Consider the following 243,793-nt stretch of genomic DNA (forward strand, 5'->3'; position numbering starts at 1 on the left):
CTACTAAAAGCACAAAACCAACATCCCACAGCCTGGCTGAATATCTCTTAATGGCTGGAAAGTAGTTGTACTCATCACACCAGGACTGCAGTGGGGTTGCTCTCTGTGGATTAGGATTAAAACTGCTCAGTGGGAGTGTGGCCTTTAAAATTTCAGTGATATTTTCAGCTTGCATGCAGCAGAAATGGAAGTTAAGTGTATCCACACGGAAAGTATAACTCCTCATCCAATTACCCAACTGTAAGCGAGTGTGGCCGTCCCTCTGCGTCTGCCTCTGAGGGAGGCCATGCCGCCTCGCAGTCTGGTCTGCTGGAGTACTCTCGAACAAAAGAAAAGGGGGGAATTAGCAGTAGTTGTCAGGCGACACCTTCAAACAAGGCGGGGCCGCAAACAGAACTCTGGCCTGCAGTCACGTAGAGCTGTAGCACCAAGCACAATCCACATGCGTCTGACGAAGTGGGTATTCACCCACGAAAGCTTATGCTCCAATACATCTGTTAGTCTATAAGGTGACACAGGACTCCTTGTTGCTAAGCACAATCTATGGGGCTCCAGCCAGGGTGAGCACCAAGCACAGTTTATGGGGCTCTAGCCAGGGTGAGCACAAAGCACAGTCCGTCATCCTGGCTCTGGTGGGTGAAAGACAAACGCAGGCCTCTTGGCATAAGGAGGAGGAGTACTGCCACTCCAGGGGTGGTGTGTCAGGGGTAGGGGAACATGGGCCCGCCTAACTCCACTGTGGTCTGCCACTGGGTCAGCAGGGAATCCAGCCACAACACGTTGACCATGTTTCCAGCGGCACCACACCAGACGGTAGTCTAGTTCCCCTGGGCTCCTTCCTAATCTCAGCCTCAGGTGTACCTGGATCTAGGGGTGGTCCTCAGTCTCCCCGGGATACACTGCCAAGGGTAGCGGTAGCAGTTCCTCAGCGTCGGAAGTGGCAGGGCTCTCTGGAAGCTCAGGCAGGTCCTTGGGGAGCCGTGGTTCTCCTCAGCATCCCACTACAGCAGCAGGGAAGAAGCATCTGTCTCCCTCAGTTGTTCCCTTCCAACTGAGCTGCTGGGCCGGCCTTTTATACTTCCTATTCTTGTTAGGCCCCTCTGCTTCCGGTCTGCGGGGCATGGCCCTCCTGATTGTGCACACCAGGAGGCTTGTGGTGTTCCCTCTGCATCCACCTCTGAGGGCAGCCACGCCTCCTCGCTACACCAACCTTATTCTTATTACAATTTCAATCATCAGTAAGGTGCCCAAATGATCTGTTTTGTATTCTGATAACAGGCTGTTCAAAGGAAGCTACTGAAGAAATTATGATGACAGGTCAGGGCAGATACAGTTTCAATGGCATCAAACTACCAATTAAAATGAGATGTTATGAGCAGTAAAATGGTCTTGTCATGTCCAGTAGGTTGTGTGCAGTTAGTGCAGCTATAGTAAGGGAATGAATGGGCATGAAGACATTTATACAGAAAATTTGTTTGTGTCATTGGAAGAAATCATGCACAGTCTGCAGATCTTAAAACATTATCATCAATCTGGTAAGATTATCTGTTCCTGCTTGTAAGGATCTGTGGGACTAAAACCCAGGTCTGTAGAGCCTAGGATAGGTGATATTTGTGTATCACCACCAGAACGTCATACAGAGGTGCAGCCGAGAAACATTGTGGAGATTTGGCACTGCAGGAAGTACCACCTAAAGGGTCTAGAGTGATAGCACCTTGATGCCCTCTGATTGGGCATGCTCACTATTTAACCCTGGAGAGTGGCCCAGGCAGTCGTCTGAGCAACAACAAAGACTCTGGGCCTGCTGCAGCTTCAGACCTCACCTTGCTTTCTGATCACCAGTCTCTGACCCCAGCTGGACTCTAATCCTGATCTTCTGATTCCTGCCTGGTAACGATCTCTGCTCTCCAACCCCAGCCTGACTCTGACCTTGACTCTTGCTTATTGATCCCAGCTCTAGCACCTACACTGATCCCTGCTTGCTGACCACTGCCTTCTGGCTGTCCTTGACCCGTAGACACTATATCTATCTCATAGAGCTGGAAGGGACCCCTGCCTTCACTAGCAAGACCAAGTACTGATTTTGCCCCAGATCCCTAAGTGGCCCCCTCAAGGATTGAACTCACAACCCTGGGTTTAGCAGGCCAATGCTCAAACCACTGAGCTATCCCTTCCCAGTCACTAGCCTAACTGTGACTTCTAGGCCAGGCTGCCTACACCCTGGTCCCTTACACTACTGTATTTATGAATGATACAAGATGATGTAAAAGCGTTATAATATTGCTTGCTCTCTTTTCCACACAACAAATTAGTCACATAATTTGAAATTGCCCTCTTTAAAGAGTTTGGAGTGGGGGAATGGGTAAATGCAGCTTTACATCATCTTTGCCTTCCATTTAATGGAAACGATTCAGCCTCAAGAATAAATTGGAGCCGCCTCAGAGCTGCTCTAACTTGGTGGCCTATCCCCCAGCAGGCCATTCCAACAGCCTGAGGACAGCAGGGCACCAGCTACTCTCTCTTTCATTGGCTATACATCAACACTAGGGGCTGCAAAGGAGGGGTGGTGTAGAACCGATACACTAATTCTGGGCCACCTGGGGTTTCCCGCTCCATGGAGCGATAGGTAGGGATTCCCAACTAGCCAGTTAAGTCAGCAAAGTGTTGTAAACACACAATATTGCAGCTGAGGATGGGTCTTAAAATAGCCACAAGAATAGACAGTGATCATCTTAAGAACTTGAAGAAATCAGCTGGGGATTTAGGAGGTAGGTTTTTAATCTTTCTCCATTAACTACAGATTGGGACCTCTAGATAAGATGTAAACTGTTCCTTGCAGATTGCCCCAAAATAAAATAAAAAATAACAACCGAAAGAAGCTAACAAAAAACAAGGCATCTTGTAAAGTGTGTCAGTCCATGGTTTTCTTTGCTATTATTGCAAGCAGAAGATAATATTGGTATATTGTTCCAACTACACAACAGTAAGGGAGTTAACGTGGAAAAATGTTATTGCTGTACTGCATGATAGTATAATTTTCCAGGGGCAAGAGAGGAAATTCAGGACTTTCTGCCAAAAGCATTGTCAGTGTGATGCAGTCTTCATTCATTGTCAAACTCATCTGTTTTGAATTTGCCCTGTGACCAGCAAAATATGTAGACAAGCAGAAAGATGGTTTTCAGTGGTAGGCAATTTCTATATGCTATTCTCAAAGTATTTGATTCATTTCCCTCCATTACTGGTAACTGTAGTTTCTATAGTTACGATACAAACAGTCCATCTGAAGTCTGTCTACTGAGAAATTCAGTGCAGCTCATTGAGGTATGCCATAAGTTATTTCATTTGATTATAATTAGGGCTGTCAATTAATCGCAGTTAACTCACGCGATTAACTCAAAAAAATTAACTGCAATTAAAAAAATTAATCACAATTAATTGCACTGTTAAAGAATAGAATAACAATTGAAATTTATTAAATATATTGGATGTTTTTCTACATTTTCAATTATATTGATTTCTATTACAACACAGAATACAAAGTGTACAGTGCTCATTTTATATTATTATTTTTGATTACAAATATTTGCACTGTAAAAATGATAAACAAAAGAAATAGTATTTTTCAATTCACCTCATATAAATACTGTAGTGCAATCTCTTTATCATGAAAGTGTAACTTACAAATGTAGAATTTTTTTGTTACATAACTGCACTCAAAACCAAAACAATGTAAAACTTTAGTGCCTACAAGTCCACTCAGTCCTACTTCTTGTTTAGCCAATTGCTAAGACAAACTAGTTTGTTTACATTTATGGGAGAGACTGCTGACTGCTTCTTATTTACAATGTCACCTGAAAGTGAGAACAGGAGTTCGCATGGCACTTTTGTAGCCAGCATTTCAAGGTATTTACGTGCCAGATATGCTAAAAATTCATATGCCCCTTCATGCTTCGGTCACCATTCCAGAGGACATGCTTCCATGCTGATGATGCTCGTTAAAAAAATAATTACATTTGTGACTGAACTCCTTGGGGGAGAATTGTATGTCTCCTGTTCGGTTTTACCCACATTCTGCCATATATTTCATGTTATAGCAGTCTCAGATGATGACCCAGCACATGTTCGTTTTAAGAATACTTTCACGGCAGATGCAAAGAATGTACCAATGTGAGATTTCTAAGGATAGATACAACACTTGACCCAAGGTTTAAGAATCTGAAGTGCCTTCCAAAATCTGAGAGGGATGAGGTGTGGAGCATGCTTTCAGATATCTTAAAAGAGCAACACTCCAGTGCAGAAACTACAGAACCCGAATCACCAAAAAAGCAAATTAACCTTCTGCTGGTGGCATCTGACTCAGATGATGGAAATGAACACGTGTCAGTTTGCTCTGCTTTGGCTCGTTATCGTCATCATCAGCATGGATGCATATATATATTCTGTGTTGTAACTGAAATCAATATATTTGAAAATGTAGAAAACATTCAAAAATATTTAAATAAATGGTATTCTATTATTGTTTAATAGTGCAATTAATCACGATTAATTTTTTTAATTGCTTGACAGCCCTAATTATAATTATAGCTCTTTGGAAAATAGAATTTTTGTCCTGTAGGAAAGTTCAACATTTCAAAAATTAGTTACCATTCAGAATCAGAATGGAAAGTTGAAATATAAAAAAAAAAGTCTCAATGAAAATTCTGAAGAGTTTTGAATCAAAAATGTCAAAATGAAAACTGTCAACAGTTTTAAATTGAAACTAAATTATTATTTTTTTGTGTATAGACGGTTACATAAAACGGGTCAATTTTTTATACTGAAAAACAGAGTGATATTTATGACAAATGTTTTGAAATCTCAATTAAATGAAAAACTTCATTTCAACACTTCTTGCCAGAAAACTGAAATTTTGTTGAACTGACATGATCCTGTGAAAAAATTCTACTTTGAGAAAACTATATTTTTCAATGGGAAAGAGTTCTGTATGAAAATTGTGGCCAGCTCTAGTTGTGGTGATTCAGATCTATCTGATGTTCAAATGACAAAGTAAAATAATTAATTATATTATATTATATATATAAAATTACTAGAGCTGGTCGAAAATTTTCCAATTTCCATTTTCCAATGAAAGAACACCCAATTTGTCAAAATCTAAAATTTTTGCTTGAACATATTAATTTTGATGAAATTTTGTTTTAAAAAAATTGAAAAATATTTTGATAAGATCAAAACATTCCATCTTGACCATATTGGAACAAGAACATTTGATTTTTCATATCAAAATAGCTTTTTGTTTCAAAATATAATTATAATAAGAAAAGTCAAATAGGAACAATGTTTCTGTTTGATTGAAATAGAATATTTCAATTTACCTCAAATGATTTTTTTCTCAAATTTCATTTTGAAGGGACATTCAATTTTTATTTTTGTTTTTCATTATGCTTCAGAATGAAACCAAATTTTCAATCTCAGAATTTTCTGTGAAATGGAAATGAGTTTTGAACAACAGACCCATCAAGAAGGCCCATCAATATGAGTACCAGCCAGGAGACTGAGTGTTACTCCTGCTGCTGACATTTGAATCAAAGTTATTGGCCCAATAGCAGGGCCCTTTCAAGGTGGTGAGATGAGTGGGGGAAGTTGACTATGAGGTCTGACATACCCGAGTCAGCTTCTTCCTCCCAGGTTATCATGTCAGCCTGTTGAAGGCATGGAAGGATCAGATGGGTCTCCTCAACACCCTGTTCCCTCCCTAACCCCAAACTGGGGCCCATAGGCTTCTATGACCCAAGATCCTACTCCTGTACTGGTAGGGTGACATCTGCAGCCTGACTAGGAGCAACAAGTTTGTCAGCTGGTTGCCTCATTTCTAAAGGTATTCTTTGTGTTTCCAAGTCAAATGCCTCTGGTGTCCCACAATATTGACACCAAACCCATATGAAATGTGCGCGAGAGTCTGCCACCCCTTCCAAAGATGAGTGGGAGACGGTATGCCAGGCGCTCTGGGTCATGTTAGATCTAGGCATTGAGGAAGAGTTCAGAGTTAGTGGAGAAGCCCCATTGTGCTTGTGCCCAAACATGACAGGTCAATGTGCTACTGTATCAATTTCCAAAAGAGTAATGCAATTTCGGAATTCAACGCATACTCCATGCCAAGGGTCACAGACTACTAGAAGGACTGAGGGTGGCCAAGTATATATTCACTCTTGACCAAATGAAGCGGTATTGACAGATCTCTTTGACACCCAAGTCTAAAGAGAAGACTGCCTTATCCACCCCATTTGGATTGTATCAATTCAAGACCATGCCTTTTGAGCTCCACAGGGCCATTGCCACCTTTCAGCAGCTGATAGGTAGAATACTATGACCATATGGGGCATATGCAGCTGCCTAATCAATGACATCATCATATATGGTCAGCCCACCCTTCACTGTATAAGTCACCTTACTGCGATACTACATACTCTTAAGGAAGCAGGGCTGATGATGGACAACCCGACCGAGTGCCACCTGACCGCCCAAAAAGTGACTTATCTGGGGTATGCAGTGGGAGGGGGACAGCTACAACCTCTGCTGGGCAAAGTCTACGCCATAAATGACTGCCCTGTCCCCTCCACCAAGAAGCAGGTTTGCCATTTCTTCGGATTGGTGGGGTAGTATCAGTGATTCATCCTGAACTTCACTACCATTGCTGCCCCTTTGACGGACCTGGTAAAGGATTTGGTGCCCAAAAAAATCTGTTGGGTGAAAAGCACTCAAAGCAGTGAAAGACAGTTTGAGCCAGAAACTAGTGCTGTCCCAGACTTCACAAAGCCAATGATTGTACAAATCAACACACCCAACATCGGACTCAGAGCAGTGCTGTCTCAAGAATTTGGAGGAGGAGAAGAGCATTCCATCCTCTCTCTCAGCAGAAAGTTTTTCCCCTTGAAGATAGCATACTTGGTCATTGTGAAAGAGACCTTGGCAGTAAAATGGGCTGTTGATGCTCTTTGATATTACTTACTAGGCAGAAGGGCTGCCCCCATAACTGACCGTGCACCACTCTGATGGCTGAACTCCATGAAAAACCATAACCTATGCATCCTGCAGTAGTACCTCTCACTGCAGTGGGAGAGCTTTCAGGTGTCCCATCACACAGGCATGGCAAATATGATGGAGGAGACCCGGATCAGCCCTGTGACTCAGCAACTCAGGGGCTGAGGGGGAGGGTGTATGGTGTGATATACAAACCCTACACTGGACCCTAAGGGGTTAAAAGGCAATAATGGGCCCACGTAGCCATGTGCCTCCAGACCTGCCGACCATGCTCTGACTGGCGGAGCGGATTAAAAGGGGCTCAGAAGCCCAGGCAAAGGGTGGTGGACAGGCTGGAACAAAGAGGAATCCTTCTTCAGGAAGCCAGATAGAAGAGTGAGCCTGAGAAGGGACCACAGAACAAGTAAGACCCATAGACAGAGCCTTCTCTAGCCACCACCACATTTGAGAACCAGTAGGTCCTGCAGGGCCCTGCTTCCTTTGTCTCTTTTGTTGTAAGATGATTGACTGTTTGGACTAAGGGGCTATGCCCCAAACTGAAGGGATCTATGGGTAGGAAGTAGCCCAGGGAAGCAATTAAGACTCACTTCAGGGAGGACCCTGCTGGTGTTGCTTCCCACAGGGCCCTGGGCTGGGACCTGATGGAGAAGAAGGGCCCGGGTCCCTCGTTCACACTCCTTAAGGGCCTAGGCCCAGATGTGGGGGGGAAAGCCGAAAATCCCCAGCTTAAGGTTGGGAACAGATACCTCTATTGCCCTGACAGAGGGGCAAAGGGCTGGAAGTCAGGTGCATGGCTCTCCAAGCCCCCTATAACAGTCTCTGCCATGCTGCATGACCTTAGGTAAGTCTCTCTCTGTTTTCCCATCTCTAATACATGGCTAATACTGACCTACTTCACAGGGTTTCTGTGAGGCCTAATTCATGGTTTTAACAATTAGGACAAAACTGTAGCTTTACACTCTTCCGTGAGCGAGGGGCACACGTAGCTACAGTGCCCCAGGAATAGGCCAGAGAACAAACAGTCATGTTTCCTCCTGTGCTCTGCAGAGGAAGTAAGTTACTTCATTTTTTTTTCATGGGGCAACTTTCTCCCTGCTGTGTACCCAGCCAGCTACCCTGACCAGCTAGTAAGGAGGACAGAGCCACGGCTCCGCCTCACCTCCACTACCCACTTGCTCACAGAAAGGTGTATGCTTTCAACTATGGCCAGAGACACTCTGAGCAGGACCACGTGAGAGAGTATGGTAGGCCTTACTCCTTCTTGTTCCCCTGTGTGACTAAGAGCTTCGACAATCCAACCCCAAGAGCGCCTTGGATGAAAGGCACAATCAAAGTGACAGTTATGATCATTATTCTGAATTACAAAGAGATGTGAGTCAGCTCTAAGGGCTGAATTGTCCCCTAAGAGGTAACTTTAGCATCTGCAGGGTTGGATGGATGTGGTGTTTGGTCAAGTACATGTACTCATCTATTTGAAACAGCAGCTCTAACAGGACAAAATAATAGCTGTGAAATGAATGTCATTATGGACAGCCAGCTGAAACGAGAGCTGAAATGAGATATTGAATTCAAATAGACCTTTTCCCCCACAGTAGATTACAAAGCATAGATTGCACAAACATGCTATTTCTATTTTTTCCACTCACACATTTTTCTCTGTTTTTTTCTTTCACATCCATCAAGAACTAAGACACACTTTAAATCCAGGAAAATATATTGAACATTAAAACATGTCTAAGTGAATCCAAAAGGAAATAAATGTTAAACTGCAAACATTAAGCCTTACACATGCTGTACATGTGGTCCAAGACTGTGGCTGTCCCTGTGCAGGTGTGCGGGGAGCAGGAGAAATGCAGGAGACAGGCACAATGAGATTTCCCTGTGCCCACCTCCATCAACACTGTACAGTGTCCAGCCACACTATGGCTTGGGAGTGGAGCCACTGCTCTCTGGTGGAGCTAACTTCCTGATGCAGGGTTGAATAAGAGTAGAGCCTTTTGCTTATATGCCAGTCACCACAAGGGATTGAGCCAGACGTCTCCAGAGCTGAAAGCATCAACTGCTACAGCTTGAGCTAAAGAGCCAGCCTCTATAGTTGGGGGCTGTAATGGACTTTACCATCCTCTGTGTACTGAGCACAGAGGAGAAGCTGCAACACACAGACGAGTTTGCTAGACATGCATCCACCGCCTGCATTTGTCCTGCATAGCAGTACAAAGTATTCAAATAGTGACATAGCTGCCACTTCAACTTGCTGTCCCCCAGGAAGAATTTTGGCTGAGTCAGCCAGAATTTCTCCTGGGCCTCCACATGCAGCATGGCTTTTGTTCTCCCCAATGCTTTTATGTCACACTGTAACCATAAATATACACATTCCTCTTGAGATGGGTTAATAGATTGCTTTAAGGCTGTGTTTTAAGCTCACTAACCAAATATACATTGATTTTTTTAAGATTTACTCTACCCACAGTTTAAAAGATTTATAAACAGCTTGCCTGATAGACAAAAGAATCATCAAGCTGAGCATTTTGCTTCAAGTTTTCAGTAGGTGGAATGACTGGTTGCAAAACAATTATCTCACACTTTAACTCAGTAATGCCAAACGTGTTGTGCCTGCTTTCTGCTTCCAGCTAAAACGATAGTGTATGATGCAGCCCATAAACTGACCCCCCCCAAAAAAAGTTTTAGGGATTCGATGTTTAAATCCGATAGATACTGTCTAAAAATCATCAAGTATTAAAATGTCATGCTAGTCCAGGATTTCTTACATTTTTAGCTCTTTGGCATAGGGACCGTGTCTTTCCATTGCTTTGTATAATGCCCAGTACAATGGGACCCTGATACCAATTAGGGCCCCTAGGCACCCCGGTAATATAAATATGACTAATAATGAAGATAATGGTGCCTTCAGCTTTTGCAGTTTCCACTCCATTTTTTACAAAATAGTAGAGAACAATATTTCATTGAATGCTGCACATGTGAATGATTAGCCTTCAGAATCTTGGTCTGTCTTACAGAGAAATATAATAGAAAGTCTCTTTATTTTCCAGCATGGCTGGGAGTGATGATTTGTAGTTGTGTCAATGAGCCACTCTACTTACTGGGGTTAACGTCTACATTTGAGTGGACATGCATTTGCTTTAACTGGTGGTCATAACCTCACTAGCTCACATGACCTGACTACAGTCATGTTAGGAAAGAAAAAGTCTTTGCTATCTAAACAAAAAATTAGGTAAACAGGATTTGCTCCCTTGTATATCTCAGACAAGTAGTCCATTAAACTACTCACAAGAGAAAGATGAACAGGATTTCCCCTGGAATTTATCCAAGAACAAAATTAATAAAAATAATCTAACACAGATGTAAGAGAGCAGAACAACCTAAGCTTTTAAACACATTCTTACTTTTAAACACAAAGGATTTTATGCTATGTAACCCACACCAGCTTGGTGTGACACTGTCCCCTCTAGTGGTGGGTAGGCCACCACATAGTGATCGCTAGTAGACAGCCATGGCTAACAGGCCCGAGTCTTTTAGTTCAAGCATTAGAGTTAGTCACCACTAAAGAGGAATGGCCCTTAAAGTCAATGAATGGGCTCTCAACATGGACACAAGGGCCTGCAAAGATCCAGTTGCAAGATGGAGATAGGGTGACCAGACAGCAAGTGTGATGGGGGTGGGGGGTAATAGGCGCCTATATAAGACAAAGCCCCAAATATCAGGACTGTCCCTATAAAATCAGGACATCTGGTCACCCTAGATGGAGACCTAGGTTTGTAAAGTGCTTAGCACAATGAGGCTCTGATTCTGTGCACTAGCACAATATTAAATGTTACAATAAACAAGAATAATACTCCTGATGAGGCTTGCCTACCTTTTGGTGTGTATATATATAGTTGCATTTTTCCCTGATGTATATATCTCCATTACTACTAGTGAATGTAAACCACAGTATAGTTACATAGCACAAGCTACTGCCTGTTGGTCTTAAAAGAGGAAAATGACAGTTTCTATACAACTGATAAAATATACTTCAGAGGTTTTTTTCAAGCATGTTGACTTTGCAGTTGAAACTGGGAAGTGGAAGTTGGAGATTAGACCTATTAATTTAAATTTAGAAATATGAAGAGCTGCATGATTCCCACCCCATAAAATTAAATTACAACCGTGAATTTCTGAGAAATGCTTGTATTGGCGCATATGATGAATTCTTCCACCAACCCAGCATCTACATGGGAAATTTTACACAAGTCTCATATCCAAGGTTCACCTATTGATTTAATAGGCTAGTAAAGTTTAAGAGATAAAACCACTTAAAAATTAACAAGAGACAGATTTCAGCTGATATTTTCCCATGTATGAAGTCACTACAAGGTAAATCTAAACAGCTTAAAGATAACCATTTATTTCAGCAAATGTATTAAAGCTTACAATCTGCAGCCTGCAGCCTAATTTAAAAAAGCCACTGCTTTTTTTAAAGTGTGCTAATTTTTTAGTTTTCACAGTCACTGAATTCCCAGAGTGAGGAGCAAAAGTCATAGGTCATATGAGTCACCAGGAAGGTTGTGCTCTTTGGGGGGGTCATTTATAAATACTGCAGTATTAAGCTAAAAGAATAAGAATTCAGTTTTCCTTAAATCAGATTTTTAAAATAAACAAATAGTGCAATAATAGTACACAGAGGCTAGACTTAAGATAAATAGTTGCCACACCAATGAAGTGGCATTGAAATCTTGTGGAAAAAGGTGCAGACTATTTAAAGAAAGTGTATATACAGCTTGATAAATTAGCATGTAACAGATCTGAAGATTCAAAATTCTTTCGTGCTTTGAAAAGAAGGGTGAAAAGCATCTCATGCAAAGCACTATTATTTATTTATACAACACCACAGCTATGTGTAGTACTTCATAGAACAATAAAAGATTACAAGCTCCTTGAGGCAGCAATACTGGGCAAGATTCTAATCTCATCTAATCTTTGTCAATGCCATTAAAGTAAATGGCATTTCTCTAGAATTACACTGGTGTAATAGAGATCAGAATCTGGCCCCAGCGTCTCTCTCTCCCTCAAGGAGCAATCTTTGGCCCTGATCCTAAAAAGACGTCTATTTTAGATGGGGTTTTATACTGCCCTCATCACCATAGTTTCTGAACACTTTCCAGTTGCACGTTAATATTCATTGACTAACATCTGTCACATGTGGTTCATTCTCTCTTATCCTCTTCCCAGGGCGAGAATTGTGTGTGCATTGCAGTGTTTTGCTTTAGTAGGCTGGTGGTTGTATTTTTTGTTTGAATGTGTAAATATTGGTATGTGTTTGTTAGAGTAGACAAGAATGGGGAATTATGCCTTGCGGTCAGAACGGAAGATGGTGAGGTTTGTGATGCTCTTCAGTTCCCAGGGCAGTTCATTCCACAGATCATGCTTTTAACTTTAGGCAAATGAGTGGTCTCATTGAAGAAAATGGGACTACTCATGTACCTGAAGCGAAGCATGTGTTTGCACGATCAGGGGCTAGATATGTATTATTTACAAAGGAGCAGTTATATGTATGAGAAATCCAAATGATCATGATTACTTATTTTCTCTCTGTTGTTAAAAATCCTGCATGTATTTTTACCTTGTTGGTAAAACCAGATTTGTAACATATACTGGACATGTAGATGATGAAACAGGCTGGATTTGTTCTTCCATGGACAGTCTCAGGTCAGGAGCAGGTTTCTAGTGTGTGTTTGTCAAGCCCCAGACTCTATAAATTATGAATTAGCTAATATTCTTAGTAAGTAGGAGAGTTTATTAATTCACTCTGCTTGCAGAAATCAGAATTATACACACAATTAAATATATGCTTGCATTGTCCATCATTCCAGCTGCTTGGTATTTTATAGATAAGTATGAAAAACTTGGCTTATAAATTGTCCCTCAGCTTCCCACATGTCAATTTTGGAAGGGAGGCGTGGCACTAGCATAGCAGAATTACTTAACTGGTGCCTGAAACTAAAGACAATTTATATACAGAGCTCCCAAATGGAATTAGCACCATCTAATTAGGTTTCAGAAAGAGAAACTCCAGCACTTTGTCCATTTGCCAAGTCTATTACGGACACCTGGGCTTCAGTGATTGTGGCCTGGATTTTTAAAGATACGTAGGTGTTGCTTCACTCAGTGATTTGGGAGCCTAAGGGCTAGTCTACACTGGCAACGTTAAAGCGCTGCCGCGGCAGCCCTTTAACGTGGCTTGTGTAGTCACAGCAGAGTGCTGGGAGAGAGCTCTAAAATAACTCTTTAAAAAGCTCTAAAAAACCCACCTCCACGAAGGGCGTAGCTCCCAGCGCTGGTGCACTGTCTACACTGGCACTTTACAGCGCTGAAACTTGCTGCACTCAGGGGGGTGTTTTTTCACCCGAGCGAGAAAGTTGCAGCGCTGTAAAGTGCCAGTGTAGACAAGCCCTAAATCTCATTTTCAAAAGGAATTTAGGTTCTTAGGAGCCTAAAGCCTTTTTGAAAATCAGATGTAGGCTACTCAATAAATTAGGCATTGCAGCACTGAGTGCAGTGTCAAAATACCTTTAAAAATCTGGGCCTATGACGAGCGTTTCTGCATTTACCCCATTTTACAATTTTCAGTGAAAGTCTATTTTAGTGCTTGAGAAGGGTTCAGCATGACAGCCCTGGAGTCAGACTTCTACTAATCGATATAGATGCTGCCTGATCCTGCCATGCAAATGCTGCCCAAATGACCACATGAATACTTCTCAACTCTATTCCAGAGGGGCCGGTTGTTCTTGAGAACATGTCCCTCTCTGCTGAAATGTGCACCAATTGCTTCCTACTGCACTTTAAACATTGCCAGAGAAGAAGGGACATTTTTTCAAGATTCTCATAGGTTTTAGCATTTTTATTAATCTTTCTCCAATAGCATTTTGGTTTGGTCTAATCTGGAATGTTTGTTTTGTCTGTGACTGGGCTAGATATCTTGTTATAAGTATGTGATGATGTATTTGTCCCTAATCACAAACTGACAGGGTTATCAGTCATGAAGTAGCCTGTATTTGAACTGGGTTAAAGTGAAATGCACACATCACTGAGCAACACCTCTCATCTGCTCCCCTTTACTGGTTTTATCATTCTTAAGATTAATTGACCAGTTATTGAAGTGAATGTAATAAATGAAAATATCTCCAGTTTCCCTTTTTGTATTCATACCATTCGCTGCTCTTTAATTGAACTTGGTAATTGGTGACTCATATGTTTATTTTTTCCCCCTCGCTAATTGAATATTATGGATCTGAGGAATGTCCCAGTTATCACATCCGTTCCCCAGGGAAGTTCCAGAGGTTGTCAGAATCGCTTTTAATCTCTAGCTTTTGCTTATAAGTCTTTGACTTGTATGTCTACAAGTATGTCTACACTGGCAAGTTTCAGCACAAGAAGTTATACCACTTTTATTAAAGTGCTGGAATTAAACCGCTGTTGCGTGTCTACACTGTGCCCCTTGTGACGCTGGAGCGCATCCACATTAGTAGAGCTTGCAATGGCAAAGAGAGCAGTTCACTGTGGTAGCTATCCCACTGTGCAACTGGCAGCGTGCTATGGGAAGGGTTTGCAATGCCTCATGGGACAGGCACAGCGTCACATGATGCATCCTACTACATTGCCAGCAGCTTTTCAACTGAAGTGGAGGGGGGGAGGCAGAGTGTGTGACAGGGAGTGTGTGTGTGGGTGGAGGGGGAGAGGAGAGACCGTGTGTTTTGGGGGACAGAGAGTGTGTCAGCATGCTGTCTTGTAAGTTCAGACAGCGTCAGGAAGCAATCAGTCCTGAGGCAGGGGGAAACCCCAACATCAGCCCCCAGCTTCCTCCCCAGCTCTCTGCACAGCAATCTCTCTCTCACACACATACACACACACACCTCTGTGTTCAACAGCACGAGCATTTCACATTAATGCTTTGCTTTGTGTCCCGGAGCAGATCAGCACAGCACGCAACGGCTGTCAGAAACGGAGCTTTGAAAGGGGAGGGGCGCATGTCTCCAGGGCAGCCAAGTTCAAAACAATGAGCAGAGTGGCCACTTGAGGGATTATGGGACACTTCCGGAGGCCAATTGATTGCTTTCTGCACTGTAATGAGTTTACGCTACAATATAGTGCTGGACCCACTGCGCTGTAAGGCTTACGACTCTTTTGCAATGCTACAACTGAGGCGTTTCTGTGCACTAAGGGCATGGCTACACTTGCAGATGTAGAGTGCTGTGAGTTAAACCAGCCCTCAGAGACTGCAGTGGGGAAAGCGCTGCAGTGTGTTCACACTGTCAGCTGTAAGCGCACTGGCGTGGCCACATTTGCGGCATTTGTAGCGGTGCATTATGGGCAGCTATCCCACAGAGCACCTCTTCCCATTCTGGTGCTTTGGCTTGTGGGAAGAGGGTGAGGGGGGGCATTCTGGGTCCTGTCCCAATGCCTTGTGATGCATCGCTTCGCATCCCAGCAATCCCTGTGCTTCCGTCCACATTTGGCGCCATCTTTCAACGTTTTTTGTACTGCACGCTCTGTTTTCCCTTTCGGTCTGTGGGAATGGATCCTGAACTGCTGAGGAATATGCTGATGGGTCTCGCCAGCACGTCACGAATTGCAGTCGAGTTACTCCTTAAGCTACAAACTTACAGTGAGCAGTCCGACTATGATGTCAACTCGCATAATGCATACGACACGAGATTGCTTGTGGCATTCACAGACATGCTCACGACAGTGGAACGCAGCTTTTGGGCTCGGGAAACAAGCACTGAATGGTGGGATCACATAGTCATGCAAGTCTGGGATGACGAGCAGTGGCTGCAGAACTTTTGGATGAGAAAAGCCACTTTCATGGGACTGTGTGCTGAGCTTGCCCCCACCCTGCGGCGCAAGGACACGAGATTGAGAGCTGCCCTGCCAGTGGAGAAGCGGGTGATTATTGCAATCTGGAAGCTGGCCACTCCAGACAGCTACCGATCGGTTGCTAACCAGTTTGGAGTGGGAAAGTCGACCGTTGGAATCGTGTTGATGCAAGTATGCAGGGCCATTAATTGCATCCTGCTCAGAAGAACCGTGACTTTGGGTAACATGCATGACATTGTGGCTGGCTTTGCACAAATGGGTTTCCCTACCTGCAGAGGGGAGATAGATGGGACGCATATTCCAATTCTGGCACCAGCCCATCTAGCCTCCGAGTACATAAATCGGAAGGGGTATTTCTCTATGGTTCTCCAGGCACTTGTGGATCACCATGGGAGTTTCATTGACATTAACGCAGGCTGGTCCGAAAAGGTGCATGACGCACGCATCTTTCGGAACATAGGCCTATTCAGGAAGCTGCAAGTCGGGACTTTCTTCCCAGACCAGAAGATCACCGTAAGGGAAGTCGAAATGCCCATTGTGATCCTTGGAGACCCCGCTTTCCCTTTAATGCCATGGCTCATGAAACCCTACACAGGGAGCCTTGACAGCAGCCAGGAGCGGTTCAACAACAGGCAGAATGACTGCGAAGTGTGCTTTTGGCCATTTAACGGACCGCTGGCACTGTCTGTATGGGAAGCTGGACCTGGCCGATGACAACATCCCCACGGTTATATCTGCGTGCTATACCCTCCATAACATTTGTGAAGGGAAGGGTGAAAGATTCACTCAGGCATGGACCTCGGAGGTTCAACACCTGGCTGAATTTGAACAGCCAGAGAGCAGGGCTATTAGAGGTTCCCAGCGCGGGGTTGCAAGGATTAGGGATGCCTTGAGGGAGCAATTTGATGCTGAAAGCCACCAGTAATGTTTGGTGTCCTGAACGGGAGTGAAGTGCAGTGGTTCCAATGTTAGTAGGAATCTGTGTTTGCTACATATGATGCACTGACTTGCAGTGCCTGTTGCTTTCCTGGGCTACGGTATCTTTTACTTAATGCAATAATAAAGAATGTTTTCAAAGCCAAAAAATTCATATATTGAAAAGAAACACAACTGCTTGGGAAACGGAAAAGGGATGACACATTTGTGCCGTGTGGGATGAGGGAAGGGGGTAGGGTGGGGAACGGGACAATCACATATTTGCATATGTCCTGTTATCATACTCAGCCTTCCTGTCTGGAGTGCCATGCAATGAGTGCTGCACTTCAGGATGGCTATACTGCATGGTGATGGGGGTTGAGTGCAGTGGGTAAGGGTCGTAATTTGCAGGGCTGCGTGGTGAAGCTACAGGTGTTGGAGGCAGCTGGTGGCGATAAGAACCCAGATGTTGTGGAAAGTGGGTTGGTGGTGACATGGGGGCACAAGGGAAAGAGTTTTGGGACAAGGGCTGCAGGGGGGGAATGGGCGCGGATGTGCTCCACCTGCATTGCTACGAGCACCTGTATCGAGTCCACTTGGTGCTCCATGATGCTTAGCAGCCGCTCCATGCTTTGGTGCCAGTGATCCGCATTCTGCTGGCGGACCCTCCTTTCACTCTCCCGCCACTCCTGCACCTTTTGATTTTCATTACGGGACTGCTTCATTGCTTCATGCAGCATGTCCTCTTTGCTTCTATGCGGCCGCTTCCTGATTCTTTGGAGTCTTTCGGCTGTTGATAACAAGGACGGCTGGGATCTCAAGGTTGCATCTGTAAAGCCAAAATGCAACACTTAACAGAGGCAGCATTGTTCACACCAGACAGAGCAATGATTCAACTGTACTTAAAGACGAGCACAGTGTATACAATAGCAGAAATTGCCCATCCCAAAGCGAGCACACATAACCCACAGGAGCCCCAAAATGGTGAGTAAGCACAGGGGCAAGGGGGGACTAATTGTTTCACGGCCGTAATGTCCTCTGGGGTTCTGTGCCTTGGGGAGAGCCAACAGCTGCAGGGGGCCCCTATACTGAACACTGTCCCCACATTTTCCACAGGATGAGTTCATCCTGGAAGATATCTCGCTGCTGAGGGTGACCTGGGAAGCAAGGGAGGGTCTTCTACTACAATGCAGCTTCCGCCCTGGCCCATATGCAGTTTGCCTGTTTGCAGCAATGCTCCCCCCGCCCGTCACAGCACAGTGGCGTGGACATGTTAGCTTTACTGGGACAAGGAGCACAGTAGCTCTGCCAAGGAACCTGTGCAAGTGGATTGCCCAGCTTCTGCATGAGACCTCTGAAGAGATCACTGAGGCCGATTACCACGATGTGAGAGAGCACATCAATGCCCTATTCCGCATCTAGGCATGCTTGCAGCTCTAACCCTCCTCACCACAAGAGCCCGCACCGAACAACTTCCTTCCCAAAATAAAAGCCGCTTACCGGGCACCTCCTCTGGTGTCTGTTCTTTCCCAAGCACCATCCTCTGTGACTGGCTACCTTCCTCCTGGCTTGAAAACAGCTCCTGGCTGCATGCATCTAGGGATGCCATGCTGTCTCCCTCCTCCTCAGCACCCTCACTCCCGCTTTCCTCCTCCTGCTGCCTTGTTGAACTGGGCTCTGAAGTGTCCATGGTGGTCTTTGGAGCGGAGGTGGGGTCGCCCCCAAGTATTGCGTCCAGCTCTTTGTAGAAATGGCAGGTCGCGGCGGTTTGTGGTATGCATTCCGCAGCTTCTTCACTTTAACCCTGTACTGCAGTGCATCCCGGTCATGGCCCCATTCCATCATGTCCCTTGATATCTGCCCGAAGGTATCATAATTCCTATGGCTGTAGTGCAGCTGGGACTGGACAGCTTCCTCCCCCCAAACACTGATGAGGTCCAGCACCTCACCATTGCTCCATACTGGGGATTGCCTGGCGCATGGAGGCATGGCCACCTGGAAAGATTCACTGAGAGCACTCCATGCCTTAGTGAGCAAACAGGAAGGGGAGTTTCAAAATTCCCAGAGAATTTAAAGGGCGGGTCTGATGGTTGGTCACCTGAGGGCAGGGCAGTAGAGTTCAAAGTGATGACCAGAGTGGCCAGAACAGGCATTGTGGGACACTTCTAGAGGCCGATCAGAGCGCATTAATAGACAAGGGCACTGGATCCAGCCGGGACGCAGCAAGCGTTTTGCTCCTCGTGGAGGTGGATTACCAGGAGCATTCCAGCCACAGAGTCCAGGCACCCTTGCCAGTGTGGACGCATCATGAGTTAGAGCGCATGGGGCTGCTTTAATGCGCTCTAACTCGCAAGTGTAGCCATGCCCTTAGTGGCTTGGCAGTGTGTACACCTCGGGAGTTACACCGCAGAAAGCTGCTTTACTGTGCAGTAACTTGCCAGTGTAGACAAGGCCTCAGAATGGAATAGCCATGCAGCCTCATGTGACAATGACAAAGAATCACAGAAAAGGGAACTTTTTCACTGAACAAGGGACTGCATTAGAATAAGGAAAACAGTATTACCCCTAAAGCTACTCTGTCCAGCATCTCCTTAGAAACATCCCTAGCCCCCTCCAGACTGGATTCCTGTTAAAGAGTTAAAGAAACAGTGCACATATCCTCACATTGTGGTCTTTTGGGTTTCTTTTTTAATATATACTCAGGTTCTAGGCACAGTTTGAAACCATTATACTATATTCTAAACTACAATACTAGCACTATACCCTAAATGTCAAACTATAATAGTTAGTCTGAAAGTCCTTAAAAATTATTAAGATTAGCAGAAACTTAGTAGCTCTACAGATAAGTTCTGATAGCAATTGAGAAGCCCAGCAGTAAGGATTCTGAAAAGACCTCTTTTTCCTCAGAATGCAGACACCAGCATCTCCGCATAGTTCACTTTGAAGGAAGATCTCAGTGATGCAATTGAACACTGAAATCCAGAGCTCTATTTGTTCTCGGGCTCAATCATACACACTCCAGCCTCTTAGCTAAGATGGGTACGCTAAGGCATACAAAACATTAAATACATTTCCCTGACACCGAAAGCAAAAATAAATACAGCTGAAAAGATTTTCTTGTGTTTTCTTGCTATTTTGAGCAAATGCAAGCGATATTTTCCTTTTAATTTAGGGTTTCATTTATCTTTTTTGGAGTTTGAGAGCCAAGCTCATCTTATCCAGTAATGCAGGACTGTGGAAAACAAAGGATTTCTGCCAGGGATGAAGTTAGTCCAATTAGTCATTCCAAAATTAAGGCTGAAGCTAGGCTTCTACACAATATAGTTAAAAAACACAAACTTGCAAGGTCTATAGACTCTTAAATAAAGCTAAAACACCATGTAATGTACATGTTTCATAACATCATACAGATAAATCATTCCAATTCTGTTCATAAAAATATTCTTCTATAACCCTTCTGTGATGTGGTTAACAGCAGCAAATAAGGGCTGTGTTCAATATATCGAGGGTCCCTCTTGACAAATAGCTAAATTGGCTTGACCCACCACCCAGAATCCTGGCAAAACTAAATGTGCCCTCTCTGGGTTTCCCCACGCTCAAGCACTCCAAGACAAACAAGGAAATCTTTATTAGGGAAAGGAAACAGAGTAATAAATTTGGGAAAACCCAGTAACAAAATATATGTTAAAAAAAAAGAGTAAAATACCATGCCCCTTCCAGTAACATGGCAGTAATCTAACTCCCTTCCCACTCACTGGTGAGAATGTCATAGCCCCTTGACCTCACCCACCCACCAACCTGAACTCACTGTTTGGATCAGCAAGTAGCAGAAGTGCAAGTGTCTCTTTACAGCTCTGTCTCCAATCCCAAAGGAGCGGCTTGCTCGGTCTGCCTGGAAGCACCACCTCCTAACCCAGCTAGTGATTAAGCTTTATTTAAGGTGCTGGGGAAACAGGACCTCACCAGAGTCCACTCAGCTCTGATACTCTCCTCCGCATCATCTCTCACTCTCACAGCTCTTTCCTCACTACCCCCAAAATCCAAGTTTATGTACAGTTATGGTGATTCCTCACTAAAGGAATTGTGGGTAGGTAGCCTATGCATATAATATGTTCAATGGCAGCATTTTTCTCTTTTCACCAGTAGAGGGAGTAAAAAGTGCTTTCCCCTCTGGAGTTTCTGGCCATAGGGTTTACACTTCTATTCCATGAACACAATTAGAAAACATACAGAACTCTGACACACCTAAAGGTTATCATAGGACTTCATTACTTTTAAAATCCTTACTATACATTTAGTAAAATATGGCCTATATCCTCCAGTCCAGCCAAGCTCCATGTGGCATAAGACTGGAAAAATCTCTCTGCTCTGAGGACTCCTGGTTATGAGGTCATCCAGGCAGCACCCCCATCTCAAAATCAGGAAATGGAGATGAGGGCTGAAAATGGAGAATTAACAATATAGTCACTTTCAGTGTATTTCTTAAAACAATATAAAGTTTAACAATACATGATGGTTAGATTTTGAAAAAGTAGACTTGGTAGTAGGAACAACAGCTGAAAGAGGTCTGCATTCCATATACTTGAAGGAGTGTCTAGCTAACAAGCTCACTGCAGCTCCAGCTTGCCCATCCTTCCAACCTCAATTTCAATCTACTTTGACATTTGATGCTTATCAATTGCATTCATATAAGACCACATTTCTGGTCTGACATGTTCACTTAAAAACAATGTGGGAGAGCTTACGTCTGTAGAAAAATATGAGTTTTCAGATTTCAGTTCACCCTTTTATAAGTTGTTATTCTCACTTACCATTTTTTGGCAACAGTTTATCATGAGCTATAGGATAAGTGAGGGGAAAGCAGGGTCGGCAAGAATACTGGGTCTAAGTTCAGACCTAAAAAACTATGCAAAACTTCCATAGGAAAGCCTTTGACAAGTTCCCTCACCAAAGGCCTTAAGCCAACTAAGCAGTCATGGGATAAGAATGAAGGTCCTCTCATGTATTAGTAACTGTTAAAAGATAGGAAACAAAGGGTAGGAATAAATGGTCAGTTTTCACGGTGGAGAGAGATAAATAGCAGGGTCCCCTAAGGATCTATACGTGTGCTATTCATCATATTCATAAATGATCTGGAAAAAGGGGTGAATTGTGAGGTAGCAAAATTTGCAGACAATAAAAAATTACTCAAGATAGTCAAGTCCAAAGCTGACTGTGAAGAGTTACAAAGTCTCTCACAAAACTGGGTGACTGGGCAACAAAATGGCTGATGAAATTCAATGTTGATAAGTGCAAAGTAATGAACTTTGGAAAAAATAATCCGAACTATACAATACAAAATGATGGGATCTAAAGTAGGTACTACCACTCAAGAAAGAGATCTTGAAGTCATCATGGATAATTCCCTGAAAACATCTACTCAGTGTGCAATAGCAGTCAAAAAAGCTAATAGAATGTTAGGAACCATTAGGAAAGGGACAGATAATAAGACAGAAAATATCATAATGCCACTATATAAGTCCATGGTACTCCCACTCCTTGAACACTTCATGCAGGTCTGATCACCCCATCTCAAAAATGATATATTAACACCGGAAAAGGTGCAGAGAAGGGCAACAAAATGACTAGGGATATGGAACAGCTTCCATTTGGGGAGAAATTAAAAAGACTGGGACTGTTCAGCTTAGAAAAGAGATGACTAAGAGGGGATATCATCAAGGTCTATAAAATCATGAATCGTGTGGAGAGAGTGAATAATGAAGTGTTATTTACCCCTTCACATAACACAAGAACCAGCAGTCACCTAATGAAATTAATAGGCAGCAGGTTTAAAACAAACAAAACAGCCAATCTGTGTAACTCATTGCCAGGAGATGTTGTGAAGCCCAAAAGTATAACTGGATTCAAAAAGATTTTAGATAAATTCATGGAGGATAGGTGTCTCAATGCTGTTAGCCCAGATGGTCAGGGATGCAACCCCATGCTCTGGGTGTGCCTAAACATCCAAAAGCTGGGACTGGACAACAGGGGATGATCCGCACTCCTACTTTAGCATCTGGGCCTGTACCTGATGTTTCACTTAGGACGGAAGAATCCCATGCACTGCTACAGACTAGGGATCGAATGGCTAGGCAGAAGTTCTGCAGAAAAGGACCTAGGGGTTACAGTGGACGAGAAGCTGGATATGAGTCGACAGTGTGCCCTTGTTGCCAAGGCTAACGGCATTTGGGGCTGTATAAGTAGGGGCACTGCGAGCAGATTGAGGGACGTGATCATTCCCCTCTATTTGACATTGGTGAGGCCTCATCTGGAGTACTGTGTCCAGTTTTGGGCCCCACACTACAAGAAGGGTGTGGAAAAATTGGAAAGAGTCCAGCGGAGGGCAACAAAAATGATTAGGGGGCTGGAGCACATGACTTATGAGAAGAGGCTGAGGGAACTGGGATTATTTAGTCTGCAGAAGAGAAGAATGAGGGGGATTTGATAGCTGTTTTTAACTACCTGAAAGGGGGGTTCCAAAGAGGATGGATCTAGACTGTTCTCAGTGGTAGCAGATGACAGAACAAGGAGTAATGGTCTCAAGTTGCAGTGGGGGAGGTTTAGGTTGGATATTAGGAAAAACTTCTTCACTAGAAGGGTGGTGAAGCACTGGAATGGGTTACCTAGGGAGGTGGTGGAATCTCCTTCCTTAGAGGTTTTTAAGGTCAGGCTTGACAAAGCGCTGGCTGGGATGATTTAGTTGGGATTAGGTCCTACTTTGAGCAGGGGGTTGGACTAGATGACCTCCTGAGATCCCTTCCAACCCTGATATTCTATGATTCTATGTTGTAAGGGGTCTGCTAAGCAGGGGACTAAAACTGCCATCAGCCCTATCCCTACTGCACAACCCCTTCCTCCTGGCTAGGTAATGGTAAAGGCCCTGAACCAAGAAATGGCTGGGCTCTGTTTGGAAGTGTCAGCCATCTGGCAAGCCAGGAGTTGCTGCATGGCAAGCAGAGAGAGCTGGAGAGAAGCTGAAATCAGAGGTAAATCCTCAGGAACCATATGCAGAGCCAAGCATGGAACAGATGGAGACTGCCAGACATTACAGTTGGTGCAGGTCTATGTGGGATTTGACGGGGAGCAGCAGTCATTGGGCAGGAAGCTAGTGTAAAGGGGCTCCAGTCAGAGATACTAACTGCATCTGCCTGTAAACCTGCCAGATCCCAGGACCCAAACATTTACCACTATTGCTCACTTTGAACTGTAACTGTTTTATGCCTCTGAACCGAAGGTATTTTCAACCTTTCCCTTTTCCGCTAGCCTTAGTAAAATATCCTTTCACTTAGCCGTGTGTCTGAGTGATTACTGGGACCCAGCAGGGCTAGCACCTACAAGGTCCAACTGTTGAAGGCCCAACAGTGCTTGCCTCAGAGCCATGGAATACCTGGCAAACAACTGGAATCTTAGGAGTTTGGTGTACAGAGCAACCCCCATAATTCCAATTTTTGACTCATGATTTTTGAGCACCTGGTGTTGGCAATACTGGCTACTCATCCATAGCATAGGATCAAGGCCACTGCTTTGTTTCCAGAGTGTCTCATGAATCCACATGATGTAGACAAATATTAAACGTTGCATGTAATTTATGGACAAAATGTGCCTTTTTTTCTTGATAGTATGACACCAAATAATGGAGAATGAGGGGAGATTTGCTAATTCCAGACACATGTTCACACCACATCCATTTGAGAAATTCTGATAACTCACAAATGGAGAACAAGCAGATCTTTTTGGGGGGGCAGGAACATATCAGAAGATCTTTAATTGCATGCAGACACTGCCGGTTTTACCCTTTAAACATATAAATAAACCAAATTCCTAAGATCTGCACTGCTCCTTTAACATCTGACCCTGCACCTGAGAAAATTACTGTCTGTAGGCGAGGACTGGCCTGTCTCCCAAGGTATAACAATTATACACAGTCTCATTGAAGAGAATGGTGATTGCTGAAATGTATAATCCCAAAAGAAGGCTGCACCAGCTGATGGTGTACTAAATCTGCAGATAAAGCATTGTTTTTATACCTGTACTAAAATCTTTTAAATAGATGTGCACCTTGTGAGATCAGAAATGAGCATTTTGAACACTGGAGTGACAAATAGAAGCCTCTTTGTTAAAGCATGGGTCAAAGGGAGAGTTCCCCACAATCGTCATCCCAATTACTATCCTACGCTGCAGTTCTCCCAGCCTGATAGACACACAGACCAAGCTGTGAAGCGTGAACAATCATTTTCTCGAATGAGGCATGTCAGAAATGGGTTGATAGAAAAATAAATTCCTCTCCGTTATATTACCTTTTTTCTTATTCTGTGCGGTACACCAAAACTGAGCTATCACACAATAGAGTCTGGAAAACATGGCTATTATTGAAAAGTACAAAGATAGACAGCTCAAACTTCCCTTGAAATTAACTTTTGTCATTTTGGGAAAGAGCTGTGTCAAATGAGATTCTGTTGTAACATGAATTTTAAAGTAAACTATATCATATTTTGTAGGAAGTAAGGCACTCAGACAAGTTCTAAATAAAATCTTGCTTTAAAATAAAATGATAGTACACCTTATTTTACCTTTACAGACTTTACCTAATAATCTCCAATAGTTTAGTATGCACAGATCAGCTAACAAATCTATAGACCGGTGTTTCTCAACCAGTAGATCGTGACCCCCAGGCGACCACTAAATGGTGTTGAAAATTTTATTACTTTTTAGAGCAAAGAAAATCTCACTTTTCCATTCCCCTCAGACCTTTATTCTTCAAGGTTCAATACTCTGTCATCCTCTTGAAATACTCACACACAAATAAATTAGATAGGCCTGTCATTGACACATGTGTTTTCTTACATTTACAGTAAATGTAAGAGGGTCATGAACATTTGACTTTGAATGAGGGATTGCCAACCTGAAAAGGTTGAGAGATACTGCAATAGACCATGATCATTTCTATTGTGCCTGTATTGCAGCAGCTTCCAAATGCCTGCATTTTTTCTTAGCCACTGAAACTAAGAGGTTGAAACACGCTAGTACTTACCAGTATGAATTTCATCTCTGTATGGAACGCAGGAACCTCTTCAAATGTGACATGCTGTTGCAGCAATATTAAATAGAAATTCTTTTAAAATAAAAAATGCCATTACTATTACATTTTCATTCTGAAACCTTATGGGTTTGACATGTTATCTAGATTTCATCAGACTTTTCAAATAGACCAAGGAAACTCAGAGTTTCTGCAGCCTTTCACAGAATGTACTATTAGGGCAGCTGAAGAGACTTTCCTTTTTCCCTGCATGTGAATGAAAGGAATTGAAATATTGGTATAAAATATTAAGATTATAATTAATTAATTATATTACATTATCTTCAACATTGTCATCGACTGGGTAATGCGGCGTACAACAGAAGACATGCCAAGAGGCTAAATGGACACTCTTCTCATCCCTTGAAGACCTGGACTCCCAGTCCCTATTCAAGCCCAACTTGATGGTGTTAATTTTGCAAATGAATTGAAATATGAATAGAAATGAATGAACTGAAATTAATAGGGACTGAGAATGGCTGGCTCACTACAAAAGCAATTTTCCCTCTCTTGGTATTGACACCTCCTCATCAATTATTGGGAGTGGACCACATCCACCCTGAGTGAATTGGCCTTCAACATTGGTTCTCCACTTGTAAGGTAACTCCCTTCTTTTCATGTGCCAATATATATTTATGCTTGTATCTGTAATTTTCACTCCATGCATCTGAAGAAGTGGGTTTTTAGCCATGAAAGCTTATGCCCAAATAAATCTGTCAGGCTTTAAGGTGCCACCGGACTCCTCGTTGTTTCAGAAATGTAACTGTTTGATCAATAAGGCACAGACACAACTCAGCCATACATAGAAAAGGTCCCACCATTGTTAAAACAAGGAGAACAGAAATGGAATATTTATACAGCTGTTCCAACCTGATGGAGAACAACAGTTCTTGAAGTGACTTTGCGTTGTATAATGGACTGTTAAAACAAGTTCAAAGAATGTGGAGGAACTTTGTATAAACTATATGAACTTTAAACTGGACATTTCAGCAGCTAGCAGAGTGTTGTTGGAGAAACTGCAACTTGACCAAGAATTTCATGCAAAGTTGGCTATTTGATGCACTGCAGAGGGGCCCATGAAAAGCACTTACAGAGATAAGTTGCTGACCAAAGCAAACCAGCCAGTGTTCAATGTATGTCCTAAGGTGGTTATACCAACAGCTATGGCCTAATGTGTCTGACACAAGAGGGGTGACAAGATGTTTTGGAAAAGACTCTGGAAAATTCTAGCCCCAGTTGCAAGAACTCAAAGGTGATGCCTTGTTCCCTGATTGGATGGTGAGAGGACAATTAGGGCCCATAATGTAGGCTGCCTGACCTACTTGGTTAGAGCCAGGAGTGGAATCAGGGACAGAAATCACACCAAGGATCAAAGCCAGAGTCAGGATCCAAAGTCACACCCAGGGTTAATACCAGAGTCAACAATTAAGGTCAGGGCAAGGATGCAGGAATCAGGCATAGTGACAGGGACAAGGCATGGTAGCAGGAACCAGGGACTCAGTCTCAGAGGTCTGGACAGGAACAGGTCACACAACTAATTGCTCAGACAAGGGATGGGATAGGAAGAGGAAGTGGAGGCCAATCATCAGTCTGCTGTTAGTCATCTGACCCTGCTAAGTCAGTGGTTGTAGCTTCTCCTGATGGTGTATTAGCAGCAGTACCCTTAACTAGTCCTTGGAGCTTCATGGCGCAGAGGATCAGGCACCTGCTTGGCAGCTCTAGGGGCCTGAGCTTGAGACTTGCAGTGCCTGACACAGACAACCTTTCAAGTTCTTTGTGTCTAGATGTGTTAATAAGATCTTGGGCTAATGTAACTTGTTGGGAAGTAGGTTAAAAGGGTTGACTTCTGTGGACCCATTGGGATGGAGACTTTAGTGAACTGGTATGTAAGCAATTGTCTTATGCTTTAACTTTGGATTGTTTTTCCTCTGTTGTGTTACCAACAGCAAAGCTCATAACAAATTAAATTGACACAAGTGAGGTCCTATTTTGAGGGATGTTTAGTCAAAAGTCTAAACAAAATCCCTTCCCAGAATAGTGGTTAAGTAGCAGTTATTGTCTATTGTGGTTGTGTTATTTGATTCTGAAAACCCGGATGGTTATCATATCGACCAATTTTTTTTATATTAGCAAAATTGTAGTCCAATACTATTTTTACCTCCTTATTTCCTATACTTTTGGATGCTTTTGCTAAGGATAGTTACACTATTGAAACTAAAAACCCAAAGAAAGGTGGCCTGGGTATTCAGCTAAGCAGTTTGCTTAACCAAGATTTGCTTTATACCCTATCTTTCTTACAAGGTTCATAGTGTAATTAAACAGATTATTGTAGGCAAGTGGCCAGATCCTGAAGGATTTTCAAGCTTGCAAATTTGTCTGATAAATTCCAAGAATCCTCTCAGATCCCTAAATCTATGGGTGAAGCGCATGCTTTGTTGACTTTGAAACCTGCCAAAGACAACATTTATTTTGCCTCTTATAGACAAATTTCCTGACATTTGCCAAGGTGCTCTATGGTCTGCGCTGGCTGCTTATTAGTTTCTAGATGGAGTGTAAAGTGTAGATTTTGACCCTTAAATCCCTAAATGGCTTCAGGTCTTCTTGAGGGAATGCCTCTTTCCCTGTGCCATATTACCACAAATAAGTGGAAGCTCTCAAGTTCGATCATCCTTAGTTTAAAAGATGGGGAGCGGATTGCAAAATGTTCTCTATGTAGGACTGTCAGCTATGGACCAGCTCCCTCCTTGGTCTGAGCCCAGACCTGCTCACTGCAGAGCACGCAGCAAAAGCTATTTATCAAGGGAGTGCTTGTGCTGTACAAGCACAGGCCAAAGTAAAGGCTGGCATGGAAGCTGCAATGCCCCACGAGAATCAATGAAGGCAGGTGATTCAAAGAAACTAACAATAAATACCAGCTAGACACCCATCAATCAATGACTACAAAGCTCCCAACCTTCACTCAAGCCTTGACCTCCATCAAGCCCCTCCCTTTCCAAAAGCCTTGAGGCTTGACTGTCCCCTTGCAGGGAAGCAGAGAGGAATAAAGCTGACCTTGGTTGAGCTATGTAATGGCTCCCCAGAATCACAGCCCTGTGATCAGGAGCAAAAACAGGTTGCACCTTAACCGCTCCATGGAACAACTGTGCAGAGAGGGGCAGCCGTGGAGTACATAAGTGTCTTTTTGATATATTTTATACATATATGTATAAGCTTGAATATTACTTTGTCCATTTTCACAGAGTTTAAGGTCTGAAGGGGCCACTAGATCACCTAGTTTAACCTCAGTGAAGGCACAGAGAAGGGAAGTGACTTGCCCAGGGTCACGCAGCAAATCCGCAGGAGAGCCAGTAATAGAAGCCAGGTCTGCTGCCTTCCAGTCCAGTGCCTTATGTGCAGCACCACACATTGCCAGTTCAGTAAATGAAATTAATATATGCTACCCAGCAGATCTTCTGACACAGGGATGCTCAGCATTGGCCTTGAGTCCTGTGACAGCAGAAGCTGTGGACCTCCCTTTGTTATTTTTTTAAAAAAAAAGTAAGTGAAGACAGCCCTAAATAATAATAATAAATAAATATACACTGACATGAATTGATCCCTATGACTGAAAGGGGAAAGTAACTGGGCTCCATTTTTGCAGCAGAAAGCTGGGAAGACACATATTTGTAACAAAAATGAGTTATTACTAAGTTTGATATGTATTCCAACGCATCATCTCTCCCACCCTCCTTAAAATCCTTAGGCCAGCCCTGTGTATAGCAGTAGGACTCTGGTGAAAAGGAATCAGTTACCATTAGTTTTTGTGCAAGGATGGGCAGCAAACACTTCTTTCAAAGGTGAATCCAAGGTCAGTTCTGGGTGGAAGACAAGAATCCACAGGCTGGAATCTTCTGCTGCTTCTCTGAGCAAGGGAGATGAGCATATCCAACCATCTGCCAGTGAATTCCTGCACCTGAAGCCAGTTTTGGCAAGGCACAGCCTGGGGACACGGTGCATCCTCCAGCATTTTAACCAAGCACAATTCCTATGAACTATGGAGGGAGCCGCCGGGCTGTGTGGTGCAGTGGGAAGGGCTCCCTTTTCCCGTTTGCCCAGCCTTGCACACTAGTGCACCACAGGGTAGGCGTTCGCCCTCAGTATGTGAAGACTTTCAGGATACTTTAGGCTGACAGTACAATGTAAAATGGACGCTTATTTAGGATGTATTTGTATTATTTATTTAAAACACCTCATACTCAACTGGTATACACTGACATATAGCTCCACTGAAGACAATGGAGCTGCACTGATTTTCAGCAGCTGAGCATCTGGACCGCTGTGTTTTCATTCTGGGGGGAAATCAATAGTTCAAACAAAGCTGTTTTGCAACCAAAACAGCAGATTTCTGTTTTGTCTGTCTTTTACTTCTACACACTATAGTGTTATTTAGCAATATAACGTAAAACTTCCTACTGCAAGTCAATATCACAACTATCAATACTTTAATAAGCCAGAGAGTCATAATTCCAAATTCCATTTTGGAAATCACTTGAAGTTGTTTCGATAAATTATTTCCCCTAGAAACCAAATTTTCCTGACCTGCTGGCAATTATTGCACTAAGGTAGAAAGGGTTAGGCTGGACCAGAGGGATTTGCTATCTTGCACTTCGATCTTGGCAAAGATCTATACTATAAGCAGTTTCTCAGAAATTTCTCAAGAGATGTCAGCTAAGCATGCCAGAGGCTAACCTCTTCTTTTGTGATTTGTGACTTGTATTTGCCTGATTTCACACTTAATCCATAGTGTAGACTGTCAAATGGATGTTATAACTCAGAATTAGCAATCTAATGTGTGAAGATTGATTGGAAAAGCCTAGAGATCAATTTAAGGTAACACACACATGAAAGTTGAAGCTTAATTTTCAGAATGAGTCCAGATATAGCTCAGCAAAGTATAGTTTTAGTCCTATTTTTTCATTAACAAGAAGTATCTTGTCATATTCATAGCTAGCTCTTTGGCCTACTTATGCCCATATATTTACCACTTGCAAAAGGAACATGTATTTTCGGTATCTTACAATTGTTGGGCTTTCATAAGCAATACTATATTTTAAATCCCTCATGGCTTCAAAGACTAATAAGGCTATCTACAGTCTAAATGATGACGAAGCAAAATTCCTTCCCTTCCTAAACTAAATTTCCCCCTTTGATTCCAGTCCTGTAAGAGGATGAGCACCTCCACAAAGCCACTGGGAGCTGAGCATTCAGATGATTGGGTCCCTTCTTCTCCAAATGCACTCACTGCTCAACAATAGATACAGCAACTGTAAAATAAATAAATAAATCAACCTGTATCTACAGTTGTTCTCATTCAAAGTGTTTTATGTTACTTATTATAGTCCAGAAATTATTAGCAACTGCCACAGAGGATATTCCAAAAGGTGTGTGTGTGTGTGTGTGTGTGTGTGTGTGTGTGTGTGTGTGTGTGTGTGTGTGTGTGTGTGTGTGTGTGTGTGTGTGTGTGAGAGAGAGAGAGAGAGAGAGAGAGAGAGAGACTTTTTTCTTATTTCCACAAGAATCTATGACTTTCTTTTGCAGCTCAAAGGTGTGTGGGGCTTGCAACAACAGAGTTTATATGTAAAGGTCAGCTAACGTGTTTCACATTTTCCACCTAATCCTTACGGTCTTATCTGCCGCTATCTTCAATATTTGCTAAACTGGGAGTTTAAAAAATAGTGAAGAAGGTTAAAATGATTGATAATCTGCATTCTCATGAGTTTCACTATAGCATCCACGCACTTCAGTTCAAATATAAGGTGAAACATGACAACTACTATGTAGAAATTGATTTTTTAAATACTAGTTGGAAATGTCATTTATCAAATAAAGCAGTGTCTCATAACTCAATGTCCACTTATGCGCCTTGAGTGACAATAGCTTATTAACATCACAGCTCAGAAAGAACGAGCGTTCTCCTGTAGCTTGCTTGGTAGAAGCTTAATGTTTATTATGAGTTTAAAGAATATTTTTTAACATTTGGAAATTCTGCAATATTTTTATATCAAAAGATGCTCCTCCCTTCCCATTGTTATCTTTGTTATAATCAGTTTGTCTTTAAACTACATGTATTAAAAAAAAGGATCCAAGTTCTATAGTAGCTATAATCAGGGCCGGTGCTACCATTAAGGCAAAGTAGGCGGTTGCCTATGGCACTAAGATTTGGGGGCGCCAAAAAGTGGTGCCCCCAATTTTTTTTTTACAGCGTTCCTGGGCTGGGCTGCTGGCGGCGTGCTGACATGTGCGGCTCAGACTCCCTCTCCCAGCGCAGCGGCCGCTCCATGCAATTATTGCCATTGCCAGCGGGGGCGCCGGCAGCTGGGCAGAGCTCTGCAGCTCCGCTTAGCGCTCACGTGGCACGAGCCCGGCGACGGGCGCGACAGCAGGGCTTCGCACAAGGAAACGGGTGGCTGCCTCCTGCCTCAGCCTCCACAGTCAGCCCCAGCAGGGGGCACGGAGAACAAAAGAGCTTCAGGCGGCAGTCTGGTGGAGGAAGAAAGAGGACCCCAACACCCGTGCGTTGGGCAAGGTAAGCGCTTCCCCACAGCTCGACCTCGGGCGCCTGTGCTCCTGCTCCCCTTGGTCCGTGGCTGGTCCGTGCTCCTGCTCTCCTTGTGCGTGGGCGGCTGGAGAGGATGGCAGCCTGCAGAGCTGAGCTGCCCCAGTGCCCCCCTCTCCCTGCCCCAGCCTCTCTCATGCCCGGTATCTGGGTTTTAAGCCCTGCTGCTGTGTTATGCCTGCAACAGGCAGGCCTAAGCCTGTGAGTGACCCCCATAGCAGCTGCCCGAAGAAGTGCTTGGGGGAATCACGCAGAAGGAGCGTGATATTTGTTTGAGTTCTCTCCTCATGGAGGCTGCGCTCCACTTGGCGCAGGACTGCAGTCTCAGCAGGACTCTAGGCCCAGCACCTCGCCTCGGTTTGTAGACTTGTAGTGCACCCCTGTCACCAGGCTCAGTCTGGCACCGCTACCCCTCACCAGTGCCCAAGAAGCAGTCAAAAAAGTTGGATGGACTGGTTAGGTTAGGTTAGGTTAGTTGTCATGCTGTTGCTTGGCCAGTGTAGAGACCACAGAATGCATAATATTCCTCTATGATGTTCTGTCCTGAACAAAATTGGCATGTTATGAGGTAGTGCCTGTGAGGGACAGGTGTCTGTTTATGTCATCCAGCCATCATGTCTTAGGTCTTCTGGGGCGTGGGGGCTTTTCCATCCTGTTTTCATTGGATCAAAGTCAAAGATTATTCTCACAGGGAAGTTAGTAGGCATTTAGAGCAGATGTGCATACCGCCACAGAGAGCACTTGGCAACCATTTGAGAGTGTGTGACCTATTTAGTTAGAAAATGGAACTTTTCATTCAAATTGAGTTTGTACCATTTGATGTTTTTAATCATTTGGAGGTGCATGGCTGGTTGGACAGAATGGATTCTGCAGCACTCCCAGTCAGATTTTGATATGAAGGAAGGAAGTATACGTGACTAAAAAGGGTGTATTTCTGATTACAATCAACATTGCTTAATTTTAAGGGAAAGTCATCTTGATCTCTTAATTAATATTTACGTCAAACAGTTGATGAAATTCAAATAGTGACTTATAGTAAGTGACATGTATTCTCTATCCTTTACTTTTAATAGTGAACAAGAAAAAGAACTGATAGGAATAAAATTTCATTTTTTTTCGTTTTCAGTTGATGCAGCCTCATGGCAGATAAAAAAAAATTGTCTGGGGCACAATTTCGTAAGCAGAAGGCTGATAAGCAAAAAGAAGAAAGAAAGAAAGAAGGTTCATTTCTGAAATATCTCCATCCACTGGCCAGAGATGAAGGTAGTTCAATGCCAAAGGATCAAGCAGAGATGGAGGTGGGGATGAGAGTTTCACAAGTTGAAGAAGAGTTTGAAGAACATAATCTGAATATTGAAGACGAATCAAATGAGACACGCGAGGATCAAAACTTGGAAGACCGTGAAAGCTAAAATGTCACTCGTTTGAATTTGAGCTTTAGTGATCCTGCTACTTGGGCCAAATGCGATGATCAAGTCCGACAAATTCTGGTGGAACATAGTCCGGAACAAGTTCAGCAGTTCGATTTTCCCAAAGATAGTAAGCAAAGAAAATTCTCGACAATTCATTACAAACGTAGACTTGTTAATGGAGAAGAAATGCACCGTCAGTGGCTGCAGTATTCCACAACAAGTGATTCTGCCTTTTGCTTCTGCTACAAGTTGTTTGGCAGTAGTACTATTGGCACATCATCTCTTTCTGAAAAAGGCTCAAGGGATTGGAAAAACATGTCTGCAATTATTTCACGGCACGAGAAAAGCAGTGAACATTTGGACGAATGTTCAAACATGGAAGGAACTTGAACTGCGATTGAAATACAAGAGAACAATTGATGAAGAACATTTGCGCTTGATTAAGCAAGAAGAAAAGTATTGGCAGCAAATACTAAAACGTCTGATTGCTTTGGTCAGAATTCTTGGTATGCAAAACCTGGCCTTTCGGGGAACACATGAAAAAATGGGAACTTCCTCAAATTTGTCAAATATCTAGCTTTGTTTGACCCGCTTATGGATGAGCATCTTTGCAGGATTAAGGACCAGGAGATGCATGTACATTACTTAGGGAAAGACATACAGAATGAGCTTATTCAGCTTCTATCCAATGCCATCAAACAAAAAATCCTAGCATCTGCTCGTGCTGCAAAATACTTTTCGATCATTCTAGATTGTACACCAGATGCAGGTCACGTTGAACAAATGACCATGATCATTGAGTTTGTGGATAGGCCTACTTCAGAGACCGAGAATGAGACTGAATCAGTGTGCATAAAGGAACACTTCTTGGGATTTGTGTCGCTTACGGAGACAACTGGAGCTGGTATGACAGAAACTATTCTATACTAATGTCACTGCCTATAGAAAACTTGTGTGGTCAAGGCTATGACAATGGGAGCAATATGAAAGGGAAAGAAAATGGTGTCCAGCAAAGAATTTTGGATATTAATCCAGGAGCCTTTTTCATTCCTTGCAGTGCAAGTTCATTGAATTTGGTTGTTAATGATGCTGCAAAGTGTTGCTTGGAGGCAACCGCCTTCTTTGATTTAGTTCAATGTGTGTGTGTGTATTTCTCAGCTTCTACACATCGCTGGGAAGTTCTAACACGCCACATATTTAATCTCACAGTTAAACCATTGAGTGAAACAAGATGGGAAAGTCAAATCGATGCCTTGAAACCTCTTCGCTATCAGCTTGGTGACATGTATGATGCTCTGATAGACATCTATGAAGACACTACTCTAACAGGATCATCTGGCAATACGTCACGAGTTGATGCAAAGGCTCTTACAAAAGCCATTTCTAGTTTCAAGTTTCTTGTTTCTCTTGTTTTGTGGTATGACATATTGTTTGAGATCAACATGACTAGCAAACAACTTCAGGCAAAAGAATTCGACATATGTGATGCCATTAATCAACTTGGAGAAACCAAGAAGTTTCTTGTGGGCCGCAGAAGTGACACAGCCTTTGAGAAAACATTGGTAGATGCAGGTGAACTTGCGGAGGAGTTGGATGTACCAGCACTTTTTGAACCAGATCCAATCCATATTAGAAAGAAGAGGAAGCAGTTCACATATGAAGCAGATGACGAACCTATTTATAATCCGAAAGAAAAATTCAAAGTGAACTTTTACTTTGCAGTCATTGACACAGCAATACATTCGTTTGAAGAAAGATTCACATTGATGCAGCAAATTAGTTCAGTATTTGGCTTCATATATGATGTTCACAGTTTGCAAAATAAAACACCAAAGCAAATTATGGAACATTGCTTGAATCTGGAGCAAGCTTTGCAACATGGTGAATCCAAAGATATTGATGCCTTTGAATTGTGCAGCAAATTGCACGCTATTGCAAGACGAGTCCAAAGGAGTTGATCACCGCAAGATGTATTGAACTTCATATGGAAAAATAAGCTGACAGATAGTGTCCCTAACACAGTTATTGCTCTTCACATCCTCTTGACTCTCCCAGTTTCTGTGGCCAGTGGTGAGCGAAGCTTCTCGAAACTCAAGTTGATAAAAACATATATGCGAACATCTATGTTGCAATAAAGACTTGTTGGGCTATCTATCTTGTCAATAGAACATGACATTGCTCACAGCATTGACTTGGAGGAACTTGTTTCTAAATTTGCTAAACTTAAAGTGCGGAAACATAAATTCTAAATTATAACATGTTACTCTGTGACAGTGTATTGTGTATAATGTATGTGATTTATTTTGGGGGGGGGGGGGGGGCAAGGTGGAAGTTTCGCCTAGGGTGCAAAATATCCTTGCACTGGCCCTGGCTATAATGGCAAGGAACAGAAGTAATTCATATGAATCAGGAAAGAAAAGAAAGTCTATCTTTGTTGTGATCTACTGATTATTTAACAGGACTGGGAATCAGGACTCAAAGGTCTCAGCCCTAGACAAAAGACTTTGCTAAACTGGGATTAACACTAAACTTGTATCAATAACATAAGAAAAATAATCCAAACCTTTCAGATCAATAGATGAGCCAGAGCTGCGAAATTCAGATCCAGAGTTTGAAAACTCCCAAATGGCAGGAGTGTTTGGTTCCAGAGTTTTGGTTTAGCCAGTCGTAGAGAATGGAACCATCCATTATAGTTTGAATCTGTGATCTAGCACCCCTCCCCTACAAAAGTTCAGTGATGCTCAGATCAAATGGCCTGGCTTGGACCTATCTCTAATTAGAGTTATAACTTCTTTAAAAATAAAACATTTGAAATCCAAAAACACTCTAAGTTAAGATCGCCCTAAAACGAGTAAAGGCCTGAACATTGGAAATGCAGAGTTATGGGGCCAGATCCTCAGCTGGTGTAAATTGGCCTAGTTGCATTGACTTATTTGGTGCTGCACCAATTTACACCAGCTGAGCCTCTGGCCCATCGTTTCTCAAAAAGGAGTAATTCTATCTCTTCACCCCTTCACTCTGCACACCACTGGTCCTAGTCTGTCTTTTATGTTTTGTCAAATGACATACCCTTGGCTCTGAATCTAGGATTAGCATCCAATATCTGAAAAATGAACAGTGTTAAGATAGATATTGGGTTGTCTTTCTCAGGCTTCTGTTGGAATGCTGGACCCAGCTGGATTCCTTTCAGCTAAGAACAAGTTATCTCCAACTCTCATGCACTTTCTCCTTGACATCATTCCAGAGGAATTCAACTGCCTTGATGTTTCACAGAGATGCACAGTAGCATTGTCAGGGAGAGGACCATGCAGCCATTGCTGTACTCTGAAACAAGGCATGGCATGTACTGCCTTCCTTTCTGCCATGCTAGCTTCTGACAATGGCCTCTGCAGAAGAGTTTGGGGATCCTGAACCCCACTCCAACATCTCTTGACAAATCTAGCAGTGCCAGCAGTGGCACTAAGGTTAAACCTGTTTTTCAAGGAATGTTTGACACTTTATGAACTCTGGGAAAGTGACTGTGCTAGCCCTAATCGTATCTTTTTACACTCATTTTAAATGTTAAGTAAATCTGGTTTTCATGAGGTTTTTATTTATAGCTAATGTGTTCTGTTTCTAACGTGGCTGGGGTACATGTGTAAAATGTTTAAATCACATTAAACATACCCAAAATATAATATCCTCCATGCTGGTATCTTGGCCTTATTCAACCATATCAAACACTAGCTACCAGTATCAAGTGAGATTGCTCTTTTAAAAAAAAAAAAGATCTCACATCTGGGTCAAATAAACTCTGCATAATTAGTAAATATCTTGTTCATCTCTCTGTTACCTGCAACTTGAGAGCTCTTCTCATCTTTGATAGCATTAAGACCAACATCTCATTGTTTACATTACTTCAGTCAATATGTCAATAGCGTACCCAGTTTCTCTCTCCCTCCCGATAAACAGATCCTTACCAAAAAACTGCAGGTTCAGCTTTTCCATGCAAGAGCTTGTGTTAAACATATACTTGGCATCCAGAAGCTACACAACAATGCTTTCCTGTTCAGTGCTCTGTAGTTATGTCATTTGTACCTTTCTTTTTCCTAAGTTAATTTGTTCTTGCAATTTGTGTTTTTTTAATTTGCTGAGGCACGAGGTGATCTTGTGATTTAAAGAAATTTATCTAGACCATGAGATATTACCCTCTATTCCATTTTCTTAAGCCATCTGAGTTTATGAAGGTTAAACCTGGTAAAAGCTACAGAAATACAAATTTCACAAGTTAGAACGGGAACTGTCCTATACTTCATGCCAAAGATGCAAGGTCTGACAGCTACTTAAGGAGGCTATGCAGTTCAGAGTTGCACTAGCTTGTCGTTTCAGAGCTATTTTTATTATGCTATAATGGGAAACAAACTTAATTAGACCAGTATCTGTACTTTATGCTGCATTGTGTATCCCAAAGTTAGTACTGTTTTTCTACATTCAAATTACATTTCAGCTTATTAGAAAAGAAAATTGCTTACCCGTAATAACTCTTCTGTAAAGACAGCATCAAATGACTCCGACTCTTGGCCCCTTATGTTGGAAGCACAATGTCCAAGAATTCTCCTAGATTTTAGGACCTCTGTAGTACTGGTAGTTGAGCCCCCACCCAAATCCCTCCATTCGAATTGTCAGGGTCCCCCTTACAACCATCCAGTAAGTTCCTGACAACACAGCAAGCAAAAATTCCCATAAACACACTGTTGAAACAAACACACAAGAGCTATCTGACAGGATGAACAAAAATCAATGTAATGAGCACAGTTTGGTTTGGCATGTGGGTGAGTGGAAGGCTAGATTTTGCATTACACTCCAGTCCTTTTCCATCACCTGAGCTGCACAAAGGAACCAGATTCTAACCATAATTCACTAGCAAAGAATTTCCATAAAAGAGGTGAACTCTTCACTGGAGGAATGCTGGCAGAAACATTTCCTGCCCCAGCTGTCCTGATTGCAGTGTAGAGGGTGCTGAGGGAGGGAGGATGTTGAGGTGGAATTCTGTTCCACTATGGTGAGCCTCCACTAGTGTAAAGTCCCTTAGGGCTAGCACTTTCCCCTTAGCCTCTCTATAGTAGAAGAGTTTGTGGAATACAGTGAACAAATTGGGCCTTGATTTCCTTTAACTCTATACACTGACCTCAGCCTTTTCACCAAAATGATTCTCCACAGAATGGGGGGTGGATTAGCTTCTGTTCTCCTCATGAATGATACATGTATGCAGCCATGGATATCTAATTCAAAGCAATAGCTCTTACCACCATAATTCCTGCATCAAAGGTTGCCAAACCAAACCAATACCCTACTACAAAGACCTCTTTTTCATTTCCTGTCTTACTTCTTGGGAAGAGAATTAATTAGTGCAAGCACTACTCTACTATTATGTATTATGCGTATTATCGTAATGCCAAGGAGCCCCAGTCATGGACCACAACCCCATTGTGCTAGCAATTGTACAGACACAGAAAAGAAAGACAGTCCAAAGAGCTTACAATATATGGATACAAACAGACTGACAGGGAACAAGACGACAATATTGGTCAGCATGATGGGCAGTAGTCTCAGCACACCAGCAGCCTAGCCATCGTAGGGTTTTTACTCTGGAGTTTAAACTGCCCTTTGGACATAAAAAACTGGCAGTTCACAGCCCTCAGTATTGCACTGATACTCTCTCCTTCCATTAGAATCCCAGTGTGATGGCCAGGTGCTCGCTGGAAGCCCTGGCTAGTAGCTAGGGGGGTCGGGCCTTTAGTCGCCACATTCCTAGTCTTCCCCCTGGATCACATTCACATCTGGTGTCAGTCTGTCTTTGTCTTTGTTTGGGATGGAGTCAACCCTCTGGTCGGGTTATCCACTCAATCCTCTCTCTTCCCAGTGTGGCAGAGTACCTGGGAAGATACGGGCTTGGTTATTGACTCCCCCACAAGAATACAACCCCAGCTATGGGTTTCAAAAGACATTTATCCTTCCCCTCCTCCCCACCAGGGTAGAGTCTAGAATGTAAGGGGCTTTGGGCCCTTTTTAATGAATCTTGGGGAGAGGGTTGGTAGGGGAGCCTGGACCCTCGCACTCAATCAGGCTCCAGCCCAGGGTCCTGTAAAGGTTATTAAATGTCCAGTACCCAGGAGCACCTTAAGGCTGTCCCCAGGCCACTTCCTACCACCCACGCTGTTGTTCAAGTCTTGCATTTTGTCCCAAAACAGGAACAGAACAAGGTGCTGATTGAACCTTCAGTCCATCTGGGCTCAGCAGGTAGGATCCTCTTCTCCAGGAGATGGTTTCTGCAGCACCCTTGCCCAGGAGTTCTCGGGGCAGCTCCTTCTCCCTTCCTTGTCAGCCTCTTTCTGAGCTGTTTGGCTCCACCTCCAGCTGGAGCATGCTCTGCAGGTGTGGCTGGATGGGGTCGTCTGGGCCTGGAGTTCCTCTTTAACCCCTTCAATTCTACTGCAGGGTTTGTACATCCCATCACACTCAGAAACAAATCTGAGATTCAAGGATGCCATAAATTTGGTTTTTCCTTCTGGGTGTGAATACATAATACATGCTCTCTCACTCTATTCTCCAAACACTAAGCATATAGGCCCTGATTCAGGAAAGCATGGTTCAGGACAGCACATGAGCATTTGCTGAAGTACTGTCCTGAATCAGGGCCTTAGTCACAGACAGCTCAAGGAGTAATATTGCCTAAGTTGTTCCAAATCTTTCATCTCCTGCATGTTAGTTCTCAATCAGAATTGTGCTGGCCCTACATCAAACATTTGTATTTCATGGAAGAACAGTTACGAATTCATGTATACTACATTGTGCAAAGATATGGCTAAAAACTGGTGCTTATCATTAGGGGAAATGTGGGTAGGAAAGGATTTATTTTATATGCAGGAAACAACAGATATTTCATTTTGTTTGCACAGAAGTCTGTCTCTTGCTGATATGAATTCTAGGCTGTAAGCACATTTCTGATCAAGTTTAGTAATTAAATTTAGCAGCAAATATGTTTTCTTATCAGGTTTGAGAATTTTTTGCTACCTCAGTGATTTATGTCATGTTGACCTCAGATCAAGACTGGTATTTTTAATTTAACTAAGGTGAAATTCCTTCATTTTCCAAAAGCATATAGCTGATTGAGGATTCTTTACATTTCCTTGTTATGTTGGGACTGACTTGAAATAGATTGGATTATTTCTAAAATGCTATTCTGTTTTTTATAAAGGTCATCAAACCACAGCAAAGGATCCGCATGTCATTCTGCTTGAGTATGTGACTGTTATTACTTTATTCTACCTAATTTAATCATCAAACGTATTCATCTCATGAGACAGTAATTTTCTTGCAAGTGCAATTATATTTCGCAGTATGCCTGCTGATTAGGCACAAATAGAGAAATAACTCATCAGAAAATTACAAAAAGAATTAATCATCAACAACATGTATAGTAAAGATTACAGAACTTGGCAGTCACTAATTAAACTCCTTCATTCTCAAATGTACTAGCCAAGGCTTAATAGGAAGCATGTATACATACCCAATGAATGAGTAAAGATCACATAACCACTCACTAAAGGTTTACACTTCTAATTGTGCAAGAAAGATGGAGGAATTTATTGTTTGTTTCTTTATGAGGAACTGTCTTAACTGATGGTGTGGAAGATAGTCCCCTGTAGTAAACATGATATTTCATGAGTTGCAAACTACATCCTGGCCTGCAACATTAAAATCCTGAAACAGAGAAATGAAAAGATAATGTCAAAACATAGATGACTGTTGTTGTTTGTTGTTATTACTGAAGTCCCCCAAAATATCATACATGTTGTATAGACACATAGGATGACACAATCCCTACAAACAACAATTTACAATCTAAGGCCTCAATCTTGCTAGCGTGCTTAACTTTATGCATTGTGAACAGTCCCATTGACTTCAGTTGGACTATTCACAGTGCATAAAATTAAACAGGCACAAAAGTCTTTGCAGGATTGGGGCCTAAGACTCTGGTCCTATAGGTGACAGTAGACAAGCAGATGGCTACATGCACACAGAGCCCCACTGAAGTCAGTGGGGCTCTGCAACAGTGCATCACACTATAAATTGCAGGTTAGGAGCCTAACAAAATGTATATGAAAGTGTGCAAACAAAAACTATCACTGTAAAGCACTGAAGAGTTCGCCACTTTACCTACTAAAATCCCAATCTAAAACCTACTAAAATCCCAATCTAAAACAGTTGGACATTTAAAGCTCAATCCTGATCTGAGATAGAGTTCATTGACAGATAAATAAAACTCATTGGCACCTATATAAGCTCCTTCATTCAAGGATCAAAAAATAATATACAAAAGTAGGTATCATTATTACCGTCTTTTTACACACAAGTGAGGCACACGTACCCAGGTTCGTATAACAAGTCCGTGGCTGAATCAGTAGTAGAACCCTACGTCTCTAGACTCCCAGTCCAATACTGTTATCACTAGACAACACTGTCTCCCTCACTGGCCATATGGATTTGCAAGCACTGTAGCGAGCTTTACTAGTTATATAGAGATGCACTATTATGATCACTCAATCAGGACTAACTACTTAATGTTTAAATCAGGTTTGCTTATCTCCATTCCCTTCTCCCCTTCCCCCCACATCTGCTTACGAGTTTCACTTTTAAGAATTATTTATTAATGTATTTGCATTTATACACACACTAAAAAGGTGGCTTTATGCTGCCTGTGGTTTTCCCCATGGAATTTAAGCTAATGGTTTAGGATGTACCTACCTGAAAAACCCACCCCACACTATCATAGTGGATGTCAGCAGAGGCACTTGAGCTGTCATATACTCTAGGAGTCCTTCCCATAAATTAGAGACCCACCTCTAAAATAACACTTCAGTATCCTTAAATAGCAGCAATCCTATTCAGTATATCCCATAACCAGCAAGCTAGACAACTTAAAACTTCAAATCACCATCCCTCTCCAATAATTCACCACTCACACAATTCTCCTCCGGCTTTTTTCAAAAAAGGTCGAAGACTAGCTTTGCAGCATACCCTAAATCTGTGCTATTATAGACCAAGGGAGGTTCCTAAGCCCTGAGGCCTCTTGCATCAGCTCAAGCACCTTTACTGATTTACAACACAAATGCATGGCATGCTGGGATGGTGGTTTCTTTGGTCAGTATGCGCTAAGCCATTTAGGGCTCTATAGATCAAAACCTGTACCTTAAACTCCTCCTGAAAACCCACAGACAGCATAAAGCCACCCTCAGGCCCCCACTCAGGTTCTGTGTCCAGGAGAACTTGGCCAGCCCTGAGGATCAGGCCAGTGTCCAGCAGCTACTGTGAGATGATTGTAGCACAGTTATGGCTGTTTCACCTTCCCATCCTCAGGAACAGCATTGCAAACAGGATACTAGACACGCTGAATCAATGGATGCTACCAGATCTGATGGTATCCTCAAGAAAAGGGTAGGGGAAATCCATGCCCTGAAGCAGTAATTTCAGCAATAATAATATGGATCGAACACCATGATTTTATATCACATAGTTATTACATTTATGGTACAAAGTAAAGTATTATATTTATTAGGCAAAATATATTTCCTTCATTTAGTCAAAAAAGTTCAAACTGGAAAGAAGACATTTTTAACAGGGAGGATAATTAAGTAGTGAAACATCTTACTAAGGAATTCAGTAACCTTTCCCCCACTTGGAAGCTTTACATCGAGACTGGATGGCTTTCTAAAAGGTATGTACTTGTTCAGCCACAAGTTATGGGTGGGGTGAAATTCTATGATGTTATGCAGGTGGTCAGACTAGACTATCATGGTCTCTTTTGGCCTCAAAATCTATAAATTTACTGTGAAATTAAAAAACTGCATTCAAAAAATTTGGGTCCCAAATCAATTTAGGAATAAAGGAACATTTTCATTTGATCCTTGGACAAATGCCAGAGTCTTAGGGCAGGTCTACACTTAAAACGCTGCAGCAGTGCAGCTGTGCCGCTGTAGTGCTTCAGTGAAGATGCTACTATGCTGATGGGACAGCTTCTCCCATAGGCATAGTTAATCCACCTCCGTGAGAGTGGGGTAAGGTCAGTATAACTGCGTCACTCGGGGGTGTGGATTTTTCACACCCTTCAGCGACTTAGTTATCCCAGTGTACGTTTATAGTGCAGGCATGGGCCTTATATTCCAGCACATTCATGAGACATTTTCAATATCAGGGATGTTTAATCTTCAGTTTCTATTGTTTTTTAAAAAATCTTAAAGTCAATCATTTCAATCCAGCTCATTTTGCAAATCAGAAAGGAAGAATATAAGGGGAAAATTAAGTATTAACATCTTTCGTACCTCTATAGCACAACATGACATGACATTTGAAATCATCTCTTTATGTTCCTTTTTTTTCATTAAGTTGTTCTGGTAGGGGTTCCTCCGCAGGCTGGTTTTGTTCGGATTCTCCCTTTTTGTCTAAAAAATAAATGTTATAAAACATTTTATAATCAGATTCTTTGTTTTCCTTTAAAATAATACAGATTTTGACTGCAATAAGCTATAGTCTTCCTAAACTATGTAAAACACTATATAAATACTAATTTGTGGTTTCATTAAAGTAACTAGTGCCCTTTCAAGAAATAACATTTGTAGCTCCAGGAAGAGAACGTGAAAACAACTTCCATGTTAAATAACCATGTGTCAATGTTCACTAGACATGATGGACTCAATTCTGTACCCAGATATGTACATAGAGCTCCTATTGATTTCAATGAGACATCCACATGTCCAGTTGAGTGCAGAAGGTGATTGGATTATCTTATTTCTTCCTCTCACTCTTCATTGGCAGCCCCTCCCCTGGCCTATGTTTTTTCTGTCTTCCTGCTTTGTAGTTAAAAAGAAAAAGAAAAAGAAAAAGAGCAGTTGGGGCTTCTTCTCTTCCCCTCCAGAGGGGTCAGTGTAGGGGCTCTGGGCTACAAGGGTCTTTTTGTCTATGAAATTAAGGGGGGAGGGGGAGGCTACTCACGTCTCCACTGCATTCCAAGAGCGGGGAAGCCTAAGTACAGCTACTTCCAGTAGAACAGTCATAGATGCCAAAAATAGGATTTACAATTTAATAAACAAACAGATAAATCCCCTAAAAGCTATGAATAACCACTGCTATCTAGTCATCTAATTCACTGTTGTCTATCTAGTCCATACTCTTATCATCACTTTAAGGACAGTTGTTTTTATGGTCAGCTTCAGTAACAACTCTTGTCCTTTCATGGTGCATAGGCCCAGGCAAGATGTATTCTTTCACAGCATGCAGGGCCGGCTCTAGGCACCAGCAAAGCAAGCAGTTGCTTGGGGCAGCAGATTTGCAAGGGGCGCAAGAATCCAGCATGGGAGCTGAGAACCAACAGGGGGCCCTGGGAGCTGTAGTTCCTTGGTTAGCTCTCTGCCTATAGAGCCAGCCCTGGAGCAGGGAAAGAACTACATTTCCCAGCATTCCCTTGGCCACTAGCAACAGGAAAGGGTGGGGGAAGGAAAATGGTACTGAAATCTGCAGCTTGCTGTGAATGGTAGGAACAGAGCCAGCTCTAGGTTTTTGGCCGCCCCCTCCCTGCACCCCTGTATTGCCCCAGCCCTGGACTCTCCCCCGCCCACACCCCCTGCTGCCCCAGCTCTGGCCCCCACCTGCACCCTCCTGCTGCCCCAGCCCTGGGCTCTCCCCCGCCCACACCCCCTGCCACCTCAGCTCTGGCCCCCACCTGCACCCTCCTGCTGCCCCAGTCCTGGGCTCTCCCCCACACACACACACCCTGCCTCCCCAGTCCTAGGCTCTTCCCCCCCCCCCGCACCCCCTGCCACCCCAGCCCTGGGCTCTCCCCCACCACCCACACCCCCCTGCTGCCCCAGCCCTGGGCTCTCCCCCCCCCCCCCCGACCCAGCTCTGGGCTCTCACCCCACCCGCACCTCCTGCCGCCCCAGCTCTGGCCCCCACCTGCACCCTCCTGCTGCCCCAGCCCTGGGCTCTCCCCCGCCCACACCCCCTGCCACCTCAGCTCTGGCCCCCACCTGCACTCCCCTGCTGCCCCAGCCCTGGGCTCTCTCCCCCCCCACACACACCCTGCCTCCCCAGTCCTAGGCTCTTCCCCCCCCGCACCCTCTGCCTCCCCAGTCCTAGGCTCTTCCCCCGCACCCCCTGCCACCCCAGCCCTGGGCTCTCCCCCACCACCCACACACCCCTGCCGCCCCAGCCCTGGGCTCTCCCCCCCGACCCGCACCCCCTGCCGCCCCAGCTCTGGGCTCTCACCCCACCCGCACCTCCTGCCGCCCCAGCTCTGGCCCCCATCCGCACCTCCTGCCACCCCAGCTCTGGGCTCTCCCCCACCCACACCCCCTGCAGCCCCAGCTCTGGCCCCCACCTGCACTCCCCTGCTCCCCCAGCCCTGGGCTCTCCCCCAAAGAAGGAATTGGGGGGACTAAATGGACGGTGCACCTCTCTATCTGAAGCCTAGCAAGGGAGGTATGTGGATCTCACTAGAATTTAAAATGAAAAGTAAGGGAGAGGAGGCTCTGGACCTGGGCAGCTTTAGATACAGTACCAGGCACTTAGGAGGAGTTCCACTTCTGAGCCATGGAAGCAGAAATTGACTTTTCCTTTCCAGATATAGCTAATATTCAGAAAGGGAATCTAGCACCTGCCTTCCAGATTTGAAGACCCTCAAAATTCAGGAGTGCTCAAGCTCAATTTGGGCAGCTGTTACTTCATTTCCCCCAAATCAAATATACTGATCCACTGTAACTTGCTGTAGAAAAAGTAGAATAAATTGAGCAATAAATGCTTCCCAGTGGTTATTAGGACTGGAATTGCTATTTTCAACAGCCATTGCTTGTTTTTTTTTTTTTAAGTTTTAGTTTTATTTGTTTAAAAGGAAGACCGTGATAGTGCATTCCCCATAGAAACAAAGAATGGAACAAAAGAATAATCAAGGCACCTCAACTTTTCCTCATTTATGGAGGACAGTCTTATAATATGCATCCAGATATCCTCCGGTCACACAAGCTGAAAATTGTTCCACTTTACTGCAGTTCTGTAACCATATGGGAACCAATCCTGTCTGTGTTCTGTGCACATCCAAAATTCCTTCTGAATGACCCGCCCTGGGAGTGAGTTACCAGTGACCCAGGGCTGGTGCAGTTGGGGGGGGAGGGAGGGGGGAAGCCCAGGGCTGGGGTGGAGGGCAGCCCCAAATTTTTTTGCTTGGGGCAGCAAAAAACCTAGAGCCGGCCCTGACAGCATGTATGACCTTTTGCAGGTCAGAAGTTGGGAGGAGTTTTTATTGATATTGATACCTGAATGATAGTTTGAGCAGACATTGTTTGTGTGTTCTGTGCTACTGTGAAAGAAAATGGCAAGAGGTGATTTTTTTTTCCTGCTGCAGAAGATCTGCCAAGGTAACAACCAAGAATATACAACAAAACTAATGCATGTTAAAGTGATTCACTTGCACGCTTAGAGAGTAGGCAGATTCACTTGAAGTCGAACAACTAGGCATAGTTGATCATAGTTGATACAAAATATCCAAGCTAATAATGAAAATAATATAAAACTAAAATAAAAAGGGAAGACAAAAAAGCAAAACCTAAAAACATTATATGTTCATCAGGCATATGAAATATATAGAGTACATTGTATATGTAGTATGTATACATACATAAAAAATATATACACAGGACATATACTGTTTGCGTATACGATTCTGCTTTCACAGTTTACAAAAAAATCAATGAAAGCACACTTTATTTTGTTACTACATTCATGACACATTCCTCTCATCAGTCATCTACTCACAGTAAGTCAACCAAAGATTGAAGACATATGAAATCTACATTTGAGAAGAACAGCCAATGGTGTATGTTCCGTAATACAGTATTTGCACATCAGTAAGGTTGCCAACATAGAGAACGAATGGTATTGCAAGGGCATTGAAAACTAACCCATTTTACCACTAGTAGCCAGAGCTGTGCAAATAATGGATTCTTCAGTTTGCTGACAATTTTTAAAAAATCTTTCAGACTGCACTGAAAATGAAATTTTCAGCAAAGTGAATAGTCAAAAAAAATGTTTGTTTAGATTTCAAGTGGAAGGGAGAGCTGCTTTGAAGGTATTTTAAATAAAATTTGAAAGAAATTTCTAAAGAATTGTTTTGCACCAAAAAACATCTAAATGTTTTGTTTTGGAAATGTCAAAATAAAATAAAATGTTTAAATTTTTTTTGGAGGGGGGGAGTTTTGTTTTGTTTTCCACATGAACAATTCAGTGAAATTGCAAAACATTTCCATGTCACCAAATCTGCATTTATTTATTTATTTTTAATTCAGCCAAAAAATTTCAGACAGCTCTACTATTAGCCTAATCTTGCATTCCTTCAGCACCAAAAAACATCACTGGAAGCAGTGGAAGTTTTAGATGTATAAAGAATGCAGGTTCAGAACCTCTAGGAGTTCCATACAAGAAAGAGTTTTGGAAATAGAGCAGATTATGTACAATATATGTTGATAGCTGAACTCTATCAAATCTGTTGCCATAAATGTAAAAAATCAAACAGGCAAATGAACTAAAAACTCCAGTTCAACAAAAGAGACTGGAAAACAGTACGGAAAATGACAAACACCAACTCAGCAGTATTAAGGGGTTTTCAGAAAGATACACAATAGGTTTTAATGTAACCTGCCCCCTCTCCCATAGAGTATATAAAGTAGGACTCTATCAGGGTTAAAAATGCAATAAGCCTGTAAGTACATCTTTGCAGACCCATGAATTAAGAAAGCCAGTGCTGCATATGGTCACCTTTATCACCAAATCTGGAAGTAACACAAAACCTGTTTACAGAAAAAAATCAGTGTATAATGCTATTGTCCTCACAACATTGCTCTATGATGTGAAACATGGCCCTGTTATCAACGGCACATTAAGAAGCTTGACAGTTTCCATTTGTGACACATACAGCAGATGCTGGGCATCAAATGGCAGGATTGGGTGTCCAACACAGAAGTTTGGGCAAAAGCCGGTTTGGTTGGTATTGAGGCTCATTTGATTTATGCCCAGGTGTGATGTGCTGGTCATATAATTCATATGCCTGAGACCTGTCTATCAAAACCAATACTATATTCCAAATTAAGCTCTGGCAATTGTGGAGGGGAGATGAAACGCTTCAAAGATACTCAAAACAAAATCTGCACACGATGAATAGATCTGATTTGATCTTCGAGCAACTGGCAGCTGACCACATAGCATGGCACCATGCTGTAAGGATGGGTGTCCACAACTTTGAGAAGATATTGCACAGTTGGAAGCACAGCGCCAGGTACAGAAACAACATGCAGTTGTCAACACAACCAGGCAATGGCTCTGTGGTCAGTGTGGTAAACATTGTTCTTCCCAAAGTGGTCTATGAATCCATGCAAACATCCCCTAATACAAACTAAGACTGTCGAAGTCGCCCTCAAAATCAGAATGATTGGATGAAAGAAATGTCTGCGAAGGATTACAATTCTCTGAACATCAGCAAAGAGCTAGTATTGCACACATAAGATTTTCATATTCTGAACTGACTTTTTTGGCCAGAAATATTTAATAACCTCTCCACAGCCTTAGAAATAAATATCCCACGATCAAGATATTATTACTACTCCTTGTCCTTCCAAATTAATACACACTCACCATTGACAAAATGACTCAGAATAGCCTTGACAGTAGGAAAAATAATAATTCTCATGAAAAGGTGAAACAGTGAAGGTCTATCTCACACTGAATAGCTAATGGCTAGAATACGGTAGTAGTAGTAAAGATCATACTATTGGAAGAAAAAAAGAGGAAGACAGTTCAGAATGGATTAGATGAATGAAATAACTATCTGGGACAAGCATTAAAGCAGCCCTCTTGCTGTAAGTAAAAGCCTGAGTCCACTGCCTTGACAAGGAAATAAATCTTTGCACCACAACCACAGTCATCAAATGTTAACAAATTATTATTTTGAATATAAAATAATATATGACCCTATGTCTCTGCAAATTTCTCTATCACGAAGCAGTTACAGAACAGATTTTTAAAGGCACAACTCTGCATGCACCTGATGTACACCAGCCAGGTGAACATGTAAAATGTGCATCTAAAAATACCCAAAATATGTAATTTATAATTCATATAATTAAAATACAATACAGTTAATAACAAACTATTTCCAGATGCGTCTTCCAGTGGGGTGTGTTCATGTAATAAAAGGTCAAAATGTTGTAATACTTTTACAATATAACTTTGCAAAAAGAAAGCATAGGCACAGTGTCCTACTGTTATGTTATGAAATTATAAAGGATATACACACAGTATTATAAATCAGATATGACTGTGATATGACATGAAAGGCTGCATGAAACAGCTAACTCAAGTCCTGATTCAGAAGTTTATTTAAGAACTTGCTTAAGTGTTAGGCTGTCCACACTCTTCAAAGGCACTGTAGTGGTATGTGTAGGAACATATATGTCTTCAAAACAGCACAAAGTCTTTGTTCTCATGAGGGTCAGCATAGCCCTGGATTTCATATGCCTTGGCATTCCACCATTGATTCTGTATGTCTCTAAGCTTAGATTGGATCTCATGACCAGGGATCCTAGAAATCCATTTCCCACAGAAAAATGTGGAATTTGCATTTTTATAGAATCTTTAATTTTTACATTTTGTGAAAAAATAAAAACATCAATTAACTAAATTTTACTGAAAGTACCAGTGTCACCTATTCAGTGTGAGCAACCTCCCCCTCTTGTGGCTGATTTTTGAATGTGATTTAAATTTACATGGCTAAACATACGCCAATAAACTGCTTCCAGTGTATAAAGGTTATTCCATAGCATATAGGAATTTAATGCATCTCAAATTTCACTTCAGCCTCCAGACATGAGTAATTAAAGTTATGAAAAGATGCTGAAAACTTTAAAAATCACCCCTAAAGACTGAGTTTGGCAAGGACAAATTTCACATTGATGTTAATGTGCTGTTCTATACCATATACAGCAAGGCTGTAGATTATGTTTGAATGCAGACAAATATAAATTGCAATTCTATTAATTTTATTATAATGATTGATGGCACTAGTAGGCTTCAAACTTGCTTAAAAATTGTAAATATATCAATAAAATATTGTGTTTAACTGATACCTTATATATTGTAGCTAGGGAAACTAAAGTTCAGTGTTTCATTTTAATCACAGAAAAATGAAGATTCTTTTTTTTTTTAATTGGAGAACTTTATTTTTTTAACATGGAAAATTAGGATCCCTACTCATGACACAGATTCTTGTATATTATAACTACCTACAGGGACATGGGATGCAACAATTTGAGGATGCAGCTCATGTTTTTTAGTGAGTAGCTGTTGAATTTCTGGACCACTCTTGTCAAACTAATCAATGATGTCATTTTGCTATACCCAAATTGTCAGGAGCAGCTTGATGTACCATGTCATGAAAAGTAGCCCACCCACTGTTTACATTAGCAGTAGTAGCCAAGCCAGCACAGTCAGACAAAGCTGCAGTAATATTATTACAGAGCTCCACTTGTGTAGCTTCATCTTGTAATCGCTTTATGTTAAGTAGTCTGATTGGCTTAGATGACTTATGACACACTGGTCGACTTACTAGTAATAGTTTGGAGCAGATCATGTAATGGTCTGTCCAGCAGTCTGCCCTACGCATGGCTGCAATGATTTGTACATCCTGTAGATCTTACGGATGGATGGTAGTCAATAAGATCCCATTGTTTGGGTCTTGAGTGCATCCATAATCTCTTTTTGTTTTTGTTTTTTGTCTGGTAGGTAGAAAAACGTATTTGTGATCACTAATTGCCACTTAACAGTCACTAAGTAGCAGAGTTCCATTGCTATTCTCTTTTCCAGTGCCATACTGTCCAATGGCAGGCTGCCAGATTTCCATGTTACTGCCAACCCTTGTATTAAAGTCCTCCATGATAATCAGTTTGATACTGATGTAGACACAATAAGTTTGTCTAAGTCACTATAGAACTTTTCTTTCTCATTGTCGGCATTTGTCATGATAGGAATACAAGCGCTAATGATAGTAACATACCACTTATGTTTCAATGCCAACCACAGAGCCATAAGACTATCACTTATGCCATTAGATAGACTTTCGAACTTGGAAGCACTGGAGTTGGTAATGGCAAAGCCAAGACCCAATTGTTGTGGCTCTGAGGATGGTGACCTCACCAGAAGAATATGTACCCTGCACTGATCTCTGCGAGTTGCCCTTTGTCAGAGAGTCCGGTTTCACCAAGTGCAGCACTGTCAATCCTATACCTTACCAGTTTCCTTACAAGTGCTGTGCCTCTCTCAGGTTTGCTGGTGGTAGGGTTGTTGCATAAAGTCCTAATATTCCATGAAGCATTTATAATTGGTGTTGTGAGCCACCTACATTCAGATGTGTGACTACAACCACCAGCATCACTACACCGGTGGCTTTGCCCTTTCCCCTCACTGTAAAACTTTCCTCCATCATCAGATCACGGGCATGAATTATTTTCCGTGGTGATGGCTTGTGTCATACCATCCACGCTCTTTTCCATTCACCTGTGCTCCAGTGGCACGCATTCCCAAGAGAACTGGCAAGAGTTAGGGTTCAGGCTATAGCTGTCAACGTGGAATTATTCCATGAGCCCTCTATAGCAGTGGTTCTCAAACTATTTGATTGGGCCCCCTTTCTTTGTGTCTGCAGTCATTTACACACACACACCAAGTACACATACAGCAACCCAGCTCTGAAGGCAGAGAAGAGAGCAGCGGCTGCTGGCCAGGCACCCAGCTCTGAAGGCAGCGCCGCTGTCAGCAGCAACACAGAAGTAAGGGAGGCAATGTGAAAAAAAACGGTTACTCACCTTTGTAACTGTTGTTCTTCGAGATGTGTTGCTCATATCCATTCCAATTAGGTGTGCACGCGCTGCGTGCACAATCGTCGGAGATTGTGTTGCTAGGGTAGAAAACTAGCAACCCTAGCAACACCCGGTGGGTCGGCTGTGGAGCCCCCTGGAGTGGCGCCTTCATGGCGCTGGATATATACCCCAGCCGACCCGCCCCCTCAGTTCCTTCTTGCCGGCTACTCCGACAGTGGGGAAGGGGGGCGGGTTTGGAATGGATATGAGCAACACATCTCGAAGAACAGTTACAAAGGTGAGTAACCGTTTTTTCTTCTTCAAGTGCTTGCTCATATCGATTCCAATTAGGTGACTACCAAGCCTTACCTAGGCGGTGGGGTCGGAGTGAGACATCGCTGAGTGCAAAACCACTGATCCGAATGCAGCATTGTCTCTGGACTGCTGTACAAGCACATAGTGAGCGGCGAAGGTGTGGACCGATGACCAAACCGCCGCTCTACAAATGTCCTGGATCGGGACGTGAGCCAGGAAGGCAGTTGAGGAGGCTTGGGCCCTCGTGGAGTGGGCGGTGAGGCGTGGTGTCGGGGCACCAGCCAGGTCGTAGCAAGCACGAATGCAGGACATGATCCAAGAGGAGAGACGTTGCGAGGAGACCGGTAAACCTTTCATCCGGTCGGCCACTGCAACGAAGAGTTGCGTCGTCTTCCTAAACGGTTTCGTACGCTCAATATAGAAAGCAAGGGCCCTGCGTATGTCCAAGGAGTGCATACGCTGGTCTTGACGGGTGGCGTGCGGCTTAGGATGGAAGACCGGGAGAAATATATCTTGGTTCACATGAAAAGCTGATACCACCTTGGGAAGAAAGGCAGGGTGGGGGCGAAGCTGCACCTTGTCTTTATGGAAGACTGTGTATGGAGGCTCAGACGTGAGCGCCCTGATTTCAGAAACACGCCTCGCTGAAGTGATGGCTACAAGGAAGGCTGTCTTCCAAGATAGGTAAAGGAGTGAGCAGGTAGCCAATGGCTCGAACGGGGGCCCTGTGAGCTTGGAGAGAACCAGGTTAAGATCCCACGCCGGAACGGGTTGACGTTGCTGTGGGTATAGCCGGTCTAAGCCCTTGAGGAATCTGACAACCATCGGGTTAGAGAAGACCGAGGAAGCGTGTTCTCCTGGGTGGAACGCCGATATAGCGGCCAGGTGAACCCTGACCGAAGATATCGCCAAGCCCTGCTGTTTTAAGGATAGGAGATATTCAAGTATAAGTGGAATAGACGCCTGCAAGGAGGGCGTGGCCCGCTGCTCGCACCAACAGGAGAAACGTTTCCACTTGGCTAAGTAAGTGGTCCATGTAGAGGGCTTTCTACTTCCCAGTAGAATCTGTTGCACGGGATGTGAGCATCGTAGCTCTGTCTGATTCAGCCATGGAGCATCCACGCTGTAAAGTGGAGCGATTGCAGGTCGGGGTGACAGAGTCAGCCATGGTCCTGAGAGATCAAGTCCGGGCACAAGGGAAGCGTGATCGGAGTTTGTACCGATAGCTCCAGAAGCGTGGTGTACCAGTGCTGTCTTGGCCAAGCTGGAGCGACTAGAATCATACGTGCCTTGTCTCTGCGTAGCTTGAGCAGTACCCTGTGGACCAGTGGAAATGGAGGGAAAGCGTAGAACAGCTGGTCTCTCCACGATAGGAGGAAAGCGTCCGACAGGGAGCCCGGAGATCGCCCTTGGAGGGAGCAGAACATGTGGCACTTCCTGTTGGCTCGTGAGGCGAACAGGTCGACCTGGGGAAATCCCCACCTCTGGAAGATGGAATGGATGATATCCGGGCGAATCGACCACTCGTGCGTCTGGAAGGATCTGCTGAGACGGTCCGCTAGAGTGTTCTGGACTCCAGGGAGGAACGATGCCATGAGATGTATTGAGTGGGCAATGCAGAACTCCCACAGGCGAATGGCCTCTTGGCATAGGAGAGACGACCGGGCTCCTCCTTGCTTGTTGATGTAGAACATGGCCGTGGTGTTGTCTGTAAGGACTGACACGCAACGGCCATGTAGGAGACCGAGAAATGCCTGACAGGCTAGGCGCACTGCCATCAGCTCTCAAACATTGATGTGCAGAGCTAGTTGGGATGCGGTCCACAGGCCCTGGGTATGGTGCTCCCCGAGGTGAGCGCCCCAACCTAGAGATGAAGCGTCCATGACCAGGTGCAGGGAGGGTAGTGGGGTGTGAAACGGCACTCCTGCGCAAACCACCTTGTGATCCAGCCACCAGGTGAGAGAGGTCACGACCGAGTTCGGAACCGTGACCACCATGTTCAGGTTGTCCCGATAAGGACGGTACACCGATGATACCCAGGCCTGAAGTGGGCGAAGCCGAAGTCTGGCATGCCTGGTTACGTAAGTGCAAGAGGCCATGTGTCCCAACAGGCCGAGGCACGTCCTTATTGTGGTGATCGGGAAGACCTGGAGTCCGTGGATAATGTTTGTGATGGTGTGAAACCGAGTGTCTGGCAGAAGAGCTCGGGCGAGTCTGGAGTCTAAGACTGCCCCGATAAACTCTATTCTCTGGGTTGGCTCCAGAGTGGACTTTTCTTTGTTGAGTAAAATGCCTAACTCGTGGAATGTTTGTAGTATTATCTGGACGTGAGTTTGAACTTGCTCCCTGGTGCGGCTGCGCACCAGCCAGTCGTCTAGATACGGGAACATCTGTATCCTTTGTCGACGAAGGTATGCTGCCACCACAGCCATACATTTGGTGAACACTCTCGGAGCCGCAGACAAGCCGAAGGGAAGGACGGCAAATTGGTAGTGCACATTGTCTACTACAAATCGAAGGAAGCGCCTGTGGGGGGGGGTAGATTGCTATATGAAAATATGCGTCCTTCATGTCGAGGGCGGCGTACCAGTCTCCAGGATCCAGGGAAGGGATGATGGTCCCCAAGGAGAACATGCGGAACTTCAACTTTACTATGAATTTGTTGAGTCCGCGTAAATCTAAAATGGGTCGCAGACCCCCTTTTGCTTTGGGGATCAGGAAGTAGCGGGAGTAAAACCCCCTGCCCCTTAAAACCTATGGCCCCCATAGAGAGGAGCCCAAAAACCTCCTGTATAAGGAGATGCTCATGAGAAGGGTCCCTGAAGAGGGACGGGGAGGGGTGGGGGGGGGGGGACGAAGAAAACTGGAGAGCGTATCCCCTCTCCACCGTGCAAAGGACCCAACGGTCTGAGGTTATAAGGGACCAAGCACGGTGGAAACGGGAGAGGCGATCCCGAAAGAAAGGGAATGGATCCTGGGTAGTGGCTGGCACGCCGTCCTCGAGCGCACCTTCAAAAATTTTGCCTAGGTCCTGAAGGTGGTCTAGGAGGGCCTTGGTTCTGACCGGGTTGGGGGCCGGTCGACCTCCGTCTACCACCTCGCCCCCGCCTTCTGGGGAAGTCCTGTCTTGGACGAGGAGGAGGAGGGTAGAACCTTTGTGGCTGGGGCCTAAAGGGCCTGCGCTGGGGTCCTGGGACATGCATCCCCAGGGAGCGCATGATGGTTCTGGAGTCCTTGAGGCTCTGCAACCGAGAGTCCGTCTTGTCCGAGAACAACCCCTGGCCCTCGAATGGCAGATCTTGCAGGGTCTGCTGCAGTTCTGGCGGTAACCCCGATACCTGGAGCCAGGAGACGCGTCTCATGGCTATCCCAGACGCTAGTGTCCTGGCGGCAGAGTCCGCTATGTCCAGGGAGGCCTGCAAGGTGGTCCTAGCCATCTTTTTACCTTCCTCCACTAGGGCCCCGAACTCTTCTCTCGAGTCCTGGGGGACCAACTCTTTAAATTTACCCATGGAATTCCATGAGTTGTAATTGTACCGACTCAAGAGCGCCTGTTGGTTTGCGGCTCTGAGCTGCACACCCCCCGCTGAGTAAACCTTACGCCCAAACAAATCGAAGCGTTTGGCGTCCTTCGATTTGGGCGCTGCCGCCTGCTGACCATGACGCTCTCTTGCGTTCACTGAGGAGACTACTAGTGAATACGGCGGAGGGTGTGTATAGAGGTACTCATGGTCTTTAGAGGGGACAAAGTACTTCCTCTCTACACCTCTGGCAGTGGGAGGGATGGAGGCCGGGGTTTGCCATATGGCATTAGCATTAGCCTGGATCGTACGAATAATGGGCAACGCCACCCGGAATGGGGCATCAGCTGAGAGGATGCTCACCACCGGATCCTCCACCTCCACTATCTCCTCAGCCTGTAGGTCCATGTTCCGTGCCACCCTACGCAACAAGTCTTGGTGGGCACGGAGATCTATTGGAGGTGGGCCTGAGGCTGTTGTACCCGCCACCGCCTCATCTGGGGAGGATGAGGAGGACGCCTCAGGGGGTAAAGGATCCAGATGAGGGTCCGGCTCCAAGGGTCCCTGATGTGCAGGATCCCCTGCACCGGGGTCTGGGGCCTGCATGGGTGTCGGCACTGGAGCCTCCATACCCCCTGGGGGAGGACGGGAGATGGTGGCCTCAGGTACCCTGGGCTCAGAGTGTGCCGAGCGAGAGGCCGCTGGTGGAGCCCCTTGAGCTTGGTGATATGCCCATGGGGTCCAGAAAGACCAATGTGCAGGGTCCTGTCTAGGGTCCTCTGCCCCTTCCTGCCAATGACCCAAGTCATCTGCAGCCTGACCCTGAGCAGGGTATGCTGATCGGGAAGCCCCTTCCGACGAGCGAGACGCCGATCTTGAGGGCCAGGGCGGTGCCAAGCGTGATTGCAGGGGCTCGTCCTGGTACGGTGCCGAGCGGTGCCGGTCCACAGGCGAGCGGTCTCTGCGCGGTGCCGGTGAGCGGTACCGGGATCGAGAACGGTGCCGATGGCCATGCCGGTACCGGGATCTAGATCGCGAAGACGAAGACCGTCTGTAGACTCGGTGCCGGGAGTGGCCTCGCGAACGGGAGCGGCGCTCATACCGGTGCCAGGAACTGCGTCTGGACTCCGACCGGTACCGATGCTCAGGTCAATGGCGAGAAGTAGACCGGTGCCGGGAGGAAGATCAGGGCCGCGAGTACGACCGGCGCCGAGATGAAGATCGGTGCCAGGACTGCGAGCGGCGTCGGGACCTGCTCCGAGTCCGGGAGCGGTGCCGCGAGTCCACGCTCGGAGGTGGAGGGCGTACCAGGGCAGGCTTGCCCCTGGATTGCACCGTGCGAAGGGGATGCGGTGCCGCGGGCTGAGATGGCGCCGGCTCCGTGAGGGCGAGAAGGTCTTTCGCCGTTGCAAAAGTCTCCGGCGTAGAAGGGAGACAGGGCTCAACCACAGGACAAGGCGGTGAGCTAGTCCGCACCGGACTCAACGGCCCTACACCCGGTGCCGGAGTCAACGGTGTTGATGATGCCTGCACCCTCTGGCGCTCCGAAGCCGGACGCGGCTCTACCACCGGTGTGGGGGGAGCCGGTGCCTGTTGGACGGCAGCGTCCTGGGTCTTGCGGGGTCTTTTATGTCCCGGAGACAGGGAACGGCGCCAAGGGGCTTGCGGCGGACATGGTGCCGAGGGAGGACGGTGCCGTGGGGCCTTATCCGCGTCTGCTCGTGGTGCAGTACCGGAGGGTGCCGCTGGGGCGCTGCGCACCGAGGCGCTCGGTGCCGGAACTTGGCGCGCCGAAGGGAGATCTGGGCTAAGTGCCGCCTCCATAAGGAGCTGCTTAAGTCTAAAGTCCCGCTCCTTTTTGGTCCTGGGCCTGAAAGCCTTGCAGATCTTACACTTGTCCGTCTGCTGAGACTCCCCTAAACACTTCAGACAAGAGTCGTGAGGGTCTCCCATTGGCATAGGCTAAGCACAGGTCGCGCACGGCTTAAAGCCAGGAGCCTTGGGTATGAGCCCGGCTGCGTGCCGGGGGGGGAAAGGGGGGATAATAGCCCCCTTAACCCCCGCTAACTATTTATAACTACTCTACAAAACTATTAACAACAAACTACTAATCTAAAAGTATATAACCAACAACTATCTACAAGAATGAACAAGTAAAGCTAGGGAGAGTGGAGAACAGCTATGCCGCGCTCCACAGTTCCAACGACCATCACGGGCGGTAAGAAGGAACTGAGGGGGCGCTGGGTCGGCTGGGGTATATATCCAGCGCCATGAAGGCGCCACTCCAGGGGGCTCCACAGCCGACCCACCGGGTGTTGCTAGGGTAGAAAATTCTCCGACGATCGTGCACGCAGCGCGCGCACACCTAATTGGAATCGATATGAGCAAGCACTCAAAGAAGAACTGATATTTGTCACTATCACTTTTCACAGCAAACTTAACTCCCCATTGCCACCCTTACTTCTGTGCTGCTGCTGCCACCCCAAGGCGGACAGCCAGAGTCTAGGCACTAGCCAACCTATTAGCTATATGAGACAGCATAAAAATAACTTTGAAATAAAGTTGGCTAACAATCTGACAAAGAGCAAATTCATAATTTAGCAGCAGGGGGAAAACTGTTGCTAAGTCCTTTTTTCACTCAGACCCTCATCAGCCAGTTCAATACACTTATACATGCTGGCTTGCAGCTCAAATTTCAAATCTGCTGATGCAAGAGATTCCTAATCTACATCATTCAGTGTATGAAACCTACAATCAGAGATTTGACTGGGAGTGTTTATGCAGGAAGGTGAAAGTCTGCTACATCTAACACAAAATTAGGATGATTGTATTAGTTTTCTGTTGTAAATTTGTCCTGTGCAGGAGTTCTTTCTAATCCATCAATAACTGCATAACGTACCTTCTCCAGGCTTTTTGAGAAAGAATCCAAACATATTTTTGAAGCTCCATTCTTTCTTCTTTTCCTGAAATAAAAATCATCAATATTTTTCTATGCAACAGGTTCAGAGACTGTGACAGATTGACTTATAAGGAAAAATTAAAACAGCTAACGTGGATAGAATGGCTACAAGAAAATGAGGGGAGACTTGCTAGCAGTCTACAAATATCTGAAGCATACAAAAAACCAAATTCAAACACAATTTAAATTATTTTCTTGGACATACAAATGCAATTCCCACCGAAGTTAGTGGGAATGTCCAGAATAATTTCCAAGGAAGAATTTGGCCCAAAAGATAAAAGAGAATTATTTAGGTGTAATTTGGAGCAATTGGATGGAATCAAGGAAGGTTAGATATAGTGAAAAACTTCCTTATAGGGAGCTATTACAGCATTAGGCTGTAAAAGAACTAAATGAGTGTGCAAACTTTTGGAGTTGTGCCACCCTTACTATTCACAGAATTTGTCCCCCCACCCCCCATCGCCCGTTCTGAAGGCCAGCAGAAGTAAGGGTAGCAATGCTGCTTCTGCTGGCAGCAGTGCTGCCTTCATAGCTGGGTGATGGGAGAGGTGCGGCTGCTGATCGGGACATTCATGTTGTTTGTGGCACGGGAGGACTATCTTTTTTTAATCCTGCTCCCGTACCACCCTGCAATACCCACTCTATTTTTATCCAAGTCCTGCTATTATGGCAGCGAGTCCTGCAGGATCCCAGTTCCTTTGTGCCTCCCCAAAGAACCTCTTGTGCCCCCCAAGAGGGGTGTGCCTCCTAGTTTGCGCACCACTGCTCATTAGAAAAATAGAGGCCGGCGCCTGTAACTGCTCTAACTCATTGTTGCAATAATGACTTGATATTCCTCTACAGATGGATGATATGCTAAGTGACGGGCCAAAATCCCAATAATACGTATGTAAGATCTTGACCACAGTCTTTGTAAGAACCTTTCACATAGGCCTAAATTCCACGGCTTGGTCTGAGGCATGAGGCCTAGTTAACAATGGACAATACATAGAATATCAGGGTTGGAAGGGACCTCAGGAGGTCATCTAGTCCAACCCCCTGCTCAAAGCAGGACCAACACCAATTATCCCAGCCAGGGCTTTGTCAAGCCTGACCATGGCTAAAAGAAAGCTGGGATAAACAGGAGACAACCTTGTTTGTTTCAACTATACATGAGATAAGCCGAGTCAGCATAATCGCAGATGGAGAGCAGTAATTGGGGGGCCTATCAGGAGGTACAGGCACACAACTCACTGAGAAGAGCCTTAAAGTCTGCTCCCTGGTTCAGGAAGAAGGTAATGGTACATACTCCCCAAATGCCAACCAGAGTTCAGGGAGAGGCCTAACATGATAGCGTGAATTATAGTATCCTCCCTTTCACAGATGCATCCTCCCTCACAGATGCCAATCCTAGTTTGCAGAAATGCAAGGGTGAATCACACACAATTGTGTATGGTTGTGTACTGTTTACTGTTCTTTTTGCTTTAAACCCTCCAGAAATGTACCTGTGGACCAACCTGTCTGGAAAGAGCTGCCGTCATCGCTATGGACCTGAAATCAGGATTTAACTTACACATTGCAAGAGGAGAATTCTGAGGAATAACACCTGTGTATTAGCAAACATGTTGACCTGAGCTATGGGCGGAGCTATTATGTAATCTTTTAGACTATTGGCTTATTATGCTAATCTTGTCTTGCTGCTAGAACCTGTGCAGGGGCTCGAGAACTCCCACCCCGTCGCTTCTCTCCGCCCATTGGCACCCTATATAATCTATTGTAATCAATTGTTTAGCAGTGTCTCACTGAGCCTAATAAGCAAAGTGACACTCCGCCAGCGCTGTGCGTAATAAACCCTTGTGCTTGACTCAACATGGTGTCGAACTTCTGTTCCTTCACTAAGGAATATGGATAAAAACCTAAATGGATGGATAGGACATTTAAAAGTTCAGTTTTGAATGTTCTTTCCATTGTTTTCCTGTTTAGCATTATTGATAACTGATTCTTAGTTTATACGACTTCTAGGTGATCAATGGTGAACTTGTCTAGGTTGGAAATATTAAAATACTTATATGTAGCCACAGAACAGTATAAAGAAAATAAGTGGAGAGAAAAAAATTAAGATACTGTATGGGCAACATATTATTAAATCAATAAACAGAATCAATGTGGCTTTGATTTTTTAATCACAAAATTTCAATGTGAGAGACACTTGATCAAACAATCTGAGTTTTATTGGCAGTTCAAACAATATTAATTAAAGTGAAACCCTTTGCTAGTATACTGATAAAGCAACCCAAAAAAATCAATTATTGTTACAGTGTTTTGCATATATTCAAGTCCCATAACTTGTTTAAACCTACGTAAACAGCTGTACACATTGATAATATAGCCAGTGCAAATATCTAATTTTCAATTTAAAATTTTCATGAGAGGGAAAAATAATAATTTCTCCATGGTACTTGTCACCTTTAGCTGGGGGTCTCAAAGCATTTTACAAACATTAACCTTCATATTTTTAGACACAAAAAATAGGGAAGAGTTTAATACTCATAAAGGAAGATTTGTAACAAACAAACTATAAAATTATTTTGGGTATTAAATTTTAAACATCCAAAAATCAAGTTTTGCTTTAAGTTACATGCCTACAAACCTATTTCAAATGTACATTTCAAATACACCGCTAAATCGATATAACGCGATCCGATATAACACGAATTCGGATATAACACGGTAAAGCAGTGCTCCGGGGGGGCGGGGCTGTGCACTCCGGTGGATCAACGCAAGTTCAATATAACACAGTTTCACCTATAACGCGGTAAGATTTTTTGGCTCCTGAGGACAGCATTATATCGAGGTAGAGGTGTACAATTGTTATCATATTCCCTTTCTGAGTATTAAACTCTTCTCCACTTTTCCCTTAGAGTTTCCTTGAAGCATCTATGTATCTTATATCTGTTGTTTTTGCAAATTAATAATATTTTATATATAATGTGTTCTACAACATATTACAGAGATTATGGGGGGGGAACTTATCTGAATTTGAATTCTTAAAAGCTAGTAACATGCACAGATCCAAACCCCATAAATGATAGAGGGTATAGCTGAAAGCAGAATTTGGTCCACAGGACATAATGAATTGTAAATACTAAAGGATAATCATGCTGACATGTAGGTTAAACTAGTGTACTGGTGTCACATGAAACTAAACTAAATATACATTAGCGATATACACACACACACACACACACACACACACACACACACACACACACACACACACACACACACACATTCCCTTCATTAGAATCAGAAGTAAAAGATGTAAACTATTTTACTCAGGTTAATAACATTTTACTCCAACATAAAGTTGTTTAAGGCCTTGTGTCAGGAAAGAACTTATGCATGTGCTCTACTCTGTCCCTAGTCAGGACCGAACCTATGGTCATACTTAACTTTAAGTGTGTATTTGAGTCCCATTGACATCAATGGGACTCAGGCACATGCTTAAAGTTAAGAACATGCTTAAGTGGTACACTGAATCAAGATGCTTTCCTGAATTGGTGACTGTTAATGGGCTGCTGGATATATATTTAATTTGTTTACTACTTCTGAAACACAAATTTTTCACTCTGAACTCTACAAATGTTTGACAGCTTCTCTATCATATTTTTAATCCTAATGAGTTTTTTTAAGTGATTTTTGTATACTATAGGAAGATATTACCTCTTAACAATGGGTAATTGTACATTTCTCCTAAGCATTAGCCAAGTTTCAATGCCAAAATTCCCATAGGGGACAGCATGTATGATCATGTTTCTAATACAGTGAATAGACTTAAACAAATCATTCCTGGAACATGACATATCATGACAACTCACTTTGATGGGACGCACTCATTTCTTGTGAGCATGTCCTGTCGGTTCAGTGTGAACCTGCACTCAATCTATCTCTCTCTACTCCGACACCCCCTGTGGGCTGTTAACCTTGTCAGGTGGGACTTCAGTGGCCCAGCCTCTGGCCAAGTCACACACAGTCTCTATGCACAAACAAATCCCTTCCTATCCCTGTGCCCTTGTTAGTCTTTAGCCTGTCTCCGGGCTCAGTCCTCAGCCCCTTCTCGGCTAGCTTTAAATCCATACCTGCCCTGGTATAGAGCAATGCGCCCAGGGCTTCATCTCTGGAGACTCTGCCTTTTCAGTTTTTATTGCCCCATCTCTCCAGCCAGATCACTCCTTCAAGTTCAGTCCCTTCTTGGGGTAACAAAGTCCAACAAATGATTGGCCCTCTGCATGGTCTTCAGCCCTAGAGGCCTTTAAATTCCAGCCCTGTGCTTGGGCTTCTACATGAAACTTGTCCCCTTCTCGAGGCTTTGGACACTGCCGGGGGGAGAGTGGGGGGTGCTGGGTCTGCCCATTACTCAGGATCCCAACACAGGCACTCTACAAATAGCAGCCACAAGCTGCTTCCTTTAACTCCATTGCTGCTGTTATTCCCTGGGCCGCTTCCCACATAACCCCTTCCTCTTTACCCTTCTGGTCCCAGCCAGCAACTGATCTGCTCAGGCCCTGCAGCTCCTTTTAACTGAGCCTGCTGTTGTCTGATTGGCTGCTTCCCTGCAGCCTCTCTAGGCCGGACTGGAGGACTCACCTTCACTGCTTCTTTTCGAGGACGGGGTGTGATAGGACCGCGAGGCCTCCAGCAGGGGACCTCAAAGGGCCTGGTATACCCTGTCACACTCAAGCTCAAGTTCTACAGTATGTTCCTAATGCTGATCATCAGTAATGCAAGATAAGGCTTCCAAATGTTGATGCACTGCACCTCATAAAAATTATTCAAGTATTACATATAATCTATTTCACCTAGTCATTAAAATGTGATTGGCTGTAGTCAATAGCACAGTGAAATCTATTACTGTTAATTAATTTGAAAAAAAGATGCATGAATTAGCTAATGTTTGTAAAGCAAAGATGTTAAGCTCTGTATAATGCTAAGTATTATTGTGTGTATTTAGAGAGAGCCCTTGTGCCAAATATGACAATTTCCTGCAATATCTTTGGGAGATCTTATTATATTAACTTTGTCACTGTGAGCCAGGGATTGTATGTAGTTCCTTGAGGGAGGGTAACCACAGTCCTCCAGATACTAAGAACAGTGTGTGTGAGGGTGGGGGGGAGTGTGATCCAGAAAATTCACTCAGGTTGTAACATCTCCAGAAAGTACCACCTACTGGGGAGGTTCACCTACACTAGTTCAAACTGGATTCTCCACAGGCCAACAGACAAAGAAAGGACTTTTCAATAAATGCCTGAGTTTAAACTGACAGTGTTTTCTGTCTGATTCAGCAAACAGACAGAACCTTTTGCAGGAAGGGGCAATTCTTAGGAAAGTGTTAGAAGAGCTGACACTTGTCAGAGCCTGAGGCTAGAGTTGGGGTGACCTTTGGTAAGCTTTTTAGCATGTGTTTAGGTTCTTTTATTGTTTTAAACATGATTTCTCTGCAATGATTTAACCTTAAGAATAAATGTGCTTGCTTATAAAGAGCTGTGTGGTAACTTATAACTTCTGGCAGTTACAGCTTTCCATCGTCTTCAAAGAAAAAGCGAAGTGAAGACGCTGGCCTATTTAGGCAGCCTGACTTGCTGGGAACATTACAGTATAGGCAGCCAGCTGTGCAGCCTGGAGAAATCCCCAGTCAGAAGCGAGAGACACTCCCAGGAGAGGTAATGGCTGAGGAGCCTGGAGCCTACAGCGGGTGCCCTCAAGGGACCAGAGAAGTGGAATACAGATGCAATTGCCCTGAACTGTAAAACCCCTGTTGAAAAGTAAAAGTTTGCCCTAATATGAGGCAGTGGATCAGCTGGATGGAGATTGGTTAAAATGAAACCTGTCATGTAGTTTTTTGGCCTTTGTGCCCATTCCAACAAAAAACAAAAATCGAGACAAATTCCATTACGGTAGCTTTGTGCTTTTTCCTGGTGCACCGCTACCTAAAAACTGGCAGATCTGGTCAGTGGAGGAGTCCTTCTGTATAGGGGTCTCCTCTGATGGCACAGAGCCACCATACATAACAGACCTACACCCTTATATCGGAGGGAAAAAGGGGTATAGCCAAGGCTTCCTTGCATAGCAGCAAATCCCCAACTGCAAGAATAGCCTGTGGGGGTGATAGGTGGAATACACAGTGGAGTGATCACTCACTGAAGCAGCAAATAATGAACATATTTCTTCAGCTCAAGAGTCTGTGAACCTGTGTGTTCTGGGTAGCGGGGAAAGAACGGGTCAACAGTCTGTAGGGTGGACTAGACCTGAGACTAAGAACCATTTTGCACCAGATTAAGGTGAAGGGAGGCTGCTGCAGGGCCAGGGTTGTCAAGGAGGTGGAGGACACTGCCTGCCTGCTTACGTACTGGCCGGAACACAGATGATCCCCCATGGACTTCCAACAGAGGGACGTTGCTTTTTGGATGTTTTATTATTTTGTATAATCTGTTCTCTCCGGTGCTTTATCAGTTAAGTAATGAGCATAGAGGTGATAGTTTGTACACAGTATGTGTGTGTGTTTTGTCTGTTTCACAACCATTGCTTGTGTCAGCAGCACATATACTAAAATTGGAATGATACACAGAAGATTAGCATGGTCCCTGCCTAAGGATGACATGCAATTTCGTAAAGCATTCCATTAACTACTGACTGCCTCTGTAAGTGTTAAACTGTAAACCAAAAGCTTCATCCCTCTTCAGAGGACTATTGAAAGAGTGGTGTGTTTAAGTACAGGGAAGTCTGAAGGGTCAGAGCTGTGCCCAGAGAGGCCAGGCAGTGGCACAGCAGATTCCAACACGTGGAGGGGGTGCTAGATAGAAGGTCTGCACTCTGAGAGTGTGCCTAAGATTGAGAGCAGTAGCTGGACTGCATTCAGACTCCAGGAACTTGAAACACCCTGGGGATCCAGAGCAAAAGGGCTTGGATTCCCTTCACAGCAGTCCTAGTGGGTGGCCAGGAAGGGGCACTTGCTAGAATCTGTAGCACTGCCCACTACTGGTCCCCAGCCTACACTACTCCCTACACATCCCATCCCCCTCACCAAACTGTTGCAGACAAAGGAATCTGCCCCACCCTGAAGTTGCCTACATGTGTCAAAGGCAGCAGCTTCATATGTTGCTCTCTCTCATTGGGTGCACAGCTCAGCCTACAGCAATTAGGAAGCGTCTGACCCTTTGGTCTAAGTTTGTATAACAAACTGTGGTATCTGAACGGTGGAGCCCCATTACCCAGTGGAAGCACAGAAAGGCCTCAGGGAGTTCCCAGTGATCAGGGGGCATGCACCTGCTGCTACACCCCTAAACCAAGTGTAGTATGCTCATCCTACCCTGCCACCTCCTGTCCTACTGGTGACCACTGGGGCACAAGAAAAGAGCAGAGGAATGATTACTATAACCAGCTGGTGCGCAGGGGACACAAGTGACAGATGAAAGTCTCTGAATCCTCCATGTATGTAAAATGGCAAAATCCCTGTTGCACAGCACACATGCACAATGGATTGGTGTCCAAACTCACCTCTCTGGGATTTGCCTTTATTGTTAACTTAACGGTATATTTCAGCCTAAATTTTCTCCTAAGCTTCACTTATTCCTAGGGTTTGCCTCCACAAAACCTCTGTTTCTACCCCTATTTGAAAACCCAGTTTCTTTGCTGCCTGCAACATTACCCTTTCCATAGCCATGAATGCGATTCATCATGCCCCTGAAAATCCTCTGGAAATCAGGAGATCAGAAGTGTGCTCTAAATCTCTCTCCAATAGAGCAGCCCCTGTGTTAGCCCACCTGATCTGCTTTGTAATAGGAAGACATGTGATAGAGTAACACCGATGTAAAACCGGTGTAACATAGTGGAAAATCTGACCTAGCATAATCTTACTCAATATATCTGTTCCTTGATTATAACTTGAGTCATATCTGCTTAGTGTGACAAAATTAAGTTTGTATTACCTTTTACTTTAATTAGTACTGAAGAGCCAATAGAGCTATGGGGAAGGGCCTGGACTTTATTTTGCTTTATGGATATCAGCAGAATCTCTCATTTAGGGCCCATTCCTGCAAACTTTACCCCCAAAAGTAATACTATTTCAGTCAACATGACTGCTCATATGAGTGAGGAGTAATCACATGACTAAGGTTTTACGGGATCAAGCCTTGAATTCCAAATGCAGAATCTTTATTTTTAGTGATGTTGCAAAAACGAGCTTGGTTTTCAGATATCAGGCTAAGTTTACAGAACTAGCAATTAGATAAACCTCCTTTTTATTTGTAAAATGAGAAAATTGATTCTGAAAATCACTGACAGGCAGTAAATATGGAACTCCATGGTGCCATTTTTTCAGAATACAACCCCACGTCAAGTTTAAAAAACAGAGTGAAAAATATAACAACTTAAGAACGGCCATAGCGGGTCAGACCAATGGTCCATCTACCCCAGTATCCTGTCTCTGACAGTGGCCTGTGCTAGGTGTTTCAGAGGGAATGAACAGAACAGAGCAATTTCAAGTGATCCATTCCCCGTCACTTGGAGGTGTAGGGACACCCTCAGCATGGGATTGCGTCCCTGACCTTCTTGGCTAATAACCATCGATGGACCCATCCTCCATGAACTAAACACACTGCTGCTAACAACAGGAACGATACTTTAGTTGCTTATTGCTAGAGCTGGATGTGAAATGGAATTTTTGTCCCATGGGGAAATTTCAACATTTTGAAATTAGTTTCTGTTCTAAACTGGAACAGAAACTCAAAATATCAATGAGAATAATATAATATAATATAATATAATATAATATAATATAATATAATATAATATAATATAATAAATAATCCATAGATCAAAATATTCCCAAAAAGTCTGAGTATATGTCAAAAGAAAAAATATTGACATTTGCCATCAAAATGAAACAATTTGACATTTCATTTCAAAATGCATTTTTTAGTTATGTCTTCTCATTGCAAAATAAAAAAAAGTTGTATTATGTTTTTGAATATACATGTTTTTTCCCCATATTACCAGAAACTCTGTCACAGAATTTCAGCAGTAACTGCATATTGCTCATACAGTTTAATAATCTTCCTTTGGGACTTGATAAGTCTATCTTAGTATGTGGTAAAGATAATCTTACACTACAAAAGTTTTTGAAAATCTATTATTCAGAGACGACCCATGCCTGCCGATAGTTGCGGGGGAGGAGCAGAGTGAGGGCAGCCCGCTTCAGCAGTGTTACTGACCATGCTCAGTCTGTGTGAGCATGCTCAGTACAAGCCAAGCCGCAAATCTGGGGCGGGGGGGCATATGACCCAACATGCCTCCCAAGCATTGCCTCTGCTATTATTATTATAATACTTTGTATTACTAGTCATACACCAGGACTCTGATGTGCTAGTGCCTGGCAAACGAAACAAAAAGATGGTCCCTGTCCCAAAGAGCTTATAATCTATAAGCAATCAAGCTGTCTTTCTGCCTCAGACGGGGAAACTTATGGTGGTTTGTAGTGGGGCGGCTGCCCCACTCCCTGAGAGTATGGGCTGCGGAAGGCCAGTGGGCCTGCGCAGACGCACAGCCAATGGGAGAAGGGCTTATTGGGAGCCAATCAGGGCCCAGGTTGGAGACAGCCAATCAGGGCCAGGCTCAGCCCTATAAGAAGGCTGCCCAGGAAGGGCACAGTCAGTCTGTCCCAGGCCTTTGAGAGGGGAAGGTCAGTCTCCAGAGCAGGGAGACTAGCACTGTGGACAGCGCAGTGCTGGCCAGGCTCAGGGAGCAAAGAGGAGCTCTAGCCTGAGGCCTGCCAGGCTGCAGGCCCTGAAGGGAAGGGCCTAGCGGGTGCAAGGGGCCGTAGGGGAAGCGGCCCAGGGAAATGGACAGACGGAGGGGAGAGGAGGATGACAGCGAGGCTGCCGCCAGAGGGTCCCTGGGCCGGGACCCAGAGTAGAGGGTGGGCCTGGGTCCCCCCTTGCAGTACACCCAGCCATTGGCCGTAGCGAGCGGCCATTATAGACCACACCAGATCCCTGACAGGAGGGATTAGACTTTGGGGTGTGTGGTTGACCACAGTGGCTGGACATAGAGACTGCTGATTGACCCCCCCCCCGCCCCCGGAAGGGTGTGTGTAAGGACTAAGGGGCACTGCCGGAGGGCAGTGGTCCTGAAGAGGACGCCGCGAGTTGGTGAGCGACGTGGGCTCAGAAGTCAACCGAGGGCAAGACAATGGATGGGATACCACCGAGAGGGGATGCTCCACTGGACTGAGCTAATTCCCGGAGTAAACAGTAGGAGGCGCCGCGGTGGTGAGTCCCAACCTTGTTACATGGTTATATATTGCCTCTATATAAATTCATGATATGCCCACATCTTGAATACTGCACGCAGATGTGGTCACCACATCTCAAAAAAGATATATTGGAATTAGAAAAGGTTCAGAAAAGGGCATCAAAAATGATTAGGGAACGGCTGCTGTATGAGGACAGATTAATAAGCCTGGGACTTTTCAGCTTGTAAAAGAGACAACTAAGGGAGGATAGGATAGAGGTCTATAAAATCATGACTGGTGTGAAGAAAGTAAAAAGGAAGTGTTATTTACTCCTTCTCATACCACAAGAAGTAGGGGCCACCAAATGAAATTAATAGACAGCAGGTTTAAAACAAACAAAAGGAAGCATTTTTTCCACACAACGCACAGTCAACCTGTGGAACTCCTTGCCGGAGGACGTTGTGAAGGCCAAGACTATAACAGGGTTCAAAAAAGAACTAGATAAATTCCTGGAGGATAGGTCCATCAATGGCTATTAGCCAGGATGGGCAGGGATGGTGTCCCTAGTCTCTTTGCCAGAAGCTGGGAATGGGCTACAGGATGGATCACTTGATGATTACCTGTTCTGTTCATTCCCTCTGGGGCACCTGGCATTGGCCACTGTCGGAAGACAGGATACTGGGCTAGATGGATCTTTGGTCTGACCCAGTATGGCCGTTCTTATGTTCTTATGGTGGGTACTTACTCAAATGAATAGTCCATGGTTACTCATTTACCTATGTGGTCATCAATACAATCTAGCCCACAGTAATTAGGAGTGCTATTGCACTTGAGATGTATTGTTTTCTAGTTGAACTATTGCTCAACAAACAGTTAGAAATACATATAAATTTCCTTCTAACCTACAGTACTGTACTCAGCGTATTGTTTCATATTTCCTTTCCTATACAGGAAAACAGTAACCTGATATTCTTTTTTATACAAACCTTTTTCTCAATATCCTCATAGGGACTGCCACCTTCCTCAACCTATAAAAAAAGATATAACGATCAGTCCCTTGCACTTTCAGTTGCAATCCCATTACTAACATTTATCACTCTTTCTTTGCTCTGTTTTAATCTCACACACGGAAAATGTATAAAGAATAGTTTTGACATGCACACCTTTTTCCTTTACTGTAAGTTCTATTAAATCTCAAGTTGACTTTTTTACTGTATTTTAATGACCTGAACAGTGTTTGTACATTTTTACTAAAAGTAAGTTATAGGCATCAATTTTCCAAGAGACATAGTGCTTGGAGAATTACAAAGACAAACAAGTTTAATCTGTTTTCCATGAAGAATATAATGACATGATCACAAGCATTCAGGTATGCTAACATTTTGGATCAATATGCCAAATTATACATGTTTTGTCACTTACTTTTTTTTTTTTTAATCCCAATACAAGAGGTTGAGTTCTGCTTTCAGATATGCAGGCACAATTCCCTTTGTATTCAATTCTAAGGGCAGAGTATGGCCCTCAGGACAAAACTGGGACTAGCCCTTTGAAGGTGCATAACTGTAGAAGAGAAGGAAAGCTACAAGTAGCTCATCCTCTTCTCAAGCAGAAGCATTCTGTAATCTCAACCTTGAGATCACCCTGTGAATAGCCTGCTAGAGTCTTGTGTCTCAGGCCGTGATTATGGGGCTGGAAGGGACTAGGGAGAAGTCTTCTCTCCCCACAGCGGCAAAGAGCTAGGCAGGTGAAGACTGCAGAGTCGAACATACACTACCCCCTTTCAAAGAGTATAACAAGTGCCACACTTTGCTCCCCTGACACTCCTGGCAAAATTGCTTAAAGCTGCAATATGGATCTAAAAATGTAAAACTAGAACTTGGAATAAAAGGGTATTTAAAAATATCCGTTACAACTATATTAGAAGCAATACAACAGTGACAGTATAGTACACTGGAAGTATGATCAGACAGACAGAGCCTAAAGTCCTTACTCAGCTTTTACTTATTTTTTTTTCTCAGACAAAACTGTAAATACTTCTGGATTTGATCTGTTATGACTGTTAAAGGTCATATAAAGGTGCAAAAACACTCCATGTTTATTCAAAATTATTTGTTCTTCCTCTTAAACAGTATCCCTTCAAATGCCACAAGGTCACTCATTTCATTATTTCAGTCCTCAATGTTCAGACTGATAGATGATTTTCAGTTTCTTGCAAATGTTCTTTTCACAAATGAAGATGTTCTTACTCAGGACTGTTTTGGAGGACACAAACCCCTAACAACTTTCAGATTTATTCATTTATATATTTGCTAATCAGAGCACTCCTTTGATATCAGATCTCTCAGTAGATTTGTATTTAAAATTATATTTAGCTTCCTCTTCCCAGTATCTGTTTTTTGGGCAATGCCACAATAAATCTAGAAGATTCCCCTTTCCTTCCACACAATGCCAGTAAAGAACTCCCATATCCTGACTTTATTGGAGTTCTTACTGAAATAAGAGACTCTGTATATTTCATTTGTGTGTGTCCTTCACACTTGGAAAGATAACTACCAAAAATAGTTTTATGTAGGCAGATCCAAACTCCTAGGTCCATGTTCCCTGCATATGACTTGGGCCTGATCAGTTTTGACAGTGACTTCAAGTTCTAAGTCCAAAATTTGCAAAATAAGGTGCTTAATATCAGGCTCCTAAATCCATATTAAGGCACCCAAATAAGGATTATGGGGCCCTAACCTTAGTCACCCATTTTTTTAAAATCTTGGATTGAGCCATTAAACTGCCTTAGCAGCGGATGGCAATGCATCTCCCAGCTGCTGAGTCATTACAAGTAGTAACTGCCTCGCCCATAATCTTTTCTTTTTTCCACCAAAAAAATATATCTTCCAGTTCCAGCTAGGAAAAAGTGAGTGAGTGTGTATCTACCACATATAACTTCAGCAAACACATTCAGAACAAAAGGTTTCAGGATCCAGGTACCATAGTTGGCCTTAGTTTTCACCACTGTTCCTTGTTCCTTGTGACCACTGTGGTTTGCAAATACCTCCTCCCCACTCCTCATTCTGCAAACCCCACTATAAGAAAAAAAAAGTTTGCTGGAAGTGAACAGTTATTTCATGGAATTATTAATTGATTATTATTTGTGATACTATTAATCCCTGTTCTGATACTGATTAACTCTGTGTTTCAGGCATATAATTTAGCATCTTTGTTTCTTCCATATAAACTCTAGGAGCCTGGTTCCAAAGAGGATGGATCTAGACTGTTCTCAGTGGTACCAGATGACAGAACAAGGAGTAATGGTCTCAAGTTGCAGTGGGGGAGGTTTAGGTTGGATATTAGGAAAAACTTTTTCACTAGGAGGGTGGTGAAGCACTGGAATGGGTTACCTAGGGACGTGGTGGAATCTCCTTCCTTAGAGGTTTTTAAGGTCAGGCTTGACAAAGCCCTGGCTGGGATGACTTAGTTGGGGATTGGTCCTGCTTTGAGCAGGGGGTTGGACTAGATGACCTCCTGAGGTCCCTTCCAACCCTGATATTCTAAGATTCTATGATTCTATAATGCTTTACTCAAAGGCTCATTGTGAACATTAACTGATGTTTGTAAATTAATTTGAAAATGGAAAGCACTATGTGAGAGATTATGAGAATAATATCTAGATTTGCATTAGGTCTTTAAAATAATCTATCAGATTTTAACAGTATGTCCAGTTCTCTAGCTACAGGGTATAAATTGGTTATAAATCTATGGAAGGGGATGTGTGTTAGTGTTAGTGATTAATAATTATTGGGCATATTCTTACAAATAATTATCTTAAAGGTTTGTTTCTAATTATCCTGTGGAATCTGGGATCAAAGCTACTTACTCCATTACTGAATCATTTAGTTAACTATTATTTATGTTGCAAAGAGCACAGTGCCCACAAACCAGCCTTTGGCTTACTTGTGGCATTGAAATAAAAACAGAAGCAAATGTGTGTTTAATACAGGCTTGAACCATTTTGATTAAACGATATTGATTACAAACACTTTTCTTCTATTTATTCCTTTTTTATATCGTTTAATTAATCTGAGAAAACTGTCTTGTACATCACCACACCCCTTCGGCCTATAATAAAGAATATTATTTTTGAGTGCACTGAGCCTTAATTAAAAGTAAAGCTATCCTACCAAAATCTTGTAGTTATCACAACTGTAGCAGACCAACCTTTCATCTGTACAGGTTGGTGTACCTTGGAGCCAGCATACACTGTCTTTCACAGCTGCTCTGGGTTTGAAAGTGGTGAAATTTGTGTGCATTAGGCTCTAGGTGCTGAACATTCTTTGACGATTGTCAGTTTTTAAGGCACATTAAAGACACAAATTAAGCAAACCTTACAACATACTTGTGAGGTAGATACTATTACATACATTTTACAGATGGCTAAAGCAAGGCATAGAGACCTTGTCCATGGTCATACTTTGTGGGAGAATTAGGGCAATTCTACACTACAGCGCTACATCAGTTCAGTTGCACCACTGTAGTGCATCTGGTGAAGATGCGCTATGCTGACAGGAGAGTGGTCTCCCGTCGGCATAAATTACTCCACCTCTGCGAGAAGCAGAAGCTATGTTGGCGGGAAAGCATCTCCTACTGACATAGCGCTGTTGTGGAAAGTGCAAAACTTGTGTGGCTCAGGGCAGGGGTGACGTAAGTTAGATCAACTTAAGTGGTAGTGTAGAGCTGCCCTTAGAAAGAGAACTTTGGTATCCTTTGCGCAGTGTTCTGTTCTAATTACTAGACCACACTGACTCCATTTTTCATTGTATAGTGCCCAAAGGGGAAGGCATTGATACAGGAGCAATGCTTTGCAGATTAACAACTCCCTCAGAATGAAAACTACATACTGGATGAAATCCTAGCCCTATTGAAAGCAATGGCAAAATCCCACTGACTTCTATGGGGCTACGGTTTCTGCCACACTGTGTACTGCACAAGGCTTAGAGTTAACACTTTCTCTTAAAATCTTTTTAAATAAAATATGAATAAAAATCTAGGCCAAGATTTTCAAAAACAAGTGCCTAATGTTAGGTTCGTGAATCCAAATTTAGGGACAAAAATACATGGCCTGAGTTTCAAAAGTGCTCAACAGCCAGCTACTTCCCTTGGCTTCTGTGAGCTGCTGGATGCACAGCACTTTGGAAAATCAAACTACTTATTTAAGTGCCTAAATATGGACTTATGAACCTAACTTTAGGGTTGGTTTTGAAAATTAAGGACATATTACATTACTACAAATGTATGCATTTTAACTTATGGTACAGATGGGTTAAGGAAGTGATGATTAGATATAGGCTAGGTTCAAGTCTCAGTCAAGGCTGGTTCAGGAGCAACTGAAATTTTATGAACTGTTGTAAAACTGCAGCCCCAAATGACAGAAATATAGTTAGTTCAGATGATCCTGCAAGATTTCCACTACCTTTGAATAATGTATATCTCATAAGATCAGATGTTCTTGTGAGAGTTCAGTGGCATCAAAACCAAAAGAAGAAAATAGATCCAGCCCAGTTTGGGATCCAACATAGGACTAAAGCTACATTAGTTGGTTTGGATCTCAGAATCAAATACAATTGTTTCACATTCAACCCTGAAATTCAAAAAGAGGTTAGATTCAAGGATTCCTATTCTAGTCCACTCTTAATTTACAGATTTATACACTTTCCCCCCTACTGAGAAAACAAATAAATCTAACCTCATCAGCAGGAGTACTGGAAGGTGCCACAATTTCTTCCTCTTGGACAATCTGAGCTGGAACCTAGGTGAAAAAAAATCAATTAACAGACAGAATTTGTATCCTAGGTACTAACTACTTTTCTATTACATTCTTTTGGTTTCAATTTCATTTTAACATACATTTTAAAAGAAAATTTTAGTCTACGTGTCAGGGTTCCCCCTGACTCTGAGCTACAGATGTGGGGACCCGCATGAAAGACCCCCAAACTTATATTTTACCAGCTTAGGTTAAAAATTCTCCAAGGCACAAATCCCTTTCCTTGTCCTTGAACTGGTATTGCTGCCACAACCAAGTGATTTACACAAAAATTCAGGGAAGGGTCACTTGGAATTCCTATTCCCCCCAATATATCTCCCCCAAGCCCCTTCACCCCCTTTCCTGGGGAGGCTTAAAACTAAAATACCAACCAGTTGCTTCAGCAACGTGAGCACAACCAGACCCTTTGTTTTCAGGACACTGAAATCAATCAGGTTCTTAAAAGAAGAACTTTTATTATAAAGGAAAAAGTAAAAGAAACACACCTGCAAAATAAAGATGGAAAGTAACTTCACAGGGTAATAAAAAGATTTAAAACACAGAGCATTCCCCTCTGGGCTCCGCTTCAGTTACAAAAACAGGAATGAAACTACCTCTGTAGCACAGGAAAATTCACAAGCCAAAACAAAAGATAACCTAACGCATTTCCTTGCCCTACTCACAGTTTCTGTGGTTTTAGATGGATTATTCCAGGTATATTTTCAGGAGATATTGTACCTGCTTGGCTTCTCCCTCTGTTCGAAGAGGGAACAACACACAGAACAACAAATAAATCCTTCCCCCCCAGATTTGAAAGTATCTTCTTTTCTCATTGGTCCTTCTGGTCTGGTGCCAACTAGGTTATTTGAACTGCTTAACCCTTTACAGGTAAGGCAATCCAGTACAGCTGCCAAGGATACATAAAGGTTGCTACCCTTCCCCCTATATTCACAACACTAGAAAAAGTAATAATAGAGAAATACTAGTTTAATAATTCGTGCTTCAAAATGTGTACACACAAAAAAATGATGTACTTGTTAAGAAATAGAAGCCCTGATCCAGCAGACTTTACTTAAGACAAAACTCCCTTTGACTTTAGGACTGACTATGGACTTCAATGGGATTTTTGCCTAAGTTATGGCTGAAGGATTTGGCTCAAAGTATTTAAATAACGAAATATGTATATTTCATATCAGTAAAAGAAAGTCAGTTCATAAATAATTTATATGAACTCATAATTAACATTAATGTTTGAAAGTGATTTAGCACAACCACAAGGAATGAGCGTCACATTTACAATACCAAAAACATTATACCAAATACCAAAACCTCCTTCCATTATGCTGAAATGGCTAATTGTTAGCTTAGCAGAAAGTTACTGAGTAAACAGGTCATTTAAGGAAGTTTACAAAATAGCATAATTATGACAATCTCTATAAAGTTTACAGAAATTTAAATCCACACTAGACTGAATATGGAATAAAAAGAACTTCAGAAAATAATTCTAACAATGAAAAGGAAAAATCTCTTTTCCACAGTATACCACTAAAAGTAAAAAGTAAAGTAAAAGAAAAGTGAACCATTTTTTCCTGCTATACAATGAGGATATAGATTAAACCCACTGGGACACAATCTGCACTTCTTTCTCACATAAGTAGTTATATTGACTATGTAGGGACTAGTTGTATGAGTAAAGCAAGAAGCACTTGATCCATTGTCAGGACACCTTAGTTTCCTTTTCAATGTTATAACACCACTTTCTCCATGGAAACATAGGTATTTAACTTTGCAAGTACCAGCTTAGCAGGTGCTTTGGAATTTTAAAACAAGAACTAACTGTAAACACTAACGGAACATAGGGAGTGAAAGGGACTGGGGCAGAGAGAGAAAACTTATCTAGGAGGGGGATATATTGGGGGGATATATTGCAGAAAGCTGCAAATGCTCAGCAGAAAGCAGAGGAATTTCATTTTGGCTTGATGGAGTACAATAAATTTTGGGAAACTACCTGACTAAATACATTCTAAAAAAAATATAAGAGAAGGAAAACAATTAACAGTCAAAGTAGTGCAAAGTAGCTTTAGAGGCAAAGAAAAATGTTGCTGCACCTCCCACAACGCATCTCCCCAAACCAAACAAAAATAAACAATCTGAATTTTATACTACAAATATAAAATCATATCTATGATGGGAGCAACCCTACCTGGCAAATAGAAAAAAGAAGTGTATTTACTGCTATCTCTCTCTCATTCTCTCATTTACACACACATTCTATTCTTTTGTATCATATTTCATTTCTTTCTGTTTTCCTCTCTATCATTTATTATTTCTGTTCCCATCCTCCGTTTGTCCCATTCTCTCTTTTTCCTTAGGACCTTTATCATTTTTCCCCCTCTAAGGCTATCCCCATATCTTCTGATCTCTTTCCATCACACATCTCCCTGAATCACCAACTCTCCACAGCTGTCTTTCTTTACCCTTTGCCCGTCTCTCACTCATCCTGCACCATTTCCTAGAAGCTTAACTATGCCTTTTCCAAGCATATTCCCCAGTAAAGCACATTGCACTCTAGCCTTATAGTTACTTAGGCATAGATTATTGTGGTGGAGACTTCAAAAGGGTTTATTTTCCGAAGCTGAGGGAAATTATGGGCAAAACTAATTGGAAGGAAAAATTTAGACCGAAATACATGAAGGAAAATTGGGAGCTCTTTAAGATGAGTTTCTTGGATGACCATGTAGTGAGGTGGAGTGGCCTCCCACTGATGCCCCTTGAACCGAGGTGCGTGGAGTCTGGCCAGGCTTGGTTAAGGGGCAGGATAGGAAGTATAAAGGAGGATACCTGCAGCTCAGTAGGGCGGGAGCCGCAGGAGGAGACAGATGCCTTCTGCCTGCTCCAGGGACTGGAGCCCATGGAGGATCCTACACCGCTGAAGACTGGCCGGACCGGTGGGAGTCAGCAGCCGACTGAGGCACTGAGGAGTGGCCGGGACTGCCACTGCCTATCTACCCTGGGGAAGCAGAGGACCTCACGGATCCAGGTACATCCCAAGGGGAGGGGAGGAAGTGGTTCAGGGATAGCTGACACCAGTCTGACTGCCTTGCTGCCTGAAATGCGGTCAGCGTATTCCAGCTGGATTCCCCACTGACCCAGCGGCAGAACACTCTGCCACTGTTAGGGCCCTGGGCTGGGACCTGGTGGAGTCGAGTGGGCACTGGTCCCTCTATCGCTGGGGTGGCAGCCTCCCCACCTGTAGGCCATGAGGCCTGCATTTGTCTGCTGCCTACCTGAGCCAAGGCACCAGGTAATAGACTGCCTACTTCTCTGCCTGCCTCAGAGGTCAGAGAACCCCCCTGCCTGAGCCTCTAGACTGTTTGGTGCTCCGCCTTGCCAGCAACCTGAGTTCCTAGACTCTTTGGTCCCCCATCCTGCTTGAGGGCCTGGGTCCCAAGATTAAATTGCGGCTCTGCCCCTGCCTAAGGGCCAGCACTCAGACTGCTCATTTGCTCTGCCTAAGGGCCAGAGCTCATATACTGCCCAGTTGTTCTGCCCCCACCTGAGGGCCAGAACCCAATGACTGGCTGTTGTCCTGCCGTGCTTGAGGGCTGGAAATTTTTAGATCATTTAGGACTCTGCCCTGCCAATGGCCCAAGCCATATGCCTTTGCGGCTCTGCCCTGCCTAAGGGCCAGAGCCTTCAAATGTTTACTCTTCTGCTAAATCCCTGACTGTGGGCGATGCCCAATGATGTAGTGAGGCAGAGTGGCCTCCCACTGATCCAGAGTGGGAGGATCCACCGCTAACCCACTACAGGCCAAAAAGCCACAATTCCACAGTCATAAAAGAGGACAATACTGGCGAAAAGCACACCCAGGTTCAGTGGCAAAATGAAGTCAGCAATGAAAAATAAAAAGCAATATATACCAAATGGAAAAGGGGGGAAGAGATAGCAATCAATATAAATTAGAAATTTTGAAGTGTGGAAAATTGATATGGGAAGCTGAAGGAATTAGGGTGTGATGCAAGGCTAGAAAGGGTTAAACATCCTGCAAAATAAATAACCCTCAAAAGACATGTGGGGAGAGAATGTTTGTGTTTTTGTATATTTACATATGTATGAATAGGGTCAACGATGTAATCAACAGTCCCTGTCTATGCTGTATTCTGATAATTCAGAAAACAAAAGAACATCCTAGCATTTAAATGAATTCTAAACATGGGATATCTCTGTATACATCTGTCTTTGAGATCTATAGCAAATAATCTGTGAATGGTGGAGAAACAAGCAAATTGCCTTATGTTAATTCTATAGCTAAGTACCGGTGATGGACCGCCTTCAAAATCATCCTAATTACCTTTTGAACTCCAACTTGTCAAAAAGGACATGAAATTGTATAAAAGATCCTTGGGTCCTGATTCTGTCATCTCAGATCTGCTTAAGCTTCATCAGGGGAAGTTTGAATCGCAAGACTGAGGTCCCAGTTATGCTGGTACGCCCTGAATATGAGATTTGAACATTGGACTATGACCTACGAACTATTTCCAAAAGAACTCTTTGCAACTACAAAGCTCACATCTCTGCTATGAATCTGAATCTTAAGAATTGAACTCATGTCTGTATGTATATTGATCTTTTAACCATACTCTCGCTCTTTTGTTTTTAATAAAATTTAGTTTAGTTAATACAGAGGTTCTCAAACTATTGTACTGGTGACCCCTTTCACATAGCAAACCTCTGCGTGCCCCCCCCTATAAATTAAAAACACTTAATATATTTAACACCATTATAAATGCTGGAGGCAAAGTGGGGTTTGGGGTGGAGGCTGACAGCTCGCGACCCCCCCGTAATAACCTCACGACCCCCTGAGGGCTCCCAACCCCCAGTTTGAGAACCTCTGAGTTAATAAGAATTGGCTGTGGCGTATATTTGGGCAAGATCTGGAATATTCAGTAACCTGGGAGGTAATGTGTCCAATCCTTTGGGATTGGTAGAACCTTTTCTTTTATATGATGAAATAAAATTTTCAGAAATCATCATATTTTACTTAGGTACCTGGATGGAGGCCTGAGGCTGGATCACTTTAAGGGAACTGTGTTGTTTGGACTTCTGAGTAACCAGTAAGGTAATAAAGAGGCTGTTTTATGCTGTGTTGGTAAATCTAAGTATTGCAATATCCACCAGCTTTATGAGGATTGTCTGCCCCATTCATTGCAGTTCACCCTAATTGAGTGACCATAGCTGGCCCCCAATGGGACTCCGGTCACATAGGGAAAAATCCATGTGACAGGGCTAAGGACAATAGGAAGGAGGTTTTTTTAAGTATATTACTGGGTGGCCAAACTTACAGACCCCTGAGCAGCATACAAAAATTTTCAGAAATTTGTGAGCCAGAGGACACCTGCCGGGAATCGGGGCTTCAGCACCTTGGGAGGCACCTGCCGGGGCTTGGGGTTTCAGCCCTGCTCCTGCTGAAGCCCCGAACTCCAGCAGGCACACCTTGTGAGGCTGAAGCCCTGAGACCCTCCTCCCTGCTGGGCAGAAGCCCCTATCCCACCACCCAGTTGCAAGGCAGAGGTCCCTAGCTCTCGCTTCAGTCTGGTAGGTGGAGAATGGGGGAGCCCCGAGGGGGACTCTGCAAGCCACACTTTAATTATAAAAGAGCCACATGTGGCTCGTGGGCCACAGTTTGGCCATCCCTGGTATATTAGGAACAAAAGAAATCCTAGCAATGGTATAGGCCCAATGCTAGATGGAGATGGTAAAATTGTTAATATTGGTGCAGAAAAGACAGAAGTGTTCAATAAATATTTCTGACTTTTTTTTTTTTTAAAGACGAGGGAGGATGTACTCAGATCGCATGAGGGTGATGAAGCAATTTTCAGTCCGTCAGTTACTGAGGAGGATGTTAGACAATATCATCTACTAGTGATAAACATTTTAAAATCATCAGGCCCAAATAGCTTGCACTAAAGAGTCTTAAAAGAATTGGCTGAAGAAATCTCTGGCACACTGATGTTAATTTTTAATAAATCTTGGAAGACTAGGGAAATTCCAGAACACTGTAAGAGTATTAATGTTGAAAGTGGCAATACTCAAAAAGAGAAAGCAGGATGACCCAGGTAAATATAGGTCAGTTAACCTAACATCAATTCCAGAAAAATAATGGAAAAGCTGGTACTGGATTTAATTGATAAAGAATTATTCAGGATTTAATTGATAAAGAATTAAAAGGCAAGAATATAATTAATGTCAGTCAACATGATTTTATAGGATATAGGTCTTTCTTGTCAAACAAAGCTGATTTCATTGTTTGGTGAGACAGCAAATTTGGCTGATAAAGGTAACTGCATAGAAAGCAGTGACTCTGACAAGGATTTAGGGGGGTTACAGTGGACAAGCAAATCAACACGAGTCCCCAGAATGATTAGATGGCAAAAAGGGCCACTGAGATCCTTGGATGTATAAACCAGGGGGATAGAAAGTAAGAGTAGGCAAGTGATTTTTGCATCATATACAGCATTGGTGAGACCAATATTTGAATATTGCTTATAGTTCTGCCACCCACATTTTAAAAAGGATGTTGAAAAATCAGAGACGGTACAGAAAAGAGTGACAAAACTGATTCAAGAGCTGGAGAAAATGCCTTAAAGTGAGACATTTAAAGAGTTCAATCTCTTTCTTATTTTTAAAAAAAAGATTGAGAGATGAGTTAATTACAGTTTACTCATACTTTCCTGAGGAGAAAATACCAGACTCTATCAGAAAAAGGCATAAACAAAAACTAATGACTGGAAACTGAAACCAGTCAAATTCAAATGAAAAGTTAGACACACATTTTTAGCTGTCAGAGTGATTCACTATTGGTACACTTACCAAAGGAAGTGGTGGAGATTCTCCACCTCTGGATGTCGTCAAATCAAGTTATTTGGTTCAATGCTAGGTAACCAGATGAAACGTAATGGCCTGTTATATACAGGGGGTCAGATTAGATGACACCTAATGGTACCTTCTGGCCTTAAACCAGTGGTTGTACTGGGGACCCCTTTCACACAGCAAGCCTCTGAGTGCGACCCTCCTTATAAATTAAAAAAACTTTTAAATATATTTAACACCATTATAAATGCTGGAGGCAAAGCGGGCTTTGGGGTGGAGGCTGACAGCTCATGACCCCCCACCTAATCACCTTGCGACCCCCTGAGGAGTCACGACTCTCAGTTTGAGAACCCCTCCCTTAAATTCTATGAAACTATGAACAATCAGAAAGAAAGGATGGCAGTACAGGTTAGTTGTATCTGAAATAGCATCGCATATCACCAAGAGCAGAGATGCATCCAATACTTCCCTCCTCCTCCCCAAGAATGAGAATAATGAAGATCAAAGACACTTCAAATAGAAAACTGCCCAAAGCCAAGACCATGCCTTCTAGATATTTCCTCTTCCTCAAATCAGGATTTCCTCCATCTTATCTGGGCTCCTTTTAAACCAGTTTCCTCCCAACCACTTCACCACATTTGTCAGATTGATGACCTTGCAAAACAAAATTCTCACTATTTCCCCTGAAGTCTTGACATACATATTGGAAAGGATGGTTGGCAAGTTGGAACCCTGCAGTATTCTGCTTGTAAAAGAGCTTGGGGAACTAAAATAATGCTTTCATTGTACCCTTTAGCACCTTTCAAAGAGGAAGAAAAGAGTCCACTGAAGGGTTATCTTCCTGAAAGATCCCACAGGCAAGTCATCAAAGCCCAGTAGTTATTAGTATCAAAGGCTGCTGATAGCTTTTGATCCTCATCAGCATGTACACCATTGCTAGGGATATCAACAAAATCACCAGTGCATTGCACCTACAGCTATAACAAAACTGACAGTGATCTGCAACATTTGCAAGTTCAAGATATAACCGGAGCTATTCAAAGAACATCTTTCCAATAACCTCCCCAAAAATGAAAGATTAGAGACTGAGACTGTTAACTTCATGAGATTCTTTTTGGAGCAGGGCCTCAATAATGGCAACCTGCCCTGTTAAATACTCTTTTTTCAGAAATATGATCTAAAATTAAAATATATTTTAATATTTAAAGCCATGCAATTTGATTAAAAGTCTTTATGACTAAATATAGTGAAATGCATGCTCACTGTATGTGATTATTTAAAAATATAAATAAGTAGTTTGGAGTGTTGGTATTTGCTGCTCTATATTATAAACTCTTTGAAACATAGGTCTTATCTACACTAGATAGGCTTTGCTGGTATATCTATACCAGAAGAGCTATACCAGCGACCTCTCCTAGTATAGATGCAGTCTATTTTATTTTAATTATTTTGCCAGTATAGTTTATACCAGTTCCCTGAAAAAAATAAGCAAAAGGACTTTGGGTCATTATCACTGTGGGTCACTAACTGGCATAGCTACGCTGGCAAAACTTTTAAATGTAGACCAGGCCGCAGACCAAGGTTTCCTAAGTGTTTAAACAAAGCCTAACACATCAGGAGTCCCAAACCTGATTGCTGAAAGCTTTTCATCTTCACCACTGGACCAAATCCTGATGCCAGTGAAGTTAGTGGCAAAAATCCTGTTTTCTTCAGTGGACCAGGATTTGACCCCAAGTACTTTAGCAATAGAGGCACAAAATCAGTTTGAAATTCTCAGTTAAAAAGTGTGTTGAAAGTTGTTTCAGGTACTACAAGGGCACCCGAGTACCCTGCCAGTTGTGGTTTCAGAGCCCTATTTATTTTTAAAAATACATTTCTCTTCCCTGTTGCTGTGTAAAAGATTCACACACAAAAAAAGAGGGAAGTGACCAACTAATGGACTATACAGTGGAGACAATGAAAATTAACTTTACACAATGGGCTGTGAAATGCACAACATAAAGAGAATTTTTGTGGGGGATTTTCTTCCTAAACGCTTTCAATTATACTGATTTTAGGGTTTACTTGTATCAACAGTAGACAAAACGTCTTCAGAAATAAGTTTGATTTTTAAATTTTTGGTGTCCCTTTAATGATGGGCAAACTGCATTCTAATATCAAAAGCCTGTCTGACTTTTCTAGTAAAGTCTGCAGTGGTGTTCTGCATTGATATCTTCAGCAAAACTGAACAGACTCTCTTCTGAAAGACTGCTTGGAGGGCTTCCAAGATACACCTTTTAAGATTGCAGCAAGATTTGGAAATCAGATAAGCTTTCTGTTTCCATCTTTCCACAAGGTCATGTTTACCAAGCTAGGTTGGTTCTGTGTTAACTATCCCCATTGCAAATTTTACCACAAGTCCCAAAGGCTTGTATTATCCAACAAAATTTCTTGACTGGTGATTACATTTCACTTTTTGGTTTTATTTCAAGGGGAATGATATTTGTATTCTTTAGCTGAATTTTTTTTCCTGCTAGTCTTATTCCTAGTCTTCACTTAAAAATTGGATCTACCTAGCTACATTTCTCAGGCCTGTGAAAAATTTTGCACCCTGTGCATTGTAGTTAGGTCAACCTAATGATTTAGTGTGGCTAAACAGTGAAGAAACAGAGTTTAATATTTCTGATTTCATAATTCCACTTATCCATATTTTTTGCCCTAAAGTATAATTTCAAAGTGTCCACTGATGGTAGAATAATGGAAATGCAGTCTTACTCCCTGCCAGTCTCTTGAATGAAATCTTCAAAAACTTTCAGCATTGTAAATATAGTATCAGTTAGAGAGACTCCAAAGTTGTATTTAATTTCTTAGCAAAAGAGACAGATGAAGCCAGTTTATTTTCAGGATAATCTTTTCATATATAACAGGTTGAGGTCTATCTTCTGATAATATCAGGAAGAAGCTGTGTAACAGGCAGGCCCAGTTTCTGAAATATTATACGAGTTCAAAGATGGCAGCAAAGAAATTCTTACAATAGCTGACCAGTTTCCAATCTCTATATGGCTAGTAGAGTTAATAAAACATCATGAATAGACAGCTGAAATGTATATGCAAACCCATGCAAACTGTGAACATGAGTCACTACAGCCTTCTTTCAGTACTACTATCATAGAGGCGAACAACACAGGTATGATCTTTGTCTCTCAACCAATGAGCACATGGTTCTTGTGCTTAAGTATTCACAGTGGAGAACAAAAGTATTTTGGTAAATTTTTTTATTGATCTACTTAGCAGTTAGATGGACTTATAGTTAAAAGTAAATAATGGGTCTGTACAAAAGCCATTTTTTACGAGGTTGGTGATGGAGTGTTTGGCTCTAAATGGAGCATTAACATATGGGAAGCCTAGTTAATAGAACCTATAAAGTCAGGTTTTATTCTGCACCTGTATACAGAGCTACAAAAAAAGTGTCCGGTGAAATATCCAGGGAAATTCAGAGAGCGGTGATGATAAAGCATTTTCTATGCAAGAGTGTGTGACCCACTTCCTTTCCAAGGCCAATTAAAACTAGTCACAGAACAGAAGAGAAAGCTTCTAAGCTCTTAGCATGCCCTCAACAAACAGCTGTCTTTTTCTCAGTCTCCAAAAGTAACGCTATGTAGCTTAGAGTGCAGGCAGGACCAAATTTATCTCTTACTCTAGTAACTTCCAGTTGTTACTAGAATTAGGGGACCCTGTGAGGAAATTAGAAGAAACTATGTCTCCTTTTATAACAGCAGCTGGCACTGAGATGTCTTAAGGAGGAGTATGACATAAACACACCAGTCTCTGTATGAGTGGAATTTATATGAACAGAGAGGCAAAGAAGTGTCAGGTCATGAAGCAAGCTAACCTGAGCTAATCACGCCAAACCAGTTCATACATATTGGTGGGCTAGTAAGAAGCAGACCACTGCTGCATCCTGAGCAGCATCTGTTCCATGAATAAACAGATTACTTCACTTCCCTGTGCTGTCCATCTGGCACCTTTCACAAACTCTAAATTCAATTTAAAATACAAACAAAGATTTTACTGTCACAAGTGGTTTGACCTGATAGATGAACTGAATGAGAGATTTGACAGGAGGTAATAGTTCATTGCCCTTAGGCAATCTCTCTCATTCTTCCTGAAATTGAAAGATGATGGTTTCTTTAATCAGATTTGTTTATGTTTATACAAAAAAGAAACATAAAAGCCATTATTTGTATTTGGAGAAGATCAAGATAGAGATGAAGTAGCCTATATTATGGATCCTGACTGGTAAATACTTCTCCTTGCTTCATTTTTAAAATATCAGCAACACTGGTGTTTTAACCAGTCTGTTGGGGTACTGTGCAAGTATTGTTATCCAGATGTTTAAAACACGGAACTGGTCTAATCCCTTCCTCTATAGACAATAAAGCTTGTTTTTCACATGTACAGTAAAGGCTGAATGATTCTTACCCACACTACAAAAAAAGGCTGAAGTTCACTTGAAATGAATAATGCATTCACACTCAGTTAAGCTCAGCAATTGTCCAGTAGTAAGTTTTTGTAATATTGTGTTGTTATATTGTTTGGGAGTGTCTGCATTCCTGCATAATAATATGCAATTGACTGTGTCAGTCTGTACATCTGTAGGTGCAGTTGTGTCACAAAGTAACTACAGATGTACAGACTGGGTGTAAGTACTAGAAGAATCTTGCCACTTCATATGCTGTTCAGCTAGATCCAAGTCCCCACTCTGCTCTCATTTTGCCAATGAAACTGGCTACGTCTCCCTTCCTACGTGTGCTGTGCAGAAAGTAGACACAAAACCTGACAGTGTTTATCTCCAGGGAATCTAATAGATTACAGATCAAAAAAAAATTAATATATACACACTGGGAAATCAGAGTATTCTCCCAGAGGCCACAGAATTTCAGCAAGTATCCATACATCATCTCCCAGATCCAGTGTCTGTCAGGGATTAGAAGGCATACCCTTGCTCAGGAGTATAAAGCTGGAAGCTATGTTTTGAATCACTGGAGGAGGTAGTGCAAGGGAGCAAGTAAAAAGCTGCTGCGACCCTTTACAAGGCTATTTTAAATTCAAAGGCTGCAGCTTTTTCTCTCATTTCTATCATCATCAGAGGGACTAAAATGTTATAAATACATGTTTTATAGTTTATATACTGCAATTTAAATCCCTGGTTCATACCCCTGAGTTACATGCAAATACTTAAGCCCATAGTTTTTTGGTAGATGAATGAATGAATGAACTTGATTTTAGCATTTTTCCTTACCTTGATGGTTTAAAAATTTAAGGAACAGTATTTAAGTAGCAGAGGAAAAAGTTTTATGTGGCTGCCTTCAATACATGCTACTCTAAAAACTTAATGGTATCAAGACAACCCTTATCTATCAGATCATAAAGCTTTTTGATTTACTGAAAACATTGTTGATACCACAGCAAAGACAGAACAGAATGATGCATTCTGGAATGTCTTTTATTGCATTGAATGCAGCATGAGCGATTACCTGCCTTGTGGGCAGGTGGTGTATGTGTCCATTCAGTGCACTCTTGAGATCAGATGAACTGGAGGAGCTAAGAGAGACAGAGAGGTACATAGACGAGACTTTCAGGGACACAATAGAACAGTCCTACCCCCGCTCAGACAGCTTCTGTGCTGTGGAGGAGGATGAAAGTCTGGGGGAAGGAGAACATCAAGCTGGAATGGAGGGAAACAATCCCATAATTGGGACTCTCCTACAGATGATGTCATCCTCTCATCCCCTCCCAGGGGAGGAGACCACAGTTATTACGAAGAGCCAGGTAATAGTAATGGGGGATTCGATTAAAAATATAGATAGTTGGATTTGTGATAACCAGGAGAACCACATTGTGAATTGCCTGCCAAGTGTGAAGGCTGCAGACCTCTCAAAACATCTAGATAAACTTACATTCAGTGCTGGGGAGGAGATGGTTGTCATGGTACATCTATGTACCAGTGACATAGGGAAAGATAAGAGAGAGGTCTTGGAGACCAAATTTAGGCTGCTAGGTAAGAGATTAAAATCCAGGACTTCCATGATAACATTCTCTGAAATGCTTCCAGTTCCACACACACAGGGCCAGCTAGACAGGCAGAACTGCAGGGTCTCAGTGCATGGATGAAACGATGATGTTCGGAAAGGGTATTTAAGTCTATTAGAACCTGGTGAACCCTTGGGGAAAGGAGGAGCATATACAGGAAAGATGGGCTCCACCTAAACCAAAATGGAACTAGATTGCTGGAATGTAAAATTACAATGGTCTTAGAGGAGGTTTTAAACTAAGGGCTGGGAGAAAGCCGACTGGTTCAGAGGAGTACATGGTTTGGACAGAGACATCACTGAGGGGAGGATTTATTAAAGGGGATACTCTATATTCTCGTACAGATGAGAGGACAGAGGTTGATAAAGTAGGAACTGAAGAGAAACAGTCAAAAGAAAAAGAGTCCCATTCAATTACATCACACAAATGCAGACAACTAAATATTGATAAATTTTATAAGTGCTTGTATACAAATGCTAGACATCTAAATACTAAGATGGGTGAACTTGATGCCTGGTATTAAATGAGGGTATTGATAAAATAGGCATCACAGAAACTTTGTGGAACAATCATAACCAATGGGATACGATAATACCAGGGTACAAAATATACAGGAATGACAGAGTAGGTTGTGCTGGTTGGGGAGTGGCACTATATGTGAAAGAAGCCTGAAGTTAAATATAGTAAAATCTTAAACCAAACAGTACCATAGAATCTCTATGGATAGAAATTCCATGCTTCAATAATAAGAGCATAGCAGTAGGAATACACTACTGACCTGATGGTGATTGTGAAATGCTCAGGGAAATTAGTGAGGCTACAAAAACCGAAAACTCAATAATAATGGGGGATTTCAACTATCCCCATAACGACTGGGTATATGTCACCTCAGGACCGGAGGCAAAGATAAAATTTCTAGATAGCACTAATGATTGCTTCTTGGAACAGCTAGTCCTGGAACCCACAAGGGGAGAGGCAATTGTTCATTTAGTCCTAAATGCCAAGAGATGACTATAGCTGAACTGCTCTGGAATAGTGGTAGTAATAGTAATAGTGACTATAATGTAATTAAATGTAACATCCTTATGGGGAGGGGGACATCAAAGAAGCCCAACACATTAGCATTTAACTTCAGAAAGGGGACCCACACAAAAATGAGGATGCTAGTTAAGAACATAAGAACATAAGAATGGCCGTACTGGGTCAGACCAAAGGTCCATCTAGCCCAGAATCCTGTCTACCGACAGTGGCCAATGCCAGGTGCCCCAGAGGGAGTGAACCTAACAGGTAATGATCAAGTGATCTCTCTCCTGCCATCCATCTCCACCCTCTGACAAACAGAGTCTAAGGACACCATTTCTTACCCATCGTGGCTAATAGCCATTAATGGACTTAACCTCCATGAATTTATCCAGTTCTCTTTTAAACGCTGTTATAGTCCTAGCCTTCACAACCTCCTCAGGTAAGGAGTTTCACAAGTTGACTGTGCTAGTTAAATGGAAATTAACAGGTACAGTCACAAAAGTGAAATGACTGCAAGCTGCATGTTATTAAAAACACCATAATAGAGGCTCAAATTAAATATATACCCCAACTTATAAAACAAAGACCAAAAAAGTGCCACCATGGTTAAACAAAGTAAAAGAAGGGGTTAGAGGCAAAAAAAGGCATCCTTTAAAAGTTAGAAGTTAAATCCTACTGAAGGAAATAGAAAGGAGCATAAACTCTGGCAAGTCAAGTGCAAAAGTATAAGTAGGCCAAAAATAATCTGAAGAGCAGCTAAAAACTAATAATTTTTGAGAGCATGCAGATGGTTAAATGACTTTGCTATTGCAGTCCGCATCCTAGAAGTTGTAAAGGACAAGGGAGGCCCTCACAAGGAAATCTACTCTTATGTTATCCAGGAACTTAGACCAACTTTGAATGAATTGGGAATCTCCACTCCAGAGGCTCTCGGCCTGGACAAAGCATAAACATAATTGATGGGCTGCACATGCATTTTATTAATGCTCCCTGATTATACTCAGTCGCCTGGAGACACAGATGTTAAAATATTACCTTATTTGAAATAACTAATAAAAAACTAATAATTTTTTGAAGTACATCAGAAGCAGGAAGCCTGCCAAACGATCAGTGGGGCCACTGGACAATCGAAGTTCTAAAGGAGCACTCAAGGAAGATAAGGTCATTGAAGAGAAGCTAAATGAATTTTTTGCATCAGTCTTCACTACAGAGGATGTGAGCCATTCTTTTTAGGTGACAAATCTGAGGAGCTGTCCTAGACTGAGGTGTTAGAGGGATGTGTTGGTACAAACTGGTACATTAAACAATAATGAGTCAACAAGACCAGATGGTATTCACCCAAGTGTTCTGAAGGAACTCAACTACGAAACTGCAGAACTATTAACTGTGGTATGTAACCTATTGCTTCAATCAGCCTCTGTACCAGAGGATTGGTAGATACCTAATATAACGCTGATTTTTTAAAACAGCTCCAGAAGTGATCTTGGCAATTGCAGGCCAGTAAGGCTAACCAGGCATTATCAGACACATAGATGAACATGGTATGTTAGGTAAGAGTCAAAATGGCTTTTGTAAAGGGAAATCATGCCTCACCAATCTATTACAATTCTTTGTGGGTGTCAACAAGCATGTGGACAAGTCTGATCCAGTTGATATAGGGTACTTGGATTTTCAGAAAGCCTTTAACAAGGTCCCACACCAAAGGCTAATAAGTAAAGAAAGCAGTCATCGGTTAAGAGGGAAAGTCCCCTCATGTATCAGTAACTTGTTAAAAGATAGGAAACAGAGGGTAGGAATAAATGGTCAGTTTTCACTGTGGAGAGAGGTAAATCGAAGGGTCCCCCAGGGATTTATACTGGGACCAATGCTGTTCAACATTTTCATTAATGATCTGGAAAAATGAATAAAAAGTGAGGTGGCAAAGTTATTACTCAAGATAGTTAATGTCAAAGCTGACTGTAAAGAGTCACAAAGGGATCTCAGAAACATAGGTGACTGGGCAACAAAATGGCAGATGAAATTCAGTGTTAATAAGTGCAAAGTAATGCAGATTGGAAAATGTAGTCCAAACTATACATACCAGATGATGGATCTAAATTTTTACCACTAAAGAAAGATCTTGGAGTCATTGTGAATATTTCCCTGAAAACATCTGCTCAATATGCAGCAGCAGTCAAAAAAAGCTAACAGAATGCTGGGAACTATTAGGAAAGGGACAGGTAATAAGACAAAAAATATCATAATGCCACTATATAAATCCCCAAAACCAGGGGTCACCAATGGCAGCAGGTTTAAAACAAAAATAAGGAAGTACTTTCACACAATGCACAGTCAATCTGTTCAGCTAGTTGCCAGGGTTATGTTGTGAAGGCCACAAGTATAACTGGGTTCAAAAAAGAATTAGAAAAGTTCATGGAGGATAGGTCCATTAATGGTCGCGGATGCAACCCAATGCTCTGGGTGTCCGTAAACCTCCAACTGACAGAAGCTGGGACTGGATGACAGGGTATGAATCACTTGATAATTGCCCTGTTCTATTCATTCCCTCTGAAGCATCTGGCACTGGCCACTGTTGAAAGACAGCATACCAGGCTAGAAGGACAATTGGTCTGACCCAATATGGCTGTTCTTATGTTCTTAATAAACCTCGAAGTGCCAGAGGTTTACAGAGTGAAATGTTTCTTTTTTTAAAGAACAAGTTACATTTCTATTCCTGTGCTGAATACCACCATAGCTTGGCGCACATATAAATTTTCTAGAGTAAGCCCAGTCCTGCTGCCCAAAAGAGAGCTGTACTGACTGATATTTGGTCTGTTAAGGAGAAACAGGACAGGAACTTTGAAAATTGTAATTCTGACTACTTTGTTTGCTACTGACCAGTAGCCGTCTGGGGTGGCAAGCTTCCAGGTGATGATGGCCACATGCTTCTGAATGGTTTGGGGAGTATTCATGACAAAGTGTCACAGCTGCAGCTCAGGGATGAGCCCAGCGCAGATTTAGGAAAGTGCCTGTGGTAGAATGTTGGACACTAACAGGTGAGCCAGCACTCTAATCACTTAGGGTATGTCTACACTGCAATATAAGCCCTGGTTTCAAACTCAGGGTCAAGCCTAACTCCTCTTTATCTACACATAAACTGCACTAACCCAGGGCTCAGACCTAGGGTCCCAGGACCCCACAGATGTGAAAGGTCTGAGCCTGAGTCAAGCTGGGAGATAGGGCTCAAGCCAGGACCCAGGGTTCAAGCCCTATTGCTTTGCAGTGTAAACACAGACCCGCTGGACTCATGCTCTGGGAACCCACCAAAAGTATTCCACAATTCCACCGGACAACTTTCATTGTCCTCTGGACAGTTAAGTTTGGTGGATAGTCAAGTTTTCCCTCACTGCACCACAAACAAAGGACTGAAGTGGTCACATTTTTGGAGGGCGCTAGGAAGTCTCGGATATGGGGGGTTGGGACTTGGGCCCACATAATGCAGTGTAGTTTCCCAATTCCTAATCTAGGGTTATAAATGAGTGTAGATGCTCAAACCCTAGGTTAATCAGCCCATGGTCTGTTAACTCAAGTTCTGCTAACTCTGGGCTTACATTGCACTTTGGCACTAATCAGTTCCCTTGGAGAAGGCTGATTGGAGATATGCAAGCTAATTAGCTGATCAGGCTAGGCGGCTGATGAACCAATTAGCCCATCAGCTGAGGGGTATAAGAAAGACACAAGAAGGTGTCAGGAGAGGACCTGGGCTAGCTGACTCCAGTGTGTTCAGAGATCTCAAGGAAGGGAGACCTCTGGCCTGGTGGGAAAGAGTTAAACGTAGAGAAGCACTGTATATAATATTGCTGCATTGTATTGCATTACCATATTGGTGCTGGAAATGTAAATAAATCAATTGAGGTTGCCACTCAATGGGGAGAGTCTCAGAGGTTCCTGGGGTATCTGCAAACAGGGACGAAGTGCACCCCATTACAGTGCCCTTTGTCATCCTCAGATTCTGCCACCACGGCTGATCACCCCAGGTCTCCAAAACAATCCTTTCCCACAAGTCAACACTTGTTTCTCAAGCCCAGAAACAGCATTGCATTGAGTATAGCCGCTCCAAAAAAAGTTCATCCAAAGCAGCTGCTCTGTGTCACCCTCCTCTTCCTCCTTCCACTGCTGCTGGTACAGCCGCTGTTGCAGCTGCCCAAAGTGTTCAGCATATAGCATCCAAAGCCACAGTCACCTGGCGATGAGATCTCAAATAAATGTCCACCAGTCTCTGTGTGTTGGCAGTTGGCAGCATCACAACTTGGAGCACTATTCCAGGAGAGCAGACACAAAATGCCGGATGTTTTGAAAATGGAACAGGCTTGCCCACAAGAAATGAATGAGATGGCAGGAGAGGAATCACAGGCACTGTTGAGCTTATCCCCAAGTCCCACAATTCCACTCACTCCCAGCTAACTTCTGCTATGTATCTATAGCGGGGCAGTCACCCCATTCTGGTTCAGAAAGGGTTAAAAGCCAGCCCTTGGAGAGGGCTGGGGCTTAGAGCCAATCAGAAAAGGCTGGGAAGTAGCCAATCAGGGCCAGGTGGGCCCCATCAAAGGGCTGCAGGGCCAGAAGGTAGTCCGTCTCTCTCCAGCCTTGGAGAGGGAAAGACTGGTTGCCTGCAAGCAGAAGGGGGTACCTTGGACAGAGTAGTGGTGGGAGGAACAGGAGGCGCTCCAGCCTGGCGAACTCCCAGGCTGAGGCTTTGCTTCCTAGGCCTGAGGAGATACTGGAGCTGTGGGGAGCAGCCAGGGAAGGAAGAGGCAGCAGGTTCAACCCCCTGGCTGATGAGTGGCCACATCAGACTGCAGTTTGCCCCTGAGGGAAGGAGCTAGATAAAGACTGGGAGTGGGTCACTGAGGCAAGGTGGGCTTAAGGAGTTGGGGTTCCCTGGGGAAGGGAGGAGCCCCGAGTGTGGGGGTACTGTCGCGGGCAGTACCCAGGAGAAGGGGCACTGCAGGCCGGTGAGGGATGTGGGGTCAGAAGTACTATAAGTGGTGGAGATTGATCAGGAAGCAGGTACCAGTAGGGAGATGCTAGCAGGAGGCGCTCGGAGGCTGGGATGAGCTAATTCCTGGATGACCAGCAGGAGGTGCTGCAGCGGTGAGTGCATGCCGTGCTACAATATCCCACAACTCAGAGCAAGAGAAGTCACAGAATAGTATAATACATGGAGATATACCTATCTCATAGAACTGGAAGGGACCTTAAAAGGTCATCGAGTCCAGTCCCCTGCCTTCACTAGCAAGACCAAGTACTGTCCCTGACTTCTTTGTTGTTGTTGGGGGGGGGGGTGTTCCCCCTGATCCCTAAATGGCCCCCTCAAGGATTGAACTCACAACCCTGGGTTTAGCAGGCCAATGCTCAAACCACTGAGCTATCCGTCCCCCACAAAGAATGCATACAGAACAGCAGCAAAGCAAAGCACTCTAGGATACTTGCACAGAATGTTGCTCTCCTACTCTGCCCAAAGTCCATGCCATGTATACAGTGGATGCACAATTATTGCAGACTGTCTCATATGCACCAATCAATGTGCAAGAAAAATCAGTGCAAATTAAGACCCCAAGTAGACAAGGCCTTATTTAAAGCTTGCTGATTTTTTTCATTAAGACTAATAGAGAAGACATATGCTTTGATATGTATAATTCAGCAAGCTGTAAGGAAAGAGGAAGATCATACACTAAATTGTTTCACTTCTTCTATCTTTATTTCAACCATGGGATTTTTACAGACTAATAGCTTAGTCAGGTCTCACTAATTTTTCTAATATAATAGTTACAGTAACTTAAACAAAGGGCTGCTTTTGCCCAGAGACTCCAGGAAATCTATTTCTACCTTATTCCTGTCAAAGACAGACAGAGGGCGAGAGGGGATATGCTAATTAAATTCTTTCTTCCTACTTTAAAGGACCAAGAATATTTTATACCAATAAATTTATTAGAGGGCAATAAGTTTGCCCTGAATTTACCTGATCGATAGGCATCTCCACTTTCAGATTTTTGTCTTCTTGTACCTCTGCTGCCCCTTGAACTTCTCCTCGGGGTTTACCAGCTTTAAAAATACTTGGTGCTGGAAAGTAATGAAAAAAAATACTCTTTGTATACCTCCATGAACATGTCACAGTTCCTTGTTCATCAAATTCACGCTTAGGATTATTAAAATTCATTATTTTTCGTAGTAAGGAAAGAATCAATTCTATAATAAGAAAGAACATTCATCGTATTGGCTTTATTTCCAAAAGTTGCACAACCTAATCAGTTTCAAAGAAAAAAATGTATTCCTGTTGAAATATTTTATTTTTGCCTGAAAGGACTTACTAGGAAGTGTTGTGCAGAACACTTGGCCAAGAAAGGGTTATGTAGCAGTGCAAATATCAATGTCTAGTAAACTAAAACTATTACAGAAACAGACTAAAAATGTTGAATTATCAGTCTTCATGTCCTAGAAGAATAAAGGGCAATCAAATAGCCAAAACATAATTTCTTCTTGTCTTCTCTTTGTTAATTTATATTTATTATGTTTTATTTCTTAATAAAAAGCAAGAATACACATTCAGAAATTTGAGGCAGAATGAAGATCAGCAATTTGCATAATTTAATATTAAAGTATACAGAGGCCCTGATTAGCCCTACTGTGCTAGGTTTTGTACAAATATAAGTAGGCAGGTAGAGACAACCCCCAGTCTAATGAGCTTATAACCTAAGATGTTTAGAAGAAACTTGCATATAAACAGAGGTAGGCAGGTGGACACAATCCCCATGTGAGGAGCTGGGGCTCTGGAACCCAGGTCTGCTGGTTCCAGCCACACTGCTACCCAACAGCTCCAGTGAAGCATGGAACAGCAGATTATGAGCCCTACAGGTTCAAGCATACAGGATGTCCCATCTATAGAAGTCCTGAGTGGCAAAGCCTACTGTGTTCCCTGATTGGCACAAGAATGCTATTTAAGGTCTAGGATAAACACCTGGAGGCTGTCTGCACAACTATTTGGGTCCCTGGCTTGCTGCTGCAAACAGATTGTGCTGCACACTCCTGATACCTTACCTTGCTCCTGGTTTCTGACCCTAGCCCTGCTCTTGACACCTGGCCTCGCTGCTGGACCCCTGCTCTGCTCCTGGCACCTCAGTTCCTGATCCCCTGCTCCACTTCTAATGCCTCCCTTTGCCTTGGTTCCACTAACCCTACTTCGGCTGGCTCATTTGACTTCAACCCGGTGCAGCTCACTGACCTCAACTACGACCTGATCCTATGGCATGACACTGGTACGGACTGCTGCTTCTGGCCTTGACCCTCTAGACTGACCTCAGACCATGTTCTCAAGTCCCCTCCAACCCAAGCCTTAGCCTCAACCCTGCACCCCAATAGCTGCGGTCCTGACACCCAAGTCTAATAAGCTTACAATCTAAGAAATGTTTAGAAATATACACACAAATATACATAGTATGTATACAGTACAACTGCTAGGTTTTTTCCTAAAGTATGATTTTATACAAGAAATAAGTGATATAAATATTATAAATTGATAGATTTTGATACTGTTATGTTAATCGTAATCCTTTCTAAAATGGCTGACCAAATGACTTGGACATTGCGAGGAAATTATGGATTAAGAAGCCTGTCTATATGCACTTATATTTTTAAATGTTGGTTTGTGTGTTTTCTCTGTACTACTTCCAAAGGAGCAATACATTTTTTCACTTCTCTGCTCCTCATACATTATACAGTATTTAATAGAAACATTTCAGCAACCATTCCATAGACTTTAAAAAACAGAAAAATGGAAATAGTTCATCAAAACAAAATTCTTAAAACATAACTGTTGCCTTACACAACAGAAACAGCATTTCATATTACCCTTATCAGATCCCAGGGGTGTAGTCCTTTCAGGTCTTGCCTTCTTGACTTCTTTGCTTTCTTTGGCATAAAAAACTGAGGGTGCTTTTCCATCTGCTGGTTTGGGACTTTTTTGTGATTTTGCTGAATGTTTGCATGAAGGTTGACTTGCACTGTGTTTCTCTGACTAAATGAAACATTAAACAGAGAACATTCAAATGATTAACAATCTCTTTTATATTAACTGTTAACTATGCCCACATAATTTGTTTGCAACTGTGAACATTCAGCATTAACAACAATGCAGTTCAGCATCCTTCACACATATCTGCTTTATTGCTTTAGTTTCTTAGAAGGCCTTTTGACTTTGCAAAGGCTGGAAAAGAAAAACAGCCCTTCCACTTGCATTCCTGCACTGCTGCTGTTACAGGGCTGAACAAGGAGCAACAGCTGGACTTGGGAGATTAAATGGATTTTATACTATTAAAAATTACTAAATGGCTTTTATCAATTTTTACTGCACTATAAAAGATATTTCTATTAGCCTATAAAGCCTCTTTCCATGACCAGACCATGACTATAATTTACAATGGCAAAAAACTAATCCAAATCATGATTATTGCTGTTATAATGTAGATTTTCATACTGTTATAGTTGCAATTTTAGATGCACGTGTCTAAAAATTATGACTATGCTTTTTTCAAAGAAGCTGCTACGTTTCTGTGTGTGGGTCAGCTCACTGAGGATGCTCATTAGATTTCCACTGTAGGCAGGGACAGAATATTGAGAAGTTGTACTTACATATGTATAGACCAGGGATTGGCAACCTTTGGCATGCGGCCCATCAGGGAAATCCGCTGGCGGGCCAGGACCGTTTACCTGCAGATTCGGCCGATCGCAGTTCCCGCTGGCTGCGGTTCGCTGTTCCAGGCCTATGGGGGCTGCGGGAAGCGGCGTGGGCCGAGGGATGTGCTGGCCACCGCTTCCCGCAGCCCTCATTGGCCTGGAACGGTGAACTGCGGCCAGTGGGAGCTGCAATCGGCCGAACCTGTGGACGCTGCAGGTAAACAAACCGTCCCAGCCCGCCAGTGGATTTCCCTGACGGCTGCATGCCAAAGGTTGCCGATCCCTGGTATAGACAATAAATGTATCTTTATGAGACTTCTAATACAGCAGTCCTTATGTAGTGATAGTATGAAGGTACCAGGAAAGACTAACCAGACTTGCAATTAAAGCTGGTTGAAAAATTTGACAGAACAATTTTCTGTCAAAGAAAACATTTTGTGAGAATGCATAGGTTTTTAATGAGTTTTTCAACAGGGAAAAAGTGAAAACAATTTAGATTTTCTCAGTTTCATGAGGTCACAATGTTTCATTTGATAAGGTGAAAATGTTTTGTTTTAACTATCATTTTGATTCATTGCATTTAGACTTTTATATTAAATATAAGTATGCACATTGTTTTTAATATAAAAGTCTAAATTAAATGAGTCAAAATGAAAAGATGAAACATTTTGGTATTGCAGTAACATGTTTTTATCTAAATGAAATGATTCAACATTATCAAAATGAAATGTTTCAAAAGTTCCAAACAAACATTTTTGGGGGGTTTCATTTCATAGGAAACTTCAAAGTTTAGCTTTTGCTTTTTGTTCCAATTTGGAACAAAAAATACTTTAAAAAATTTTGGCATTTCCCACAGAATGGAAATTCCAGTTCCCAACCAGCTCTACTTGCAACCCCTTTGGTTTTGCCACTTTAAACAGACAGCCCATCAGCTTATCCTGGGTTAGCTTTGCTAAAGCAAACACTAGTAAAAAAACAAACAAAATAGCACATTTATTAACAAGAGTTAAGGTGTGGAACTACTCTGCAAAGCTACTGTGAAAATGGTCTTGAAGGTTCCATGTTAAAAATCACCCAATGACTTCCATAGCAAAAATCACACAAGCCGTAGTAGTAATAGGAGACTTTAATGCAGCATAACACAAAATGTCCAGTAAGTTCTTGAAATGTACTAGGGACAACCTTTTGTTTCAGAAGGGAGGAAGTAACAAAGGGGGACAGGAATTTTAAACATCATTCTGACTAACAGGGAGGAACTAGTTGCAAATCTGAAGGCAATTTGGGTGAAAGTGAGCAGGAAATGATAGATTCATGATTCTAAGGAAAGGAAGGAGTGAGAACAGTGGAATAAGTACAATGGACTTCAAAAAAGCAGACAAACTCAGAAAATTTTAGGTAAAGCCCCATTGGAAGAAAATCTAAGGGGAAAAGGAGTTCAAGAGAGCTAGCAGTTTCTCAGAGTGACAGTATTGAAGGAGCAACAGTACACTATCCCGATGTGAAGGAAAGACAGAAAGAAAAGGAAGAGGCCAATATAGCTCCATCAGGAGCCCTTTAATGGCCTGAAAATCAAAAAGGAATCCTACCAAAAGTGCAAACATGGACAAATGTCAAAATGAGTTCAAAAGAATAGCACCAGTATATAGAGGCAAAATCAGAAAGGCTAAGGCACAAAATGAGTTATACCTAGCAAGAGACATAAGGCAATAACAAGAGGTTATATAAATACATTAGGTACAAGAGAAAGAAAAAAGAAAGTGTAGGTCCTCTTCTTATTGGGGAAAGAGAGCTAATAAGGAATGACCTCAAGAAGGCTCAGGTGTTTAGTGACTATTTTGCTTCAGTCTTCATTAAAAAGGTGAATTGTGAACAGATATTAACAAGGGGGAAGGAACACATGCCAAAATAGGGAAAGAATATGTGAAGAATATTTAGATGTTAGATGTATTCCAGTCAACAGGGCTTGACAAAATTCACCTTAGAGTACTGAAGGAACTAGCTGAAGCAATCTCAGAACTGTTAGCAATTATCTTTGAGAACTCATGGAGGGCAAGTGAGGTCCCAGAGAACTGAAGAAGGGCAAACATAGTACCTATCTTTAAAAGGGGAACAAAGAGGACCCAAGGAATTATAGACCAGCCAGCCTAACTTTGATATCTGGAAAGTTACCAGAACAAATTATTAAACAATCAAGTTGTAAGCACCTAAATGATAATAGGATGATCAGTAATAGCCAACATGGATTTGTCAAGAACAAATTGTGCCAAACCAACTCATTTTCTTCGTTGACAGGGTTATTGGCCTAGCGGATAGGACAGAAGCGGTAGACATGGTACGACAATGTCTGTAAGTCTTTTAACACAGTCCCTTAAGACATACTCATAAGCAAACTAGAGAAATGTGGCCTAGATGAACCCTATAAGGTAGGTGCAAAACTGGTTGAAAGACCAAACTCAAAGAATAATTGTCAATGGGTTTGCTATCAAACTGCGGGAATGTATCTAATAGGGTCCTTCAGGGGTCTCTCCTTGGTCTGATACTATTCAGTATTTTCATTAATGCCTTGGATAATGGAGTGGAGGGTATACTTATAAAATCTGCAGATGACACCAAGCTGGGAGGGACTGCAAGCACTTTGGAGGACAGGAATAGAATTCAAAACGACCTTGACAAATTAGAGAATTGGTCTAAAATCAACAGGATGAAATTCAATAAAGACAAGTGCAAAGAAAAAAATCAAAATGAACAAACTACAAAATGGGGAATAACTTGATAAGCAGTAGTCCTGCTGAAAAGGATCTGAGGGTTATAGTGGATCACAAATTGAATACGAGTCAACAATGTGATGCAGTTGAGAAAAAAACTAATATTCTGGGGTGTATCAATCCGAATGGTGTATGTACGACAAAGGAGGCAATGATGATCAGTGTTCCATGTCCATTGAAGGTAGGACAAGAAGTAATTGGCTTCATCTGCAGCAAGGGAGATTTTGGTTAGTGTGAAGGGGAACACTCACCACCAATGCCGCCTAATGATCAGGAGGGGATGTGGCAGGTTGATTTCTTCCCCAGCATTCACCTTTCTTATTACTGCTCTACCCTGCAGTGATCTGTCCTTTTAGTGATTTAATTCTCCAGCCAGGTCACATTTTCTAGTCCACCCCTTTCAGGGTATATATAGAGAGTCCCATAACAGGGAGGTCACCAGGATTAAGCAAGGGATTCAGGGCTTCCCCTTTGGGTTGGGGTCTTGCATCTTTAGGGTCTTCCCCCAACTAGGTTCCCCACCAAGAAATGGATTTCCTTAGCTGTCCCTCTTTAGGGCTTGGTAAGGGAGCCCAGGCCCACCCTTTCCATTGGGTACTAATCCAGAGCCCAATGTTAGGCAGCTAAGTCCTGCACCTTCAGGTGCTATACGGCTACCTCCTTGGATCACTTCCTACCAGTCCCCTCTTCCCACAGGGTAAAGTAAAGAATTAAACACAAAAATAAAGTCTCTAACCTTCAAAGAGTTACAGGTCCTTTCTTTGTAGGCTTGTTCACATCACTATAGCCAGGTCTCAAGCAGCTAGAGCTCCTGTGGAGCTCCTTCCCAAGAGCTCAGAGTGTAAGTCAGCTCACCTCCACTATCTGCCTGCTACTGAGCTACTCTGCTCCCCTTTCTAAGCTCCTCCTCCAGCCTGTGCAGGTTTTGCAGGTGCAGTAGGGCAGGGCCTCCTGGGCCCAGAGGAGCACCATAACCCTTTGCTCTCCAGTCTGGTGTTTGTATACCCCACCACAGTTAGGTATTAGGAAAAACTTTCCAACTATAAAGGTAGTTAAACTCTGGAATAGGCTTCCAAGGGAAGCTGTGGAATCTACATCATTGGAGATTTTTAAGAACAGATTAAACTAAAACTGTCAGAGAAGGTCTAGCTATACTTGATCCTGCCTCAGCACAGAGGGCTGGATAGACGACCTCCAAGGGTCCCTTCCAGCCCTACATTTCTATGATTTAAATTCACTTTGTTTGCAAGCAGAAATATGGTTATTGTAATTGCTAGCTCTGAAAACTCAAACTGGGGTTTCATAGGCTGCGGGGGAGGGGGGGTTCTTCTTTAAATAGTGCTTTCAGTAGGATGTAACCAATGGTAACCAATATAATGCCATAATCGGGCCTGCAATTGGAGTTTAGGTCAAAATTTTCAAACTTTGGTGCCCAAATCCAAAAACGTGGCCTGATTTTCATAGATGTTCCCAGTGATTGGTACTTGGAGGTTTTTTCACTACCAAAAATGGTGTGTTTTAACTTGAGTTAGATATCTTGCTGCACAATTCCTGTCATAACATATTGTAGTTTTTACCTCTATGGACCTAGTCGAGGTAAACTCCAGGTGAGGGATACAAGGTTGACCTTGATTAGCGATACTGAAATAAAAACTACCTGTGCCTTGACTCTATTAGGATTTTACAGCAAGATAACTAATTCAAGGTAACTATCTAACTATAAAAATACACCTTTCTTGGCAGTGAAGGCAGACTGAAAATCCAGCCACTTTAGTTGGGTGCCTAAACATGGATTTAGATGCCTAATTTTAAGGACTCAAGTTTGAAAATTTTGGCCTCAGTTAATGATTTGGTTGATGATTTGGGAGCCAGAACAGAACCTCTTACTTTCCTGTTGCTATATTGACTTTACGATGACCATGTTTCCTCTTTCAAGTGGCATTCACATATGTATGTATCAATTTATGGTGAGCTGTGATTTTTTTTTAAAGAAATCTTTTTAAATTACAACATTTAAAACATAAAAGTATACATTTTCTTCTCATCTGATTTCTTAAGTTAGGGATTTCACTATAGAGTAAGAAACACCTCTATACTTTATACCTTTAACATAACCGATATACTGTTGCTTTAATTACATATGAAAAATGTTACACTAAAATTACATTTGTAGATTATTTTAAAGCAAATTTGAGAAGAATATATGATTTGTTAAAAATACATATTAGAGAACAGATCCAGAAAAAGTGAAGTATTGTATATGTATTAGTGATAATGGACTGTACAGCATCTGGAGGTACTCATTCAAACCAGCTTCAAAAGATAGTAAAATATATTAAGCATTCTGTAGAAATGTGTTATATTGCTCTAGAGGTTGCACTTTAGATCTCTGATGTAACTACAACATCCTGCCAGCTACTTTAATTTGTTCCCTATCCTTTCTTATGCTTGTATCAACATCATTTTTATCTTTTTGGGGGGGAGCAGGGAATGCTTAGTTGGTAAGTTAACTAGGAACTTGTTTATAGAAAACTACTGTGACCAAGAGTGACACCTTAAAAAGTTCTCTTCAGTTTGGTGGTTCAAATATTCTCTATTATTGCATCAGGAATTTTCATCTCACTAGATCAGCTTCCAACAGAAACTTATCATTGCAAAAGGGGTGTGTGTGTGGGGGGGGGGGGTTGCATCTATATTTCAAAGTTGCATCACTTCAGCCCATAGAGTAGTGCAACAAGTATCTTTCTCAAACATAATATAAAAGAGAAATGTCAATAGAGGATGTTGGCTACTGCTGCTACTATGAATCCAAATACTATCCAAATGCAGATTTTATAATATCTACCCAATCTAAATTATAAATACATAGTTCTTTTACTGCTAGAATCATCAGTGCTGCTGTTACATTGACCATTGTTACTGTATAGATCAGCATCACTTAAGAGGTTGTCTAACAAATAATACTTGTGAAATGACAACCATCAGTCATTTCAAGTCACTGGAACTACTCACATTAGTAAGTGCTGCAAGATGGGGCAACAAACATGTCATCTAAAGATAGTGTCGACTAACGACGTTGTGCAGGGTACATTTGCTCATTTAATTTCAGACCAAATAATGTACAGATTATTATATTCGGCTAATGGATAATTGGGCTAGGGCAACGTGCATGGAGAACTGAAAAGAAATTGAAAGTCAAATATTTTATTTTAGAATATATTTTTAATTTTTATAGTCTAAATTCCTAAGGATACATTTACTTTTAACTTTGTTACAGGTAAGATGTCAAAAATCACATAAGTGGTCAAGTTCAGCTCTGCTGTAAACAGGCAAGCTTCCACTGAACTCCTTCAACAAATAGACCTGTCCCTGTACTGATGTCAGGGAGCCAACTCACAATAGTAAGCACTGTGCCCAGTAGTAAGTGACTGCAGAACAGGACACTTATAGGAGATTTATATACAGTACATGTGCCTTTTAGGTTTAACCTATATTGCCATAACAATCCATAAAAATAGTTAGAATACAGAATCTTTCACTTCTTGCTTACACTCTCAGTCCATACTGGATTGGAAATGACTGCATGTTGTTAATATCTGATGTCTGTTCCGTGGCCTATCTGAAATTAGCAAGTAGTCTCAGTATAGTTCCTAGTGAAGTATCATAGTTGATGCCAATTGTCACCCTAGCTAGCAACCATAATCCAAGACATAAATCAGCATGGGATTTGAACTACTTTCTCATTTCTAGATGTAGTTTCTCAGTTGGGTAGAATTATACTAGTAGAGGCAAAAAGAACAGGAGTACTTGTGGCACCTTAGAGACTAACAAATTTATTAGAGCATACGCTTTCGTGGGCTACAACCCACTTCTTCGGATGCACTAGTAGAGGCAGTATATGGAAGATTTCATTGTAATTATCCACACTGTGCTTATTTTATACATAGAGGACTTCAGTTTCCATTGCTTTAAATAAGAACATAAGAATGGCCATACTGGGTCAGATTAAGGGTCCATCTAGCCCAGTGTTCTGCCTTCTGACAGTGGCTGGTCCCAAATGCTTCAGAGAGAGTGAACAGAACAGGGCAATTTATCAAGTGACCCATCCCCAGTCATTCAGCTTTTGCTCTGGCACCTTTTAGGTGTTCTTAATTCACTTAAAAATAAACCCCATTTAACCTATCCATATTCAGAAGTTACAATTACAGAAAAGGAAAGAAAGTGCTAAACATGCAACATTCTATTACAAATACTATACTTATTAATTAATAACACTTATTTCAAGAAACCTAGTTACATTTCAGCATTATTGTAATAGATTAGAATACTCAATACTAAAAAAATAGTTTCCCAAGACAGTCTTGGATGAACTATATAGCCACCTAAATAAAGAACAGTAGCAGCCTGTTCTGAAGTCAATCCATCTCCACACACAAAATGACTGAAGGTGCATGCAAAAGACATTTTGCTGTTTCATCAAAGCAGAGGAGTCTGTGTTTTCCATCATAGAACACACATCTAATCTGAACATGTATTAAAATGGAAGATTTGCTAACATTTGAACTCTGGTGTTGCTTCTTTATGATGCTGATTGATGATGGGAATGTTTCACATTTATCGTAAGATACTGCCTTGTCCCTGAAATTACTAACCTAAAATGTCAAGTAAGAAGCATGTGTCCTTCACTGAACTTTATTTATATTTTAGGCTTACTTTATTAAACTGCAGTGCCCCTGCTATGTACACAAAAAATTGCAAAAAAATTAAATCTTACCCTTACCTGAATTTTTCACAAGTTACATAATTTTTCTCTTCAGCAATTTTTGTGAATGAACTAGTTGTTTTTAATACAGAAGTCTTATATTAACAAGCTTTATTACATTTAATTTATGCATTCAGTAGTTACAATCTTACTAAATCTTTCTTTCTAGCAGCTGGAATAGTGATTACAACCTTACACATTAGACATGGTTAATTCTTATTGCATGTGTAATAATACAAAATATTCCCTATAGTCCACATCTTTTTTCATTATGTTAGAAATTTTCATATTAACAAGTCAACTGTACAGCACATGAATGTTGAAAGGTTGGTTTCGATATATAACTTCAGATATTCATCCATCTGAATCAAATAAGCAATCAGGCTACACTTTAACACATTGCACTCATCTATGATACTCTATGTTGTCTGTAATCACTAACACTGTTGTAAGGTCACATTTCTGCTACTCTTTCAAGTCTTCTTCCAATTCACTATAGCTGGATGACAATAATTCTATTATTAAACTGAAAAATACCACAGGCTTATGTACATTCTATTTGTTTCCTACATTATAAAAATAGCTACAATGCCTCCCCTGGCACCATTAATTTCCTGCACTATTGATAATCAAACTGTAGTATGCCTACCCTAATTTACTATGATCTTTTTACCTTGATCCATATTTTTACAACCGTACACCTTTCACAGCAGGGCATTTCTCATTCCTTCACTATAAAGGCTCAGCCTTTATAATTGATGCTGAACCTCCTCCTTTGCACTAATTATTCAAATAAAAGATATCTTCCTACAGGAAACCCACCTTAATGATTTGGAGGCAGAAAATTTAGGAGGAGGGGCTGGGGGGAAGGGTGTTTAACAATTTCTCGTCCACTGCCAAAAGTGTAGCAATTTCATTTCATAGAAGACTCAAATTACAAATATTAGGAGTAAATAAGGATGAGGAAGGTAGATTTTTGCTGGTGAAGGCTAAGATCTCTTACACTATATATACACCTTAGTTAAAAGTCGGGGCAAGACCACCAGCCCTAATGGCCTTCTGATAGAATTCTATCGAAGTTTCAAAGATATTCTGGCGCCTAAGATGTTAAACATTTACGAAGATGCCTTAAAGAAAGGTACATTACCTCCTACTATGAGGGAAGCCCTAATTACTGTACGACGTAAACCTGCACAAATGTATTACAGTTATAGACTCATCTCTTTAATCAATACTGGTATGAAAATACTCTCAAAAATATTGGCTAAGATGTTTGAAAAAGTAATGAGTGATTTGGTTCACCCCAATCAGCTGTGTTTTATTAAAAAGACATAGTGCAGACAACACATATCTGTTGATTAATGTTATGGCATTCCATCAAGACTCCTGAAATTCCCATGCAATCATTTCACTTGATGCATAGAAAGCCTTTGACAGAGTGAACTGGACATATCTGTTTCTTACCCTGGATAAATTCTTTTGGGGAAATCCTTTATTTCATGGATCAAACTGTTATATTCCAATCCCAACTCTCATATTCTAACAAATAGCACAAAAGCCCCCCTCTTTGATATGATTCGGGGAACTAAACAGGGATGCCCCTCACCCCCGCACCATGTTCAATCTAACATTAGAACCACATGCAGAACTAATTAGGGAACCAAGGGATTCAAGGGATCAAATCAGGGTCTCCGGAGACAAAAATCATTCTATATGTAGATGACATCCTCCTATTAATTAAAAATCCAGATCAAGCTAGTCCAAATATTGTACAAACAATAGATAATTTTGGTAAATTATCTGGCTACAAGATAAATTGGGATAAGTCAGAAACAATGAAGATCTTATTGGATTTAGCTGGCAGTAGCTCTCCTATCGGGATATTTAGATGGCAACAGATGCACCTCAGATATTTGGACATCCTGTTCCCTAATTAAATTAAAAACAGTCAAGCTCCTATTAATCATTATTTAAATAGATGGCAGGTACTACCTCTCCCCCTTTGGGGAAAAAAAATAATCAAAATGAATGCCCTTCCCAGAATCCTTTTTATTCTGAATTCCCTCCCTATCCACATTCCTATTTTATTTTACCAAAATTGACACCATGTTCAGGTCCTTCTTGTGGGGTGCTGGTAACAAACCCAGAATCTCCTGACAAAGATTACAGCTCCCTGTCAAAACAGGTGATTTTAGATTTCTGAACTTTAAACTTTACCATCAGGCAATAATTCTTAGCCAAGAAGCACAGTGGCTCATTCCCTCATGCTATAGAACCCTGGATTATCTCCAGATGGAAGAAGAATTGGTTGTTCCTTTAGCCCTTTCCAATGCACTGCACTTGGATTATTACTATTGATTCCCTAAAGAACAATTACCAACTATTGTGACAGCCAGAAATACATGGCATACCAAGTCTACTAAATCTAAAAATCACCCTCTTCTACATACCAAAGCATCTAGCTGTGGTAACTTGAAACTCTAGAGCAGGCAACCCATCATCTGGCCAGATTGGATTAGGAAAGGGATTTTGACCATCAGTCAATTTATTGAAAATTATATCTTTTTCCCTTTTACAATATTAAAAGGAAGTTTCAGTCTACAGACTAAGGAGTGTCAATATGTCCAATTTAAACATGCCATCTCCCATCTGTTTGGTCCCAATACCTGCGCTACCACTACCCATTTCTCCAAATATTACTCAGATTGCCAAAACCTATGGCAACAGTACATACACACTTGGCCAAGAAATTTTCATTAAACACTGATTCCCTAAAAAAGAAATGGAAGAAGGAACTAGACAAATTATTCCATCTCTGGTAAACAATGGAAACAAATTTTAGCCAGTGCTCTGACCTGTTCCTTGGACCTCCTTTTAAAATTAATCCAACAGAAAATCATATTGGGAATGCATTGGACCCTTCTCAAACTGTTCAAATCACATGCCACTAGGTCAGATAAATGTAGGCACTATGATTCAGCAGACGCTAACTTAACCCATATGCTCTGGGAATGCTCCTATACCAATGTTTTTGGCAGACTGCAGAGTTAATTTTTTCCTATCAAATAAAATTGTGTTACAAGCTAAACAGGTCATTTTAAACCTAATGGATGTTAACTGGATGCTGAATAAATCTGAAAAACTTTGGCTCAGCAGAGCACTAATAACTTCTAAAAGACTAGTACTACAAAAATGGAAACGAAGACTGGAGCATAGACATCATCAATTTGGCCACTATGAAAAGAATTGTATACCACAACAGAAATACCCAAGAAAAACTCTCAGAGTTATGGGATGCTCACCTGGGAGTATTTGAATGACTCTATTAAATACATGGGCCTCCTCTTTTTCTTCCCCTTTTCTCTCAACCAACTTCCTTCCCTCCCTGTCTTTATCCACCTCCTCTGAATTTTGCTTCTATTTTTATCTTATTTTAATAAATTTACTATAGCTTGTTGGATTTTTATAAACAACTTTTGGTTGTTTGTCAACTGAGTAATACAAATAAATTGATTTATATTTTAACCATTCATATTATATATAATTAAATGTTTCAAGTATAGCTCAGATAAGGTAGCACATGATTAATATATTATGGGAAGTTTACGCATTATGACAAGTTTATATATAGTTTGGTTTTTTTTCTCTATATATATTTTAAAAAATTAATAAAAAGTTGATAGAAAAACAATAGGTTGTTTGCATCAAGTGTTCATATTCTATAGATTCTTCTGCTCTGGAGTTTCACATCTACCAGATATTTTCACAACCAGAAAGCATCTCTTCTCATGCTTTACTGCCACAGGTAAATCAATCCATTAATCCCTTCTCCACCCTATCCACATCCAGCTTCTTCTGTCATATTAGTTCTGAGCTCTTCATAATTCAGCATAATCTTGCTTTCCAAAAAGATAATTCCCAATTCTCTTCTGTAGCTTACAGTCACAGCAACAATCCAATGTACAAAAAAATAATTATACAAGGGCTGTCGATTAATCACAGTTAACTCATGTGATTAACTCAAAAAATTTAATCATGATTAATCGCAGTTTTAATCACACTGTTAAACAACAACAACAGAATACCAATTGAAATTTATTATAAATATTTTGGATGTTTTTCTACATTTTCAAATATATTGATTTCAATTACAACACAGAATATAAAGTGTATAGGGTTCACGTTATATTTTTATTTTTGATTACAAATATTTGCACTGTAAAATGATAAACAAAAGAAATCGTATTTTTAAATTCATCTCATACAAGTATTGTAGTGCATTCTCTTTATCGTGAAAGTGCAATTTACAAATGTTGATTTTTTTTGTTACATAACTGCACTCAAAAACAAAACAATGTATAACTTTAGAGCCTACAAGTCCACTCAGTTTAGAGAACAGATAAAGAGAAACATTTAAGTCTATTGTTTTCTTTGCCAGCACCCCCACAGTATGAAAGCTTCTGCAACCTCACTAGAGTCCCAAACCTGCTGTGACTTACATCAATAAACTCAAGGGAGTTGATCAAGACTCAGTCATGACAGGACTTGGGCTCTAATTTCTGAATGTACCACAAGAATCAAAAGTTTGTGACATCACTGCAGAGTTATTTCTTGTTATGGTAACTTGTATGCAGCACGAAGTGCCATAGACGCAATATTATCATAGGGAAATAAGTCTGGAGGATTAAAAGAGGAAAAAAATCAACTGTGCATATAATATCTGTATAAAAATCTCTTTGCAAGTATATATTAACTCACTTTAGTCATGAGAACGTTTACTTTTTATATTATAGACTTCCACGTGAAGAGAAATTGAAAAGATTAGGGCTGTCATATTTAGAGAAGAAACAAAGAAGAAAGAATATGCTAGAGATACATAAAATAATAAATGGTGCAAAGCAGGTATGTCGAGTGCTGTTGACAACCCTTCCTCATAATAGAAGAGCAATAGAATTATAAAACTGATAAAAACCAACCAACCATTGTTTTACACAACATAAGATCTACAGGTTGATTATATTGTCACAAGATGCCACTGAAGCCAAGCGTTTAGTAGAATTCAAAAGATGATAATTTATTTATATATTGTTTATAAGGATAATGAAGGCATCCAATTACATTAGACAGTGTACAAAATTTATAAGAGATAAAAAGCCAGGGAACAAGTTAGGACAAAACTTCCTCTATGGGTAGGTTATACCACAATTGTCCATCACAGAGTTTCTAGTACTTTCCTCTAAAGCATCTGGTACTGGTCACTGTCATAACCAGGATGGCAAACTAGACTAGACTATGGAAATCTTGAGGAGACTAGTGAGCCCTTGACTCCTAGGAGTCATGCTGCCTCTTGTGAGCTTTAGGAAGCTCATTGGAGGCCTCCTGAATCCACACAAGCCCTAGTAGGTTCCTCAGGGAACCCTCATTTGACTCATTCAATGGACCAAAATATAGTTGTCAAGCCCTCTAATCGCCTAGCCCCCCAAATCCCTGCTCTTTCAGCCACCTTTCATTCCATATCCCTCCTCCCCATGCAGATCTCTAAAAGTCTTCAAAAAGGACTCCTTTCCTATAAATTTGGGAGAGCTGGGGGGGGGGGGGGGGGAGGGGAGGCTGGATGACAGCAGGGAGCTTAGAAGCAGCATAACTAGAGTGCATTACCCTCATCTTGCTCACAGAAATTAACACAGGCTTTTACAGGGCACCCTGGAGAGCAACCAACCCAGCATTCCTTCTGAGTAATGTTTTTTGTCTGTGTCAGTGAAATGACTTGGACAAATAAGAAAACAGTGCCAGAATATTTCTATTTTATAGTAGTATCAACAGAGCTTCAATGTATTTCCTGCCTTTTGAATGTATTAACCATGTAATCATTGTGTTCTCTTAACATAATTTTAACTGAATTATTAATCATTATAAAGCAGCCAAAGAGACATAGGTGCTTTACAGACAAAAAATAAGATGGGTCTCCTTCTCAAATTATTATTTGTATTGCAACAAAACTAATTAGTATCCGGTCCTATTGTGCCTACTGGAGCACAATAGGACCGGACACTAATTAGTTTTGTTGCAATACAAATAATAAGTCCACTGATGAGCAGATACTCACACAAGTAGTCCCTGTTTATCAGTAGGAGTGAGACTGTGGTTACAATCTAGCTCCTAGTTAGAAATGGTCACTGCTCCTAAGTGCTCACAATCTAAACAGACAATTGACAGTGCTATGGATAAAGGAAGCAATACATTTTTGGTTCATTTGGGGTTTTTTTTAACCCTATTTCATAGCATGAAGACTCTCCTCATAAAATATCTCATTTCTCTAAATTTAAATAATGAAACTACTGAATTTTCCACTAGGATTTACAAAAACAAGTAAAGCCAAGATGGGGAGGGCAGCCAAAATAGGGATTTAGTAACAATTTTCTTCAATTGGATTAGAATGAAAAATTTAAAAAAAGATTGCCCAGTTTTAAAATGTATCAATATGTTTTTCATATTTTCATTTTATCAACTTGATGTGGCAAAAGCCTAAAATTAAGACCATTTGAGTTGAAATATAAATTAAAGCAGATTTCCCATTCTCCATTATGTAATGAGTTATTTTTATCAAACTGTTAACATTAAAATATTTTACTACTTCTACAGTGTTGATTGTACAAAACAACACTAAAATATATTGCAGCAAAAGTATAAAAATTATTAATTTTATTTTTTCACTTACTCTTGCCTTTTTCTTTCTGGGCCTTTTTGGAGACTCACCATATCTGCTAAAAATAAAATACAGTTACCCTAATATGAGTATTTGTCAATTTTAAACTAAAAAAAATTACTATCCATGATAATCTATTTCTTGCTATTTTAAACCTATTCTAAATGAATGCACTACTTATGACAGCCCTAAAGACAGAACTCCTCCGTTTATTGAATAGATACAACACAGGCAGTGTATAACACATTGTAAAAGACCACACAGTAGGTGGTGTTATTAGTTATTAGCAATCCTGATAAAGACAACTTTCAGTTATTAGCAACGTTTTTCCAAGAACCAATCATGTCCCATTGACTTTAGTATTAACAGAATTCATATATGAGCAACTCTCATGCCACTTATCAACAACTTTATTAGAAGAGGTTCCACTTGTAATGAATCTGCTGGCTCCAAATGCGAGACAGTACGTGACTGTTTGTGTGTCTCCCGGACCTACAGTTAGGGTGACCAGATAGCAACTGTGAAAAAATGGGACAGGGTGAGGGGTAATAGGCGCCTATATAAGAAAAAGTCCCAAAAGACGGGACTGTCCCTTTAAAAACGGGACATCTGGTCACCCCTACCTACAGTGCACACACATTACTGCTGTACATGCTTTAGCCAACATTCATAACACACTTCACAGTGCTGCACAGTTGTGCACTTCGGCTTTGTGTCACGACTTCAAACATGTGGACCTTTCTCGCCAGTAAAGCTCAGGTTCTAGAGGCCCTACGAGAGTCCAGGCGAAGCTAGTGTGAGTAGCTGAGAAGTGTGGTGTCTTTAAAATTTGTTGTTTCATAGATTCTAAAGAACGGTGATGACACTGGACAAATTGTGGTCTTAAAACTGTGTGACATTTTACTGTGTGTGACACACCTGAAGCGTTGACTGTAAGTATACCAACATTTCTTTTTTAATTTACCTGTGCCTGTCACATAAACAGTTGGGATGGAGGGAGGATACAGTCTGACTGTTTTACTTCATTTACTTAACTTACCATTTTACTTCAGAAGCTACACAGAGAAACATTATAATATTAAAGGAAACAATTTTGTATGTGTGGCTTTTTCATGTTTCCTGTTTATTTTTAACGTTGTATCGAACAATAATACAATACAAAAATACGACTATAGTACATCATTGTTCCATACCAGTACACGTATACATCCATTTGAAAATGGAGGCCTTTCGCTTATTGGCAACTTTCAGATAATGGCAACTTTTTGCTGGGAACCAAGAACTTGTTTACAACATAGTTTGTAATGTACTGAAATGGGATAGCTTTTATGTGTACCACTGAACTCTCTTAGCTGGACTTTCAGACCTACTCACATGTTTGTGATCATGTCTTCCATTAGTGGTTAGCATACAAAGGACATGAACCTGAATACTAATGCAACAGAAGATGTCTTATTTAGACCCTGATCCTGCAAACAGATGTATCAGTGCTGACTCTTAGTCTCACACAGAATCCCTTTGGTTAATATTTTCTGACTTTATTAGGACTCAGTGCAGGCCTGAGGGTCTGCATCAGTTCATCTGTTTGCAAAATCAAGGTCTCATTTTGTAAGTTATAGGGTTATGTGTTTTTTGGCATAGAACACAGTGAATTTTAATCTTCACTGGCAACCCTGAGTCCATGTCATCACAACTTGTAGTGTAGCTGATGACTGTAAAGTCAGTCAAGCCACAGAATCATAAGCAGCAGTGAAAAATCCCATACAGCTCCATGCTCATGGGCCATACCATGCCATCATTTTTTTAGCAGAAGTCCACACAGAAACCAGTAAAAAAGAATTCTGCCCAAAAACTCATGGCACAATATTCCTCAATATGCTTCAAACCCTGACTTGAGGGTGAAAGCATTCAATTTCCAAGGCTGAAATGGATTTCTGTTAGTGCATTTGGGATTATTGTGAAGTATACACCTGGCCACTAGGAACTACAGTTAGAACTTCAACACCCTTTACTTAGGTCCCTCTTAGTCATTACCACTCTGATCTAAATTGAACTGACTACCTACAGGTGAAAGGTTCTGTATCTCAGTGCAAATCCCCCTGAATCATCCAATCCCTATCAATGCACAATAATATTGTGAATTCTCTTCGTAGATTCTTTTGAACTGGACAGCAGATTCAACAAGTTCCAAAAAAGACTGCTTTAAGTACATGAGAGACAAGGTGAGTGAGGTAATATATTTTATTGGACCAACTTCTGTTGGTGAGAGAGACAAGCTTTTGAGGTTACACAGAGTTCTTCTTCAGGTACTTGAAGTACCTGAGGTAGACAGTTTTAACAATACTCAGAAATATAAAATGTCAAAGTTCCTTAAAACCTAACGGCAATGCAAATTTTAAAAATATAGAGATTATCTACATACTATTTGCAAAATTAGCTTTACAAAAATATTTTTAAATCAAAGTTTTCAACAAAACTACGAACTATTTAAATTACAATATAATCTACAGTTATTCAAATATAAAAAAATAAGGATGTTTCAGAAGTCCAGTATTTATAGTGGAGGTATTTGTGTTCATTGTATTAGTGCTTATATTTTCCACATGGTTCTTTGAAAGGCTTCAGGGAGCCATTCATGGTGCCATAACACCACAGTATATTACTATGGCACCATAAATTGCTTCTGGAAATATATTAAGAGATACCAAGATGAAACAAATGCATAAACTTTTCACTGAGCACATCAGTCCATATGAATTTGAACAGTTAACAGATGCACTAATTAAAGACATTATTTGCAATGTAACCAATAACCAGGTCAAAGCAAGGTTATTGAGAGAAATGGATTTGACTTTGCAAACATAAGATATTTGCAGAATTAGCAAAAACTATGCCTTACAAATGAATGTGCTAGCAAGCAATGAAAGAACTGATCACACCTAATTAAAAATAGAATCATAGGACTGGAAGGGATCTTGAGAGGTCATCTAGTCCAGTCCCCTGCACTCATGGAAGGACTAAGTATTATCTAGACCATTCCTGACAAGTGTTTGTCTAACCTGCTCTTTAAAATCTCCAATGACGGAGATTACAACCAATGATGGAGAATACAACCAAGATATAAAGACAGATAACAAGCAAACCACAAAGACCAGATTTGATTCCAGTAAATGTGAAGACAATCACAACATTATGCAAAGATGCACAGCACATTTTGCAAAATGTACATGTACAATCATTTTGCAAAAGTGTGTTACTCTGCATAAATTGCAAAACTGCCCCCATCAAGGCATCAATGTGGTAAGACCTTGGTATTTTGGAATTTATGTTCATCACCATATCACACCCACAAGTCTCTGTCTTCCAGTAAAAGTAAAAATCCTAATGGAAAATCTCAGCTGAAAATACAGTGCACAGTAAGAGTAATTCTCAAAGAGTCATTCATCAACATTCTGCTCCAAATCTGGAGAACACTTCAGAAGACCTGGTTGCCAAAGAACACAATATCAAGTGCAACTAATCCTGCTCTAAATAATCCTGGTCTCCAATAGATGGATTCCTCTTGGACCAGATGTTTTTTTCAATGTGTTACCTTTTATTTCTCTCATCCAAAAATGCTGAGGAAGATCAGACAAGACAGAATACAGATGCTACTACTCACAGGGCTAGAATGGGCCTATCAATTTTGGTGGTTCAACCTGCTGGTCCAGGCAGCATAAACTCCAGTACTTCTGCTCAACCTGCCAGAACTTTTATCCCAGGAACAGATTCTACACCTCAATCCAAGGTGCCCAAGTCTGAGAACAAAGATGCCAACTGGCTGAGCAACTTGGACTGCGATGGCTCTGAGAGAGAGTCTAGAAAGTCTTCTGCTCTGTGAAATTCAAGTGGTTCTTCATCTGGGCAAAACAAAAAGGATCTCATCCTCACCAGTCTTCCATTTTCTTTAATCTGGACTATCTCTTCACTTTAAAAATAACTTAATGTGAGATGAAAGAAGACACAAGAGTTCTATAGTGGTTTTTGACTTGTGAAATCTCTTCTAAATGCATGAACTGTGGGAGAGACCAGATTATTTTAAAGGTCTAATTTCAAGTGTTGCCTCCTTTTCAGGAATTGCCTCCTTTCTCGGATATAAGTAAATGTGGTGATTGCCAAATTAATGGAACCACTCTCTGAGCAATTGCCATAATAGGCCCTGCATTCTCTCAATTAAGACTGCATTTGTGGAGAGTTTGCAATATGTAGGCCCTAGTGGGAGACCTGCCATATTCAGTTTTATAATGATAACCTGGTCCTTCCCTCATACTCCACATTCATGTGAAAGGTGATCTCTGTGTCCCAATCAATTTTCCAGTAGTTTCTTCCAAGACCCTCTCTACTAGGAGAAGATAGGCTACACTTTCTAGCTACTATTCAAACAAAATCAAGTAATTCCACAAAACACCTAGTTTGTTTGTAATACAGGAGATAATAATAGAGGGCAGTCGGTTTCCACTCAGAGATTGTCCAAGTGGATTAGGTTCTGCATATTCTCTTGTATTCCAGTACCAACAGGTGCTAAGGCATATTACACCAGGTTTAAGGAGCCTCCACTGCGTGTCTCAGAAATGCCCCCTTTGTTGAGATATAAAAGGCTCACACCTTCATGAAGCATTGGCTACCCTTGAGTCTAAGATATTCGGTCTGGGATAGCACTCTTGCAATCTATCCAAGTAAGGCTCCTAAGACCCACCTCCTTTGGGTCTGGGGATTGTTTTTTAATCAATTATAGTGGGGAATTGTTGAAGAACAAGAACTGTTACTTACCAAGTTAAATTGTGGGGGGTTGGGAAAGATTGCCTGCTTACATAGATCTATGCTACCTTCTATCCCTGTTATTTCAATCTTACACTCGATTCTTGATTTAGTGAAAGGAAATGATATCTTCAGGGGGAAGAGGAGGGCATAAGTAGGGTGCACATCCAATACCAGTGGGCAATGCTTTCCAAAAAGGTCCAAGTTTATGCACCAATGGTGCACACATCACAAACAGAATATCTATGCAAACAATTTGTCAAAGAGCCACAAATACTGTTATGACCCAGGGACCTCCTGGTGCCAACTGACAGAGGGCACAGGGGGGTGCATACAGTTTTACAAGGTCAAAGATATGTATATTAGTTCACCAAAGTATGGCATGTGAGGTCTCTGCCAAAAGCTAGTAGCCCACTGGTCATCATAATTGTTGCAAGAAGTTTGTATAGAAAATGGTTCAAGAAATATGTAAAATATAAAATATTAGGTTACAAAACAGTTGAAGCAAAGCTTGTGACCTGAGGTGAGGTGAACCTCAGAGCTAACTTAATCAGCATGTAGAACAAAAAACATCCATGGAGACAGGCTATGTTTCCTATCTGAGCCAGGTGCAGACCTGAGAATTTACAGAAACAAAGGAACCCCAAGATAAGTTTCTGAAAAGGGGACCTCCTGGGGTTTTAATGATATAATTTAATTAATGGAGATATCCTATCTCCTAGAACGGACCTAGAAAGGTCATCGAGTCCAGCCCCCTGCCTTCACTAGCAGGACCAAGTACTGATTTTGCCCCAGATCCCTAAGTGGCCCCCCTCAAGGATTGAACTCCCAACCCTGGGTTTAGCAGGCCAATGCTCAAACCACTGAGCTATCCCTCAGACAATAGTCTGCAACTGCATTTCAAAAAAGGAGAGGGGACACCATCATCTAGGAAGCAAGCTGAAAATGTGTGTTTGCCTCATGAAAGTGGGATCACAGCCCAGCCTGGCTGTAAAATTCTGCTAGGACTTTGGGTGAGCATTGTTCTGCAAGACATAAAAGTATCTAGTTAAATAAGTCTAGGGTCTGGAATGTATGTTATGATTGTATTTTATATGTAAACATTTGTTTCCAATACTTCTATTTGCTAATACCAGAATCTCTATCCTTTGTTAAATAAACTTATATTTGTTTTAATTATAACCATATCTAAGTGCTGTCTGTTAAGCAGAGCGGTGATCTAAGGTGGAACTGATAAGCTGGGGTGTATTGGTTCTTTGGGAGCAGCAAATCTGTGACTACTGTTAATGTCCAATGGATCAGGGGCTGGATATTCCAGGGAGATGCTTAGAGGTTGGAGTGTGCCTATTGCTAACCTGCAAAGAGACATTGGGGCCTGCATAGATCTATAGGGGTGTGCTTGTGTTGTCCGTAGCCAATGGAGCTGAGGAGCTGACCCCTGGCAGGCACAGGTCGTAGTGAGATGCCTCACAGCTCTGGGTACCCCCAGGAAGGCTCAAAGCTATCAGAAGAAACTGTTCTTTATTAAACAAAGAATAAGTCTTCTAAAAAAGTATCTATTCAGGAAATATATCAAGTCACTATACTGAATAAGTGTGTGGTAAGAACTCCACCACATGGAACTCAGCTATAGGTATCTGATAATACAGACTGCACAAGAAGCATTCCAGTAAAATAAGTTAACTGACCTTTAAGAACAGGCATCTGAGCTAAATCAAGGCAAATGGAAGTACATTCAACTATCCACTCTGACAAGTGTTGCTTGAAAATGAGTTTCCCTCAGCTTTAACCCAACAGAAGTCAAAAGGAGACGAGGGGATTGGTAAAAGTCCCTCAAATCATCAGTGTAGCAGCAAAGAGCTCATTTGACACCAATCTTATGATAAACAGCTTCACACTGGAGAGATTAGATTTGGGAATGAACACTAGAAGAAGGGGAAATTGGTTCATATAAAAATAAGACTCCCATTGCCATCAACAGACTTTGTATGGGCCCTTGCTACCTACCTTGTCTTCAGAAAAAAACAAAAAGGCCTATGAGGGCTTGAAGCTCACTTCCCCATCTAGTCAATGTAATTGCCTCAAATAAAAAATATGAAATGCAAATGACAATCATTAATAGGCTCAGAGGGAGGATCTTCTAACTTGTTCAAGTCTAAATTAGATCCAAATCATGCACAGAAGCCAAACTGGTAGATAAATATGTCCAAGGCCTTTTAGAAAGTGCCTTGACCTATGATTCACAGGGAGAACTTCAATAGTTTCACCTAGAATTGCTTGCAATTGATCTTGTGTTTTGATGGATTAGTCTTCAACCCAGACTTGTCAATGAAATCCAATACACATAAAGAAACAAGAAGCAATCTACCAGATACCGCCCATCTAAGCAAGTATACGCTTAAGAGAAGAGGCTTTATAGATAAGGAATTTCTTGGCTTCAAGAGAACTCACATTTAGGAATGAGTGGACAGAGCTATTAAAGTGATTACACATTCCTTTTGGGAAAGCCCAGCAGTCTGAGTTGGGCAGATCCTCCATGAGTGTTATCACTTGTGAAGTCTCTCACAGTTTGAAAATCTTGTTGTGACCCCTTTTACTCAATGTATATTTAAAGCAACTGGGGGAGACTGCAAGGCATTATGGTTTACAGTGTTATGAATATGCTGATGTAAAGGATGCTTACAGCTGAGTTATATCAGCCCTGAACATGACTGTTTCCCTGTGTTCTCAGTATCTGGCTGAGATAAGAACCTTGGTGAAACTAGAGTCAGTTCAGATGAGATAAGGGGGTTTTTGGCAGAGAGAAGTGGAGTTGGCAGAGGTTGCTGCAATACCTGAAAATGAGGGCCTCTGTCTACAAATTTTCGAAGTGGTTTGCAATCTCAGGATTTTACTGGTGTAATTTCTGCTCCTGATAACAGTGGGTTACCAGAAATTGATTATTTCTTCTTCAACAAAGGATTGCATCCTTTCATCACAGATGCAATCCTTGCTACAATTATCTATGCAATTGTCACATCAAGGTTAGGCCAGTGTAATGTCTGTGTGGGTCTACTCTTCAAAATCATTCAGCAGCCTTTGCTAGAGGAGTATATTCCGGCCCCCGTTCTGATAGCCACAGTATCTCTGTGCTCCATATTCTGTGCTGTTTGCCAATTCAATTTCAGGTGAAATTCAAAACACTGACCACTTTCTATAAAGACTTCTTACAGTTCAAGTAAAGATGAGCTGGATTCACAGATTGAGACTACAATAACTCAAGTACAATATTTATATAAACAGGTGGGAGGATTCAGAGATTGCCACCAGAATTTCCAGAACAGCAGATGCCTGATCATCTATCATTTACATTTCAACTATAACCGCTTATGAATGATGAGATGATCAAAGTTGTTTATTGTGTTTATCACCCGTATCAGAGCACTGGCAATAAAGTACCAAGCAAATGATACCAAGCAAATGATTTGTAGTATTGGAACTGCCCATCACCTTAGAGAAATGTTGATATAGTGGAATCCTACCATGTATTTAATTAGCTGAACCCACCACTTAACTGATTTCACTACAGCTGGAAAGAGATGAATAGTCTTGATCAAGCAATTTCTCCTGGAAGAAGAAAAATGATGTGGGCATAAACTAATGAAATGTGTGCATACTGTGCACAGGCCAAATCTATTAGGATTAACCCTGTTATGAGCAATAACATTCTAATACAACACCGTCATTTGAAAGAAATCTGAATGCTGGATAAGCAACTTCCCAGAAATAGGAGGAAGGCTGCTGACTTAATGGAGTCTCGAACGCAAAAAAGCAAGAGCAATAGACTGAAACGGAAGCTGAAACTTCTCTTGTGTATCCAATTTTAGGTCTGAAAGAAAGATATAAGTTGACAGACTCAAAATGCAGAGGTCCACCACCTAATTTGTATTTCAGTGACCAATCAACCAAATATATTTTTATAGACTGTGACCATCGCTACAAAGAGAATCTACCACATCTGACCAGCATGGAGACCCTCATGGGTGAGTGCTCCCAAAGATGAATTCTGCAAAGTGGAGAACCTTGAGCTGTCTATCTCCACCAGGGCTGAATTTCACTATTAGGGTTTTTGGGGAAGCTAATATTTAGAGCTCTAATTTTACATTATACTGTAAAAAATTTATTACGCCCTTGTATATTTCAAAATTACAAAACTGCCAAAAGATACATGTAACCCAACATCAATTATACTCCTACTGGGTCTAGGTTCTAACATTCATGACATTAGTTCAAAAACTAATAAAAGAAAGCTTGATAAGAACAAGCCCACTAAAAATATCAATTTTCTAATATCAAACCGATATGAAGCACTTTATATACAAAAGGTAATTTACAGAAAAAAGTGAGAATCCATGCATTTGGCACATTGATTAGTCATTGTACTTGGTCATTAGTACTTGGTCCTGCTAGTGAAGGCAGGGGGCTGGACTCGATGACCTTTCAAGGTCCCTTCCAGTTCTAGGAGATGGGATATCTCCATTAATTATAATTATTATTATTATTTCAAAATAATGCCTGTATATTTTTTTTAAGTATAAAAATAAAAATGAAGTTGAAAGGACAACAAAAACAAAAAAGCAGAAGCTATAACATACCACATATGAATAAGATTAACAGTCTGAACCATGCATCCAGTTCCACTATCCGAGAGAAAATGATGGATATTTTTCTTCTCTTGACAATAATGACCATTAAAAAACTTGACAGAAAAATAGCTTTAGCAAAGATCGCTAGAAAACCCACAAATATTGCCTGATACTTCAACCATATTTTCAATATAGCAATCAGTTCAGAGCAGTCAACACCATACATCCCATAGAGACACTTTACAGAAACTGCTTAACTCAGCAATTCCTGAAAGACGTGAAAACTAGTCACTGTTCAGCAATGCCTTTGTCGGTGCCCTTTAACAGACATCGTCTACAGTCTAGAAAGCAGTTTGTAGAAATTCCAAGAAAGAAACCAATTTAATAATTAAATTCAATAAAATTATACTTTTAGGTTTTATTTAAAAAAAGTAAAAGATCCAGCAATATAACTCTGGAACAGTAATTGAAAATACATCTTCTATATGAATGATAACTGTGTTTAAGTAATAAGAAAATGCAATGTAATATATATTTATGTGTGTGTGTGTGAATGCAGTGCTGAGGCTGTGATTTAAAATACACAGAATTTAAGAAATTCAGAGAATACATCACAATAACAATGTGCACTATGAAAGGGTGTTTTAAAAGTATCACATACTATAACTCTTTGGCAAACATTTGTTGCAGAAATAAATGCCAATATATGCCAGTATAGAAATGGCAGATCTTTTAATGGTGAAGCTGCATAAGGCTGGTTATGCAGAAACATGTCTCAGTTTCCCAAAGGCGGCACATGCCCTGACTTTACTATTATATGTTAGATAATCTACAAACTAGCAATGACAGCAGTCACTAAGAATATTAACAAGGTCAGGTCACCTTTTGCCTTCAATATTTAAAAACAAAACAAAAAAAACACTGACAAGGACTGAAACACTTCAGTGAAATGAATCCAAGTATCAGAGGGGTAGCCGTGTTAGTCTGTATCCAGAAAAACAACAAGGAGTCCGGTGGCACCTTAAAGACTAACAGATTTATTTGGGCATAAGCTTTCTTGGGTAAAAAACCCACTTCTTCCATGCATCTGAAGAAGTGGGGTTTTTTACCCACGAAAGCTTATGCCCAAATAAATCTGTTAGTCTTTAAGGTGCCACCGGACTCCTCGTTGTCAGTGAAATGAATGTTACTAGTACAACAGTCAAACTAAGAAATATGAGACAATGCATTGAATCCAGAAAATCCAAAAAACTGTCAGAAACGATAATGATGGACTTTAATCCCACTGAGCACTCTGACTCTGAACTAGCCAAACTCTGAAGTCCTATGGGACAACTCAGATGCTTAAAATTAAGCACATGCTTAAGTTCTTTGCTGGTTCACTGTCAAAGTCCTCAGCATCTTGCATGATCAAGCCCTCCAAAATTAAGATTACATTAAGAAAGATCTTACCGCTGAACTTCTGGTGAAACTCTGGAAGAACGCCAGTATGGCAAAGATTTAAACTTCTCTTTGCCCGCTGCAACATAATAATGATTATCTTCTAAGCCATCTGAGTTACGTACAGCATGACCATCCAATGTGTACAGCCTTAAGCAAAAGAAATTGAAATAAAGATTATGAAATAACAATGAATAGAGTATAATGCAATACTTAGACTTGCAGTGCAAATTTCAGGGTTTTTTCAATGCTCCACACAGCTGTGATTCCAGAGAACAGAGGAATTATACACATAAATTAAGTAACTATTTTAATACTGGAGGACAATTCAACATTTTATTGCAAAGCCTTAGAAAGCAAATTAAATATTTATTAAATAAGAATGAGCTATTTTATATATTTGGGAGCACCATACATAGTGCTGTAGGATGTTCAAAAGATATAGACACTTAGGCTGTGGCTACACTCGAAACTTCAAAGCGCTGCCACGGGAGCGCTCCCGCGGCAGCGCTTTGAAGTGCGAGTGTGGTTGCATGCCAGCGCTGGGAGAGAGCTCTCCCTGCACTGCAGGTACTCCACCTCCCCGAGGGGATTAGCTTACAGCGCTGGGAGCGCAGCTCCCAGTGCTGGGGCACTGTTTACACTGGCGCTTTACAGCGCTGAAACTTGCTGCGCTCAGGGGGGTGTTTTTTCACCCCCTGAGCGAGAAAGTTGCAGCACTGTAAAGTGCCAGTGTAGCCATAGCCTTATAGAAGCAGCAGCCGGTGACATGTTTTGGACCCTTCAGCAACCTCGTGGGGTCGCTGTGACATTAAGCTTGCTATGAAGTTGCAAATCAGCATTGCAGTGAAACATGGGAACTGAGGAAGGCTGAAGAACACTGGATTGACATTTTCAGTTCTTGTCAGCTGCTTCATATCAAGTGGCAGAACAAGATCAGAAATTAGGATATTTGAAGCCAAACCCAGCAATCACTTCCATCAGCACTGGTTCAGTTTCAGCAGCTTTCTTGGTATGAACATATCATTAGAATGGAAGACCACTGAATTCCAAAGTGCATATACCAAGGAATGCTGCTATGGAATGACAAGTTTGCCAGTAATGGACATAATCTGAATATTCAGTCAGTTCAGGTTAGGGAAGCAGCCAGAGATCAATCCAAGTGGCACTTGATATGCAAGAAGGCCATGTCCCTTTGGGCTCTGCCATGATGGTGATGATGCAATAGAAAAGGAAACAGCTACAGTTATAAAGCAAAAGCTATAATTAAGGTTGCAACTGGTTTCTATTAAATGAAGACACAATAGACAGGATACTCGGCTGGTGTAAATGGGTGTCGCTAAGTGGAGCTATGCCCAATTTCACCAGCTGAGGAGCTGGTCAAATTTTCTAAAAATGTCATGTTTTGGCTGAACATATCCATGCTTTGTCTCTGAACGTTGGGTTTTCCTATAGAAACAGGGGGAAATCCATTTAGTCAGTTTAGAACTATAATAAGATGGGGAAAATGACACGCATTCTGACCAAGATTTTTTTCATGCACACACTGTAACACAAAAACAGCTGAACCTTGAGGGCCACGAGTTACTTCCCCGAAGGTTCTGGATACCTCTTGCAAGGAACTGAGCCAATGGGAGTTGAGGGACTGGAAATTACTGAAGATTTGCACTCTAGTTTTAAAGGGAGAGGCCCAAGTTCCATTGCAAAAAAGTGCATTAAATTTGTTCACCTACATTTTTGCATACAATTACTGCAATATGTGCAAATCAGGATTTCCAATCGCAGATAGGTGGATGCCAAAATCGAAGGGCACAAACCTGCACATATTTTTGTGCATGGACCTCAGACTTCAAAATTATGGTGCAGAAAACTCAAAGTTAGCATGGAATTAGTCCTCTGTGAATAGTGCATTTGCTAACAGAAAAAAACGTTTTTAATTTGTGGTTATGAATATCTGAAATACTGTAGTGAGTACGGACTAAATCTGAATATGCACACTTCCTGACATATGAACAGAAGTGTAAATAAGGTAGTGGAGAAAACAGATCAGTTATAGATTTTTCAGTTGTTTATATCTTTGACAAACATTTCCGTTTTAGGCTTGTAGTAGGTTGGCCTGTTCCTTTATGGGTCAAGAGGCATGGAGCTAGCTAGGCCTGTTCCATCAGCCCACCTCCACAATAATCAATAGCATCTTAGTCAGAAGGGGCAGAACTAATTGGGATCAGGTAACAGCCTGAAACATCTAGGCCTCATGAAAGGGCTGAAAAGACTATTTGCAGGAGGAACCACACCTGGCCTTCTGTGGAAGTCCCTGAAGTAGTGTCTGGAAGAAGGGATGGGAAGAGAGTCCGGACAGCAGGCTGAAGAGGAGCCCAAGGAAGGTCTAAGAACCTAACAACAAGAATTCTTGCTAAAAGCTTGGGACAGATCATCTAGAAGCAACAGAGTAGGGAAAAGACTTTGGTCTATTGGTTGAACACAGTATGACTGTGGGACGTCAATATGATGTGGCCATGAAAAAAGGCTAATGCAATCCTAGGATGCATCAGACAAGGTATTTCCAGCAAAGATAGGGAAGTGTTATTACCACTATGCAAAGCACTGATGAGACCTCATCTGGAAAACTGTGTGCAATTCTGGGATCCCATGTTTAAGAAAGATTAATTCAAACTGGAACCAGTGCAGAGAAGGGCTACTACGATCATCAGAGGAATGGAGAACCTACCTACCTTACAAGAAGAGACTTAAGGAGCTTGGCTTGTTTGGCCTAATCAAAATGAAGGATGAGGGGAAATATGATTGCTTTCTATAAATACATCAGAGGAAAAAACACCAGCAAGGGAGAGGAGTTTTTAAGTTAAGGGGCAATGTTGGCACAAGAACAAATGGATATAAACTGGCCATCAATAAGTTTAGGCTTGACATTAGACAAAGGTTTCTAACCATCAGAGAAATGAAGTTCTGGAACAGCCTTCTAAGGGGAGTAATGGGGACAAAAAGCCTCACTTGTTTTAAGACTGACCTTGATAGGTTTATGAGGGGATGGTATGAGACTGCCTACAATGGCATATGCAACTTTTATTAGCAAATATCTCCAGCAGTCAGAGATGAGAAATGAGATGGAGAGTTACCAAAAAGAATTATTTTCCAGGGTCTAACTAATCACTATATTTGGGATTGGGAAGGAGTTTTCCCCCAGGTCAGATTTGCAGAGAACCTGTGTGGGGGGGGGGGGGTTCCCCTTCCTCTGCAGCATGGGGCATGGAGTCACTTGCTGGTTTGAACTAGAGTGAATGATGGATTCTCTGTAGCCTGAAGTCTTTAAACCAAGATTTGAGGACTTCAGTAACTCAACCAGAAGTTATGGGCCTATTACAGGAGAGTGTGGGTGAGGTGCTGTGGCCTGCAATGACTATGATTATGATGGTCCCTTCTGGCCTTAAAGTCTGTGAGTCTAACCTTTTGTTTATGTGAACTTTTGTTTGGATTTTTGTTATCCCTGAAGGGGGTCCGGACTAGACATGACTTAGCAAGAGAGGTAGGTGTGAAGAGAAACAGGCTGAACAGAGCCAAAAGATCAACAGAGGGCACTAGAGGCAAAGACCCAGCAATACCATGCTCTGACACCAGGAGGCACTGAATGAAACTGCTTACAGTGCCAAAACTTTACACGCTTAACCTAATGGGACATTTTCCTGGAAAATTTGAGAAAGAATGGTTGAGCCATTTTTGAATTACCATATGTGAGGATATAATATATGTTCTGGTGTAACCATTAGAATGGTTTCACAGTTTAAAGCTGTTTCCTAAGTGGGTGCTTTGAACAGTATAGATTGTCTCTGAACTGCTACGTTGAGGAAGGGACAGAAGTCTGCCCATGGTGTGGACATTTTATTTAAATTCTAAGGAGAGGATCTGTGAGCAGAAAAGAAAATAAATTTTCCATTAATCTGAAGGGCATCCAAGAGCTTTGAACCCAAAAAAATCTAAATTGGGCATATATGTTGAACCCCTTCCTTTCGCCCTCATTCATTTGTCTGTCTATACACTGCAAGCTCCTCAGGGTATGATTTGTCTTCTTTTCTCCCTTCCTTCGTGCCTTCTTTTCTGCTTCGAAACCACATAGCACACTCCAATCACTAACAAAAATAAATAGTCACTAATAAAACAACAACCTTAGCCAAACAGGAAATCAGCTGAAGTTACACCAGTTATAAATTTGACCCACTATTTCACACTTAAAGCATCGGTTAATCTCATCTTCACAACTATGTTAACACTAGTCCATTTTATCTTCCTGACCCCAGCCCTTCCATAAAGACTGTTCCTTTTCAAGAGTAGAAAAGATGTCTTTTATGTTACTCTTGTGATCTTCTCCATTAATGTCTGTACTAAATACAGAACACCAGGTTTTTAAAGCAAAAAGGTACATATAATGGTGTCCTGATGAACCAAACCAATTGCTCTGAACATTTATTAAATATAGATATATAAAAAGGTACTGAACTAAATGCAATAGGAAACACAAATTCTCAGAAACCTGAAAAAGTCCTGCCCTGGATATTCCGTTTTCTTTCATACATAACCAATCAAAATATTAGATTGTCATTAATAACTGGTGTGGCATATGAATACAAAAAGTATCCTAAATTGCCAGACTCAGGACTTTTGTTAGCTGTATTAAATTACCAGTTGTACTCTTACCTATGAACACCACCGGAGCGAGGAAAGATTTTTTCATTTATTAGTGCAAGGACGCAATTCCAGTTTTTCAGAGTAAACCTGGGTATGATAAATTTTATAGGTGGTATAAGCATATCTCCATTTGTGAAAACACTGCCAAAAGACAAAAGAAGCCATATTTTTTCAGTAGTGAAAGACAGACAAAAGAAAAACTAAAAATATCAGTTGACAACTTTATGTAATCTGGATCATTAGTAGTGTAGCCATGTAGATTTCAACAATATGTTTTAAATCTTAGTCCATTTCATAAAACATGAAAACTCATCCATAAAAAGACAGAATTGTATCCTTTAATATGTTTCTGTCTGACATGATGGGAGAGTCAGTGAAATATGTCCACTTGGAGAAGCCAAGAAGAATATAGCCCTTGAAAATTCAATTACTTTCTCTCCATATTGTCCAAAGATGTCCTCACAATTCCCAGAGGAAATAATGTACAATCCTTTAAAAGAGATAATAGAATCAATTGATTTCTTCACTGCTGCCCATATTAGAAAGCTGTTCCTACTCAACCTTTAAGAGTGGCTGGAATCACTTTTTGGCTCACCTCACTTCTTAGAAGGAGTCACAGTAAATAATAGAGCAGTATTGGTCTCTCTAAAAATAAATTTTGCTATTTGGGCCATCAGCCCTATAGGCCCCCTCTAAAAAGCAGCCTCACCCTCTGCTGGGAGGGTGGTATTTTATATCAGCAGCAGGGGACAGGGCCAAGAGTAAGCACTGGCTGACTGCAGAGAATGATCAGGCTCTTGGTGCAGCTTCCAGTAACTCCAGCAACCCTAGAACATTTTGCTGTAGAAGGGAAGGAGCATTTGTGCTTCTTCACATGCAGAAAAGCAGCATCCCTACCACACAAAATGGACAGAAACTCTGCGGAATGACAGAGGATGTGCTCCTTTGGTGTGGAGGAGGGGGCAGTCAAGGTCACACATAGACAGTGTGAAATGAGCTCCCTCCTGTTTCCCCTGAATAGCCACATATTAGTACATTGATATTTCTCCCTACCTCCACACACTCCATCCAGATTTTTTTGAGGCATAGGTGTTCTTTTCTCTCAGAAGAACAAGCACTTTCTGCTATCCCACCCCAAAACCCTTGTGCTGATTACATGGGGAGCAATTTCAAGGAGATAATAGGGTTTATCTCCCTAGAAAGGGTGAGGGATCCTGCAGTCCAAAGTAGATTGAAACAGGAGGAGAAGCTTTGACCTCCTCACCAAGGAGGAAGACCAACTGTGGGGGAGCACAGCTTGGCTAAACCAGGGAGTGGAGAGAGAGCACCTCTCTGCTTCAAACCAGCTAAATTAAAAAGACTAAGACTGGTCTATTAGTCAACCTGACCCTCTCGTCTCTATAAAGCACAGGTGGTGATTTGAACAATGTCTGAATATGTTTTATTATTTCCTTATTACTCTTCATGATGCCACTAACATTCTAATGAGATTTTATCCCATTAACAAAAATGAGTAGTGCAACAATCCAAAACTGACTACATTTTTTGTGGACCTGCCTACACTGAAACACCAAACTGTGCTACCTACCTGGTTCTGCTTAGCATGGTATGGCACATCCAAAATGCCAAAACTGCATGGGGCAGAACCATGCTATAACCATGTGGTAGGTTCTACACAAGACTTGGCATCAGGTGACTGCAGCCTACACAAAAGCCCTAAAACAGGGCTGTCAAACTCCTCCAGTGGGGAGGGCGGAGTTCCATTTGTAGGTATAGTTGTTAGACTGGAATATACACTTGGGGCTGTTTACTACGTAAAAGCAGATTTACCCAAGAGCAGAGGTGAGCATAAAGATCACAGATAGTATATGGCCTTTATGTAGCAACTGAATGTTCAGGGTCATATGCTGCGACTCTCACTCACAGTGAGTAATACCTGCTCCATAAATGTCAGTCCTATTAAAACCATGTTTCCCTTTCCCTTTTTCTCTTCCCTTCTTTTGTTCCTTTTCAACTCAGGGCTTGTCTACACTACCACTTACTTTGGTATAACTTACATCACTCAGGAGTGTGAATAATCCACACCCCTGAGCGACGTAAATTACACCAACCTAAGTGCCGGTGTAGATAGTGCTATGTCGGTGGGAGAACATAGCTATCACCTCTTGCAGAGGTGGAGTAATTAAGTCAATGAGAGAGCTCTCTCCCATCAGCTCAGAGCGTCTTCACCAGTTACAGCTTCCAGATCCTACACCAATATATAGTAGCTGAGAGCCTGCTCTAACTCCCACCATTCTTGTAAGGTCCATAATTGACTTTGCATCTGTGCAAAATGAATGTAGCATTTTGGAGACATGCCCCTACATGAGGCAAGAGGGGAGGGCTGGGAAAGGAGCCAGCTCTGCCAGTTTTATGTCAGCAGAGAATTTTGCTATGCAAGGAGAGTTCTCCACTAGCCAGCTATGGCTGGAATTCAGCCACTTTATGCTACCCAAGTGGTGAAAAGCTGTTGCAATGCCCGTGAGAATCGACCTTTATGTTTCTCCTTCCTCATCCCAACATTGTTTTATTACATCACATGGGAACTTAGATTATATGTCACTTGAAACAGGGACCAGGTACTAGTTACATGTAATTCAGGGCACCTAGCACATATCTGAACACTGTAAAAATTAATTGCCAATTATGAATTTATAAGTGCTTTGTTCAGTTCAGCTTTAAATACCCTATGCACTTGGGCTTCCACCCATCCCTTTGACTTTTAATTTTCCTCAAGAGCATCTGTGCACTATATTTTGTAAATACACACTGAAGTTACCTGTACCATAGTACCACTCCCTGTATCGGTTAATACTGTTGTATGGTCAATGCTTCCCATGAACACATGAACATGAACACTACTCGTAAAAAGTATAAAAAATAATAATAATCATAATTCCTGAGATGAATAGTACAGTATGTCAAATTTCAGCCAAGAGCAAATGTGTGTGTCTGGATGCCACTTTAAAACAATATTTTAAAATAATGAAGGCTGGGTTTGGAAGATATTTGGGGCCATCTAGTGGAATTTTCAGTAAATTAATATAAAACACAGATCATGCATTAAAACAGTGAATTAGATTTACAAAAAAAGTGTTGCTATGGTACATTTTAAATTCCATTATTTTCTGAACTATGTTAATGGATGTAGTTTTTATAGAATAAAATTAAGAACAAAATAGCCTACACAAAGGAAAAAGTGCCTGTTGGTGAGAAATATCAAACTGTAGAATAATCCCCTAACAGATGATTTGGAGGGTCCAAACATTTAAAACCAGATTAGACAAAGCACTAGAAAACATATTGTAGGGAGCAAGCCATGACTGTCATGGGAATGGACTAGATGACCTAATGGATCTTTTTTATCTCTAAGTTCAGTTATTTTAATTGACTCGTGGAAAACATCCAGTATTTGAGAGTTATGTACATAAATAAAAACCCTCTTCCTTTCTTTGAAGTAGCAATTCAAATCATACATGATGTCATAAATACTCTTTAGTCTACATTTTTGAATCTCAACTCTTTTTGAGTTTGACGCTGACATTATTTTAAACTGCTTTAAGGCTATGGAAGATTAAACATTTCAGCACTGGCCTGTTAGTTACATTTCTCACCAGAAGCACAATACCTTTGGATTCTGAAAACTGCACTGGCTTCCTATTTACTTCTGGGTGCAATTTAAAAGTTATTGGTTTTAACCTCAAAAGTCTTGAATGGATTGGATCATGATTACATCAGAAACCACCTCTTTCCCCACATTATACAAAACTCCTGGGCTAAAAAACACCTCTTTATTTAATTGCATGGAGTATGGAAGGCAGACCATTCTTAGAGTAGGATCCTCAAATGGAGGTGTAAAATGAATTCTACATTTGCAAGAGCCCAAATCTGTTAACTTTAGGTCTGGTGCAACCTCATTTATTTTTCCCAAGCTTCAACTAGGAAAGATAAGTTGTTGGCAGGGGGTGATGGCAGAGGCTGAATGATTAATTGGGATTCAGATAATCTTATTATTGTCTTTTGGATTTTGTGACTTCTTGTAACTTAAATATTTGTACATGCCTCCAGTAGGAACAATGGACATTTTAAAAGTTGAAAAAATAAGTAAATAAAATACATAAACTTTGAAAAGGGCTCTTCTTGGAATGCTCATCACTTTAAATAACCTATGAGTATTACCACTGTAGTTCTCTCAAATGAAAATTAAAGTGGCATCATATGTTAAAGCACAACGCATTTTTGGCTCTTCTCCTCCACATCCAGTGTTTCCTTCCCCACTTCTTGTGCAACAGAACTGCACTGCTTCCACTGCCTGCAGAGCATCAAACTTGTATTGGAGGTAGTGCAGCCATACAACACGCTTCCTTATCAACAACATATGGAGGGCAGTATATTTCGTCACAGACCAATATCAAGTGTGACCATCCCTTTGCAACTCCCTCCTTTTGTACCCTATGAGAATCTGCTTATTTTTGATCCCTCCATTCATGGCAATTCACTGTTTTAAAAATCTATTTTAGTGATTCTAATACAGATTTTTTTAAAATATTACTTTCATCTTAAGTGTCCTTTTACAATATTATCTGAGACACAAAATAGCTACATCACATAATTCCCTAGAATATGTAATTTTTTTCCAAAAAAATAGTTTGCTGCCAAAAAATTCAATCAATATAATTATAATGAATGCAATGCCCTCTCTCTTGCCCCTCCCTCCCTCTACAATGACAGAGGGAGCCAAATTTTGCTCTGGCTCACACATGATACAAATTACACTTAAATTAATAGGAGCGTAAATCAAGACTGAATTTGCTCTTTCAAATTATGTTTGTTTTACCTGAAATTTATTATAAACATTTCTCTTTCCACTGAACTAGACATATGGAGTTTTGTATATATTATAGGTGCAGAATATTTAAAACCAAATCTAGAGTTTTGATTCACAACATACTTACTTGATATTACGTGGCTTATTACTGATCAATTGCCACCTGGAAGGCACACGTATTTTACTATGAACTACTGGTTTAATCTGCAAGAAAAATAAAACACATTATGCGGGATGTTTAAAACATTTTAATCTTAAAAGTGCTGCTCAGATATATACATGGCAGACCCAGGTTCAAATGTTAGAGAGTCATAGAGCCATAGAGTTTAAGTCCAGAAGAGACCACCGGATCATTTAGTCTACCCTCCTGTATATCAAAGGCTACAACACTACTAAACCCAATAACCAAAATTAGACCGAAGTATTATAGACTATAGGAGACTAGACTATTACGTCCACAGGCAATGAACAGGAGGAACCAATGTGCACCAGTGATCAAGGCCCCCACAATGGCAGGGAAATGATTAAGTGAGATATACCCAGATAATTCTGGCAAGTGACCCACATCTGCAGAGGCAGGTGAAAAAAATCCCAAGACCATGGCCAATCTGACCTGGGGGAAGATTCTGTCCAGATCCAACATATGATGATCAGTTAGACCCTAAGTATGTGAGCAAGAATCAGCCAGCCATGCACCTGAGAGAGAGAATTCTTGGTGCCACCTCAGAGCCATGTCCCTCCCCGCCCCCCCACCCAGAGACTCATCTCCAGCCATGGCCATCCCTGATGCATCCTTTAGAGGAAGGAAATTAAACATATATATACACACAGACATAAGAGATAAAGACATAAGACACAAACTGGAAGTGAGCCCAGGGCTGCTGGTCCCTGCCTTCTACCATCTCAAGCAACCGCATCATACAATCACACTCATAAATTTGTCCAGCTCTCTCTTAAAACAAGTTAAGTTGCCCTCCCGCCCTCCCCCCCCCCCCCCGACTCCTATTGGGAGACTGTTCCAGAACCTCACCCCTCTGATGGTTAGAATTAGAAACTTCCTTTTAATTTCCAACCTGAATTTTTTCATGGCCAATTTATATCAATTTGTTCTTATGCCAACACTGTCTGTTAGCTTAAATGCACTCTAGTAGCGGTGCCAGAGCAGCAGCAGTCCCGGTGCAGACCCAGAGCAGTGGTCCCCGGGATCCTCAGAGCAGCGGGTGGCCGGGGGCAGTCAGCCTCTGGCGCTGGAGCAGGAGCCAGCCATCAGCCCCAGGCTCCCCAAAGCAGCAGTGCCCCAAGATCTCCCAGAGCAGCTAAGATTTAGTCAAGGCTATTTATAGTAAAAATCATGGACAGGTTAAGGGGCCATGAATTTTTGTTTATTGCCCATGACCTGTCCATGACTTTTATTAAAAATACCCATGACTAAATCTTAGCCTTATTTATAACCTATGCAATCCCAATGCAATTAATTACTTTGCAGGAGCTGTAAACCATTGCAGAAGTTGGCTCTTTTCTTCCATAGGTTAGTGAAAAGACAAAAAGGACAAAAACTGATTCAATATACAGACCATAGCAGTATACTTACTTATGCTTTGATGATTGCCTGTGCGCGTGTGTGTATGTATTTATTAATATCATTGAACAATTGACTGGCAGTCTGTTTGCATATTTTGATACAATGTTCTCGGTTAACTGTTCTATAACTGTTCTATAACACATCAGGAACCACCTGTGACCACTCCTCACCTATTAACATTTAATTTAGTGCAGTAGGATTCACAAGTGTGCCCCTTCCCCTTAAGATATTGCCAATAATGGACTGTACTCAATTTTGAAGTTTTTCAAGTAAAACATTGAGAAATATCAAGCATGTTTTGTTGCTTGTGTTGTAATAATACAAACAATAGTCCTCATCTTGCCAACTCTTATTACCTGGTACAGTGATTACTACCATTACGCCCACTATCCATTTTAAGTTCTTATATGGCACCCATTACCAAAATATCTGACACCTTCACAGTCTTTAATGTGTTTATGTTCCCAAAATCCTAGTAAGACGGGGAAGCGCTACTACAGCCATTTTAGAGAAGGACAACTGAGGCCCAGAAATGCTCGTCTACACAATAAAGTTATAAGCTAAGGTGTGAATTTAAACCAATATAATTACAACATAATAACTCCCTATGTGGACACTCGAGTATGAAAGTGCCTTTTTTCAGTTTAGCTTGTGTCACTTTGGAAGGGGTTTAAGCTAAACCAAAAAACCCGCACTCTTATTCTGGGATAAGTGTGTCCACCTGGGGATACCACCAGCATAACTATATCAGTTTAACAACATTGGTATAACTGTTGTGCCAATATTTTAAAAAGGATAAATGAGATGACCCGGGTAACTATAGGTCTATCAGCCTGCAGCAATTTCTGGCAAAATAATGGAAAGATTAATAAAGAATTAAAGAAAGGTAATACAATGAATGCCAATCAACATGAGTTTATAGAAAATAGACCCTGTCAAAGTAATTTGAATTTTTTTTCTTTATTACATTATAAGTTTGGGTGATAAAGGTAATAGTGTTAATGTAATATATTTTGACATCTTTAAGGCATTTCACTTGGTACCACATGACATTTTGATTAAAAAACTAGAACAATACAAAATTTATGTGGCACACATTGAATTGGTTAAAAGCTGGCTAATAGATAGGTCTCAAAATGTAATTGTAAGCAGGGAATCTTCAAATGGGTACATTTCTAATGAGGTCCAACAAGGATCACTTCTTGGCCCTATGCTATTTAACATTTTTATCAATGGCCTGGAAGAAAACATAAAATCATCACAGATAAAGTTTGCAGATTACATAAAAATTGGGGGAGCAGTAAATAATGAAGAGGACAGGTCACTAAGACAGAGAGATCCGGATCATTTGGTAAGATGGGTGCAAGCAAAAAATAAATGCTTTTAATATAGCCAAATGTAAAGATATACATCTAGGAACAACGAATGCTGGGCATACTTACAGGATGGGGAACTCTAACCTGGGAAGCAGTGACTCGGAAAAAGACTTGGAGGTCACGCTGGATAATCAGCTGAACATAAAATCCCAGTGCGACACTGGCCAAAAGGACAAAGGCAATCCTTAAACATAAAACAGGGGAACCTTGAGTAGGAGTAGAGAGATTAGTTTATATCTGTATATGGCACTAATGTGACCCCTGCTGAAATAGTGTGTCCAGTTCTAGTGTCCAACTCAAGAAAAATGTTGACAAATTGGAGAGGGTTCAGAGAAGAGCCATGAAAATGATTAAAAGATTAGAAAACATGCCTTATAGTGATAGACTCCAGGAACTCAATCTATTTAGCTTAAACAAAGAAAAGGTTAAGGTGTGACTTGATTACATTCTTCAAGTACCTACATGAGGAACAAATATTTGATAATAGGCTCTTCAATCTAGCAGACAAAGTTATAACACAATCCAAAGATTGGAAGTTGAAGCTAGACAAATTCAAACTGAAAATAAGGTGTAAAATTTTATTAGTGAACGTAATGCCATTGGAACAATTTACTAAGAGTTATGGTGGATTCTCCATCACTGGCAATTTTTAAATCAAGACTGGATGTTTTTTCTAAAAGATATGCTCCAGGAATTATTTTGGGGAAGTGCTATGGCCAGTGTTAAGGAGCTGTCCAGAGTATTTTGGGATGACTAACTGTGATGGGGTTGGTGAGGTCTGAAGGCATAGAATAATGAATAGTGCTTAATAAAATGATGTAGTATACATAAACATGGATTTATACACTAGTTTTATTTATGTACGGTCATTTGAGTTATTTTATTCACGTAAATATAATAAAATAAAACAGTTTTAATGGATAAAATGAAACAAGTAATTCCCAAAAAATAATATGAAAAATTATAAAACAATGTCATGGTGCTCGACTTATAACATTGATTCCAACAATCATTTCTGGGTTAGCATTACCTTAAGGGCAAAGCCCTAAACCAGAAATCACTAAGGAATCACTCCTGCAAACACAATGGGACTACTCACATGAGTAAGGACCACTCATGCAAAGGTTTGGTGGACTGGGCCTGTAAGATATTGGGGCCTGTCTTATAGTACCCTCTTCCAACTGGACCCTGGCTGGCTCTTGCTGAGCCAGTGCCCTCCCTGGGGGAACTCGGCCTGGAACCTTCTCGTCGAGTCCAGGGAAAGTAGTTTCCAGCACGATCAGTTGTTGTGGTTTCTTTTTCCTTTTATTCCAAGTCTCCTCAACAAAGAAGATCAAAACTTTCGCAGGTCTGTCCCTACCCCACTCTCTGAGCTGGGAAGAAGTAGGAGCACTCGGTCCCCAGACTGGAATTCCCTGGCTCTAGCCCCTTTATTATATTGTCACATTCCATCATGGGGCATTCCCTGTCGGATGAGCCCAGGTTGCCTGCAGTGATAACATACCAGAGCCATTCACAGGAGGGCAATGGTGGTTCCTTGGAAGCCTGGGACTTTGGGGCCCCTGTTCTGGGTGTAGGGTCCCATGGATGGGGTAAAATTTTGGTAGACTCTCGCTGGGTTGGTAGGTTCTCTCTCACTGCCTTTCTAAATGTGGCTAGCTGACCGAGAGTCTGGCCTTCCCACCCGTAGGTAATTCAGCCTCCATGAATCCCTCAGTTGTCTCGACCACCTCTGCCATGGATGCAGGCCAAAACCATTGAACCCAGGCTTGTACCACCATATGGAGAATGGGTGGGTATTGTTCTAGGCCAATACTGTCAATAAGCCCCACCACTGTCTCAGCCTCTAGTTTTAGCCATTGGGTAGTCCCAGAGCCACTGAGCTATTGCCCAGGGGCATGCCCCATTAAAGAATGTCTCCAACCAAAATATCTTCCAGTAAGCTTCTGTAGAAAGACAGAAGTGGTCCATGATGGCAGCCTTTTGTATTGCATAGGATTGTGCTTCATCCACACTCAGGGACCAATATGCTGCTTGGGCCTCACCAGTGAGTTATGGGACCAGCCACGCTGCCCAGGAACTCTTCTCCCAGCCCACTCGAAGGTGGTCAGGTAGGCCTCTGGGACATCAGTGCTGCCCCCCATCTTGGTCAAGATGAGACATGGCTGTTTCTGTCTCCCCACAGCTGCTATGAGAGTAAGCAGCCCATCTCTTCTTGGAACGGTCTGTTCCACTCAAGCTCAGATAGCTGGGCTTCCTGCAAGCATTGCTGGGAGGCCAGGAGTACCTTGTGGAACTGACGATTCCTTTCATTTTCCACCTGCTGTTGATTCACCATCATTTGGAGTATCTCCTCCATGGCCCTTATTTATGGAAGGGGTTCAGATCTACAGGCACCGCATGTAAAAGATTGGGGCCTGTCTTATAACGCCTTCTTCCGGCTGCACCCCAGCTTGCTCTTTCTGAGCCAGCAAAGTCCCTGGGGGAATTCTACCTGGAATTTTCTCACTGAGTCCAGGGAAGGCAATTTCCAGCAGGGTCAGTTGTTGTGGTTTCTTTTTTCTATGTCTTGCACTTAGGACGGAAGAATCCCATGCACTGCTACAGACTAGGGACCGAGTGGCTAGGCAGCAGTTCTGCAGAAAAGGACCTAGGGGTTACAGTGGACAAGAAGCTGGATATGAGTCGACAGTGTGTCCTTGTTGCCAAGAAGGCTAACGGCATTTTGGGCTGTATAAGTAGGAGCATAGCCAGCAGATCGAGGGAAGTGATCATTCCCCTCTATTCGACATTGGTAAGGCCTCATCTGGAGTACTGTGTCCAGTTTTGGGCCCCACACTACAAGAAGGATGTGGGAAAATTGGAAAGAGTCCAGAGGAGGGCAACAAAAATGATTAGGGGGCTGGAGCACATGACTTATGAGAAGAGGCTGAGGGAAGTGGGATTATTTAGTCTGCAGAAGAGAAGAATGACGGGGGATTTGATAGCTGCTTTCAACTACCTGAAAGGGGGTTCCAAAGAGGATGGATCTAGACAGTTCTCAGTGGTACCAGATGACAGAACAAGGAGTAATGGTCTCAAGTTGCAGTGGGGGAGGTTTAGGTTGGATATTAGGAAAAACTTCTTCACTAGGAGGGTGGTGAAGCACTGGAATGGGTTATCTAGGGATGTGGTGGAATCTCCTTCCTTAGAGGTTTTTAAGGTCAGGCTTGACAAAGCCCTGGCTGGGATGATTTAGTTGGGGATTGGTCGTGCTTTGAGCAGGGGGTTGGACTAGATGACCTCCTAAGGTCCCTTCCAACCCTGATATTCTATGATTCTTTTAGTCTCCTCAACAAACAAGATCAAAACTTTCTCCTCAACAAACAAGATCAAAACTTTCCAAGGTCTGTCCCTCACCCCCTGTAGTTCCTCAGTCCAAAGTTCCTGGCTCTTACCTCAGAGCCTTTTGGTAACAGGATTTCCCCAGTCTCCCTTCTGTTCATTTTTGTTTCTAGGAGCAGTTCTTCCCAGCAGTAGCTACAGCCTCTAGTAGGTATTGCAGTTCTTCCTCTCCATTCCCTGCTATTCCTTTTATGAGGATCAGCAAGTTAAGCTGCAGGTCTTTTCCTGCAGGTGCAGCAGGAGGAGCTAATCAGCCAGCCAGCCCTCTGCTGGCCTCTAACCTCAGTCAAATAATAACCCTTATACCTTCACAGGGCCCTAAATCTGTATATGGAATTTCAATGAACTACTATTCCTTAGGGAGCTTGAACAGTGGTTTCACATTCAGAAAACACTATAAACTAGGAAAGATTTTGCAAAGCATAATGGGAGACAGACAGAAGATACAGAAAATATAACAGTTTAGATTAACTGTTAAAAACTAGGTCAGAAGCATGATTCAGAGAATTCATCAGTTTAATTTGAACTCTGGTGTTTCAGTTCCTACAGGAGTAAGAGCAACTGTTTGTTGTATTTTTATTACTTTTCTCCATTGCACCAAAAAGCAATAATTGACATTATCCTACTCAGTTTCACTACTTCTCCAACTGCACCATAGCGAGACACACTATGCTGGAGCTGCACATGAATGATCCTACTCCTGCTTCTGGGCATGCTAGTTATTCTTTCCCTCCCCCTTCCTCCTCTGCCCTGACAGTAGCATATGATCAGCACTGAGGACCCAGCAGAAGCAAAAATTAAAACCCAAGTAGAATTGCATCGGTTCTACCCTACCACTCTCACTAGTGCTGCTGGCAAAGTGCCAAAAGCAGGAGTGGCGCAGACAGTTCTTCCAGTCAAGGATCCTGGGCTTAGATATGAAAGTGACTGGCAACAGAGAAAAGCCTATGATGATAAATAAGGGTACAATTCTGTGATGCTGTAACTTTCCGGGATCTCTGGGACTTCTTCCACAGTGGCAGGGCTGGAGCAGCTGTCCGTCCCAGGACCGCCGAAGCAGCGGCCCCAGGGCTAAAGCAGAACCCAGGATTGGGTCAGCCCTTCTGGGGCTGAAGCAGCAGCAGTCAGCCCCTGCCGCGGGGCAGCAGAGGGGCTGGAGCAGCTGGCAAGCAGCCAGCCCCAGACCTGCCGGAGCAGCAGTCCCCAGGGCCGCCAGAGCAGCGGCCAGCAGTCAGCCCTGGGACTGCCGGAGCAGCTGGCGAGCAGGTTGACCTCTGTAGCAGCAATCCCCTGGCCGCTGGAGCAACAGCCCCAGGGCTGAAGCAGCGGCTGGGGTTGGGTCAGCTCCCCCGGGGCTGCAGGAACAGCAGCGGGCCTGGAGCAGCTGCCGGAGGTCAGCTCCCCAGCAGTGCTCAACTGTTATTCCCCCACAGCATATTTTTAGTAAAAGTCAGGGACTCGTCATGGGCTTCCATTAATTTTTGGTTATTGCCCACGACCTGTCCCTGACTTTTACTAAAAATACCTGTGACGGATTCTTAACCTTAATGATAAACATTTATAGCACAGGCTTCTTCGCTGAAGGATTCTCCCAGAGGACTTTAAACAAACAATATTAAAGGGATGGGGTGGCCATGTGTAAGAAACCACAAATTTCTTTGTTATCTTGGGTCATATTTAGCCATCCCTTTCCCCCTCCCCCCCCCACCCCCCGCCGCTGCCTCAATGAGTGCCATCACAGCCCAAGGTATAGAACAAGGGTTCTCAAACTGGGGGTTGGGACCCCTCAGGGGGTCGCAAGGTTATAACATAGGGGGTCACGAGCTGTCAGCCTCCACCCCAAACCCCGCTTTGCCTCCAGCATTTATAATGGTGTTAAATATATAAAAGTGTTTTTAATTTATAAGGAGGGGGTCGCACTCAGAGGCTTGCTATGTGAAAGGGGTCACCAGTACAATAGTTTGAGAACCACTGGGCACATGTAAACTACTTGCTGCAGTGATTTTTTTCCACTTTTTAATCCCCTCATGTTCAAGGTACATGGCAGCTACCATCTTTCTGGCTGAAAAGGATTCTTTTTGGAGCTTTACGCTGCTCTTTAATTAGCCAAAAAGTGTATTATTACTGTGTGTAAGACATTCCCAGTCTCTTACATGGGCTGTACTTCCATAAACTCCCAAATTTTAAAGGTGATAGGACCAAATTCTGATCTCAGTTTCATTAGTGTAAATCCAAAATAACTCCACTGAAGCCAATGGTTTTACTTCAGTTTTATACTTATGTAACCAAGAGCTGAATCTGGCCCACACATTTTAAACAGAGTCATTTGGTCTGTCATCATTGCTGACTACACAAGGTTTGCAGTGGGGTCCAATCTCTGCCTTCATCTGCATGCATGAATAGGTAGAATTTGGATCCTTGGCTATTAATGTAAAGAAAGTGAGAAAATTCAGCAAGGGGTGCACCGTCCTCATCTGTGTTTTTTTTTAAATCAGTCTCTCTGCAGTCAAACCTCACTTAGAATAAAAGATATGTCACAAACAGCTGTAAAAGTAGAAGTGCTGCTGTCCAAATTAGACTCAGATGTTCTCATTAAAACAAACTTGAATGTGTGGCTTCAGGATCCCAAGGGAGTTTACTGAAAACCTGTTCCTCCCAATAAATAAAATGTGATTTTAAATGTATTTTACTATGGTGTTTTCCAGACTTTGATTTTAATAGATTATATTAAAAGCATACCGTGCTTTTAAAATTAATTTTAAAGGAATTTCTTCCTTACATAAAGGTCGCCTGGAGTTCCCGCTTAATTTTTCCAATTCATTTTCACTGAAAAGATACATTTTCAGTTAAACCAGTAATTTTAAGAAAACTAGTACATGTTCACTACATTTCACTGCAAATGTATCAATGAATACAACAATTTACTACTGCAAATCTTTGTTTTCAATTTAAATCCAATGATATCTCAAAATGTAGATGTTTATCTGGACCTTTCCAATTTGATCTTTGTGAGGCTAAATCCTGTTTACTTTGGTTTAAATTCCAATACAAGGTCTATGCATCACTTAAGACCTACTTTAAGGGCTAACCTGGGAATTAAATGGTGCACAGGCTTTCTGTGGGCTCTCCGTACTGGTGTAAATATCACCTATTATGAGTAAGGCAAAATAAAAAGTCCATAGAGGTAGATGCAGACTGCAACACAAATATATACCGTATGCTATAGGTCCAGTTGTCAAAGCTGTACACCTAAATAAGGGTGTCCAGTTTAGCGTTTGTATATTCAAGTGGACTCTGGTCTCAAATGACTATTTTGTTATCATATCTATTGCATACAAAAACATTTACTTAGGTTACACAATCAAGTGCTCAGAAGTTAGGAAAAGTCACTTTTACATGCAACTTGAATTCTGCCCACTTGTACATCTAACCTGTGCACTGAATAACACAGGGGTTCTGTGGGGGGGGGGGGGGGGAGGGAAGGATGGGATAATGTAATTAAATGTCATAATGCATACACATTAAGGGGCCAAATTAAGGCTGCATAGGCAACTGTAAATCTGGCATTTCCTAACTTTTGAGTGCTTGACTTTGCAACCTAAATAACATCTCTTAAACATGTTTCGCCCTCCGCCCCACCCCCGCACCTTCTTTTTAAATGCAATTTCCTGTGAGGGGTGGGCATAAGGACAAAGATTAAAACAAATTATGTTCTGTACAACTGTAACAACCTCCCCATCATGCACTAGCAGCACTGTTTGAACCCTGAGGCTTCAGGAGAGACAACTGCCACTTCAAAAAACCAAAAACAAACAAATACACCTACAGAACCAATTACATAAGCTAGCAACAGGGGAAGCCTCTTATCCCAGAGTTGAAGGGATGGGTTGCTGGGGCAATATGCAGCCTAGCTCTCCTGCTTTTCCACCTCATGGGTCTCCTTGCCCATGTGGTACCCACTGGACAGGGTGATGGGCTGTTGGGGCCATGTGCTGGGTCCGGGTGTGTCATGAAGGGAACCCAAACTCGCTTTTTCTCCAACCCTCTACATACAACATAGTACTAGTAAGTGTTAACAATTCTCAAAGAAAAGGTTGCAAGAATCCTTTATCATTCAAAATGTTAGGCAAACTTTATACCAGCTCCTCTTGTAAGTGTTTGTTGAGCACAGATAGTGGGCTCAGTACTGCATAAAACGAAAAAGAAAGATGTAAGTCCCGTCATCCAAAAAGTCTTACAATCTAAATCAAAACCTACATGCATATTTAACAGCCCCAGTGAAGAACTGGGCTCCCTCACTTACACACCAAGTGACAAACCTGTGCTCTATGTGTTCTCTATGATGTAGACCTTGCTAGGCTCATGCACGTTCTGATTCTGAAGTAAGCAGCATGTTGAGGACTTTAAAATGTTAGGATGCTCTGGAATTCTGTTGCAAAGGTGATGAAGGGACTGAAGAGGTGAAGAGAGACTTAAAATACACCAGGCCAATTAATTTGTCTGTGGATTGGACTTTTGAATTTTTTAGTCAAAGTCAAGGTAAGCACACTTTCTAAAGCTAGAGATGTTCCGGCATTTCTTTGCATGTGACAGAAGTTATGTGTACCTTGAAAAAACTCTGACAATGGTCTGGATCCTGCCACTTTCTCCTGTGAGTATTCCTTTCTCACCATGTTTTGAATGGCACCCAAGGATTAAGGGAAATTTCCCAGAAGACTCTAAGGCTTGGAGGCCCTCCAAGCACTGGCAAATTAATCAGATCCCCTTGATCTCTGCATCTGTGTCCTGGCTGGCATGGATCCATGGCCCAGAAGAACTTATCCACAGATCCAACTGTGGCAACTATTTTTGGAGAAGAGGGGGCTAAGAAGTCCAGGAGGTGGGGATTCATGTGTCAGTTTGAGTTAACACTACTTGCCCTATTGTGTCTGAATTTAGCATGCTACCACACTATGCACTGTGTGCAATACCAGAGCCCATAATGCAAAATACAGTAGCATGATAAATTCAAAATACAAGATACAGGAAACAGGGCTACATGTGTTTGCAAAATGATTACTAAGGCTACTTGGCCCACCAGAATGATGAAGACATGAAACAGCAACTGTGGTATTTCCAACTCCGCTATCTTAAAGGCATAATAAATAGTGGGTAGAAACTAAGGATTAGTCAAGTACAGGTTTACGTTTAATAGTTTTGCATAATCTCTCCTTTAATTTTTCTAGCCTTCAATTCTCATTTCTGTCTCACTTCCATAGAAGGTGCAAGGTAAAGAAAACATAACATAAGAACGGCCATACTGGGTCAGACCAAAGGTCCATTTAGCCCAGTATCCTGTCTTCCGACAGTGGCCAATGCCAGGTGCACCAAAAGGAATGAACAGAACAGGTAATCCTCAAAAACAACAAGGAGTCTGGTGGCACCTTAAAGACTAACAGATTTATTTGGGCATAAGCTTTCGTGAGTAAGAAGTGAGGTTTTTACTCACGAAAGCTTATGCCCAAATAAATCTGTTAGTCTTTAAGGTGCCACCAGACTCCTTGTTGTTTTTGTAGATACAGACTAACACGGCTACCCCCGATACTTGACACCAGGTAATCCTCAAGATTCCCTTGTCGCCTTTCCCAGCTTATGGTAAACAGACGTTAGGGACCCCATCACTGCCCATTCTGGTAATAGCCATTGATGGACCTATCCTCTATGAACTTATCTAGTTCTTTTTTTAACCCTGTTATAGTCTTGGCCTTCACAAGGTCCTCTGGCAAGGAGTTCCACAGGTTCACTGTGCGTTGTGTGGAAAAAATACTTCCTTTTGTTTGTTTTAAACCTGTTGCCTATTAATTTCATTTGGTGGCCCCTACTTCTTGTGTTATGAGGAGTAAATAACACTTCCTTATTTACTTTCTCCATACCAGTCATGATTTTATAGACCTCTATCATATCCCTCCTTAGTCGTCTCTTTTCCAAGCTGAAAAGTCCCAATCTTATTAATCTTTCCTTATACGGAAGCTGTTCCATACCCCTAATCATTTTTGTTGCCCTTTTCTGAACCTTTTCCAATTCCAATATATCTTTTTTAAGATGTGGCGACCACATCTGAATGCAGTATTCAAGATGTGGGCGTACCATGGATTTATATAGAGGCAATATGATACTTTGTCTTATTATCTATCCCTTTCTTAATATTTCCAACATTCTGTTTTCTTTTTTGACTGCCGCTGCACATTGAGTGGATGTTTTCAGAGAACTATCCACAATGACTCTAAGATCTCTTTCTTGAGTGGTAACAGCTAATTTAGACCCCCATCGTTTTATATGTATAGTTGGGATTACGTTTTCCAGTGTGCATTACTTTGCATTTATCAACATTGAATTTCATCTGCCAGTTTGTTGCCCAGTCACCCAGTTTTGAAAGATCCTTTTGTAGCTCTTCACAGCCTGCCTGGGACTTAACTATCTTGAGTAGTTTTGTATCATCTGCTAATTTTGCCACCTCACTGTTTGCCCCTTTTTCCAGATCATTTATAAATACGTTGAATAGGACTGGGCCCAGTACAGACCTCACTATTTACCTCTCTCCATTCTGAAAACTTACCATTCATTCCTACCCTTTATTTCCTATCTTTTAACCAGTTACCAATCCATGAGAGGACCTTCCCTCTTATCCCATGACTGCTTACTTTGCTTAAAAGCCTTTGGTGAGGGACCTTGTCAAAGGCTTTCTGAAATCTAAATACATTATGTCCACTGGATCCCCCTTGTCCACATGCTTGTTGACCCCCTCAAAGAATTTTAGTAGATTGGTGAGGCATGATTTCCCTTTACAAAAACCATGTTGACTCTTCCCCAACTAATTATGTTCATCTATGTGTCTGACAATTTTGTTCTTTACTATAGTTTCAGTCAGTTTGCCTGGTACTGAAGACAGGCTTACCGGCCTGTAATTGCCGGGGTCACCTCTGGAGCCCTTTTTAAAAATTGGCATCACATTAGCTATCCTCCAGTCATTTGGTACAGAAGCTGATTTAAATAATAGGTTATAGACTACAGTTAGTAGTCCTGCAATTTCACATTTGAGTTCCCTCAGAACTCTTGGGTGAATACCATCTGGTCCTGGTGACTTATTACTGTTTAGTTTATCAAATTTGTTCCAAAACCTCCTCTAATGACACTTCAATCTGGGACATTTCCTCAGATTTGTCACCTAAAAAAAATGGCTCAGGTTTGGGAATCTCCCTCACATCCTCAACCGTGAAGATCGATGCAAAGAATTAATTTAGTTTCTCCACAATGGCCTTATCATCCCTGAGTGCTCCTTTAGCACCTCAGTCGTCCAGTGGCCCCACTGGTTGTTTAGCAGGCTTCCTTCTTCTGATGTACTTAAAAAAAATTTTTTTGAGTCATTGGCTAGCTGTTCTTCAAATTCTTTTTTGGCCTTCCTAATTATATTTTTACACTTCATTTTCCAGAGTTTCTGCTTCTTTCTATTTTCCTCACTAGGATTTAACTTCCACTTTTTAAAGGATGTCTTTTTGCCTCTCACTGCTTCTCTTACTTGGTTGTTTAGCCACTGTGGCTCTTTTTTGGTTCTCTTACTATGTTTTTAATTTGGGGTATACATTTAATTTAAGCAGCCTCTATTACAGTGTCTTTAAAAAGTTTCCATAAAGCTTGCAGGGATTTTACTTTTGGTGCTGTACCTTTTAATTTCTGTTTAACTAACCTCCTCATTTTTGTGTAGTTCCCCTTTCTGAAATTAAATGCTACAGTGTTGGGCCGCTGTGGTGTTTTCCCTGCCATAGGGATGTTAAATTTAATTACCGTGTACAGGTGAGTCTTATCTTACGCGGGGGCTCCGTTCCGCAGTTAGCGCGTAAAGCGAAAACCGTGTATAGTCAAAATTACATTGAGTTGAATGGCGGGCGGAATCGCCCACACTACAAGTACAGTATTAAAATTGTTATTTTTCTCTTTTTTTTGTTTTTGCCGACCGCGTAAAGCTGAAATTGCGCATGTTAAATGCGTGAAAGATGCGACAGACCTGTATATTCATTCATAAGCTGAATATTTTTGGTAAAAAAGTAACGCATCAAAGAGCGGGGGTCGGCTTATAAACGGGTCTACACCAAAATTTAATATCTAATACACTGTCGTTTTGTTTACCTGGAGCGTCTGCAGGCATGGAACCCCTCAGCTCCCTGTGGCCGCGGTTCGCCGTTCCCAGCCAATGGGAGTTGCGGGAAGTGGAGCTGAAGGGCTCCATGCCTGCAGATGCTCCAAGTAAACAAAACGTCCCGACGCGCCAGCAGCTTACCCTGACGGCTGGGAGCCAAAGTTTGCCAACCCCTGAAATATAGGGTTGGCTTATGAAAGGGTCATACAGTTTTTGCTATTTTTACCTAACCATCTTGGGGGGTCGGCTTATAAACAAACAGGCTAATGAACAAGTATATACGGTATATTATGGTCACTATTACCAACCGGTTCAGCTATATTCACCTCATGGACCAGATTCTGGAGGGGGCTATGAAGAGGGGGGCTAATAGCAGGGTGTCCACCTTCCCCCGCTCCTGCACCCGGCTTACCTCAACTTCCATAGAGCAGGGGGGACACACCAGGGCTCAGGACGGAGGGAGCTTGCAGCAGCTGCGGTCTCAGCAAGCTGATCTAATTAACAAGGCAGTGTACTTAAAGGGGAAATGCGCATATCTCCCTCCATTCCTGCTGCCTTGTAGAGTGAGAGAGTTAACCCTTGAGGGCTCAGCCAATTGCTAGTTCATCATTTAGCAGTAAGGGAAATATCCCACCTTCTGACTCCTCCACCTCAACCAAGCCTCACAATCATCATCACTGTGTACCAGTATTAAATTGTCTGTTTAAAACTTATAGTGTGTGTGTGTGTCTGTGTGGTCTTTTGTCTGGTGAAAAAATTTTCCCTGGAACCTAACCCCCTCATTTACATTAATTCTTATGGGGAAATTGGAGTCGCTTAACATCGTTTCGCTTAAAGTTGCATTTTTCAGGAACATAACTACAATGTTAAGTGAGGAGTTACTGTAATTGAATGAGACTTTTTTTCATTTGACTGTTTCTCATCAGATCCTACCTGTATTTTATCATCTTCCATACTCTCCTCCTTACTAGGACATAGAGAATCTCCGTTAGTAGATCCTCCCCTAAGGGATGTCTCTGTCCAAACCACGTGCTCCTCCGCACCTGTCAGCTTTCCCCCAGCCCTTAGTTTAAAAACTGATCTACGACCTTTTTAATTTTAAGTGCCAGCAATCTGGTTCCATTTTGGTTTACTTGGAGCCCATCTTTTCTGTATAGGCTCCCCCTTTCCCAAAAGTTTCCCCAGTTCCTAATAAATCTAAACCCCTCCTCCCTACACCATTGTCTCATCCACACATTGAGACCCTGCAGTTCTGCCTGTCTAACTGGCCTTGTACATGGAACTGGAAGCATTTCAGAGAATGCTACCATGGAGGTCCTGAACTTCAAGCTCTTACCTAGCAACCTAAATGTAGCCTCCAGGACATGTCTCCTATCCTTTCCTATGTCATTGGTACCTACATGTACCATGACCACCGGCTCCTCCCCAGCACTACACATAAGTCTATCTAGATGTCTCAAGAGATCCGCAACCTTCACACCAGGCAGGAAAGTCACCATGCAGTTCTCCCGGTCATCGCAAACCCAGCTATGTTTATAATGATCGAATCGCCCATTATTAATACCTGTCTCTTCCTAATAACTGATATCCTCAGTGCAAGAGGATACCACAACATCATCTGGAAGGAGGGTCCCAACTATGGGATCATGTTTCAGAGTGGTAGCCGTGTTAGTCTGTATCAGCAAAAACAATTAGAAGTCCTTGTGGCACCTGAGACTAACATTTATTTGGGCATAAGCTTTCGTTTTAGCCCACAAAAGCTTATGCCCAAATAAATTTGTTAGTCTCTAAGGTGCCACAAGGACTCCTCGTTGTTTTAACTATGGGATCATTTCCCTTTGCTCCAGTTGGATGTTCTCCTTCCCTGAGACTTTCATCCTCCACAAAGGCACAGAGGCTGTCAGATCGGGGGTGGTACCGTTCTACTGTGTCCCGGAAAGTCTCATCTATGTACCTCTCTCTCTCCAGTAGCTCCTTGCACCGAATGCACACATATCCCACCTGCTCATAGGACAGTTAATCATACATGCTGCATTGGGTGCAATAAACTGGGTAGCCCCCACTCTGTTGCTGGACTTCTGCCTGCATTCTCTTTTTACTCCTGAAGCTCGTTCCTTTTTTGTTTTTATCGGGGGTGGTTTTTGGCTTAAGTTTAAAGAAGTTTACGAAATGGAAAGTGTATCTAGCCCCCTCTTACTCTTCCCCCTGTAAACTCCCTCGCAAAATTCCCCTGTTAGCCGCTCCTGTTCGCTAGCTCCTCAGGTTGCTTAGGAGCAAACTTTTTAAAGCCCTGGTCTTCCTGAGTAGCCCTCAAGCCTTCCTGTGTAGCTTTCTAAGCCTTCCTGTGTAGCCCTGGTCTTCCTGATTAACCATATCCATATTCAATAAAAAAATAATATGGATATGGGGGTTTAAGCCTTTTTATTTTCATCTTCTGGTGCAAAATCCTTAACCCTATGTCTATGGGTTATTTTTGTAACAGAAATGAATATCCCTTATATTCTAGCTAGAGATTGCTTACATTATTTATAAAGCACTGTATTAATCAACAAGAAAAGCCATGACAAACTTCAAGTGTGATGTGTATCTCAAAGGTAAGTGCAGGAATTTAAAATTTGGGACAATTAATTTCAGGCACATGTCTTGTTCTTCATGAGTGTCATGACTGTACATGATCTTCTACTAGAACATTGCAAATGAAATTTTTTTTAACTACTTATTTATTCAGGAAGCTTTAACAGGTTTACAAATCCTTGCCATGTAAATATTGGATATAAAACAATAATCATTACAATAGTGAACCTTTGTTTAGAGAAACACATATATAAACTGCATGGTGTTAATTATTGGAGAAATTGTGGCGAGAGAGATTTCAAGGACTCCCAGTGATTAAAGAGTATTGGAGTGCAATCTTTTTTTTTTTTTTGGCTTCCAAATTTTCCTTATGAAAGAAGCAAAGATACGGCCAATTAATGGCCTAACTCCTGACAATATGTTAAAAAGGTAGTTTTAAGAGTTATATACTTACCACCACTACCTTCTTTCGTCTTTGTGGTTTTTTTATGCCTATATGAATATAACTGCAGGAGAGGGGAAAAAAGGAAAATTAGACAAAATATATTCATCTGTTTCAATAGATTAGTAATTTCATAAAACATTTTAGCCTAGTTGTAACACCCTTAATTAGTGACAAAATATTGCAGATTTTGGTCAGTTTTAGTATATTTTATAAATTGGAAGGATGAGCTTGTGGTTTAGGCACTGGTCTGGGATTCAGCATATTTAGATTTATTCCATGGTTCTCCAACAGACTTGTTTGCAAGTCATTTAATCTTTGGACATTCGCTCCCTGTCTGTAAAGAGGAAATAATACTCCCCTCTTTCCAGACTTCGTCTGTCTTGTCTATTTATTTTAGATAGTAAACTCTAAGGGGCAGGACGGTGTGTGTGTGTACAGTGCAAAGCACAATGGGACTTTAATTTCATTTGGGGTCTCTGGATGCTTTTTATTTTTTAAGATGCTGATATTGTAAATTTAAAGGACCATTGCTGAGTTATTGAGTATCCTGCGAAGATCCTCTCCATGATCTTGAGTGGGTGTTGAGAATGCACAACACCTCTCCGGAAGATTCTTCAGCAGCTTGTATGATTGGGCCCTAAATTTGAACTACTCGATTTTAAAACTGTTATAAAATCCCGTATGGATTCCAAATATAATGTTCTTTGTTTGTTTTGTTGATTTGTTTTGTGTTATTACATCATCATCTCCAATGCCAAGTTTTGTTCAAAAAGCAGCTGTTATGTGGAATAAACAAAAATGTTCATGGGCCCACTGATGGCACTATAGCAGCAGTTATCTTACACTCTTTCCAAAACTGTGTCAACATCAGATCTTTGGACTTCATAAGAAACTATATAAACTGATTTCCGTTAAAAACTACTATTTGAATTTCAGTTTCACGTTCCAAATACAGGGGAAAAATAATCAGTAGTGCTCAGTTATGTCCCTTTCAGTTACTCGCTGTTGGAACAACAAACAATAATGAAATTTTGTTCATGCACAAATACCCAGGCAAATATGGGTATTTATATAAACTGCACCTATTCTCTATGAGTTTCTGCAAAAAAAATACATTCACACATGTTTTAAGAAAAGCACAATCAAGGCCATAAACATGGTCTAATCAAACAGTAATTCAGAATTCAAATAAATGTTCTTGAATACTTGCTTTGCAGCACTTAACGAGCCCAAATCTACTTAGGAATAACTTCCAGTTTCCCCAACCAGCAGCAGCAACCACAGCTGGTGCATGAAATTGTGCTGCCCACAGTTTTTCAGTGAAGCTGACTGGAATCTTGTTAATTTCACTCTGTTCTTCCTTGGCAAAACTATGAGACACAACAGAGGCAGTGGAGTTGTTTGAACATCTGGAATCACAATTCCATCATTTCCATTCAAGCTCAATATAGAGCATAACATTGTAGAAGCTGTAGTATCTGCAAGATGGCCCTTCCTATTGTAATTTACCAACTCCTGTCAGTACCACTGCCCTCATTGGTGTAGAATCCGAATTTTGTCCTTATTCTGTTACTGGAGATTCTCTTTAAGCCTAATTGAGCTTTAACCCATTCACTCATGTTACACCTACAAATTGCCCTGTCTTCACTAGGATTTTACCATGTATTAGTTAAATTAAAAAACACAGCTTTGTTCCTGGTGAAGACAAGGCCTAAGTGTTGGCATCACCTGCTTTGAAACTGTCATCACTAGATGGGACACTTTAAAGACGGGTAAAGAAATGAGTAACTATATGTAATCATAACAAGTTAACATTTTAACAAGGCAAATTACTTTTCACTATTTATACTTTGCTTTTTGCATTTTTCTCAGCTTGGACAAGTAAAACGCAATGTAGTCAGTTTCACATTTATTCAGTCAGTTTCAGGTTCTCAGTGCAGCAACATTTTGATTGCAAACCCTGCAGAGAAATGTAGAGTTGTTTAAAACCAACTATTTCCATTAGATATAATTTTTTTCATTTTAACTTTTGGAAACACTTCTATTGGCTTCGGTTTGGCAATGTAGCCCAGTGGATATGGAGGGCAGTGGTGTAGGATTCAGGAAAACAGTATTCCATTCCTGTTTGGCCATAGATTTACTATGTAATCTTAGGTAACAATTCTTTGTGCAATGTGTCAGGCCCTTTCAGCCTGTTTGTTTGTTTTGTCTATTTAAAAGGTAGCTCTTTGGGTACTGTCTGGTATTATGTAATTGTACAGCACCTAACGCAATGGACCCCTGATCTCTATTAGGTTTTCTAGGAACTATGGTAATAATAAAAGATTTTTACAAAATTTAAATGTTGAGCCAGTTTTTCATACTTACTCCAGTTTTTTAAACCTTTCCCGCCCAGCGGCCACGTATTTCCCGCCCTGTTTTAGGTCGGACAGGTTGCGGACGCGGTGCCCTTCCTGGGGGGTGTATAGAGTCCTCACCCCAAAGGGCACCTCCACCCCTTCATTCAACTGGGCTATCAGCGCCTCGAAAGTCCTCACGTAGCGATCGTGGATCACGAACTTCCTGCCCAAATAGAAGGGGTCCCCGTTGCGGTACACCAGCACCGTGCTGGCCGGGGTCACCCCCGTCAGGCTGTAGCTGGCCCGGGGCCGTGGCGATGGCACCATGGCCCCGGGGGAAGGCGGGCTGGGAGGGGCAGGTGAGGCTAATACACACAATAACCCAGCCCCCAGCCAGGGCAGCGGTGGGGGCTATTCACAGACGCTATCTGGGCTCCTGAGCTGTACGAGGCACCAGCTGGGGCTGCTCCACAGGCCTCCTAATTCATAGCGTCCCCAGGCGGCGCGGCCCCGCCCCCAGCCCCGGATCGCAGCAGCTGTCCCGAGCCGGCCCCCTCTCCCCTCCCGGCATGGGGCTGACGTGATCCGCGGGGATTGTGATCCCCATCCCCGCAGGCAGGGGGCAAGCCGGGCCCCGGGGCATAGACTTGTCGCCCCGGCAACCTGCCGAGCGGGGGCACGCCACGGGGCCGCCATCTGGACAGCGCGGCCGGAGGAGGCGGAGCGAACAACCCGCCTTGGTCTCCCCCAGTCTCTCCTTCGTCAATGGCCGCCTGCCCGCGACTTCCGTACCGCACATCCCCTCCGGTCGCTCAGGTCCCTCCGCGCTCAGTCTGCCCCGCGCCAGATCCCCTTCCTTCCTCCTCTGCTTCACCCTCTTCTCCTACCCCATCCGATCCCTTCCTTCCTCCTCCGCTTCACCCTCTTCTCCTACCCCATCAGATCCCTTCCTTCCTCCCCCAGTCACCTCTCCCCAATCCCCATCCGATCTCCTTCTCCCACCCCATCAGATCCCTTCCTTCCTCCCCCAGTCACCTCTCCCCAATCCCCATCAGATCCCCTTCCTTCCTCCCCTGCTTCACCTCCTTCTCAACCCCATCAGATCCCCTTCCTTCCTCCTCCGCTTCACCCTCTTCTCCTACCCCATCAGATCCCTTCCTTCCTCCCCGAGTCACCTCTCCCCAGTCCCCATCAGATCCCCTTCCTTCCTCCCCCAGTCACCTCTCCCCAATCCCCATCAGATCTCCTTTCTCCCCCAGTCACCTCTCCCCGGCCCCCATCTGATCCCCTTCCTTCCTCCTCTGCTTCACCCCTTCTTCCACCCCATCAGATCCCCTTCCTTCCTCTGCCAACCACCTCTCCCCAGCCCCCATCCAATCCCCTTCCTTCCTCCCCCATTTCACCCCCTTCTCCCACCCTATCAGATCCCCTTCCTTCCTCTCCCAGTCACCTCTCCCTGACCCCCATCCGATCCCCTTCCTTCCTCCCCAGGTCACCTCTCCCCCACCCCCATCAGATTCCCTTCCTCCCTCCCCCGGTCACCTCTCCCCCACCCCCATCAGATCCCCTTTCTTCCTCCCCCGCTTCACCCCCTTCTCCCACCCCCATCAGATCCCCTTCCTTCCTCCCCTGTCACCTCTCCCGGACCCCCATCAGATCCCCTTCCTCCCTCCCCCAGTCACCTCTCCCCGACCCCCATCAGATCCCCTTCCTCCCTCCCCCAGTCACCTCTTCCCCACCCCCATCAGAACCCCTTCCTTCCTCCCCCATCCCGTCACTTCACCCCCTTCTCCCACCCCCATCAGATCCCCTTCCTTCCTCCCCATCACCTCTCCCAACTCCCATCAGATCCCCTTCCTTCCTCCCCACCCTGTCACTTCACCCCCTTCTCCCACCCCCATCAGATCCCCTTCCTTCCTCCCGACCCTCAATCATTTCACCCCCTTTGCAGAAATCCCCTCAGTCTCTCCTCCTTTCTCCCTAGCACAAAATTTCCTTAAACTCTCTTCCTTCCCTTCCTGCTACTTACTATTCTCCCATCATGCCATCTTAAATTCAGGACTGTCATTGCTCCCGCCCCTGCTTTGTAGCCCTTCCAAAAGCCCAGAGAGCTCCCTTTGGCAACAAGCAAACTGGCAGAATTTTTGTCAAAAAAAACACCCCAGTCTAGTTAAAGAGGAAACTGGTTGAAGACCCATTTTAAAGCCATTGGTTCCACATTGGAATACGGTGGCATAGGACTCCTTGACAACATTTTGGCAGCTGTCCCCGGGGGGAAGGCAATTTTTAAAAAATAATGCAATCACTTCTGTGGTTCTCCAACTGCAAAAGCTTGATTGCTATTGCTTTAAATACATCATTTCAGTTTGTGATTATTTGTTACCAGTTTTAGAATTATTTTCAGGCTCATTGAGGACTCTGTCATGCTTCTCTTGTGTGGGATTTATTGGTGGGAAATTCTCAGGCCGTGACACTGTGAATGAGGGAAATTTCAGAATAGTTGTAGGTAGAAATTTGAAATGTGGTGTTAAAAAAAATCTCATAATTATGGGGCAGATTTTAAAAACTGCTTCAACATCTATTGAATATTAGGGAGTCTCTCCTTCCAAATGAGATTAATACCTAGCCAAAATATGTATGATTTTTTTACTTCTCGTTTGCTGCACATCTCAGGCCTGGTCTACACTAGGCGTTTATGTCGAATTTAGCACCGTTACATCGAATTAACCCTGCACCCGTCCACACCACGAGGCTATTTAGTTCGACATAGAGGTCTCTTAAATTCGACTTCTGTACTCCTCCCCAACGAGGGGAGTAGCGCTAAATTCGACATGGCCATATCGAATTAGGCTTGGTGTGGATGGAAATCGACGCTAATAGCTCCGGGAGCTATCCCACAGTGCACCACTCTGTTGACGCTCTGGACAGCAGTCCGAGCTCGGATGCTCTGACCAGCCACACAGGAAAAGCCCCGGGAAAATTTGAATTCCTTTTCCTGTCTGGGCAGTTTGAATCTCATTTCCTGTTTGGACATCGTGGCGAGCTCAGCAGCACTGGCAACGATGCAGAGCTCTCCAGCAGAGATGGCCGTGCAATCCCAGAATAGAAAGAGGGCCCCAGCATGGACTGATCGGGAAGTCTTGGATCTGATCGCTGTGTGGGGCGATGAGTCCGTGCTTTCCGAGCTGCGCTCCAAAAGACGGAATGCAAAGATCTATGAGAAGATCTCTAAAGCCATGGCAGAGAGAGGATACAGCCCGGATGCAACATAGTGCCGCGTGAAAATCAAGGCTACCAGAAGACCAAAGAGGCAAACGGACGATCCGGATCCCAGCCCCACACATCCCGTTTCTACGAGGCACTGCATTCCATCCTAGGTGCGGCCGCCACCACTACCCCACCACTGACCGTGGACTCTGAGGATGGGATATTGTCCACGGCCGGTTCCTCGGACATATTAGCGGACGGGGAAGATGAGGAAGGAGATGAGGAGGACGAGGCAGTCGACAGCACTTACCAAGCTGATTTCCCCGACAGCCAGGATCTCTTCATCACCCTTACAGAGATCCCCTACCAACCGTCCCCAGCCGTTAACCCGGACACAGATTCAGGGGAAGGATCAAGCAGTAAGTGTTTTAAACATCTAAACATTTATTTTTAACAGAACTGGAATATTAACAATAACAACAATGTGTTTTTCATGATTTGTTTGCCCTAGGCGCTTAACTATTCAGTCCCAACTATTTAAAAAAAATCTAACAATGTCCGGTTTTGCATGATTCTGCTGCCCAAGCCGCTCCACTCTTTAGTCCCTGCCAGTGCAGCTATATTAAAATGCGGTCTATATGTCCGGGGATAGAGCTGCAATCCTCCAGGGACATCTCGAGGAAGCTCTCCTGGAGGTAATTGGAAAGCCTCTGCATCAGGTTCCTGGGGAGAGCGGCCTTATTGGGTCCTCCGAAGTAGGAGACGTTTCCACGCCAGGAGATCCTCAAGTACTCCGGGATCATAGCCTTGCACAGCATGGCGGCATACGGCCCTGGTCTTTGCAGGCTTTCCCGAAGCATTCGTTCTTTATCGCTGTCTGAGATCCTCATGAGTGTGATGTCGCTCATGATGACCTGCTTTGAATTAGGTAGGGGACTGTTAGTATTGGGACTGCTTGCCCGTTCCTTTACAGAACTGTAACCGCCGGTTTACAGCCACGCGGTGGAGGCGGGAGAGGGGCAGCATACAGGGATCTTTCCCTGGGACAGCCAGGAGGGGGTGGGACGGGGCAGAGTTCATGCTTGGCCGATTGCTGGCAGCAGAGACTGGCATTGCTTTCAATGTGAAAGGAGGCCAGTGCTACTATTAAAGTTTTAAGCAGCCACAAGTCTACGGCTTACCATGTCTGCCTGCTACAGAAATTCCGGTGTCCTGCCCCGCTTCCCAGATCGGCAGTGCAAGACCCCAGGCACCGAAGGCGAGGTCCGAAAATTCGACCTTGTCCTGAGTGCGCATGTGATAGGTGCAGTGCATGGTCTTGTTCACAGAGAAAGACTATGTTCTTTGCTCACAACTACATTTATCTTTCGGAGGAATTCACTACCTTTTTCTCATTCCACCAGCCACATCTGCAGCTGTCTCCCAACCCAGCCTGGCATCACACTCCCAGAGGCTAGCGCAGATTAGGCGGAGGAAGAAGAAGACGCGAGAGGACATGTTCTCAGAACTAATGGCCTGCTCCCGAGCCCAGGCAGCACATCAGAACCAGTGGAGGGAGAATTTGTCCCAAATGCACCGGACACACATGGAACGTGAGGAGAGGTGGCGGCAGGAAGACCAGCAGGCGACTCAAACGCTGCTTGGACTTATGAGGGAGCAAACGGACACGCTCCGGCGCCTTGTTGATGTTCTGCAGGAACGGAGGCAGGAGGACAGAGCCCCGCTGCAGTCTATCAGTAACCGCCCTCCCCCGCCACCAAGTCCCATACCCCCCTCGCCCAAAGTCCAAAGAAGGAGGGGCGGCAGAGTCCGTGAAAACTCTCACTCCACCCCTGCAGACTGCTCAAGCACCAGAAGGCTGTCATTCCCCAAAATTTGAAAAGTCCTTTCCTTCCCGCCTCACCCAAGCCCCCGTCCAAGTTTCACCCCCCAGTTTCATGTGTGGTTGTTAATAAAAAATACGTTTCTGTTCATTACTGTTTCCATCATGTTCTTTTGGAGGAGAGTCTGTCTGAAGGGGGGGAAGGGGCTTGGTAATTGGACAGGACAGTCACCTTTAGCAGGGTACAGAGGCAGGGGCAGGTCCAGCAGCAGGGCACATACACAGTGCAGTGACTAGTTACCCTGGTCAGTCTGGGAGGTGGTTTTCATGTTCTGTGGGGGGGGGTTGCTCTGTGACTTTGTGGCGGGGGAGGGCAGTTACAGATCTTATGCAGCGGTCCTTTTCCTGGATCACAGAACCACGCAGCAGGGGATCTGTAACCCTCCTCCCCCTGCCATAAAGTCACATAGCCCCCACATACACGCAGTCCCGCTCAGGAGGGCTGGCGGGCTCCGTTGAAACAACCAGTCCACCACTGCGAATCCTGTCATTCCTGGAGTTTAGAAGCATCATTTGCATCAGTACACTACACCCGCTCCCCACCACAGTCTGCGTCCCAGGTTTAAAACATTCCTGCGAAAACAGTAATAAAGACAACGGTGTTCATTAACAAAATAAAACTGATTTTATTTTTTTGGAAGGGGGTGAAGGGGGTATGTAACTGGAGAGGATAGTCAACATTAACTGGCTAAAGAAACGGGGGCAGGTTCAGCTTCTCTGTACACAAACTGAAAAGTCACTGGTAACCGTGCTCACTCTGGAACCTAGCTTTCAAAGCCTCCCGGATGCACAGCGCGTCCCGCTGGACTCTTCTAATCGCCCGGCTGTCTGGCTGGGCATAATCAGAAGCCAGGCTATTTGCCTCAACCTCCCACCCCGCCATAAAGGTCTCCCCCTTGCTCTCACAGGGATTGTGGAGCACACAGCAAGCTGCTATAACAATGGGGATATTGGTTTCGCTGAGATCATAGCGAGTCAGTAAGCTTCTCCATCTCCCCTTGAGACGGCCAAAAGCACACTCCACCACCATTCTGCACTTGCTCAGCCGGTAGTTGAACAGTTCTTTTTCAGTGTCCAGGGCGCCAGTATAGGGCTTCATGAGCCAGGGCATTAGCGGGTAGGCTGGGTCCCCGAGGATCACTGTAGGCATCTCCACATCCCCAAGAGTTATTTTGTGGTCCGGGAAGTAAATACCTTCCTGCAGCCGTCTAAACAGACCAGAGTTCCTGAAGACGCGAGCGTCATGAACCTTGCCCGGCCATCCGACGTTGATGTTGGTAAAACGTCCCCTGTGGTCCACCAGTGCTTGCAGCACCATTGAAAAGTAGCCCTTTCGGTTGATGTACTGGCTGGCCTGGTGCTCCGGTCCCAGGATAGGGATGTGAGTTCCATCTATAGCCCCACCACAGTTTGGGAATCCCATCGCGGCGAAGCCATCTATGATGACCTCCACGTTTCCCAGGGTCACTACCTTTGAGAGCAGTACCTTAACGATTGCGTTGGCTACTTGCATCACAACAACCCCCACGGTAGATTTGCCGACGCCAAAGTGGTTCGCGACTGACCGGTAGCTGTCTGGCGTTGCAAGCTTCCAGAGGGCTATGGCCACTCGCTTCTGGACAGTCAGGGCTGCTCGCATCCGGGTGTCATTGCGCTTCAGGGCAGGGGACAGCAACTCACAAAGTTCAAGGAAAGTCCCCTTCCGCATGCGAAAGTTTCGCAGCCACTGGGATTCATCCCAGACCTGCAGCACTATGCGGTCCCACCAGTCCGTGCTTGTTTCCCGTGCCCAGAATCGCCGTTCCACAACATCCACATGACCCATTGTCACCGTGATGTCCTCGGCGCTGGGTCCCGTGCTTTCTGACAGGCCTGTGCTACTCTCAGACTTCAGGCCCTCACCGCGGTGCCATAGCCTCCTCGCCTGGTTTATCTGCATCTGCCTCTGGTAAAGGTGGATGATAAGCTGCGAGGCGTTGACAACGGCCACAACTGCAGCGATGGTCGCAGCGGGATCCATGCTCACAGTGCTGTGGCGTCCGCGCTGTCACTGACCAGAAAAGTGCGCGAACTGATTTCCCGCCGGCGCTTTCAGGGAGGGAGGGAGGGCGGTAGTGACGGACGGATGACGACAATTACCCAAAAGCACCCTCGACACATTTTTTTTACCCAGAAGGCATTGGCGGCTCGACCCAGAATTCCAATGGGCAGCGGGGACTGCGGGAACTGTGGGATAGCTGCCCACAGTGCACCGCTTCCAATGTCGACGATTTCCCCGTTAGTGTGGACTCACAAAGTCGAATTACTGTCCTTAGTGTGGACACACACGTTCGACTTTGCAATATCGATTCCACATATTCGATTTAAGTGAAATCGAACTACCCTCGTAGTGTAGACATACCCTTAGTTTTCTTTCCCTATGAGATTGCTTCTTTTGGTTATCTGAGTTCTTTTAACCCATTCCTTCACCTTCTGTTAAAAAAGGGTGGTGCTCAGTTTCTAATAGCACAGAAAAGGATGCTCAGATGTTGAAAGTTCTTGTGTGGGAGTGGTCTACTAAAAGAAAAGCTAAAACTGGTAACCTGTATGTCATGCTGCTATATAGAAAACAATATGACAACAAAAAAGATTCAATCTTACAATAACTGAAGAAAGGGAGCAGAGGGGCCAAAAAGCTAACTGGCTTCAAGACGGAGCTTGATAAGTTTATGGAGGGGATGGTATGGTGACACTGCCGACAACGGCATGTAGCTGATCTGTGATTGCTAGCAGCAAATATCTCCAAAGGCTGGTGATAGGACACTAGATGGGGAGGACTCTGAGTTACTACAAAGAATTATTTTCTGGGTGTCGGGCTGCACGGTCTTGCCTACATGCTCAGGGGTCTAACTGATCGCCATATTTGGGGTCAGGAAGGAATTTTCCCCCTGGTCAGATTGGCAGAGACCCGGGGTGGCGGGATTGCATGTGGCAGGCGTCACTTGCAGATTTAAACTAGTATACATGGTGAATTCTTTGTAAATTGAAGTCTTTAAATCATGATTTGAGGACTTCAGTAACTCAGCCAGAGGTTATGGGTCTATTACAGGAGTGGGTGGGTGAGGTTCTGTGGCCTGCAATGTGCAGGAGGTCAGACTAGGTGATCATGATGGTCCCTTCTGGCCTTAAAGTCTATGAGGGACTGGGTAGATAGGTGCAAACCCACAACATGACAAAGCAGACAATAGAAAATGGGAATTTCTTTATTATAGCACCACACAGCATGGCCACAAATTATTATGCAAACTAAAGGATAGAATACAAAGTAAGCTATAAGGGTTAAGAAACAAAATGGAGAAAAGCTTCATCCTTAGAACAAGACATTACACATATTAGATGACTCATGAGAGGAAGGATGGTCCAGTGCGGAGGGTGCTGGCCTGGCACTTGTGGGTTTAATCCCCTGTTCGGCAATAGGTTTCTTGTGTGACATTTAGCAAGGTGCTTAATCTCTCTGTGTCTCCATTCTCCATCTGCAAACAGGGATAACTGCATTTCCCTACCCAGCAGGGTGTTATGAGGAGAAACACGTTAAAGATGGGGATCACAAATACCTTGGATAGATTGTAGTATTACAGAGTAAGCACTTTTCACTGACACTTCATAAGAGTGATAAATAACATAATACTAATGATGTCAGAAATATTAATTAGGTGTAAATCAAAAGCATAGATTACAAACAGTATATGTTATGCCACAACATATTTTGAATGCTCCCAAATACAGTGCATTAAACAAGGAAAGTCAGACGCAATTCTATAATACCCAGTTTTGACCCTATATAAAATATACATTATTTCACCATGAAAGACCACTTACATATAAAGAAAAAACAGTCCCCATTTCATGGACAATTCAGTTTTAACTATAGAATCACTGCCAAGTGCCTCCATAATTGTTACAGACAATGCTATTTTACATTCAATTATTATGCATAATTCCAGAAAATTGTTTGCCGTATCTGCCTTCATATATATCATGTGGCATTTTAATTATTACAATATAAGCTTGAGTACAAAAATTTAACACACACACACACACACACACCCCATAAGGATGCCTGCCCATGGCCCCAACTACTACTCTCCATCACCATCACACCACTTCCCCCCAGAAGCAATGGTGCAAATGAGAGGTGCATAGGGCCACCTTTTCCTATCTGCAGTATATCATGATCATGTGCCATCACACAAAAAGCCTCGCCATGCCACGTGGAATCAGGCCTATGCTGAGCACTTTTTTCTCTCCAAAAGAAATGTTGCCTCATTCAGTATAATCTAGGCCCAGGGTCACAATTTTCAAAACTGGGTGCTTAGAGCTATGCTTCTGAAGCCATATTTAGGCACTTAATTCAGTGACCTGATTTTTTTAAGTGCTGAGCACCCAATAGCTCCCACTGACGTCAAAGAGAACTCCGGGATACTCAGCATTTTTGAAAATCAGGTCACTGATTTAGATCACTAAATATAGATTTAGCAGCATAACTTTAAGCACTCAGTTTTGAAAATCTTAGCCTTGGCTGGTAGAGAAACAGACAATATTTGGGTGTTAGGTTACAGCAAAAAAGTGCAAGGAAAAGGAGGGTTAAAATCATTCTATGTGTTTTCATAAAGAAATACGTTTCCAAATTCCACCAATATATTGACACACACACAAACTTGAGGTTGACAGAGAGACACAACCTGTCTTTCTTCTTAGGGTTTGGAATCTTGGCAAAATAATTGACATGAGTGAAAGCAGTAGAACATAAGTAGAGCTTTTTGACTGGCTTATAATTAAGACAGACATAACAATAAAGCAGAGCCTGTCTCTGATTTATTTTTATTTTAAAATGCCATTTCTTTTCACCAGTAAGACACTGCAGGCAGTGCATTTTAGGGTATTTAGTGGATTTACGTAGTGGTTAAAATAATTAGGCCTTCAATTTTAATTCTCACAAAGATGAGCTATGATCACCCAGGAGTGCACTGTGTTATCATTGATTGATTTTCCCCAAAAAATACATTTCAGCAAAAATATATTACATTCATTATATTCCTAGGAGTAGAGAAGTCATTGTATTATTGTACAGCCATAATACATACAGAATTGTTATGTTTGAATTATTGCTAGGGAAAAGTCATGCTTAGTTTAATGCATGTGTACCGTTCAATGAATATATTCAAGTTTATATAACAGGGGGGAAAAGTGAACATCCATTCTATAACCCTTAAAGCCTTTTTTAGAAAATCCTCTTCATTCATTTGCTTGTATAAAACAGAGTCCGTGGGAAACCCCAGAGACGCATCCTACTTACACCTCCATCAGGAACAATAACGAGTCTCACATGAGTGATTACATCCTGCATTTGCAGGGCAGTACCGTCAAAGAAATGCCTCTTGTTAGGCTTAAGCTAAAACAAAAATGTAAGGTAAAACTGGCATACTTAAATACTGCCTTTTAACAGAATAACTGTTACATATAGACAGAAGGGTGCATATGTCCACTAAAACTTTAGCTACAGATAAAATAGATGAAATTCAGGTACACAGAGAAGAAGCTACAAAATTCAAGAATCCCAAATAATCTCCTTATCATTTGATATACTGTATAATGCTTCTCCATCCCCCAAGAAAACAAAAAGAAAAAGATCATGAAAACAAGATGTGTGTCCACTTTTGCTTACTATACTGTGTAGTTTTGTCTTTGTAGCGTTTGGAAATTGATCTACTCATATAAAAACCTACAAAACGCTTTTTTTTTAAAGCGTTATTTCAACACAGCCAATAGGCTATAGGCTAACAGTCCACAGTGCTCATATGATCTAGAAATAAAAGCCTTACCTTTGTAACAGAAAGCAAAGGATTCCATTTTGGATTCTGTTTAAGGTTCCATTTCTGTGTTATACAATCTTTTTCTTCTTGTGTGTTCAAAACACAGGCCTCGAGTTTGCAAGTATCTGGAAAGTTACCTGATAGCAAACGGTAACATGCTTTTGTATATTTTTGTTGCATTATAATTATTTTCTTAAGATAAATTTATTTTAAAAACTAAACTTAGGCTTTCAGAGCTGAAACACAGAGTAATGAATTTCACAAAACACAGATTTGATTCTTTACATTTGTACTGCAATTATGGCTAGAAAAAATAAGTAGAGCTGGACAAATAATTAAAAAGCTATTTAGAAATATTTTAATATTAAAAAAAATCACAAAGCTTGTATTTATTCATGAATATTAGTGAATTATGCACCCACCTCTATCACCAGGACCAATAATGGAAAACATCCACATAATTTATTCCATAAATTCCACATTCATCATACTATATTTGTTCAATAAAATACATATTTTCTACAAATATTTGAAACCTACAGCTTGAAGGAATATGGTTTGACTCTTTGTAACAATTGATATAGAATGCTCAGATTCTCCAATCCATTCGACTGGGTGACTTTAATGGAATCAGGATTTTAATGAAAAAATTCCCACGGACTTCAATGGAGCCAGGATTTCACCCAGTGACTGCCCTCAAAGATTCCCCCAGCATCGAGGAATCCTCCCCTGACTTAGGGCAGCTATAATGGCTTCTGTGGTACCCAGTCCTGGTGCTGATATGCCCAGCAGAAGGGAGATACACCCTAGGTGCCCCTAAGCTTAGCTGATCATCAACTGCTGAAACAGTTTAATTCCACCTTTCCCAGGAACCAATGGTCCTGCACAATATATCTATGGTACAACATATATTTTTGGTATGATCAATAAAATACAGGGGACAAACAAGAAGCATTTGTTTTACCTTTAAAGTGATTAGTGTCTATTTCAATGTGAGTTATTACACCAGGATGTGCCAACCGGAAAACTGCCCATTCACTCCCTGGCATGAGGAGGATGCCTTTCTCATCAGCCTGAAAATAAGAGGGGAAAACCTTTTACATGGTTCGATGAATCACAAAAATCAAAAAGGTAAAAGCAAGGCATGGTACATTTTTGCATTTACTAGCTCAACTTGGTTTCTTAAAAGTACATTTTACTTTCAAACTATTGAATGAATCTGATTAAACACCGGATCCTCCACCTCCCTTCTGACAATGAGAATTTTTTCCGCAAAAAACTATATTACCCCAGTAAAGCTACCTTCACGGAATGGGTTAGAGCCCTATTAATAGGACTGAGTAAGATATGGAATCTGCAGGTCAATACAAATATAATGCATTTAAAGAGAGAATTCACAAGAGATTCAGTATGTTTTGTTATGGATAGCTGTAAGATGATGAGTAGTTTCTCTTCAAGAAGAAATCCCATTTTTAGAGGCTGAAAGCCAAAATCATCCTAATCTTAAGGTTCCAATAAAGAAAAGTGAACTAAAGGAGTAAACAAAGTGATCCCTTTCCAGTTGCAGGTGCCAGCATTCCAATCATTCCACATACACCTCTACCTCAATATAACGCTGTCCTCAGGAGCCAAAAAATCTTACCGCGTTATAGGTGAAACTGCATTATATTGAACTTGCTTTGATCCACCGGAGTGCGCAGCCCCCCTCCTCCCCCCCGGAGCCAGGGCCGTAGCAACAAAGAACGTGGCCCCCTCTGAACGGTGGCCCCCTCCGAACATATGTCCAGGCGGGGCCCCTTACAATGCAGAAACTGGAATGCGGTATTTATTTTGCCACTTTTAGGGGGCCCCTTCCTTGCGGGGCCCCCTCCGGTCGGAGGGTACGGAGGGCGCTCGCTACGCCTCTGCCCGGAGCACTACTTTACCGCGTTATATCCAAATTCGTGTTATATCGGGTCGCATTATATAGGGGTAGAGGTGTATCACATCATATGTAATTCTTATGATAAGCATTCAACCTGTTTTCCATTATTTAGGGCCCCCTTTGACATCAGTGGCAAAACTCCTATTGACTGCAATGGATGGAGGATTAGGCCATTAATAATTTGCTCCCTTCAAACCTGCTTGCACATTTCACAATAAATACTGCATCCTTTAACTTTATTATTTTATTCATTTGTCTCTCTTAAGAACCTGGATTCCCAAAGATGATAGAGCTGCAGTAATAATCATCTCTCACATTAGTATAGTTCAGGGGTAGGCAACCTATGGCACGCGTGCCGAAGGCGGCACGTGAGCTGATTTTCAGCGGCACTCACACTGCCCGGGTCCTGGCCACCGGTCAGGGGGGCTCTGCATTTTAATTTAATTTTAAAAGAAGCGTCTTAAACATTTTTAAACCTTATTTACTTTACATACAACAATAGTTTAGTTATATATTACAGATTTATAGAAAGAGACCTTCTAAAAACATTAAAATGTATTACTGGCACGCGAAACCTTAAATTAGAGTGAATGTATGAAGACTCGGCACACCACTTCTGAAAGGTTGCCGACCCCTGGTATAGTTCATTTCATTATCAAGAGAAGTTAAGAATCCAGACAGAGATGGTGAGAAAAAGACAGACCATATACGGCCTAATAGCTTTGAACTAGACCTAGAGAATATATTGCAATGCCTACAATATGAGTTGCTGCTACCTCCTGGGAACACAAGACACTCTAAGAAAACATTATTTTGAGATTTCTTTTAAATCTTCTCAAGTTTCATTAACACACACACACACACAAATATATATATACACCTCTTGGGGAAAAAAGAATTGTAAACAGATCTAAAATCAGAACTGTAACTCATTTATTCCTTACTTTTAAAACTGGTGACCTGTCCGGTCTTCTTGCTGTTTCCCAACCATCTTCCATGGATGTTGCTCTTCCTAGTCCTACAAAAATAGGTAACTGTGAACAGGCTCCCCCTTCAGCTCCTGGAAACCCTGGCTGGTAAGTCCTTTTTGTGATCCTTAAGCAGCACATACAGGCCAGCAGGGTATTTCCACCACGTGTCTTTATTGATTTTTATATTCCAAGTATATCACAACATAGCAGCAGTCATGTTTAGCCCCTCTCCTTTCTTTTCCTGTCGTTTTATGGTGCAGCAGACTCAGCATGTGAGACTATGAGCATCACCTACCTCAGTTTTCACATAAGCAAAAACATCAATGTCCTGTATCCTTAAAAAAGCGAAGTGACGCTTTTTTAATGTTACCCCACTTTCCCAGTACTCTCACCAGTCCTTTTGGACTATCTTCTTTCATCCCAAGGCATCTTAGATTCTTTATGACTAACTTTTTCTCTATGTAATTGTCCTTGCATTGCCACAGCACATGCTCAACTCTTTCTTGGACTTTGCATGCATCAACAACCCATCTTTGTGCTTGTTTAACAAATATAAGTTACCATTCAGATCACAGCAACTTGTTAGCACACTAAATGTAGTTAATTCATTTCTTCTGTCATAGTTATTAAGTACACTACTATCCTCAAGTTTAGGACATATTTCATAGAACCTTTTTTCTTTTTTCTCTTTGGCCCATAGTTCTTGCCATTGCTTCTTAAGTTCTCTCTTAACCAAACTTCTGATGTCCTGTTTACTCAAAGAGATCTGTATATCAACCTCCTCATTTTAAGGCATTTTTCACTGCTTTATCCATTTCACTGCCCAGTATCCCAACATGCACCGGAATCCACACTATTACAATGTGTATACCCATTTGTACTACCTCTGTAGTTATGAACAACAGTTCATTGATTTAGTCATTCCTGTTTTATGTGGCTCCCCTTCTAATCACCATTATACCTAATAAAGAGTCAGACAGGATAGAATAACAGTCAAAGCTGGGCATACATCCCTTATCCAGGTGAATCCATTTGTGTCCCATGGAACAGATATGGTGAATGCTACTATTGCCATGGTTGAATCATCACTTCTGGTGCAGGAGAACCACATGGTGTAGTGTGATCACATCATTTTGGAAACCTGGGATAACCAGCAGTGGCTTCAGAACTTCTAAATTATGAAACAGACCTTCATGGAGATGTGCGATGAGCTTGCACCAAACCTCCCACACCAGAACATTCGATTCAGAGAAGCCATACTAGTGCAGAACCAAGTGACTATTGCCTTGTGGAAACCAACAACACCAGATAGTTACCTGTCAGTTGCAAACCAATGAGGGGTTGTAAAGTCCACTGTTGGCATCATGGTTGTGCAGGTTTGCAAAGCAATTAACACTGTGCCAACAGTATGCCCATCAATGACCACAAAATTGGATAGACTCATAGATCTCTGAATTCCAAATTCAGGGATACAAAAGGCCATTCCCACTCTACTTGTGTAGTCTTCTGTAGAGTCATTGGTAGAGATTTGGCCAGAGAAATCTATAAATTCATAAGTCATAGTCATCATATTTAATGGTCCTGCTCTTCCCTTTGTTTTTTCATATAATTCCAAATCCACAATGAGAGAGACAACTGTCCAGCTATAGTTCGATTTCCCATGACTAAAGATTTTAATTTCTCCAGACCTTCCTTTTCACCCAAGTCTTTTACCCATCTTTTGACCCTATTAGCATATGGGAGTTTTTGTGGCGCCCAGTTACTTCTTGTCTACTTAATTCTCAACAGTCCTCATATATTTGTTTTGTATTCTTATCTTCACTATTTACATTAACCTTAGCCCAAAAGGCAAAATCTAACAATTTAATCCTTAAATTTATAGGCATTTCTCCAGTTGCTACCTGAAGCACACAAAGGAGTCGTAATACTTGCACCACATGTAAGTCACAGAGCTTGGGCTTGGATCAGCTTTTGTGTGTGTGTGTGTATGCTGACTTAGAAGCTGAATGAAAGGCTTAGCATCCCTAATATATAACTGGTCTTTTTAATGTCCTGTACAGCAATAACAATGTGTTCCTATCTGTACCCCAATTGTTCCCAGCAGATTCATCCTATCTTTACATTTAGTCTTGATATTATCTATATAACCTTTTCAAGTTAGTTTATCAGCTAACATAACTTCTAAGAATGTAAAATTTTGAACTACCTGTATTCTTTCTGTTTAGAGATATAGGTTCCATTCTTCCCCAAACTTCCTTTTTTGTGAAGATCATTCCCTTTGTTTTAGCAAGTGAACTTAAATCCCCGAGTATCTCCCCATTCTGAAATTCCCAACCGCCTCTTTCATTGTCTCCACAGCTATTTTAAGTCTTCTATGCTTGGCCCATATAACACAGTCATCAGCAAATAGAGTAATACCTATTAATGTCCATATACTCTCCAGGAGATCATTAATCATAACATTAAATAGGGTTGGGCTGATAACGCTCCTCTGTGCAATACCATTAGTAAGTTTATAAATATTCAAAAAAGCCGCCACAACCCTGACTTGTATGGTTCTATCACATAAGAAATCACTTATCCACCAGAACATTCTTTTTTATTCCAATTGCGGCTAGTGTATACAGCAAGCCTTCCCTCCATACCATGTCATATGCTTTTTCAATGTCCAAAAAAACAACTGTCATAAACTCTCTGTTCCTCATGTTTTTTGTATTTCTGTTTCTAATCTTACAATATGATCAATTGTGCATCTTACTTTCCTGAAGCCACTTTGCACACAATTTATAATTTGTTTTTTTTCCAAGTTTGCTACTGTTCTCTAATTTATCATTCTGGCATTTAATTTCAAAAAAGGGAACTATGCAAAAATGAAGAGGTTAGTTAAACAGAAATTAAAAGGTACAGTGACTAAAGTGAAATCCCTGCAAGCTGCATGGGCGCTTTTTAAAGACACCACAATAGAGGCCCAACTTAAATGTATACCCCAAATTAAGAAACATGGTAAAAAAACTAAAAAAGAGCCACCGTGGCTTAACAACCATGTAAAAGAAGCAGTGAGAGATAAAAAGACTTCCTTTAAAAAGTGGAAGTCAAATCCTAGTGAGGTAAATAGAAAGGAGCATAAACACTGCCAAATTAAGTGTAAAAATGTAATAAGAAAAGCCAAAGAGGAATTTGAAGAACGGCTAGCCAAAAACTCAAAAGGTAATAACAAAATGTTTTTGAAGTGCAGAAGCAGGAAGCCTGCTAAACAACCAGTGGGGCCCCTCGATGATAGAGATAGAAAAGGAGCGCTTAAAGACGATAAAGTCATTGCGGAGAAACTAAACAAATTCTTTGCTTCAGTCTTCACGGCTGAGGATGTTAGGGAGATTCCCAAACCTGAGCCGGCTTTTGTAGGTGACAAATCTGAGGAACTGTCACAGATTGAAGTGTCACAAGAGGAGGTTTTGGAATTAATTGATAAACTTAACATTAACAAGTCACCGGGACCAGATGGCATACACCCAAGAGTTCTGAAAGAACTCAAATGTGAAATTGTGGAACTATTAATTAGGGTTTGTAACCTGTCCTTTAAATCGGCTTCTGTACCCAATGACTGGAAGATAGCTAATGTAACGCCAATATTTAAAAAGGGCTCTAGAGGTGATCCTGGCAATTACAGACCGGTAAGTCTAACGTCGGTACCGGGCAAATTAGTCGAAACAATTGTAAAGAATAAAATTGTCAGACACATAGAAGAACATAAATTGTTGGGCAAAAGTCAACATGGTTTCTCTAAAGGGAAATCGTGTCTTACTAATCTATTAGAGTTCTTTGAAGGGGTCAACAAACATGTGGACAAGGGGGATCCGGTGGACATAGTGTACTTAGATTTCCAGAAAGCCTTTGACAAGGTCCCTCACCAAAGGTTTGTACGTAAATTAAGTTGTCATGGGATAAAAGGAAAGGTCCTTTCATGGATTGAGAACTGGTTAAAAGACAGGGAACAAAGGGTAGGAATTAATGGTAAATTCTCAGAATGGAGAGGGGTAACTAGTGGTGTTCCCCAAGGGTCAGTCCTAGGACCAATCCTATTCAAGTTATTCATAAATGATCTGGAGAAAGGGGTAAAAAGTGAGGTGGCAAAGTTTGCAGATGATACTAAACTGCTCAAGATAGTTAAGACCAAAGCAGACTGTGAAGAACTTCAAAAAGTTCTCACAAAACTAAGTGATTGGGCAACAAAATGGCAAATGAAATTTAATGTGGATAAATGTAAAGTAATGCACATTGGAAAAAATAACCCCAACTATACATACAATATGATGGGGGCTAATTTAGCTATAACAAATCAGGAAAAAGATCTTGGAGTCATCGTGGATAGTTCTCTGAAGATGTCCACGCAGTGTGCAGAGGCGGTCAAAAAAGCAAACAGGATGTTAGGAATCATTAAAAAGGGGATAGAGAATAAGACGAAGAATATATTATTGCCCTTATATAAATCGATGGTATGCCCCCATCTTGAATACTCTGTACAGATGTGGTCTCCTCATCTTAAAAAAGATATACTGGCACTAGAAAAGTTTCAGAGAAGGGCAACTAAAATGATTAGGGGTTTGGAGAGGGTCCATTATGAGGAGAGATTAAAGAGGCTAGGACTTTTCAGCTTGGAAAAGAGGAGACTAAGGGGGGATATGATAGAGGTATATAAAATTCTGAGTGATGTAAAGAAAGTAGATAAGGAAAAGTTATTTACTTATTCCCATAATACAAGAACTAGGGGTCACCAAATGAAATTAATAGGCAGCAGGTTTAAAACAAATAAAAGGAAGTTCTTCTTCACACAGCGCACAGTCAACTTGTGGAACTCCTTACCTGAGGAGGTTGTGAAGGCTAGGACTATAACAGCGTTTAAAAGAGAACTGGATAAATTCATGGAGGTTAAGTCCATTAATGGCTATTAGCCATGATGGGTAAGGAATGGTGTCCCTCTGTTTGTCAGAGGTGAAGATGGATGGCAGGAGAGAGATCACTTGATCATTACCTGTTAGGTTCACTCCCTCTGGGGCACCTGGCATTGGTCACTGTTGGTAGACAGGATACTGGGCTAGATGGACCTTTGGTCTGACCCAGTACGGCCGTTCTTATGTTCTTATGTTCCATAATTTTGCTCACACGTGATGTGAGGGCAATAGGCCTATACGCATCAGGTACTGTGCATAATTTGCCATGTTTTGCTTGTTGCCAATAGTATTCCTTGTCCCCATATATTATTATATAATTTCAGTAAAACTCTTAATCTCCCTTCTGGTAAATGCTTAAGCATTTCACTACATATACTATCTTTACCTGAGACTGTTTTTATTTTTGTCTATGGCTTTTTTGAGTTCCTATATGCTGAAATTTTCATTCAATATGTCATCTTTATATTCTACTCAGCCGTGTAAGAATATATCCATCCCTCTCTGCTCCCTGTTCTTAGGATACAAATGCTTCTATTCCTTTTTCTTCTTCCTAATCTGAAACCATTCCTCACCCATTACTTCTTCTCCCTCATTTTCCAACATAAGTTCCAGACTTTCACTTTCAGTCTGTATTTCCAGCTATGGTCAGCCAGTCAGCCACCAGCCCAAGTTGCCCCTGAGTTCCAAGCCCAGCTCTCAGCCTCTCCCAACCTCACCAGCAGCTGGCCCCCAGCCCCCATGCTTCTCCCTGGCTCAGCCTTTTTTACTGCTTGCTTTCTTCTCAGAGCTATCCAGCTGGTGAGCTAATTACCTCATTAGCTTCTCAGGTTTCCTACAGGTGCAAGTGATCTCTTCTGCCCTTTCAAACCCAAACTAAGTCCCTCCTACTCCGAGGGCTTGTATACACTACAGGTTATATTGATATAACATGTAAGCTACACCATCCTAAGCACCAGTATGGACAGTTCTGTCAGTGGGAGAGCTTCTCCCACTGACATAGCTACTCCCTTTATGGAGGTGGTTTTATTATGCCAACGGCAGAGCTCTCTCCTGTCAGCATATAGCGTCTTCACCAGACATGGTACAGTGGTGCAGCTGCATCAGTGTAGACTAGCCCTAACTACAACCAGTGCTCTGGGTGTTCTACGAGACCAGGGTGCTGGCTTCCAAAGGGCTCAGTTTATAGCTACTAAGAGCACCCTGTCACAGTAACACAGTGGAGGGTATTCTCTATAAATCAGCTGTGATTTCTCTCTGCTTTCAACGTTTCTTCTGAATTCAGTGCTCAAGAAAGATGCTAGATTGTAGTTTCCAGGTATGTCAGCTTGCTGTATATCCACTGAACATGTACATTGCAGGCAATGGATATGCTATTTTCATCACATTTCCCCACCAGTATGCCACAACCATAACCAAGCAAGACCATTTATAGGGGGACCAGAATAGCTGTTACTATGTTCAATTCAGTCCTTTGCTTCTGCTGAGACTGCCAGTGGTGGTGGGTTTTGTGATGTGAACATTTCTACACAGGGATATAGACTGAGAGCATCAAAAGAGAGGACAGATCATATCCCCCAAGAGCCACATGTGGAGGAGTGCTCCACCCATGGATCTCCCTTCTTCCACATGGAAGGAAGGCTCTGGCACCTCCAAAGCACCATTTCCTCTCCCTCCCTGACTTTCCAGACCTCCTCTTCACATGATCTGGGGTCTATGTGAGAGAGAGGATGGAATTTGGGAAGGAGCAGACCAATGGTGGAAACATTACAGCCCCTGCCCTAGCCCAGTAGAATTTCCTTGAAAGAGTTAATACCACCCCAGACTATTCACTATTTTGCATAACACGCCCTCCACCATTCCCAGAACACACTGGGGTCCCTGCAAGCCACTTGAGGCCAACAGGGAGTCCCTGGTAGCATGGCTCCAGTGGAGTCTCACTGCCAGGGAGCTAAGGGGTATGGGGAAAGAGCATGCCAAGGAGTTCAGAACCTCTATATGGATGTATCCTGCTGATTCCAAGATATCTGCCATGTTTGGGGCAGCTTTTCTGTAGTAGAAGGAGTAAAACTGTATTGTCTACATTCTACAGGGGATTCTCCATGAGGAAATCCTTGTGGTCTTCTTTTTAAAAAGTTCCTTCCCAAAGTTTTTGCCACAGGAGAAGATAATCTGGGCTCTGGCTACAGAATGAGCCATCTAATTGTAACAATTTATATTTACTACTGACCAGTGGCCTAGAAGTGAAATCCTTGTTTACAGATGGCATTAGAAATCCTGGCCCCTATGGAAGATCTCATCTATCATAAATTAAGTTAACAAAACAAATTTACTGAATTGGTAAGTTCATATAGCTATGTGGGTAGGGCCCAGACCTGCATCTCATGTGAGTTTTGTTTGAGAAAAGACTACAGGACTGAATCATAGTTCAGTAAATTCTACTTTAAACCAAGTATCAGAGGGGTAGCCGTGTTAGTCTGGATCTGTAAAAAGCAACAGAGAGTCCTGTGGCACCTTTAAGACTAACAGATGTATTGGAGCATAAGCTTTCGTGGGTGAATACCCACTTCGTCAGATGCATGTGTCAGAAAAGCTTATGCCCACGAAAGCTTATGCTCCAATACATCTGTTAGTCTTAAAGGTGCCACAGGACTCTGTTACTTTAAACCAGTTATTGTGACTACTGTGACCAAAGAGGGAGTTTTTGTTAAACTGCATAGGAGAATGATTAACATTGATTCTATGCTGTGAATACAATTTACTTCCAGTATTTAAAACCAGAAATAGTAATGCCTTTAACTTACCTAGAATATTTCTTGGGTGGCCTAATTGAGCACTGCTAAATCCAACACAAATACCTCCGTTCTCCATTGCCACCAAGTCATCCAAGTCATTTGGGCCAGAAGCTGACCAGTCTTTCTGAACAACACCATACACTTTGAAACGTGCAATCCCACCATCTGTCAAAAAAATAAAATTAAAGTGAATGATTTTATCTTTAAGAATGAATAGAACCATGAGGGCCATGCTTATACATATTCAGAAGCAGAGTACAGCACAGATGGCAAATGCAAGATGTACATTCCTTTTAATCTACAGACTTTGGAATGAAAGGAAAGAGCTTGGATTTCAGAGTGGAAGCTGATCACGACACGTTTCCACACAGGTGTTCTGTAGTTTATGATGTCATTAATAAACATCAAGACCAGTAGGATATCCATGCAACACGTCAGTGCACTAATATTCCAAAGTGCAGTAAAATCTGAGAATACTGTCAATCCCTTTAAACCATTGTGTAGCGTTGTAGTTTATAAAATTCACACTGAAAATCAAAGGGCAAAACTGATAGAAACATCAAACAAGTTTTATAACAACACAGTTCTGGATATATTTGTGCATTCTAGGTATACTCGGTCCTGCCTCAGTGTGGTGGGGATGGATGAGGTGATCTCTTGAGATTCCTTCCAGCCTTACATTTCTATGATTGCTCCAAAGTTACTTCTCATGAGCATTTCAGAAATTTGTTAAAAAGCCAAAATATTATTTTAAATTCCAATTGAACAGTTTTCTACAAAAGAAGCTGCTTTTATACAGTGCATCCTTTATCCAGATGTATACTAATGCATTAGGAAATTTCAATCAGGCAGCTGTCATGACTGGGGATTGGGCAGCCATGCCTAGTGGTCAGAGCAGTCAGCGGCCAGGAACAGCACCAAAGGCAGAGCTAGAGTCAGGAACCAGGAGTCCAAGAGCAAGAGAGGCAGGCCCAACACTACAACTAGCAGTGGCAATAGAATCCACCTTGTTTCACATGCAATTCCTGGAACGCCTCCTGGGCTTAAATAGGGTGCCTGGACCAATCAGGGGCCAAAGACAAAGCTGTCTTTCTGACATGGTACTTCTTGTGATGTTTATCTCCACAGGATCTACACGACGGTGTGCATGGCTGCCGGGCAGTGGTGTATATATTTTTTAAATTGAACTCACAAAAAAACGAATTAAACTCACAAATTTGGAAATCCCAAGATATGCACATAACACAAAGAGGCTTCTCTGGCTGACCTCTGGTCCCTCATAATTGCTGCAAGAAGGCCCCATTCTGACTGGCAATGAGCTTTCCGTTCCCTGCCACCAACTTTTATGTACAGAGCTACTTTTTTTGTCTCCCTGTTCTGCTCCACCCTCAGCCAGTTTCTCTCACCTATTCACCCCATACTGCTTCCTGTGCATGCTTCACACATAAATACATAAGTGAGATCAGCATCAGGGACATGATGTTTCCTACCAGAAACAACAGCTTTAGCCAGGACTGACATTGCTCAGGAGGCCTGGTCTGGCACCTCCTTCATCTCAGGTCCTCCTTCCTTCACAGTCTAGTGCTCTGGCCCTGGAAAACTGCCAGACCCCTGAAGGTATAAACCTGCTGAGGACAGGCTAGTCTCCTAAGGACTGAAGTCTATCTCATATAATTAAAATCACCTTTGCATCACTAAATGCAATCCAATTGTCATAGAGAGGATTATGTGCCCAAAATAGATTTCCACTATTTCCCTGTTAGCTGATGTGTTCATTTTGGAACTATTGACTATCTAGCAATTGTCTGAAACAGGGTTGCCTGATCCTGTGACCCAAAGATAAAGAAACCTCAGCACATTTAAGGCAAAAAAGACTCAAGCCTAAAATATTAGCATTCATTGCACATTTTGCTGCATTCACTTTGAATTTCACAGGACATTTTCTGGTTCTGAACCCCAAAACATCAAGTGAACTTGATGAGATGCAAATGAAGTCTACTGACTTAGAATCTTGAATCCTATGTGTGGCAGGATGCAGGAACACAATCTAGTCCCCAGTACACAAGGGGCAAACTCCATCTGCCCTTTGAACACCTGTGAAAAAGGAAGGGCTGCTGGAGAGAAAGAAGAAGGGAAGAAGAGAAGAGGACAATACCTGGGGGAAGTCGGGTTCCCTACCCAGACTCTGAAGGTTAGGCTAACCTCTTGGCTGGGAAAAAAATTGTTTGTAATCCTTTTGCTTTTGTTAACTTGTTTGCTTTTTATTTATAAAGATTATGCCCTGCTAACAGACTTTCCTGCCTATTGTTGTGTCTTGTTTCTGCTTGATCATCCCACTATCCAACCAAAAGCAACAAAAACCTAATCATCATACCAAGTCTTATACCTAGCCCAGCACTTTGCTAGTTACTTTATTTCAAACTAGTTGCTCTCTTCCTGTTCTGATGGCAGCAGTAAGTGGGATTGGATAGAGACAGAACCTGCCAAGAAGTTGTTACATACCATAGTTCAGGAGTCTCTCTCTCTCTGTATATCTATATATATATAAATAAATTACCTGGATAGATATTGAGCCTTATGTGAGTCCATTTCCTCTTACAACTGGAAGAAAAATAATTGTAGCTAGTATCAAGGTATCTTGGTTTCAACTCTTTCATAGGAACCAGAAGAGTCCATTCATCTGACTTCATCTGATAACAAATATTAATTAATTAGTCGTCTGGGTCAACGTGACGGATATTCTTCTTTAGTCCATATGTTTATTAATTAGAATTAATACAGCTCAGTATGTTCTGATATATTTGAGCCCTTATTTCTCTACCCCATACTTGCTAGAGTTCCTTTATTAATCACCTGTGTTTTACAGGTAGGGTTGGTATTTGCATTCTAAGCCCCAGTGTTCAGCAGTTTATACAGTTCCAAAATAATTACCTTTGAGCTGAACTTTCAAAGAAATTCATCAGTCATCTAAGAAAGTTTGAAATAAACCATCCATTTTTGAGGATTGACCATTCAAATGAAGGTGGGGTTTTCTTTGATTAAATGCGTAGGGAAGTACTTTTTATTTTCCCAATGTTTTATTTACAAATAAATAAATACATGGTGCTAATATAATGTTGAAGCTGAGATTTTCATTGCAAAACAAAAATGAAATATTTCAGAGTAGCAGCCGTGTTAGTCTGTATCCGCAAAAAGAACAGGAGTACTTGTGGCACCTTAGAGACTAACAAATTTATTTGAGCATAAGCTTTCGTGGGCTACAGCCCACTTCTTCGGATGCATATGAAATAAAGAGTTAAGGGGCCATATTCTGCTCTCAGTTACATTTGGTGTCAGTCTGAAGTAACTCCATTGGTTTCAGTGGAGTGACTTTTGATTTACACTAGTGTAACTCTAGTATATATTCCTAGAACAACCTTAAATCCATATGCAATGCAATACAGACTTTATGGGTCTGATTCTGCAGTCCTTACTCAGGCAAATATCCCATGGTATTCAAGGGAGGAAGAATGGATAATCTTGTGGTTAGGAGTCAGGAAACTGAATTTTTATTCCCAGCTCTTCCACAGACTTCCTATGTGACCTGTACGTGACAATTTTCAAAAGTGCCTTAAATTTGGGTACCCAGCTTAATATGTTTAAAGTATCTAAAGCAGGGATAGGCAACCTTTGGCACATGGCCCATCAGAGAAATCCGCTGGCGGCCGGGACAGTTTGTTTACCTGCAGCATCCGCAGGTTCGGCCAATCGCAGCTCCCACTGACTGCGGTTCGCCGTTCCAGGCCAATGGGGGCTGCGGGAAGCGGCGTGGGCTGAGGAATATGCTGGCCACCGCTTCCCGCAGCCCCCATTGGCCTAGAATGGCAAACCGCGGCCAGTGGGAGCTGTGATCGGCCGAACCTGAGGATGCTGCAGGTAAACAAACCGTCCTCGCCCGCCAGCGGATTTCTCTGACGGACCACTTGCCAAAAGTTGCCAATCCCTGATCTAAGGTCTGACACCTAAAAATTGAGGCATCCAACATGAGGCCACAAGTAAGCAAGATTCATTGGAACAAACTGGAATTAAATGAAGAAAAGCCTTCTACAGGACAACTAAACTGTCATGTCAATTAGATACTTCACATTAATGGCCTGTTTATTTTTTTAAAACATAATAAGTGACTTGAGAACTCTTGAAAGGTGCCAGCCCTGAAAAATGAAGTCCCGTACTCAAGGCAGAGGTACAGCACAGACATGCAAACTTCTCTAGGCTGTCCTACAGATACGTCTCAACACTGTTTTGGAGATGCCTCCTCTAAGTGTGAAAGAATAATTCAGTTTCCATGCCCACTAAATTGTTGCCTTCTTTGCTAACAGTGCCAAATTAAATGTGCTCGTTAAAGCCATCAGCACAATTGGTATTATGGACACCCACTCACAAGGATCTGGATTCAGATCAACACTCATTCTAATAATAGATCTCTGAAAAGCCATCAGAGTTCAACATTAACGCAGAATCAAATTAGGCCTAATTCCAACTATGATCTAGAAGTAAAAGCTTCTGTATCCCATTAGAATCCCAAGAACCGCCCAGCCTCCAACGGAGTATACCTTCTTGACAGCTTTTAACTCTTCATCTGAAGCTGCAGTTCCTATCCTGTCCCCTCTTGGCCAAACCTCTGGTAAATCCACTGCAAGAGCAATATAAACACACGCATAATCAGTAACTAATGCTACTGAAATATTTTTGTTTTTATACTAAAATATATAGAATGACAGAAGTAGTAAAAGCACTATTTGATCAGCTGAGTAATGCTGTCACAAGAAGCTCATCATTTTGTAGGAATACTTATTTTAGGTGGACCATGCCTATAAAAATATATTATGCTGGAAGTGTATTTGATATATTATTTCTACTAACAAAAATAAGTCATGTAGCTTAATTATTTCAATTTTTTTTTGCTTTACAATAGCTCAGATTTTTCTCTTTGAGCTAAATCCTGCCTCATCTTCTCCAGCCCCAGAGTGATCCCTGGCAGTGGAACCACTGCAGTTCTGCTGTACAAAGGGAGAGCTGTATAGAAGACAGTGGAGGAACATAGCAGGGATATGTAATATCAGCGCAGAACGGACCCACTCGAGCAACCAGTGTGGCACCAGGCAGGGAAAGGAGGAGATAGAGCCAGGACAAGAAGGGGGAGAAATGATGCTAAAAGATTTGCTCCAGATTTTTCCCATCATTCACTGTGGAAAGGCCATGTCCAGAGCCATGGATACACTTCATTCATTCTAATGGAGTAGTTCTTGAGCCATCTAAAGCTTGGTGGGAAGGGTGGTGAGATTTCTCCCACGGTACATCTGCTTGGCACCCAGCCTGACAACTCAGGCTGGTTTCCTGGACTCTGGATTTAGCCCTTTTTGGAGGATTTTCTTTCCTTAAGAACTAAAAAATGTGTAATTCTCTAAAATGTGTTTTGTTATTAAGCACACACAACACCGTGGGGTAAGTGATGTGAACTTGTGATATAAAACAATGAAAGTAACAGCTGTATTCTCCCATCATTCACAGCCTTGGTCACCCAGTGTTTCTGACACTGCACTGCCAGAAGTGCTGTTTTCCCAAGGTGATATTTCCAGGAATTACATCACTCCAACCACTAACTCTGCAATGCCTGAAATTTAACTATTTTATCTACCATAAGAAACAATTTATTGTACTTAACTTTCCCCCATAATAATAAGGCTCTAATATTAGCAATACAATGTAAGGAGCAAATAGCTCTTCCGCTAAGATATCTGGAGACCTGATAGAAATTAATTTATTAGTTACCTTGCGTCAGACATGCTGCTTGAATTGATATACGAGGAGCACAGTTTCCAGCAAAGAAAGATGTGTTTACCTCAAATCCATGGACAATACCTGGTACTCCCAACTGGATAATACACCAATCATGTCCTGAAAGACAGAGGACAAACTGCTTTTCTAACGAGTTTAATATAACAACAGGGAATAAAAGCAGCAATTCACTTCAACAATATTTAGCGGGTACAATCCTGCTTTATAAATATGTTTAAGAAAAGAGCTCAAGCTGTTAACTTTAGATCCAGATACAGTCCTCAATATCACCAAAATTTGGAGGTGTTCAGTTCTGTGATTTTGTAAAATCAACTTATGTGTAAAACAACCAAAAAGCTACAACACATTCCAATTAATTTTTGAAGAAATTTGCATGTAATCAAAACCTGAAGAACTCCATAAAGACACTAAGCATACTTGCCAAAACATGAATAGTACCAACTTGCTGATTGTTATACTGGCATTTTGAAGAGCATTAGATGTTTGGATTTTAAAAAGCTGTGTGGTTTCCTAAGGCCTTGGACAGAAAATCAAAGGACAAACGGACAACTCTTTAAGAAAGAATTATTCCAAACTTGGCTATCTGGTTGCCTTTTCTCAAAATGTGGCGATGTGCATGTATTTGGGAGAAAAGATGAGCTCAGATCACAGAATTTGGATTCAGATCTGGATTTCAAAACCCAGAATTTTGAGTGTGCTTGTACCAGGGAGTTTGGTTCACACCATTATAAAAATAGAGGACATTTTAAAAATTCAGACAAAGACCTAAGTCTGGATTTTGAATACATCTAAGTTTAGGGGTATTTGGATCTAGCGTTTTGGTTTGGGTCCATCTCTATTTTGGAGTGAGCAATGGCAGGTTTAGGAGTCTCTCCAAATCACTACAAGTGTATATACAGTACTTGTACTTCAAATAAAAACAAAACACAAAAGAGCAGGTCTTGACAACAAAAGCCATCACATAATGTACACTTAAAGCACAAAAAGAACTCAAACTCCCAGGAAGTTTGTAAGCTGTTTCTGGAGCTTTTTCAGTATTGCATTAAACTCATGAATTTATCTACTGGTTAAACTCTTGCCATTCAGTAGGACTGTGCAAAAATTGAAGGTCTGGATTCATATAGATTGGACGAACCCAAGCCAGTAGTTTTAGTCCATGTGGTGGTTCACACTGTGAAAGATTCATTTGGAGTTTCTGGTTAATTCAGTCCCAACAACTCCAAGCTCACCACTCTCAAAACTGGAAGGCTTCATAATGATGTCAGTCAATTTCATCTCCTCTTCCCACCTCTTCTGCAAATCCCCATCTGTTACTATTTATTAAGTGACTAATATTAAGTGTATTACCTGGAATCCTTTTCCTCCTTGTCTCCCATCCATCCATCCACTTGCCATAATCAGTAAATTCATCTGGTTTAAAAACTGGACTCTTTTTCTAAAAAATAAATAAGAACAACAAGCCACTTATACCAGTACTACTCCACTAAGCTTAGTGTACTGAGCACAGAATTTTGACCAGCATAGAACATGCAGGTTTCAAGCCACTTGACTGATTTTATTAATAAAGGAGCATATAGGTGTCATTCTAGTCTCTAGAAAAATATCAGATGCATCAAACAATGGATTTATACTGATCTACTCCAGCTGAGGAGCTGGACTTCCGTGTTCCAGTTTTTTTCTTTCAGTTACATATGTGGTATCAATCCAGAGTAACCCCACTGATTTCAGTGGGATTTTTGCATGTGTAATGATGGTAGGAACAGTTTGCTAACAGTTTTTGTATTTTAAATGGAAGTATTTGAAATTCATCATAAATTCTACTCAGAGCTAAAATGTATTTTGAAGTTGCTTCCTCAAAAGAGGGGAAGTCACGGGAAGAATGTGTGCAAAGAAAACTAGTTAACCTAACTAGTTTTAAGATGGAGCTTGAAAGGTGTATGAAAAGGATTATATGGCAGGGTTGTCAGCAAATAGAAGGAAACTGGACTCTGCAACATAGGAGGTCCCTTCTACTCTTCAGTTCCTATGTTCCTAAATGTTTGTGCTAAATGTTTGTGATGAAAGGAAATGGTAGTTGAAGCAAGGGGAGAGGGGAAATCCCACTTGATTCACTGAAATAGTTTCCACTGTACTGTAATGCCTGAATTCTGATTACACCTGAGTACCTCTCAGAAGTTATTATTACAGTAGTAATGAGACAGCAATTGAAATACACCTGTAATCAAGAATCAAAAAGTTTGGTAATCATAATCAAGCCTGTACAAATGTTTCCTTTATCAAAAGTAGCAAGAGCCACCGGTCACAATGAAGATGTCAGAGTGGTAATAGGGGCCACCACCCTTCATTATTACCAACTGGCTCAATGTACAGCTGCCTTACAGTCACTTTGCACAAGTGTAAATGATTTCATAATGGAAAAGACAATGCAGAACCAGATCCTTTGTTTCTGGTTGCCTACAGGCTATAATATTAAGCCTAGTGTTTTGGGGCACGTGACAGGGCTCTATTAGTAGCACCCTGGTCACTGAGGTTGCTCCAGCATTGAGAAGAGTACAGGCTTAATTGAAGCCAATTAATCAATTTCCTTTGGGAATCACTGACACTTGGGTAGCGATTGCTGGGATAATGGGGCAATTGGCTCAGTAATTGGGAGGATATTAGTGGGAGGAACATAGGAATCAGAAGGTGAGCCTGGGCAGAGGAGTGAAGGCTGTGTGGAATCTTCTACTTGCTGTAACCTTGCAGTACCCTATGATACTTTGTAAGGAAAGAATAAATACACATGTGGTGAAAGTGTGTGGTGTGTTTGTGACTGAGAGACCACACAGACTGGCCAGGCAGTGCGCTACATGGGGTAGTGACTGAGGTGCCCTGAGACAGGGAGGCATCTGGCCCTTCTTTTATGCTCAAAACAAAAATGCACATGCAAAAATTCCTTCTTTTTCATGTCTAAAACTGGTCAGATGTTTTCTTTTGGAAAATTCTGTTGTGTGGAATTGACGTATTCCTGCGGAATGTGTCCATTCACTCTTAATGTTTGATGTAAGCCAGGCATCTGGTTTCCTGCCGCATGCCCACCCACTGCCTGCCTCCCTGGGCTCCCCACCAGCTGCTTGGCAGGTTGCCTGGTAGGATATTGTAGAGCCTAGAGTCCCTCTGGCTCCCTAGGCTGCCCAGCTTCTCAACTGGCAGGCATCCAGCTCACCGCACAGCCAGGGAAGCCAGACAGACAGCACAGTTCCCCAGGATGGCCAGCTTTCCAGGCTCAGGCTCTCCAGTAGCCCACCAAGTGAGATGTTGAAGAGCAAGGTCTCCCAGGCTCACTAGGCTAGCCTGTTCCAGGCTCCCCAGCTCCCAGACTGCTAACGGAGCTGAGTGATCTGGTAGCCAATTCTATGGGCTACTCGGAAAGCTTAGTGGCCCTCTTCCTGGCTCTAAGGGCTACTTGGGGAGCCAATGTCCATCTCCCTGATTAGCTGGCTTCCGTGGTCTATAGGCTACCTGGGGAGCTGGGTGGCCAGGTCCCTGGCCACCAAGTTACCCAGCAGCTCACCTGGCTGACTCCCTAGCAGGCCTGATCTCCAGGCTGCCCAGCTGCCTGGCTAGTCACCTCCCCAGGCTCCCATGGAAGCCGCCAGCCAGGGAGCCTGACAGGCAGGCAGCCAGCAAGCCAAAAACTTCCATTTCGGTTCTCCCAAAATTGAATGTTTCTGGAAATTCCTTCCTGCACAAAATTTCAAATTTTTAACATTTTATCCTGCTCTGGTTTAAAAAGAAATAAAATCAAAACTATACAATCTTTCCTGGGAAGGAATTTCCATTTTTCAGCCAGCTGTATTCATGGTGTTAGCATGGGGCTTGTTCTTGGGGCGTGTTGTGGTTTCATTGTTCATGTGTCTTTTTCTTGGTGCATCCCTCAAGTTCCTCAATCTCTAAGGATATATCCCCAGCTTGAGGAGACATACCTGCACCAGCTCTGATCGAGCTAGCACACTAAAAACAGAGTGTAGTCGTGGTGGTGCAAGTGGTGGGAGGGGCTAGCCACACTAGCATCTCTGATAGGATTGTACTTGGGGGGGGGGGCGGGCACTAGCTCCTCATGCTGCTCAAATCTCCACAACTACAATCTATTTTTAGTGCACTAGCTCAGGGGTTTTCAACTTGTGGTCCGTGGATCCCTGGGGGTCTGAAGACTATGTCTAAGGGGTCTGTGATAGGTTGTCGTTACCACAGAACAGTGGTTTTCAACAACCCATGGTCCGCGGATCCTTGGGGGTCCATAGACTATATCTAAGATTTCCAAAGGTGTCCAAACCTCCATTCGAAATTTTTTAGGGGTCCGCAAATGAAAAAAGGTTGAATACCTCTGCAATAGCTTGATCACAGTTGGAGTGGGTATGTGTCCTCAACCTCCCCCTCTCAAAGTGTAGACATACCTTAGGAGTGAGACTCCTGCCTGGATGGCATCTTTAGAGAAAAATCTCCGACCTAGTAATTCTGCTTCTCAGAAGATTTATCATTTAGGATTCACGTTCATCCACCCACCTCCCTCAAAGTTTGAAGGGAAGCCTATTTATTATTATTTATTTGTATTGCACTAGCTCCTATTGTGCTTGGCACTGTACAAACACACAGTAAAAAAGCACAGTCACTGCCCCAGACAACAATCCAGGTTAATGACAAGAGGCAAGAGTTGGACGAAACCAGCTAATGGGTGGGATGCAAAAGATGAAGTAGCAATGGGAAGTACTTCACATAATGCACAGTCAACTTGTGGAACACATTGCCAGGGGAAGTTGTAAAGGCCAAAAGTATAATGGGGTTCAAAAAACAATTAGACATGTTTATGGAGGACAGGTCCATCAATAGCTATTAGCCAAGATATTCAGGGACGCAACCCCATGCTCTGGGTGTCCCTAAATCTCTAACTGCCAGAAGGTGGGACTGGATAACAGGGGATGGATCTCTCAATAATTGCCCTGTTCTGTTCTTTTCCTCCGAAGCTTCTGGCACCGGTCACTGTCAGAAGACAGGGTACTGGGCTATATGGACTGTTGGTCTGATGCAGCCTGGCCATTCTTATGTTCTCATAATAATGCAAGCATGTTTTTGCATAATCAGTGTACACAATGAGGTTTGCTTCCTGCACAGACATCTTCAGCTGGTGGTGTTTATCTCTACATCTTGATGTGTTTGTATTGTTCTGCATTTCAGAGGCATTAATTTTTCAATGATTGCCTTGATGCTTTTTGGTGAACTTTTGCTTCTTGCTAATTTAGGATGTGATTCGAAGGTCCTAGGGATTACAGTTACATTCCACGCACAACACCAAGGGGACCAAGGGTGTATTGTGCTTCTACCCACTCCCACTGCCCTTAGACAACTAAGGAAGTTCTGCCTGTCTCAACTAGGGAGCCGAGAACCGTGCAAAGGGAGAAGCAGAATTACAAGGTAAGAAATTTTCCCATAAAGCCAATGGAAATAGTTTCCAAGTAACGTATACATGAAATTACAGAGATACATTACAAAGATCAGTTGTCATTTAACATTTATATTGTGACAGTGCCTAGAGGCCAACCAGCTCAGATCCATCAATATTGTGCTTGGCACTGTACAAACAAAATAAATGCCAGAAATTAGGGCTTGCAGCCAGAGCCGTCCCTAGGGGATGGCGAATTGGGGCAACCACTCTGGGCCCTGCGCTTTGGGGGTCCCTGCGGGGTGGCGCAATTGGCCCGCGCTGCATGGGCAGTAGGTGAACCGCTGGCTGGGGGAGACTACCCTCAGCCCCGCCCCTTCCACCCGAGGGAGAGTGTGCCGGGAGGGAGAGCATGCGGCAGTGCCACTGCAACCTCCCCAGCCCTGGGAAGGCAGGCACCATGACCCCAACCCTCTGGAGTCCCAACCCTCTGGAGTCCTGCAGCGCCGCCAAAGCAGGGTGGTGGTGGGGTGGGGTGGAGTGTGGGCATGGCCACGCCTGGCTGTTTGGGGAGGCACCGCCTGAAGTAACATCACTTCCGCCCGGGCCCCGCATCCCCCTGGGGACGGTCCTGCTTGCAGCTGAGCCTGGGACCAGCTAACTCCACCTCCTTAGTGAGCAACAGAGGACCCACAACTGAATCACAGTTGGCTGCAGCAGAATCACCTAATTGGCCAAACCTCCCAGTTGGCTATTGGGATCAGCAGACCTGCTCTTAAGATGAATAGCAGCAGCAGGGCATTGGCTGCTCAAAGGACTTGCCCATGGCTGTGTTGGCTCCTGTCAGAGGTGAAAGTAATATTAAATTCTTACTGGTACGGGGGCCCGGCTCCGGGCCTCCAGAAGGGGCAGGGCCTCAGGCAGAAGGGGCGGGGCTGGGGGTCAGCCTCCCCCAGCCAGCCCATCCGAGCTGCCTGGCCCATGCCGCCCAGGGCTCCAGCTGCAATTTAAAAGGGCCCGGGGCTACAGCTGCTGCCGCAGTAGCAGTGGTGGCAGCCGGGAACCCCTGGCCCTTTTAAATTGCTGGTCCTGGGGCAGCTGCCCCTTCCCCCCGTTGGTGGCCCTGCCGGTAGGGCCGCCAACAGGGAGGGCATCGGCTGGGTACGGGCCAGTACCAGCTTCTTACCGGTACACTGTACCAGCCCCTACCTGCCCACTTTCACCCCGGTTCCTGTACTTGCTTGTTCTTAGCCCTGCCTCACTCCAAGTAAACCAACTCTGACCCTCTCCTGTGATTCCTCACTTCTGTCTTTGGCTCGACCCTAGGTTCTGACAGCTGGCTCCCGCTCTAACCACTAGGCATGACTGCCCACGTCCTGGTCTCTGACAGTAAGTTACAGTCCCTGCCTCTGAAGCCTAATATCTTTAACAGTCCATGAAAATCCTCCAAAGTGGTGAATGTCAGCCCACCATACCTTTAAGAGATTCTCTGCAGGAGCAAAAAAGTCATCTGTTGCAAATAAAACCTACACAAATAAAAAATAATAATAATAATTATAAATATATACTATTTTATTTTATTTCCTAGTGATATGTTAAGTTATCCAGTAAAAATAAAATATTAAGTTGCCTAAAGGCTTATAGACATATACATATAAGACCATATTCAAAAAAAATTGATTTCTTTGTATGCATTTCTCTTTCCAATACTCAAATGAACCTGCATAGATCCCCACTGAATTCAATTCTTTGTTTTAGGATCGGGACCTTACTCTTCTTTCTGCATCTTTGTATGCATTTTTCTTTGCAATACTGTACTCCAATGAACCCACATAGAACCCCATTGAGTTCAATTGTTTGCTTGAGGATCAGGGCCTCACTCGTCTTTCTGCATTTTTATTTACAAAATTTTTACCTACTGCTGTGACATAGGAAAGGGTTTGTTTCATTTTCTTTGTAAATAACTCATGATACGTACACCTGGAAAACCTCCACCTTCTTGAGTGGTTCTTCAGACTAGAAGCATGACATGATGCAGAAAAAACAAGTGGACAAAAAATCTTTTTAATCACAAACCAGGCTATCCTTCCACTGAGGATTCTTACCTCCCCTTAGCTGCAGGACAAGAAGCCCTGCTAATGGAAGTATACTACTGGTACCTCCATCAATGAGATACAATCCCATATTTGTGAATATGTATTTCTGTTTTGTACATACATATGCTAAACTGAACAATCTTAAGGACATGGTTCATTTTACAGCAGAGCACCTTTTTCTTTAACCTTCATCCAGTGTTGAGAAAAAAAGTTACATTAACTATATTGTGGGGGACTTTTGTCCCCCAAATGCATTCAGAAACTAAGAACAAGTCTTTAATGTTTTAGGTGAAAAATCTTTATTTAAATAGCAAATTGAAAGAACTAGCTGGAGTCTCATTCAATGGGAGTCTGTATGCAATTTTCACACATCAGCATCAGTGTGGAGTTGTCAGCGCATACAAATTCACTGCATTCTCCACATTGCTTGTGGTTCTTACAGTCAGCTGACCTTGGCAAATTTATCAGGTTCGCCGCTCCAGGCCAATGGGGGCTGCGGGAAGCGGCGCGGGCCGAGGGATGTGCTGGGCGCCACTTCCCGCAGCCCCCGTTGGCCTGGAACAGCGAACCACGGACAGTGGGAGCCGCGATCGGCTGAACGTGCGGACACGGCAGGTAAACAAACCGGCCAGGCCCGCCAGGGTGCTTACCCTGGCGAGCCACGTGCCAAAGGTTGCTGATCCCTGTCCTAGACTGACAAGGAACAAGAGCCTTCTTTATCTTGGGCAAGTGTGGTGCCAAGCAGGATTGTCACTGACCTAAATGATGAAACTTGAAATGCCAGCAACATCAAGCATGTTGAGGAAAAGAACCATTGGCCACCTATTTGTCTTGCATCTGTAGGAATTACATTCTTGCAAGATGGTCATTGTTATCTATACCACTTTTGTCACTCTACTGGAGAATTATGTGGGGTTTCTTTTTTGTTTCCTTCTACAACCTTGTCATAATGCATCATCAATAGTATTACTACCGTCTTGCCCTTCTTTGGAACACAGGAAGCCAGTATGAGTGACCCAGAAAACCCAAACACTGATGACAATTTTCTCTGTTGCAAAGTGGATGTATCTCACTGGGTATATCTAACTTCTTTCATCAGATAGCTCCAACATAGGTCAACATTTTGTTGACTAGACCTTCAGAATTTGAACACTAGGAAAGACTTTGTGTTCAGATTATAAAACTGCAAATTAAGACTTGTGGGGACTATTCCTGGCTCTGCCAAAGACTTCCTGTGTGACCTTTGGCAAATCCCTTAATTTCTCTGTGTCTCAGTTTTCCCATCTTTAAAACGTGGATAATAATACTTAGCACACAGGAATGTTGAGAGGCGTAATTCATTGGTGTCTGCAAAACACTTTTAGATCCTCAGTAGGAAATAGCTGTAGAAATGTCAAGTATAATCTGCACTAAAAGCACAGTTTGTTTTTTGAACTGCATACATTTACCTTTCCTCCTACAGCGTCACACGCCAAGTCATTCAGATGTAGAAAGTCAGGTAAAACTTGAGTTTTTTCTCCTTTGAGATGAGCAGCCATCTTTCCTCTAAAAGCAGAAGTAAAGTATTCTATTCAATTCTAAGAAGAAACGAGAGAAATTAAAAGGAGCATGTTCAGCATAACTTGTCATTTCATGAATTCTGTCCTGGCTTCTCAGCAGTCAGAGAAAACTTGGACTCCAGGAATGGGTTATTTACTTGTTGGAAGAAAAATAACTGCACGTACATTCAGGATACGCTTTTACCATTTCTATTGATTTATAATATGCATCTATCTGAGATAAACAAAAATATGATTAGGTGTGAGAGTTAAACCAAATGTTAATAAATAAAAAGTCCACATATTTTCCAAAGCTGTAAATAGTAGATTCTTAATTTATCTTCTTGCATCACAATATCAAAGTTCACCTTCTATTAATTATCACCAACATCATTTTTATTATTAACAGTAATACCCAGAGGCACCAATCAGGAGGGGCTGCATTGTGTTAGATGCTGTAAAAACAAACAAGATCCCTTCCCTGGAGAGTTTATAATCCCAACTATAAGTATTAAATGATAGGATTTAAATTAGCTGTTACCACTCAAGAAAGAGATCTTGGAGTCATTGTGGATAGTTCTTTGAAAATATCCACTCAATGTGCAGCGGCAATCAAAAAAGCGAACAAAATGTTGAGAATCATTAAGAAAGGGATAGATAATAAGACAGAAAATATATTGCCTCTATATAAATCCATAGTACGCCCACATCTTGAATACTGTGTGCAGATGTGGTCACCCCATCTCAAAAAAGATATATTGGAATTGGAAAAGGTTCAGAAAAGGGCTACAAAAATGATTAGGGGTATGGAACTGCTTCTGTATGAGGAGAGATTAACAAAACTGGGACTTTTCAGCTAGGAAAAGAGACTACTAAACGGGGATATGATTGAGGTTTATAAAATCATGACTGGTGTGGAGAAAGTAAATAAGGAAATGCTATTTACTCCTTCTCATAACACAAGAACTAGGGGTCACCAAATGAAATTAATAGGCAGCAAGTTTAAAACAAACAAAAGGAAGTATTTCTTCACACAACACACAGTCAACGCGTGGAACTCTTTGCCAGAGGATGTTGTGAAGGCCAAGACTGTAACAGGGTTCAAAAAAGAACTAGATAAATTCATGGAGGATAGATCCACCAATGGCTATTAGCCAGGATGGGCAGGGATGGTGTCCATAGCCTCTGTTTGCCATTCCCTGAGTGACAGGGAATGGATCATTTGATGATTACCTGTTCATTCCCTCCGGGAAACCCTAATCATTTTTGTTGCCGGCCTGCCCTCCTCCAGGGTGAATCCCCTTGTCATTCAGATGCAAGGAAATATACATCTAGTGTGGGTGACTCTAGTCCAAGGTTGGAACCCTCCCTTGGTCTGTAGATAAACATTATACCAACAATCATATTAGAATAATTACTGTATCCCAGACCACTGTCTAGGGGCCAGGTGGCATGGTCTGCCAATGGTTCCTGTGTCAGGAGGTATACGCACATACTCCTTGTGCAGATACTTCATGCTCCTGCCAGCCTGGGGAGGGGAACTACATGTAGGGCCACCCTTGTTTCCTCATAGCTTCTCCCTGTGTTTATGTTCTTGTCTAACTATGAGCTCTTCAGGTCAGGGACTCCATCTCTAGTTGATCTGTAAAGCACCAGGCACCTCTGCTGTACTGTAATCCTAGTAGTAATAAATATGCTGCCCCTGAAGAACATTGGCACCTACTTGGGTGACATTTCTGCAGTGAGCCTGCAATAATGAGAAATGACCCATTTCATTTGGTTACAGAAACAGTATTTGCTGTTTTCAAATTTACCGCAGACTGGGATAGCGCAGAAAGGTAGGAAGGAGGAGGACAGGGAGAGGAGTGGACAAAACCCTGAAGGCTTCATTCTAGGTTGCCCTCAGAACTCAAAAGTGGTTTGCCACCAGAGCACTGACAAGGACCCTAAGAAGCAAACCCTCCCATCTCCTCCACAGCTGAGGAGACGCCTGGCTGATGCAGAGTTGATGTGATTCTACCGGATAGAGGGGCAAGATTTATGGAGCCTGTGCAAGAGGTTTGCCCCTGTGTTCAGTGTAGATATCAGCTATGCAGTAGCTCCCTGGAAGTGATTATAGCATAGGGTTTGGGAACTGGAAAAGAAGAGGAGCCTGTAGTCCAGAATTTTCAGATTCATCACTTATTCTCTTCAGTGCTTCGGGATGCAATTGCTGGGGGTGCTATTGTAGCTCTGAGACTACCGCTCAGAGCTGTGGAGCAGTGCTGCTGTTCCTCCACAAGATGGGAGGAGATTATCTTGTTCCCACCCCCAGGACCTGAAAGGAGAGGATTCTGTCCTCACCCCATCATGACACACCCTTAAGCAAAGTTCTGCTATTATAATTTACCACGTGTTGCCCTCAACAGTATTTCCATTATGCCTACTAAATATGATTTTTTTCTCCATAATGGTTGGTTATTTTATGCTTTCTTTATAATCTGATTGAGTTATCTCATTAATGTTTTCCAACTGTAATTAGAGCAATCAGCAGCCAGTTGATGTATTTAACTTCTTCCATTTTACTACATTCTGCCACCAAGAGGCTACACTACAGGTTCCTATTGTTAAACATGCATTTACTGAACAACTCTGGCAATCAAAACCTTACTATACAGTGGATACTTTACTTTTTAGAGAAAAGTGATCCCTTCAGTACTCTTTGTATGTCTTGTATTGAGCAAATGGCACTGTCCATTATAAGAAATGAATGCCATGAAGTTACACTGATACTGATCAGGATTATGGAAAAAATATCAAAAATTTGGTGCAGTGTCTCTTGGGAAAGCTCATAGAATTTCTAATATTGCTATATTCTTCAGTATTTCTGTTATCAAAAAAGGGACCTCTTTCATTTTAAACCCAAATTTACAGCTGTCACATTGCTACCATAAAAATATTAAGAGAGATATTTTCAATAACAGCCTCTACTTTGGCACCTGCAATTGATTGTTGGTGCCGTGCAATTTTATAGTCACATTTGATTGTGGATAAATACTTCAGGGTTTAACTATCTGATCTGCAGGTACAACTAACAGTTCCAATTAGGAAGTTTGAGGTCTGAATTCTATGATTTGTGTCTGTAATCAATTGCAGACACAAGATGAAAGGTCAGGGTAAGGCCTTTATGTTTCATAACTGGTATTTTCTAAAACCATATCTCTTCAGATCTCAAGGGAAAAATTATAGTTTTCTTGTGCTGAAGAATTTCATAATTCAGATACCATTTAGGTTTTTAAATGGACACATCATTGTCTGATCTAAGCATGCCATCACAAATAAATTAGACAACCCAAAAGTTATTAAACATTGTTTGAGAGGATACCTTAGAAGGTACTTTACTTTGGAAAACAAATACTTAAATTCTTATAAAGATGCATTCCATCTGAAATATCCTTATACTCCCATGCAATGTAAATAACCTATCAAAAAATAAAATGTATCAGCAATGGCTTTTTCATGTTACCTTATGATTTGTTCCACTCCTGTGTCTGCTGAAGAAATAAGAAATTTTTAAGAGGTCAAAGTCTTTAAATGTTTGTCTACAGCCCAAAGTAAGCATAGCGATGCAACTGATCAGTAAACAGCCACTGGACTTATTGATTCTGAAAAGCAAAGATTAACAGCTCATCTTTCCTTGTTTTAGACTGATATAAATATTTTTCTGTGCAGTTCTTTTTGGAGCTTAAACATGTACAGCTACAGCTTATTTATATCTTTACTTGTGCAGCATATTCCATGGTCAGCCTAACTGATTCAAGGAGGGATTTAGCTCAGGGCACATTTTCTTGGCTGCACTTGGCTGCTTTGCATCATGCCACAAGCATAAAGCAGCCCTAAAGCTGGCATAACCAGCCACAGGAGGATTACCTCTTTGTCCTGTGATCTTCCCTCGGTACAGAGCCAGCATACTGGCTGCTATGCCACACACACTGATTGTTGGCACAGGAGATGTGACTAGGGAAAAGGGGTCCTGGCGAAGTAATCCCTGAACCTCAGCAATTCCTGATTGCTCTAAAGTTCTTAGGGCCATTAGAAGCCATTTTAACCTTGTGCAGGCTTTAGGCTGCTCAAACTTCCCCCAGACACTGCCTAGGATTGTGAAACTTGCAGTTACTGTTGCAGCTTCTCTCCCAAGTTCTGCTGGGCATTCCATGGCTGCACCTGAAATTCTGGATCTTTATACATAGTGGAATGAGGTAGACAAAGGTTTTTTTCCCCCTCCACTAAATTAAAAATGTATAGGATGAAGGGTATATAGTAGTTGCAGTATCTGTGGGGGGTAATAGGAGCCTATACAAGAAAAAGACCCCAAAATCAGGACTGTCCCTATAAAATCGGGACATCTGGTCACCCTACTTCCCTGCTGTGGATACCTCCATTGGCAGCTTCCATCCCTTTGAGAACGGCCCCCACACCTATATTTTAGATTCACAAAGATTTCTTTTCTCTTTTGCATTAAAAAGGGGGTTGCACCATACAACATGCTCTTCACTCTCAGAAGGTCTACATAAAGAGGAGTCTCTTGGAGCTCCTTTTAAAAGAAATGCAGATAAGGCTCAGGGTCCTTTGACACAGGTGTCTCAAGCCCTTTCCATAGGGGTCTCAAGGAGAGTTTCCTTCTTTCTACCTGTGACAGGGTCGGCTTACCCCACACTAGCCCAGACAGAGTTAAGCCCCAGGTGTTGACAGCGGAAGTCCCACCTCCCTGGCAAGACTGGGCATGCTCCAAGTGCTCTAGTAGTATAAAGGAAGGGAGACTGCCTCATTCTGGGCTGGAGGCCACAGGGGAATGACCTGCCCGGGAAGCTCCTGCGGAGCCACAGTCTCTGACTATGCCGGGAATCGCAGCCGTCCACAGCCCGCCTGCACCCCAGCAACTGGAGGAGACCCTGGAGACGACTGGACCTGCCTAACACAGGGGAATCGACGTCTCCTGGGAAACCCCATCACAGACTCTGGTAGGAAGTGACCCAGGGAGGGTGTCGGAGTGGTACCTCCCACCCAGGGAAACTCAGCGTGTTTCGGCAGGACCCCCCCGCTGAGTCAGTGGCAAGCAGCTATGCCACTGTTAGGGCCCTGGGTCGGGGCCCGGTGGAGTCGGGTGGGCCCGGGCCCCCCTACTGGGTCAGCCACACCCCAATGCTATAGACTCTGGCCGCGAGGCCGCGCTGCCCTGCACCGAAGGGTGGCGCTATAGACTCCGGCCGCGAGGCCGCGCTGCCCTGCACCGAAGGGTGGCGCTATAGACTCCGGCCGCGAGGCCGCGCTGCCCTGCACCGAAGGGTGGCGCTATAGACTCCGGCCGCGAGGCCGCGCTGCCCTGCACCGAAGGGTGGCGCTATAGACTCCGGCCGCGAGGCCGCGCTGCCCTGCGCTGAAGGGCTGCTTTACGGACTGTGACTGATAGTCCATGCTGCCGTGATCCCAGGAGCATGGACACTACCCCTCCCAGCTCTGATGCATACTGAAACAAAGCCTTTTGCTGGTGGAGCTGCAATTGAGACCAGCTGTCTCAGCTTCTGTCTTCCCCTGAGCTTCCTCCATTGCCCCCTCCCCTGTCTTCAAGGTAGCTGGGGTCTATACACCCCCTTACATTGTATGCCCCTTACCCATTCCCCATCCCTAAGAAATCAATCCCTACCACAAGCTAACCCCCTTCATCCCTCCCCAAAACCTACCCTCACTATTTATTTGGTTCAATAACTGGCCTGTTACAGAAGGGAACCTTGAGCAGCAAATGAGCCTCTGACTTGCAGCCAGAGGGGGGAAGCTCCCAGAGCCTGGACTCCAGCCCAACCCTGAACATCTATACAGCAATTTTTAGCCCCCCAGCCCAAGCCCACCAAGCCCAAGTCAGCTAACCCAGGCCAGCCGTGGCCATGCCCTGGGTCTTTTATTCCAGTGTAGATGTCAGAGCTCTGCCCTTCCATTGTCCACACAATAAGGGCCCTGCCCAATCTCAGGAGGCACAGAACTTAAAAATCCTTGTAGGCCCAGATCCTCAGACATAAACACTTAACACTATGGTTCCTAAGTGGGATTTGGAACCTGCCCCCATGCTTCTACTTCAAGCTTTTGCCACTGGACGTAGGATAGCAATCCTCCCCCTACCCAAAGGGCACCCAAGTTACCTTCTTGGGACTTAATCGCTGTGCTGACCACTGTATCCTGTCTCTCTCTACCATTTAGCTATGTGTGCTCCAACGAGAGGACTAGATCACTAGCCTTATGCTGCTGCACAAATGAGCAAGGGGGCTACTGGCTCCTATATATTGCCAAGCGCAAGCAAAGGGAGAAAAGCAGCCTCCAGGGGGCACTAGTCCCCTCTCATGCAGGTGGGCTGGGAGGGAGAGGATAAGAGAAGAAGCTTGGGTCCTCCCTCTAACATGTGGGTCAGCACAGCCAAGCCAGCCTGCCAGGGGAAGGAATCTGCACCAGGCATAGAACTCAGGAATAGGCATAACTAGAGTCACTCTCTGGTTCCCAGTCAGCTCATGGGGCAATGCAATAGTGTGCTGCCCCTTACTCAGGGTTTATGGCAAAACTATGTCTTATCCTCAAATGAGTAAAACATCTCAGAGGTCAGCTTGTCTACCCATTTGCTATTGCAATAATGTTCCCAATGTATTCACACAGTAAGCACTGTCAGTTAAAGCAGATTACACCATTTACCACCAATAAATTCAGGAGTTACGAAGATGTAAGAAACATGTGAGGATAAACTGAAATATCTAATTCACCCAAGTAAAACTTCATTACAAACGAGTTAAGGCTAATTAAAGGCAATATCCACCGACTCAAAGCCATCAAAGCAAGGAAATACCAGGTTAATTATGCCCCATGATTGCATTTCTCCCACAGCTCTTTTTACATGACATATTACTAAACCAAACACCTTCCAATATTGGATTTTTTTATTATTTTTCTTCTTTCCTAGGCTACTTGTTTAATATAGCTTCCTACGTGTGTTTGTCTTTGAGTCCTCTTCATTTTCATTATATTCCTAGCAACAAATTTAGTGTACATAATCTCAATCATGCTCCATTTGATCTTGCATTACTGGTTTAAATATTCTCTCTTCTTTTTAACCTGTGACAAATAATCTCCCACAGTCTGTTTACTATTAAATCTGCATCTCTGAGAGGACATCCAACTGATATTGTCCCTGGCTTCTGGACAGATACCTATGTTTGTACAAGGGCAAGACTAAAGGGTACAGGAGTTCTAGTCTACTCCTAAAATGTATGAATTTAAGACATGGTAAGAAACAACCATGAAATCAGGGTGCAATGGTGATACCTTGCACAGTGATCAGGTACAATATTTTCCTCTACATACACTTCTTGGGCACTTAGAAGAGATTTCACACCTTATCTGGTTTAAAGGACAAATTTTCCCTAAATTTGTGTCCGGAGCAGGATAGAATTTATGGGGATAAAACAGCAGGGAACTAGATTAAGACAAAAACAGTAGAGCTGATGTGTAGAAAAGGATGCTATTTTTGTAATGATAAAGTTAATGAATTGCACTTTTATTTTGCTACATTTTATCTCAGTGAAAGACAAACACAATTAATTGAATGCATAACTTAATTCTCCTATTCCTGAAATTTTGCACCTACTTATGATTATGACTGCACTGAAGGATGAAGCAGGAATAAAATTTGACTTGTGGATGTTGTAATGTGTCCCATACCTTTCCTTTAGTAGGTGGCACCAACCTATTATAAATCAGCTTTCAGTAAAGCAAAGAGAGTAGAAAGCTTAAGGCACAGCTACCCTAGAGAGTTTACAACTCTCCTGTCAGCTTAACTACTCCAGCCCCCGTAAGCAGCAGTAACTATGTCGGGGGCAGAAGCGCTCCCACCAACCCACACCAGCACTTATGTCGGTGTAACTTATGTCACTTGGGGGGATAGTTTATTCACACCCCTGAGTGACATAAATTATGCTGACATAAGCTGTAATGTAGACATAGCCTTAGTTGCCTCTTACTGCCACTAGATGATAGTATGGTAACACAGAGACCATTACACTGCACACCAGACCAGCAGCTGCTGAATTTTTGACAGTATTTAATATTTTTATATTTACAAGAACAGGCAGGCACCTATGCTAGGTATCTAACCTTTGAATGATCAGCACTGGCTTATGCTCCCAGTAAAGTGAATACAGTAACATATCCCCACTGGTATGCAGTGTTGTTGTTGCTATGTCAGCCCCAGGATATTAGAGAAACAAGGGGGTGAGGCAATATCTTTTACTGGGCCAGCTTCTGTCGGTGAGAGGACAATCCACCAGAAAAGTGGATCACATCATGGAACAGGCCACCCAAATACTCTGAGAGAACCCCAGAACTGAAAAAGAGCTCTGTGTAAACTCAAAAGCTTGTTTCTCTCACCCAGAGTCAGATTAAGATTTATTGGGGTCCTGGGCACAAAGAGCATTTGAGTCTAGGATGACCAGACAGCAGATGTGAAAAATCGGGACGGAGGTGGGGGACAATAGGAGCCTATATAAGAAAAAGGCCCAAAAATCGGGACTGTCCCTATAAAATTGGGACATCTGGTCACCCTATTTGGGCTCCCCACACTCCAGGGGCTCCGAGGTGCTGGAACCGGGGGGAGGTGGGTTTGGAGGGGCCTGCCTGTGCACTTTTTAACATGGGCATAATAGCCGTGGGCAGGTGAGGAACAGCAGTGGCAGGGGAGGTGCTTCGCAGCAGGGGAACTGATAAAGTACCCTACCACGAAGCATAATCCCTGCTTGTGGCACCAGCGTCTTCCTGGTGGATGGCTGAGGTGGGCCTTACCCCCCTCGCCATGGGACTCCACCCCCTGCTCCTCCTCTTCCCCTGCGGCCTTGCCCTCTGGCCAGGCTAGAAGCCAGAGCCAGGCCATGGTAAGAGCTGCCCATGGAGCCCAGGCCACTGTGGGAAGCCCTGGACCCTCCGCCTGCCTTGGGCAGCGCACCCCAGGGGGCGGGAACACGGGCCAGGGGCTGCTCTAGGGCACTTTGGCCAGGACAAGTGGAGGGGCCAGGGCTCCCCACAGCAGCCCAGGCTTCCTGGGCAGTTCTTACCACTACCTAGCTCTGGCTTCTGGCTTTGCCACGGTCAGGGCCTCGGGGGAAGAGGAGGAGCAGGAGGCAGGGTCACTGTTCCAGTGCCAGTAGCCCCTCCACTTCTACACAAGTTCCGGCGCTCCTGCAGAGGCCCCCAAATTGGCCGAGGCTCCTGGACCTGGGCTCCATGCATTAATCCAACACTGCTCTCACCAGCAGAAGTTGGTCCAATAACATGTATTATCTCACCCACTTTGTCTGTTTCTCTATTATCCCTACTATATCACTAGTGTGGAGGGCACTGGTACTTCTTCATGGTCTCACAGTCATGAATTATGGGTACAATTAAAAAAAACCATGCCACCAAGTCTCAGAGCCCAGGTCAGCTGACTCAGGCTTGTGGGGCTTAGGCTGCTGGTCTAAAAATTGTAGTGTAGATGTTCAGGCTCAGGCTGGAACCCAGGGTCTGAGACCTTCTCCCTCAAGGAATTTCAGTGCCTGGGCTCTAGGCTGAGCTCATACATCTACACTGTAATTTTATAGTTCGGAGGCCTGAGTTCCACAATCCTGAGTCAGCTGACCCAAGCCAGCCGTACCCATGCCGCGGGTCTTTTATCAAAGTGTAGACGTCCCCCATGTGGCCAAAGATCAGATGTTCATTTGGGCTCCTCCCTTTCTTTTTTCAGACACCCCCACCCATACACATTGTCTTTTCTTTCACACAAGCACGCACACACTCATTCTCACTCACCTCTGCCATATGTTCTTCTTCCTTCAGCTTTATCACTTGATCTCTCCTCTATCCTCTCTATCCCTCGTCTCCTCACTCTGTCACTCACCTGAGAAGGAAGGGGAAGTGCTGGTTTGTTTTCCTAACTTTCATGTCTGGCACTGGTACATCTTAGTCCCTTTTGTTCTCTACTTGTGGCACGCAATTGCTTAGCCTTCCAAAAGCTATAATACTCTGGTCTAATTCCAGTTATTGTGTTTAGTGTGCAGGTGGATGGGTGGTATTGGTGGCCTGTGATATACAGGAGGTCAGATTAGATGATCTGGTGGTTCCTTCTGGCCTTAAACTCTATGACTCTATAACTCTATTTTTATGGGTGGTTGATGTTGGTGTTCCCATGCTTCCTGCTGTAAGGGAGCAGACTGTTTTGTTCTGGTTTAACACACACACACGGGCATTCATCTACAGACCTGCCTCCCCTGGCCTACCAAAAAGCCTGAGCACTCATCTAGGTAACATTTACATGAGATGTGCATATTCTTTGTTAACTCCACCATAGCCACTTCTCACCTTTTCCTCCCTCTTTGTCCCTCCCTTCCCCTAAAAGTAATTTTCTCCCCATGCTAAATTGAAATGCTCCCTTCTAAACACCTTAACTATGCAACTCTCCTCAAACCCCTCCTCCACAGTCCACCAAGATTTCATCCACAAAGAATCAGTTCTCTCTTCACCTGCCAAAATTAGTCAGTTCCCCATTCACATGATCAGTTCTTTCCATCCATAAAATCAATTCCCAACAAAAAAAATTTCCCCTCCCAAACAGTCAAAACTCATCACAACACAAAATCAGTTTTTCCCTCCAGTACCTCATAGTGGTCAGGCACCTCTCCATTACAACAGCAGGCTCAGGTTCCCCCTAAGAGCACTGTTTCACAGGGAATGATGCTGATGGATGGGTTTGGTGCTGCAGGGGCCTTCAGTGAGGGGAAGGAACAGGGAGGCAGAGACACCCTTGTAGAATCGGGAGGGAGAGGATGCTTTATCTGCTCCTGGTTACACCTCCTATGTGCCTTGCCTGACGCAAGTAGGAGGCACAGAAAATTCACTACAAATTCCAAGGTGGCAGAGGATCACTCAATACCAGAGGCCAGAGAGAGAAACAAAGAAAGTTGGACTCTCCAGTTAAAAGCTGGAGACTAAATAGATATGAGACACACATACACACAAAGCTATGGGATTGGGAACTGGAAAGTTAGGAGTTAGCTGATAGGCTGAAACAAAATGAAAGCTAGAGCCCCATGAAATAAGTCTCCAGGCCGTGGACCAGTTCAGGCCAGAGTCCTACAAGGGCCAAAGCTTCCCACCAATTTGGTAACAGGTTCATTATTATCTCAACTGGTGTTACCTGAACTTATGTAAAGAGAGTCAATCATTTTCCTTATAGAATTCCAATAAAAGTGCTCTATTTTTGGTATACAATGGACTTATCTTTAGTCTTCCTCTGCTTTTTGATCTAAACAAGCTTATAACTCATGGATACACAATAGCCACAGTGTGAGTGAGCTGTTCACCTGTCAAGTGTCTTTGAAACATATTTTCAAATGTGCTGGTGCTACATAATAAAACATCCTTACGCTGTAAAATACACTGAATACATTATTTTGACTAAAATAAATGTGTTTTATATGAAGGATTGATTCAGGGGCCTGAAGAAATCACTACATAGAAGACTGTTTGATTGATTGACAGGTTTCCCAAGACACACCCTACATGTCCATCACTTAGGTAAAAACATTTTCTTTTAATGTTTATGGACAAATATTGAACAAGAAAAAAAGACAACCAAGTGCAGATTGACATAAACCTTGTATTAGCTTCTTGGGAGACCTTCTAGTTCACACTTACAGTTGCTTTTTGCTCATGTGTTCTTAACATCTTCCATAGAAGTACATAACAAGTATAATATGTTTCTTGATGTGTATGAAAAATACCAATAATTTTTCTTTTCCCAACTAAAAAAAAAATCTCACCAATACAACTATTTTCAAACAAAGTCCATGCCAAAAAATGTTACTGTTTCATCTCCCTTATTTATTAGAATAGTCAGTGGTCATTGGTTCCATCACTAGTGACAGGAGCTGATCTAATGACTACTGAACTCAATAGGCAACAGAGAGTCCTGTGGCACCTTTAAGACTAACAGATGTATTGGAGCATAAGCTTTCGTGGGTAAATACCCACTTCGTCAGACGCATGCCTACATGAACTCAATAGGGTATATCTAAATTGCACACTAAGCCTGGGCTGTGACTCGGGTTTGAGCCCAATCCCCACTTCCGTCCACACACATATCAGTCTGACTTGGGTCAGCAAGAACTCAGGTCCTAGATCCTAGGACCCTACTAGGGGGATGGGTCAGAGCCTACGTCCTACTGTGACTCAGGTCCAAGCCCTGTCACTTTGCAGTGTGGGTGCAGGTCAAGCCACAGGCCCAAGTCAGAAGGTCCATACAGTGCAGTATGAACAAATTAGCATGGCTGAGTCCTGGGTCCAACAATTTTAAACCCAGATTTATAATGCAGTGTGGACGCTCAAGCACAGGCTTGGAAACGGAGTCCACAAGCTCAGATCCAGAGTAGACATACCCTAGGATTCTTGCCATTCACTTCAGTAGCCTTTGGACCTGGCCCATAGGGCTAGACCAGGGGTGGTCAAACTTTTTGGCCCAAGGACCACATCTGGAAATAGAAATTGTATGGCGGGCCATGAATGCTCATAAAATTGGGGTTGGGGTGCGGGAGGGAGTGAAGGCTCTGACTGGGGGTGTGGGCTCTGGGGTGGGGCTGGGGATGAGGAGTTCATGGTGCAGGAAGGGGTTCCAGGCTGGGGGAGTAGGGTGTGGGAAGGGTGCAGGCACCAGCTGGGGGTGTAGGCTCTGAGGTGGGGCTGGGGATGAGGAGTTTGGGGTGTAGGAGGGTGCTCCAAGATGGAACTGAGGGGTTTGGAGGGCGGGAGGGGGAATCAGGACTGGGGTAGGGGGTTGTGGTGTGGGACGGGGTGCAGGCTCCGGCTGGGGGGTGCAGGCTCTGGGGTGGGGCTGGGGATGACAGGTTTGGGGTGCAGGAGGGTGCTCCAGGCTTGGTTCGAGGGGTTCGGAGGGTAGGAGGGGGATCAGGGCTGTGGCAGGGAGTTGAGGCACTGGGAGAGGCTCAGGGGTGCAGACTCCAAGAGGTGCTTACCTCAAGTGGTTCCTGGAAGCAGCACCCATGTCCCTACTCCAGCTCCTATGCGGAGCCGCAGCCAGGCGGCTCTGCACGCTGCCCCATCCGTAGGCGCCGCCCCTGCAGCTCCTATTGGCCGCAGTTCCTGGCCAATGGGAGCTGCGGGGGCGGCGCTTGGGGCAGGGACAGCATGAAGAGCGGAGCCCCCTGGCTGCCCCTACATGCAGGAGCTGGAGCGGGACCATGCCACTGCTTCCAGAAGCAGCGTGGAACGGCCCCTGATCCTGCTCCCCGGCTGAAGCAGCACAGCGGGGCCATGCCGCTGCTTTTGGGAGCCGTGTGGATTGGCCTCTGACCCTGCTTCCTGGCTGGAGCACCGGAGCGGGGCAAGCCCCAGACCGCGGTCCCCAGCGGGAGCTCGAGGGACGCCTTAAAACAGCTGGTGGGCCGGATCCAACCCGCAGGCCGTAGTTTGCTAGACTGTAGCTTTATAATCTGCCCCGTGTAAGGGGCAGTACAGAGGTCCTCCTTCCCCACAGAACAGAGAGTGAGTTGTGACTCCCCGCAGCACAGCCAAAGACCCACCCTGAGCAATGAGGACTGAGTAATGTTGAGCCCTACCTCCCCACACAGTGGAGTTAGGGCTCTGACAATCTATAGTGAACAAGGATATAGAAAGATCTTAACAATACAGTTGGTTTCCCTTTTATTTCATACTTCAAAAGCTGTTGAAAATATGGTGTAAGTGTAATACCGACAGACCCCAGTTGTTGGTAAGCGGACTCGAACCTGGGGGCCTCTGGAGCTTAGTGCATGAATCTCTACCGCATGAGCTAAAAGCCATATGCCTGCTAGGTAAGGCTTTAGAGCAGACTCATTAATCTCTTTCTCTCTAAGTGGTCTCAGTGCCACTAGATGGGACAGAACACCACACCCAGGAGATGTGTGGGTTACATACATACCCCTAGCTGAGGAAGTACATCCCGAGCTTCAGAGACTTCCCAGTTGAAATCCCGGATGAGACCTCACTTGGAACACGGACAGACCCTGGTCGTCGGCAGGCAGAACTGAACCTGGAGCCTAGTGCATGAGCTTCTACTGCATGAGCTAAAAGCCATATGGCTGTTAGCTAAGGCTGTAGAGCAGACACACACACACACACACACTCTCTCTCTCTCTCTTCCCCCCCCCCCCGCCCCCCCCCCCCCCCCGATGGAACAGAACACCACACACAGAAAAATGGAGGGAAATAAATGGGTTTTCTGCTGTTTAATATTAAATAGCAATTTGAGTAGAAATTCAGATTGTTCACTAAACACTCTATAAATCTGTGAAAATGTTGTGTGCCTGCTGCCCAGCTCAAGTAAGGCTTTTAGGCATGCAGGCCTGTTTTCTAGCTCATCCGAAGGAATCTGCAAAGAGGGTATAGATTCATACAAGCAGAATCAACCCACCACATCAGTATCTTGCAAAAATGGGTAAAGAGTGGGCAAAGCTGACAGCTTAGGCACACAAAGTGTCTTCAAGATACTTTATGTGGGCAAGTGCCATCCTAGGCAGGCAGCTCTAGTCAAGTGGAACCCAGGCTTAGATTGCCCTTATTTATCACCATACAGCTACAATGACTTGACCCAAACATATTGGTGGTTTAAAAGCCTCTGGGGATTTTTATTAGCAGGAGGCAAACCATTGCAAAACTCAAAAGGGAATATTCCCTGGGTGCAAATTGACCCACAGGAATAAATTTTTAGCCCTTCTCAGATTTTGTAGACTAAGAACCTTTGTATGTAAGTGTACAATCACACCAAGATTATTTGAGATCTCAGTTAAAGCCCTAACGCACATGAGCCATACTTTACCTGTACCAGAAAGAAACGCTGGCAAGCAGAACCAGTCACCATCTGAATTGTTCTTTAGGGTTATGGCTCTCTAGCACTATGGCCTGCATGATTTGCATATATTAGAATAATATTCTAATATATAGAATATATATTATATAATATAATATATAATATATATAATATAAAGTTTTAGGAGTTCATGAGTAAACCTTTATAACAGGTTCAACTTCACAACAGTTAGCATGCCAGGATGAAATTGTTTATTTCCTTGAGAATAAAATTAACATGTAATTTCAAATGCTGTAATGCTTTGAGGAACTAAGCAAAAGTCCTATGGTCAGTAATCTTCCATTAACAGTAGCACTGTACAGTAGCTTATTAATTTGGTCTTGCCTAATATGTGGAGGCTATCTGAAATCACACGCCAACCCTGTTTTGAGTTTCTTCTAGATATTTCTTCCAGATTGATCATACATGCTTTGTGATTGTCTCATATTTAGTGTTGTTTACCCTTAAAAAATATTTAAAACATTGTATAACCACACTGTCTGAAAAACACAATAGACAGAGGTTTCCCAGTGACCTTCATATGTAGAGCAGTTGACTAAAAGACAAGAGGAATTGCAACAGGCCACTACAAATATCCAATATTCATAACTCTTTTTGTCCAGTTATACCCTTCAAAAATATACCACATTTTTCAGTCACATGCAGTTGTGAATTGGATACACAAATAAGTGGGGCAAAATGACTTACTGCATTCCTTTGGAACTATATCCCTATGGGGGAACTGAAATTTTTTTTAAATAAATAAGATTTTATTTAAGAGAAGATATAGCCATGAAGAGTAGCAAGGAAGAGTAGTAATCACAAGAACAAAATAAAGGACCAATTCCTGAAGTCCTTACTCAGAGATAAATTCTCTGCTGGGACAAATGAATGAAATCCATTGAAGTCAATGGAGCTGTGTTCATTTATGCCTGCAGAGAATTTGGCCCTTTTTAGAGTCCTTACTAAGGCCAATCTTCCGCTGACATCAAGTTAAGGACAGAGTGAAAGCTAAGTGAAGACTTCAGCATTTGTCCCAGTGAAAGGAACTGTTGGACAACAAAGATTTTGTGAGACTCATGATGTACTCAGGAAGCCCTCCTTGTGTTTTGTAACCAAAAATATCAATCACGAATATCTTAAGCAAAAATAGACTAGTGAGTGCTGCACTCAAGAAGTGCCAGAATGCAAGTATCCGAAGGGCCATAAAATGCCATTTCAGCTCCCAAAAAAAGTGCTGGAATGCCATCCAAGAGTGTCCCAGCAGGGCTCAAATACAACTTTAGAGAACTGGCTCTGGCTTCCTTTGGCAAATTCTTTTATTACTCAAATAGTTTATGCACAGTCCCACCCTCAGTTAAACAACGTGTAAAACAAACAGAACCTGGCATTGCATTTTCTGAAGAAACACAACGTTGGCTTCTCCCCGTCTAGTACTGAATTCTGAGCCATTTAGACTCCCCAAGGCAGTGTAAATGAGTTCGCTCATTGAAGTGTGTCTCTGTGTTGTTATTTGCAAACAGTTTAATAAGAAGATGTTACAAAAATGGTAGAACTGATGGGTTGGTTTGCTTGTGTATGTGTCACAGAAACAGGTACAAAGCCTGCCCATTCAGAACCCTATTGCAATAGTTGTATTAAGTAGCTAGAGGATACAAAAACTTTTCCTTATGGCTTGAAATAGCCAGAAATGTCATCTTTGTAAACCAGTATGAGCAATTAACAATTAAAAATGTTGTTAAGATAAAACAATATCAAGAATCTACGTCTTCAGAAACAATATTATAACAACAAAGAGCCAAATTCTGCCCTCCATTGCTGTCATGCAACCTCATTCATTAATTGCAGTGAGGGCAGAATATGGACCTTATCTAGATACATATTTTCTTAGGGCAAGACAAACTATGTCTTATTTAACTCTGCTCTTCCCTTCTGAAGGGTAAATATTGATATTTGAAATACCTAATTATATTTACAGCTGTACAACACTGATGTTATATACTTGTAAAATATAACTAGTACTTTATAAACAAGGGGTAAGTTATACAATCTGCTTCAAATGGGGGAGGGGGACGGAGCAGACATCCTCACACATTTTCTTTGTCAAATTCACATACAAAATACATTGTAATGTGACAGGCAACATCATTCCATCCACCAGAGGCCACCATTTCCACACAGTCCTCCTCATCATAGGCATTATTGGGTTCGCCGCTGCGCCATTTGTTGAAGGTCTGCATGGGTGATCGATCAGAATACACAAAATTGCCCTCTTTTTCCAGGTCGTTGATCCCAATGAAAACTCTGGTGAGCCCTGCTTGATTGATGTAAGAAGCAATCAGACTATTGGTATTCTCATCCTTGGGCATGGTCAGTGTTCCTCCTCTTCCATGGCAGTAGAGCTGGGCATCCACATATCTTTTCTCTTCTTTCACCAGTAGGTATATCTTATTATCTGTCTCACGCACACCAGCGACAGCTGCGGGGGAGGGCAGTGCTGAAAAGTGAGCACTCGCATTTCTATAAACCAACTTAATGCACACCACAAAAATAGATACACAAATCAAATATGAAATGGCCATATCCTTTAAGAGCAGCTTCATCATTAAAAAAAATAGGGCACTTGGAAAGGGAGAAACATACAAAATAAACATACCATTTTTTATGAATTTTAATTCAGTTGTCAGCTGGGCCACTTGGATATCCATTTCCCCAATAGCCTTCCTTAGCTGGCTGCATTCACAAGGGATGCCTGCAGAGATCAGGGTGGGTGCTTGCTGTTAAATTGTATATACAAACATAAATAAAAATGTTTCATGAAATATATTTATGTGAATGTATTGCTCACAAAAGGGGCTAGCCTGATAACCCCAGAGAGTGAAATTCTCTGTCTAATCATAGGCAGCAACCGTGCAAACTTCCCCATGTTGACCCACCAACATCCTTCACTCTGACCTTTGGGTCTACCTATAAGAGTTCAGTTCACTATCTATGCCACCTCAGTCCTTGGCCTCTCTGAGGAGATCCCAAACAATGGTGCCAATTAGTGCCAAACATGTGGCAGACAACGGTCCGCTAGGAACAAAAATAGGACGTCTTTAAACTTCTGAGTTCTCAGTGATGCATATATAAGGCAAAATTCTCCTCTTCCATCTTCACTGCAGATCTCTTTTCCACACAGGAAATCTGTATGGCATATTCTGCATTTGCTCTGCATGAGGAATCTATCTATACAGCAGATCAGAGGCAGATGTTTGACTCCTATTATGTAATACTTATAATTAGCCCTAAAAGACAGTTCTGGCCATTTCAAAAGTGTTAGTTTGTTATAGTTCTTCCAATAAAAGACTTAAGACTCTAGAATTCTGCCCATTATCCCAAATTTACAATGGTCTGAAAAAAGCAATTTGTATGAGATTATTAAAAAGGTAACTTCTGAGAGCCCAGTTTTGAAAACTAGGTTCCAGGTAAGGCACCCAGTTCTGCATATAGGTATTCAAACCTGTATTTAATCATGCTAATATCCAGTTTAGGTACCTAACTGTCTAATCCCACCCCCACCTATCAGCTCTCATTCAGTATTTTTGACAAGTCAGCTCCTGCCCCAGATCTGCCTGTAACGTCAGCCTCCATGGCCCATTTGTTACATTTTCAAACAAGCACTTTTGTGCTTTCTCCAATTCTGCCCCTCACATGTGGGAGGAGCTCCCCGTAAATATCTGCAAAGCCACTTCATTGTCCTCCTTCAAAACCCTCCTTATAACTCCCCTTTCCCACCGTGCCTCCAAAAAAATGCAACAACAGTTAGGCTGCTGGCGCACTGGTACCGCAGTCCATCATACCGACCATGTTATCTCATTGTACTCCCGCATCTGATTGTCTGTATTGTGACAGACCCAGACCAGGGGGGTACAGGAGTCTGGGAGAGGACAAATATACTGGTCACTGGATGAGTAGTTTTCTGTTCCCTGAGTGACCAGAGCAGGGGCTGCACTAGAGTAATCAGGAACCTGCTAGAACCAGTTAAAGCAGGCAGGCTAATTAGGACACCTGGAGCCAATTAAGAAGAAGCTGCTAGAATCAATTAAGGCAGGCTAATCAAGGCACCTGGGTTTTAAAAAGGAGCTCACTTCAGTTTGTGGTGCGAGTGTGAGCAGCTGGGAGCAAGAGGAGCTGAGAGGGTGTGCTGCTGGAGGACTGAGGAGTACAAGTGTTATCAGACACCAGGAGGAAGGTCCTGTGGTGAGAATAAGGAAGGTGTTTGGAGGAGGCCATGGGGAAGTAGCCCAGGGAGTTGTAGCTGTCATGCAGCTGTTACAGGAGGCACTATAGACAGCTGCAGTCCACAGGGCCCTGGGCTGGAACCCGGAGCAGAGGGCAGGCCCGGGTTCCCCCCAAACCTCCCAATTGACCTGGACTGTGGGTTCTCCCAGAGGGGAAGGTCTCTGGGCTGTTCCCCAACCCACATGGTGAATCTCTGAGGCAAGAAAATCCGCCAATAAGCGCAGGACCCACCAAGATAGAGGAGGAAACTTTGTCACAGTATCTATCTGTCTCTTGTCTCACATGCAGATGTTAAGCTCTTTGGGGCAGGGAATATAATTTACTCTTTGTTTGTACAGCACCTAGCACAATGGGGTCCTAGTCCATGACAAGGTCTGCTAGACACTACAATAATACAAATAGTAAAGAAGTGCCAATCTGAGCACTCATTTGCAAACTGGAACACCCAAGTCAGAGAATTGCATTATGTTAACTTGGCATTCTGGCCCATGAATTAGAATAATAAATGGTAATTCCATGAGAAAAACTTATGGGTGCTTTCCACAACTTAGGGGGGATTTTCAAAGTCAAAAATAGTAGTTTGGTGCCCACTCCCATTTCCTTCCCTGCTTCTTCCTTGCTCCCAGAGCACTGTAATTCACTGCTGGTTAGAATCTGACCCTTAACCTGTACTGTATCTTCCCTTTTAGGGCCAGATTCTGCCACCCTTATGTACCTGTACTGGTACTTACTGACTTTCATTGTGAGTTGGGTACCTAGCCTTTGAAAAATCTCCCCTCCGAAGGCTTTGAGCCAGATTCTGCAGGTAGAGTAGTGCCTTACTCCATGAGTAGTACTACTGAAATAAATGGGACTGCTCGTAAAGTAAAGTACTACTTCAGGTGAGTAAATTGGCAGAATCTGGCCCTAAAATGGCAGACACAGCAGAGGTTAAAGGCCAAATTGTACGCCAGTACACATGGATAGTAATTTGAGTAGTGTAGATCAGCAGTAAATTACTAACCGGCAATGGAGCAAAGAGAAAGCCGGGGAGGAAACGTAACTCAGAAGTGTGTCTCCTGTGGCTATTCCTAGGCTAGTGCAGCTAGCACATACTAAGCCCTGACTCAGCAAAGCTTTTAAACACCTGTCTAAGTCCATCTCACTTCAGCAAACCTCTTAAGAACATTTGGAACTTACACACGTGCTAAAGTACTTTGCAGGCCCTTGCTGCTTACTGCTGTATGCCTGGACCAGAGTCTGAGTAGCCCATGTAGGAGTGAAAGGGGGGTTCCTTCTCCTTTTGCATGGGCACAGTCCAAGTCATTATCTATCCCTAAGACTCTTCTCTTCACATACAAGGCACTGCATAGCCTTGCTCCTTCCTAACCTTCCCATAAGAGCAGATGTTTTAGTAAACATTGATTGTTCATTACTCACTACCTAATAACCACATCTGTTACATTTGTATCATTCAGTGGTTGCTAACAACACAATTAATGCAAACAACATTTCCATTTTTCCATTTCTATTATCTAAGATAAAATCTATTAAAGATACTAGAATGCAGGGGAGGTGCTGCATTTTTGTCCTAAAAGCACCGATAGTCTATTGTTTCCCATCATCTGAGTCTAAGGTCAGGTCTACACTACAAACTTACATTGGTATAACTATGGCACTCAATGTAGTTATACCGACCTAGCCCCCCTGCATAGACAGCACTATGCCAAGGGGAGCGCTTCTCCCGTCAACATAGCTATTGCCTCTCATGGAAGTAGATTAGCTGCGCCGATAGGAGAAGCTCTCCCATCAATATAGCAGCATCTTCACTGACGCAGCTGCACTGGTACAGATGCGCCACTGCAATGTTTTACATGTAGACCGGCCCTAAGCTTTTCATACTCCTAACAGGATGCCCGTTGATAATCCAATGGTTTTTCAGAGTCTCAGATGATGTGTAGAAAGGCTTTGCAAAACAGCTTCTCTCCACCAGCATAACTGGCAAAAATCACAGTATTCTTGAAAACCAAAATAAGGTCAGTTCTGTAGATCAGTGGTTCTCAAACGTATTTGATTGTGTCCCCTTCTTTGTTTTTGTAGTAGTTTACAACCTCCCCTGCCCCCCAACATACGAGTACATATACCCTTAAAAAATCCACATGCAACTCTCACTAAATATTAAAAATAGTAAGGCTGATTCAAACAGAGCCAACGATCCATTGTAATAAGAGCAAAAGAAAAACTGCAATTGTGGTTGATGCTTACAATTAAATGCACACACCATGTCGTAGCAAAGAACGGATTAACGTACAGAGGGCGATGACTTTGTATAATGCTATGCAAGCTTAGCAGAAATCCATGAAAATTCACAGCGCCATCTGAGGACCTGATATGTCTGGAGGAATCAGCTTAGTTATTTATCCATTGCTGGGGGTAAGCAATAAGTTCTTTTCCCCAAAAAACTTTTCATGCCCCCCAGAATACATTCTGCCCCCCTCTCCCCCATGGGCACCTGACCCCGCAGTTTGAGAACTTCTGCTATAGATGAAAATATGTCCTCCTACCCTGCCAATAAATTCTACAAAGCCTGAGCCTGTTGGCCTTGTAGACAGTGGCATGAAGTCCCTAAATCCCTTAGGCCTTGTTCCTGCGCTGAGAACCACATGCACAGCACAGCTTTGTGCCCATGAGATGTCCCACTGAAGTTGATGAAGGTGCAGGGGTCCCCCACAGGGTTCTCAGTGCAGAATTAGAGCCTAAGTAGGATGTCCAGAGATGTCTTTTGGCACACTGGGAATGACTGGGAACAAGTTGCATTCCTGCTCCCATTAGCTTTCTGGAATAACTAAATCCATGTTGAGTTAGTGGGGAGCTATTGAGCATTCTTTCAAGCAGTTGTCCACCCCCAGAAGGAATTACAGTACAACTCCCAGCAGTCATTGCATCCTCAACAAACGTTTTGTAAAAGTACCCTGTAGATGTGCAGTATAATCCAAATTACAATGCATAAATCAGAAGAGGTTATTCAAAAATTTAAGTTCCAACATCATTCTTCAGCATTTTTAAAAGGAATGTGTACTATACATGATTTATACATTTTTTTAAAAAACTATACACTTTGAAGATCTATCATGGTTTACCTGGGTCTCCATTAGGACCAGGTGGCCCTATATCCCCATTATCTCCCTTTTCACCTAAAAAATGAAAAATATCATCAATTTTGCTGCTCAGCAAATGGATTGCGTCACCAGTTTCATTAACAGAAAGTTTCTAAACAGGTTTTTTTTGTTAACGACTAAGATTTACGGCAAAAAAAAAATGCATAATGTAGAGATGGGCCCCAAATGATGGAGAATTTGGATTTGTTGTCCCAGTCAGTTCATCATCAAGACAGGCCCAAACTGTGTAGTCTGGATTCAGGGACAAACATCATAACTAGTTTAATTCTGTTCCATCTCTTGTTATTTGTGCCAGCACTTGCTTAGGCACTTTACAGAGCAATGACTTCCGTGGAACCTGTAAGGAAGTAGCACTTCTGAAAATCAGGCCACTTTTATTTAGGTGTCTAAATTTTTATTTAGAAGCCTAAAATTAGACAGCTCCATTGAAAATGCTGTTCAAAATGATTTGACCAATGTCACATAAGAAGTGGGAAGGCCAAGGAATTCAGATCTCATAGCTTCTGAATCTGTGCCTCTGCCAAAGTACAATCCTACTTCCCACCCACTCTCCTTTAAATACCTACACTTGGAGGTCGATGTAATTTAAAAACTCTTTCATCTACCCACAAGTCAGGTTTCTAAGATTTCTTGATCCTGCTATGTGTCAGGGTATAAGACAACTAGTCCAGAGATCTCCATCCTTTGACTAGAATGTGATTAAATTATAGGACTTGCTATATATTTTGGTAAGTTCTGTGACAATCTGAGTAATTTTAAATAAGAATGGGACTCATCTCAAAGATAAATGGCCATTGATTATTCAGTTGAGACACCACCGGAGAAAAAAAGATTGAATCAAATATACCTTTTGAACCGATGGGACCAATTTTTCCATGTCGACCCACACTGCCCTTCTGTCCTTTGTCCCCCATTTCTCCTAAACATAACAAAAAGATCAAAGACACAAGTTAAAAACATTGTCTGCTTTATTCAGATGTCCAGCAGCACTTCAGTATCATTTTCCATGGCAGGCAGCAGAAAATGTTGTAGCAAATTTTCTTTGCAATTACAATGAATGATCACCAAGGTTTGTCAAATTCCAGGAGTCCAGCTCTTTCCTCATCCATGGCCTGCTACATAAATAACACAGAAGCATATTTAATCTTCTCAGTGCAGCTGACTTCACTGGGACTGCACAGGTATAAATGAAAATAGAATTTGACTGAAAGCCATAAAAAGAAAGTTTTTGTATGACTCCACTCAGATAGTTTGTCATGCCAATGTATTGTTGAAAATAAGGGGAGATTCCAGAAAAACTTGTGGATCAAAAGGCTGAATCTATTATGGAATTTAAGAGATTTAAAAGTCTTCAAGCATAATGAGTCAATTCATCTAGTGCTGTGGTTCTCAACCATGGGTACACGTACCTCTGGAGGTACGCAGAGGTCTTCCAGGAGGTACAGAAACTCAGCTAGATATTTGCCTAGTTTTACAACAGGCTACATAAAAAGCACTAGCAAAGTCAGTACAAACTAACCCCTGATCTAATGAAGTAGCAACAAAGTAACTGAGAGCAGAATTTAGTCTTTGTGTTCTGTAAATTCAGTGGAGACAGTTGCATACTTATTCTTTTGGAGTGTTGGACTTTTGGGACTTTGGGGTGATCTTTTGGGTTGTTGGACTTAAGACCCTGAGGGGAAAAGGATACTGCCAAACTTACTTGGGGGTGGGTCTTTTGCTCATGGTTTGTTATGAATCCTGTTTGTGGTGTTTCCCCAACATAATGCCGCATTGTTTCCCTCCTTTATTAAAAGGATTTTGCTACACTCAGACTCCGTGCTTGTGAGAGGGGAAGTACTGCCTCTTAGAGGCGCCCAGGGGGGTGGTATGTAATTGTCCCAGGTCACTGGGTGGGGGCTCGAGCCGGTTTTGCATTGCGTTATTGAAACGGAACCCCTAGATAATGAACCCGGCCCTTGTTGCTGCCAACTCAGATGGGCAGAAGGGTTACAGTATCATAACGAGAAGTAGTGAAAGCCTTTCGTTTGCCCTCTAGATACACACACACACACACACACACACACACACACACACACACACACACACACACACACACAGAGTCTAAGTAATTCACAGCAGGAATGTAAAGTGTTATTAATTTTAATGAAGATACCATGCAGTTCTTTAAAGTAGAGTTGTGGTAAATGAGTCACTTGAAATCATCTTCCTCAGCAATTTTTAATGAATAAAGGATAAATATGCACATTACAAAAGCTGACATAAATTGTCAACACAGTTGCCATAATTTACCCTCTTCTCCTTTCAGTGTTCGTCCTGGCTTTCCATTATGTATACACAAAAATCTAATAGAAAAAGGTTTGATTCACTTTCTTCATCTGACTTTGACCCCTTTTTTCCTGGTTGTACTGTATAACAGAATATTCAGATAGCTCATGGAAAACAAGTGCATTGTAGGAGGTACGTGCCGTGCTTTATCATCATATATCACACAAAGTAAGCTTAAGAAGAGAAACCACTGTTATCTGGCCAATGAATCACTGTAGAGTGGGTCTTGGTATCATTTATCTGAACTCTTCCCCAGAAGGTATCTGTCATGTCATTTATCACTAAAGTAGTTTTAATCAATTAGTGATGTTCCGATCCACTGGCTGGAATCAATGGCCACATTCTACCATCACTAGTCAAAAGTGGAATTTGGTCCACCATATGTGTCTAAGCTAGGAAAGCAAGCCAAGAATCACAAATGTGGCTCTTCCCCGTCACACCCTTCAACCAATATGGGAAATCATTATCCTGTTGGCATAGATAGTGTCAACAGACTTCAAAACCCACTATTCGAAAGCATGGGACATATCTCCTGCTACCCAGTATCTAGAATGCTTTCTGTAATGAATACTGAAAATGGTTTGGCCCTGTCTACACTAGCAGCCAAAACATTTTCAATGCTAGGGGGACCAGTGTCTGACAACCGTTGCTGAACACTGGTTGTTTTAATAGCATAGGCAGGGCACTCCTGCACATTACTGAAGCCTTGGCTTAAACCAGGCCACCCGCGGTTAGTAGGCCACAACTCTTCTAAGCAAATCCAAGTAGATATACAGGTGCTATATATACTTAAGTTTGTCTGAGCTGGAAGTTGCTCTTTCCCTGTAGTGTAGTAACTCTGAAGCCAGCAAGATCATTAATCGTCGGGATGGGGAGGGGGGATAATCTGGAACTGGTAAATACCTGCTATGTCAGCTGACTTGTTTCAAGTAGGCTTTCCAGGAAATGTCCCTGTCCTGACTTGTAAACAGCAATAAAAGGGAGTAGCCTTGGTTTTTTGCTGCACATCCCACCACCAGGCATTGGGGGGGGGGGGCTCAAAAGAGTATGCCCGCTGGCTATGCCCCCATGTGCATCCCAGCCAGACATGCCAGAGCACAACACATTCTGGCCATACACCCTCCTCGTACCAGTAAGCCCTCTATACTAGGGACTGCACAGGGGATGGTGTAGCAACTGGCTATGCCAGCTATACACCAGCTAAGGAGCTCCACGAGCTTTAAGTCCCATTTGCCCGATGAGTCTGCATAAGTGGACTAGAGCAGGGGAGACCATCTGGCCCAGCATTTCCTGAGGCAGCTTGGTCTACAACTGTTTCCACTAAAAATCCTATGTGGTCTTCTTCTCAAAGGAAATCAAATCTTAATTTAAACCATGCAACATATTTTATGCATTGTCTCACAATGAAAGAACCATTCATTCAATGAGATGAATTCAAGGAAAAATTACTATACACAATAGGCCAGATCGTCAGCTTATAAATTGTCATAGTTTAGTTGAAGTCCCTAGAGCTATGACAATTTATGCCAGCTGAGGATTTGTGGAATTCTTTGCTGCAGATCACAATCACGTACTTTGGCTGGATTTTTTTTTAAAGCCTAGATAATTTTATAACTAAAAATATAATTTTAAGATAAGGACAATCAAATATCATGCTTCTAGGCAAAATCTAGTCTCCATAGGGTCAGGAAGAAATCTCCTAATTATCCTGGGTGGAAGTTTCACACAACTAGCTACCAGTAGATGCATTATGCTGAGGTAGGAAGCTCAGATTCCACCTTCCTCAGATGCATCTGGTGTTGGTTGCTGTCAGAAAGGACATCTGAATTGATGGGCTACTGGCTAACTGTCTTGTACTATCTATGGTATTTCCTAGGCATCTTTAACTTGTTATCTATGCACCAAATGATTATGGAAAAGGACCAAAAGTTCTAAAAGGAATGATGTGTACACAATCATTGTGGAATTAGGAAACTGTACATGAAACCACAGGTATTTTCCTCCTAATGCATGTGATCCCAGTAGAAAAACAGAAGCAATCTGTACGATCAGTTGAAAAAGTACTGTCTGGAAGATAGGCTCAGCTCACATGGTGGATTCAAGATTCCTTGAACACTTTAAGGATTCAGTCTGTGGTACTGTATTAACTGCAGATAGTTATTTTTGCTGGAATGTGATGAATGTTGGAGATGTATTTCCCAGGAACTCCAAATGTGTCAAAAAGTGTTAGCCTATTATGACGTTATTAAGCTTATCAAAAAGTGGCCTTGCTCACTCTGATGTGAATTGGTTATAGGAAGACTGGGGGTTATAATAAAAGGATTATATCAGAGGTTTGAACACCCAGTCCTAGGGGTCCTTAATAATTCATTTCAAACAGCTGTATCTGAAATGAAACAGACATGTATTCAGCCCATAAATATAGCATGATATATAAACACAACTAATTTGCTTCTTGTGACTTCACATCCTTTTATGTAAACATAACAGACTACTTATCAATAATAACCAGTAAAATGAAGCCTATGTGTTCTACTCAGAAATAAGAGTTTGTTTATCTCAAACCCAGGAAACACATATATTAATTATTCTGTGCTCATTAAAAGAACTGTTTGGATTTGATTTTTTTCTACAGTCTCTCTCCCCCTACAGGAGTTTGCTTGTTCCATCCTCACAGAAACACTCACTGGCTGGTAGCAAACGGCAGTGTCATTCAAGGGCTTCATCGGACTTGCGTTACACCCCTTTTTCCCTGTGATTTAATCTCCCCATGGGATAACCATTTAATTTACCCATGGGAAAGCCTCTCTCCATGTAATTATTTCTTCCTATGAAGTAACCGATTTAAAGAGAGATTCCTCTACATCATTGGCTCTCAAACTATGATTTGGGGACCACCTGTGAAGTCCATTCTAGCAGACCACAGAACTGCCAAAAGAGCAGTCCAAAAGCGGCACGAGAAAGTTGGAGAGGATAGAAGCTCGGAGGGAATGCAGTCCACATGCTGTCTCCCTGGAGTGATGTAACTACAAATTTGGACAAACAGTACAAACAGTCATCTGCAAGTCTCTACTGGTGATTATACACTTTGAAACCAATGTCTCAGCATCACATGGAACTCCACAGATGATAAAGACTTCAGGATCTTGGAAGGGAGCTAAAAAAGAGGAAAATCCAACTGATCTTCTTGGAGATCCTTCCCATGAGCAAGAGAAGGCAGAAAATACAAAAGGTGAACTATTGAGCCACTTCAAACAAAATGCATTTTAATACAGCCAAATGCAAAGGAACAAGGAATGCAGGCCATAACAACAGAAAGGGGGACTGTATCCTGGAAAGCAGTGACTGACACCTTGGTCACATAGTGGCCTTTAGTGCCTGTTTGGCAGGCTTCCTAATTCTGATGTACTTTAAAAAATTCTTACTATCTTTAGTCTTTAGCAAGTTGCATCTCAAATTCTTTCTTGGCCTGCCTTGTTATGCCTTTACACTTAACCTGCTAGACTTTGTGCACCTTATTATTATCCTCACTAGGATTTGACTTCCACATTTTAAAAGATGCCTTTTTGCCTCTAATGGTCTCCATTATACTGCTGTTTAGCCATGATGTTAGTCTTTTAGTCCTCTTATTGTCTCTTCTGGTTTGGGGTATGCATTTAGTCTGAGCCTCTATCAACATGTTTTTAAATAGTCCCCTTGCTGCTTGCAGGCAATTAACCCTTTTGACAGCTCCTTTTAATTTCCATCTAACAAGCGTCCTCATTTTTATGTAGTTCCCCTGTTTAAAGTTCAATATTACAGTGGTGGGTTTTTTGGGTACTATTCCCTTCATAAGGATGTTAAATGTAATTACATTATGGTCACTATTATCAAGCAGTTCAGCTATAGTTACCTCTTGGACCAGAGCCTGTGCTCCACTTACAACTAAATCAGGAATTGCTTCTCCTCCTGTGGGTTCCAGAACTAGCTATTCCAAGAAGCAGTCATTTATGGTATCTAGAAATTTTACCTCTGCATCACACCCTGAGGTGACATTTACCCAGTCAATATGAGGATAGTTGAAATCACCCATTATTATTGTATGGCAATACAAATAAATAATAATAAATCATGCAAATGGCGAGATATAATAGGAAGTCAAAAAGCAGCTCTTAAAACTGATCATGGTCTCTAAAATACAATTCTACACAACAGCCTTTGGGGCAAATATATATATATGACATGCTTGAATTGTGCCAGCAAGATACATCTGTGAGATACAAAGGCATGTCAAATATGCAGTTGCATATGCAAAACACATAAAACTGCATGATCAATTATCTGTCTGTGCCATACACACATGTACCTTTTGTGGGCACAACTTATGCACACATGTTTAAAAATGTGGCTTTTAGTGATAATTTTTGCATTTTAAACTACCAACACAATAATGAAAGCAAAGCAGCTTCTCACTGGGGTTTACAATTTAGACTGAATTACTGTGCTAATGTACCAATGAAGCTATGTAACTAAACTTTTATCTAACATGATAGGAAATTGAAGACATCCATCAACCTCACTTTTGTCAAAATATACTGTATATGCATTTTAAAGTAGAACTGGAAGATATTTTTGAATCAGATGGCAACTTTGTGTATATATAATTGTCTACACAAGACATCTTTCACCAGGGCTTTTGTACAGAATTCTGCCAGCAACACACCTAAGGGAGCAGTAAAGTCGTGTGAATATTGAATCAGACATGAAGATTGCATATTAATGAGCAGTAGGTAATATTAAAATATCTCTTGAGATATTATTACCGCTCTCTTAGACCTTGATCCTGCAAACTGCTGAGCACTTGGACCCCAATCCAGTGAAGTTAATGAGATTATTCACACACTTAATGATTAGCATGTGGTAACATGCTTCACCAGATCAGGGCCAGAATGCTCAGCAGCTCATAGGTTCAAGTTATTCCACAACATTTTGAGGAAACCTAATTTATAGATCTATGCAGTGTAATAACAGAAAGTTCAGATACATTCTGTATATTTTCAGGTGTTTATTCTGCATATTTTCACGGGGGAGGGATAGCTCAGTGGTTTGAGCATTGGTCTGCTAAACCCAGGGTTGTGAGCTCAATCCTTGAGAGGGCCACTTAGGGATCTGGGGCAAAATCAGTTCTTGGTCCTGCTAGTAAAGGCAGGGGGCTGGACTCAATGACCTTTTAGGGTCCCTTCCAGTTCTATGAGATAGGTATATCTCCATATAGTTAAGACTGTAGTAAATTAAAATACCTTGTAGGGCCACTTTTATTTTTAAGAGTCCAGTTAGCTTGACAGTGCTTTCCAACATTACTCCCCTATCTCCTGCCCACCTCTCCCCCCCCCCCCTTTCTTATTTTAAATGCTTTAGAATGTCTACCTTGGGTTGTATTGAGAGGGCATTTCTATTGATCTGGGGATGTTTGCTTTGCTATACTTTTTTATTTAAATTGTTTTGAGGAGTTCATGCTCCTGGAAGTTTGGGCCTAACACAGAGGCTCATGGCTCTATGAAATCATTCAGATCACTCCTGACCAGTAATCCATCTTCTGAGGATAGAATGTCAGTTGTGTTGAGGTAGACAGTCATTTCATAATGGGCACAAACGGAGACTTGGATGAGGTCACCTAACTCATTTCCATTTGTAACCGTCATCACGATTTAAACTCAAGTGGAAGGCTAATCCTTTGTACTACATTATTCACTCTTGGACCATAATTTAAGGCTAAATTCTCCCTCAGATATGCATGCAATGTTTTCATAACTTCAGTAGAGGTCAATATTCATTCAAAGACAGAAGTTGGCTCATGACATTTAATCGTCAGTCATAGAATTTCTTATACAGAATATTTTCCTCTTGCTTATACCATATAGTGTAATACAGTGGTCTAAATTACTTTGGATGACTGATTATAATTGTTCTAGTAGCTGTGTTTAATCTAAATCTTAGCCAATGCTTTATAAAATGCTGATATTATACAGGTGGTAATCTAATTGCAGAATAATCAAAAGCAATGAGGAAAGTAACATGAATTTATTCTTAACCAATGTCTAGTGACACGGAAACATCAAACAGCTTAGCATTTGGGTTCATTTTAGATACGTACCAAACATCTGATTGTTTATTTGAATTATCCAAATCTTTTGGCTCTGCAAAATTGGGCTGCAAATATCACTAGAGCAGAGATTTTCTCACAAGGTTCCCAGTACTTCCTCCTTCTGATCAGGCCAGAAATAGGACAGCATTTCTTATATATTTCATTTATTTATTCATTGATTTTTGAACACTTATAAAACCAAAGATAGTAGTTACACTATCTTAGAATTAACCTGCCCAACAAATAAAACAGATAAAGGGCACAAAAGGAATTACAGAAATGTTCGAGATCACAAAGTGATACTATAAATAGAAAATACTGAAAAAACTACAAAGGAATTACACACACTTTCTCAAGTCAGCCACCATTTACTCAAATAGAACCAGAATATAATAAACATTAACAGTGTTAACTGCTATAAAGATTTTGACTGACAGTCTTCCCTATTGAAGGACCCAAAAATTGAAAGCTCCTCTTTTACTTAATGTCTGTTCGTCACAAAAGAATAACTAAATATAAACCTCAGTACAAATGTGCTTAAAAATTATACTATAACTTAGTAATTAAAGAACATGGTCATCTAACACATCCATGGTCCCAGATGATGCGAGATCAGGCCCACAAAGAGGTTAAAGACTGAGCTAAAAAGTTTACTGCCCCAATAACAGGTTGAGCTCTGTAGATAGTGGAGCACTTAACAGCTCAGAGTATGTGGATGGACACACTCTTTTAGCACTTCTATAATATGAAATAAATAAATATCCTTCAGGTGATAACCAGCTCATAGCACTAGATAAAAAGTTAGCTTGGAGAATACTGGAAAAAACGACCATGTGTTGGCTATTTCAGTGTTACCAACTCTCATGATTTTACCACGAGTCTTGCAATATTTGGTGTTTTTCTTAAAGTCCCTGTTCCTAGATAATAAATAGACACAATCCCTGGAAAAATGACAGCAGGCACAAGAGTTCATTAAACAAACCTCATCTGTTTTTCACCGGGAGAGAATCCACAGGCAGCTCACCTACTATTGCTGGTCCTAATGTTCCATTCACACTTCCTCTCTGAGAGGCAGGAAAAGCACTTAAGCATGTGCTTAACTTTACATGCAGGAGTAGTTGCATTGAAGCCAATGGGACTACTCACATGCTTAAAGTTAAGCATGTGCTTAAGGACTTTTCTGGATCAAGTCCAGAATGACCTCAAGTCTTTTCCAGATGGCAGAAGATGAAGAAGTTACTCACCTTGTGCAGTAACGATGGTTTTCGAAATGTGTCCCCCTATGGGTGCTCCACCGTAGATGTGCTTGTGTCCCTGTGCTGTTGATCGAAGAACTTCAGTAGTGGTGTCCGTTAGGCTCACACATGCGCTGTCCCTACTCGTGCCCTGCCATGAGGCAAGTCAAGGCATGCGGGCTAACCCCCCTCAGTTCCTTCTCTACCGCCGAGCCATAGACAAGAACTCCAAAGTAGAGGGGAGGAGGGTGAATTATGGAGCACCCATAGGGACACACATCTCGAAGAAAAAACGGTTACTTACCTTCTGTAACTGTTGTTCTTCGAGATGTGTTGTTCACGTCCATTACACATTAGGTGTGCGCGCGCCGTGTGCACGAACGTCGGAAACTTTTTCCCTCAGCAGCTCCCGTCGGGCCGGCAGGGTCCCCCCTCCCGCCTGAGCGGCGCCCCGCTCTAGCGTATATATATCCCTGCGGGCCCGACCCTCCCTCGGTTCCTTCTTGCCGGTGACTCCGACAGAGGGGAAGGAGGGTGGGAAGTGTAATGGACGTGAACAACACATCTCGAAGAACAACAGTTACAGAAGGTAAGTAACCGTTTTTTCTTCTTCGAGTGATTGTTCACGTCCATTACACATTAGGTGACTCACAAGCTTACCATTGGAGGAGGGTAGGAGTCAAGGAACAATTGATTGAAGCACAGCCCTGCCGACCACCGCGTCCTCTCTGGTCTGATGATGGATCGCGTAGTGGGCTGTGAACGTATGCACCGACGACCAGGTGGCCGCTTTGCAGATTTCCTGGAGTGGAACCTGCGCCAAGAAAGCCGCCGAGGACGCTTGGGCCCTAGTTGAGTGAGCCCTGATCTCCGGGGCTGGTACGTTGGTGAGCTCATAGCATGTGCGTATACAAAGCACAATCCATGCTGACAAGCGTTGCGTCGAGATAGGTTGGCCTCCCATTCGCTCCGCAATGGCAATGAACAGTTGAGTCGATTTGCGGAATGGCCTGGTCCATTCTAGATAAAATGCCAAGGCTCTACGGACATCGAGGGTATGCAGGCTGCGGTGGCTTGGGTCCGAATGGGGCTTAGGGAAGAACACCGGTAAACAAATGTCCTGTCCCATATGAAAATGCGTGACCACCTTTGGAAGGAATTTAGGGTGCGGCCTCAGTTGCACCTTATCCTTATAAAAAACTGTATAAAGAGGTTCCGAAGTGAGGGCTCTCAATTCCGATACCCTCCTAGCCGATGTGATGGCCATGAGAAATGCTACCTTCCATGAGAGGTGCATGAGGGAGCAAGAGGCTAGGGGTTCAAAGGGCGGCCCCATGAGTTTAGTCCGAACCAGGTTGAGATTCCACGCAGGGACCGGCGGGCGCGAGTAGGGAAACACCCTCTCCAGCCCCTTGAGGAATCGGACTACTGTGGGGTTGGAGAACACCGAAACCCCCAACTCCCCAGGGTGGAACGCCGATATGGCAGCCAGATGCACTTTAATTGAGGCGGGGGAGAGCCCTTGATGCTTGAGGTGTAGCAAGTAGTCCAGAATTAATGGGACAGAGGCCTGCAGAGGCTGTATGTGATGAGGCTCACACCAGTGGGAGAACCTTTTCCATTTGGCAAGGTAGGTCGCTCTTGTGGAGGGCTTCCTACTACCAAGGAGAATTTGCTGGACCTGGTGGGAGCACCTGTGCTCCGTATCATTTAGCCAGAGAGATACCACGCCGTGAGATGTAGCGACGGTAGGTCCGGGTGGAGTAGGCGACCCCGGTCTTGTGTGATGAGGTTGTGATGGAGGGGGAGGGCGATCGGGGTGGTCACGGACAGTTCCAGCAGGGTCGTGAACCAGTGCTGGCGTGGCCACGCCGGGGCGATGAGTATGACTGTCGCCTTGTCCCTGCGGGTCTTGAGGAGGACCCTGTGGATGAGCGGGAATGGAGGGAAGGCATACCTCAGGCTCCCGCCCCACGGAATCATGAAGGCATGTGCCAATGAGCCCGGGCTGAGGTTCTGGAATGAACAAAACTGAGGGCATTGACTGTTGCTCTTGGTGGCGAAGAGATCCACCTGGGGAAACCCCCACCTCTGGAAGATTAAATGCAGGACGTCCTGTCTCAACGTCCATTCGTGCATGTGGTAGGACCGGCTGAGGTGGTCCGCTAGCCCGTTTTGGGCCCCTGGGAAATATGTTGCGAGTAGGTGGACTGAATGGGCTATGCAGAAGTCCCATAGGAGGAGTGCCTCGTGACAGAGGGGAGAGGATCGGGACCCGCCCTGCTTGTTTATGTAGAACATGGTGGTAGTGTTGTCCGTCAGAATTGACACGCTGTGGCCTTCTATGGTAGCGTGAAAGGTCTGGCAGGCGAGGCGAACCGCCCTTAACTCCTTCAGATTGATGTGAAGCAACTTTTCTTCCCTGGACCATAAGCCCTGGGTCCGCAGGTCCCCCAGGTGCGCCCCCCAACCCAGGTCCGACGCGTCTGTTACTAACGTCAGAGTGGGTTGCGGGGTGGCGAAAGGGACCCTTCGCAAACCTGCTGCTGATCGAGCCACCAGCGGAGGGAGTTCGACACCCGAGCTGGGATTGTCACTACCAGGTCTAAGGGGTCTCTGTTGGGGCGATACGTTTGGGCCAGCCACAACTGTAATGGCCTGAGTCTTAGGCGGGCATGTCTGACTACATGTGTGCAGGCCGCCATGTGCCCCAAGAGTTGCATACAGCATCTGGCCGTGGTTGTGGGGAATTGTTGGATGGAGCTTACGACCCTTTGAATGGCCAAGAACCGCGATACTGGAAGACTTGCCCGTGCCGCCACCGAGTCCAGGACTGCCCCTATGAAGTCCAGTCTCTGCGTGGGGATCAGTGAGGACTTGGGCACGTTGATCAGTAGACCGAGCTTGCAGCACACCTGTAGTGCCAGCGTCACGTGGGAGCGGACCTTGGCCTCCGACCTGCCCGCGAGGAGCCAGTCGTCCAAGTACGGGTATACGCGTATCTTTCTTTTCCGAAGAAAAGCTGCCACCACGGACATGCATTTTGTGAACACTCGCGGGGCCGTTGCCAGGCCGAAGGGCAAGACCGTAAATTGAAAATGGTGTTGGTTGATGGTGAAGCGCAGGAACCGCCGGTGGGCCGGGCGGATGGCGATGTGAAAGTACGCATCTTTCATATCGAGGGCAGCGTACCAATCCCCCGGATCCAGGGATGGGATAATAGCACCAAGGAAGACCATACGGAAACGTGCCTTGACCAAAAATTTGTTTAGTCTGCGTAGGTCCAAAATGGGACGGAGGCCCCCTTTTGCTTTGGGAATGAGGAAGTATCTGGAGTAGAACCCTTTCCCCCTTAGGTCCGGAGGAACCTCTTCCACTGCTCCTACTGTGAGGAGGGTCCGCACCTCCTGCATGAGGAGTTGCTCGTGAGAGGGGTCCCTGAAGAGGGACGGGGATGGGGGGTGGAAGGGAGGGGGCGAGGAGAACTGAAGGGTGTAGCCCGCTTCCACCGTGCGCAGGACCCAGCGGTCCGATGTTATATGTGACCAAGCACAGTAAAAATGGGACAGGCGGTCCCTGAAACATAGAGGGGGATCCGGAATAGAGTTTGGTACGCTGTCCTCGATCGCAGCTTCAAAACCCTTGCTTATTTCCCGGCTGCGGCTTGCCTTGGCCATGATTCTGGCCCTGGTTAGGCGTGTTGTTACGTCTACGCCTGTTATCCCTGCCCCTTCTGCGGTACGGTTCCTGTCTAGGACAAGGGTGGTACTGCCTCTGCGGTGGTTGGGGCTTAAAGGGTTTCCTCTGTGTCACTGGGGTATGCATTCCCAATGACTTGAGGGTAGCTCAAGAGTCTTTGAGGCTATGTAGTCTGGCATCCGTCTGGTCCGAAAACAAGCCTGACCCCTCGAACGGAAGGTCTTGGAGGGTGTTTTGTACCTCTGGGGGAAGGCTGGAAGCCTGTAGCCATGCCGAGCGCCTCATTACCACTCCTGACGCGATTGTCCTAGCAGCTGCGTCTGCGGAGTCAAGGGAAGCCTGTAGAGAGGTTTTGGCTACTGCCTTCCCTTCATCTACTATAGCCGCAAACTCGGGTTGTGAGCCCTGAGGCAGGGATTCCTTAAACTTGGAGACTGATGCCCAAGAATTGAAGTTGTGTCTGTTCAGAATCGCTTGCTGGTTAGCGATCCTCAACTGGAGGCACCCGGACGAGTAGACCTTTCTCCCAAATAAGTCCAAGCATTTTGCTTCCTTGGCCTTGGGGGCCGGGGCTTGCTGGCCATGTCGCTCTCGTTCGTTGACCACAGAGACGACCAGCGAACAGGGTGTTGGGTGAGAGAAGAGGAAGTAGAACCCTTTAGATGGGGCGAAGTATTTCCTCTCCACGCCTTTCGCAGTTGGTGCACTGGAGGCCGGTGTTTGCCATACTGTTTTGTAGTTGGACTGGACCGTTTTTATGAGCGGGAGCGCGATCCTGGAGGGGCCCTCCGGGCTTAGAATGTCGACCATGGGGTCCTCCTGCTCTACCGTCTCCTCCGCCTGCAACCCCAAATTGAGGGCTACTCGGTGGAGCAGTTCCTGGTGTGCCCGATGGTCAATCGGGGGAGGGCCGGACACTGTTGTGCCCGCCACGGCTTCGTCTGGTGAGGAGGAAGAGGTCAGGGCCTTTTGCGCGTCTTCCTCCTCCTGCAACTCCTCACCGACTGGGCGCTCCTCTGGAGTCCGCTCTATGACGTGGGTCTGAGACGGTGCCGGGCTCGGTGCCAAGTCCGCCCTTTCTCGCTCCGGTGGTCTGGAGACCGTGGCCTCCTTGCGAGAGGGTAGGCGCCACTGCGGAGAGCGGGACCGGTGTCCCGAGGGGCCAGATCTCGAGGTCCTGGATGGGGGGCCTTGCTGGTGGTAGGCCCAAGGGGTCCAGAATGGCCATTGTCCTGGCTGGCCCCATTGTGGGTGCAAAGTGGCTTCGTGTTCCCTACTGGCCTGTGCCCTGTGGGCATATCTGTTGGACCGGCCCGAGTCTGCATCCGAAACCACGGATGGTGATCTGGAAGGCCACGGCGGTGCCGTGGGACGGTGCCGGTCCGGGGTCGGAGAGTAGTGCCTCCGTGACCGGGACCGGGAGTAGCGTCTTGCCGACCTGGACCTGGATCGGTACCGGTGACCTCGGGACCGGGAACGACTGCGGGTGGTCGATCTCGGGGGTAACTGACACGTCCCGGTGTCTACTCAAGCAGGGCTGCTGGGTCGGTGCCGGGCGCTTACTGGGGCCCAACGGCTGTGCGGCTCTCTGCGCGCAGGGAAGCCAGGAGTCCACCGAGGCGGAGCTCGACCGGGACCGGCGCCGTGAACGGTGCCGAGATGGTGACCGTGATGGGCGCACCATTGCCGGCTTGCCTCTGGATGGCAGTCTCGGCGGATTGTCCTTAGCTTGGAGGGGGCCCTCAGCGGACAATTCAATGAGGTCCTTTGCTGCCTCAAATGTGTCCAGGGTGGAGGGCTGTTCCAAAAGCTCCTCCGGCCCTTCCTCCTCACTCGACGCGCCTATCCCGGGGCTCGACAGGCCTTTCGGCGCCGGAGCCACTGTCACCGGGATCTGTGCTGGGGCCGCAACGGCCTTAGGCGCACTCGAGGTCTTCGCGGGCGCTACCCTCTTATGCGGGGAACATCCTCGGGCCTTGGGCTGGCCCTTCGATTTTGCCGGCGAAGACGACCGGTGCCGGAGGTGTTCCCGCTGATTCGGTGCCGTGGGCTTAGGATGCCCCGCCGGCGCCGGATCACGGACCGATGCCGGGGCACTCCGCACCGAGGTTGACGGTGCCGTCGAAGTGGAGGGCTGTAACGCCGTCTCCATGAGCAGCTGCTTAAGGCGAAAGTCTCTCTCTTTCTTAGTCCTGGGCTTGAAAGCCTTACAGATCTTGCAGCGCTCCTTTTGGTGTGCTTCCCCCAGGCAACGGAGACACGAGTCGTGTGGATCGCTTAATGGCATAGGCTTGCGGCACGTGGCGCAAGCCTTGAAGCCTTGGGCGTGCGGCATGCCCCGCCGCCCAGGGCCGGTGCCGGGGTTGACCAAACACCTAACACAAAGAAGTTTAAGTCTTTCTAAAGAACTGATAACTGCTAAGCTTAACACTAGCTACTAAAGAACTGATAACTGTAAAGATAACACTAATTACTATGCTAAGGGACACTCTCAGACGAGAGACAGAGTTGTTCCAACGTCGCCATGAACGGTAAGAAGGAACTGAGGGAGGGTCGGGCCCGCAGGGATATATATATACACTAGAGCGGGGTGCCGCTCTGGCGGGAGGGGGGACCCTGCCGGCCCGACGGGAGCCGCTGAGGGGAAAAGTTTCCGACGTTCGTGCACGCGGCGCACGCACACCTAATGTGTAATGGACGTGAACAATCACTCGAAGAAGAACCATCGTTACTGCACAAGGTTCGTAACTTCTTCTTCGAGTAGTATCCCTATGGGTGCTCCACTGTAGGTGACTCCTGAGCAGCATATGTGCTGACTCCATGGATGCTGAGGGGCTCAAGCACCCACAGGAAAAAAAATAGTGGTGTTGTGGAGGGGGTATGAAAGTAAAATGGATGGTGCACCCAGTTTGAATGATCTCTGGGAACCACTGGCCTGATGTTATGAATTCCCAGGCACTGCAGAATGTTGCCAACTGGTGGCCAAATGGGTGTAAAGCATTGATCGGCTGTATCAATTGGGGGAAGTGGTCTAACAGCACCTCGACCCACCCGTCAGAACTGGTGTTTGAACATAGAGGGCTGGAACGAAGAAGACTGTGGTCCAGCTGGTTTGCACTTAAAAAAATTTCCTTTCTTTTTTTGTGGCTCACGGTGGCATTGGGGTTAATATTGAGATGTGTGTGTGTGTGTGTCTATGCAGGGATTGGGGACTAAATAGTCTTTTTTGTCCTGGTGTGTAGATACCCAGTGACTGGAGAGTGGCCATAGAGTCCTTCAGGGTGTGAAGGGAGCATCAGTCTTCTCTGCAAAGAGCTTTGTGCCCTCAAAAGGGAGGTCCTCAACAGGAGACTGTACTTCCTTCGGGAAGGCCAACAGATGGAGCCATGACGCCCACGCATCACCACTAGCTGCTGTGTCAGCCTGTTAGGTCCACTCCCTCTGGGGCACCTGGCATTGGCCACTGTCGGTAGACAGGATACTGGGCTAGATGGACCTTTGGTCTGACCCGGTATGGCCGTTCTTATATTCTTATGTCAAAGGCAGATTGCAGCAATGTTTTTGACACTAACTGGCCCTCCTGGATAATAGCCTTAAATTGGTCACAATGTAACTCCGGCATCTGCTCAATAAAATCATTCAGTTTTGAATAGTTTATATAATCATATTTCGCTGTGAGGGCCTGATAATTGGTGATATGGATTTGAAGCATGGCTGAGAAGTACTCCTTCCTATCAAAAAGGTCTAGGCACTTCCAGTCTCTATCTTAGGGAGTGGCCCTTGACTGGTGTTGCCAGCCGCAGGAATTGATGGCGTCCACCACAATGGAATTGGGTGGTGGGTGGGAGAAGAGGAATTTAGTTTCATTGGCGGGGACATCGTATTTTTTATCTACCCGCTTGGAGGTTGGTGCTACTGATGCTGGGGTTTGCCAGATAGTTCTTGCTGGGTCTAAGATGGCCTCATTAATAGGGAGGGCAATCTTTGAGGAGGAGGAAGCATGGAAGATGTCAAGGAGCAGATGATGAATATCCTTGATTTCTTTCAGGAGTATTTGGAGAGTGTCTGCAACTCTCTTTGCCAATCCCTAGAAGAGACAAAAGTTGTCTGCCAGAGATGGTGAGGAAGGCATGACAGCTTCATCCAGGGAAAGGAGGATATGCTCTTCGGTGTCATTGCTTCTTTGCCCCCACCTTCCCGTTCCTCTATGATATTTTGTGGAGGCTCCAAAGCGCTGGATGCTGCAGCCGAGGTGGTGTGCCTTGAGGGTTCTTGGGCAAGGTTTAAAGCTTAAGAGGCATGTTGGTGATATGCTGCCCACGGGTCCCAATAAGACCACTGGGATGATGGTGGCATACAGCCCGGTGGTGGTGCCCATGCGTGGCCATACCAGGGTGGTGGTGATGGGGCCATCTGCGGGCATGGGCCTTGCTGGTATTGAGCACCATATGGAGCCTGAGAGGAGTACTGTGACACCACCTCCTCTGGTTCGCCAGCACTGACCATCCTGGTGTTGGTGGCAGTGCTGGAGGAGATGGGGATCTTGTCTGTACCAGTCTCTCTGGATGAGGCGATGATAATGTTACCGATGTAGACTCGCATACAGGGAGCTCCTTTTTAGCAGAGTGCTTACTCCTGTCCTTCGGTGCCCAGGCCCCAGTGCCCAGGCCCATAGGGTCCATGAGCGTGTCAGCAGTACCGGCTACTGTTGGTTTCCATGAGCCATGGGTACTGGACTAAGATGGTCTCAGTACCGATGGTGTCAAAGATAGCTGTAAGCGGTCCCCATCTCGCTCAGTATCTCGGGGCTCACTATGAGGACTTCCCGCTCTCTTCTTAGATGACATGTGAGAGGGGTCAGCAATCTGTTTCCTCGACCCACAGCCTTTAGCTGTAGAGGGCTCTGGGGAAGACTGATGTCTGCCAGGTGACTCATGGTGTGGATCCTGTGAGGGCCTAAGAGCCGCCTCCATGAAGATAATGTTCTGTCAGAGCTCTCTGCCCTTATGAGATCGTGGTCAGATTTGATGACAGACCACACTTTTGCTGGATGTGGCCTTCCCCAAAGCAGCAGATGCAATGGGAGTGCTTGTCGGCAATCGGGATTGCTTCCTTGCTAGTGAGGCACTTCTTAAAGCCTGGTGAACTGAATATACCGTATTGGGGAGGGGGAGGAAGGGAGGGTCCCTAATGAGGAAGAAAGGCGCAAAAAATAAAGAGTTTTTAATCGCCTTGAATAATTTTAGTATCATGTATTCTACATTATTTTTTAAATAACAACCTATCTCTGGGTTAGGCTAAAAGGGGTAAAAAACAAGGGTGATGTCATGCTAGGAGTCTACTACAGGCCACCTAACCAGGTGGAAGAGGTGGATGAGGCTTTTTTTAAACAACTAACAAAATCATCCAAAGCCCAAGATTTGGTGGTGATGGGGGACTTCAACTATCCGGATATATGTTGGGAAAATAACACAGCGGGGCACAGACTATCCAACAAATTCTTGGACTGCATTGCAGACAACTTTTTATTTCAGAAGGTTGAAAAAGCTACTAGGGGTGAAGCTGTTCTAGACTTGATTTTAACAAATAGGGAGGAACTCGTTGAGAATTTGAAAGTAGAAGGCAACTTGGGTGAAAGTGATCATGAAATCATAGAGTTTGCAATTCTAAGGAAGGGTAGAAGGGAGAACAGCAAAATAGAGACAATGGATTTCAGGAAGGCGGATTTTGGTAAGCTCAGAGAGCTGATAGGTAAGGTCCCATAGGAATCAAGACTGAGGGGAAAAACAACTGAGGAGAGTTGGCAGTTTTTCAAAGGGACACTATTAAGGGCCCAAAAGCAAGCTATTCCGCTGGTTAGGAAAGATAGAAAATGTGGCAAAAGACCACCTTGGCTTAACCACGAGATCTTGCATGATCTAAAAAATAAAAAGGAGTCATATAAAAAATGGAAACTAGGACAGATTACAAAGGATGAATATAGGCAAACAACACAGGAATGCAGGGGCAAGATTAGAAAGGCAAAGGCACAAAATGAGCTCAAACTAGCTACGGGAATAAAGGGAAACAAGAAGACTTTTTATCAATACATTAGAAGCAAGAGGAAGACCAAAGACAGGGTAGGCCCACTGCTTAGTGAAGAGGGAGAAACAGTAACAGGAAACTTGGAAATGGCAGAGATGCTTAATGACTTCTTTGTTTCGGTCTTCACCGAGAAGTCTGAAGGAATGCCTAACATAGTGAATGCTAATGGGAAGGGGGTAGGTTTAGCAGATAAAATTAAAAAAAAACAAGTTAAAAATCACTTAGAAAAGTTAGATGCCTGCAAGTCACCAGGGCCTGATGAAATGCATCCTAGAATACTCAAGGAGCTAATAGAGGAGGTATCTGAGCCTCTAACTATTAACTTTGGAAAATCATGGGAGACGGGAGAGATTCCAGAAGACTGGAAAAGGGCAAATATAGTGCCCATCTATAAAAAGGGAAATAAAAACAACCCAGGAAACTACAGACCAGTTAGTTTAACTTCTGTGCCAGGGAAGATAATGGAGCAAGTAATTAAGGAAATCATCTGCAAACACTTGGAAGGTGGTAAGGTGATAGGGAACAGCCAGCATGGATTTGTAAAGAACAAATCATGTCAAACCAATCTGATAGCTTTCTTCGATAGGATAACGAGTCTTGTGGATAAGGGAGAAGCTGTGGATGTGGTATACCTAGACTTTAGTAAGGCATTTGATACGGTCTCGCATGATATTCTTATCGATAAACTAGGCAAATACAATTTAGATGGGGCTACTATAAGATGGGTGCATAACTGGCTGGATAACCGTACTCAGAGAGTTGTTATTAATGGTTCCCAATCCTGCTGGAAAGGCATAACGAGTGGGGTTCCGCAGGGGTCTGTTTTGGGACCGGCTCTGTTCAATATCTTCATTAACAACTTAGATATTGGCATAGAAAGTACGCTTATTAAGTTTGCGGATGATACCAAACTGGGAGGGATTGCAACTGCTTTGGAGGACAGAGTCATAATTCAAAATGATCTGGACAAATTGGAGAAATGGGCTGAGTTAAACAGGATGAAGTTTAACAAAGACAAATGCAAAGTGCTCCACTTAGGAAGAAAAAAATCAGTTTCACACATACAGAATGGGAAGAGACTGTCTAGGAAGGAGTATGGCAGAAAGGGATCTAGGGGTTATAGTGGACCACAAGCTAAATATGAGTCAACAGTGTGATGCTGTTGCAAAAAAAGCAAACATGATTCTGGGATGTATTAACAGGTGTGTTGTGAGCAAGACACGAGAAGTCATTCTTCCGCTCTACTCTGCACTGGTTAGGCCTCAGCTGGAGTATTGTGTCCAGTTTTGGGCACCGCATTTCAAGAAAGATGTGGAGAAATTGGAAAGGGTCCAGAGAAGAGCAACAAGAATGATTAAAGGTCTTGAGAACATGACCTATGAAGGAAGGCTGAAAGAATTGGGTTTGTTTAGTTTGGAAAAGAGAAGACTGAGAGGGGACATGATAGCAGTTTTCAGGTATCTAAAAGGGTGTCATAAGGAGGAGGGAGAAAACTTGTTCACCTTAGCCTCTGAGGATAGAACAAGAAGCAATGGGCTTAAACTGCAGCAAGGGAGGTCTAGGTTGGACATTAGGAAAAAGTTCCTAACTGTCAGGGTGGTTAAACACTGGAATAAATTGCCTAGGGAGGTTGTGGAATCTCCATCTCTGGAGATATTTAAGAGTAGGTTAGATAAATGTCTATCAGGGATGGTCTAGACAGTATTTGGTCCTGCCATGCGGGCAGGGGACTGGACTCGATGACCTCTCGAGGTCCCTTCCAGTCCTAGAATCTATGAATCTATATTCGTGTGAAAAAAAGCATTTGTAGAGAGCAATTAATGTAGACAAATTTTTTAAAACTATAAAATATTAATGAAAAGACTAGCTAATTAGAGTCCATTTCACACAGGAGTTTGTTTTATAAACTCTTCACACTTTGCTAAAACAAAATCTTTGCATCTTCAGGTGTTCTGAGAATATGTCCAATACAATCTACTCTGAACCTGGCTGGATAAAGGAAAGCTGAAAAAAAAGTCTTGCTCTTTAAGTTTTTTGACTGGTGTAAAAGGTTTTGCCTCTATTCAGTCATTCTGGAAGCATCATCTGGAAAAATACCAATACATAGGCCATGAAACTCCTATTTTCCTTTGTCTCTTGCTGGTTTTGGTGTTTTTTCTGCAAGATATTTTTATTTCAGCACTTCCTCCTCCAGGCCTGGCAGGAAATCAGAATTGCAGAGGCACACAGAAATGAGAAAGCATTATAATTATTAGAGCGAGGCAGAAATTTTCTATTGTAACAACTTTTCCAACAGAAAATGTAGTTTCTCCAAAAAATTGTGACAGGTTTTTTTTATTATTATTTTCAGTCAGGAAAATCTAAATGAAATATTTCATTTCAGGTCATTTTGACCCAAATCTGAATATATTGATTTCGGAACTGATCCAAAATGTTGACGCTGGAAATTAGAAGAAGAAATCTAGGCTGGAAATTAGGAGATGGTTTCTAACCATCAAAGGAGTGAGGTTCTGGAACAGCCTTTCAATAGGGGTGGTGAGGGCAAACAACCTAACTAGTTTTAAGCTGGAGCTTGATAAGTTTATGAACAGATTATATAACATGGTTGCCTGAGACAGCAAGGGACTGGACTCAATGACCCAGGATGTCCCTTCCAGTCCTGCCTTTCTATTTTTCATTTCATATCACTTCAGCACAACATTTAACTGCATATTCCTATCATGACAAATTGTCTTATGGGAGTTATAATTCCAGGCCCCATTCTCTCCTATGGGCCAGGCTCCCTGAAGGATTATATCTGTCACAACCAGGACAAAGGCAGTCAGACTGAGTGGTTGGAGCCAGGAGTCATTAGTCGGGCTGAATCAGGTACTGGGAGGTCAGAGTCCAAGACAGGCCAGAGGGTGAACTGAGAGCTCAGGCAAAAGGTGGCAGGCAGGGTCAGGTTCCCAGGAGATTGGGGTCGGGCACCAGGTTACAGACAGCAATTGAATAGCAAAGTCGAGGACAAACCGGGGTCAGAAGCCAGAGTCTAGGGCCTATCACAATCAGGGTCTGGAGCAGAAATGGGCAAGGCAGTCTGTGTTGTTGCTCAGACAGTTCCCCTTCATGGCTTCCTGATTTATATACTGGCATCAGCCAATCAGAGGGCTGTGAGGGGCCACCACTCCAGTCCTGTTGGGCAGTACTTCCTGCCAAACCCATCCTCACAGGGTCCTCCCATGGGAGCCTAGCCTAAGCCTCCCATGGCAATGCAGAGGCATCAGCCGCCCTGAACCTTCCAGGTTCCAGCCCTGCAGGGTCTAACAATATCTCCCATAAGGCAATGAGCTGATTTCATGCAGGCTGAGCTTCATGGTGCATCATGGCAGTCACATGACTTTTGGTGCATTATGGGAGATGTCATCCAGTCAGGGAGCCTGGCCCAGAGTAGAGGATGGGTGCATCAGGCTCCCTGACTACAATAGCCATAATGAGTCATGTGACTGCCATGATACATCACCAGATAGAAATGCAGCTTAATATTGCTATTATTTAAAAAGAAGCATTTCAGGTCAGTTCAATAAACTGAAATGAAACATTTTTATTTCAGGAATGTCAAAATGTTTAATTTCAATCAAAAATGCCATTTCAGGAGAAAATCAAATGTTGAAATGTCAGAATTTCCCATAGAATGGAAATTCTGAATTTCACTCAGCTCTGATAAGTATGTATTTATAAAATGCCATTCATCTGAAGATCACAAAGTCCTTCGTAAGTTTTAATTAAATGTATTCACCACAAGTATTAGCGTACTCATTTTATGGAGGGCTACACTGTGACACAAGAAGTGTGCAACTCACCCAAGGTCACACAACAAATGTCAAAACGTTTTTTGCCTGTGCAAATTCTAACACCTGTATTTGCAGGTATTAATGCGCCAAAAGGGCATGCACATGTGTGTGCAAACAGAAGTAGAGAACAGGGTCTGAAAATCAGGTTTTGAACTTGTTTTTCTAGTGATCTAGTGCTACTGTCTCACTGATATGCAGCAGTATCGCCCAGGCAGCAAAAGCTAAGAATAACATGGAGGCCACATAACTTAATGTCTTTCTCAACAGGGATTCCTCTGGCAAATCAAGAAACAGCATTCATGGGTTCCAAAATGAGTCTCTTTGACCAGAAGAGTGGTAGCCACAGTCTCCAAATGGAGTGTGTAGGGCACAAGGAAATGGCCCGGGAAGCCTTAGTCTTAGCAAAGACACAGAGGATTCTCATCATCCACCAGGAAAACTTTTGATCAAGAATAACTCTCTTAACCCATCTTCTTTAACCAAGTTACCTTTTTCTCCTGAAGGTCCAACTCTCCCCGGCCGCCCTGGAGCACCTTTCTCCCCTTTTTCTCCAGCCTCCCCTATTAATATAAAAGGAAAGAAGAAGAAAGAATAAAACATATTGATCCATCACTTCCTGTAGATATTTCAGTCTGAATTGCCATCAGTAATAAATGACTGGAGGAACTTCATTTTGTTTTGCCTTTGGAAAAAAGCCACATGTACATTAAAGAAAAAGCTGAGGATTTTGACTTTGGTAGCCTTCCTGTGTTGCATGAAGAACATGGCACAGCCTATTAACCAGTCACATGAATACCTACAGTAAGGGAGGAGAATACATAACTGACTCTTAAGGATAGGTGCATCTGCGCCGCTCTAGCACTTCTGGTGAAGACACTCTAAGTCAATGGGAGAAAGCTCTCCTGTCGACTTAATAACTCCTACCTCCACAAAACGCAGTAGCTATATCAGTGGGAGAATCTCTTCCGTTGACATAGCACTGTCTATACCAGGGCTTAGGTTGGTATAACTTACGTCGCTCAGGGGCATGAATTATTCACATGCTTAAGCAATGTAAGTTATACTGAAGTAATTTGTAGTTAGACATAGCCTAAACAAAAGGCCTGATTCTGCAGCCTTATTCATCTGAAGCCAATAAGATTATTCCCACGAATAGACACGGCAGACACATCCAGTAGTACATCAGCACCATCAAACTTATATCATCTTGACTGCATAACTGTATTACATCCCAACTCAGCAAAGCACGTAAGCACATGCTTAAATCCATCCCTCTTCAGCAAGCCACGTAAGCATATGCTTAACGTGATGCACATATTAAGTCTCATTAAGCATGCTAAAGTGTTTTGCTGAGTAATGATAGATTGGGACCTATAGGAGGAAATGCCTTCATCTTCATTCTGGTAATTTGCTGCATCTCTTAATTTCTTTAGTCTGAACCCCTATGTATTATATTCATGCTCAAGTAGCTCAGGGCATAAAATATAGACTCTTCATATTTAAATAGCAGCCTTCATAAATGTAAGCTGTCTTGTTTTCATTAACTGTGTATTTGTGGTTGAATGGTTTGCTCTGTACCCCTGCTACTATATTTCGTTACTTAAAATACAATTCAAATATCTGTACTAATTAAATAAATAAGAATCTCGATAAGCAATTGAACAAAGTCCCAGCTAAGAAAACAAAAGCTTCTGTGAAAAAGAAGAAAACCACAAACAAAAAAGAAAACAATGCCAATGACTACAATGAAATGAATTGACATCTTGAAACTAAAGGCAAAGCTGATGCCATCATACTCTGTGGACCCAGGAATGTGAATATTGATAAGTTTTCCAATAACTCTGTATCTTGTATGTAAAGCAGGGTAGCCAACATGAAGCTTATGGTCCATGTGTAGTCATGGAGTTCTCTAACACAAACCACAGCCACCATAAGGAAGGGAAGTGCACAGAGAAGAAATATTGCTGAGAACAAAATGGAGTCTCACATACTTGAAAGCAGCAATCTCCACAGGCCTCTGCTCCTTATTCGAGGGCTGCATTCAGAATTCTAAGGCTGCCTGTGCCTCCAGAGGATAGCAGCTCCAACTAATGTCTTCAGGCTCCTGACCATCTACCAATGCCACCTTCAGATAGTCAAAGCTAGGGGGAGGCCCCTGCTCTCCATGCAAAAATACTGCTGACAACTCACAGTAAATGGTATAGTTAGTATGGCTTTTACTAGTCTTTGGCACATTAAAGAATTTTTGTTTTTTTATCATTGAGTGGCCAACAGGCTCCATGTTACTATCTTCCCCCCTGTGAGCTGATTATAGGTTCCTTACTTGCCAAACATAAATCTTGGTAGTATTTTCCCTCTAGCCTCTTTTTCTGTGGAGACGCAGAGCAGGATACTAGAGCCTATTACTTCATGAGTCATTCCAGAGTGAAAGCCACACATCGGGGTCACTAACATAGATCACGCCTGCTTCAGGAATTGTGCTTGCCTGCATTTTTTTCCTAGTTTGAGGGCAGCAGTAGCATGTTTCCTCGCAGTGACCTTGACCTGGAGGGACCATTTCTAAGGATGAAAGAATACATCAGTTTCTAGGCCCATTAAGTCATTGCCTTTCTGCTCAGACTGCCTGATGTGCCAGTCAGCACCTAAGACTATTGTGGATTTTCTGATGCGGACTAAGACCACCAAAGAGAGAAAGGCTGGTCTTACTGGTTAAGACACTAGACTAGGACTTAGAATATCTGAGTTCCGTTTCTGCCTCTATTTGTTTGACCATCTGTAAGGGGGCAACAATAATAATATTGCCTTTTTCCCCACTTTCTTGTATCTTTTCCTTGCCTTGTAAGTAATTTCGGGCAGCGGCTGTGTCTCACTATATGTTTGTACAGTATCTAGTACAATGAGATCCCCTGATTTCAGTTGGGGTCTCTAGGCTCTACCATAATACAAATAATAATAGTAATAATAAACACATAGGCTACTGAGAACCCATTAGCTGGTGATAATTTTCTGTCATTACCAAAGTTCCCTATATGTGAGCAGAACTATTAACACAGGAGTGAATACACAGGAAGAAAGATTATTATAATTATTTTTATGTATTTCATGTCAACTATTTTTGTGCGTGGCATATCATTGAGAATATTAAGACAGTCCCTGCTCTGAAGAGTTTACAGTCTCAAAGACAGAAGACAGGACAAATTGGCAAATCCAGAATAGCTCAGAAGGTTTATATATGTATAATTTCTTCTCCATAACAATAATAAACTCACTTCTTATGGGCCTGGCAGAAGTACTAGTGTTTTATGAGAGGTTTGAATGAGCAATGTAGTTGGTCTTAATCCTCCATCTCTTCTCTCATGTACCATCATGCTTTTCTAATTATTAATCTTATACTTCTGAATTTCTAAAGCATGCATCATTGTGCTATGTGGACTCCCAGAACCACAGTATCCTTCCTCTTCCCAGTCCCATCTAGGTCCCAGGATAAATCATCTCGTCTATTTCATTAGTTTTATATTTTTTTAAAAAAAACCCTAAGATGTGAGTACATGAATGAGTAAATCGGTGTGTGGCTTTTTTATTTTTTATTTCTTATTCCCTTCTTTTTCCAGTCTTATTTCCATTCCAAGTTTCCTTCCTTCTCTATATTCCATTTTCTTCTTCCCATTTTCTCTCCATTGTTCTTTTCTTTGGGTCCTCTCTCTTTCCTTATCTCTGTCCATTCCTAAGTCTCCCTTATTATCTTTTTTTTCTACCCCTCGTAGAAATCTCTTTCTCTTTCCAGGGTATCCCAATTCCCACACTTCCCAGGGTCCCCAACATCTCTTTCCTCTGTTCCCCATAACCTCTCTTCTTCCCCTATTCTCCCCAACGCCTACTACAGACATGTTCCAGGTATAAGCTCTCAGTAAGGAATAGGGATGGGAGATCTTCTGGGACATCCTTCTAAGGTAGTCAGAGCCCAGCTGGCTGTGTTGGGCTCCATTATGAGATGCTTTGCTCCACTGTGGCCACAGATATCAGTGGCAACTCAGCAGCGGAGGAGCTATGGCATATTTAAGTGTTGCTTGTGAGAACCATTCAGCTCTGCACAGGAGCTGAGTTTTGGGCATATGGCCATACATATACTCAGTTTAGCGGAAATCTTGGTCATTCCTGACATGGGCTGGATTTGAGCCAACAGATGAAAGGCTCTGTATATCACTACCACTCCTCTGAGACAGTCAGTCCCCCGACAGTTTAGTTTGGGCATTGGTGGCTTTTAAGTGATTTTACATTAAGCTTAGCAGGCCATTATGTGCCTCACTGAAATTGTACATCAATCACCCTCACCATGTCAATGGCTGTTTCTAATTAGGTGGAGTGAAAGCACTAAAGCATTCTGGTTTTCAGGCTTCCTCACTGTTTTATGGCTCTATTCCTGATTACCTTACTAAAAAAAAAGAGGCCAGAATTATTGCTGGGAAAGTTCTACATTGTAATAATAGCAATTTTAGCATTTAGATGGCACTAAGTGCTTTATAAGCATTAACTAACTAATCCTCCCAAAACTACTGTGAGGTGATGAATGTGTGTACACAGAATTATCCTGATTATACAAATGGGGAAATGAAAGGAGAGTGGCTAAGGGACTGGCCCACGGACACAGAGAAAGTCAACAACAGAACCAGGATTAAAGTTCCTTGTTCCCCATGCTGCGTTCTGACCACTTGATCATTCTTCTCTATCACTAGGTCAGGGGTAGGCAACCTCTGGCACACGTGCCGAAGGTGGCACGCGAGCTGATTTTCAGTGGCACTCACACTGCCCAGATCTGGCCACAGCTCCGGGGGCCTCTGCATTTTAATTTAATTTTAAATGAAGTTTCTTAAACATTTTTAAAATCTTATTTACTTTACATACAACAATAGTTTAGTTATATATTATAGACTTATAGAACGAGACCTTCTAAAAACGTTAAAATGTATTACTGGCACGCAAAACCTTAAATTAGAGTGAATAAATGAAGACTCGGCCCACCATTTCTGAAAGGTTGCCGACCCCTGCACTAGGTTATGCAATAATAAATTTGATAATGCTGTTATTTGTGTGACATCCATACTAAAGACAGCAGATGAATGGAAATAATTAAGGCTCAGTCAAACCATGGATTGTCTGAATGCATCAAACTAACACTGCTCTACTTTTCACCCCCACCTCTGGTGTTAACATGGTTAAGAGTTCAGCGACCAGCCTATGAAAAGAAAACTCTACCTTTTTTCTCAGGTCAGTGATCTGAAAACTCATGAGGTAAAGCATTTCTCAGTTGTGCAGTAAAAATAAGAGTTTTATTACTGGGCTTAACACTGGTGGCACCTATCTTAAATGAGTGACATCATCTGACAATGGAGGCACAACCACAAGAAAAACTGTAAGGTTTCATATGTAGATAAATTGTATAGTTTTTAAACAATGCAAGTTTGTCAGCTGATGATATGTTAATTGTTCCTGGTCTGTAGCTCACAGAGTCTCTTGCCATACACACTTATTGGGAATGGCACATATAACATCCTTATATACATCTCAGGCAAAATCCTGGCCCTATTGAAGTCAATGGGAGTTTTGTTATTGACTTCAATAGGGCCAAGATTTTGCACACACCCTTAATTCAGATCATTATGTATAATATTGGCAACACATGCTATTGCTTCAGAACAATAATTAATTTAGATGTGCTGTGCTATTTAAATTACGGATGCCAAGGTATTCCTTTACATGAAGAGACCAATATTTTGTCTTACCATCTGTATCAGGCAATATTCTTGGCCAAAATGTAGAGCAAATAGTAAGCAGCTTTATTTTCATACTCATACCTGGCCAAACTCTGAGAGGCACGGAGCATTTAAGTCAATGGAAGTTGAAGGTGCTCAGCATTCTCAGAGTTTGCCACAAAGAAAGGTGTACTTCAGTTTAGCAAATATAGTTATTGATTACTTCCAAGTAGTCCCTCTCAAAGGGGCAATAAAGGCTTATAAAACGTTTTCTAGACAGTCAGAACACAGAGCCAGATTCTGCAACCTTTATGTACGTTGAGTACTACTCATGAGCATAAACCCACTGAAGTCATCAGGAAAACCCATCTGAGTAACCAGGGCTACTCTTCATGAGTGGGCTTTGCAGAGTCAGGCCTGCAGTTTGTAACCATGTTGTTTTAATGGACACAAATCATGTTACAAACTGTGCTTGGCCATGTTTGGAAAATTATTTCAAATCCTACTATGGAAAGGCCAATTGTAAGGCACCTTGTAGAGATGTTAGTCCCTGCTAGAAATTGCATATGACTTGAAATTGGTTCAAATAAACCTGTAAGAAAAAAGGGATTAATATTTAGGCAGAGGGAGAGACTCAAACATTACCTTTGAGGCCTGGAACAAGAATCTGAACAGAGCAGGACTCTTCTGCAATATGTTGAGGATATCCAGATCTTAACAGTGACAGGAAGGCAAGGCTAATTAGAGTCACCAGAAAAAACAGATCTCTCTTCATAATGAGCGCTTGCAGGTCACTGACTCCTAAACAAAAGAATGAATAAACAGTCATGGGAATTCCAAAGGCTTCTAATAGTTTCTAAGAGCATGCAGTGTGGCACCACGAATGGAGTATGTTTGTGCATACTATAGCCTAAATAGCATGAAAAGAATGTGTACAGGTTGTATGCCTAATAAACATATGTTGTACAGTACGATAGGGTTTTACGGTCATTCAGCAGTTCCTTTTAAGACTACACTGGTTCAGGTAAAATTCAGAAAACAAATTAGGTAAAAAAGATGGGATTCTGAGTAAATTTCCCCTCTCTTAACCAAAAAAAAAAAAAAAAAGGAAGAAGACCACTGATAGGTAAGACTTATTTTCTATTTTCCATATCTGTCAATGGAAAAGATGCCCAGTAGAGGTGGGGTTACCATCAATGTCGAATGAAGAAATGTACCAGGGATTTACATGGAAAGATACAAATATCTGAGTTGACATCCCAAGGTAGGAGAATGCATAAATTTTACCTTTCACAGCTTTGATAGCTGCCACTGGTATCTTTATAGTAGTTGATGCAACAGCCCTTATTTAGAAATAAATCTTCAATTTCATCATGGAGTGTAAATACACCAGAGTCTTTAATAAATCCAGGAGGTCCTCTACATCTGAGCAAGGTGAGTAACAACTTTGGCAAGAGACTTAATACTAGTCTGTACTTGAAGTGCTACAGTGGCACAGCTTCATCAGTGCAGCCGCGCCGCTGTAGCATGTGTGGTGTAGATGCTCTATGCTGACAGGAGAGAGCTCTCCCGGCAGCATAATAAAACCACCTCCCCGAGAGGTGATAGCTATGTCATGGGAGAAGCACTCCACCAACATAGCACTGTCCACACCTGCATTTAGTTCGGTGTAACTTACATCTCTCAGGAGGTGGCTTATTCACACCCCTGACTGACATAAGTTACACCAACATAAGTTGTAGTGTGTACAAGCCCTTAGCTCATTGAAATCACAGCCTCTTACAGATCTGTCAGTGAAACAGGCTTCATACTGTTATGCTGTAGGTAGACCTTTTGGGAAAAGAAACTGCCCAGAAATACAGTTTGATTGACTAGTCACCAAAAGCTGATCTATGAGAGGACTGCAAAAATGCTCTTTCAGGAAAGAAAAGAATTATCACAGTCCTCCTTATTTCTTCCTTTGACTAGCACTTTGTAATAGCAGGAGTAGGAAGAAAATGAAAACCAGATCAAAGTGTCAAGATATGGAGAAGATGTCTGTCACTAATACAGGTTCTTCTGTGTAGCCACTGCACACTGTGTTCAGGTTTATGGCTAGACTGAACAAATTGATATCAGGCTATCATGGGGGTAGCTCAAAAGATCAGTAATGGGACATGAAGTCTTTCACCCCATGCCATCAATTTAATTCTAGCCTAATGTGATTGTAATTGAAAGTCCCTGCCATTTGATTGCTGTATTCAGTAGCCAGTGTGAAATGAGCAGGTGGTCTCAAACCAGTTACAGATGCAATTCACCATCAGAATTGTCACATTTGGTGGGAATCTCGGCAGCAAGGCTAAATACTGAATGAGCATACAGTCTGAATCACCCTCACAATGCTAATGGCTAAGATGTGACCCTGGTTACACTTCCACACAGAGGAATAAGAGCACAAAAGGGTCCCTTTATTCTCCCGCATGGGCTACCATATCCTGGGAGAGGTGAGAAGTCAGGGAACACTCAAGGAAGACAAGGCCATTGAAGAAAAGCTAAATGAATTCTATGCATCGGTCTTCACTACAGAGGATGTGAGAGAGATTCCACCCCTGAACCATTCATTTTAGGTGACAAATCTGAGGAACTGTCCCAGACTGAGGTGTCAGCACAGGAGGTTTTGGAATAAATTGATAAATTAAACAGTAATAAGTGACCAGGACCAGGTGGGATTCATCCAGGAGTTCTGAAGGATCTCAAATATGAAATTGCAGAACTACTAACTGTGGTATGTAATCTATTGGTTAAATTAGCCTCAGTACCAGAGATGACTGAAGGATAGCTTGTAATGCTGATTTTTTTAAAAGGATCCAGCGGTAATCCTGACAATAACAGGCTGGTAAACCTAATTTCAGTACCAGGCAAACTGGTTGAAACTATAATAAAAAAACAGAATTATCAGACAC

General features: G+C 42.8%; 3 protein-coding genes, 1 non-coding gene and 1 pseudogene across 7 annotated transcripts; 2 read left to right on the forward strand and 3 right to left on the reverse strand.

Moving 5' to 3' along the window:
* The first annotated feature begins 34,004 nt into the window (after positions 1-34,004).
* On the forward strand, positions 34,005-35,907 carry LOC135876180 (uncharacterized; annotated as a pseudogene).
* An 8,443-nt stretch (positions 35,908-44,350) lies between these two features.
* Positions 44,351-153,271, reverse strand: DCDC2C (doublecortin domain containing 2C). Its single transcript, XM_065402188.1, has 12 exons — positions 152,973-153,271; positions 150,615-150,666; positions 133,199-133,275; positions 128,214-128,345; positions 123,519-123,656; positions 112,657-112,702; positions 97,587-97,752; positions 95,701-95,801; positions 75,675-75,737; positions 70,930-70,971; positions 59,617-59,680; positions 44,351-44,430 (listed from the first exon to the last, which is right to left on the reverse strand). Exons 1-12 carry the CDS (start codon positions 153,269-153,271, stop codon positions 44,351-44,353), a joined length of 1,260 nt encoding a protein of 419 aa, XP_065258260.1.
* Positions 66,235-66,341, forward strand: LOC135876916 (U6 spliceosomal RNA). Its single transcript, XR_010561328.1, has one exon. It is a non-coding gene; the product is annotated as a U6 spliceosomal RNA (small nuclear RNA).
* Positions 153,272-163,311: 10,040 nt separating the features above from the next.
* ALLC (allantoicase) lies at positions 163,312-189,415 on the reverse strand. Its single transcript, XM_065401889.1, has 11 exons — positions 189,323-189,415; positions 187,254-187,304; positions 181,707-181,794; positions 180,333-180,458; positions 179,114-179,193; positions 177,079-177,211; positions 174,531-174,686; positions 166,754-166,827; positions 164,850-164,958; positions 163,895-164,022; positions 163,312-163,464 (listed from the first exon to the last, which is right to left on the reverse strand). The coding sequence occupies exons 1-11, from the start codon at positions 189,410-189,412 to the stop codon at positions 163,312-163,314; spliced, it is 1,188 nt and encodes a 395-aa protein (XP_065257961.1). The 5' UTR covers positions 189,413-189,415.
* A 17,028-nt stretch (positions 189,416-206,443) lies between these two features.
* COLEC11 (collectin subfamily member 11) lies at positions 206,444-241,626 on the reverse strand. 4 transcript variants are annotated; one of them, XM_065401603.1, is made up of 6 exons: positions 241,497-241,626; positions 235,590-235,661; positions 212,646-212,717; positions 211,760-211,813; positions 207,013-207,108; positions 206,444-206,835 (listed from the first exon to the last, which is right to left on the reverse strand). In XM_065401603.1, the coding sequence occupies exons 1-6, from the start codon at positions 241,624-241,626 to the stop codon at positions 206,444-206,446; spliced, it is 816 nt and encodes a 271-aa protein (XP_065257675.1). The 4 variants fall into 4 exon arrangements, with proteins under 4 accessions (XP_065257675.1, XP_065257676.1, XP_065257677.1 ...); XM_065401604.1 differs by lacking the exon at positions 235,590-235,661; XM_065401605.1 differs by lacking the exon at positions 212,646-212,717.
* Between the last annotated feature and the right edge of the window lie 2,167 nt (positions 241,627-243,793).

This window comes from Emys orbicularis, chromosome 3, assembly GCF_028017835.1.
Source record: "Emys orbicularis isolate rEmyOrb1 chromosome 3, rEmyOrb1.hap1, whole genome shotgun sequence".
Taxonomy (NCBI): domain Eukaryota; kingdom Metazoa; phylum Chordata; order Testudines; family Emydidae; genus Emys; species Emys orbicularis.

Bases quoted from the DNA above. Each gene is read 5' to 3' on its own strand.
- DCDC2C (XM_065402188.1), bottom strand. From the start codon at position 153,271: ATGGTGCCATCGCCACGGCCCCGGGCCAGCTACAGCCTGACGGGGGTG. The intron at 112,703-123,518 runs GTAAGATCTTTC...TTTTATTTTTAG, and splicing joins GTTTCACCAGAAGTTCAGCG to CAGATATGGTGAGTCTCCAA. The intron at 95,802-97,586 runs GTAATATGAAAT...ATTACTTTCCAG, and splicing joins ACCCCTGGGATCTGATAAGG to CACCAAGTATTTTTAAAGCT.
- ALLC (XM_065401889.1), bottom strand. From the start codon at position 189,412: ATGGCTGCTCATCTCAAAGGAGAAAAAACTCAAGTTTTACCTGACTTT. The intron at 187,305-189,322 runs GTAAATGTATGC...TTATTTGTGTAG, and splicing joins GTGACGCTGTAGGAGGAAAG to GTTTTATTTGCAACAGATGA. The intron at 174,687-177,078 runs GTAATTTATTTA...TTTTTTTGACAG, and splicing joins AAGGCTCAATATCTATCCAG to ATGGTGGGATTGCACGTTTC.
- COLEC11 (XM_065401603.1), bottom strand. From the start codon at position 241,626: ATGAAGAGAGATCTGTTTTTTCTGGTGACTCTAATTAGCCTTGCCTTC. The intron at 207,109-211,759 runs GTAAACCATGAT...TGATCTCTGCAG, and splicing joins TGGTCCTAATGGAGACCCAG to GCATCCCTTGTGAATGCAGC. The intron at 206,836-207,012 runs GTATGTTTATTT...CCTCCCCCGCAG, and splicing joins ATTAAAATTCATAAAAAATG to CTGTCGCTGGTGTGCGTGAG.